Below are 288,358 nucleotides of genomic sequence, written 5' to 3'. Positions count from 1 at the left end.
CTATTGTCCAGACCGCTTCCATCGGGTACACTGATGGAGCGGCTAAGTTAGATGGACTTGGACAAAGCATCCGCTGGGTTTTGGTGGAGGTGGTGGATCCCGCCGCGGCGCCGCCTCCCCTGTGAACTCAGTGCTGTCCTGTATATTTGTTTGCGTAGTTGGTCCAGCCGCGACTCCCGGAAATACCGGAAGTGCGGCTTTGCGTTCCATTGGCCGGAAGCAACTGAGGTATGCGTTCCAAGGCCCGGAACGAGAGGCGCAATGGCGCCAAAAACACTAATGAGAATGGGTATAAATAGCCGGACACGGGGGTCTGGAGTTTGTGGCTTCTCCTCGTCTGGATACTGATCCTGTTGTCTTCTGAGACCACCATTGCATTGCTGACCCTCATTGGTTCCTTGACAAAGGTCACTGTTGATGACCGAAACGTCGGAGAAAACGGAACTGTAATACAGGTTATATATTATTACAAAAAGTTTTTTTGCTTTTTTTCTTATAAAAAACAACCTAGAGATTTTCGGTTGTTTTTGTGGCGAGTGTTCTTCACCACCTATTGGTGGTTTTTTCGCTGTGTCTATATATATACATATATATATATATATATATATATATATATATACACACACCTGTCACGGTGCATGTTTAAAATTTAGGTATGACTATGTTAAATGTATGCATGAATATTTATTAATTTTTCCATTTTTATTTTCTCCACAGATGAGCCAGCCCAAGCACAAGAGGGTCTCCATGGGGCCCTCTTACGTATAAGAGGCCACTTGCGGCAGGTGCTGGTGGAATTAGACCAGCTCGTGGAGGGGGATCTTTAATTTTTGGGGTTGTTTCCATTACCAACAATAGTTGCAGTGTAAATAAATTGTTTATTACAGTTCGAAGTTGTCTGTGTGTTTATTTAAAATGGGAAAGTATATGTGTAACTTGGTTAAAATCTTTTAAATAAGCAAAATGTACATACTGTAGATAGATGTATGTTAGGTTCACATGCTGTAAGGGTTAATGTGTGTAATGAATGTAGTAGGAATGTGGTTCAGTCTAGATTAGGATTTACTTGATTGAAATAGATAACAATCCCTTTTTAATGAGGTTGCCTAATTGCCTAAGTGGGTCATGTGATCGCTGTGTGTACTCAGTAAAAAAGTGTTGTATTTTGCGAAAATACTCCGCATCGGTGAGTACGGCCAGCTTCCCGTCCGTTCTAACGCGGTAAGACCGTGCTTACGCTGCAAGACCATGCAGAATCTGTACGTGTCCACCGCACACGCAAGGTTTGTATGTCGTCCGTACACACGCCCTGTTCTAAAAGAGTGTGTCCGTCCGAATGCGGAGGACCCGTGGGCGTTTCTACGGCCGATGTCCGCACGCCACCGCACAGCGTGGCGTGTGGACCGCACCGTAGGAAATCGGGAAAGTACGCACCGATCAGAATAAGGGCCCAAGTCTGTGACATGGCAGTTAGGAGATGATTGGTTGTTGTTTTTTATCAATCTCCATTTGATCAAGTTTTTAAAGTTTAGCGCATCTGGACCAATGTATTATTGTCAATAAACTGTTCTATAATAAGGGAGCTCACAGGAATCTTCCGATTGTAGCATTTTGCCAATTGCATTCCCGAATACCTAAATTATAGTTCATGTTCCCCAATTTCTCCCATCTCTTATCACTGATATATGATGTATACAGTATAAACATGTTTCCTGTCACTGAGGCAACGAAAGCTGCCTCCTGCCTGCTCCCTACCTCCCAACATGACCCATTCCAGGAGGGACTGGGGAGAGGGGAAAGAGGAAGCTAGTAAAGAATTCAAATGGGTCCTGGAGTGAAACCAATCACAATATTAGAGCCATATCTAAAAATAAACATTAAAATGCTTACTGGCTAATGCAAGAAGCTTAGTGAGTAAAATCAGGGAGCTAGAAATGGTGATCAGTAGGGACGACTACGACATCATTGGTATTACAGAAACATGGTGTAATGAGTCGCATGACTGGGCATTAAACATGGAGGGATATAACAACGTGTAGGAAAAAGGATTTTGTCTACTTATTGCGCTTCACTTATAGGTTGCAGCTTTTTCAAAACACCAGGAACTTTCACCAAGTACCCAAAAAATATTCACAAATCGTTTTACAATGTGTTCTAAAACTAAGCGCCACCCAACAGTTAATCACACAGTGCAGGAATAATAAAAACACTTTCCTCCTAGGAATTTCAAATTTCTTTTTGTTTCTTTTGTCCTTATCCTGAAAGAACTTTTAGAGAAACAAAAAATAGTGCAATATTGTCTGTATCCGATGGAATTTTTATTATTCTGTCAAATTCACACTCACATGTGCCTTCGTTTAAAATAGGCATATCATTCCATCCATATGGAATTCAGACTCCTGGAATCTATCCCGATCCCACTGCAAAGAACTCCAAAATGCAAAACAGATAGTGCAATAACGTTTTTTTAAAACACATATATATTTATTCATGAAATGCACTCACAATTTAAAAGAAATAAAAACGCATATCACCATAACATTATGGTATCCAGGGGAAGCCAGAGTTCCAAGGTAGAGTTCCAGGTGATGTAATGGAGGGGGCACTCGTTCAGTCCCGGTTACTGTCCGTGTGTTTCCCCATCTGGTCTCACCAATAGGCGTTCTCTGGACATCCAATATAAGCAGTCTCCTGTGCCTGAGCGCTTTCGGACTGTCAGTAGTCTTTCATCAAAGGCAGACCCGTTAGTTTAACATCAATTGTGGGTAAACTATTTGAAGGATTTTTAAGGGATGGTATCCAGGAATATTTAGACCATCACCGTCTACTCAGTACTAACCAACATGGGTTCGTGAAAAATCGTTCATGCCAAACTAATCTACTAGGGTTCTATGAAGAGGTTAGCAAAAACCTCGATAATGGAAATGCTGTAGATGTGATTTTCCCAGATTTTGCTAAAACATTTGATACTGTCCCACACAAGAGATTGATTAATAAAATGGAGAACCTAGGATTGGGTAAAAATATCTGCAGATGGGTAGGGAATTGGCTATGTATTAGAGAACAAAGAGTGGTTGTGAATGGTGCCGTATCAGATACGATACCGGTACTAAGTGGAGTGCCCCAGGGTTCGGTTTTGGGGCCCATTTTGTTTAAAAATTTTATTAACGATATTGGGATAGGGTTACTCAGCAATGTATCCATCTTTGCGGACGATACAAAACTTAGCAACGTCATCAAATCATCAGACGATGTCACCATGCTTCAAAATGATCTTGCAATTGTAGATGAGAGTGCAAAAAAATGGAAGATGAGGTTCAATGTAGATAAATGTAAGGTTATGCACCTTGGGAGACACAACCAGTGTGCAAGTTACAACCTTAGCGGAAAGGAACTGGGTAATTTCATACATTGAAAAGGATCTAGGAGTCCAAATAGACAGCAAACCGTGAGTGCCCATTGTAATGTAGCTACAAAAAAGGCCAACAAAATTCTGTCATGTATTAAGAGGGGAATGGAAACTAGGGACTCAAGGGTAAATATGCCACTGTATAAAGCATTGGTGAGACCTCACCTCGAGTACGGAGTGCAGTTCTGGGCCCCACACTATAAAAAGGACATCATAGAATTAGAAAAAGTCCAAAGGCGAGCAACAAAGCTTATTAGGGGAATGGAGAATTTAAGCTACGGGGAGAGATTAAGCAATTTGGGACTATTTACATTGGAAAAGAGAGGTTTAAGGGGGGACATGCTCAACATGTACAAGTATATCAAGGGCCAATATAAGGAACTGTCACACACCCTCTTTTCTACTAGAAAGGAATCTAGAACACGAGGGCATGAGTATAGATTAGAAGAAAAAAGATTTCATTCAGCTAGTAGAAAGAATTTCTTTACGGTCAGAACAGTCAAACTCTGGAACTCTCTTCCCAGAGAGGTGGTAACGGCTGGCTCATTAAATGCGTTCAAGGCAAAGTTGGACAAACATTTACTGGAGAAAAACATCCATGGGTACAAATAAGAAATATAATCTGTCTGTAAAATATCAGAACCTACCAAATCAACAATGGATATCTATACCAGGTTGAACTAGATGGGCGCAAGTCTTTTTTCAGCCTTACCTACTATGTAACTATGTAACTATGTAAGACATGTACAGGGTGAGATTACCAACCCCTATACAACCTTCTCAGGGCAAGAAGTAATGTGCCTCATTATACCTGATGAACCTGTACTGTTTCTAACTGCCTAGGATACCGAAGATGTCTAAGATGTCTTTAGAAAAATCTAAACACAATGTGACACAATATATGTATAGAACCAATATCTTTGTTTTAGATTGCAAAAAGTGTTACTTTACAAAAGTGGCTGTGTTTGTCACAAGTATAGTACAACAAAGAGTTGGTCATAATTAACAAGTGATAGTAATTATATGTGTGACAGACAGTAATAGTCAGCCTTACTACCAATACCCAGTACCAGCAGCATTCATAATATCAATAATGAAAATGTCGACAGGACCAAAATGTCAACATAGTACAAAATGTTGATCATCAAAATGTGATTGGTTGAACATGTTAGTATTTACCAGCAATCCCTTATGGATTAACATACTGTAAAATAAAATGTAAACTATTATAATTGTTTTTCCTTTGTATTACATCAAGTTTTTATAAATACAGTTATTCTATAAAATGAAAAACTGCTTTGATAACTGGTTGATACTGAGGACCCAATTCAATTAGCTGTGAGTTGACCGTGAAATGCTTCATGTGGGTTCTATAACACGCATTGGCCCTCATTCAGATGTGAACGGAGATGGGGCTCATGGACCAAGGTACCGATGTCCGGTACTTTGGGCATGCACCGAAACTGTACTGTGTATTTGCAGTATGGTTATTCGATGGCGGATGCACTGCAAGTGGTGTTTATTCTTTTTGGGCAGCGACATTTTGATCACAAGCAATTGCTTTTTCTCTGATTACAAAACCATGCTGAATTAAGCCCACACAGATGGAGCCCTCTTCATCTAGCCCTTTAATAGGATTAAGTGAGTAATAGGATTACTCTGCTAATTCCCTACTGTATTGTTCTACTGTATGTATTTTATTGCTGCAGTGAACAATAGGATAGCCATGGCTAACCATGGTGAGCCACAACCTAAGGAAGATAGTTGACAGTGGCTACATCTGTAGTTCGGCTTAGAAAAGCAGCAGGGGCCATGGCACCTTTTGCAGCATCACCATATTATTGCTATCGCTGCTACTTCTATGTAAGCTGCAGCAATATGAATGAGGGCAATTCACTTTATGTGCAATGCAATTTACCTTTTCACCACAGGGCAGGGGTTAAAGTGAGGGGGAACTGAACTGAGTTCTACCACCTGTAATGGTAGGGGGAACTCAGTTCCACCTCCACCACAGCCCTGGTCCCAGCGGCTTCCTTTTCTGGCACGGCGTATGTCATAGCATGCTGTCACCACTGCTGAGGTGAAGATGAGAGGAGAGGTACAGATGGAGTGTGCTCCATCCTTGCAGGGGTCAGCAGTCGGGATGGGGCGTGCACACACGAGACGCTCCTGCGCCCAGTTCCAACAGAGCTCCTCCCGGGTCTCCTCCGCATTGCGGATTGCCGATGCCTGCACCCACCTCCCCGCACCCCCCCTAACCCTGATGAGCAGGGTTCCACCACCCAGCCAGCAAGAGACTGGGACGCGCGTGCGTGTGAGATGTATTCACGTCCCAGTCTGATGGAGTCCCTCTCCGCCTATGCTAGCCAGCGGGGTCATTCTGGCAAGCGCTGTCCAAGGAAGAGAGGGGCTCCATCTGTAGCTGCTGAAGGGAAATAGACAGATATGTGTCATATGTCAGATATATGAAATTAGCACTTACTGTGGACATTTTTTGCTAGGGGTACTACTGCTGTGTTCATTATGTGTATAAAGCAATACTACTGTAGGCATTATGTGCAAGGGATACTACTGTGTGCATACATGTAAAAGACACTTATGTGACATAATGTGAATAAGGGGCACTACTTTGTGCTGTAACATGAATCAGGGTCACTACATGTGATATAATGTGACTATGACTGTGCTACTGTGTTGAATAATTTGAATTGGGCGTACTATTTTGAGATCACTGTCCCTTTATAAAGTATCAGAGTTATGGCACAAATTTCGTAGTTTGCGTGGGGTACCGAAAACCCTGGCAGTACACGGGGAGGGGGTCCGAGGCACCACCTCTCTGGGACCACTTTAAGCCCTGCCACACGGTAATGAGTGACAAGTACTGTGTCTTCTTCCAGCGAACTGTATATTCCATTGAAAAATAACTCATTCATGGCCTAAAGCTGTTTTCTGAGAGTGTTAAAAATGGTAAGTATTTTTTCACCACACAGTAATGAGTGACAAGTACTGTATCTTCTTCCAGCGAACTGTATATTCCATTGAAAAATAACTCAATTATGGCCTAAAGCTGTTTTCTGAGAGTGTTAAAAATGGTAAGTATTAACGTAGCTTTTTGTTTGCACCTCAGGACGGTTCAATATAAAATCCTTACTTTATTTTTGTTAATTAAAATAAACTAGTTTCAGCACAGGTGACTTCATTAGTACTTCAGCTATTTTGAATGAAACACCTGTGCTGAAGCCTGGACCAAAACATGCATTGATAGTGTGTCTTGAGGACCATGGTTGGAAATGCCTCGAGTACTCTGTATACTGTGAATTTTAATTTTTTATCAAGTCCCCCACCAGAGATATTAGAGTTCAGTATAGATGAAACTAATAAAAACTAGCAATTTCAAAGTGCTATAATAAAAAGTAGACAAGATAGATACATTATATAGCTATCCCCCCCCCCTCACTGGACCACCCAAAAAATAAAAAAGGTCATAAATTGTTGTCCTTTCCAATGAATTACCATCCAAAAAATAGACTGAAAAAAAAAGAATTCACAATTATTTTGGGCTCAAATTTCAGTCAAGAGGAAAGGAGGTAGGGAAATAGTGATATGACAAAAATGAACGTAGCTTGAAATGTACTAAAATTAATAGTTTTTTTATTTTTCTGTGCTGAGATGTTGCATCTACCCCAAAAGTGCAAAAATGAAAAATGGCATACACCATGATACAAAAATGCCTGCCATCTTCATATGAAAGTAAACAAAAATAAAGTAATGGAGGTTTTTGAGCACTAACTTAAACAAAAAATGGTCAAGCAACCAATAAATTTAATTCTGGAACATTTCATATGGATTGACCCAAAAGCCATGTTATTTAATATTTTATTGTACCAAAACTTAAATTTACAGGGAAATGCTACAAATAATGATTTGTTGCTCTAATTGTTTTTTGTTTGATCTAGCTGAAATAATTGAATTTAATTAACATCCATTTGTGTTCAAGAGAGTATTGAGAAAAGCACAATCAGCAGCGAAACGCGCCAGTGAACACCTTACACTGCTTTGATTGACAGTAGGGCAATTCAGCAGTACTTTATACTCCAAATTCTTCTGAGAATACTTGCTAGCAAAGGACATTGATTTTCTGTGACTGCAATACTACACTTTCATAAACTATTGCTTTTAAACTGTACCTCTTTGCCTGCAATCATTTCCAACTATAGAGCTGTATCATACACTTGGAAAAAAAACTAGTTAAGTGCTCGGTTTAATAGGTCCCTAATCCCCTGCTGCTGCAATATTTTTGGGTTGCTCAGTCCCAAGAAAGGAAAAAAGTTACAAACAATAAATAAAGCTGCGCTGGGGTTGCGGGTAGAATTTTTAATAATAGATCAGTAAATCCAATTATTCAATAAGCAGGTATATGTATACATATAAAAACAGACAATCGTAAAAAATACCAGTACATAAAATAAACTATATAAAATCTATAGATAAAATCAATAGAACAGACCAGCTCATTAGTTAGCATTTTGTTAGTAATGATGGCATTTTGGTATTTTGTTAGTGATGATGGCATTTTGGTATTTTGTTAGTGATGATAATAGTAAAATGTCCACTTTGATTAGTAGATCAAAAAAACAGTATAATTTGATTAGCTCTGTAGTATCTGTCAGCTATTTGAATTAGTTTTGCTGTAGGAGTTCAAACCAGTTCGCCCACACTTTGAAAAAGCTACATTGGAAGCAAAACATGTTAGGGAGACCACTTGCAGCCCTTATCTGATGCCCATTGATGCCCATCAACATCGTACTTACAATATTTTAAAATCTATATTTGTGCTGGTGATTACATTAAACATGAACATCTGTGCCACTGGAAGCGAAGTCCTTATAGAACATCGGGTGAAAGAGGAGGAGACCAGCTACTGCGGGTAACATAGTAACATAGTAATTAAGACTGAAGAAAGACGTTAGTCCATCGAGTTTAACCTATCTATATTGTAACTACTGACTAGAGTAAGTCATATCTATAGGATTCCCTCAGTGGCCAAAAAGGATTCCAGTTTTGATTTAAATTCATTGTCACAACGGATTGTTGTGGATCCACTGGGGGCGTGGATTCTGACACGGATGCCAATGGTGGAGAAAGAACTGCTGGTCGAATATACTGGCGTCTCATAGGAGTCTCCAAGGAGTTTGGCTATACTCCTAATCAGAGGCGCGGAGTCTAACTGAGAGGCGGTTTTCACCAGGGACCCCCGCAAGGGGATTTGGACTTAGCTGCGTCCACCCAGCAGGTCGCGGCCCTTCAATCAGGAGCCTCCAAGGAGATTAGGATGCTTGCTGGAGCAGATGGATATAGCTGTACTCAGGAGACGCTTGAAATAATAATAGAACTTAGGAGACACTTGGAACGTGAGCTGAACTCAGGAGGCACTCGGAGGGTTAACAGAACTCAGGAGACACTTGGAAGATAAACAGAACTCAGGAGGCACTTGAAGGGTTAACGGAACTCAGGAGACACTTGGAAAATAAACAGAACTCAGGAGGCACTTGAAGGGTTAACGGAACTCAGGAGACACTTGGAAGGTAAATGGGATGCTTCGGATTGCGAACAGGACTCAGAGAGACCTGGAGCTGTGTACACTCTCACTGGCTGTCAGCAGGACACTGAGCAGAAAGCAGAAGTAGCAGCAGCATTGGAGCATAGGCTGCCCAGCCTTTTATTCCTCCAGGCAGTGATGTCACAGGCCCAACCTCCAATCAGAGGTTATATCAGACCCTGCCCCCTTCTGCCTAATGCCACAAGCAAGATGGCGGCGCCCGTCCCAGGAGCCGACCGCGGGAACAGCCGGACCCCCAGAGGACATACCCCCGTCCCTGCAAGTGACACCAAGTCGGGGAAGCGCTGAGTGACGGGTGTAGCACCGCCAGGAGTACAGTGCCCGTGCAGGTGAGTAATGCACGCGGCGCATTGCTCTGCAGAACCGGCGGCGGCCGGGGGACCTGACAGTATCCCCTCTTTTATGAGTGGACACCGGACACTTCTTAGGATAATTTTTCCGAAACTTTTCAATCAAACGAGGTGCATGAATATTGGAAGCATCAATCCACATTATTTCTTCAGGACCGTATCCCTTCCAGTCCACTAGAAATTGTACTTTCACCTGTCGTCGTCTAACATCCAATATTTGTTTTATTTCGATTTCTACATCCTGGTGGAGTTTTTTAAAACTGATTGAGAATTAAAGGTTTTAAGAGTGAAACATGAAATGAATTGGAGATTCGTAAGGAAGATGGTAGCTTCAGACGAACGGCTACAGGATTGATTATTTTTTGGATAACGTAGGGTCCAATGTAGCGAGGAGCCAATTTCATATATGGAACCTTGAGACGAATATGCCGGGTTGATAGCCAGACACGATCACCAACTTTATAAGGTTGAGCGGCACTTCTTCTCCGATCAGCACTGAGTTTGTAACTACTGGAGGCCTGTTGTAAGGCTTTTTGTACATTTTTCCAAATGTTTGCAAATTTTTTTACAGAAGATTGAACTGCAGGTAATTCATTACCAGGGAGTTTGGAAAAGTCTGGGATACGAGGGTTAATCCCATAAACAGTGAAGAAAGGAGTGGTTCGGCTGGAAGAGTGATAGGTGTTATTATGAGCGAACTCTGCCCAGGGTAGGAGTTCAAGCCAATTGTCCTGTGAGGATGATAGGTAGAGTCGGATGAACTTCTCCAAATCCTGATTAACTCTTTCAGTCTGACCGTTGGTCTGAGGGTGGTAGGCTGTAGAGAATTTTAGTTTTATTTGGAAGACGGAACAAAGAGACCTCCAGAATCGAGCTACAAACTGGACACCCCGATCAGATATGATTTCAAGTGGTAAGCCATGTAAACGAAAGATCTGGGTTATGAAAAGGTGTGCCAAAGTTGGTGCACTGGGAAGTCCCTTCAAAGGGATGAAGTGGGCCATTTTGGAAAAACGGTCGATGACCACCCATATAGTATTATAGCCATTAGAGGGAGGCAGATCCGTAATGAAATCCATGGCTATATGGGTCCATGGTTTCGCAGGAACTGGAAGGGGTAGAAGTTTCTCTACAGAGGGTTGGCGTGAGGTTTTGTGTCGGGCACACACTGGACATGAAGATACAAAGTCCTGCACATCGGTTCTTATCGTTGACCACCAATATTTCCTTTGGAGGAATTCTAAGGTCTTTCTTGCACCAGGATGCCCGGAAAACTTGGAGTAGTGGGCCCAATGGAGTAATTTATTTCGGAGGGAAGGCCCTACATAAGTCTTGCCCCTTGGAATGTTGACTATTCTGGTAGCCGCGAAGACAGAGGAATCCAGAATAGGATATGGCTGTCTCTCCTCAGCATCAGGAGAACAAGAGCGGGATAAGGCATCTGCTTTAGTGTTCTGGGAACCCGGACGAAAGGAAAGCTTAAAGTTGAAGCGGGTGAAGAACATCGCCCACCTCGCCAGTCGTGGGTTAAGGCATTGGGCGTTTCGGAGATAGATCAAGTTTTTATGGTCCGTGTAGATCTGGATGGGAAACTGAGCTCCTTCGAGGAGGTATCGCCACTCCTCAAGTGCTAACTTGATCGCCAGAAGTTCTTGTTCCCCGATTGCGTAATTTTTTTCAGCGGGTAAAAACCTTCGGGAGAAAAACCCGCATGGATGTGTGGACCCATCTCCGTATTTTTGAGACAGAATGGCTCCTACAGCCTCAGAAGAAGTGTCCACTTCCAAAATAAAAGGTCTTGCAAGATCTGGCTGGTGGAGAACAGGAGCAGAGATGAAGGCCTGTTTCAACTGTTGGAAAGCGAATAGTGCCTAAGCAGACCAAACAGCCGGATTGGCTGCCGTCCGAGTTAGAGCGGTGATGGGTGCAACGATGGTGGAGAAACCCCGGATAAATTTCCGATAGTAGAATCCTAAGAATCGCTGCACTGCTCTTAGAGTAGTGGGCTGAGTCCAGTTTAGAATCGCCTGAACCTTCTCTGGATCCATTTGTAGGCCTTGACCAGAAATTATGTATCCCAGAAAGGGTACGGAGGCTTGCTCAAAAATGCATTTTTCAAGTTTGCAATATAGGTGATTATTTCGAAGTCGTTGAAGAACCTCTTTCACTTGTGACCGATGGGACTCTAAATCCTTGGAGAATATGAGGATATTGTCCAAATATACTACAACGGACAGATACAGTAGGTCCCTAAAGATTTTATTCACAAAATTCTGAAAGACTGCGGGGGCATTACTGAGGCCGAACGGCATGACCAAATATTCGTAATGGCCGTCCCTGGTGTTAAAGGCCGTTTTCCACTCGTCCCCCTCTCTGATACGAATGAGATTGTAAGCCCCTCTTAAGTCTAATTTGGAAAAGACAACCGCTCCCTTAATGCGATCAAAGAGTTCCGGAATCAGGGGCAATGGGTATTTATTTTTTATTGTTATATCATTCAGACCTCGGAAGCCTATGCAGGGTCTTAGGGTTTCATCTTTCTTCTTGACGAAGAAGAACCCCGCTCTGGCCGGGGACGAAGAAGGATGGATGAAACCCTTCTGTAGATTCTCGGAAATGTAGTCACTCATTGCTTGGGTTTCAGGGATGGATAGGTGATATATCCGACCACGTGGAGGCACCCCTCCTGGAACCAGATCAATGGGACAGTCCCACTCGCGATGTGGAGGCAGGATATTAGCTGCTTGTTTGTTGAAGACATCAGCAAAGGACAGATAGGGAGCAGGAATTCGACTTTTCTTATCGGAGGAAACTGACTGTAGAGGTACCACTTTCATTAAACAACCTTGAGAGCAAGATGGACCCCAGGCTACAATTTGCATAGCTGACCAGTCAATCTGTGGATTATGTTTCTGAAGCCACGGCAGACCCAAAACTAAAGGAAAAGTGGTTTGAGGGATAACAAAAAATTCTTTACTCTCTCGATGAAGTGCCCCTATACCCAGTGACAGCGGTGTCGTACAAGACTCAATTAACCCATTCGGGATGTAACTCCCATCAACTGCAGTCAGATGTAGTGGATTTTCAATTGCTTTAATGGGTAAAGAATGTAATTCAACAAAATTGGCAGAAAAAAAGTTCCCGGCAGCTCCGGAGTCCAGAAGGGCTTGGATCATCAACGTCTGACCTGCGAAAGAAAGTTGCACTTCAATGATGGAATCGGGCATTGTGGAGGAGGTAGAGAGTTGGCCCAATCTTACCTCTTTCTCTTTGCCCTGGGTTACTCGACTGGTACGAAGGGTACATTGAGACACTTGATAACCGGCCTGTCCGCAGTACAAACAGAGTCTCTCTTGGAAATGACGTTGTCGCTCTTGGGGAGTGAGTCAAGCCCGATTTATCTGCATAGGCTCGTCGACTGTTGCGGGTGAAGAGACCTGAAGTAGTGGTGGAGGAGTGCTCCTGTAACGATCCCCTCGAGATCTCTCCGCCTGACGCTCTCTGAACCTCAAGTCAATTTTATTGCAGAGTGAAATAAGTTTATCTAGCTTGACGGGTAGGTCACGGGACACTAAGTCGTCTTTCAACCTATCCGAGAGTCCACTCCAGAATGCGGATACTAGTGCTTCTTCATTCCAAGCGACCTCGGAGGCTAGGGTCTGGAACTGGATCACATACTGTGCGACCGGACGATTCCCTTGCCTTAGCCGCATGATGTCCTGAGCAGCTGAAGTTGCTCGACCCGGTTCATCGAAGATTCTGCGAAGATTTTTTCAGTAGCTCCTTATTAAAATCGACCCCGGGTGTGGAATCCATTTGGCTGCTGCTAACTGTCACAACGGATTGTTGTGGATCCACTGGGGGCGTGGATTCTGACACGGATGCCAATGGCGGAGAAAGAACTGCTGGTCGAATATACTGGCGTCTCATAGGAGTCTCCAAGGAGTTTGGCTATGCTCCTAATCAGAGGCGCGGAGTCTAACTGAGTGGCGGTTTTCACCAGGGACCCCCGCAAGGGGATTTGGACTTAGCTGCGTCCACCCAGCAGGTCGCGGCCCTCCAATCAGGAGCCTCAAGGCGATTAGGACGCTTGCTGGAACAGATGGATATAGCTGTACTCAGGAGACGCTTGAAATAATAATAGAACTTAGGAGACACTTGGAACGTGAGCTGAACTCAGGAGGCACTCGGAGGGTTAAAAGAACTCAGGAGACACTTGGAAGATAAACAGAACTCAGGAGGCACTTGAAGGGTTACGGAACTCAGGAGACACTTGGAAAATAAACAGAACTCAGGAGGCACTTGAAGGGTTAACGGAACTCAGGAGACACTTGGAAAATAAACAGAACTCAGGAGGCACTTGAAGGGTTAACGGAACTCAGGAGACACTTGGAAAGTAAATGGGATGCTTCGGATTGCGAACAGGACTCAGAGAGACCTGGAGCTGTGTACACTCTCACTGGCTGTCAGCAGGACACTGAGCAGAAAGCAGAAGTAGCAGCAGCATTGGAGCATAGGCTGCCCAGCCTTTTATTCCTCCAGGCAGTGATGTCACAGGCCCAACCTCCAATCAGAGTTTATATCAGACCCTGCCCCCTTCTGCCTAATGCCACAAGCAAGATGGCGGTGCCCGTCCCAGGAGCCGACCGCGGGAACAGCCGGACCCCCAGAGGACATACCCCCGTCCCTGCAAGTGACACCAAGTCGGGGAAGCGCTGAGTGACGGGTGTAGCACCGCCAGGAGTACAGTGCCCGTGCAGGTGAGTAATGCACGCGGCGCAATGCTCTGCAGAACCGGCGGCGGCCGGGGGACCTGACATTCATTAACAGTAGTTGCTGTAATCACCCCCACCGGCGATGAGTTCCAGAATTTTACTGCTCTAATGGTGAAGAATTCTCTGTACTTGTTTCCTAGCACGGCGCCACCGATGTAGATTGTATGTCATCGGGTTTGTAAAATCTGTTGCATTGCATGCACCCAGATCGCATGCGATGCAATGCGACCGATTTGACCCGATTTTTAATTGTACAGCCACCCTGATGGCTGATTCATATGTTAAATGCCCCCCCGACCCGATTTTTCATTGTATACCCACTCTGATGGGTAATTACTATGTCAAATGCCCCCCATTGTTAACGCCATGCCACGATCAACGCCAACCCAAAGTGTGGCGAGCGCAGTGTGCCCGCGAGGGGCGGCGGTATGCGTCCTCCGACCTATTCACACCCCCACTATCCACGTCGGCATGGAGTTGATTTTATAGTGTGGCAAGCGCAGTGAGACACCGAGCCTGAAGCGTGGCGAGCGCAGTGAGCCCCACGACGGGATGCGCATTACTTCACATGTATTCTGCGTCCGCTCGCCACGCTTCGGGCTAGGTGGCTCGTTACGCTAGCCACACTATATAAAATCAACTCCACGCCGACATGGATAGTGGTGGTATGAAAAGGTCAGAGGACGCGTACCGCTGCCCCTCGCGTACCGCTGCCCCTCGCGTGCTCGCTGCGCTCGCCACGCTTCACGTTGGCATTGATCGTGGCGTGGCGCTAACAATGGGGGGGGCATTTGACATACTAATTAACCATCATGGTGGGTATACAATTAAAAATCAGGTCGGGGGGGGGGGGGCATTTTACATTGTAATTAGCCAACAGGGTGGCTGTACAATGTAAAATTGTGTATAATCACGTCGCATCGCATGCCATTGTAATGGCATGCAATGCGACCAATTTTAAAATTGTATGGGAACGTCATTAAACCCCGAAAATCGGGTCGGTCGGGTCTGATCAGGTCCCATCGCATACCTTAAGTTATGGTATGCGATGGGACCCGACGGGCGCCATGCTAGGAAACAAGTACCGAATTCTCTTCTTAATTCAGTACGGAATTTATTTTCCTTGAGCCTGTTAGTGAACAAATCATCTCCCATATGATTCCCAATCCTGTATTTGAACATACTAATCATATCACCTCAACCTCCATTTCTCCAGTGAAAACATATTCAGCCTGGTTAACCTATGTTTGTATTCTAGGTCTCACCAATGCCTTCTAAAGAGGCACTATGATATTGCTATCCTTTGAATCCATTCCCCTTTTAATGCATGCCAGTGTCCGGTTTGCTTTTGCTGTTGCACTTGAGCAGTGTGCACTATTACCCAATTTTCCATCTATGATGACCCCCATGTCCTTCTCTACAGCAGAATTCCCTATAATAACTACATTTAGCCTATAAGTAGTTTGTTCATTTTTGTTCCCATAATGAATTACTTTACATTTTGTTAGTAATGATGGCATTTTGGTATTTTGTTAGTGATGATGGCATTTTGGTATTTTGTGAGTGATGATAATAGTAAAATGTCCACTTTGATTAGTAGATAAAAAAAACAGTATAATTTGATTAGCTCTGTAGTATGTGTCAGCTATTTGAATTAGTTTTGCTGTAGGAGTTCAAACCAGTTCGCCCACACTTTGAAAAAGCTACATTGGAAGCAAAACATGTTAGGGAGACTACTTGCAGCCCTTATCTGATGCCCATTGATGCCCATCAACATCGTACTTACAATATTTCAAAATCTATATTTGTGCTGGTGATTACATTAAACATGAACATCTGTGCCACTGGAAGCGAAGTCCTGATAGAACATCGGGTGAAAGAGGAGACCAGCTACTGCGGGTAACATAGGGGTTTATTCTGGTTGGTGTGGCCAAACGTGCGTACGTTCCATATCAACGTACGCTCTCCGTACGCGGCCGTTGAGGTAAAGTCCACCCACAAAACAGCCGCATACGTACGGGCACAAACACCAACAAAGGGGAGTGGCGTACAATTGAGCGTACGCCAACGTACACGGACGGATCACCCCTTAGACTCCGACAACTTGCGTACAACAGAGCGTACGCCACCGTTTACGGACGTCCCTCGTCCGTCTTCCCACGACTTCTTGCGGCTATCTGAGCGTACGCCAGCTTGCACGGACGGGTCGCTATTGTTTTCAATGGAAAACTCAGCTGATGTCACCGCTCGTGAGAGTGAGCGTACGTCCGTGCACGCTGGCATACCCTTCACATATATGGACCTGCAAATCTTGCCTTTCAACTATAATTAAGACAATTAATTCTTCTAATTGTTATTCAATTATTGTTTTCTATTAACTCAATTGTCTACCTTAATAAAGACCCTAATAAAACAACATTTTAACCCTCATTACATGTATATTTATTATGTTCTAATGTTGCATTTTAATCACTATCTATGTGTCCCCACATTGCTGTTACTTTTAAATCAAGTTATGTTGGTGTTTGTGCATATGTACTAAATTATGTCCATAATTAGTTTGATCTGATTTTTTTAACATGTATACCTACCCTGATGTTATGTGTGATGTTTTAATCTAACAACATTCAACATTCATGCATTTTCACTATGTGTTATTTAACCCAAAAACACACACATTCACACATCAATCGTTACCCCTCACCTCTAATTACAAATATAACTTACATTACACATCTGTATGTACCTGCCCTTACAAACCCTCTCACATATTTATGATGAAAAACACAGGCAACTTCTAACTGAACATCAACTTTTTTTATTAATAATATAAAATGTAAATATTAAAAAAAATTAAACAAGGGCCTGCAGTTGGCCGAAAAGAATATGCAAGTACAGGATGGTCAGGAACATTTCTTGGAGTATATGGGCCACCTCCTCCTGGTGCTGTTCAGTGTCTGTAGTGAAGGGATACAAAAAAAAATATATATATAACATACACAAATGTTTGTTGTATTTGTACATAATAAGAAGTTAAGTGTGAAGGCCACATACATTTTTTAACTACATTGAAGATGGGTATGCTGTAAACATGGTCCTAAATACTATTCTGTTGACACACACATTCTGTACATATTACATAAAATTAAATAAATTACTCCTTTTTGGATGAATGTATGCTGTATCCCAATTGGTAGTTTTGTTTTGGTGTAATCACCTCTAACCTCACAATTAACCTGTGCTATTTAAGGGTAATGACATTGTTGTGGCTTAACCACTCCCTACTTAGTAAAATGTTGGCCATTGCTGTACAAATTATAGGCCTAAAGCTATGTTTGTAAAGCATGCATCCGCATGGCCTCACACACTATTAACAAAACAATCTATAAATTAATGTTGCACATCATGTTGGGAAGTGGAGTTACACAACACCTGGACCCACATAACTACAACACCACTAATGTCGGATATGTCATTGAATGTACTGTTATGTCAATTATTCAAGGGGTGAGGCATGGCCACACTCAAAAAAACCACCAAGGGGACCCTTGTTCCTGGAGAAGGACAGGCCACCCCTTATGGTCGCCCTGCAGTGATATGTTGCAACTAATGTTGATGTTGGATACACATATGTGGTTGTTGTGATTGTTTATGTGTAGAAATGTGTAGGTAAACATTAGCCACATTATTTACTTACGGCTAGTTGAGCCATCCTGCTCGCCGCTGGTTGGGTGTCCGGTGGTTGGGGGGGTCAGGAGCAAGGGGGATGGGATTGGACTTGGGATAGAGGTAGTGGGTTGGAGTGGGGATTGGAGAGGTTTGGGGGTGGGTGGTGGGGAGGTGTAGGGGGGTTGGAAATGGGGTGGGGAGGGGGTGTGGGTGGGGGTAGGGGTGGGGTGGTGGTGGTTGTAGGGGAGTGGGTGGGGGTAGGGGAGTGGCTGGTGGAAGGGGATGTTGAAATGGGGTGGGCACCAGCAGGCCCCAATGTCTCCTTCTCTTCCTCCTCCCGGGCTGCCTCCTCCCGGGCTGCCTGCTCCCGGGCTGCCTGCTCCCGGGCTGCCTCCTCCCGGGCTGCCATGCGTGCCCTTGCGCGTGCTGAAATGTTCATGTTGATGGCATAGAAATCGAAGGTTGGGTTTCATAAAAATGGGGGATAGAAAAATTCACATTAGTCATGCTCATAACCTTACAAATTATAATTTCAGTTATATTTAATACATTTATCATGCTAACTAATTGATATGCTACACCCAAAAACAGAGGGACTACATATACCCCCCATATACACCCCCTATACACCCCCTATACACCCCATATACACCCCCTATACACCCCATATACACCCCCTATACACCCCCTATACACCCCATATACACCCCTATACACCCCCTATACACCCCCTATACACCCCTATACACCCCCTATACACCCCCTATACACCCCATATACACCCCCTATACACCCCATATACACCCCATATACACCCCCTATACACCCCCTATACACCCCCTATACACCCCATATACACCCCATATACACCCCTATACACCCACATACTCATGCACATATTTATAAAAACTACAGAAATCATTGCTAACAAATGCAGACATCTTTGTAAATATATACTTACATCGGCCAATATGCCGGCGAATTGTGCCTAGCAGCACTGGCTGCCGCCGGCGCAGGTCAGACCAGCGCCGCTCCACCTGGCCCAGGCTTCTGCGGACGCCGGTCCGGGCTAGGATCAAGCGGCGGGCAGCATTATATGCCCGCCTTTTCTCCCTGTTTGCTACATATGGGACCCTGGGCCCCAGGCGCCGGTCCATGACCTCAACCAAGGCCACCAGCTCCTCATTAGAAAAGGGGTTAGCCCTGGTTGAAGACATCTTGGCAATGGCGCAGTTATTAATTGCAGGTACATATTTAAGTTTTGGTGGTTGCTGATTGGACGAAAAGGTAGTTTTTTTATTGTTAACTTTATTAATCCATCTTACATTAACAATATGTATGCGAATAAAAACTTTCGCGGACCGTTCCGATATGCATACCATAACATACATAATGCTTTCAATGTAGGAAGACACGTACTGTATATACAGTGTGCGAAAAATTATACACGCAACATCTACTAATACATACGCTGATACCAACGCACATACAACATGTTGGTGTATGACAAATTAATCCTCATAACAAATGTAAGGAAAGCATTGTAACGTTGGTATGTGTTTAAATTTGTTTAAGAAAGCATACACGAACTCCAACAGAGACCACCTGAAAACACTCATCATTGGAATGACAGGTGCACACATTTAACCATGTAGCACACAATGGTCAACAACCTGTGTATGTGCATGTACAGGTGAATGTTCAGGTGCGTTGAGACCTGCGTAATTTAAGCGGGAATTATCGGCGGGAAATATGGGCGTAAAATATGGGCGTAAATTAGCTACTACATTGCGGGGAAAAATATACGCCCCCTTGTTTATGGCGGGAGTTCACCATATAAATATCCAGTCAGATGCAGGCCATAATTGCTGCAAACATGTCTAGCTCAGATGATTCCGCAGCTGAGGACGCTCTACAGAGAGCAAGAGCAGAATCCTTGCTTGAAAGGTTGAGGCAGAGGGAGCAGGAGAGGACAAGGAGGACCCAAGAGCAAGGGGGCCCCTCACTAACAGGCACTACTGCAACGCCACCAGCTACACAAGGGCCAAGTAACCAGCCAGAACAAGAGGTTGCATCTCTCCAAACAGGTGTGACCCAGCAGGTGCATGGTGAGAGAACTGGGGCCACCAGAAAACGAGCTGCAACATCTAGGGTGAGGACTGAGCAGGATACCACCACCAAAAAGAGAAACCCTGCATTTCTAGAGGCAGAATTGAGAATTTTAGTGCCCAGGGCACGAGAAACATAGAAACATAGAATTTGACGGCAGATAAGAACCATTTGGCCCATCTAGTCTGCCCCTTTTTTACCCTTCAGGTAAACTCAACCCTTTTTAATCCTTATTTCTTTGTAAGGATATTCATATGCCTATCCCAAGCATGTTTAAATTGCTCTACTGTCTTAGCCTCTACCACCTCTGATGGGAGGCTATTCCACTTATCCACTACCCTTTCTGTGAAGTAATTCTTTCTAACATTTCCCCTGAACCTACCTCCCTCCAGTTTCAGTGCATGTCCTCGTGTTTTATTACTTGTTTTCCTTTGAAGAAAATTTCCCACCTGTACTATGTTAAAACCCTTGATATATTTGAAGATTTCTATCATGTCCCCCCTTTCCCTTCTCTGCTCCAAACTATACATGTTAAGATCTTTTAGTCTATCCAGGTAAGTTTTGTGATGTAGCCCATGAACCATTTTAGTTGCCCTTCTTTGTACACTCTCCAATGTATTTATATCCTTCTGAAGATATGGCCTCCAGAACTGGACACAGTATTCCAGATGAGGTCGTACCAATGACCTATAAAGTGGCATTATTACGTCTTTTTTTCTGCTACTGATTCCTCTCCCTATGCAACCAAGCATCTGACTAGCCTTCCTCATTGCTTTGTTACATTGCCTCCCTGCCTTTAAGTCACTTGAAATAGTGACTCCTAGATCTCTTTCCTCCTCAGTAGTTTCCATTATAGTACCCTTAATACTATATTGAGCCTTTGGGTTTTTGAGTCCCAAGTGCATAATTTTGCATTTTTTAGCATTAAACTGTAGTTGCCATTCTCTTGACCAATTCTCAAGTTTACTTAGATCATCAGTCATTTGATTTACCCCTCCTGGTGTGTCTACTCTGTTGCATATCTTTGTATCATCTGCAAAAAGGCATACTTTCCCTTCAATACCATTTGCAATGTCACTAACAAAGATATTAAAGAGCACTGGTCCAAGTACAGATCCCTGGGGTACTCCACTGGTAACATGTCCCTCCATAGAATGCACTCCATTTACGACAACTGTCTGTTTCCTATCCTGCAACCAGGTTCTTATCCATTTAATTGTTTTATAATCCAATCCCACACTTTCAAGTTTATTTAGCAGCCTGCGATGTGGGACAGTGTCAAATGCCTTACTAAAGTCTAGATATGCCACATCTACAGCCCCCCCTTCATCTAGTATTTTAGTCACTGAGTCAATGAGACTTGTTTGGCATGATCTCCCTGCAGTAAAACCATGCTGTTTTGGATCCTGTAAGTTGTTTAATTTAAGATATTCCACTATTCTTTCTTTTAATAGTGTTTCCATTATTTTCCCTACTACTGATGTAAGGCTCACTGGTCTGTAGTTACTTGCTTCTTCTTTGCTTCCGCTTTTGTGCAGAATGGATCGAATCAGGGGCGGATTGGGAATTGAAACCAGCCTGGGAAATATCTTGAAGCAGCCCTAATGGGGGGGGGGCGGGGGGGGGGGGCACCTGTTGCGCGCCGCAGGCGCGCGTAATTTTTTTCGGGGGTGTGGCCTAGCGATATGGGGGTGTGGCCACCCAACGAGGCCACGCCCCATTTTCCCCGCTGTGAGGGGCATGGCTAGTGGCTCTCTGAGCTGCTGGCTATGTCCCCAGCCTCAGGCTGCAGAATTGGCGCATGGGAGGGGGGACGCAGGGTGGCATAGAATGCTGGGAGGACGTATGCAGGGTGGCATAGGACGCAGATTGTGAGGGGGACATGGTGGCTCGGGACGCAGAGTGTGAGGGGGGAACGCAGAGTGACAGAGGATGCAGGGAGGGGAGTATGAGTGTATGGGTAGAGCAAGGCTGTGTGTGGGGGGGTGTATGGTTAGGCTGTGTGGGGGCGTTATGGTTGGGCTATGGGGGGTGGTATGGTTAGGATTAGGCTGCCTGGGTGGGGTGTATGGTTAGGGTTAGCATGCCTGCGGGGTGTATGGTTAGGGTTAGGCTGTGGGGTGTATGGTTTGGGCTGTCAGGGGCAATGTAGTGTAGTGTACTAACCTTGCCCTTTGCACCTGCTTGAGTTTCATCATGTGGCAGGGAGTCCCTTACAGCAGATGCGCTAATCTGGTGGACAGCACGCAGACATGGACACGGCGGCGGAAGTCAAGGAAGCCTGGAGACACAGCACATCAAAAATAGTGAGCTGGGCACTTCTGCTTAGCGTTCCCCCCACACACAGACATACTGTGTATGTGTATATATATATATATATATATATATATATATATATATATAGGCAGTGGTGGTGTGGCACTCACGCCACTTACTCAGGAACACAAATGGTATGCCAGTCAAGTATGCATCAACGTTTCAAATTTAATTTGTCATCCTGATGACAAATTAAATTTGAAACGTTGATGCATACTTGACTGGCATACCATTTGTGTTCCTGAGTGTCGTGAGTGCCTCACCACCACTGCCTATATTTGCTCTTGCTGAGCTGTGGAGGCACCGACTGCTAACAGCTCACATCGTTTGGAGTGCCGGACCCTACACCTGTGTGTATATATATATATATATATATATATATATATATATATATATATATACATATACACCAACCCCCCCCCCCATCCGACACACACACATACTATATACACACATCCCTCCCACACATATACTGTATATGAACACCACACACACACACACACTGTATATGCACACATCCATCCCACACACATACTGTAAATGCACACATCCCCCACACACACATATACTATACACACACATATATATACTGTATATGAACACCACACTGTATACGCACACATCCCCCCACACATACTGTATATGCACACATCCCCCCACACACATATTGTAAATGCACACATCCCCCCACACACATACTGTAAATGCACATATCCCCCACACACACATACTAAGTATATACACACACATATATACTGTAGATGAACACCCACACATCCCCCCCCCGCACACACACTGTATACGCACACATCCCCCCCGCACACACACTGTATACGCACACATCCCCCCCGCACACACACTGTATACGCACACATCCCCCCTGCACACACACACTGTATACGCACACATCCCCCCGCACACACACTGTATACGCACACATCCCCCCCCGCACACACACTGTATACGCACACATCCCCCCTGCACACACACACTGTATACGCACACATCCCCCCGCACACACACTGTATACACACACATCCCCCCGCACACACACTGTATACGCACACATCCCCCTGCACACACACTGTATACGCACACATCCCCCCGCACACACACTGTATACGCACACATCCCCCCGCACACACACTGTATATGCACACATCCCCCCGCACACTGTATACGCACACATCCCCCTGCACACACACTGTATACGCACACATCCCCCCGCACACACTGTATACGCACACATCCCCCCGCACACACACTGTATACGCACACATCCCCCCGCACACACACTGTATATGCACACATCCCCCCGCACACTGTATACGCACACATCCCCCTGCACACACACTGTATACGCACACATCCCCCCGCACACACTGTATACGCACACATCCCCCCGCACACACACTGTATACGCACACATCCCCCCGCACACACACTGTATACGCACACATCCCCCCGCACACACACTGTATACGCACACATCCCCCCGCACACACACTGTATACGCACACATCCCCTCCGCACTCACACTGTATACGCACACATCCCCCCCGCACACACACTGTATACGCACACATCCCCTCCGCACTCACACTGTATACGCACACATCCCCCCCGCACACACACTGTATACGCACACATCCCCCCGCACACACACTGTATACGCACACATCCCCCCGCACACTGTATACGCACACATCCCCCCGCACACACACTGTATACGCACACATCCCCTCCGCACACACACTGTATACGCACACATCCCCTCACACACACACATATATATATATATATATACACATACATACATATATATATACACATATATATATATGTATATATATACACACATATATATGTATATATATACACACATATATATATATATATATATATATATATATTTATATATATACATATATATATATATTTTTTTTCCACTTGTGCCAGCCACACATAGCCATATTATTTGTAGTACCTCAGACCCTGACTCCTCAGTGCCGCCCATGCTGTAGATGAAGTTGATCCCCAGCACGCGAAAAACTCCTGTGCCGCTGCTGGGGATCATGCAAGTAGCAACCTCATGATACACTCAAAGAGCCGCGGGAGGAGCTGCGTACGGCCGCGCATGCGCAGCAGCCCTCCCGCGGCCATTTTGACATCTGGCATTGGCAATGATACGGCCGGCCGCGGCCATGTTTTCTATGGGCAAAGTGCTGCGGCCGCGGCTGCGGCCGCTAATCATCGCGGTCAGGCAGTCCACGGCCCCTGCCAGAGGACAAGGCGGCCGCTTCAAGTCATTTAGGGGCCGGCCCACCGGGAAATGGCCCGGTGTCCCGGTGGGCCAATCCGCCCCTGGATCGAATTGCCAACCAGGAAGCCGGGTGCCAGTGCAAAGAGAAACCTTTGGGTGAAGATCACAGAGGAAGTGAACCAGGTGTCACCAGTGGTCAGAGATTGGCTATCAGTGAAGAAAAGGCAAGTGTGTTTCTCCCCCTGATAATGTCATATGTGTGTACATATGTTACATGTATGTTTGGAGAATAATAGAAAGGTGTGTTTGTAGATAGTGCTACACTTCAATGTCACATGTGAACACAACCATGTCTAATAACCCACATTTATATATGAAACATGCACCATTGGTGTGATGTGAGGTTATGGGCACAGTTCTGCTCATGTGAAGTATGTTATGGGACAACAGAAAGTGTGTTGTTGAAAAAGAGTTGTTGTAACATGTTCCATATGATGCTACTGAAACAAGAATGTCCAAACTGTGCACATGTAGCTGGTGAGAAACTACACATCCCAGTATGCCTTCCCATAGTTAAATTACTCCATAATAACAACACTGGCAAGCTATGGTGGAATGTTTAGTTTCACACCAGGTGGAGGTGCATAATTTGGCCATGGATGATGTCATTTCTGCATAGTGATCTATGTATGTGCATTTAGTGGCCTAATGAATGAGATGAGACACTGAAATGCCTCATAATGGAGACATTAATGTGTGTGTGGGAAACATATGCCTAAAAAACATAAGATCACCCACACTAGGAAATGTAACATAGTCATGATGTTCACTAGCACAGTGGTGCACATATCTCATGGTGATATTTGTATTTTTGAACTTGTAGGTGGTCAGACTTCAAAACTACACTGAAGAGGAAGATGACTGACCGGTACAACCACAGCATGTCCACCGGGAGGGGGCCTATGCCAGATAATTTGGAATATACCCCCCTGGAGCAGGATGCCTTGGATGTCATTGATGTGGCCGAGGTCAGGGGGATATCCAATATGGATAGTGAGCTCCCGGTGGAGGTCTTTAATGCTGCTTTTGATGGTAAGTCACAGTAATGCATTGTATTTGGTAAGATAGTTTTTTGTGTGTATGTGATGGTGACATTGTTTTCAATTATTATCCTAGAAGAAGCAGTAACACAGGATGAACCGGCAGCATTTTCCTCTGCAGAGCCACAGGTGGAGCAAGTGGTCCAGCCTCCACCAACATGACACCCCCAGCCACAGGACACATCAGATGCCAGGTGGATGGTGATGCTGGAGAGGATTGAGCAGCAAGGGGAGGAGGCTGCGGTCCGTCAGCAGCAGGTTGGGGAATTTCTGGCAGATTGGAAGGCCACAAACAGGCAGCAGTGTGAGGCCTTCAACCGCACGAATGACACTCTGGCGGCTGGCATGCAAAGCATTGCCCAACAAATCAGCCGCCAGAATGACATTCTGGTGGAGCTGCGCACCACCGCCAGGTCCCTAAGGGACAATCCCCCATCTGCTGGGCCACCCCAAGCTGCTCCCCAACCTTCTACCTCTGCTGACCCTCCTGTGTCCACTAGGGGAAGACGGCGCAAGCCATCAGAGCCAAAGGCCCCTGTCCCCAAGGCCCCATCTAAAAAGGGGGAAAAAGGGCCAAAATAATTACACCTGGTTCACTTCCTCTGTGGTTGGACCCCAAATGTTTAAATTGCACTGGACATCCACTTCCTGAGTTGGCCATCGATCCATTTTCGTGCCATGGGCAGTAAAGTTCTTATTTTGACCTCTAGAAATGCAGGATAAATTTTTGGTGGTGTGTATCATGCTTAGTATTCACCCTGGTTGTTGCAGTTCGTATTCTGGTGTCCACATTTCTTTCACCATTGCATTTGCAGGGTAACACATGTTTGGAGATATGCAACCTCTTGTTCTGGCTGATTGTTATTTTTGTGTATATTTTATATTTTATTTTTATTTATGACATTAAAGTGTCAAATAAGCTGTGATGCTGAACAGCAAATAAATTTATTTTCCCAATTACCACACAATTGTTGTATGTGTAATTTCTTGTGTTAAACAAACAAATTTATGTGTACTTACTGACCAGGGTATTTTTGTGCATTTCTTGAAGTGTGGTAGAAGTTTCCCATGTTTAACCCTCTCCATGGCCATTCACATGTTCATATCCAACTTTTCCCAGCTAATTAGTTTGTGTCAGCACATGTGCAGAGCAACTTAATAGGTGAGAAAGCAGTTTGTGTGCAGGTGAGGTAGCTCCTACATAAGTAGGTAAAAGCAGGTCCAGAACAATGATTTCCTCATGGAGTGGGTGAGGTAGACAAACAAGGGTCAAAAGGGACATTTGTGTAGGAATGCATATGTGTCCTCCCTAAAAAACCAGTCATGTCTTGGTACAGGTATGTTAAAGATGTGTGAATCGGCCAAACATGATAAAATTGCTTGTGAACAAACATGTTTAACTATTTAAATATATATGAGTTTACAGCATACCTCCCAACATTCGCAGTTCCGGAAGCGGGACGGTGCTCCTGCGCGCCGGAGGCGCGTTGAAAATTTTCGGGGGGCGTGGCCTAATTTGGGGCGTTGCCTATACTCGCGGCTCTTCCGCGAGGCCACGCCCCCATTTTGCCGCTATGGGGGCATGACCCAGAGGCTCTGTGAGCCTCTAGCCATGCCCCCAGTCCCCTGGCTGCGGGAATAGACGCTGTGCGCATGCGCACAGCGTTTATTCCCCGCTGCTTAGCAGCTGACAGGGGGGACTCCCAACAGCCCCCCCACACCGCGGGACACTGCCGCCCGTGGGTGGGACATCGGGACAGGCCCTGGCAATCGGGACTGTCCCGATAAAATCGGGACTGTTGGGAGGTATGGTTTACAGTGTCATAAGCAGATGTAGGAATCCTTTGTTAGAGATATGTGATTGCAATAATGTGATTGGTGGCATCTTACATCCAGAGTGTAGTAACATCCAATTCATAGCAGATCAGAAAGTGGTACAGTTCTGTATTTTGGGTACTATACAAAGATTGTGTGCAAAATAGTGGGCATAGGCTTAAAAGATTGCTGAAACATCCTTTGTAGCTGTTAGATGTGGTTTATGTATTTGTATCATAAATACAAAACCTATGTTTGTATTAGAGTGAACACGTTGACACATGTCGACTTGTGTAGATTGAGTGTGCTACTGTGTAAAGTCTATGAAAACACGTAGTGAATGTGTATAAATGTTTAACAAATACCTACCTTAGCATATATAAGCAGGTCTTAAAAAGATTCTTACCTTAAATTAAACAAACCTTTAAATGTAGAGAAGTATAGAAAGATATGCTTCCAATGTGTTTGAGTGCTGTGTGTGGCTTGCAGGTAGTGAAATAATGGTTTGGACTTAATAGACTGCAGCATTGCTTATTACATTCAGGTGTATGTGTTTGAGTAGTAATCAGCGTTAATTAGCAGACCCAGGCGTCCGCTCTCATGCGGTATCTGTAGGGGTGGTCTGAGGTGGCGGTTGGCGGCCGCCTGTTTTGTGTCCGAAATGAACGGTGCTTTCGCCGATCGAGCGGTAGTAGCACCGTTCATTTTTGGTGCACACCCCCGTGTACGCCCATGTTTACGCCCATTTTCCCTCATTATTTCGGCCGCTCCCCTCAACACGCCCCTATGCCGCCCCCAATGACCGTACTCTCGCGTACAGGTTTTTTCGCACGGAAAGACCCGTCCGTGAGCGTTGTGGAGTGGTCGCGCCTGTGCATTGGAGATGGTACGCATGCGCAGATCAATAAAAACCCCGGAACGTACGCGTACGGCCCAGCCGCACGAACCAGAATAAGGCCCATAGTAACATAGTAATTAAGGCTGAAGAAAGACGTTAGTCCATCGAGTTTAACCTAATCTAATTTGTAACTACTGACTAGAGTAAGTCATATCTATAAGATTCCCTCAGTGGCCAAAAAGGATTCCAGTTTTGATTTAAATTCATTAACAGTAGTTGCTGTAATCACCCCCACCGGCGATGAGTTCCAGAATTTTACTGTTCTAATGGTGAAGAATTCTCGGTACTTGTTTCCTAGCACGGCGCCACCGATGTAGATTGTATGTCATCGGGTTTGTAAAATCTGTCGCATTGCATGCACCTGGATCGCATGCGATGCGATGCGACCGATTTGACCCGGTTTTTAATTGTACAGCCACCCTGATGGTTGATTCATATGTTAAATGCCCCCCCGACCCGATTTTTCATTGTATACCCACCCTGATGGGTAATTACTATGTCAAATGCCCCCCATTGTTAACGCCATGCCACAATCAACGCCAACCCAAAGCGTTGCGAGCGCAGCGTGCCCGCAAGGGGCGGCGGTACGCGTCCTCCGACCTATTCATACCCCCACAATCCACGTCGGCGTGGAGTTGATTTTATATAGTGTGGCAAGCGCAGTGAGACACCGAGCCCGAAGCGTGGCGAGCGCAGTGAGCCCCGCGAGGGGACGCGCATTACTTCACATGTATTCTGCGTCCGCTCGCCACGCTTCGGGCTAGGTGGCTCGCTGCGCTCGCCACACTATATAAAATCAACTCCACGCCGACATGGATAGTGGGGGTATGAAAAGGTCAGAGGACGCGTACCGCTGCCCCTCACGGGCTCGCTGCGCTCGCCACGCTTCACGTTGGCATTGATCGTGGCGTGGCGCTAACAATGGGGGGGCATTTGACATACTAATTAACCATCATGGTGGGTATACAATTAAAAATCAGGTCGGGGGGGGGGGGCATTTTACATTGTAATCAGCCAACAGGGTGGCTGTACAATGTAAAATTGTGTATAATCGCGTCGCATCGCATGCCATTGTAATGGCATGCAATGCGACCGATTTTAAAATTGTATGGGAACGTCTTTAAACCCCGAAAATCGGGTCGGTCGGGTCTGATCAGGTCCCATAGCATACCTTAAGTTATGGTATGCGATGGGACCTGACGGGCGCAATGCTAGGAAACAAGTACCGAATTCTCTTCTTAATTCAGTACGGAATTTATTTTCCTTGAGCCTGTTAGTGAACAAATCATCTCCCATATGATTCCCAATCCTGTATTTGAACATACTAATCATATCACCTCAACCTCCATTTCTCCAGTAAAAAACATATTCAGCCTGGTTAACCTATGTTTGTATTCTAGGTCTCACCAATGCCTTCTAAAGAGGCACTATGATATTGCTATCCTTTGAATCCATTCCCCTTTTAATGCATGCCAGTGTCCGGTTTGCTTTTGCTGTTGCACTTGAGCAGTGTGCACTATTACCCAATTTTCCATCTATGATGACCCCCATGTCCTTCTCTACAGCAGAATTCCCTATAATAACTACATTTAGCCTATAAGTAGTTTGTTCATTTTTGTTCCCATAATGAATTACTTTACATTTATCAACGTTAAACTGCATTTTCCACCTTTCCGTCCACCTTTCCAGTTTAATTAAGTCACTTTTTAGTGTATCCACATCCTCTCCTGAGTTAATTTCCTTACTCGATTTCATCTCGTCTGCAAATATTGCAATTTTACTCACAATGTCACTTGCTATATAATTAATGAATATATTAAACAAGATGGGTCCCAATATTGAATCTTGGGGGACTCTACTTGGACCGTACCCCAGCTGGAATGTATGCTATTTACTACCACTCTTTGTCCCCGATTGTGCAACCAGTTTTTAATCCAATTACAAATTTTATCTCCTAACCCTATTTTACCTAGTATTATTAATAACCTTTTATCACGCACTGTGATAAAAGCTTTAGCGAAATTAAGCAGTATTACATCAACAGATTTCCCTAAGTCCAGCCCCCTACTGACTTCCTCATAGAAGCTAATTAAATTAGTCTGACATGATCTATTTTTGACGAACCCATGCTGAGCCTTACTTATCACTTTTTCCTGTTCTAAGAAATTTTGGGTACTATATCTTAATATTCCTTTTAATATTTTTCCCACAATGGATGGAAGGCTGACCGGTCTATGATTTTCAGGGTTTGTTTTGCTACCTTTCTTCCATATTGGTACTACGTTAGCTATGCGCCAGTCCCTTGGTACTGTCCTCCAGTTTATTGATTCCTCAAATATCAGATATAATGGTAGTGGTAGGACAGAACTCAATAATTTTAGTATTCTAGGGTGTATTTCCTATGAATAGCATATATACATCATATTGTTGGGTGGGAGACACCTGTCTTGCAGTGCAACAAGCCCGCCTAGCCTGCTTCAGGTAACGGTGAACGTGAGACACCGCCCCCTCCAAACCTGGTGCAACTACCAAACGTATACCATCGGCTGAACCACCAGGACCTCTGCTGTGAGTTCCGAGTCCCAATACCAGAGCTGACACCAGCGGCCCCACATACTTTACTTTATCACCGCACATACGGCAAGTAACCTGCCAATCATTGACTTTCTGTTGGGCACCACCTGGACTGTGCAATATATGTGTGGCTGATTCACACACTTTATATTTAGTATCAGTTTAAAACAGTATACTAATATAAATTATATTATTTTAAGATGGTTTTATTTTTCTGTATAGATATATTACATGTTTATAATTGATTTGTCATAAACTATTTTCGGTAGCCACTGTAATAAATTATATATTATTATTTTTATTGTTTTCTCTAAAAAAAAATATATATTTATATATTACCATTGGTGCATGTGATTCAGTACATGGTGCAAAGAATTTTCTAAAATGTGCTTCCACATACTTCTAATTTCAGGAGTTGAACTGCCTTTTAAACACCAGACCAGCAATTCAGCAATACCACCATTGGGACCCGTGGACTCTTGAGATAACTCTTACATGGTTGGTCACAGGCACCAGCATCTGGGAGATCATGGAAAGCTGACAATCTTAAAGGTCTGTGTGATATTTAAGCAAGTTACCTGCAAATGTCTGGCCAGACTCATTACTTTTATTACCAATAGCATCTGTCTGTGGAATGAACTATTTATACCTGGACTATAGCACAACTAATTCCAATAACTGCCAGATACTACAGAGCTAATCAAATTATAGAGGTTTTTTTTGCTCTACCAATCAAAGTGGACACTTTATTATTACAGTACCATCATTACTAACAAAATGCTAACTAATGAGCTGGCCTGTTCTATCGATTTTGTCTATAGATTTTATATAGTTTATTTTAAGTACTGTTTTTTTTATGATTGTTGTTACATATACCTGCTGATTGAATAATTGGATTTATTTATCTACTGTTACACTTGGCGGTTGTTCTGAAACGGTACGTAATCCCCTTATTCTCTGAAGTGATTCAAAGGAATCAGTAGTGCATTCATGTAAACCTAAGCAGTTATAAGAATTTTATTCCACTTATTAGCATTGATTTTTTTGTCATAGTTTTGTTATGTGCTTCTTCAATATATTATTACTTGTGGTACATTGGAGATACTTATACTTCCTTTAAATGTGTTTGTAATGTATTTCTGTTAAAAATTTGAAAAGCTTGCTCTGTTTCTTCAAGCCTGCAGCTTTGCTACAATATATATGCATCCATTTCAGGGTGCATTGATCACGGACTCCCGCCCCCAGCTGATTACTTGCTGGCTCCCGCTGAATACTCACAACCAGATCATGGGATTCTGACGCCTGGCTATCACGGAAACACGCACTCTGACTGCAGACATCTGGGTGACATTCTATGGGATGAGATAAATGTGCATGTTTTTTTAGCGCACCACATCGCCGCTATTCGCCCTTTTTCAAATCGCACTTTTCAGTCATAATTCGCATCTTTAATGTGATGCGCTTTGGAGGCTGAAAAGTGCGAAGAGGTGCGATTTGCGGCGAAGTGGTGCGATTTTAAGTCACAAAAAAGTGCGAGTTCTTCCGCCGGTCATGTGCGAGTTTTGGACCAACCGGAGTGCGATTTACAAAACTGTCTCCGCATGAGTAAGAACCCCCCAACCTATTGGCCCACCTGTGTCCCCTCCATTATGCATCACACCCTCTATATAAAGGGGCATTGGCGCCATTTCACTCTTTGATAGGAAGTAAGGAGCATGGAGAGGAGCAGTGGCAGTGTGAGTAGAGGAAGAGGTGTTGGTGGCAGAGTGAGGAGTGGCAGAGGGAGCAGTGGCAGAGTGAGGAGTGGCAGAGGGAGCAGTGGCAGAGTGAGGAGTGGCAGAGGAAGCAGTGGCAGAGGGAGCAGTGGCAGCAGCCAGCCAAGTGGGAGAGCCAGCAGTGTGGCAGGCAGCATGGCCACAGCAAGGCCAGCCCCAGGCCATGCCCTGGGCGTCCAGCCCCAGCAGGAGGAGGTGGAGGATCCGCTGGCATCCCCATCCTACAGCCAGGACCATGACCATTCCCCACACCAGCTGCAGGAGGGCCACATGTCAGAGGTGGAGGAAGATGGTGGTGAGGAGGAGGAAGACACTGGCATGGAGGAGGAGGGGTACATGGCTGGAGTAGAAAATGAGGAGGAGGAGGTGGAAGCTGGCCGCACAAAAAGTGGCCGAAAGGTCCGTTTTTCATATGAGGAAAATGCAGCACTTGTCCGGGCTATCCTGCCAGTGTTTGACCGTTTGCTTGGCAAATCTCACCACAAGACCACTGCACAGCGCAAAAGGGCTATGTGGAAGGACATTACCCAGGCGGTGAACGCTATCAGTCAGCACAAGTGCCTGGTCCGCAATGTAAAAAAGAGATTCAACGACATCAAACGGCAGTTGAAAAGTAAAATGGCCATGGAGTTGGAGGAGGCCACCAAGACTGGAGGAGGAAGCCCCACCACTGTGTGCTACAATTCGTATGAGGTGAAGCTGAAGCGCATCATACCCCCTGAGATCCTGCCTGGCATGCACGTGGCGGATACTGATAGGCCGCAAACGCCATCCAGAGCTGGTAAGTGTGACCCCATGCAAACTTAAACATACATGCCAATGTTTTATAACATTGTATTGTTATGCTAAGTAAAGTGCTGCTGTGGAACTACATAGCCCAGCAAGGTCATGCACAAGAAATTGCATGCTCCTACTTTCAAATTGCTCATAATGCTGGGCCCTGTAGTTCCACAACTGCTCATACACTGTAACATTCTTTCTAGCAGCCTAACATGTATGTGGCCAAAAACACAGAGGTGTACTGGTGGTTTAGCTGCCATGACTACATACCACCGATTATCCAATAGTTGTCATGTGGGCACTAATTTAATAATAATTTTACCAAATAATAGTGTTAAAAAAAAAAAAAAAATGTGGTGAAGAAATAATGCAGTCCAAATCCAAAGGAAGTATTGTCCATTATAGTCATTTCAATGCATGGGTTTTGTAAATGCTTATCCATTGTAAGGTCCATAATGGCTGCCCATCTTTCCTTGTACAGATTGTCGATCCCGAAGTGCTGCAGCATCCAAGACAAGAAGGCCCGTTGCTGCAGAATCTGCGGAAGCAGGTAAATGAACAAAAAACACGCCATTACACATACAGTACACACACCCATGTCACATCAACAATATCTCACACTACATTCATCTCCTGCTGCTACATTGCAACGGAAATGAATGTCATCTGAGCTAGGCATGTGACTTATTATTAATGTCAATGTTACATGCTGTATCGGGGTACATGTGTAAGTACATAACACCCCTAGGTATGTGCGTCCAGCATCTCAAGCCCTATGTAAAACAGTATAGATGACAGTGTGGCATATATATATGCATCAGTACTTACCTCTTCATCTGTATCCACAGGTGCTATACAACTAGGGACCAACCAAACAGATTATTTAATAATGGTGTTAGACGAAATGGACATCATTCTTGAACCGGTCGAGACCTTTGTGGCAGACGAAGAAATACAGACCTCATCACAGAGTGATCTTCCCCCAAGTGGGGTGTCTCCCAACCCACCCCCACCCACCAACACACCCCATACAGCAGCTTCTGCTTCCCAAGTAGCTTACTCCTTGGTCAATTTCAAGGACAAGCAGATAGAATTCATGGCCTCCCAAAGCCTGCAAATAGGTAACATCCAGGGGTACATGCGTGACACCTTTCTTCAATTACGCAAAATTGCACGTAGTGTACGGGTAGGTGTAGGCACTCATGTGCGCATTGCTAACAGCATTGACACCCGTTTTGCAGAACAAACTTCTGCTATAAGGGAACAGAATAGGCATATTGGCAGCCTGGCGCAAAGTATAGCTGCACTAAGCCAATCATGTACAGCGCAGACCAATGCCTTAATAGGTATGCAGGCCCAAATACAGCAGCTGGAAGCCAATGTGGGAGGTGGCGCAGCATCAACCCTCAGCAGTGTATCCAGCACCCCAATAAGTGGCTCCCCCACTTCCCCACCCCGGCGGAGTGTTAGGACCCTTGGTGGCCTTAGTGCAGGTTCTAGAAGTGGTGTAGGGGTGCCTGATGCTGGCAGAAGGTAGCTCATATATATGTTTGTTAATTTTGTCAAATCCCAAACATCTTGTAACATGCCCCCACAGTTGTTATCTTTCACCTGCAAAAATGCAGATTGCGTCTGAAAAAGTAGGCAGAAGTAAAAATGTCTAACCGCATACCATTGTGTTTGTGTCTTTTTATAAAAACCAATTATTGTGTGAATTCTAACATATTGTAATGGTATATGACAATGGGATTGCACTAAAGTAGTGTGGGGTAACTCCATGGCCGGCAAAGGTTGTGGATCTACATATTCCAGAAGGCTCTGACACTCATGGTTTGGACTGTAATGGTTGTAGTGTGTCAGGGCATGCTGGCACATGTAGTTCCACAACACCAGTGAGCCATGTTTGACTGCAAACTTCATTCATACATGTATCAAATGTACTTACAAGCTAGATACCAGCAAGGGATAGGTCAGCACCACCATCTGCATCCGTTGGGCACTGTGTATTAGGCTAAATGTGGGTGGAAACAGATGGTATTGGTCAATAATTTGTTTATGAGTACACTTACACCACAGGTACATTTTTGAGTACAGGGCACATGTGCTTACCAGAAAAGTAACGGCTGATGATGTATGTCCGGCACAACTTCTTTAAAGCAAGTAACACTTGAGTAAAATGCTTAGAGAAAGTGGCCTGTGAAACCCCCAAGGCCCATGAGGTCACAGACTGAGTGGAGCCTGTGGCCAAATAGTAGAGGGCACACATTAATTTGTGCTGGCCAGACACTGCATAGTTGGCTCCACCAAAAGGGTCCAAATCATCTCTCACCTGCATATAAGTCCAACAGGTTAATGCGGTTCAGCGTAACCATCCCCACAACCTGTTGATCGGAGAGGGAGTCCAGGTACAGGCGAGCACGATACATACGTGGGGTACGCAGTAGTCGGGGGGCTACCAGGATCTGGTGCGCAGCTTCCTCCCTCCTGCGCAGCTCCTCCAAATGGCCCACATCACAGATAAGCAACTCCAAAATAGTCTGCAAAATCTCCATGTCTGAAGCCCTCACAGGTGTCCTTAATGATGTTGGGGTTTATGTAGGGGTGTTTGTGAGTGAAAATGAGGGCACCTGTGGTGAAATTAACCATGTGTGCACTTGACCAAAATGAGTTCTGGCCCAAATCGCCAAACAGAACCTGGTCTGAAATAAGTGCGATTATTAGACACCTAAAAAGTGCGATTTGCGAATGCGCATTGCATTAAATAAGCGAGTTGTATACTTTTCTATACGCAAACATCTGGATGCGATAAAAATGCGAATTAATTTCGCACTTTTGGTCCGCATGCCTTAACGCACATAATACGCGATTTCAGTCCCTTAGCGCACCCTATTAAATTGGCGATTTGACGGAAAAATGCAATGTCGCCATTTTGTTGACTAATTAACGCCAAAAAATGCAAATCTCATCCCATAGAATGTCACCCTTGCACTCAAACAACAGCCTCTTTTTCCATCACGGTGCTTTGATCCTGCCTGGGTCCATTTCTCAGATCTTCCAGCTATATACAACAACCGCCCTGAGGTCTATGTCCGTGAGTCTATTAGCACATTGCGGCATTGTCTGAATACCTACTGTTATTTAGTCAGCCCATATTGCATTTACTATGGTCACAGTGTCTTAACATGCTTTTATGAACTACATCGCTGCACTTCCTCAAAAACACTATAATAGAAATTTGAATAGTTACAGATCATCTGCTTTTCAGTAAAATTACTTATTCTATTAAATATACATTACATGTGGAATATATGGAATAGTGTGCAATTAACAACTCTTTCTCCTTTTGGTGGTTAGGACTTCCTAAGTGGTTACAATTAAGACCGTTATACAGGTTGAGTATCCCGTATCCAAAATGCTTGGGACCAGGAGAATTTTGGATAACGGATTATTCCGTATTTCGGAATATTTTAATATTTCAATTATGTATTTTGAAGTATCTTGCATTTATGCTGTATAAACACATAAAATACACACAAATATATTTTATTACCACATAAAATACACACAAATATATTTTATGTGTTCAAAAAACAAGGTTTCAAAACATGAAACAAAATTTGTGTACTATGTCAGATATTGAATTTGAAGGCCAAGCAATCATTTTCTTGCACATATATAGTGCCAGTTACATATCATGTCCTCAGTAGTGCTGTTACAAATGTCCCCAGTGAGTTTTTAGCAAAAAAAATATTTTATTTTCACTTTCTGGAATGTCTGGTTTTCGGAATAATTCGGATAACGGATACTCGGATACGGGATACTCAACCTGTATTTGTTGCATGTATTCTCAAGAAACCTGTTATTTACAATCAAAAGGGCATTATAATAATATGTCAATGTTCAAATGTATAATATATTAATTCATGCCAATTTGTTCACTTACTGCCCATCAATAGGGATTACAGGGTCATCACTATCATATATATATATATATATATATATATATATATATATATATATAGATATATATATAGATATATATATACAGAGATACATTTTTTGCTGTTTTCCTTTCTCTCTTGGTATTACTACCTTTGCACGTTATTCCAGCAGCGGATAGTTGGATCCAAAGTGTCATTTTTTCTGCAATGTCATTGATTTGACAACAGGGAATAGACCAAGGGAATCCCATGACCACAAACCATTGTGCACTCTATACTTCTTTCCACACCTCACTACCAGGGTGGTATCGCTCAACCACTGTTCACTACAGCAATTACTGTACACAGTGGATAGCAGCATACACCAGGGATAAAAGTGAAGGAGTACTCTCTACTATCCGCCTATATCTATTCGGGGTTCTCTCATTCCCAGGGGACCCGATACCCGACTCTGCGCTGTCTTTTGTATAACAGAGCCAGGCAGGTTACCCCTGGAAACAGCAGATAACCTCTTCTCTTTATCTCCATACTTGTGACGCTCTCGGGGTCCGCTCAACTGTGCATTTACTGACATCTGTCACATGCACAGGCAGCAGCCACTCCCTTAGCAATACAACTCAGGTATTTCGTCCCTATCAAATCTTACTCTATTATCTAAAAACTTCAGTAGAACTTACAAGCAGCTACATTGTTTCATGTCCAATTAGACATCTAGACACAACAGGTGACAGTGATGGTATTGTTACTTACAGGGGGCTAATGTTGCAATATACTATTAACTGATATTTATCTACAACTAGAGATTATTGACGGTCAGTGGAGGCGTATTGTCTGAAAGAATTTTAGAAATTCATCTTAGTATAACTTTAATACCGCTTATTGAATTTTTGAGGCATTTCTCCTCTTACAATCTTCAGACATTTAGAAAATTATATTTCACTACTTTCTCTAGTATACGTCTCTGTAAATGTTGTCTGTATGTCTTTGTCTTATGTCCTTCGTTTGATCCAATCCTAGGATCAATTTTAGTATCATTAAAGTTTAGTCTTAACAGTTACTAATTATTTTAGAAGGCTGTGCCCCACCCGGGAGACTTTTTCGATATCCTCTCTTGGATATCCCACTTTTTTCGTACAATATATATTCCCAGGATATGTACAGATGACAGGCAGTCAAGATGCAGGTGGTCAGTATACCAATGCCAGCATCCCAAAGGAGGGAATCCAGACAGGGGAGAACACTTACCCTCCCTGTGCCCCCTAACCCTTTCCTTCACTTGCAGCAGTCTAATTTAACCCATTGGTATGCTGACCGCAACATCCCGTCCTCCGGTAGGGTGACTGCATCCCATATTCCCTTTTTAAACCTTATTTGCCAACCATTTTTCATACCAAGAACTCCTTTTAATGAAAGGATGCCAAATATGCTAATAAAGGCTGGACATATTTGTTAAGTAATTGCTTATGCCACAAACTGTACATCTAATAATATCAAATGTATGTAAAATTTCAATTTGTTTTTTTTGTATAGTTTATTTTTATTTTTTCAATAGATAGATAGATAGATAGATAGATAGATAGATAGATAGATAGATAGATAGATAGATAGATAGATAGAACATTGTGATAAGAGCATGTGAAGGTGCATACCAAAATCAGGTCCTTTGGAAATATCTCAGTTAAAATATTTGTGGGTTTGAAAATTACACAGCTAAAAAAAAGTGAAACACTTAAGAAATGTAATAATTACATTTTATTGTTGTGTTACAATCCAAAAGTTGATAGACTAAATCCACATTTAGTAAGGAATGCTTTGATCAGCCTAAATCCACAACCCCCAAACCATTTTAGCACTCAGATCTATATACTGTATTTGACAGAAAACTTGCATGAGCTGGTCACATGACCTTCCAAAAGGATTTTTACTTTGTTTTCACAATTTACCCTTTATATACTAATTTACTGTTACAGTATGTCTTAGAGAACCCATACAAATATCAATACCAGTATTACATATATAAACCTGTGCAATGTTCATAGGTGAGTTGCTTTCTTTCATCTCTGGTAACCACCTCTGAGTTGAGGAAATAAATAAGAGTATTTCCAGATGTTTGATTTTGCAGATCTATATACCCCCTCTCAGACGAAGCACAAGATGAAGGGTGGATTCTTTCTGGATGTTGTAGTCACAGAGAGTGCGACCATCTTCCAGCTGCTTCCCAGCAAAAATCAATCTTTGCTGATCGGGTGGAATTCCTTCTTTGTCTTGGATCTTACATTTAACATTGTCAATGGTGTCACTAGGTTCAACTTCAAGTGTGATGGTCTTGCCTGTCAGGGTCTTCACAAAGATCTGCATACCGCCTCTCAGTCGAAGGACAAGGTGAAGGGTGGATTCTTTCTGGATGTTGTAGTCAGCAAGACTTCGTCCATCTTCTAGCTGCTTCCCAGCAAAGATCAATCTCTGCTGATCTGGGGGAATTCCTTCTTTATCTTGGATTTTACACTTCACATTCTCAATCGTGTCACAAGGTTCTACCTCCAATGTGATTGTCTTCCCAGTAAGAGTTTTGACAAAAATCTGCATACCTCCTCTCAGACGAAGCACAAGATGGAGGGTGGATTCTTTCTGGATGTTGTAGTCACAGAGAGTGCGACCATCTTCCAGCTGCTTCCCAGCAAAAATCAATCTTTGCTGATCGGGTGGAATTCCTTCTTTGTCTTGGATCTTACATTTAACATTGTCAATGGTGTCACTAGGTTCAACTTCAAGCGTGATGGTCTTGCCTGTCAGGGTCTTCACAAAGATCTGCATACCGCCTCTCAGTCGAAGGACAAGGTGAAGGGTGGATTCTTTCTGGATGTTGTAGTCAGCAAGACTTCGTCCATCTTCTAGCTGCTTCCCAGCAAAGATCAATCTCTGCTGATCTGGGGGAATTCCTTCTTTATCTTGGATTTTACACTTCACATTCTCAATCGTGTCACAAGGTTCTACCTCCAATGTGATTGTCTTCCCAGTAAGAGTTTTGACAAAGATCTGCATACCTCCTCTCAGACGAAGCACAAGATGGAGGGTGGATTCTTTCTGGATGTTGTAGTCACAGAGAGTGCGACCATCTTCCAGCTGCTTCCCAGCAAAAATCAATCTTTGCTGATCGGGTGGAATTCCTTCTTTGTCTTGGATCTTACATTTAACATTGTCAATGGTGTCACTAGGTTCAACTTCAAGCGTGATGGTCTTGCCTGTCAGGGTCTTCACAAAGATCTGCATACCGCCTCTCAGTCGAAGGACAAGGTGAAGGGTGGATTCTTTCTGGATGTTGTAGTCAGCAAGACTTCGTCCATCTTCTAGCTGCTTCCCAGCAAAGATCAATCTCTGCTGATCTGGGGGAATTCCTTCTTTATCTTGGATTTTACACTTCACATTCTCAATAGTGTCACAAGGTTCTACCTCCAATGTGATTGTCTTTCCAGTAAGAGTTTTGACAAAGATCTGCATACCGCCTCTCAGACGAAGTACAAGGTGAAGGGTGGATTCTTTCTGGATGTTGTAGTCAGCAAGGCTTCGTCCATCTTCCAGCTGCTTCCCGGCAAAGATCAATCTTTGCTGATCTGGTGGAATTCCTTCTTTATCTTGGATTTTACACTTCACATTCTCAATAGTGTCACAAGGTTCTACCTCCAATGTGATTGTCTTTCCAGTAAGAGTTTTGACAAAGATCTGCATGATTGTCTAGAAAAGCAAATAAATACAGATTAACAGGTTTTAGTGAAAATACATTTCCCATATACTAACTTATTTAAAAATGTTCTTTATTTTTTTATTTTTTTATGTAAATGTGGAGCTAACTTTGTAATTATATGTGAAGATTTTATGTTACGTAGTAAAGGATATAAATGTGTTTGCAATTGCATTTACAATTTTAGCAAATTTGTAGCTAGTATTAGAAACATTAAGGGGCATTGTAAAAATTATCTATTCTGTTTTTATAGAATTTGTATTCCTATTATTATAGGTACTACTTACATACTGTACTTTTTTACTTTGTTTTTATGTGTGGTGTTTTAGTTATTTTACTTTGTTGCAATTTGCACTTGCTGCCAACAGATAGCGGTGTAAACCCTCTCCAAGTAAATGCTTAGAACGGTAGTAGATGTAGTTTCACTTGCTGCCAACAGATAGCAGTGTAAGCCAGCAAATGCTTCGAAAGCATGTAGATGTAGTTTCACTTGCCGCCAACAGATAGCAGTGTAAGCCCACTTAAAGCAGATGCTTCGCAAAGCTAGTAGATGTAGTTCACTTCATGCCAACAGATGGCAGGGTTTTAGAGTCACACTAGACATATATAGATGATATATATGGCATATTAAAGTGCATAGTGACCAATAGTTGTGTGTGTGTGTGTATGTGTGTGTGTGTGTGTGTGTGTGTGTGTATATATATATATATATATATATATATGCCTTCACATAATGTATTGTTGAATTGTCAAAAATGGGGCACTATGCCACACTTCTCCTCTTTCATACATGGGGCAGAAGCTATATCAGCGCACATAATGGCAGTGATATCACTTCTTCCAAATAAAAGCGCTTCTTACATCTACCCCATATGGGGCCAGATGCACTAAGCTTCAAAAAGTGATAAAATGTAAAGTGATAAACAACCAACCAATCAGCTCCTGTCTGACAGTTTTCAAACACAGTCTGTGACATGGCAGTAAGGAGCTGATTGGTTGGATGTTTATCACTGTTCATTTTATAACTTTTGAAGCTTAGTGCATCTGGCCCATGGTCTAATACCTTGCATAATAGTATCCATTTACATTTAAGAATGAGCATCTGAATTAACTACACAGGGTGCTCATCCAAATACTTTTTTTCAGGCACTACTGGTATTATACCCTTACTTACATAGCAACAGTAAGGTCGGTATATATTATGTTACTGGTCTTACGAGGTAGAGTCATATCTTGTGCACAATGCACACACAGCACCACAATAGCCAAGTACAAAAGTCAATATTTGATTGAATTTGAAAAAATTAGCTGTAAGGTGCAAGGGAAATCTGTCTAGAAGACCTGTGAGAAATCAAAGCTAGCAGCCATTTGCCAGTGTCCCAGTGCATACAGTTATACTAACAATGCAATTAACTTTAAATAAATACAATATAATAAATCAAATTATTTCATTGGACTAGCATCTTAAAAAGTGTACCTTTATATGTCACCCAGGTGATGCTGACAAAGTCTGCTCCTGCTGAAGTTCCTGCGCCTCCTGACAGCAAAACTGACTAGCTCAGCTTGCAGCTGGCATGTTTATAGACGCCCAGGTGACATAAAAAAGGAAACAAACCAGTTTGTCTATACATATGATGTAGCAATTATAATATATTTATTGCCCAATCAAGAATTCCAGATCACTATAATTAGCTTAACAGCCTTAATAATAGGTTAGCAAGCAGGGCATCGCCTTGTTATTAAATCTCCCATGTCATTGAGAAAGAGTGCTTCAAGAAAGCATGAAAATAATAACTGGATAAATGGGCACTGGATGGTCTGGTCACACGGTTTTACACGGAATACATGGTTTTACACGGTATACTCCTGTGTATGACATTCTTAGCGAAAAATCAGAATGCGCAGAGTTTTCACTTTTACCTTTCTCGAAACATATAGAAAGATTTATGGAAACACTTTTTCTCAATGTCTCAAATTTTACCACTTAGATCCATTTCCATAGGCATAAGAAGGTAACGGATACCAGGCGGTCCACATGAGGTCATACCAGGAAAAATAGCAATCATCCTGGTCTGCAATGGCGCTGTTTGTCCATGAGTATACCCACAATGTGCATGACACAGACATACCCATTTAATTAGGGTTAGGGAGATTGTGAACTACTTTATCTGGGTTTAATTGAGTAATTAAGATATATAAAAACATTTTAAATTCATACATTAATTGGGCTCAAGTTCAAATGCATATACAATATCAACTTAGAAATATATCTCCCTTAGGAATTGGGTCATGTTGGTTATACAGTATATGATATTTTAATCTAGTTTTTCCACTTGTTTGTTTAGTTATATGTATTAATACTTTCTATGGATGGGAGGATCAAACTATGTAATAATTTAAAATTGATTTGACTGATATCAGAGAATTTGAGAAACCCCCAGTAGAATTTGTTAAATCATGAAGAACTTTACAGACAGTGGGGCAGATGTATGAAGGGTCGTTATGGGCGAGAAGGGTATCAGCGCATGTTATGTGCACTATACCGCTTCTCCCCCATGTATGATGGGGCCAGCGTGTGGTAATGGACAGGGGTTCTATGCGCCCCTGTCCATTTTGGCGCTGCTATCTAAATGACAGCAGGCTGGCCAAGCCCTATCTAAACAGCAGGGAGAGCGCTGTCCCTGATGTTAGCTCTGGGCTGAGCTGGGTATCTCGCATCAGCAGCCTGGCTGAAAGACCCGGGGCTGGTAATTAAAAACCAGAGAACTGAGCAAATAGGGGTTCCCCGATTTTTTAAAACCAGCCCCAGGCTCCAGGTCCGGGCTGGTTCCCAAAATACGGGGGACAAAATGAGTAGGGGTCCCCCGTATTTTAAGAACCAGCCCCAGGCCAAACCAGCCAGCAGGGTAATGTCACAGCCAGGGGACACTTATTATATAAGGTCCCGCAGCCAAAACATCACCCTACTGACCAGTCAGCCTGGCCAGGGGCCCTGGGGTAGTGGGGACCCCCCCAATAAAGGGGTCCCCCCCTCCAGGACTTACCTGACCAGGCTGAAGCCTGGTGCTGTCCCCGGTGACCCTGTGCGGTGGTCACCGGGCTGATCTTTATGTAAAAGAAAGAATAAACTATTGTTTAATACTGTGGAACTATGAGTCCCAGCAAGCCTCCCCCGCAAGCTGGGACTTGGAGAACCACAAGTCCCAGCATGCGGGGCATTAAAGGGCCCGCTGGCACTTGTTGTTCTACAGTATGAAAAATAGTAAAATAAACACTCTGCATCTCTCCTCTCGGTGTTTGTTATTTTCTGTAGACCAGGACTATAGCAGACAGAAGAGGACGTGATCTTCGCCGGAGGACATTGGTAAGTTGGATTTCCTTCCACAGGTCCCCATATGGATTTCTTCGGCTCCTGGTCCCCGGACTCTTCAGCCCCGGAACCAAGGCCCCGGACCCCGGACTGTGCAGCCCCAGACCCAGGAACCAAGGCACCGGACCCTGGACCATGGAGCCCCGGATCCCAGACCCTGGAGCCCCGGACCCTGGAACCCCGTCCCCCGGACCTGGACCATGGAGGCCCAAACCCAGGAGCACTGGACCCAGGGACCTACCGACAGGCTCAAGATAGGCAAGTATCAGTATGTGTGGGCTTTGGATGTATTAAAGTTTTATTTTTCATGTGTCAGTGTGTGTGTTTATTTGACTATTTTTCATACTGTATTTATTTATTTTTCTATTTTTTTAACACTGAAGCCTGCACGGATCTGACTGATCCATGCAGGCTAAAACCAAATACGACAGGAAAGTAAAGTGTATTTTCCTGCCATATTTGGCCGGCCATTCGCAGCCGATTCACACCAATTATGTATAAATCACTGTTCTTTTGAATGGTGATTTCTGTCGTATTCTATCGATGATGTAATCATTTATTTTTGTAAATACAAATGTCCCATCAATACGAATACGAAAATTCGTATTTTTGGCATAGGAAATGCCAAAAATACGAATACACCCAAAAAAAATTCGTATTTTCGTATACGATTTTTTTTTTACGATTTTAGCTTAGTAAATTACCCCCAATAAGTTATCCACTTCAGATGGCTCTGGAGTGCGTTCTACTGCTCCGAATGAGACAAAATGTAAACTACAGATAATTTCGCCAAAAGGCATCCAAATAAATGTTCAATAGGCTTCTACATTGTAATGTCCAAGAACCTGCACATAAATGTTTAATATGCTTGCTCGATATGTCCCTTTTCAGTAAGGACAAATGCTCCAATCACAAAACCATATTTCTATTGCTGAGTGCAGTGAGTCTGCCCAAATAGTGGGTCATTTATTTTTCTGCTAACCCTGAACTTTCAGACTTAAAGCAAAAGACAAGCACACACCAGTGTCAGTCACCCCATGACTATGGTTTTTAAACAGTCACAGAAACCAGGACTGCATTGACATCAATTACACAACTGTACTTGCAAAAGCTCAGCTTTAGGGTGATATTAAATGTTGGATCATGACTATCAGGCTGGACCGACAGCTGTGACCCTGGCCTGTTCTCGGTCTGCTCGACTGAAATTTTGCAGGCAGGATTTAATGTCCTGAGAAGTTGAGAAGGGGCGTGGCCTCGAGAAGCGGCCGTTGGGCTCATTCTAAGATTCCCTATTCAATGCTGTTGAGGAAGATTTAATATCCCCCTTAATCATTAATTGCAACCCTAGCAACACATAGTTTATACAGGCTGTACTTTAGTGTCACAGGCGCTTCAACAAAGCAGAATGAAGTTAAACATCCTTGCTACAGACAAACTGAATTTACTTGTGTCTTGATAAAGAAAATAAAAAATAAATGTAATATGATATTGTGCAGGATTGAGCCACATCTCACATTCAGCTTCCAATAAAAAACGGTGCTTTATCTAAGTCAGATGCTGATGGAAATCTGTTTTCTCTAAACGTGATCTAGCTGCACTCTATGCATACTTGCCTACTTTTTGATTCTCCTCTCTGGGAGAAGCCCAGAGATGAGACTCTCTGCAGCACTTCCAGGGGCGGAACTTTAAGTCTTTAAGCCCCGCCCCATTATGGAAATTGCTGTGATTCGCTGGTCTCCTGTGAGGGAGCGGGGTGAAGCGGTGCAATGTTTGAAATTTAGCCCCGTCCCCTCCCTGAAGAACCGTGAATGCTGGAGGGGGACCCATTTTTGGGACCCTCCGGGCCATTCCGGGAGGATAGGTAAGTATGACTTCATGGAGTATATGCAATTAGTGTCGGATCCATTCCGACATTCTTTTACAGAAATGGATCTAACACTACATATTCAATGCAATGGCCAAATCCAAATGTCGGATTTGGCCGCTGAGTGATGCTCACCCGGCCGGAGCCGGGTTAGCGGGTTGAAGGGATGCAGCCAGGAGGCGACAGAACCTTAAAAGCGTGGCAGGAAGGTACGGAAGGCAGGTGGGAGGACAGCAGACAAGAGTCCGCCCTGCCTCAATCCGATCTACAAGTCGGATTGAAATTGTCAGAAACAGGCCCAAAACATGATGGATTCAGCTGTGTTTCCATCAAAATCAGGTGGATTTGCGGCTATTCCGCCAATTCACATGGTTTCCAACAGGTCGGAGCATTCTGGCCTGTCAGAAAAAAGCATCCAGCATTGAATAGGTCGGAACCCCTTTCAACCTAAAATCAGTCGGAAACGACCATCTTTCCGACAAGATGCCAGTTTCGATGGCAATTGAAAATATCTACAGTATATGAGGTACATTTACTAAGATGGGAGTTCTATTGAAGGTGGGATGTTACCAATAGCAACCAATCAAATTTTATTTATTATCTTCTAGAAGGTACAAATAAGAAGTAGAATCTGATTGGCTGCTATTGGCAACATCCCATATTCAATAGAACTTTCATCTTAGTAAACTTTCTAGTTGCAATGCTTAATGATTTTATGTTGATAAATTGAATAACAGATATATTTTTTATTACCATTTATATACTTTATATTGTAGGGGGGTGAGTGTCCTATAAGTTGTACGGTGCATATATGCTGGTATGCAGAGGCGTATTTAGACCTCAAGGGGCCCTTGGCAAGATACTGGTTTCAGCCTCCTCCCTCCTACAATCCATAGCAATATAGCTGGTGAATCCAGGTGGCATCGCTAGAGCACCTTGGTGCATGCATGGTCTACCAATAAATGGTCAGTTGCATGAATATCGCCCTTGCGTACAATGTGAATCAGTGGGTCTTTTGTGGGACATGTAAAATAAACTGACTGCCCACATAAAGGCAGGTATTCAATGCCGCAGCGAGCGGCCGGTGAGGGGGTTAAACAGCGAGGATTGCAGAAAACCAGCGATCCTAGCTGTTTAACCACCGTGCCGGCCGCTCGCTCTATTCAACATACTGGGGAAATCCTCGCCGTCACAGGACGGCGAGGTTTCCCCAAAACAGCGAGACCCGCAGCTGCTGCAGAAAACTCGCAGTTTTTAGCCGCGGGTCTCGCTGCTTCTGGAGCCGCATCCGCCAATTCTCCCTCGCTCAAAAAACGGAGCAAGGGGGAATTGGCGGATGCGGAGGCAGTGTTGAATGCTGTCAGGGTGAGTGGTGACAGCGAGCAGGAAGCCCTGCTTGCTGTCACCACTCGCAAACAGCATTAAATACCTGCCACAGTGGATGAGACCATTTTTGTGTCCAAACATTTTTTATCCTATCAGAGAATATCACTAGACTTTGGTATTATGGGCAGGTCCATGTGATGTCATGATGTCACTCGGTAGTCATACAATGCTCCTCTGCGAATGTTTTGGACAACCAGGGTATCTTTATCGGGCCCCATGGGACCTGCTGGGCCCTGGTTGACTTGTGGAAAATCCGCCTCTGCTGGTATGAACACACTGTTCGGAAATAAATAAATAAGTAAATATAACTGGCTATTCTCGCTTTGTAGAAACCTCCAGACCCTGATTCCTTCCATAATAGTCCGATATCTCAGGTCTATTTGTGCATGAAAGCTTTCATGTATAATATATTTAATATTAGATAAACTTGTCATTTTAGTGACACTTTAATAACCACTTACACAAGTGGCAAAACAAGTTACAATAGATGTGAGTCAGCACCTCACCCATAAACAAACCTAAATTTACTGCATGAGTAATATCCATTACCAAGTAAACAGAAGCATAGCGTGGAGTCATGTTTCCCAGAGCAGGTTACCCTATGGAGTCCCTTCTTTCATGAAACTGAAGTGTTCCTAACGATAGCCATGACTGGCATGTCAGTAAAAGTATTTTTTTTTTTTTTGAACATAGTTGTATTAATCCAAGTCACTGACTGGGGATGGCGTTCCAATTTATTATGACAGCAAAGCTGACAAGTAAGAACAAACAAGCCCAATATAATAATTTTTTTTTTTTATGGACTGTCCTGGACTAAGAGGTTATGCTCTGTCTAGGTATCGTGTGGACTTATCTGCTATCACTGCTGTGTGGAATAAGTGATAGTTTCGTTATTTGGACTGTGATGCTACAAGGACTTTGCTACCCGGATGTTTTTATGCTACCATTTGAATCTTTTTCCTGTCTTCATCTACATGTGTGTGCAGTGATAAAAATAAACCATATTTTGGTTTCAGCTGCTCGGTGTCTGAGTGATTGAAGAACTCGTATCCTCACTTTTGCTCCTCACTTCCTAGGCCCACTGTTAAATTGCCTAGTCTCATGCAGGGGAAATCCTGCCTCTGATATCTCACGCAGGGTGCTCATGAGTACAAGGATGGATCAGTAAGTAGCTGTATTAAGAATGGGGATGAAAATTTTTATTTGTTTTTCAACAAAATTTCCTTTCCCGGCAATACACTTTTCCCAACTTTTCTGCCATTTTTTTAAACCCTTTAAAAAATATGATTTGTCTAACTCATGTAGGCTTCTGTGTCGACGATGACCTACTCGTTTGAGCTGATTTTTTTATAGGTTAGGGAGCAGAAAGAAGTCATAGGGAGCCAAATTGGGGTGAGTACGGTGGATACGGCAACAATTCATAGCGCAATTCATGCAATTTGGCCGCAACAATTCCGGATGAGGGAGCTGGTGCATTGTCGTGGTGGACAAAAAAAAATAGCCTATGAATCAATCTGAAAGGCGCTGTTTGAAAGATGGTAGTACACGATAATAATACCAACTTTCCTCAGCAACGCCACCTGTCTTCAAACACAGGTATATATTGATCCACCCTTGTACTTTACTATTCAACTAGGAGTAGCGTAGTGACTGAATTATGGAGTAGCGTGCCCACTTGATGCATATGGAGCTGCACCACTACATAAGTTCCAACATGAGAACAGTGTGGACAAGCAGGATATAACTGTTTGTGTGGCCAAGACTGGTCATGTAGCTCTAATATATACCACTTGTGCAGCAGTGCACAGTCACTGTGGACTGGTACGCCAACTAATGCATATTTCAAGTGCTTGAAGTTAATTTCAGGTACTGTCCAAGAACTCACACTTGGTGGATCCACAAGTGGTGTATTTTCTGGCACATAAAAGCATCCAGGAGCTTCGTTATCCTCCATACAGTACAGACCGTGACCCTGAAACTCAATTTCTTGGAAAATGACTTATCATATTGTATCTGAGACTGGCAATATAATGCGTATATTCTTTATAATGTCTGGCAACCAGTTGCACTAAATAGTCTAACACCATTTGGTCCTAAAAAGTTTTGAACTGTAGGAATGTGGTGGTGTTTGGATTCCTTCTCTCCTCTGGTTACTTCCAGAACAGTACATTTGAGGTCCATGCTATACTCTTTTTTCCAACCTGTTCACCTTTTAACAGCTGTGTTTTACCATTCCCCTGGCACTCCCTCCAAAGTCTTCAATCACTTTGATTCCCATCTACCTCACTTCCTTAATCCTCCCTCCATTATTTTAGGGGACGTTAACATCCCTTTTGATATCCTCACAAAATGCTTTGCCTGTAAACTCCTTGCTCTCACCGTCTTTGGGCGCTCTCAAAGGACTTCCTCACTCTCCCATGTAGGGATGCCAATCCTGGGGCATTTTTTCAATCCGGGCAGATTGGGAGGCCGGGAGCTGGGTTGTTGAGTGGGCAGTGGGAGGGCTGCTGGGTTACCGGGCTCATATGGCAGGGTGGCCGGGAGCCAGGAAGGCTGGGAGGGCAGGCGGACGGCTGCTGAGGCAAACCACATTGAGAGTACCTTGGCGTGTGCAGAGAGATCAGCTGCTTGAACATTGCCCTTGCGTAAAAATCTGAATCAGACTCTAGGAATTTTGGAAGTAGGCTTAATACCTGTGTCACATTTATACTAAAACGAAGTTCACACATACCATGGATGAAACCAAAGAATGAAACCAGAGAAAAAGACTTTGGGAGTGTGAGTAGTTCCAAGTGATGTCATGATGTCATGCAATAGTCACGCAATACTCCCCTGGGATTGTTTTGGATATTCACGTTATCACTATGGGACCCCTTGAGACCTGCAGGGCCCTAGGCAGGCACCTAAGTTGCTTTGTGGAAAATACGGTTCTGAATATATGAGCACTGAGATGCCCACTCTCATGTCCACGAACACACCCATAAAAAGAGACATCCAAAAATACATTGTGTTGTAGAGGTGAAAATCAAAATTCTGTAGCTTTGACATTTTATTTTTTTTAGAAAAGAAGGTTTACGCTACGTTTTTGGCTGACATTTTGTATTAACCATTTTGGACTTGAAACTTGATTCATTATTTAATTAACAAAGTATTGAAGAACAAATGGGGAGCTGCACTGATTAAATGAAATGGCTTATGGCAACCATCACAAGAATGTATAGGTCTGTGTTCATCACTGGGGTGCTTAGATGGGTGAAGCAGTTTCTATATACCTGGGCACAGCATTGCATACGGTGGCCAGTGATCAGAGCCGGCCCTATTTAATTTGATGCCCTAGGCAAGATTTTGTTTGTTCATTAATTCAGGCGCTTATGCATCGGTGCAGTGGATTATTCTTAAAACACAATAGTTGTATATATAATTGAAGTTGCAGAAAACACAAATGCTGCTTTCACATCGCAAAACCTGCTTAGACCCTGTACTTAAAACATTTCTTAAAACGGGCAAGAGCAAGTTAAACCCGTTGCACATAGTATGTTGTAAACTGTATATTACAGTTTAATTACCGTTTTTGTACCTTTCATATTGAACCTGTTTCACCCATAGAAAACAGGTGGGGTGTTATTGCACCCAGCTTAAGAGAAGACCCCAATGAGTACAATACCGTAAATCCTCCATGATCAAGAACAATACAAGAGATTTTACATGGTACAAAGCACAAAAGAGATTCATCTGATTGGAGCAGGCAGGGAGCTATGAAACATTGCAAAAGGGAAGCCATGAGGAATACTACAGAACATCTCAAAGCTTTTTGAGGTGAAATCTTTGAGGTCATGGAAATGAATGCATGACTTTCATACCCCTCAGCAGTGAGCACTGAGCTGGTCCTGCTCAGTGCATATCTAATGAGCGGGACCAAGTGCAATGCATATTTAAAGAGCGGATCCCCGCCCCCTGCATATGTAATGAGCGGGACCCACTCATTATATATGCATGGGCTGGGGACCCACTCATTAAATATGCACTGTGCTGCACGGAGTGGGTTCCGCTAATTACATATGCAGGGGACGGGGACCCCGCTCATTAAATATGCACTGTGACCGGTCACGCTCATTAGATATGCATTGAGTGGCACCAGCTCAGTTCTCACTGCTGACTGAGTACTAAATACTGGTTCAGACCGCTTCACACTACACAAAAAACGGATCTGAACTATGTAGGATCCTTCTTTTTTACCAGTCTCAAATACCGGTTTTCTGGAACCGGCAAATTTACTAGGGCTCTTTCACATCGCAGCTATTACCATTTTAAACTGTTTTAAAATCGGCCAAATACCGGGTTTTAGCTGCGATGTGAAAGTGGTACGACATGCTTGTGAGAGCATATCTAGATGACCTTGCAAACATGTACCAAACAAAATATAATAATATCTTTGTATCTGGGCTAATATTTTGAATTAAACAGGATTGATATGTAAGTATTTAACCAGACAATATCACAAATTTAAAAAAATAATAACAGTTTAACCAGATTTTACATAGATAATTTCAAAAACATGTGAATTCACTGTCATATATAAAACTGCATAATAAGCATACTTGGAGAAGGTGGATCGGACCAATTTTATGTTTCACTCCTAGTGGATTTGTATCAAATCAATGTTAATGCAAGCTTCCAAATAAAATAAGTGTAGCTGTTTGTGTTAAAGAGACCCTGTAATGGGCGTGGCCTGGCACGCTAGCTGTGAAGACGTGTCTTCCCGGAGCTCCTGAGAACCCTTGCGTTTTCCTCCTCCTAACTAACTCCAACCATTCCTAAACTGCCACCCTACCTTCCCCCCTGCTCCCTCTGTACCCCCGCCTGCCTCGGTCCACGGTTGCGGAGCCGGGCAGCACTTTTAAGAGCTGCCGCGGGTTGCGGCCTGGTCCGGGGATAGAAGCCTGGGCCTCGATTTCTGAGCCAGAGATGGAGCAGCGGCACGGCGGAAGACGCAGCGAAGACAGCCACCGGGGGACATTACCAACTCCTTCCCCAGCCGACCCGTGAGCAATACCAACAGCCGCCTCGTCACACCTCAGTCCAGAGTACACCCGCACACCTGGAATGGGCCTACACAGCGGAGGCCGCCAACCATCACCGGCACCTGGCGCCACAGAGCCCCTACCCCGCTGGAGCGAGGGGACTCCTTCCTGGGCGGTGAGTAGCCCCGTTCGGGGTACAGGAACAACATGTTTCGAGACATCTGTCTCTTTCTCTTCAAAGCCTGAGGAAGAGACAGATGTCTTGAAACATGTTGTTTCTGTACTAGTGTTTCATCCACCAGGGAAGCAGGTAAGTGTAAAACTATAAGTCCACACAGGCTCCAGGTCTGGACCCTTGGAGTGTTGACTCTAGGATTGGCACTTTCCTGCATGCTGGGTATTTTATTGTTTTATTTGTGAATAAAAAGTCTTCAAAATTCTGGAAAAAGATACCGTGATATGTTTTGAACCATCAGTCCCACCGTGAGTACGGGTACGCTATTTACCCTCAAAAGAAACCTTGATAAGCTTACAGTACTTCTTTACGAGTGAGTGGGGGTACACTAACATCACCACTAAAAAGTGAACAAAATAGAAGTTCCTTTTGGTTAAAGATATTGATTTACACATTGGTTTCCCTTGTATCCCTTTCTCTATATCTACATCGGAGGATCAAAGGGAACCAGTGTTTGGAGGAAAGAGGAGCAGAAAGTCTCACAAGAGGGGAGTATATATCTTTTTATATGTATTTTTCCTATATCCCCCATTATTGGAATTGTTAACCCTATAAAGGATGCCCCCAAAGAAACCCAAGGAAGTGGCCCCATCCAAAATCAGCATGCCTGCCAGGAAATCCTCCCAGACCCCACTATCTCAAACAAGCCCTCTGAAGCATGTGGTAACCCCCCTGGGAGCACACGCAGAGCTGAGCCCCCCCACCGGGATGGCGGGTATAGATGCAGACTCTGATGAGCCAGTGACGGTGAAGTCCCTCTGCCAGGTTTTCTCTGCATTCCAAGCAGAGATAGCCAAAGATTTAAAGCTGGCCATCCGCGAGGTTAAAACTGAATTGGTGGCGATCAGAGATAGAATGGACCACCTAGAGAGGAAGATGGAGGAACTGGTCACATCCCACAATGACCTTATATCTTCATATGACCGTCAGCAACTTGAAACCACCCAATTCAAATCCAAACTTGCTGACCTGGAGGACAGGTCTAGATGGAACAATATCAAGATCAGAGGCATCCCAGATTCAGTGTCCAACTCTGAGCTCGAGGGCTTTGCCACCGCACTGTTTTGCAGGCTCCTCCCCTCCGTTGATCCCAAAGATCTTCTCATCGATCGCATTCACCGCCTACCAAGACCCAAAACAATCCCAGCCGACCTGCCTAAAGACACCCTCCTCCGGGTCCACTTCTTCACAGTCAAAGAACGACTCCTGAAGGCAGCCGGCGAGGCAAAGAATACTGACACACTTGGCGGCCTCTAGCTATTTCAGGATTTCTCTCCTGCGACCCGGGCTAACAGGAGGGCGTTTGCCCCCATCACTCTGGCACTGCTCTCCCACGATATCCGGTACCGCTGGGGTTTCCCAGTGAAGTTGATCATCAATTACGAGGACACTACCTACAACGTATCTTCCCTAGAAGCTGGAATGAAACTCCTGCTAGAATGGGACATTTCCACCACGGGACCCCAGGGGCAGAAGCGCCCACAGCCCCTCCGCCAGGAATGGGCCGACACCTGATTACCTATGTGCAGCCACGGAAATCCCCACTCTTTGTTTGACTGCCTATGCCACCCTGCCTCTCTCACCTCCCCACAGCGGGTTGAGGTCTCAGCAATAAGTATCAGTTTTATTACTTATGAGTTGTTGCAGGATCTTAGGCACTGGGACTGTGTTGACTGATGTTTATTGAAGCACACTGTTAGTCTGCTAGAAGTCTTTGTTTATGTGTGATATAGCCTCCCTACTGGTTTGGGATCCTACATGTACACTCTAGCAAGTTACACACAGTATTATTTTTTGTCTTTTTTCCCCCTGGGTTCCACAGGTGGACTGTTAGATTTCAAAGTTATGCTTATTTAACATTTTCGTTACTGGAGGGGTGGCCTCTCCTTCTCTCTCTTTCCCAGAGATGCCAGGCCACCACCCCCAAACCCCCCCCCCCCATACTACTGCATGAAAAACCCTTTTCTTTCCCCTGCAGTAGTCATGCGGGTCCTAGTTGCTGGACCCTTTTGTTTTACCTTTCCCTTTACCTCTCTCTCTACCTATCACCTGTCCTCCTCCTCCCCCCCCCCCTGGACCACATTACCCACTACCAACTCATCCCCCCCATTATTCCTTCCATGGATACATTCGTAATACCCACAGCATTCCCTAAGTCCATGCCATGCCTAAGTTAATCTCATTAAATTTTAAGGGGCTGAACTCCCCACACAAGCGCAGGGTGGCACTGTCATATTTCCATAAACAGAGGACGGACATAGTGGCCCTCCAAGAGACACACTTTGCCTCCTCTAACCCCCCCATATTCAGGGACTCAAATTATCCGACAGCCTATTACTCCAATGGCCCTTTCAAGCGCAACGGAGTTGCTATCCTCTTTAACCGCCACACCCCCTTTACCTGCCACTCCCAAACTACTGACAAGAATGGCAGATACCCGATTATTACCGGCCTTCTAGAGGACAGACTGACGACTATAGTCTCCATCTACGCCCCTAACATAAACCAAGTAACCTTCCTCCGCAAACTCTTCTCCCTCGTGCAAAAAATCTCAAAAGGCTCTCTGATTTTACTGGGCGACTTCAATCTAACACTTGATCCCCGGCTGGACAAATCCCGTCTCCCCCCAGCCATCAATCTCACTCAGACAACCAATCGACAGCCCTGCGTAACCTACTCCTAGAATTTGACCTGTACGACACCTGGAGAACAACTTACCCAACAGGCCGAGAATATACCTTCCACTCCCAAGTCCACAACACCTACTCCAGAATCGATTATAACCTCTGTGACAAATGGTCCCTTCAACACTCCGCTGGAGTCGATATCCATGGAGTCGATATCCTCCATGGAACTTCCTCCCTTCGAAAATCCCTCCCAGACCATGGCGTTTGTTCCCTCACCTCCTAACAGACCCCTTAGCCAAAGACACCATCTTAAAAACAATGGAAGCATACATGTCTAACAATCAGACATTGGACACCTCGGTGATTAACCACTGGTGCGCTTTCAAGGCGGTTACCAGAGGGGCAGCCATACAGGCTGGCGCCACTTTGAAGCGTAGGGCCATCGCAACCCAAAAAGCCTTGGAGTCCAAACTAGTCGATCTTGAGGATAGGAATAAGAAGTCTCCCTCTAACTCCCTAAAGACAGAGTTGGCTTCAGTGCGAAGCCAACTCCAGAAACTGCTCCTTGCTCGCACCCAATCAGCTCTAAATAGGATGAGACATAACTTCTACCTTTCTAGTAACAGATCAGGCAGAATGTTAGCCCGAAAATTACATGCCCAACATGCCAGAAATAGAATCAAATACATTACTTCCCCTAACAAAGAGAAAATTTACAATCCTAAAGATATCGCAAACCAGTTTGCTGACTATTATTCCAAGTTATACAACCTCTCCCTAGACCCCTCCACTCTGCAGCCCACCAATGCCACCATTCGTGATTTCCTAGACAATTTACATTTCCCATCTCTCTCCCAAGAACAACTAGACTCCCTAAACGCTCCATGGTCACGGTCGGAAATCCAGTCGGCCATCAAGTCACTCCCCCGCAATAAGGCTCCTGGGCCCGACGGGTTCATCACAGACTTTTACATATCTTTTAGTGACCTGCTGTCCCCCTACCTAACGGACTTATTCAACGAACTCTCTTCTGCGGGACATGCCCCCCCCCCAGAATTACTAGAGGCCCGAATAGTGACCATCCTGAAACCAGGCAAGAACCCTGCCTTGTGCCAAAACTACCACCCGATAGCCTTATTGAACAGTGATATCAAAATCTTCGCCAAATTAATGGCATCCCGAATCAATCATTTCCTGCCCTTGTTGGTGCACCCGGACCAGACGGGGTTCGTCCCTGGGCGACAGGCCCCAGACAATACCAGAAGAGTATTAAACTTAATTGACTCATTATCTACAGAGCAGGAACTCCTTCTCCTCTCACTCGATGCCAAAAAGGCATTTGACCGACTTAACTGGCAATATATGCAAGAAGTTTTATCGCGTTTTGGTTTCAGGGACCGGATTCTGTCGTTGATTATGTCACTATATAGCTCCCCATCGGCCCGGGTGTTCAGTAACGGCTTCCTTTCCTCCACATTCAAAATCTCCAATGGCACAAGGCAGAGTTGCCCTCTTTCGCCCCTAATATTTGTCCTTTCCATTGAACCATTAGCTATGTCTATCCGCAATAACCCCAACATACCAGGTCTCCGGGTAGGCCCCACTAACCATAAATTGAGCCTCTTTGCGGACGACGTGCTACTCTTGGTGACAGACCCTTCCAGTACGCTCCCACATATTCACACGACACTAGCCTCATACAGCGCTGCCTCTTATTATAAGCTCAACACATCCAAGACCGATGCCCTACCGATTAACCTCACAGACTCCCTTCCCTCACTGAAATCCACATATAACTACAATTGGCAGGCTAACTCTATAAAATACCTGGGTATCCACATCCCCCCAAACATGGCATCCGTATTTGAGGTCAACCTGTCCCCCCTCCTTACCTCCCTTACGTCCAGGGACGTGCGGTTAGGTAAATAGTGAAGGAGTTTCTGACCATTACCAGAGCCAGATTTGCACACAATATATGAGCCATGGGGTACATCGCGGCATTATATACATGTGCAGCAGTATACACTGCTGGAGATTCGATGAGTTTTGATAAGATATGCACAGAAAAGGTGGCCAGTTGAGGCACTGCCTCACCTGCCATAGACTTTTTACTCCAGAGTTTTGACTATAAAAATGATTAGAACAATAACAATAAGAATTTTTAAATATATTTTTTGTATTTTTAACATACTTTATGAAAACTCCAGCATATACGTTAGCATGACAGGAAAGGCTGTGCCTCACCTGCCTCACCCCACCGCACGCCACTGCTTATGTCCCTCTCCAGGTCATGGCTAGCATTTGAAATTTCATGGATGGGACGGATGGCAGCATTTAAGATGTCGCTCCTACCCAAGCTAATGTATTTGTTCCGCACTATCCCCTATATCTTCCCCAAAAAGTCTCTACAAATGGCCACTTCTATCTTGACGAAGTATGTCTGGTCAACAAAACCCCCAGCTATGGCCCGCTCCAAAATATCAATTCCAAGGGCATTTGGAGGACTCGACCTGCCCGACCTATCTCAATATCAAGTAGCTTGCCTCCATGACCCGTCTAAGCACTACTTCGAAAGTCCTACGCCCAGGGCCTGGGTGGGCATTGAACAATTCCACTGCCCACATATCCCGCTTCCTGACCTACTTAAGATTCCAAAACACATCAGACCCCCCCTACCAGACCTCCTCCCAGCGACTGTTGCCACTCTACATGTGTGGGATCATTTACTTACCACTCTCCGTGCCCCTTCAGCCCTTATCACTACTCTCCCCGTCACTACAGTGGCAAAACTAATACCCAATCTTAATCTGAACCTCTGGAAAAACAGCGGGATCACATCCCTAGGGGATGTGGTGGACGCCAACACAATCCTCCCCTTTGCCTCCCTACAAGAAACATATTCCCTTCCCTCCCATGAGTACCACCACTACCTACAGCTGGCCCATTGGTGGAATACCCACTTCTCCAAACGCCCCCCCCCCCCCAGACGCACGCCACCAGACAGTCCTTTCCTGACCCTCCCTGACGCTCTCCACGGGTGACATCTCCTTCTGGTATAGTACCCTGATAACACCCTCTGAGTTTACTAAGACATCTGCCCATAGGAAATGGGAGGTTGATCTGGGCATCAACACCTTCTGGCCAACATGCTCCAATATGTGCTGGCGACAGTGCGGGAATGTGGGCAATATATATCACATTTTCTGGTCCTGTCCCAAACTCAGGAAGTACTGGGGAGAGGTCTTTAATCTAATTTCCACAGTGCTCCAGATAACCCTTCCCCCTGACCCACTCCTTGCCTTACTCCATGTATATCCCCAGGAACTCCCGGCAGGGAAAACATATGTTCTCGGACACATCCTCATCGCGGCACGAGCAAACCTAGCCCAACAATGGAAACAACCCTCCCCCTCCCTTCCTTCAGGTTATTCTAAAAACGAACCACCATTACCTTATGGAGACCAGCTTCCACCCCCACTCGACCAAACCCTCCTCACCCGACTCCAGATGGGTTCCTTGGTGCACCTACACAACGAAAGGGGCAGGGACCAAGTTCTTCTCCTCCGAGCCTCCTAGGCAGACACCTTTGTTCAGCCTGAATGAACTCCCAGATCCAGACTCACCCCCACCCCAGGTACACGATTAGTGCTTATCCCCCCGCCCCCCGAGGTGTTAGCCAGATTTAGGCATGATGCCAACAAAAAATGTATTTTTATGCCACAGAGCTACTGTTATTAAAGGTTGTTTACACAGTAATACCCCAATGCTCTATTTTGTATTGTGCTTCATTTGCCTTTTGTACAGTTCGCTCTGCGTAGCGACGTGTTCTTGCTTTGATACACCTGTTATATTCACTGTATTGTTCCCAATCCCAAATGTAGTCCCCCCCCCCAAGTACCCCTTTTTTTTCTTCTGTACCCCTTATAAAACTTTGTGTTAATAAAAATCTATTGATGGAAAAAAAAAGAGACCCTGTAATTAAATATCTAAAGTTAGAGAAACACCTCAAGGGTTGTCCTGTCTCTGCTGGAGACACTGTCCGGAATGTTTGTCTGCTAACCTCTTTCCTCTCCCTTGGATGCCCAGGAGGTAGGGTGGTGACTTGGTCCTGCTGCCGTTTGTTTCTGTCTTGGCACAGTACGATGTATGCGGACCTCTGGCTTGATACTGCTCACGGGTGGCTGTATTGCCTCATCCTGGGTAACAATTGGGTAGGTACCTCTGACTAGAACATGCAAGATACCTCTGTCTAGGTGTGCTCCACAGGGAGCTTCATCAAAGACTCTTTGATAAAGCTCCCTGTGGAGCGAAACTAGCCAGAGGTACCTTGCATGTTTGCTGTTCCCACTGAGACCCACTGAATACTACCTGGAAATGTTGACAAGTCAAAATATTGACAACTTTACTTTTTTTTTTTAGGCAATTGAACCTGGGTTATGCCATTTTGAAGGCATCCATTGGTATGCTTAAGCTAACCGACAGGATATATGCAGGTGGCTATTCCAGACAATGGGCCAAATGTAATAGGGTGTGGCAATCAGAAAGTGAGAGATTTGGGAGTTTTCCTTAAAGCGGCAATCATGTACATTGGAAAACCAGGTTGTTTTTGTCATGTAATTGATTGCCGCTTTAAAAAAAAAAAAAGGGAAAACTCTCCCAAAATCTCTCACTTTCTGATTCTCACACCCTATTACATTTGGACCTGTGTGTTTTCTTTTACTTTTTCCTTGTTATTTGCATACTTAAATTTCCAGTCAATTCAAAGGAATTTATACAGCTCTACAGTAACTATATTGAAATAGGCCACTAACCTTCTTCCCTTGCCCGTAATTCCATATTTGAAACTTGGTGTTAGTCATCCTAGTAAATATAGTTTGGAATTAGGTGTGGTGCTGACTTGGTTCTGGGAGTTGGAGATATGACTTTGTAATTTTACTTCTACATAATTGGTAACTGGTTCTACAGCTTCTGTAAGTGAATAATATACTGTACAATGTATCCTGTATACTGATGCCACAGACGCCCTGTTATTCTAAGCTAACTCAGGGGTAGATTTATTATCAAGTCCCTAACTTTCATTATCAATCTAGTTTCGCTTCACCATTTTTCGTGCTGAAGCTGTTCTCCCGAATGTATTAATGCCGAAGTCTTCGTTATGGGAGTGCGTTATCCCCACCCGACGGGGATACGTATGCTCCCATAATGTGTGCGCACTCCTCCCCGTCTGTGTGTTCTGTGCATGTGCCGGTTTCCCTGACACACGATGTGTCAAAGGCGCATGCGCAGTTTTCCATGTTCAACACTGGTTTCTGGTCTCTGGCGTCTTGAAATAAAAACTGTGCATGCGCCGGGTAATGTTCGCCTGGGATGATGTATACCCGGCGCATGCGCTGTTTTCATTTCAAGACCAGGAAGCAGGAGGACCAGGAATCAGGAGAAGCAATAGAATGCGCCAGAAATGTATGGCGAAAAGACAAGGAGTGCGTGCCCACAAACCAGCTTAATAAATAAGGTAGGAGGCAGACTCCTACTATTAAATAACATCCCTGCGATATGCCGCCAGCCCCGCACCACCGCACCTTAAACACCCGCATTGCGGGTGTCATAGATCAGGGGAAGTGCTGTCCCCTGCAATAACACACGGGGATAGCGCATATTCCCCTGATCGAGTTTTAATAAATCTACCCCATAGAAATTTAAAGTGAAAACAGATTGAGAGATGAATATATTTGCAATGCTACATATCAGAGGTGTATCGGGGGGCTATTGGTGCAGTGAACTATTGAAAACTCCTCCCTCCCATCCACAAAGACACAGAGGAAATAAAAACAGTTTATTCCTAGCGTGGCTGTCCAGGGAGGTGGCTTGGTTTCACGCTCCCTCCATCATCATTCTCCCGCCTTCCGACCACCGCTTACCAATAGCTATCACTCTGTCTTCCCTGGCAAGCGCCCCTGTGCTCTGGCTCTCAGCCCAGGGCACACGTCCTGCTCGAGCCACCCTTGTTACACCACTGCTAAGTATATAGTGTGCCAAAATAGAGTATTCAGGACATGCCTAGAACTCTTTATGCATCAACCTACTTTATTTATATAGAATGTAATAGCAAGAACATTATGCTGCCAACATTCCGAATGCTGACAGAATATACCTGATCTGAATATTGTGATATAACAATAAACCAATTATAAAGGTGCATTCACAAAACTTTAATACATTTTTAATGGTATCCAAAAACCAGTTATTACTTATTGACAGGGTTTATCCAATTAGCCTCATAAAGCCGGTACTCAACAATTTAGCTGGGAGTTTGTTTCGACTGCCTCCAGCAGGCAAAGCAGTTTCCCCAAAAGTAGTAAAAATGAGTCTTATTAATCTCTTTAGTGATCCCGAATAGCAATGTTATACAGTATGTGACACAGAAATCACCATGAAACATATGTAGTTGTGTATTACAGAATATATTTGTATTGCAGAGTTCCTTTTGCAGTAAACAATGACTGATTACAGATTGTGGGCACATGACACTGTCACTCTTCATTCTGGTCAAAGTTTTTGTATTTTCTTTTGAAGAAACCACACTGTAACAAAGAAGAAATTATTTACTTATCACATTAGTGACACAGTGGTTTATCATGTAATGCGATCATTTCAAAATAACAATGGGTAGTGGAATAAAAGCACATTTAATCCTCTCAATGAATTATGTGTCTTCAAAGGGAATTTATCATCAAATCAGGCAATTTTTGGATTCCATATACATCAAATCATGTGTATTATTGCACATAATTGATACGGGTCACGGTCAAGACTCTGGACTCTGTGCTGCCCTCCCAATTGGCTGTTCATTTTCTGTTGAGATGGGTTACACATGGTTGTAGACAGACTGGTAAAGCTAGGGTGTGGCCTAATCATGGATTTGACCAATCCCTCCTTTAAAAAAAAAAACTCTCCCAAAAAAGTAAGCCCTCAAATTCAGGTGGGGGAGCATGATTAGCGATATCTCTGAGCCAACTGCAGGCAGAGTATACTGCTGCACCCAGTGACAACAGCCTCCCTGCACCCACAACAGCCCAGGACACAGCATGGTGTGAGGCTAGACAAAAGTCTAGCGGAGGAGGATGAGAGAGGATTAAGGACCCAGACCCCTGCAGGGCCCCTCCAACAAGCCCGGGTAATTAGTACACGCCCCCCTCTCTCTGCGCCACTGCGAGCACATTCTGAGCTATATATTAGACACATCAGCGAAGGTATCCAGATGGCTGACAGACAATGGGGGAAATGTGTATTCTACTTCACATGTGATGTTGCTATGGGTAACCAATCAGAATCTTCTTCTTATATATTTAGCACCCTCTAGAAGGTAGTAGACAGGATCCGATTGGTTGCCCATAGCAACATCACACGTGAAGTGGAATACACATCTTAGTAAATTTCCCCCAATGTCTAGGTTGGCAGCCAGCAGGTCAATCGGAGGAAGCAATCCCAGCAGTTTCCTTTTCACTTCCTTGTTTTTTGCAGGTAGAATTACAAAGGTGTCTTTCAAACCGGCTCATCAATGACGGTTTTAAAATGGAAAAATAAATAAAATGATAAACCAGGTTTATTAAGCATTTATTGATATTGCTGCATTAAAACTATAATTCAAATACTGATGACCAGTAGCTTTGATATACGCCTTTGTAAATGTACCCATTTGGTGATACACAGAATATTCCACCAAACCAACACACAGTAGCCTTTATCTAGTTTTAATGTTCCAAGAACTAGCATAACAAGTGTGTAATGAGTTTAATCATTAAGTTTGAGTAACTTACCTTAATAAGAATGACAACAATTATTAGGAGAAGTAAAATTCCCCCGATAGAACTACCAATGATGACAGGCATAATATTGATCTCTTTCTTTTCAAGAACCATAATAGATAACTAAAATGAATAGAAAACGGAAAGACAAATTACGATTGAGTGCACATGCGCACTAAACAATTTATAATGGGCCTAATCCACCGATGTTTGTAAACTCTATATTGACCTACAGTACATATCTGATGTTTTCATGTGTGCACGTGCACAGAAACCTCACAGTACAAGTGCAATGGTGCTCACAACTGGGGCAGATGTATTAAGCCTGGTGAAGTGATAAAGTGGAGATAAAGTGGAAGGAGATAACACACCAGCCAATCAACTCCCAACTGTCATATTTCTAACACAGCTGATTGGCTGCTGCGTTATCTCCTTCCACTTTAACTCCACTTTATCTCCAGTTTATCTCTTCACCAGGGCATTTGGGGGTAATGATGGGGCTGAGACAAACAGCGGTGCATGAAACATGGGCGTGTCAGCACTATTTTCAGTGCTTGATGTAGACACTAGCTTCAGCGGCTTGAATTTCTGGTCATGCTGAGTAACCTGGGAATTACTTTGATGACTGATGTTTAAGCGGATGAAGTGTTTAGGACACAGCAGTGGATTACAAATGCTGGTAAGAGGCAGATGTCTACATCAGATTCCTCCAGCTGCTTATATTCATACAAAGATGCAGCGGTGGCAGCGAAGGTGTCCATTTCTGAATCAGGTCTACTATTAGACTACTATTACAGTATGAAAAGTGGCACTGCTGGGGCTTCTAGTTCTATATATATACATACACATCAATGAAGTACTTGTTAATATCAAAGGTTTTACTTGAAACAGACAATAATACATAAATAATTTGTGTTGGTTAATACAAAGGTACAGCCATACTACAATGATGCCACTTCGTTCAAGTTATTACAATTACCCAGTAATAGAAAAGGCTCTCAATGGATTTATTGGAAGACAATGGTTAGGAATAGTCTGAGAAATGTTGTGTTCCACCACAATCTTGTTTCTGTTCCCACCATTTCATAATGTTATAAATTTAAAAGTCTTTCCAAACCCATTGGCATCTCTACCTGTATCCACCAATTTGTAGTCCAATGCTGGATACACAGTATAAAGGCCCCCATACACTATGCGATTTTGGCCCGATTTCATCCGATTTCGGCACTTTGTGCCGATAATCGGGTGAAATCGGCCAAAAATCGCAGGTGTGTGATATCTGATCCGATCCGATGCGCGGTCCCGTGCGCATCGGACCGGATCAGGGAGGTCGGACGGTCAGTACATACGATCACGTCCGACCTCCCTGTATGCATATGCCTGCCCAACTGACAGGCATATGCATGCAGACACCGGGGGAGCAGTGGGGCGGGCAGCGGGTCCCTGTGTGCTAAGCTGGCGGCGACAGGGAGTGCTGACCTGGCCGGGCGGTGATGATCATAGATATCAGCAGCGCTGCGGGAGTCGGGGCGGGACGCGCAGTGGCGGGTATTAGATTTTAAAATTCCTGTGAAATGACTAGCCGTTCTCTGATTGGCTGAGCTCTCAGCCAGCCAATCAGAGAACGGACAGTCATTTGGCAGGTATTTTAAAATCTAATACCCGCCACTGCGCGTCCCGTCCCGCAGCGCTGCTGATATCTATGATCATCACCGCCCGGCCAGGTCAGCACTCCCCAGCGCCGCCAGCTTAGCACTCAGGGACCCGCTGCCCGCCCCACTGCTCCCCCTGATGAGCACCACCACACACTGACCCTCACCGCCCGCCCCCTGCGCCCCGACATGTGATAAATCGCAAGCGATTTATCACATGTCAAATTTGGCTCATCAAGTGCCAAATTGTGTGTGAGCCTCCCGGGGAGCTCCCGGGCGGCTCACAGGAGAATTGGGTCCGACTTGTCCTAAGGACAAGTCGGCCTAATGTATGGGGGCCTTAAGATTATCTGTCCAATCCTTCTTGTTGAAGGGACAATCTGGTAATGTATGGGAACAAATGTGAATCAGCCATTTGAGTCGAAAACTCAGAAAACGGTCAAAATTGGTACTTCCGATTAATCGGTTATATCAAATGAATTTAACCAATTTGTCTGAATGTCAATTTTGTCTGTTTTCGAGTGCTTGGGAGCAAATTGTCTATTGTCATTTGCTCCCATACAGCACATTACCAAATTTTTGTTCCAACCAGAAAGATTGGACAGATATTCTTATAGCTTGTATGCAGTTCACCATTTTCAGTCAGTTATATAATTTGTATTTCAGGTTTGCAAGAAAATGTGTGAGCTGGAATTTTGTCTTTAAACAGAAATTAATATTTTAAATTTAAAAGTATTATAATAAACAAATATATATAAATATAATTTTATTTTTAAGTAAAAGTACTGTAAGTGTTCACAATTCCCTATTTAAGGTTTGCAGTTTGTGTTCAAGATTTATCATTTGCAAGAGAAAAATATCACAGCTACAATTTGTGCGGCCTGCATCACACATGTACAAAGAAGTACAACTAGAAAATTGTTGTCTATAAATTGTGAAGTAAATTGAATGTATTGTTATTATATAAGTTGTTATACCTCCAGGACACTGTGACTTAATATTTTTATATTTTTTTTAATAAAACCACTTGATAGTTTATTATACCTATATGAAATCAACATTCAATTTTTTATAAATAGCTAATTGAGTAAGAGGAATTGCCCAACAAAAATATTATGATAATACTAGATTGTTGGTTTTAATATATTCAAGTTAGAGCTGGAGAAATAAACTTTTAATATAAAATTAAATATCTCCCATTATTAGGCCTAATTCAGCATGAATCGCTAATCAAATAATTCATAAATCAAGTGACTGTTGTGTGGTCCCGCATGCACAGTGTTCGCATTGCGCATGCAAGGGGTCAATTAGCTCAAAAATATCTGTACGCTTAGAAGTTGCAGAGTAGCCACAGTTTGATTGACAGGAAGCCAGCGTTTAGGGACAGATGAGCCCAGGGTTTTTTCAAGTGGGTCTCAAATGTCAGTGATGACCACTTGCAGCATGGTTCTTGAGCAGATAAGTGGAAGCCTTAGCCGTAGCCGTAGACTGAAGCAGATAAAAAAAACTTGCTTGATGGTTCTGTTTTTGCGAATGGATCTTACAATTTTGAAGGGAAAACAGGTCAATGACACATTTAAATTTAAACAGTAGAAGTCATAGAGGGTGCAGCATCACATAGTAAACCAATGGTGACCACCATATGAAGACAAACCTATCGTTAGATCTGGAAAAAATAGTGGTGTGCCAGCATCCCAAGCTAGTTTTGCAATGACAGTTCACTGGGAACTTCAATCATACAATAATCACAGGTGGGTCAATTTAGACATTTTACCAACTTTCATTTGCAAATGACAACTCAAAAAATGTGAACTGCAAACTTTGTACACAGTAATGTTTGAATTAAAGGTAAACTATAATTATTTTTTTAAATCCAATATTATTAAAAAATTGGGTACTTATGTTAGCTGGGCGCCCGGCTACGCTACGCTGACAACGTAGCTTTGGCTTTGTTATCAGCGTAGCCATTGCCGGCGGCCGGCTAATCTCGGCCGTCCAGGAGGGGATTGTGTAGTTGTGCAGCGGGCGGGGGTGGCCGGGGGGAGACAGGGGGGTTAACTTACATCGGCGTCGGGGTGGGCGGCGGGGATTCAGCGGTGGGCGGGCGTGTGGCGAACGTCTAGACGGCCGGAAAAATGGAGGCGATTTAGCGTAGTCACCACTGGCAGAGCATCACATGGTTTCCCAGCTCCGCTAGCGGCACTACGCTAATAGCGTACATGCCGGAGTGTCATGGCGGCCGGAACTGCAGGGAGCCGAGTGCCGGAGCCGACAGGGACATCGTGGATGGCAAGGATGATGCACTACACACACACACACATTGCACACACACATACATTACACACACACAACATGCACTTACACAATCATATGGCCACTATCCACGTCCTAACCCCAGTGTCCATGTGGGCGTGGAGTTAATTGTAGAAAGTGTGGCGAGCACAGCTCGCCATGCTTCGGGCTCGGTGGCACGCTGCGCTCGCCACACTTTCTACAATCAACTCCACGCCCACGTGGACACTGGGTTTAGGACGTGGATAGTGGCCATATGACCCTTTATGTGTTAGCAGGGCTCCAGTTACGTAATTTGCATAACTTACGTCATTTGAGTAAGTTACGTAGTTTACGTAGCCAGCATAGTGGTGTATTGTATTCTCAATACACCACAACGCAAACTACGTAACGGGCGCCCAATTAACATATAAGTACCAAAAATTGTATTCAAATATTTGTGACTATGACACTCGAACACAAACTGAACAGAGACCACAAATGTTGAACAACCTAGATAACCCCACTATGTGACACTGCAATTACTTCTAAATGCATCACATGCTGTATGGGAGAGGTTATGGAAATAGACCCAAGATTGAAAGCAAAGTACTGTACAAAACAACAGTAGTAACACCCAGTACACAGGTTATGCATTGCAGCTTGCCAGACAGGTGTCAATTTGAGAACAAATTGATCCTTCTTAGAATCTGAGGATGGTTAAAGGATAGGTTAAGGACAGTTAAATTATGACACATTTTTATTTCTTCTAGCAGCTTAAACGGCCATAAACCAATTCAGATTGCATAAGACAGTGGTTCCCAAACTGTGTGCCTCAGGACACTTGCAGGGGTGCCTTGGGTTGGTGAACCAGGATCAATTCATATTATTTATGGGCGTAATGTAGCTGGTGGCTGCCAATCATAACATACAGTATGTGGACAAACAGAAGCAAATCCTGTCCCTCACCACATAATGATATATGTACTTCATTGAATATTTGTTTCTGAATTTCTCAATAAAAAACATTTGGCCTAGGGGTGCCTTGAAAACATTTTGATGCTCTAGGGGTCTGTAATTCCAAAACGTTTGGGAATCCCTGGCTGAAGAGGTTTCTGTATGGAAAGCAAAATATTAATACAAATTCATATTGAATTACAGTATGTTTATAGTATGTTCATAATATACTGTGAGGAGTATCCAATAAGCCCTGATGCATTTTCAGCTAATAATAATGGCCTGATATTGGGATTAATGACCAATGGTCATTATCACGTTATCCAATTAGAAGCCATTTTGTGAGCTGAAAATGGATCTGTGAGCACGAAAATACATGGGATTGGGGATAAGTTTTGAGACTCTTGGAGCATAATGCACAGTAAGTGCCAGTATCTGAGGAAAAGGACACTGGCATTGGGGCAGCAGTAAAGTACAGCTCCAATAGGATATCCCCCTCTTTGTCTACCCTAAATAGATAATATGTCAAGTATATCTTAACATGAAGTAAATAAGAAAAAGCCAAATAACTTCTTACCTGTGTCTTGTGTTCTGGGTCCTTCAGATTTACAAAAAAGTTTTTGTTATAAAGAATTTCTCCAGCGACGTTTAGTTCTCGTGTGTCATCTACAAGCTATAGTCAAATAGAATAATTTACTTATTATAAGACTGGATAGTTAAAGACCTCCCAAGCTTATCTTATCTCGTATCACCGTCCTTTTAATTTTGTTAGAACTGGGGCGTTTATGTTATTTTCTGTGGACTTATATACATGATGGACCCTCTAACAAGGGTTTCCATAAGGGGAATCCCAACAATTGCCAATGGGAACAAAGTCATAGCACTGCTAAAGCTTATAGCGCTAGATCTGTGCTATGGGAGGGGGTATTCAATTTATCTCTCTTTTTGGTTGTCCGAAAAAATGGGACCTTTTTCATCTCTGTGTATTCACCCATTATTTAAGTTTTTTTTTTTTTTGGTTGAAACTACATCAGTAAAAACAGGCTATAAACCAGGCTAAAACGGCTGCAATTTTACCAAAAACATGTGGATCGGCAAGTGATTCATCTATCCACATGTTTTTCGACTGTGCCAAATTGTTCACCTAGACAAAAAATTACCACTTTTATGGAAATTCCACCTAAAAATGTGGAAAAAGTTTGGCACCAATTAAATACCCATCTAAGTCTTTTGCATATTGCTATCAGATTTTGCAAAGCACTGCTAGCTCCTAGTGTTCTTTGGCATAGTAATTAGAAATGGAAGGTGTGAGTCCTTACATGTGGTGATACATCTTTGTGGGAGCCAGAATTACTTTACACATCAGAATTGGAGTACTGCTATACACGAATCACCAGTTTGGGAGATTTGTTTTTCATTAGCTACCAGTATGGGAAGACTGTTATTCAGCAGCCAACAGGTCAATGATACATGTAGTGACAAAATAGATGATTACCTTCTTTAAGGTCTGTAAAAGGACTGTTGCTGTGATCGTTATCTCTTCCCGGCCCGATGTGATATTGCACCAGAGGAAGAGGCATATTAAAGCTTCTTCTTTCTACAAAACACAAATAAAACAGTATAATTTCCCTGTACAGAGCAAGAACCTTTAACTATTGGAATTGGCAGATACGTTTTAAAAGTTATATCGGATTTAATATTAAGGCCTTTATTCAGTTATGGCATAGCTCAGTTCTAAATTTCAGTGTAAAAGCAATTTGCAGTGGGTCCTGTGATTACATCAGCTGAAGCATTATTACAGTATCACTGCGTTATTTTGTAGAACATTCTTGCAAGATCGCATCTCCCATTATAAGTATGCAATCTGCTTACTCCAAAAAAATTCAAATTAATGGGTTTGGGCAGATTCTATGAAAACTGGTCCAAAGGCCCTTTTTGGTGATATTAAAATCTATAGTATATGGATATAATTATCTATAGACTGTAGATTTTAATATCACCAAATATGCTAATTTTGAAGCCAAGTAAAATATTGGGATATTATCAGAATATTTTAAAGGGTGCCGGACGGGTTCCCGACAGTCATTTACCAGACATCGGGATCCCGACTGTCAAAATGCTGACAGCCGGGTGTACGACCCCCATAGAGGGAGACTAGAATAGGTGGCTCTCGTAGCGAGCCACCGTGCCCGCAGCGTGACGAGCGCAGCGAGCCCGCAAGGGGCTTTTTTGCACTCTCCATGCTGTCTGACTCTGGGCAGTCGGGATCCCGACGTCGAGATAATGACTGTCGGGATCCCGACTGTCGGAGTCCCATACCACACCCATTTTACTGTCTTTGAACTTAGCAAGTGTATTGAATCCAGGAACTAAAGGCACGGTCAAGTTAGGCACACACTAGATGACTGAAAAATTATATATCGTTAATGATTTACTTTGAACTCTGCGAAGCATCCAGAAAGACGATACAGTGCATACACACTGTGCAATCTTGCTAAATTTACCATCAGTGCCCACATCCAGGAGTAAGCCGTTTTATAGATAGTTTAAATATTTTGAAATTCTACTGCAATTTCTAAAGATCAGAATATGCGATTAACGACTGGAGGGAGCGCGTATCGTCAGTCGCATCATTTTGAATGATTTCTCCTTCCGAATGGATGGAATTGTCCAAATCGTTCAAAAAATTGTCTATTGAGTACCCAGCTTAAGAAATAGCCCATCAATGATGTCCCTCACAGAGATATATAAAATTAAATGGGGTGGTTATGAAGTAGAGGGATAGTTCTGGTGTGTTACCCCAAAAATTGCTTTATGTTGGATCAGGAAAAAAGGAAAAGTAAAAAAAAATCTCTAGGCATTACATATTTAGAGATGAACTCATACTTTTGTACTATTCTGCCCCCTCCTCTGGTCAGTGAAGGGGGGGCGTCGGCAGCCATCAGGAAGACGTGCTGTGTGGGAGTGTGGCCTTATGACTGCATCATCATGGCTCCACCCCCGATATACAGCACTGTAAAACATTCACTGTATAGCGGAGGTGGGACTGCTGTAATGCAATTGAGCATGAATTGCGTCCTCTGGTCTCCCTTGGTCTGCCCACTTGTGCAGTCGAGGGGGTTTTGAGAAGTGATTTGATTATTCAGCTTTAGACAAAAAAGAAGGCATCAAATCACTATGGGAGAGACTGGCACATCAGCGTCTCATCCTAACACATCCCAATAAAGTATGACATCTTTTATATTGTAATTCTTTCAACTATACCATATGTAACATTAGAATTACTGCTTTCATTTGTTGTGATTATCTACAAAATCCAAATTTTTATTGATTAGTCATTGAGTAATGTGGATAATGTATTGAGTGCTGTTAAATTAATATTTGAGGACACAGAATTCCTTTTAAGAGTATCTGAGGAATATGGATCATTGTATTTAACATTGTATTGTGTTCACGTATAACAATTAACCCTTAAATCTCTCCCCAGAGAAAGCCTTTTCTGCTCCAGTGATTTCTCTCCCTTCCTCAACATTTCAACCTGATTGGGGTCAGATCTCAGTTTTGGATTTGACAATGCTTTATACAGCGATGACAATGGTGCCCCTTGCCAGGGCCAGATAACCAAGGGAAAATAGGCCCATCATCATGACAGAGGGACAGATGTACTAAGCTTGACAATTGATAAACCACTAGCCAATCAGCTGCTAACTACCAGGTCACAGGCTTTGTTTGAAAAATGACAGGTAAGAGCTGATTTATCAGGTGGTTTATCACTCTCCATTTTATCATTTTTATTTTTTTAAGTCAGTACATCTCAGCCAGAATGATCACCAGGCGGGCACCAGCTGGCCACAAGTATTGAAAGTGCATTTCTATTTTCCACACACAACATGGGGTGACAACAATAAATTGTTTGCTGCAGATATATGAAGTCTGGTGAGTGCTTTCCCTTCCCACACAGTGCGTTTTTTTGGATATATATTTTGGACGGGTGCCGGATGCGGTCCCGACAGTCGGGATCCCGACAGTCATTTGCTACTTCATTTTCAGTCTCCTCGACAATTTCGACACCTACTTCAGAACTGATGCTGATTTTAGTTCTACCAGCTATACCCTATTTATGCTGTATTTTTTGTTTGCTATGTACGGAGCTGCGGACACTTTGTGGCGCCTTATAAATAAACATACTACTACTACTAATACCCGACGTCGGGATCCCGACTGTCAAAACGCCGACAGACAGGTGCCCGACAGCCACCCGCTATTTTCCCTCGTGGGGGTCCACGACCCCCATAGAGGAAGGATAGAATAGGTGGCGAGCGTAGCATTGCGAGCGCAGCGAGCCCGCAGGGGGCTTTGTTGCGCTCACCATGCTGTCTGAGTCCGGGCAGTCGGGATCCCGACATCGGGCTAATGACTGTTGGGATCCCGACTGTCGGAACCCTATACCACACCCATTTTGGACTTTAGTTTTATCATCAGCAGTGTCCCAATAAATTATTATTATTACAAGTGCTAGAGTATTGCTGTCCATATGGCAATATAAAACTTACATTGGTTATAAGTACATTTCCACAGGCTTTGGTTTCATTTTTACATTGTGTTGTGTCCTAAAAACAAATAAATGTTTTCAATGAGAAATTGTTCACAGAAAAACAACATGTACAACAAAACAGAAGTCAAATATGATCTACTATATACGGCATCATCGCCAGGCACAGCCGCTCATCTGCTGGTATTACCGGCAGATGAGCGACAGAGTAGATTGCTTTCCATAACGTCCTGCTATGGAAAATTGTCCACCCCTGGGAAAATTGTGTATGCATTGAGCCATATTTAGCCCAGCGATTTTCTCCATCATCGCTCTGCATTCATGCTGGGCAAAAACGCCCGGTGTGTATGGACCTTAAGTTCTTAATCCAATACATTTTCATTTTTTTTATCATTCTGAAATCTACCTTATGTACAGTATCAGTTTTTGCTAGCCAAAACATTTTTTTTAACCTGTAGCTATTTACTACTGAACTTGATTTGCTTACAATGCAATCATTTCACGATTAACTAAAAAATGGAGTCTACTAAACCTTTTTACCAAAAGTGCATGTTATTATTTGATGTTTGGTAAACAAACTATTTTATAACTAGATGGCACTGTGCCCTGTGCTGGCCCCACCTCCTACACACATGACACAATTATGCCACACCTAGGGAGCGGGACTGCTGACATTGTGGTTCAACCCGCAAAGTAGAGCACTACCCATAGCAACCTAAGGATCGGCTGGCGGCTCTGCAGTAGCATTATTGGATACAGGGTGCTGTTTCAGGCACGTAGCCAATAGGTAACTCAGGGAGGGTTTCCAGTTGCTGGAGCACACACTACATGCAGTATAATGGGAGGAATGGAGCTGCTGTAGCTCTCCAGTGTCATATTTTCCTACCAAGTCTGCTGTGTGTGTGTATTTGTTGATCTTAGTGCCCTACCATCGCATCAGAGAGAGAATATGGTATCATGATCTTTAGATCTACATATGGGTAAAGTACAGATTGCCAGCCCCTGCCAGCTGCCGGAAGGGGGGGGGGGGGCGCGCACGAGACGCTCACGCGCCCTGTTCGGACAGAGCTCTCTACCATCTCCCATCGCCTCGCCAACGGAGGGGATCTGGCAAGCGCTGGAGCATCATGAGAGGCGCTTCATCTGTACTGTATAACATAAACTGCATTTTATTTGGGACAGACTGTACAGCTGGTTGGATGTTAATTATGCATCTTTCATGGGGTAGTGACAATTGCTTTAAATAAAACATTTTTCAAACCCCCTTCTAAAAATCTGCCATTTGCCTGCAGGTACTGTGGTGCATTGATGGAACCGCACAGAAACCTGCATATACCTAGGTACAGCCCTGAATAACTAACATTAAAAAAGGGAAACAAAATAATTAACTGCTGTAGCACAATTTCAGTAAATAGTTTTACGGAGATAAATATCATTTGGTGCATTTAAATTATTCTTGGTATTTGCATATTTTACCATTTGTTGGCTACTTGTTTGTTAAATTTGCATATTTGGCTAAGGTATGCAATCTAAACCCTTTATCAAAAGGTCGTGTGACCAAAAATATAGTAGCTTTTTTTATATCAAGACTGTAATGTTTGTCTCCCGACTTCTAAGTAATTTGCTATTTATTGCCTTTTTAATATAACTTTTATTGTCAGAAACATGGTAATGGCATTTTGTACTCAATATACTGTATTCCCCAGGTGCTGATTTGTAGTTGAGGTGTATAGAATACATTTCGATTAAAAGTATAATAAAGTGATACTGTCATTTTGTTAATAGACCGCAGCTGGCATGGAACCCACCTTAGTTGTCAAGATAGATTTTAATTCTGAAATAGAACCGTGCACACATTTACTAGGGATCTGCAACTCTAAACTCAGTTCAGCACCATACGGATTCTCAGCATTGAACTGTGGACAGAATGGAAGTACAGTTAATGTAAATAACCTCATTATATAGCAATGCTTTATCGAGCACTTTGGATACTTACATTAAAGGTAAATTGAATGTCTTGAAACATTGCTGGCTCTGGTGGGATTTCTACGTAAAGTGATTTTTGTTGTCTGAAACAATGATACGGATGGTTAAGCAGCTATAGTGGCACCGGTGTTCACTTGGTGTAAGAGATATTGCAGCAGGGATGTTAAGTCTGTGTTTATTAGGGGTTTATATATAAAAGTTATAAGAACATGTTATCTGAAGATTGTTTAAGGTCCATACACACCAGGCGATTTTGCCCAGCATGTATGGACAATGATGATGAGGAAAAATTGCTGGGCTGAAAATCGCTCAGTACATACACACAGAAATTTTCGCCCTTCAAAGCGATTTTCCCAGGATGGATGACTTTCCTTAGGAGGACACTATGGAAAGTCGTCCATCCCGTTGCTCATCTGGTGGTAACACCAGCAGATGAGCGGCGGCAGCTGGTGATGATGGGGAGCATGTATCAGCGCTCATCGCCGGGCCATACACACTGGGCGGCTTTTGAGCTGAAAGCAGCGCAAAGGACAAACTGAGTTGCTTTCAGCTCAAAGTGCCCAGTTTGTATGTGCCTTTGGCAGGGCCGGCTCTACCATTAGGCAGCTTTAGGCAGCTGCCTAGGGCACCAGGATCTGGGGGGCGCCACCAAGTCTGCCTATCAAAAAAAATCAAGGATGTCCATGAGGATCCTTGTTGTACTTAGTGCAGGTGGCGTCTGTGGAACTTCTAAGACCTCACCTCCATACTTTCCCTTGAGGCATACTTCCCTACTTAGCTGCCCCCTCTTCCTTGTACTCTGTTGTGGGTGGTAAAGGGGAGGATTCTGGGGCCTCCAGGGAAAGCAGAGGACTTGCCCATCTTCCCATGGGGCTGGGAGAACAACCCGGTTTTTGGAAGCCTCCCAGCCATTCCAGAATGTTAGGCAAGTACGCCTTAAGGGGTTGGGAAGTGGTAATTGGTGGCAGCATGGGGGGGGGGCAGTAGATTGAAGTTTTGCCTAGGGTGCTGAAAAGCCTTACACCAGCCCTGGCCTTTGGAGGGATTTTTGGTTCCTTCTATACATGCAAATGCATACCCCAGTGGCTGTGCATGTACAGGAGCTTAACCTGGTCTCAACCTGAAGAAAAAGTTATTACCTATATGCCATCAATTTGCTCTTTACGCTTTATAATACACTTGTGACTGTAGGTGCAAGTACAATTGGAAGAGGCCTTATAATTGGTAAGAGGCCTTATGCATATCTTGGATTACAACCTACTTTACATGGATGCACTTGGATTTGTTCCAAATATATTTCAGGGTTGCCTACCCTCCCGGATTGGCCGGGAGGGTCCCAATCCTGGCCCCCCAGAAAAGTGGCCAATCTTCCCGGATTCTGCCTCACCCTCCGGATCTCCCCTGCAGTTACACAGCCGCATTGTTGAATTACCGCGATTCATGTCGATTTGACGGGAGGGGCGGGGCTAAATACACAAATAGCGCAATTTAGTCCTGCCCCTCCGAGAGGCACCACAAATCGGGGGGAGTTCCAGTGCTGGGGGGCGTGGCTTGATGATGTCTACATCAGACCCCCGCCCCCACACGTGATGCCGACAGACTCCTCTCCGGGCTTCTCCGGGAGAGGAGAATTTCAAAGTAGGCAAGTATGATATATTTATATTTTAGATATAAAGATTTATTGTGCATTCTTTCTCCAACAGAACACCTGTATGTATACAATATACATTGCATACTGTACATGCCAAGTTACAGGTCTCTTATTACACTTGTTACTGTATATGCAAGGGAAATCTATTAATTCCTGGAAACTTTTTTCAGGCTCAGGGTACGATGTATCAAGCTTATAAGTTATAAAATGGAGAGTGATAAACAGCCAGCCAATCAGCTCCTACCTGCGATATTACAGTCTGGGTCTGAAAAATGACAGGTAGCATCTGATTGGCTGGTTGTTTATCACTCTCCACATTATCACTTTTTGAAGCTTGATACATGTGGCTCTAAGAGTAGTGGCATGCAGGCTCCTAAGCAGCAGGTTTCTGTAATATAAGCAAATAAGCTCTATGCCAGCAGCCACTGAACCCAATGATAAAACACAATTAGAATGATTCCAGTTACTTACACAGAGAGCACAGCGCTGAAGGAATGTCTGACTGGGAGCGCGGTTTTCTGCTGCAGCGGAGCAGAGTCGTTGTTAAAGCTGAAATTAGACAAATGATACATTTTGTCTGGTGCAGACTCAGATGGGTATGGATCATAGGATAGACAGCAACTAGGTCGACAAGCATTAGGTCAACACCACTAGTTCGACATGACTGAAGGTCGACATGCAGGAAGGTAGACATGACTGAAGGTTGACATGTATTAGGTCAACAGGGTCATTAGGTCGATGCAAGCATTAGGTCAACACAAGCATTAGGTCAACATGGAGGATGTCAACATGGGGAAGGTCAACATTTGGTTTTCATGTTTTTTTGTCCCGAATGTCGACATGGACACTGAAACGTAGCACTCTGTTCTCTTTGCTATCCATCTCCGCCCATCGTGTCCTCTCTGCTATCCATCTCCCCTGTCCTCTCTGCTATACATCTACCCATCCTGTCCTCTCTGCTATCCATCTCCCCTGGGCCCTGTCCTCTCTGCTATACATCTACCCATCCTGTCCTCTCTGCTATACATCTACCCATCCTGTCCTCTCTGCTATCCATCTCCCCTGTCCTCTCTGCTATCCATCTACCCATCCTGTCCGATCTATCTTTCTTCCATCTCCACTTCTATGTATCTCTCCCATCCATAATAAGGATGTATACCCCTGAAGGAATATAAATGATAATATCAATATTTTAAGGTGCTATCACAGAGTCTGTAGAGTATAACAAGAGGAAGGGAAAGGAAGAAACTCTTTTGTTCTTGTTTATGGATAAAGGTCCATACACACTGGGCGACTATGCCCCGCCCTCACTGAACATCACATCCTGTAATCAAAACTGAAGGGGATCTAGTCTCTACCCAGCATGTATGGACAGTGATAATTGCGTTCATTGCAGTGGGGAAAGCCGCTCAGTGCATACACACTGAGCGGCTTTCCCCCTGCCCAGCACTGACGGAGGGGAGAGGACGGCTTTGCATAGCGCAGCGCTATGCAAAGCCGTCCCCAAAGCCGCTCATCTGCTGGTATTACCAGCAGATGAGCGGCTTTCCCGGCGATGATGCGAGAGCGCGCAGCAGCGCTCACCGTTCATCGCTGGGGCAAACATGCTGTTTTGAGCGACTTTCAGCTCAAAGTTGCCCAGTGTGTATGGGCCTTAAGACATACTGCTTTGTCTTGCAAGTGCTATGTTACATTGTTACAACTACTCCTATACTTTGTTGCATTTCGGCACTTGGCAGTAAATGGTGTCTGTAACGATCAGATCAGGTGATCGATCAAATTAACGTATGCCTCCTGTTATGATTATCTGTTCAATCAATGTATGTCTGATATTGGTGTAATAGTTATGTCTCCTGTGAGTATTGGAATCAGGACATGTCTTGTATGTAAACTGTAGGTGACCCTGGTTTGAGTTTGAGGCCTGTATTCCCTCAGTGTGACATCTGTGGACTCCTCCGGAGTTAGGATGTAAGATAAGATCTGAGCCCCTCATAAACCATGGTCCAGAAGAAGAGGTTAGAGTTTGTCCCCTTCCTTCACATCTCTTATCAGTGGGTCTGCTATACAAGGAAGGAGGATCAATCACTTTGAAAACAGCAGACTGTCAAAGATACATTGCCAGGGACCTTCCACACTCCTTCAGCATGGAAAGAGTGGAATCCCAAGGGTGGGAGGGATGAGGGAGTCTGCAAGGTATAACTAAGACCTTCTCCCTATAGTCAGTGTCACTACCTGGGGGTCAAGCAAGCAGGCTGTAGGCGACGAGAGATTTCTTGTGGAGGACCCCCCCACTTCAGGATTGTAGGATACGGTTCTGTCTTTTTTCCCTTTTTATTTTTGAAATTGCATTTAAAACTTGTGTGTACTTTTAAAATCATTGTAAAATCTTGTAACTATTTTCTAAAGCTCTGTAGTATTTCTAGGAATAAATAATACATATTCCCAGTTCTGGTTCTGTGTTCCTAAGACTCATTAGCCTCGGAAGAGAACGGCTGAAAAACGTTACCATTGTTATCTTGTATTGTGTGGTCAGGGGCGAGCCAAGCCGCCCCTTGCGCAGTTTCAGGCGCTAAAATCAGGTTTTGGCTGGTGGCAGTGTACCTCAAGGAAAGGACCCGAGTGTCCTGAGTGAACCCCAGTCACGGCCGGCGCTGCTCAGATTGACGTATCGGAGCAGGCGACCGGTGGGTCCGTGACATTTGGGTGGGAGGGATGAGGGAGTCTGCAAGGTATAACTAAGACCTTCTCCCTATAGTCAGTGTCACTACCTGGGGGTCAAGCAAGCAGGCTGTAGGCGACGAGAGATTTCTTGTGGAGGACCCCCCCACTTCAGGATTGTAGGATACGGTTCTGTCTTTTTTCCCTTTTTATTTTTGAAATTGCATTTAAAACTTGTGTGTACTTTTAAAATCATTGTAAAATCTTGTAACTATTTTCTAAAGCTCTGTAGTATTTCTAGGAATAAATAATACATATTCCCAGTTCTGGTTCTGTGTTCCTAAGACTCATTAGCCTCGGAAGAGAACGGCTGAAAAACGTTACCATTGTTATCTTGTATTGTGTGGTCAGGGGCGAGCCAAGCCGCCCCTTGCGCAGTTTCAGGCGCTAAAATCAGGTTTTGGCTGGTGGCAGTGTACCTCAAGGAAAGGACCCGAGTGTCCTGAGTGAACCCCAGTCACGGCCGGCGCTGCTCAGATTGACGTATCGGAGCAGGCGACCGGTGGGTCCGTGACATTTGGTGGCAAGCGGTGGGGTGGAGAATTCATTTTTCTCTTTAAGAACTTAAGTGAGTGTGGGTAGAATTTTGTGAGAAATACCCACATCACCAGAATCAGAACTCAGAGCTTTACTATAGTTTTAAAAGTCACACAGTGGATGCAATTTCTGTTCCCTCCCTTCTCTTGTTTTTCTTTCCTATCATTTTATTTGACAAGTGTGAGACTCCGGATGGCTGATTACCAGCAGATGAGGAGAGATGACCTGGCGGTCGTGTGTGTGCAGAGGAATATCCCTTGGTCTGGCCAGAGTAGAAAACGTATGATTCAGGCACTAGTGGATGCCGATCGGACTCTAGCTGCTGGAGCAAACCAGTCCATGGACAATCCTACCCCAGGGGCTCAGTCAGCACTGGACAGTACAAACGATTCCGCGCCAGGGTCAAACACTTCTGCTGGACCCAGCAAGTCTACACTGCCGAGCGACCTTCTAGCTGTTATCAGGCAAATTAAGAATGTGAACCCCGTATTCGCTTTGCAGCTGGTGCAGTTCTGCCAAGGCATTGTCGACAGAGAGGCTGCGGAGCGCAAAGCCACTGTGGACAGAGAGGCTGCGGAGCGCAAAGCCGTACGAGAGGCTGAGGAGCGCAAAGCCGTACGAGAGGCTGCAGAGCGTCAGGCTGAGCGTGAACACCAGTTGGTGCTGGGGAGGCTCAGAGGCCTGATCGCTGTTGGTGAACCAGTGGAGGATGATACAGGGCATCATGATGGCGAACCTTTACGTGAGACTTTATCTGCCGTGGCTACTGAGTTAGCAGGAGATGGGCTTCGTACTGAACTTTTACTGTCTGCGGAAGTAAATAATGTGTTGGATCATGATGTGGACTCTGTTATCAATCATGGGGAGCCTAACAAGGGACAGAGGTCCCAAATGACCGCTGACGCGAATTTCACCGGACCGCGTCATGCACAGTTCCCTGTCTTGGAAGCAGACAGAGGAAGCCAAGTGAGTGTCAGCTTGGTTGTGAGTAATGAGCTGGCCCTGGACACTACAACCGATGCTCAGAGAGGTGACATCTCTGCTAGCACCAGGGAGACTGTAGGATGTGTGGCAGTCAGGGAGACTGCAGAGTACCAATCCCCTACAGCACCAGAAGAGCCCAGTGGGTATATTGACCCAGTGGAGGATGATGATATGTTTACCCTACTGAGCACAGAGGAACTAACGGAAGAATGCCAGCTGCAAGGTATCTCCTGCCACAACCATACTCGTGGGGAGATGATCACGCAGCTCACCCAGGCCAGGGACGATGGGTGCAATGCCTTCAGCCAGTATCGTGCAGCATTTCGTTTCTGGGGTCCATCCGCGTCTCCTTGGGTGCTGCTGAGAGAACTGGGACAATGTTACAAATTTGCGCAGCAGGAGGTCGATGCTTGGAGAAAGCTGGATACCCCATTTTGGGGAGATCAGTGCTGCCGGATAGGTGCGGAGTGGCGTCGCCTAGAACAGCTGCTGTTACCAGCTCTGAAAGCAAAGTTCCAGTTTAAACGGCTGGGAGAAGCAGAATCTGAGGATGTCAGCAGCTTGCTCTCACCAGGGGTGCCCCACCAGGACAAGGTAACTCTGCCTACTACAGTCGTCATGGAACCTGCTCAGGAGACCTCACATCACAAGGCCCAGTTTAAACTGCTGGAAGATGTGAGCAGCATGTTCCCACCCGTTGCTCCAGATTTGTTGCCGGAAGAGGCTGGCTGCATAGTGAAAGTATGCAGGGGAGAGACTATGTCAGAAATAGGAATGGGACTTTCTGACTGTATGCACACAAGTATGTGTGGGACTACTGATGTGGGACTTTTATTAACTCCACACATATCTGTCGCTAACCCTTCTGAACCATATGATGCATCTCAGGTAGTATGTAACCATGCTGAACATTGCAATGTTGTTATTTTGTGTGAAGCCCCTGGGATGATCTGTGATAGTGCCGTACCTTCGGTAGAGGTGGAGGGTGAGTTAGAGACAGGTATAGTGGGTAATCCTTGCCAGTTTGTGGGGTTAAATGAATGCCCTAATCTGGTTGGGAATGAGACACCCTCACTCATCAGTGGTAGGAGTGCTGATGGTGATGTCATTAAGGTTGCTGTGCCAGACGTTAACCCTGTTCTTCCAGTGATGTCTGGTTGTGACATCGTGCCAGGGGTCGCTAACTGCACAAATGGGACAGATCTGAGTTGGTTGCAGGCAGAGCATGTATCTGCCAATAAGTTACTGGTGACAACATGCTCAGATAACCCCATTCCTGCTCAGAGACAATGGGATCCAGATATAGCGGGTTTACCATGGTGCAATTGTAAGCCAGCAGGATGGGCCCCATGTGTTGTGGAAGATGCACAGGCTAATTTGCAGGTATTGCAGGATGTCTCCCCAGGTTATGATATTGATGTTACTGTTGATAATGTGATGTCCTGCGCTACTGTGGGAAATGTGGTACCAGGTATAATAAGTGACCCGGTGGGTCCTGTGTGCACTGTAGACCTGTCAGATAGGGAGAGAGTGTCCCTTACTGCAGCTTTCCCCCCAAACCCCCCTCCTTACTGTAGCCACACAAACACAGATACAGGAACACAGCAGGGGTTCCCTCCAGACACTGAGAACCCTCCAGAGAGTGCATTTTTCCAGCATCACTGGATAACGGATGCCTCTCCTGAGAACCTCAGTGGCACCACCCCAGCCACAGAACCTGCGGGTCTGGGAGGGAAGGTCAGGCTCAGGAAGGTGTCCTGGACTGCCATGGAAAGCTCGGCTTTCCACGCAGAACTGAGAATCAACCCTGCACAGGCTGCCCCATACCTGGGAAGTGGGAAAGATACCCCTGGGTACAGTGAAAGGGTTGTTTTAGGAATAGAGCCAGTGGCTAGTAGGGAAGCTGCTGTGTGTAACCAGAAGGGTGGGAGGGCCCGTGAAGCACAGGTAAACTCAGCTATATTAACCTCAGGAAAGCTGAGCTGGGATGTTCCCAAGACAGGGGACAAGGACCTGCTGGTATTCCCCCTTGCAGAAACGTGCCCCCCTTCACAATTCACACACACAGACACAGAGAGCGAATCTCCTCACAAAAGGATGAGGTGTGAGGTGTTGAGTGAGTGGACCTTCCCCCCAGTGAAGGGGAGGGGGGGTCAGTCAGCTCAGGAGAGGTGCTGGGAAGACATTTTTAAGTCTGTATATAGTGCTGGGAGAATGCCCCACACCTGTGGTATAGTTAAACGTGCCGAGTTACGAGTCCCAGGGGGATGGCCGTTTGGGGTGTGGCGGAATGGTCTGGTACTGATCTCAGTGAGTAAGGCCAAACTGCCAGCTGCAGGGGAGAATCCGTGTCCAGGAGTCCGACGCACAGCTGTGGTGGGCTGTGTCAATACCAGCCGGGATGGACACAGCTCCCACTATATCAGTGTGCTCACAGACTATGGGTTCAAGGACACCTGTGTGCTTTTAGTTTGCCATCTCCTGTGAGAGGGACAGGGACTATGCCCATTGCCCACCCTAGCCACGGCTATGGCGTCCGGTGGTCCCATGACAGACGTCAAGTATAAGAAAGTGTTTGTACAAATTCAGCAGAATCAGTGGCAGTCTGTCTCAGCACAGAGACCACTGCTACCTGTCCAGGTGATGTAGTTAATAGCGCACTGATGAGACGGTGACGTGGGTCACCGCCTCTGTGCGCCATTTTAAAAGGGGGAGGTGTAACGATCAGATCAGGTGATCGATCAAATTAACGTATGCCTCCTGTTATGATTATCTGTTCAATCAATGTATGTCTGATATTGGTGTAATAGTTATGTCTCCTGTGAGTATTGGAATCAGGACATGTCTTGTATGTAAACTGTAGGTGACCCTGGTTTGAGTTTGAGGCCTGTATTCCCTCAGTGTGACATCTGTGGACTCCTCCGGAGTTAGGATGTAAGATAAGATCTGAGCCCCTCATAAACCATGGTCCAGAAGAAGAGGTTAGAGTTTGTCCCCTTCCTTCACATCTCTTATCAGTGGGTCTGCTATACAAGGAAGGAGGATCAATCACTTTGAAAACAGCAGACTGTCAAAGATACATTGCCAGGGACCTTCCACACTCCTTCAGCATGGAAAGAGTGGAATCCCAAGGGTGGGAGGGATGAGGGAGTCTGCAAGGTATAACTAAGACCTTCTCCCTATAGTCAGTGTCACTACCTGGGGGTCAAGCAAGCAGGCTGTAGGCGACGAGAGATTTCTTGTGGAGGACCCCCCCACTTCAGGATTGTAGGATACGGTTCTGTCTTTTTTCCCTTTTTATTTTTGAAATTGCATTTAAAACTTGTGTGTACTTTTAAAATCATTGTAAAATCTTGTAACTATTTTCTAAAGCTCTGTAGTATTTCTAGGAATAAATAATACATATTCCCAGTTCTGGTTCTGTGTTCCTAAGACTCATTAGCCTCGGAAGAGAACGGCTGAAAAACGTTACCATTGTTATCTTGTATTGTGTGGTCAGGGGCGAGCCAAGCCGCCCCTTGCGCAGTTTCAGGCGCTAAAATCAGGTTTTGGCTGGTGGCAGTGTACCTCAAGGAAAGGACCCGAGTGTCCTGAGTGAACCCCAGTCACGGCCGGCGCTGCTCAGATTGACGTATCGGAGCAGGCGACCGGTGGGTCCGTGACAGTGTCTTTCTTCTCCAATGTGGAAACATAATAACATACTGGGTATCTATTTCTGAGAATTTGGTTTGGACAGATGAGATTAAAGATTGTCCTGCTGACATACATTGCAACTGGATTGTGTGCAATAAACATATGGCAATTTTGCATTTTGACTCTCCTGGCAATATAAGATGTGCGAATCTTATGAATAATGCGATTACAGCGAATTACACTGTGCTGGATCAATAGAATAGATCTTTTATTATATTGTGGTTTAGGTCATTTTTACTGATGTTATTTATTTTGGGAAAGAGTGCCCCAGAACCAGGGCCGGTTCTACAGATAAGCAGGTTATACGGCTGCGTATAATGCTAGCTGTAGCATTGTGCCATGGCCCAGCCAGGATTCACAGAACCCCCTGCATTATGTAGGGATGGCCATTGATGGCAATGTGCAAACAACCATCAATGGTAGCATACTATGTGAAGTATGACCATTGCTGGTTTTAACTATCGATGGCCATCCCTTTTATTTGACTGGTGTCAGGGGCAGAGCTATGGAGGTATGTTCTGTGTCCTGGCCCCTTGGCTTAGGAAAAAAGCACTATTTAGTTTTGCTTTGCCATCGATGGAGGGAAACCATTTGGTTCTCCCCCATCGATGACAAAACTATTCTACATCAGTCAAAAACCATAAATTATTTTGAATCATCAATGGTTGATGGCCATTCCTAGCATCAAGTGTTTTTTCACCACCAATTGGGAGGCAAGAATGCCGGGTACTAGTAGTAGCAACTATAGAAGGTGTTTTCCTGGTTTCTGTGCCCCCACCCCCTCCCACAGACGGTGCAGTGGCAGCTGGGCACAACAGCAGTAATTTATCATTCCCCCCTACACGGCAGCAGGGACAGTGGCACACAGCACTGCCGGCATCAATGGTGCAGTATGTATGCATGCATGAGGAACTGCATGAGGAACTGGACTGTATGCAGCAGTATATTTATGTAACGTGAGCATAAGCGAATCTAAGGGGTGGTCCGGGGGTGCACCGGACCACCCATTAGACTGCCCGGCGTCTGTTCCTTTAAATATTTATTCTGACCGCCGCTGCCCATTTTTTACACAAAAAACATGGCCACGGGAGGGCTGTGCGCATGCCTGACTGCTCCTCCCCTCATCTTTTGCGGAGTGTGAGCAGTGTACCTGAGACCCTGGGAGGCTCCCTCCGTGTCCTCCTCTGTCCTCCCTCCTCCATGTGCGCTGCAGCAGCTAGCATGTGTGTGCAGCAGCCAGCAGGGTCCGGGTCACACGGCAGCGGCAGGGATTGAAAGTCCCGTCCTGATAGTGCTCCTGACTCCTCTGGGCGCCGGTAAGTGCAGTGAGTGACTCACTGTGATTTCTGCAAATTGACTTGCCCTGCCTGCTGTGCCCAGTGCCCTGCAATGGCTTTTATATATATAAAAAAAAAAAAAAATGCTGTAATCTGTCCCCTCCTGCCTGGTCCTGTTTTTTTTTTTTTTACTGTATGCTCCCACAGGGTGCATTCTGTGTACTCATGCGGGTTGGGGTGTGGAGGTGGGGGGATGGGGAGGAATAGGGATGGGTTAAGGTAGTTTTGGGAGGGAGGGCAGTGGCGTAACTAGCTTTTGGGCACCCCCCCCCCGCCGTTAAAGGCGGGGGGGGGCACCAACCCCCGCCCTGCCGCACCAACCCCCGCCCTGCCGTACCAACCCTCGCCCGCCGCACCAACCCTCGCCCGCCCCGCCGCACCAACCCCCGCCTCGCTGCCCATGCAATCCCCCCATCCCCCGCAGTCTTACCTACGCTCAGTACGCGCTGGTCCCGGCTCCCTTCCTCCCTTCTTCTGCTATGAGGACCACCACAAAATGTCTGCCCCCATGCAGCAGACAGTTTCAGAGAACTTTCTGCTACATGGGGGCGGACATTTTGTTGTGGTCCTCATAGCAGAAGAAGGGAGCCGGGACCAGCGCGTACTGAAGACTGACAGGTAAAGACTGTTGGGGATGGCGGCGGGGCGGCGGGGTGTAACTATAGCACTGCAGCCCCCGGCGCCCGCACATACACAGCGCCCCCCCCGCACGGTCGCGGGGGCTGCGGTGCTATAGTTTTGCCCCTGAGGGAGGGGTTGTGTGACAAATATGGGGGATGTGGGGCCACACTGAAGTGACCACAAGTTTGGGGTGAAGAAACTGTAAAGAAATAAAATAATAAATATTGGTGGGGAGAAAAAAAGTCACATGGTGAGCCTGACAGGTCAAGCAGAGTGACAGAGTGGGCTGTGTCTCCCTGGGGGAGTGACTTGCCCCTGTTAAGCCACACCTCTCAATGAGGTCACGCCCCTTTTTATGCGTGCGATCGGCTTTGCCGCACGCAAATCCATTATGTGTAGTCTTGGACCACTTATTAGCATATTTCTAGATTCGCCTATGAAAGTGAGCTTGCTTTCCATTTTCACACTCGTGCAGATGTCCACTGGGGAGGGGGGGGGGGGCGCCAAAACCAATGCCCGCTTACCAAAATGTTTTGGCTCAGAACGGCCCTGCCCATAGCAAAGGAGATTCTTTCTCTCCATCTCTCCCATCCTGCCCACACTTCTAGTCATCTCCCAGATCCTGCTCTCTCTGCTAACCAACCTATTGTTTTATTGCAAACCAAAGACAAAATCCAGGAAATACTTTACTCATAAAAAATGTACAGCATTTTAAATTTAAATGTGCAAAAATGTTATTACATTAAAAAAAGAATAAAAGATAAATAGATGGCTCTTTTACAGCACCATGAATTATTTTCAGTTATAAAAATCACAATCTGTGTCTCACATCCTGCCGAGATTATTCACATTACAATATTGCAAACTGAATGTGGGGACATACCCAGTGCTGCTATCTGTGCGCGCAGTACCAGGCTCTCTCCCATGAATGAAAGCCACGGTAAGCAGATACATTATCACAATTTCTGATTTGTGAATTTTACTTACTTGTTAACTACAGAATAAATGATTGCCTCTGCACTAGAAAACTTATCTTCAGCTATTTGCCAAATGATAGAAAAGGACTCCTATGTGGAAAAAAAATGTGATATTATTACTGCAAAGTAAATCTTTTAATTAAGGAGGCCCAATACTGACATCCCTGAAATAAACTGTAAAGATACAAAATAGTCATATAAATCATAGTCGCCTACCCTCCTGCATTCTACAGGAGACTCCCTGAAATAGCAGCAATCTCCCTCTCTCCCTCATTAGTCTAGCAATCTCCCTCATTTCACCTAACCCACATTACACTGTTACACCATAGTTATCTCCCCTCCTGCATTCTGCAGGAGACTCCCTTAAATAGCAGCAATCTCCCTTTCTCCCTCATTAGTCTAGCAATCTCCCTCATTTCACCTAGCCCACATTACACTGTTACATTTTTGGGGAAAAAAGGAATGAGAGATAGATACATTTACATTGAGTCATCAGCAGCATTTCCCAGCACTTTACCAAGTATAGTAACTCTTACTAACTGCTTTGGGGCTCAACTACATTTGGATCTAAGTCATTTTACGAGATTCCTCTCAGATGTAGCAATACACACCCAGGCTTCTAGATGCCATGTTCACAATCTCTCCATATATGGAACTAGACACGCCCTTTGGGTGGAGCATGACACACCTCCTCAATGGGGCGCTTTGCAAAATTCTATTTGCAACTATAATCTCCCTGAAAGTAGCTTTCAAAAGTAGGCAAGTATGATATAAATTGCATGCAACGCTGAACCAGGCCCTAAATGTGCTGTCTGGGCCTAATTCAGACTTGAATGCAAAGCACGTTTTTTTCCTAAATGGACAAAACCATGTGCACTGCAGGTGGGGCAGATGTAACATGTGCAGAGAGAGAGTTAGATTTGAGTTATTTTGTTTCTGTGCTGCTTTATTTTTACACTACAATTTCAGTTTAAACACACCCCATCCAAATCTAAAGCTGGGTACACTGTTAAAGATTTGTCTGTCCAATCTGTCTGGTGGAAACAAAGACATTGTATCGTATGGGAGCAAATGACAACCGATCATTTGCTCCCATACACTGGAAAACAGACAATGAATGCTTGGTCAGAAATATAGGTTAAATCCATCTGATTTAATAAATGTAATATTTCAATTGTTTTTGTCTCTTTTCCAGCATTTGGCAGCAAATGGTGGATTGTCATATGCTTTTACACATTGCCAGATATTTGTTCCCACCAGACAGATTGGACAGATAATCTTTTGGTGTGTTCCCAGCTTTATCCTTTCAGTGCCAATGTTGCTGTGAGAGATTCTCAAAATATCAGCTAAAAATGCCAGCGCCGCTCACAGCGACTGTTCTATTTTTGGGAGCAGATTTAACTAAACTTCAATTAATTGACTTGGCCGCATTTGCATTTATTTATGGTAAAAGTGTAAAGAGTCGCTGTGAGCGATGTCGGCATCTTTAGCGGATTTTTTGAGAATCTCTCACAGCAACGTTGGCACTCAAAGAGTTAACTCATTCTGCACAGGTTACATTTGCCCCACATGGCTTTGTCCATTTCAGAATGATTTTGCTTTTACAATCAACTCTGAATCAGGCCCTTTGTCATCCCTCCACAGTGACCCATCATTGCTTGATTTAAGCCATAGTCCAATCATCTAGCCTCTTGTTCCCTCTATTACACAAATAATACCATTATCAGACCGCATTCTTGACCCGGGTTATTGCCATGTTCTTTCCTCAGCAACCTGGGTTGAGGTGCGGTGTGAAAGCGCCACTGTCAAAATTCCTGTGTCGAGCAACCTAACACTTTAACCCTGTGTTGAACACGGCTCTAACCTGGATTGCAGTGCAGTCTGAAAGCTCCCTACCCAAGTTATCCAACACTGCATTCATTAACCACAGCTATTGGATGATACCTCTGTCTCCTTTGATGAGGTTAGCAGCCTGAGCCCTTCAACCCCACCTCTCCTCCCCCCCCCCCTCCCCTGACTTCAGCGACCCGGCTTATTGCCGAGTCGACCCGTGTCCAAATCCCGAGTGTGACCCAGCATTTGCAATGTGAAAGGGGTATATCCCATCACCATGAATTGGGAGGAAAGGCTATTAATGCTGGGTCCTATACTGTTTATTAATTGCTTCTCAGGAGGTGTATGGTATCTATCCCTTTCCAATTACAGCAAAATATACAACAATCTGACCAAGCAGCAACTTAGTTGGTGAAAGCTGCAAGAACATGTAAATATGAAATAAACATAACATAAACATAAAATATGAAATAAAATATCTGTCAGACCTACAGACCTGTATCTGACCTGTTTGGTGGTCTACCACAGCAGATGCACTACCTCAGCCCATCTTATATAATAGCAATTTCTGTCTGTGCTAAAGGCTGGAGCTGATTTCAAAGTCCTTGGGATGAACCAATAGTCTGTGGCAGGCTCATTTTTGGATCCATGTTAGGCCAAAAAAAAGTTTTGAAGTTTGTTTTCAAAATGATCCCTTACCCCTAAAACATACAAACAAACATGTGTAGTGGTCCCATGCCTGGCTGACTCCACAGAAAATGGGCCAATGTGCCCATGAGGGTGAGGATTAGGAAAGAAGCTATATAAGGTGTGAGAAAGGTTGTATCAACCTTGACCTGGGGTGAATCAGTTTGGGAGGGTTGCCCTAATTTTGTCATTCTGGTGTAGTACATGTGTTAGACTTCTGTATGTTTATTATAGCAACCACTGTTCTCAACTGTGCTTATAGATAGATATTGTCAGTGTATGTCTGATAGTTGTTGATAACGTTTTTCAGGTACTTCCTGTTTTCTCTTCCTGGTTGTTATGCAGTAGCTGGTGATGCAGCAAGCAGAGTGCAGCATGTCATCCAAGTTATATGTTCATCATTAAACCTTCTTCTTGAAAATCTTACAGCATCTACTTGTTCTAAATGCGTTCCTGCTAACAGGTTATGGGCCCAGGACTGCAGAAAGAGAAGTAACAAGAGTCAAAAGCACTCAAACAGAAAGGCAGAACCCAGAAGAGACATGGCTGCCATTAACAGTGCCTCAGCCAAATTCACAGTGATGAATCTGACTAACCAGAACTACCAGACATGGAAATTCAAAGTAAAGATGCTGCTTATAAGAGAAGGTACGTGGAAATGCATACAAGAACCTAAACCTCACCCTGTCACAGAGGAATGGACTGAGAAAGATCAGAAAGCCCAGAGTACAATCTCTCTCAGTATAGATGATGATCAGATCGTGCATATATGTAACTGTGACAGTGCAAAAGATATGTGGGATGTGCTGCAGAAAGTACATGAGAGAGCAAATTTAAGCAATAAGCTATATTTAATCAGAAAGCTGTATCAGACTAAACTGCTTAAAGGCCAGGACATGCAGGATTATATAAGATGTACTCTAGAGATGGTAGAGCGTCTGCGTTGCATAGGAGAAGAAATAAAAGACTTTCATATAGCAGCCCTGCTACTCAGTGGTCTCCCAGATAGTTATGAGACACTTGTAACTGCGCTAGATGCCAGACCAGACGATGAACTTACATTAGAGTATGTGAAAGGCAAACTTGTGGATGAATATAAGCGCAAGACTGAGAGCACAAATAAGGATGAAGGATCCTTAGCAGAATCGGCATTAAAGGTGCAGAACTGTTTTAAGAAATCCACTCAGAGACATGAAACACGTGAATGTTTTGTATGTAAGAGACCTGGGGCCTTATTCTGGTTGGAGCGGCCGGGCCGTACGCGTACGTCCCGGGATTTTTTATGATCTGCGCATGCGTACATTCGCTAATGCGCAGGCGCGAACACTCCACAACGCTTACGGACGGGTCTCTACGTGCGAAAAAACCTATACGCGAGTGTACGGGCATTGGGGGCGGCATAGGGGCGTGATGAGGGGAGCGGCCGAAATAATGAGGGAAAATGGGCGTAAATATGGGCGTACACGGGGGTGTGCACCAAAAATGAGCGGTGCTACTACCGCACGATCGACTAAAGCACCGTTCATTTCGGACACAAAACAGGCGTCCGCCAACCGCCATCTCAAACCACCCCTACAGATACCGCATGCCAGCGTGCGCCTGGATTTGCTAATTTACGCTGATTACTACCAAACACATACACCAGAATGTAATAACCAATGCTGCAGTCTATTAAGTCCAAACCATGATTTCACTACCTGCAAGCCTACACACAGCACTCAAACACATTGGAAGCTTATCTTTCGAAACTTCTCTACATTTAAAGGTTTGTTTAATTTAAGGTAAGAATCTTTGCAAGACCTGCTTATATATGCTAAGGTAGGTATTTGTTAAACAGTTATACACATTCACTACGTGCTTTCATAGACTTTACACAGTAGCACACTCAATCTACACAAGTCGACATGTGTCAACGTGTTCACTCTAATACAAACATAGGTTTTGTATTTAGGATACAATAACATAAACCACATCTAACACCTATAAAGGATGTTTCAGCAATGTTTTAAGCCCATGCCCACTATTTTGCACATTAATTAATTCAATCAATTAATTAATTAATTTTCATAATTATAGTTGAAAGGCAAGATTTGCAGGTCCATATATGTGAAGGGTATGTCAGCGTACACGGACGTACGCTCACTCTCACGAGCGGTGACATAAGCTGAGTTTTCTATTGAAAACAATAGGGACCCGTCCGTGCAAGCTGGCGGAGTGTAAGGGCTGGCCCGTCCGTGTACGTTGGCGTACGCACATTTGTACGCCACTCCCCTTCGACGTTGTTTCTGGCCGTACGTATGCGGCTGAGTTGTGGGTGGACTTAACCCCAACGGCCACGTACGGATAGCGTACGTTGTTTTGGAACGTACGCACGTTTGGCCGCTACGATCAGAATAAGCTCCCTGGTCACATAAAGGCAGACTGCAGAGTTTGGAAAGCCAGAATGGATCAGTTAAAGAAACAAGATGCTAAGCAAAAAGCAAACAGTGCTATAAAAGAGCCAGGAAACACTTCTAATGCTGAATTTGCCTTTCATAGTAACAGAGGTACATCAGTGATAAATGCGTGGTGCATTGACTCAGGAGCTACAAGTCATATGACTAATGATAAAAATTTCTTTACTCAGTTGGACCAAAGTAATTCAGAAAGAATAGCTACAGCTAATGGACAATACATGGTTTCAGGAGGAATAGGGGAAGGTTATCTTTACTGTCCAGTCTCTCCAACATTTACCAGAAAAATATTTATGAAGAATGTACTGTATGTGCAGGAGCATGTTAACTGCATCCATGTATGGCACCGTCGTCTAGGGCACAGAAATCCAGCAGCAATAAGAAAACTAGCCCAAGAACAGCATGCAAATGGTATCAAAATTGATCCTTGCACACAAATGATGAAGTGTACCAGCTGCCTAAAAGGGAAAATGACAAGAAAACCTTTTCCAAAAGCAAGTAATAGTAGAGCTGAGAATTGTCTGGATATAATTCACACAGATGTATGTGGACCAATGAAAAATATGACCCCAGGACAGAAAAGATATTTTCTTACATTCATTGATGATTACACCAAATTCACAACTCTTTACCTGCTGCAAAGTAAGGATGAAGTCTCAGAAAAACTTGAAGAATATCTTGCCCAAGTAAACAACAAGTTCGGAAGATTTCCAAAAATAATGCGTGCAGATAATGGCACAGAATACAAGAGTGGCAAAACACAAACCATTCTGAAAAGACATGGAATTACATTCCAGACTACGGTACCATATAATCCAGAGCAAAATGGTGTCGCTGAAAGAATGAATCGGACACTATGTGAAAGTGGGCGGAGCATGCTCTTTGATGCAGATTTACCAGCAACTTATGCTGCTTTCCCACTGCCTACACGGGTAATGACCCGTTTTTTTTAAACGGGTCTTTAAACGGGTAAGAGCCATAAAGACTCTTTCCCACTGCAGCTTTTAAACGGTAAATTACCGTTTAAAAGCTGTTTTTGTCACATTCACACTTACCCGTTTAAAAACCCGTTTAAGCAGTGTAAAGATAGGGGGGGGGAGAATTTAAAAAAAAAAAACGGCGTGGGGTCCCCCCCACTGCCGTAACCAGCACCAGGCTGAAAGAGCCGGGGCTGGTAATAAAAAATCAGGAAACCCGACAAATAGGGGTTCCCTGATTTTTTACAACCAGCCCCAGGCTCCAGGTCCGGGGCTGGTTCCCAAAATACGGGGGACAAAATGACTAGGGGTCCCCCGTATTTTAAGAACCAGCCCCAGGCACAACCAGCCAGCAGGGTAATGCCACAGCCGGGGGACACTTATGATATAAGTTCCCGCGGCCAAAGCATTAACCCTACCGACCAGTCAGCCTGGCCAGGGGCCCTGGGGGAGTGGGGACCCCCCCAATAAAGGGGTCCCCCCCCTCCAGGACTTACCTGACCAGGCTGAAGCCTGGTGCTGTCCTCGATGCCCCTGGGCGGTGGGCATCGAGCTGATGGTATGGTGTAAAAAATAGAATAAAAACCATTGTCTTTTACTGGTGAACTATGAGTCCCAGCAAGCCTCCCCCGCAAGCTGGGACTTGGAGAACCACAAGTCCCAGCCTGCGGGGCATTAAAGGGCCCGCTGGGTCTTGTAGTTCCACAGTAAAAGAAAGAGTTAAATAAACACACTGACACACGTGAAAAATAAAAGTTTAATACATACATAACACATACATACTGATACTTACCTATCTTGAGCCCGTAGGTAGCCCTGGTCCTGATGTCCTGGTCCGTGTCGGCGTCTGTATCCATGTCGGCATCCCTGTCGGCGTCGGCGGTCCGGAGTCCGAAGAAATCCATTTGGGAAGCTGTGGAAGGAAACCATACTCACCTGTCCCAGCGCGACGTAGTCCAGGTAAGGTCTTTGCAAAAAAAACAAACCGAACACCCGAACCAAGCGAACAGGCAGAGAGCCGCATGGTGTGTTTACATCGTGCGGCTCCGCCCCCGAATGCCGCTATTGGCCGCCTTGCGGCCTAGCGGCCAATAGCGGCATTCGGGGCGGAGCCGCACGATGTAAACAAACACCGTGCGGCTCTCTGCCTGTTCGCTTGGTTTCGCGTTCTCGGTTTGTTTTTTTTGCAAAGAACTTACCTGGACTACGTCGCGCTGGGACAGGTGAGTATGGTTTCCTTCCACAGCTTCCCAAATGGATTTCTTCGGACTCTGGACCGCCGACGCCGTCGCCGACAGGGATGCCGACATGGATACAGACGCCGACACGGACCAGGACATCAGGACCAGGGCTACCTACGGGCTCAAGATAGGTAAGTATCAGAATGTATGTGTTATGTATGTATTAAACTTTTATTTTTCACGTGTGTCAGTGTGTTTATTTAACTCTTTCTTTTACTGTGGAACTACAAGACCCAGCGGGCCCTTTAATGCCCCGCAGGCTGGGACTTGTGGTTCTCCAAGTCCCAGCTTGCGGGGGAGGCTTGCTGGGACTCATAGTTCACCAGTAAAAGACAATGGTTTTTATTCTATTTTTTACACCATACCATCAGCTCGATGCCCACCGCCCAGGGGCATCGAGGACAGCACCAGGCTTCAGCCTGGTCAGGTAAGTCCTGGAGGGGGGGGACCCCTTTACTGGGGGGGTCCCCACTCCCCCAGGGCCCCTGGCCAGGCTGACTGGTCGGTAGGGTTAATGCTTTGGCCGCGGGAACTTATATAATAAGTGTCCCCCGGCTGTGGCATTACCCTGCTGGCTGGTTGTGCCTGGGGTTGGTTCTTAAAATACGGGGGACCCCTAGTCATTTTGTCCCCCGTATTTTGGGAACCAGCCCCGGACCTGGAGCCTGGGGCTGGTTGTAAAAAATCAGGGAACCCCTATTTGTCGGGTTTCCTGGTTTTTTTAATACCAGCCCCGGCTCCTTCAGCCTGGTGCTGGTTACGGCAGTGGGGGGGGACCCCATGCCGTTTTTTTTTTTAACGTGTAAAGGGCTACCCCTTTCCCACTGCCGAAAAAACGGCTCTTACACGTTAAAAACACTGCTTTTTACACGGGTAACAAAAACCGGTATTTGTTACCCGTGTAAAGCAACCTGGAGCTTTCCCACTGCAGCTCTAGCCGTTTAAAAAGGCTAAAAAAACGGCATTTTACCGTGTAAAGCCTGCAGTGGGAAAGGGGCATTACTGGGGAGAAGCAATCATGACAGCCTGTTATCTGCAAAATCGTTTATTAGGTAAAACAACTGAAAAGACTCCATATGAACTATGGAATGGAAAGAAGCCTGACCTGCATCATATTAAAATATTTGGAAGTAAAGCATTTGTACATGTTCCAAAGGAAAAGCGCTCAAAATGGGATGCTCGAGCAGAGGAAGGAGTGCTCGTAGGTTACAGTGAGTCTCAAAAGGGATACAGAATTCTACATAAAGAAACCAACAAGGTGACAATAAGTAGAAGCGTTATAATTGATGAAAACTCAGTGTATCTTACATTTGAAGAAATGACACAGGCAGTGCAGCTTGAAGAACAACCACCGTCAGTAGAAGAAAATGATATTGAAGTTGCTATAAGTGATCCTGTTACTGCTGAAGAGGAAAGATTACCTCTACCTCCAGTCAGGAGTTCTACAAGGTGTAATAAGAATATTCCACCAAAGCGACTATCTTATCTTGCACGAACAGCACCAGAACCTGAACCAGAATCCTGGAAAGACATGCAAAAACTGCCCACTAATAAAAAGGAAAAATGGATTAAAGCAGCTGATGAAGAAATGGAATCTCTTAAACAGCTCCAGACATGGGAACTTACAGAGTTACCTGTAGGAAAACATGCAGTTGGATGTAAATGGGTTTTTAAAACCAAATATGACTCTGAAGGTAAAGTCCACAGATTTAAAGCAAGATTAGTAGCAAAGGGCTATACTCAAAAATATGGTGAAGATTATGATGCAACTTTTGCACCAGTTGCGAAAGAGTACTTTCAGAACCTTGATGGCCATAGCTGCTTTAAGAAATATGGAAGTAAGGCATTTTGACATTAAAACTGCTTTTCTCAATGGTGATATTGAAGAAGAATTGTACATGGCTCAGCCTGAAGGTTATATAGTAGAGGGCAAAGAGCATCTTGTCTGCAAATTACAAAAATCTCTCTATGGTCTCAAACAATCAGCAAGAGCATGGAATAGTAAAATAAATGAAGTTTTACTAAACGAAATGTTCACAAGAAGTAAGGCAGACTCATGCCTATACTCCAAGTTTGAAGATGGGAAGTGGATGTATCTACTCTTGTATGTGGATGATTTGAATATTGCCCATGAAGAAAATGAAGAAATCAAAAAGTTAAGTGAAGTTCTGAATTCACACTTTGAAACTAAAGATCTGGGAGAGGTGACATACTATCTAGGAATCCAGATACAGCGGAAAGAAGATGGAAGTTTTCTGCTCAATCAATCTGCTAAAATTACTAAAATTCTCAATCAGTTTAAAATGTCAGAGGCTAAAGGTGTGACTACGCCAATGGATATCTCAAACTGGAAGGAGAAGATGATCTCTTGCCCAATAATGAACAATACAGACAAGCAGTGGGGGCACTTATATATGTGGCAACCACTACAAGGCCAGATATTTCAGTTGCCATGTCTCATCTTTGTAGGCGTGTGAGTAAACCTCGTCAAAGAGATTGGAATGCAATCAAGAGAGTCATGCAGTACCTTAAACACACACAGGACTTGAACCTGACATTGTCAGAAAAAGGAAATCTTGAATTGACAGGATATGTGGATTCAGATTGGGCAGGTGATTACAAGGATCGTAAGTCAACAAGTGGCTACTTGTTCAAGGTTGGAGACAGCCTAACATCATGGTCCAGCAAAAAGCAAATGTCAGTTGCCTTATCATCAACAGAAGCGGAATACATCTCAGCAGCTTATGCCAGTCAAGAAGTTGTTTGGTTACGTCAGTTACTACAGGATTTTGGAGAGTTAGTAGCAAACCAACGATATTGTTTGAGGACAATCAGGGATGTATAAAACTTGCAAACAGTGAAAAGATAAATGCTAGAACCAAACATATTGATGTGAAGCATCATTATCTACGTGATCTTGTGGAGCAAAATGTAATTCTTCTTGAATATTGTGAGACTGACAATATGTTAGCTGATATTATGACAAAGCCAGTACCAAGACCAAAGTTTGAGGATATCAGATGTAGAATGGGACTTGTTTGAGAAGCAGTAGTTGAGTGGGGGTGTTAGACTTCTGTATGTTTATTATAGCAACCACTGTTCTCAACTGTGCTTATAGATAGATATTGTCAGTGTATGTCTGATAGTTGTTGATAAAGTTTTTCAGGTACTTCCTGTTTTCTCTTCCTGGTTGTTATGCAGTAGCTGGTGATGCAGCAAGCAGAGTGCAGCATGTCATCCAAGTTATATGTTCATCATTAAACCTTCTTCTTGAAAATCTTACAGCATCTACTTGTTCTAAATGCGTTCCTGCTAACAACATGGTAACTTGGTCAGTCAAGATCTGGAAGCAAGTGTCTCTGGAATCTGAATAACATTTCCCAGAGGCATTGTGGAGGTGGCCGTATGGGTATGGCCGCAGGGCTATTTTTGTGCAGGCTCCAGCAGGAACTGTGGCCCTTATTCTAGTTCACTCTTATTGACAAAATATTTCTTAGATGGACAAAACCATGTGCACTGCAGGTGAGGCAGGTGTAAAACCCCACCCAAATCTAATTATCTCTGCACAAGTAACACCTGCCTCACCTGCAGTGCACATGGTTTTGTCCATCTGAGGAATATTTTGTCAGAAAGAGTGAACTAGAATAAGAGCCACAGTTCCTGCTGGAGCCTGCACAAAAATAGCCATGGGTATGGGTAAGGGGGGTTTTGGGTAAATTATGTAATTTGTCCCACAAGTTAAAGCAAGGATACAATTCTGTGATTTTTTAAAGAATTGTGTTATCAAAGCTTCCTGTGCCCATGTTACTAGGAAGGGCCTGGGTAAGGGAGGGTCCCCACTCTTCTGACTTTACTCTGTAAAATAAAAATGTCTACCAGATGTTCAGAGAAATGGACAACTATGACTATGCTGTAATTGCATGATTCTTTGCTGCATTAGTTCAACTTACTTTGGAGGCTTTGAACACAGGATGCCTTATACTACAGGTCATTGTAGAGACGGATGACTGGATGATTTTGGAATTAGAACATTTGACACCAGGATTATTAGGCTAAAAAAGGACCAAAAAATAATCAAAAGATAAAATAAAGTATTAAACAGCTAAATAAATATACAATAACTCCATAAATGCATTAGTAGTAGTAGTAGTAGTAGTAGTAGTAGTAGTAATAATAATAATAATAATAATGATAATAGCAGCATCATGGTATTATTATTATTATTATTCAAGCCTCACTATAAAAAACACATCTTGACATAGTGATAACTGATACCCCTTTCAGATAGCATTTATAACCCGGGTTATTACCAAGTTGTTGCCAAGTCAACCGGGGTCGGGGTGCGGTGTGAAAGCACCAAACTAAATAACCCAGGTTGACCAACCCGGCATTTCAACCCGGGTTATAACAATGGCTAAATCCTGCGTATTATGGGTTAAATGTGAAAGGGTCGGACCTGGGTCTGACATGGCATAGCTGATCTGAAAGCAGTATCAGTTACTTAAATCTGCCCTTCAGCTGTATTCATATATTTTCCCAAAACAAGAAAAAAAAAAAAGAGAGAATACAGATAAACAATTAGGAAAAATCAAACATAATCAGTTTTTTATTATTATTATTATTACTAGCTGAGGTACCTGGTGTTGCTCGGGTTTGGTTATGCAATTAGCATTACTTGAACTTTATCCTTCTCTTGTTTTAAACTGGACGGCTATTCCAACACACCCAAGAGTTGGCTACCTAGTGTCATCTGACGTTCTCCTCCAAATCCATCCAGTGGATGGCCCTGAATATGCTCCCCATGCCCATAGTGTGCCCAGAATACACCTCTCTGTGGCTGGCTCCCGGACCCCTTTTTGGGACCCAAATGTGGCTGCAAACCTAATCTGGACTCAATCAAGCCACCTCGCATCGGTTTCGGCCAAATCGGTCCAACAGTGTCAGAATACAAACCGAACAAACGGACAAATAACAGACAACATATAGGTAAGAGATAGGTTTCCTTATCATTTACCGGTTTAATCATATTAAAGTGCAGGTTTTCCGGAAATGTTAGTGTCACGTTTGTCATGTATGAATCATCACCGAAATTTTCAAGGGAAAGTGTCATCATCAAATCTTTTGTATTTCCAACAACTAGTTCCTCCCTAAGACAAGACATACAGTACATCATGGCAATCAACACATAGAAGAGTTGTTATGGTTCTTTAATCATACATTTGTCTTCTCTTACCTAGACAGATATGTGGTCAGTCTCAAATCTGGAATGCATGTTGTTTTGTTACCGCAATCTTTTTCATATGGCAGCTACATAAATACAGCAACCAAGTTACTTGTCAATAGAACTGGGAACATTACTCCAACATTACTCCAACCTTCTATTTTAGGTTAAGATGGGGCTTCCTCAGAAAACAGTATTGTGCTATCAATGAAGCTATGTATGAGCCTATAATGTTACCAAAGCTTTACATTAATGTCTAGTTTATTTATTAATACTGTACCTTAATCTGAGCATAATGTTTGTTATAGAAATCCAGAATTGGTGATGGGAGGTCACTGTGCATGCTTGTACTCAGCACATAGGAAATGTTAATTACAATATCACTGTAACAGTCATAATTACATGGCTGTAAAGTAAAAAGAGAAAAGTTAACGCATCACAAAATGACAACAGCAAAATAAGCGGCACCTCAACAACATAATTAAAATGGCCAAGGTACATACGGTATTGGTCACTGACATTCCACTACAGTTCCGATTGAAGGAAAGTAAAATAGTTTTTTTGCTCATCACTTTGCAGTATATTAACAGCTGGAACCTCCAGTTATTCTTTATATAGTATCTCATTCATCTAAGTAACACAGAAGTAGATATACAATAATATCAAACTATGGAAGTACTTGGGGCCAGATGCAATAAACTTCAAAATGGAGAGTGATAAACATCCAATCAGCTCCTACCTGTCATGTCACAGACTGTGTTTGAAAAATGTCAGGCAGGAGCTGATTGGGTGGCTGTTTATCACTCTCTATTTTATCACTTTTGAAGCTTAGTGCACCTGGCCCTTGTTCTTTAAAACACTTTGGGGGGATATTTAAGAAAACTGGTGAAATGTGGAAAGGTTTTGTTACCCATAGTGATCAGTAATATGACCAGGTTATGGAGAATGTCTAATATAATGATGTCAACATGGAGAAAATGTTGAAATATGATATGGCAACAGTGAAAATGGGGATAATACACATTAGAATTAGCATTAGGGTACTGGGTACTTATGTAATATCTGGGCTCCCGTTTTTCTTATGAGACCGCATCCCCTCGCGGGGCTCGCTGCGCTCGCCACGCTTCAGGCACGGTGGCTCGCTGCGCTCGCCACACTATATAAAATCAACTCCATGCGTAGTTGGATAGTAGGGGTATGAAAAAATGGGGTGCATTTAACATGGGAGCCCAGATAATACATAAGTACCGGGTACTGTTATGCCCAGTGTGTAACTATGGACAGCGATAATCGCTATCATCGCTGGGGGGGGGAAGCCGCTCAGTACATACACACTGAGCAGCTTTCCCCCTGCCTGGTGCCGTCAGCGGGGGGAGGAAGGCTGGTAATACCAGCAGATGAGCCGTTTTCCCGGTGATGATGCGGGAGCGCACGGCAGCACTCACTGCTCATCGCCGGGCCATACACACTTATCGGCTTTGAGCTGAAAGCCGCTCAAACTTGCTGTTTTGAGTGTCTTTCAGCTCAAAGTTGCCCAGTGTGTATGGGCCTTTAGTGTTACCATTAGAGTTGGGCAAAAAAATTGTGTTTGGGCATTATTGCCACATTAACATTTTATCGGTGTCGGCATGCTAAATCTGGACATACGGTATGTCGACATGTTTTCTGCCATCATAGTTACCATATCATTATGTTGACATGGTGATTAATGGAATAATATACCAAACTCAATTTCTAGAGGGCACTAGGAAAATCACAAGGGGCAAGATTCAGTACAGCAAATATGCAAGTAGTTTTGAGTGTGGGGCAAACTATGGTACCGATTGACTTACTTTTCAGACTTAAGGCTGTAGAAATCATTCGATGATCAGCGACCATTGAATGATTTCTCCTCCGTTCAGCGGCATGCAAAGGGATGTGTAAGCTTACCCATCCCCTCGCATGCATATGCGGGGATTCACACAGCCAGGGTTGCTGTTCACTCAGGCGGTGGGAAGCGGTTACCTGTTTGCTAGGCTATTTACCAGGGTACCAATAAGAATTTGGTCTATATGTACATAATGTTTCTTTTTTATATTTATTTATATAAACAGATACCATTTTTTATACCTGTATAAATGTTTTTAACACCTGTATAAATTAACATGTTTTTAGCAATTGTATGTACTTATATATGTATAGCCGTAGTTTAGCAACTAATAGGTTAAATGCTCAGTATGTAATAAAGCCGGGCTTAGGTGCAAACGATTGGAGGAAGCAAGATCATGTGACAGAGAGATGATCCTTTAAAAATCACATGGAGAGAGTAGTGGCTTATCTTGAAAAAGGGTGCAGTCAGCACCAGAAACGCGTTGATTGATTGGAAAGAAGCCACTCTGCCGGAACCAAGTCTACACTGAGCCGCAAAGCAGCTAGAGAATGGTCCGCCTGTGTCTGCAGCACTACGCACCTGACACCTGCCAGCGGCGTCCTGTGGTTCCAGGCATATGAACATTTTTAAAACCTTTTTATCTTTTTGTTTGCTGTGTTTGCCGTGCTGTGAATAAATTCTTCTGAAAAGAAGTACAGTCTCCTTGGCATACAAGGAAACTTTTTGAGGAACGCGGGGCAGAAATTCAATGTAAGTTTTCTGATCCTCCATATATATAGAACAGTGGATTAACCGTTTATCCAGAGGTGGTGAAAGATACCTTTCAGTGCACACGGGGCTGAACTCCAATGTAAGTTCTGACATATACCCCATTGTGAACTGAACGCAGCTTGAAAGACTGAGAGATACCTTGCACCCACACCTGTCAGAAATTGGATGTGAGTTTCTGTACGGAGGTTATCTGTAGGAGAGGGATGAAACAATTGGGAAGCACTTAACAGCATAGGAATTGTGACATCGCATCTCCCGGAGACCTCCAGCGCTGATTCATCTCACATTTTGTATAACCTGTATTTACCAGGGTAGCCCAAGTTCTGCACTGGCTACTGTACTACTAAACACAGCCAAGCCACAAAAGTTTTACTCTTAAATTCACAATGCAAATTCACCAAGTGCCAGACGGGGTCCCGACAGTCGAGATTCCGACAGGCATTTACCCGACGTCGGGGTCCCGACAGTCAAAACACGACAGCCGGGTTCCCAATGGCCACGGGCTATTTTCCCTGGTGGGGGTCCACGACCCCCATAGAGGGAGAATAGAATAGGTGGCTCGCACAGCGAGCCACCGTGCCCGCAGCGTGGCGAGCGCAGCGAAACCTTAAGGGGCTTAGTTGCGCTCACCATGCTGACTGTGTCCGGCCAGTCAGGATCCCGACATCGGGCTAATGACTGTCAGGATCCCGACTGTCGGACCCCTGTATCACACCCAATTCACCAATCTCTAAATGACTGGCAGCTGAACAAAGTACTGTTTCTGTGATTATAAGACTTCTAGCAGGGCACTGAAACCATAACTGCAGACCCAGGTTACAAAAAGAAATGACACGTTACTTTATGTTCCCAATGATGTACTATGTATAGCATAACTATTTTACCATTGTTCCACAGACGTACAAATGATGGCAGGGAATAATTACCAGTACAGTCAGTATGTGCTTTGTACACTTGTCTTCGAGGGGAAGGTTTCCTTTGCCAGAACTTTTGTTCAGAAAAGTAATTCGTTTCTCTTTCATGAAGACATCCAGCTCCAGGTTATAATGAAGAATAGATTTGGTCAATTCTGCAAGTAGTCAGATTAGTATGGATTAGCTAAACTATGTTCATTCTGCACCCATGTTTACCAGCAAGGTGCTACTACAGCAGAAACCATTCAGTAAATGGCATGGTGGACATTTTCCAGTGATATGGGCATGTGCAGTAGACATTTGTCACCGCGCAGTCTACTGCGCTGCAGAGAAATGGGCGCCCGTGTGTGCACATGAGCTCCCTCCTCCCTTAAACCGCCCCTGGCTCCAGCACATTATTGTTATCAGGGTTATTTTTCAGCAGGCTCCAGCAGGAGCTGAGGCCCTTATTCTAGATGCACAATCCACTGATTCTCTCTCTGAGGAAGCCGCCGACGCTCACAGCAGGCGGGGAAATGCGTTAGAGACCGACTAAAGAACTTTCCTTCTTCTCATGTTTTACTGAGGACTTTGACATTTCTGCACCTGAGGAGACTTGCCTTTATATCAACAGCCACTGGTGTCACAACTCCGGATATAGTTGCACCCACTAAGGAAATTCAGATCCAGCAACTGGGAGGCATCAGAAACTGTAACTTGCTACAAGTCTCCAAAGGTATACACTTATATATTTTTTATATATTTTCTGTCTGGCCAGACAACCCTATACAACTAATCCTGATGGTTCAATAATGACAACTTTGCATGCTGCTATCTACTAACTATACGTAAGCAGAACTACATCAATAGCCTGAATGCATGGACTTTATGGATCCTAGTATACAATCTCAACTAATCCATTAACCTGCAATATTAACCTGCTGAGGCATATACTAACTTTTGCTACTCTGTAACATAAGAATCAGTATAGTCTATTGGTGCTATTTAAATTAACATTTTTATATGTATGTGTTTTATGTTTTAATTATATTTAGGTTGTGGCCACATACCTTATGTACAACCAATTATTGTTTATAATAAATTTTATTGATTTATAGTGTTTCCCATTGCGCAGTTTTTTCCTCTTTTTTGTCTGTTCCTATTGGGACTAGTTGAGCAGTCCCACTAAACAGCAGCATTAGTGGAAACACTATATATATATATATATATATATATATATATATATATATATATATATATTTTTTTTTTTTTTTTTTTTATTAGGTTGAATTACGTCCGGATTGTTTAGCGCTGGTCTTGTCTGTTTCCCTTATTCTAGTTCACTGTTTCTGACAAAATATTTCTTAGATGGACAAAACCATGTGCACTGCAGGTGAGGCAGGTGTAAAACCCCACCCAAATCTAATTATCTCTGCTCACCAGCAGTGCACTGTGCACATGGTTTTGTCCATCTAAGAAATAGGTACTTGTGGAGTATCACGGCTCCCATCGTATGGCATCGTATGCCATATGTAGTGGCATACGATGGCACACGATGCGATACGATTTTTTTTTTATTTTTTATAATCTTTTATTAAATTTTATATATATAAAAATTACATTAACAATAACAAACTATACACATAAAATATAACATATATCATATTAAGCAGTATTACAATATCTTAATCCGGGTAATTTCATCTTATACCATACAGTATAACACATCATTAGCAGCGTGCATTTTGGTATATATATTGGAAAATATATCTGTTTTTTTTTTTTTTTTTTTTTTCCTGTAGTATTACTGTATTAAAGCCATGGCGGCGGCTGTGTCTTAATAAATTCTAATTTCCTCCGGAAAGCTCAGGCAGGGGTAAGGGGATAAGCTATGATATTTGACATTTAATATTATTCTATTTCTAATGGCGTGCACCTCTTAAGAGCAGAACGACCTAGCCTAAGATCTAAAATCATTGACCATATACCTTTGCCAGCGCGGGGTGGCAATAGGGGGAGACTCCTTCTTCAAGCGGAAGCCCGCTGGATATTTGTTCTTGATACCCTTTCACCGAGGGGACTTAATGAGCAGCATGGGCTGCACAGTTTTTTGTAGCCTTCTCAATGTATATCACTTTATTTGCAGAATACGCAAAGTATCATACTATTATTATTAATAATGTTGTTATGGCGATGTAGTTTAATGTATAAATGTTTTCTGTTTTGTCTGTAAATTTTAAATGTATTGTGGATCTTTTATAATCACGTTTTTCACTATTTGTTTCAGTTGCCATGGCAACCTTATGCCCTGTGTAAGTCCCGGACGCGCTCCACGCATATGGATTGGCTGACAGCGCTGGTGTCATGAAGTAGCCCCCGGGATGCATGACGCGTCATTTGACGCGACCCGGAAGTGCACTGATGCTATCAGGCTATCGGCGTTCGCAGCGTGGACGCGACAGGTGGACGGACACAGGTGAGTATGATTATTGTATCAAGGGGTGGGTCTCTAAGGGGTATTTATTGTGCACATGTACTACTGTTTGGTTGTACCCTGACGATGAGCTGAGGCTCGAAACACCGTGTTGGTGCTTACACCCATTTCTGCAATAAAGCAGTATTTTTGATTGAATCACTGTCTCCGAGTGCCACCTTGCTTCTGCACATATATATATATATATATATATATATTTTTTTTTTTTTATTTTTTTTTTATTAGGTTGAATTACGTCCGGATTGTTTAGCGCTGGTCTTGTCTGTTTCCCTTATTCTAGTTCACTGTTTCTGACAAAATATTTCTTAGATGGACAAAACCATGTGCACTGCAGGTGAGGCAGGTGTAAAACCCCACCCAAATCTAATTATCTCTGCACAAGTAACACCTGCCTCACCTGCAGTGCACTGTGCACATGGTTTTGTCCATCTAAGAAATAGGTACTTGTGGAGTATCACGGCTCCCATCGTATTGCATCGTATGCCATATGTAGTGGCATACGATGGCACACGATGCGATACGATTTTTTTTTTATTTTTTATAATCTTTTATTAAATTTTATATATATAAAAATTACATTAACAATAACAAACTATACACATAAAATATAACATATATCATATTAAGCAGTATTACAATATCTTAATCCGGGTAATTTCATCTTATACCATACAGTATAACACATCATTAGCAGCGTGCATTTTGGTATATATATTGGAAAATATATCTGTTTTTTTTTTTTTTTTCCCCCGTAGTATTACTGTATTAAAGCCATGGCGGCGGCTGTGTCTTAATAAATTCTAATTTCCTCCGGAAAGCTCAGGCAGGGGTAAGGGGATAAGCTATGATATTTGACATTTAATATTATTCTATTTCTAATGGCGTGCACCTCTTAAGAGCAGAACGACCTTTATACCTACTCCCCACAAATATGTCCTTGTTACTTTATAACCTTCTCCTTTCGACTCCATCCATCCTCCACATTTTAGAATATTTGTGCCTAATAAAAGTGTTTTTTTTTTGTTTTTTTTTTTCCCCCTCTAAATTTCTACTAATTTCTAATTCCTGTGTTACTTTTCCTGATTCTAGTGCTCTATGTATACAGTTCTAGTGACGTCATACAAATAAATTGACATATATATGGTAACACTCAAAAATATGAATAAAAAGGATAGTGAGAGACGATGAAGAAGAAAATAAAGCACACTTCGATTAGCCTTTTTTAGGCAAAACATCTAATCAGGTTTCCTATATTAAGTCTCCCAGAATACAAATCTAAGACAAAAACCTGTATTCCACCACACTAACTGTGTGTTTGCACCAATTTAACATGTATATTAAAACACTCAAAAATATGAATATAAAGGATAGTAAGTGAAGACGGAGAAGAAATACAGCACACTTCGATTAGCCTCATTAGGCCTTATATTGGATTAGAATTCCTGCATTGAATTTCCCAGAATCTAATTCTGGTTCATAGAATATACTTAACCACAATCCTAACTATGGGCCTTATTTTGGTTCATTCTTTCTGACAAAATCCTTCTTAGATGGACAAAACCATGTGCACTGCAGGGGGGGCAGATGTTACTTGTGCAGAGAGAATTAGATTTGGGTGAGTAATTTTGTTTCTGTGCAGAGAAAATACTGACTGCTTTATTTTTACACTGCAATATAGATCTCACTTTGAAGTAAAACCCCACCCAAATCTAATTCTCTCTGCACATTTTACATCTGCCCCACCTGCAGTGCACATGGTTTTGCCCATCTAAGAAGGATTTTGTCAGAAAGAATGAACCAAAATAAGGCCCTATGTGTTTACAATTGACATATATATTATAACACTCAAAATATATGAATACATAGGATAGCAAGAGGAGACAGAGAAGAAAATAAAGCACGCTACGATTAGCCTCATTAGGCCTCTTGTCGAATAGATTTAATACGTTAAATCTCCCCCCTTTCTTTTTTTTTTTTTTGGCAAGAGGTCGTCGTGCTCCCAGTATATTAATTAACCCATTTATGCCATAGATTTGTATATCTATTCAACGTCTTCCTACTTCTATGTAGATGTTTTTCTTGTCTGGCCGTATAATTTACCAGGGCCCTCCATGTCTGGATCTCAGGGCTTTTCTCTGACATCCATGTCCTTGCTATGATAACCTTTGCTAAGGCACACAAATTAACAATATATGGTTTATCACCTGCTTGTAAGCTAGTCCCGTTTATCACACCAAGTATACAACATTTTGCGGTCATAGTTTCTCTAGGGATTCCGGTGTCCACCACTATTTGCACAACTTTCCCCCAAAAGGAGGCAACCTCTGGACAATCCCAAAGCAGATGGAAGAAAGTGCCCTCGTCCCCTTTGCACTTTGGGCATATACTCGAGGTTCGGCCTGCAAATTTCAGCATGTATGCTCTGTGAAATATATATAATTGGACTTGTTGCACACGAAGGGCATTTGTCGCTTTAGATATTACCGATTTTGCATTTTTCCACTCCTCCTCCCCCATACATCCTAAGTCCCCTTCCCATTTTTCTTTTAATGCTATCAGGCCATCGCTGTTTTTATGCCGGTTAATACACTTATATATTCTGGACACCAGTTTGGTTTTATCACTTGATTTTAGTATTACTTTTATTGGTGTTTCTCCAAATATTGGGATTATATTAGGGAATTGGACCTCCAGAGCGTGCCTCAACTGAAGAAAGCGGAAAAACAGTGTCTGCGGTAGCCCATATTCATTTTTGAGTTGAGAGAATGACTTAATCCCATCCACATTGTATATCTGACTAAGAGCAACGATTGTGTATGGCCCCCAGACCTCTCTTATCTGTAGCTCCCGTAGTTCACTTAGCATCTTGATATCCTCTATTGGATGATCTAGATCTATCTGATTGAATTTTAAATATTTATTCATCTCTCGCCAAATTTTTACAGCCTGGATTACTAAGGGAGGATCCGAAGTCAGCAGTTGTCCCTGAAGAATTTTATGCAAAGGGCTCATCCCTGGGGCTACTGAGGCTATGAGGGCTGCCGTTATTTTACTGTTCTGCTCTTCCATAATCCAACACTTAATTTGTGCCAGTTGGGTTGCTACATAGTAGGCTCTGAGATCCGGAAACCCCAAGCCTGCCTCAGCCTTTTCTCTCATCAAAATATTTAGCCTGAGTTTTGCTCTGGTCCCATTCCAAGTAAATGATGACATCATACTATTCATTTTTCTAAATAATGAGTCGGGGAGGAATACCGGGGACTGGTGTAAGACATATATGAGTTTGGGGAGAATCACCATCTTAAGTAAATTTACTCTACCAGTCACTGTTAATGGCAATCTCCGCCAGGATTTGAATTTTTTACCCATATACTCTAGTATTGGCTGGATATTTAGTTGTATATATTCTTTAGGGTCGCAAGATATCATAATCCCTAGATACTTACATGTTAATACCCAACCCAATGGGTATGGGGGAGGAAGTGTAGTACGTATTTTGCCATCTAGTGGGAGAATGTGGGATTTACCCCAATTCATCCTAACCCCCGAGTAGTTTCCGAATTCATGGATTAATTTCAAGACCAGAGGGAGAGAAGTGTTGTAATCTGATAAATATATAAGCAGATCGTCCGCATATAACGATACAGCATCTCTCTCATCCCCTAGTCCAAAACCGCGAATTTTTGGATGTCTCCTAATAATACATGCCAGAGGTTCAATTGCCAGGGCAAAGAGAATCGGCGAGAGGGGACACCCCTGCCTCGTCCCCCTGGCAAGAGTGAATGCTGGTGAGGTCCAGCCATTTATGGTGACCCTGGCCGTTGGCTTTGTATATAACAGCTGCAGCCATTTTATATAATTGGGCCCTATTCCATATGCCCTAAGGACAGTCCATAAATACGGCCATTCTATTGAGTCAAATGCCTTAATTGCATCTAGGGTCACCACTACTGGCTCTCCCTCGCTCTCTACTGGCATCTGGAGGTGACTATATAGTTTCCGGAGATTAAGAGATGTCGCTTTCCCCGGCATAAAACCGGTCTGATCTTGATGCACTATTTTTAATATATGTTTATTAAGTCTAGCTGCAAGTATTTTTGCCAGAATTTTAGCTTCGCTGGTTAGAAGGGAAATAGGCCTATATGAGTCCATACACTTCGGATCCTTACCCTGTTTGAGGATAACTACTATATTTGCTTGGGTCATTGACCTTGCTATGATATTTTGTTCAAAACTTGCACATAGTGCCTCGTGTAAGAGTGGCCTAATTATATCTTTATATTTTTTATACAATTCTGACGGTAGGCTATCTAAGCCGGGAGCTTTCCCGGAAGGAAGTTCTTTTATAGCTGCCATAACCTCCTCTACTGTCAAAGGGACTTCAAGACTGTCGCTATCCAGGGCGCTTAGTACTGGAAGCTCTATTTTGTTAACATAGCTTTGTATTTCCATTTGAGTATGCTGCATTTTGGTACAATATATACTGCTAAAGTATTCTTTAAAGGCCTCGCCAATCTGAGTCGGTGTTTTCATTAACTCCCCATTACTATCTTCTATGCTGCTAATTATATTAGGGGGGCTTTCAGCCTGTGCCAAAAATGCCAAATAGTTACCTGCTCTGTCGGAATGCTGGTATCTCATCTGGGACCTATACCTCATTATTTTTATATTCTCCTCTTCTAATGCCTCAGTCCAAACTTTTTGTGCATCCTGCCATTCTTTTCGTGTATCATCGGAATTATATTGCAGGTACCTTGCTTCTAATTCTTCAAATTTTTTCTCTTTTTCTAAGATGTTATTTCTACTCTCTCTCTTCATTTTTTGCAATACATTTTTTAAAGGTGCCCCTCACATACGCTTTGAACGCGTCCCATATCACTGCCATACTGGCTGACCCCCGGTTATAGTCCCAGAACTCACCCCACTGTGTTATCAGGGCCTCACTCCGCCCCATCCGCTCTATTCAGTTTGGATTTAGTCTCCAGAAGCACTGTCCTCTAATACTGGTCTCGGCTCAAAAATCGTATGCGATCGCATCGGGTGCCATACGATGGCATCCGATGCAATGGCACCCGATTTTGCACTGAAATGCATCAAAATGCATTGAAATGTGTATTAAAGTTGTGAAATGCCCCCAAATGCCATTTTTCATAGTGCACCACTCCCACTATCAACGTCAACCCGAAGCGTGGCGAGCGCAGCGAGCCTGCGAGGGGCGGCGGTACGCGTCCTACGACCTTTTCATACCCCCACTATCCACGTCGGCGTGGAGTTGAGAATAGAAAGTGTGGCGAGCGCAGCGAGCCACCGAGCCCGAAGCGTGGCGAGCGCACGCGGATACCTGTGAAGCCCGCGAGGGGACGCGTATAGCTGTGAAGGTATCCGTGTCCCCTCGCTGCGCTCGCCACACTTTCTATTCTCAACTCCACGCCGACGTGGATAGTGGGGGTATGAAAAGGTCGTAGGACGCATACCGCCGCCCCTCGCGGGCTCGCTGCGCTCGCCACGCTTCGGGTTGACGTTGATAGTGGGGGTGGTGCACTATGAAAAATGGCATTTGGGGGCATTTTACAAGTTTAATACACATTTCAATGCATTTTGATGCATTTCAGTACAAAATCGGGTGCGATCGCATCGGATCGCATGCGATTTGATCGTATGCGATGCGATGCGATTTTTTAGCATACGATCAGCATACGATGAAGGTCGTGGGAGCCGTGATACTCCACAAGTACCAAGAAATATTTTGTCAGAAAGAGTGAACTAGAATAAGGGCCTCAGTTCCTGATGGAGCCTGCTGAAAAATAGCCCTGATTGTTATCTTGCATTTCAAATACTATCCCGTGTAAAACCCTTGACTTGTTCTTGACTAAGCTCCTGAAAATTCCCAGTGGCTAATCCAAGGCTTCTCCCGTGTTTAAACCTAGATTTGCTTTTGACCCCTTTCTGTGGATAACAATTTTATTTCCTCTGACTTTGCTTAAACCCCCCAGACCCCCGCCCCCAACCACCCATTCAATCAGAACCAATTCTGCTGTTTACTTCTAAGTAATATTTCCATGTTCAAACATTATTAAAACTTATTTAGGCTCTCATCATCTTTTGTTTTGACAACTGCAATCTATCCCCTCAGGCTATGCTATCTTCTGCCTCCTACCTGTTCAATTAGTTCTAAAGCAAACTTTTTTTTTCTCAATTATCTCTCTATTTGCACAAATCCCATCTTTCAATAATTCTCTGGCTTCCTGTTCCACTTAGAATCAGATTCAAACTTCAACCACTCTACTTCTCCTGACGTTTCCAGCACTCTACACAGATTTAAAAGTTGATCTTTATTATAATCAATTAACATGTATCTCATAGGAAACTGTGACATTAAAGGAAAGTATAGAAGTGATAAAGTTAGAAAAGTTATTTCAATTCACACTGTACTGTGTGGATAGATAGATATTAGGTCATGGGATATTGGGAGATTACTGCATTCTAAAGAGCACTGAATAAAGCTTAGTAGCAGAAAACCATATTCTAAACGGGATACATGCCAATGACTAGTATGCCAGTGTTCAGAATACTGACACCAGCATCCTGTACGTAGGATGCTGGTAAGTATACTTGCCCCCTCATTCCTCCCATTCCACAGCCTAAACATGATCCCTCCTCACAACCTGACCCATACCCTCTGCACTAGAGGGTAAGGGTCACCCCACACCTAGCCCTAAACCTTCCCCGTTGCAGCCTACACCCCCCCCCCCCCCCCCCCAACAGCCTAACACTAAGTCTCCCCTAGTGCCTAAACCTATTCCCTCCCTACCCTGGTTTACGGCTACCCTACCCAGCATACTTATGTTTGGCATCCCGGCAGCCAGTCTCCTGGCAATAGTCAGGATGCCCAGGTCAGCATTATGAAGACCAGCATTTCGATTGGGTCGCCTTTTATCTGATGGAGTCCTTGCTGAGGGCCTCACTGTTATAGTATGTCTACAGTGTGACCAGAACAGCTCTGTAAACAAAATCATATTGATGGTTAAATGATGATTTTGTAATAATCAACACATATATGTACACATTACAATTAGCCTTATTCTAGTTCACTCTTAAGGCCCCCATACACTATGCGATTTTGGGACGATTTCATCTGATTTCGGCACTTTGGGCTGATAACCGGGTGAAATCGTCCCAAAACTGCAGATGTGTGACATCTGATCCGATCTGATGCGCGGTCCCGTGCGCATCGGATTGGATTAGGGAGGTCGGACGGTCAGCACATAAGATCACGTCTGACCTCCAGACTGACGGGGGGAGCAGCAGCGCTCATAAGGGGGATGCCAGAGCGGGCAGCGGGTCCTGACGCTTTAAATAGCTGGCGGTGCTGGCGAGTGCTGACCTGGCCGGGCGGACAGATATTCAAGTATATCAGCCAAAAGGCATGGTCATCTAAAACTATGTTGCACTAACTTTGCCACATACCTGTCATTTCAAGGAAACCGATAATTGTGGGTCTGAGTTACCCAGAAGGACACAGTATATATATATAAATGATTATTAAGGTGGATGTAGATGCTTCTTTTATAAATTGATTATAACAATAAATTATCCTTTTTTATGGTGTATTTAAATTTTGTTTTAATATCTTTTATTATCATGTATGCGATTTAATTACTTGTACAAATAAATATAAATAAAAATAGAAAATTAGATCAATACAGTGCGCTCTCTGGTTGTTTCCATTTTTTTCTATTTAAGGTTCAGAGAAAATATATAAAAATTTTTTTCTGTATTTTTGGGAGCAGCAATAAGCTGTGGTTGATAGCTAACGATATTAATTTTAATTACATCTAAATAGTGAGCCTGATTATACCTTGGATAGGTATATATCATATGGCTTTAAATGGCTGGCGGCGCCGGCGAGTGCTGACCTGGCCTGGCGGTGTGATCAGCAGCGCTGCGGGCGGGGCAGTGTAGTGGCGGACTGGCTCTCAGCCAATCAGAGAACGGCCAGTCATTTGACAGGTATTTTAAAAATCCAATACCCGGCCGCCACTGCACTGCCCATCCCCGCTGCTGATGACTGTGAACACACACCGCCCGGCCAGGTCAGCACTCGCCAGCACCGCCAGCTAGTTAAATCGTCAGGACCCGCTGCTCGCTCCGGCATCCCCCTGATGAGGATCACCGCCCGCCCCTGCTCCTCACCGCCCGCTGCAGCTCCCTGTACATGTGATATATCGCAAGCGATTTATCACATGTGAATTGGCTCATCAAGTGCCAAATCGTATGTGAGCCTCCCGGGGAGCTGCCAGGCGGCCCACAGGCGAATTGGGTCCGACTTGCCCAATGTATGGGGGCCTTAAAAGGCAAACTCCTTCTCAAATGGACAAAACCATGTGCACTGCAGGTGGGGCAGATGTTACTTGTGCAGAGAGAGTTAGATTTGGGTGGGTTTTTTTTGTTGAAGAAGCCCGGAGGCAAGACTAAAGTTGGTGCCCCCCCCCCCCCCCCCCACACACACACACACACACAAAGCTAGAGAGAGGGGAAAAAATAGAGAGAGAGAAAGAGAGAGAATGAATTATGGAGAAAGAAACAAAGAAAGGATGTCAGGGTGACATAGACTCACCCTCCTGCGCTGCAGCGTCTCCCACCCAGCTGCCGGCTCTTTCTTTCCACCTTCAGTGACAGTCACCGCACACTGGTTGTGTGAGGTGGGCTGTCTCCGTGGCCCGACTCCCGGCTCTTTGTCACTGACAGTGACACTGTTGGCTCAGTCCTCCTCAGGTGACTTCTGCCGCGCTGCCAGGCGGCAGGGAGGAGCAGCGCCGCGGCCGTGGCTACTACACACAAGGGAACGGGGAGGGGGAGCTGTGGGGGGGCTGCCTACCCGCAAACGGGGAGGGGGGCTGCCCACCCGCAACACTGCACACACGGGGGAGGGGGGGTCGCCCGCCCGCCCCAAATGCAACAATGCACGCCGCACAGGGCTACGGGGAGGGGGGGCGCCCCCGCCCGCACCTTTGCACACAAGGGAACGGGGAGGGGGGCTGCCCGCCCGCAATACTGCACACACAGGGGATGCACGCCGCACAAGGCAAGGGGGGGGGGGCACACACAGCGCCCGCACTGTGCTGCATACCATAGGCAGCGGCACTAATGAACATCGGAGGCAATGGAGCCAGTGCCCCCTTTAAGCCTGGCGCCCGGCGGCAGATGACTCCATTGCCTCCGGGAGTTCCGCCACTGCCTCTTCTCCTCCATGCAAATTTGAATCAGTTAATTGAAACTCATCAATATCGCTTATGTTGCAGGACAATATAAGGCATACTGGGGCAGATGTATTAAGCCTTAATGAGATAAATGCAAGGGTGATAAGGAGAGATAAACATCCAGCCAATCAGCTCCTTACTGACTTTTTTCAAACACAGCCTGTAACATGGCAGTTAGCAGGTGATTGGCTGGACGTTTATATCTCTTTATCACCCTTGCATGTATCTCTTGTTAAGGCTTAATACATCTGCCCCACTATGTTTTATCTAAACATAATATTTGCAAGTGTCCACACCCTGTATTGAGCTATTTGCTCCTACAGTACGTAGGAAGTATGTGCATTCTACCTATATGAAGTTATTGCGCTACATAGCTCTGCCCAATAGTAATGGTTTTTAACTAACAATTAAATATAGTAAGAATCTGCATACTTACAGTGCAGTAGAAAAAAGGTGTCTGCCTCCAGTGAAATAGGTCACAGGTTCTAATCCTAGCTATGATTGCTAAGGAATTTATTTGTTTAATATAAATGATAATGCAAATAAATGGGGTGCAATGTAATAAGAAAAAAAAATCTGGATTGTTCTTTTATATATGTGTGGGGGCACCAATATTTATCTTTCCTCCGGGCAACTTGGAACATGGAGGAAATGGAAAACTAGAGATGTGCGGCGGCCACTTTTTCAGGTTTTGGTTTTGGATCTGGATCTCCCTTCGTGTTTTGGATCTGGATTGGTTTTGGCAAAACCACCCTTGCGGGTTTTGGTTTTGGATCTGGATTTTTTTGAAAAAATTATAAAACTGGCTAAAATAACAGAATTTGGGCCTGTTTTTGCCCCTAAAGTATTATTGACCTCAATAACATTAGTTTCCACTTATTTCTAGTCAATTTTGATCACTTCACAGCTCACAAAATAGTTTTCATTTACTGTAGGGCCAAAAGGGTATACCAAGGTAGCTGTATGACTAAGCTAATTGACAGCAGTGGGCATCACATACATGTGGACCTTACACTTCCAACCTGGCACATCTTGGAAGCAGAGCGGCACTGCAGGGGCAGACAGGGTGGCAGTTTAATAAACTACCCCAAAAAAAGAGAAATGCTCCAAAGAGCAAAAAATACAAAGAGGTATCGGCCTTGTCATGGCTAGTGGTAGCAGCTTCAGCACTTCTATCAGGTTGCTGATCTCCCACTATTTCCTCTTCCATCATCCTCCAAAAATGTGTTTTTATTCTATTTATTACTTTTATTTATTTTTCTTACTTTACACTGGACACAGCCTGTCACACTGGACACAGCCCCTGGACACTGCCCCTGGACACAGCTCCTCGACACTGCCCCTGGACACTGGACACAGCCCGTCACCCTGGACACAGCCCCTGGACACTGGACACAGCCCGTCACCCTGGACACAGCCCCTGGACACTGCCCCTGGACAATGGACACAGCCTCTGGACACAGCTCCTGTACACTGGACACAGCCGTCACACTGGACACTGCCCCTGGACACTGGACACAGCCCGTCACCCTGGACACAGCCTCTGGACCCTGCCCCTGGACACAGCTCCTTTACACTGGACACAGCTGTCACACTGGACACTGCCCCTGGACACTGGACACAACCCCTGTACACTGGATACAGCCCCTGTACACAGCCCCTGTACAAGGGACACAGCCCCTGTACACTGGACACAACCCCTGTACACTGTACACTGCCCCTGTACACTGGACACAGCCCCTGTATACTGGACACAGCCCCTGTACACTGGACACAACCCCTGTACACAGCCCCTGTACACTGGACACAGCCCCTGACACACTGGACACAGCCCCTTGTATAATGGACACTGCAGCCCCTGTACACTCAGCACCTAGTTACATCAACAAAAAAATCAATCAGCACAGTGCACGGAGCACGGAGCACAGAGCACAGATCTCCCACCCACCCTCTTCCCTCTCCTATAATGGAGTGAAGATGGCAGGGCGCGCGTGTGTCTTATATAAAATCCCGATCCCGCGAGAATCTGACGCGATGATGATGTTTTGCCTCGTTTTCAGTCCGAAATTCAGGCGAGAACTCCCGAGCCGGCTCGGATCCTGACTCGGCTCGCGATATTCGGATCTGTCAGATCCCAGAGATCCGGACCCGCTCATCTCTATGGAAAACAACTAGGAACATGACAATCAACCTAAGAGGTAACCTTGATACCTTCCATTACTGGTACAGAGGCATTTGGCACCTTAATTATCTTCTTCTGGTCCCGAGCATTTTGGATAAGGGATACGCAACCTGTATTACACAATCACAGAACACTGTGCAGTACATACAGTATTTAAACAGTTGCATTCAGTGGCGGTTTTTACCTATGGGCTCTAGGGCTGCAGTGTCCCCCCCCCCCCCCAGGTAAAATCTGCCACTGTTCTCTCTCTGGCTAAGTGAAGACAGATGCTGTCTGTGAGACTGATCTGGCTTCACTGTAACTGTCAGTGACTTCCTATTGGAAGTCCGACCTGCCAGTCACCCAAGACAGTCCCATTGGGAGGTGTTGCCTTCCTCCGGGACGCCTCTATATGGGCGGCTGAGTGGCAGCCCATAAAAACCAGGTTCCGTGCATGCGCAGTATGAGGACAATACTGCGCATGCACCAAACCCAGGACCCAGAATATGCCGCTGGGGGCTGCTGCAAAAGCAGCCCATAGAGGCTGGGAACCAGCGCATGCGCAGTACTGAAGAAGCTACTGCACATGCGCCAGCCCCGCAACAGGGACCGGGACCGGCGGGCAGGGCCTAGGATATGCGGCAGCAGCTAAAGGGGACCACAAGCGTGGCGGAAGCAGAGGGGGCACTACGTAGCAGCCCCCCTCCTCCGCAGAGGTTGCATTACTACAACAACATCACTGTAATAAAAACATCACTGTAACTTTACACAGTGGGGGTTATTCTGATTCACTCGGAAAGGCACAATCACTCTCTAATGGACAAAACCATATGCACTGCAGGTGGGGCTGATGTAACGTGCAGAGAGAGTTAGATTTGGATGTTTTATTGTTTTTGTGCAGGGTAAATACTGGCAGATTTATTTTTACACTGCAATATAAATATCAGTTTGAAGTACAAGCCCCACCCAGCTCTAACTCTCTCTGCAGCCCCACCTGCATTGCATATAGTTTTGTCCATTAGAGAGTGATTGTGCCTTTCCGAGTGAATCAGAATAACCCCCAATTTATATAGAATAATATCTACATAAACATGATTTCATTTTATAAATATGTACTTTTTCCACCCATGCACACACACTTACAGTATTTATCAACAGAAAGAATGCAATAATTTTACCTGGCTTACTGACTGGTGTGAAGGTAAAGCACAGATTGGCCTGCAAAGTATTATTTGTGTAAACTAAAGGAATTTTTTCAGGTACAAAATGGAGAGTGGCCTGTACTTTAACCACTGGGCGGGATCTGTTGGCAAATAAAACAAGAAAAAAAAGGAAGGTAATTGTAATAAGCATTAGGGCGGGATGTACTTAAGGGAAAATGCGGTAAAACGGGGGTTTTACCGCATTTTCCTATGTACCAATACCCGTCCACCCCGTCTTCGCCTGGCAGCCTATGGGCTTCTATCGCCGTTCGCGTGCCCCTCCTGTCCTCCTTTGATCTCCTTTTATCTCCTCCTCCCCCAGCAGGTGTCACAGCCGGGAGGACATCCGGCTGCAGGGGGAGGAGGAGACGCAGGGGGACACTGGCAGCCGCCGGTACTTTACAGATGGAGCCCCTCTCATTCAGGAAGGGGCTGGCGGTGGATTCGCCAGCTGCGAGTCCCCGCCAGCCGCTGGAAGGGGGTGCGCGCGCACGAGACACACGCACAACCCCCATCAACCAGAGCTCCCCCCCCCGGGTCCTCGCCGCCTCGTCGCCGTCCCCCACCTCCCTGCTCCCCCCCTAGCCCTGCCCATCTCCCTAAAGTGGGTTCCCATCCCCCGATGACAGGAAACTTGGGCGCATGTCCCAGTCAGATGTAGCGTCCGCTCACCAGTGGGGGTGGTCTGGCGAGCCCTAGCACTGAATGAGCGGCGCTACATCTGTATTTGGCAAAGTCTCAACTGTTCTCTGTATTGTTGCATCTCATATAAACAACCACCTAATTGCAATTGTGTACCATTCCCAGTACAAAAGTAAGATTCTGTTACACAGTTACTAAAATTAAACATTTAGGGTGGAAAATATGCTAATTTAAATGTGTTTTCCATTTGTTTTAAAGTTTATTTAACTTACCGAAGTACCATAACATTTCGTAAGGATCCAACTGATATGTCATGATATCCGTCTCCAGTAAGATCCAAGCCGCCATCTACTGACTGTCCAAAGAACTGCAGCTTTTGGTTGAGATCAATTGCTGTAATTCTCTGTAATGGGATTACAAATATTTTAAAATACATATATTATATTTAATATTCTAGTTTTTTGGGATGGTCCCGCCCCCCACCCAGGGCCGTCAGTGTCCAGTGGCAGGTAGGGGGGCAGTTGGGAGTCCCCCCAGCCTGAAGGAATAGACGCTGTGTGCATGCGCACATCGTCTATTCAGCGACGCAGCGGATGTAAAGGGGGCGTGGCTGGGGCATCATTTGCATATGTCAAGTCCTAATTTGTGTAGGGCAGGCCCCTTTTGGTGAGGGTCCCGCTTTCCGTGTACAAGAAGTTGGGAGGTATGCCATAGTAGTGCCCTAGTTTACAATATAACATGCAGTGCTACCAGTCATTATTAAGCTATATTGTAGTGTATCCAGTTTACAATATTCCACATTGTAGTGCTGTCAGACAAAGCTATGAGCTGGACCTTGAGCTCCATCATGCTCTCACCCCCATTGCAATGGCAACCCATTATAGCTATGCCCATACGCACCTGAGAGGGCATGGCATGGATGCCAGTAGCGTCACTGTTGTAAATGAAAATACTTCCAAATGAATCAGGATTTTCAAAATGCCCTTCGAGAGGTGATCCTATGACAATGTCTTGGTAGCCATCTTGATTGATGTCTCCGATAGTAGCTATCGAGTAGCCAAACCTTGCAAACGCATAGTTCTGTTGCTGCAATTTTAAAGCTAAATAAAATTTTCCCTGTTCAAAAACAAAGTATATGGTAAACAAAACATAGTTTTGCTGAGGAAATATCTGATAAGTAACATTTTACCATAATAAATAGAAAGAAATATTTATTTAACCTATACAATGAATGTGATAGTAGTATATGATTGACACTATAAATTGTTTACCTCAGTGCTGAGCTTATAAATGTAGACTCTTCCTTCTTCTCCTCTGATGTGGTAAAATGGTGCCCCCACCAACAGGAAATCTGTGATGCCATCTAAGGTCAGATCCAATGTGCAGAGCTGATGTCCAAAGTAGGATCCAAACTGGGTTTTTTATGAAAACAAAAGACAACTGTACTGTATAATAGAATACTAACATAATCGTATTTATTAATACACAAAATAATTAAAGGATAAATCCATTCAAACAAAGCAAACTAAATCTTTAAAAAAAAATTTAAGCTGAGGCCCCACCCCTTTCTCTTGGGGTCATATTCCATATTGTGCATTTGAATATTATATTATGCTACATTACAGTACACACATAACTATGGAGCATTTTCTAAACTACATTACTTTCATTAATATGGTACAATGTCAACCAGGGCCGTTTCTAGACAATTTAGCTCCCAGGGCGAAGGAAAAAAAATGCGCCCCCTCCCCCCCAACCAAGTACATAACATGGTACTGCGGAAATTGCACGCCGGAGGCGCGCGCCGAAATAGGGGGTGTGGCTTAATTTTAAAAGGGTGTGGCTTCATATAAGGGCGTGGTCTAGCAGGAAAACAATTTCCGGTACTTGTTTCCTAGAACGGCCACAACGATTTAGATCGTTGTGGTCGTAAGATAAAAAATCGGATCGGTCGCATCGCATGCGATTTGGTCGCATACGATGCGACCGATCCGATCTGCTGATTTTTCACCCGATTTTTTTTTTTTTTACACCAGATTTGTTTAAATTGCCCCCCCAAATGTTAATAAGTGTGCTAGACCCCACGATAGACGTGAACCCGAAGCGTGGCGAGCGCAGCGAGCCCGCGAGGGGCGGCGGTGCGCGTCCTCCGACCTTTTCATTCCCCTACTATCCACTAGGGCGTGGAGTGAGAATATAATAGTGTGGCGAGCGCAGCGAGCCACCGAGCCCGAAGCGTGGCGAGCGCAGCGAGCCCCGCGAGGGGACGCGTCTAACTTCACAGGTATACGCGTCCCCTCGCGGGGCTCGCTGCGCTCGCCACGCTTCGGGCTCGGTGGCTCGCTGCGCTCGCCACACTATTATATTCTCACTCCACGCCCTAGTGGATAGTAGGGAAATGAAAAGGTCGGAGGACGCGCACCGCCGCCCCTCGCGGGCTCGCTGCGCTCGCCACGCTTCGGGTTCACGTCTATCGTGGGGTCATGGCGGGCACATAAAAAATGTGAAATGGGTCATATTGGCCCATTTCACCTTTTTTATCATTTTTCCCTATGTGAGATGGACTTAATCAAGTCCATCTCATCTTGTGCCATTATAATGGCACAAGACCGACCGATTTCAATGTTAAAAGATTTTTTAACATTGAAGTCTATGGAAAAATCGGGTCAATCGGTCGGTCGCATCGCGGCCGATTTTAATTGTCGCGACCGACCGATTGACCCGATTTCTGTCAATCAAATGGAAAAAATTGTAAAAAATCGGCCACATCGTGAGGATCGTGTCCCTTAATTAAGAGCCACGATCACTCACGATTGTGGCCGTTCTAGGAAACAAGTACCCAATTTCCTTACATCACCCATTTGCATCCTGCATGACCAGACATTGGTTACCTCAGGAATTGTCATTGTCCTCCCGCACTTAAGTTGGCCGGCTGAAGGCCACACAGGGACTTAGTACACCTCACAGATCAAGGCCAAACAATGACAGGCTACTTAAATCATTATACACTATTTATCCGTGATGACAATTACACATTACGCCGCACACCGTGATGACAATTACACATTATGTCACACACCGTGATGACATTTACACATTATGTCGCACACACCGTGATGACAATTACACATTATGTCGCACACCGTGATGCCCATTAGACCCCACACCGTAATAGCCATTACAAATTATGCCCCACGCGCCGCTGATGCACAACTGATGCCATTTACTAATATGCCCCCACAGTGCCAGATATGCCCCCACAGCGCCACACATATATGCCCCCACAGTGACAGCTATGCCCCCACAGTGCCACACATATGCCACCAGTGCCAAATATGCCCGCACAGTGCCAGATATGCCCCCACAGCACCACAAATATATACCCCCACAGTGCCACACATATGCCCCCACAGTGCCACAGATATATGCCCCCACAGTGCCAGATATGCCCCCACAGTGCCACATATGCCCCCACAGTGCCACATATGCCCCCACAGTGCCACACTTATGCCCCCATAGTGCCAAACATATGCCCCCACAGTGCCAAACATATGCCCCCACAGTGCCACAGATATATGCCCCCACAGTGCCAAATATGCCCCCACGGTGCCACAGATGCAGGGCCGCCGAGAGGCAGGGGGGGCGGGTACATTTTACCTGGGCCCGGGCCTGCCAGGGGGGCCCGGGTCCCGACACAAAAAAAAAAAAAAAAAAAAAAAAGTTTTTTTAAAAGGGGGCGTGGCCACGGGGGGTCCGCGATTAGGCCACGCCCCCGAATTTGCCTACCCCGGTCAGCGATGGCTCTCAGAGGGGCGGTAACGGGATACCATCATCAGGAGTCCCGACTGTACACAATATGCTGGGCGACAGGGCTGCACTGCGCGGCTGCATATTGTATTGGACTCGCAAAATGATGATGTCATCATCTTGCGAGTCCAGAGAGGCAGCTCCGCAGCGGCACGGCTGGGATAACTAGTGCATCGGGCACCAGTCAGCAGGCCCAGTGACCCCATCGCACAGTCCGGGTGTCGTCTGCTGAATGCGGAAGTCCAAGTGAGTCAAACAGTCGCCGGACAGCCTTCTACTACACGCCAGATGCCACTGCAGGTCCGGGGTGGTGTGGGTAGGGGGGGGGGGGGGGGGGGGGGACTCTGTCTGTTTCCATGCCCCCTCTACCTGTCTCAATGCCTCCTCTGTCTTTATGCCCCTTCTGCCTCTTTCATCACACTCTTCTGCCTGCCCCTTCTACCCCTGTCTCTGTACCATCTCTGCCTCTGTGACCCTTCTGCCCCTGTCTCTGTACCCTCTCTGCCTCTGTGACCCTTCTGCCCCTGTCTCTGTACCCCATCTGCCTCTGTGACCCTTCTGCCCCTGTCTCTGTACCCTCTCTGCCTCTGTGACCCTTCTGCCCCTGTCTCTGTACCCTCTCTGCCTCTGTGCCCCTTCTACCCCTGTCTCTGTACCCTCTCTGCCTCTGTGCCCCTTCTGCCCCTGTCTCTGTACCATCTCTGCCTCTGTGACCCTTCTGCCCCTGTCTCTGTACCCTCTCTGCCTCTGTGACCCTTCTGCCCCTGTCTCTGTACCCTCTCTGCCTCTGTGCCCCTTCTACCCCTGTCTCTGTACCCTCTCTGCCTCTGTGCCCCTTCTGCCCCTGTCTCTGTACCCTCTCTGCCTCTGTGCCCCTTCTGCCCCTGTCTCTGTACCCTCTCTGCCTCTGTGCCCCTTCTGCCCCTGTCTCTGTACCCTCTCTGCCTCTGTGACCCTTCTGCCTCTGTCTCTGTACCCCCTCTGCCTCTGTGCCCCTTCTACCCCTATCTCTGTACCCTCTCTGCCTATGTGCCCCTTCTGCCCCTGTCTCTGTACCCCCTCTGTTTCCATTTCCCCTCTGTCTCCATGCTTCCCTGTCTCCATCTCCTTGCCCCTTCTGCCTGCTCAATGCCCCCTCTGTCTCCATGCTTCCCTGTCTCCATCTCCTTGCCCCTTCTGCCTGCTCAATGCCCCCTCTGTCTCCATGCCCTTTCTGCCTCTTTCACCATGTCTCTTCTGCCCCTCTCCCTGTACCCCCTCTGCCTGTTTCTATGCCCCCTCTGCCTCTGTCTTCATGCCCCCATGCCCCTCTACCTGTCTCCATGCCCCCCTCTGCCTCCATGCCCCCTCTGCCTTTGTCTTCATGCACCCTCTGACTCCATGCCTTAGTGCCCCCTTTGCTCTTGCCTCCGGGGCCCCTCTGCCCTTTTCTCGTGCTCCCTTTTTCTGTCTCCGTACCCCCCTCTGTCTCCGCTGCCTCTCTCTGTCTCTAGGTCTCCGCTGCCTATGTCTCTGCTTCCTCAGACTCTATATACCTGCTGCCACTCTCTGTCTATCACACTACAATATCCACACCTCATGTGTGACACAAGGTCTACCAGTGAGGTGCAGTCAGCTAACGTAGAAATCATCCTATTAGACTTCAGCGTTATGTCTCTTAATATTATAAGAAAAATACAAAGGAGATATTATAAATATGATTTTAGAATTTAAAAAAAAAAAATTTAGTCAAAACTCTGGAGATTGACAGGTGAGACACTGCCTTACCTGCCTAACTTCCCAGCACATTTGTGATCAAGACTCACCAGAAATCCAGCAGCGTATAATTATGCACCTGTGTAAAATGTCCACATGAACCTTCAAGTTCATATACAGTATATGTGTGTGTAAATTTGTCTCTGACCTCAAACATCGCTGCTACATACCCACTCTAGTAGAAACCTGATTTAAGGGGCCCGTAAAAAATTTTGCTATGGGGCCCACAAAGTTGTAGTTACGCCTCTGGTTGCGCCGATGGGAACTCCCATGACGTGGGTGCCGGGGAGGGCAGCTGATGTCACCGGATGTTAGCTGCCCACCCTCTTCTGGTACAGGAGCGCCACAGATCTAAGACTGACAGATCTGCGAGCGCTTGAGAAATGATTTGATGGTCGGCGACCGCACTGCCCTGCACACAAGCTGCAAATCGATGATTACTGTATGTAAAACATCCGTTCGCATGCGTGAAATCTGAGGTACTTAGATAACCCGCAAAGCTGCAAATTTTGCAGCTTTGTGGTCAATCAGAATGACCTCCAATGTGTGTTAAGGGAACAGGCTACATGGGGCCCATTTATGACGGATCATATGGAATGCGATCTGGGTGGGACCATACTGCCCAGGATCACATGAGATTAAAGAGGTTTAATGGACACAATCCCCCCTCTCCCTCCAGGTGCACATACCGCTGGCCATCACAATGCAGCTGCTCTTGGCGCCGGATCTGTAGCTTTGGGGGACACAGCAGATACCGGCAGCTCAGCTCGGCGATACTGCAAGTAGTGGCATCTGCTGCTTCTTGCCAGCAGGTTGAAAGAACTGTTGCCGCTTTCCCTGCTGCGTGTGTGAGCTTGGGATCCTTATACTCCAGAGGCGGCGCTTCAAATGGGGATGATCGTGCCAGCCACAGATCTTGGAGAGAGGAGCCGTGGGCTGGCCACCCCTGCTGTATGGCATAGGGATCTGGGCAGCGCAGGGGGGCAGAGGGTCCCTGTGACGGATGGGCAGACAGCAGTGGGGTCCTTGCGGAGGATGGGAGCTATTACCTAGTTCCCATCCTCAGCAGGGACCCTGCCGCTATCTGCCCATCCGTGGCCACGACCCCTTACTCTCATGGGCGCAACCCATATCCACCACCCCACGCTTCTGTCCACACTGCTGCATACGAACGGGGCGGCAAGTAATCGATTTGAATTTTGGCTCATTCTGTGTAGCATAATGTGTAAGGGGCAAGTATAAGGGGTCTACTATTGTGTTGCATAAAGGGTATATGGTGTGGTACACACCCCTATATCCTTTAATGGCCACACCTCTTTTCTGTTGCTCGCCACTCCAGGGGGGCCCCGTGACGCTGTTGTACCGGGGCCCAGGATTTCTCTTGGCAGCCCTGCACAGATGTATGCCCCCACAGTGCCAAATATGCCCCCACAGTGCCATAGATCTATGCCCCCACAGTGCAAAACTCACTGTGTCTGTGTCTCCCCCTGTGCCATCGCCTCTGCCTCTGCTGCTGCTTCCTTGGGGAGTGCTGCTGCAGCGCTGCTTCCTTGGGGAGGGGAGCGGAGCGCATTCGCGCTTCTTTCCTTCCCCTTCACTGTGTAGTGTGTACCTGTCTGTCCTGAGCCATCGCCCATCAGCCATTCATACCCCGCGGGCTGGCTCCTTATTGGCTGCCAGCCCGCGAGCTCTGATAGGCTGACAGCCCAGTGACACACTGAGCGAGGGGGAAGGAGAGACGCGTGATGCGTTCCCCTCCCTCTGCTTGTTGTGTGTGGACGCCGTGGAGGAGGCTGCGGCGGCCGCGGCATTGGGGGAGCTGCAGGGCGCCCCGGCTGTCAAACAGAGGCGGACAAGCCGTGCGGCGCCCCGGGCTGCTGCACGGCTTGTCCGCCTCTAGAAACGGCCCTGATGTCAACCTTGTGCTGAGATGCACATGGTTAAAATTGTACCTTATTAATAAAAGTAATGACGTTTCCGGGACCGACCCATTGACTGTTGACGTAGACATTCATTGTCTGTGAGCAGATGCATAAATTACAACAAAAGCATTATTATGTCAGCAAAGGTGCAGTGCTAAATGGCAGCCCTGCTCATTATCAGATGACTGTATGCACACGGCACGCCGTGTGCATGTGTCAGCCGCCTGTATGTGTGTGCATGTGTGAAGCTAGACTTTGATGTCTGTATGCAAGTTGATTGACACCATGCGACCATTTGGGGAGGTGGTAATGCAGTGTTTTCTGTGAATGCCCCAGAAAAGCAGGTGTTCCCCGGCCATTGGGAGGGAGGGCCGCTGACATCATCAGCAGTCTCCTTCTCCAGACGGCCTTCGTAGCACTAAGTAAGTCTAGACCAGTGGTAGCCAACTCCAGTCCTCGAGAGCTACCAACAGTTCACATTTTCCAGACAACCTAGCTGCTGCACAGGTGCACTCATTACTCACTTAAAAGATCCACAGGTGGAGCTAATTACTTCACTTGTGATTCTGTGAGGAGATCTGGAAAACATTAACTGTTGGTAGCTTTCGAGGACTGGAGTTGGCTACCCCAGGTCTAGACTAAAGCTGGCCACATGTCAGACCAACTTTCCTCCAACCATCCAACTAGTTGCTTGGATGGAATAAAAATATGGAACTGAATGGGAGAAAATGTAATATTTACTTCAGAAATTTGCTCCCAAAAGCTAGAAAACAACAAAAACTGTCGCTCAGACACGGTACTGTATTTGAACCTGTTTGAGTTAAACAATTTGACTGAATGTTTTTGTCCATTTTCCTGGGTTTGTGAGCACATTTCTGATTGTCCTTTGCTCCCATCCAGTACCATATTTGTATTCCATCCAAGCAACTATTTGGATGGTTGGGGGAAAGTTGGTCTGGTGGCCAGCATTACTTGGTGATTGCAAACTGGGGGGAATCCATTCAATGGTGAGTGATTCCCAATAGATCCCCCCTGTGTGGGCTCTGAAAATTTGCAGCCCAGCAAGCAGGTCTGAATCAGGCCCATAGTGGACACACAGATAGGCCAGCTCACCCAATGTAGTGGATGCACACAGTGGACCACCAGATACTGTAGGTCGGCTCAGCCTGCACTGGAGTGGGTGGACACAGTGGGGAGTAAGCACATACCGTCAGGGTTTTGCTTCATTTTGGAATCAGAGCAAGGCGGGAAAACCGAGGCCACTCAAGAGTTACTCAAATTCAGGTGGGCTCGGTTTATGGAAAACCGAGCCTGCTCATTTCTACCGAGAATATGCACGTACAGTAAATGTGTTTTTTTTTGTTTTTTTTATGTGAGCGGCTTTTCCTACCTTCTCTCCCTGCAGAAATGTGTCAAATCTACTTCAGCATCGTTCTGCTCTTTTACAGCAATCTAACATCCAGTAGTTATTTGGACATCTTGCAATGTATTGTTGTGAAATCGTCATGTACCTGCTCTCCTTCCAGGATCTGTGATAGTTTATAGGCTGTAGCATCTTCTTCAAAGACTATAACTTTCCCAGTATTGGAATGTCTTGGTGCTCCGGCTATATAGAACGATGAATGCTTCCCTTGTGCTGAACTTACACTGTATCCTGCCACAGGACCATGCAAAATAAGGAAAAACCTGTCATTAATATCTGGTTATCAAAATAATCCCTTGTCTCGTTTCACATATCTACATTGTGTTCATCAACTTTAAAGTAGATCTGTCATCTTAGCATTAGCTTGCATGTGACACATTCGCATGCAGAAAACTTTGCAACCAAGTTTACAGTAACACTGAAGGCCTTGTGGCCACTTGGTGTTGAGGAGGATTGAGGGACTAATTCAGCAAGTCCGCCAATCTGACTGTAAGTAGACAGCCGCCACCCAGACAGAAAGAGTAACTAGTGTTCATTCTAGCACCCGCCATCTTTGAAAACCCATGCAGATCCTGTTCCCTGCCTGGGGTGTCGCCGTCTGCTGTGGTGTTTCTAGCACAGGTCTGGTTTGCATATCAGTGCTGATATACAGATCACACTGTACTAGAAGCACTACAGCAGACAGCAACACCCCAGGTAGGGAAGAGGAACAGCGTGGGTTTTCAAAGATGGCGGGTGCTAAAATGAACACTAAGAAACCACCTCAAATTTGTGAGTTAATTGCAAATTGATAGTGTATAGCAATTGCTAAATTTTGTAATTCCTGAAACATCGAAGAAACTTTTCTGTCTGTGCAAATCTGAATAACTCTGAGGCTTCCACTAATCTGCAAAAAACACACAAACCAGCTGGTGTTTATATAAGGATTCCACTCATTTGTGGCTAAGGGGGGTATGCAATGTTGGTCAACCTCCCGCAGCCATCTCCCGACGGGGGAGATGGCTGCGGGGCCCTATTCAATGCTGTCTTCCCCGACAGCATTGAACAGGGGTTCTCCACAGAACGAGCCCGACATCACAAGCTGTCGGGCTCGTTCTGCCGAGAAAAGCCGGAAATTGGCGAGCTCCCTGCCGGAGCTCGTCTATTTCCATCCTCAACTCGCGGCCACGCCCCCTTCTCGCCGCTCGGCGGCCGGGACATTGAATCCCGACCGCCGAGCTCACGTCGAGCAAAGCGAGAACGGGACAGGGGCACGGCTATCGAGCTTGCTCGACAGCCGTACCCCTGACATTGAATACCCCCCTAAGACAGGCTGGAAGTGGTCAGTGTGGACACTACAGACCCTCCCCAAAAACACATGGGCACACCAGCATTTTTCTGACACACCCAGTAAACGCCAAGTTTCCGCCTGGAAATGCCATCTTTCTGTCAGTAAAACTGCGAGTGGATTGAGTTTACGATCCATATGAATTTTTAGTCACTAATGCGCAGTTGTTTAATAATTGTTCAATTAGCAAGTTAGCGATCCATATATAATTAGGCCCTGAGGGCCAGATTTATTTAGCTCGGTGAAGTGATAAAGTGTCTGGTTTTTATCAGCCAATCAGCTCCTACCTGTCAGTTTTCAAACCAAGCCTGTAACTTCATAGGTAGGAGCTGATTGGCCGGTGATAAAAACCAGACACTTTATCACTTCACCAAGCTTAATAAATCTGCCCCTGAGTGCGCTGATCTACATACAAAGGTTGTACAGTACAGTAAGTGAATAAACACACAAGTTTATTATTTTAGTTTAAAATATGTGTTACCCTGTACCCCCCTGTGCTATGTGGGGTCATTTGCACTTCTGTGTCATGTCCCTGTTTCAGGTGTTATGCTATGCCCCCATGTGCCATGTGTTACCCTATGCCTCCCTATACAACGTATTACATTGTGATCCCTTCTCCTAATATACAGGGATCCTTGATATTTGCCAGTTAATGCAAAGCAAACTATGCTCAGTAAGTGCAGAGAACATACTGTCTGATCAGCATTAACTCAGCAATTAAATAGGACAAAGTTGCTGTAAGACGCTATTAATGTACTTTACCTAAGTAACTGTATGCTGCTGACTTTGCATTATCAGATGACTCGTTGAGAAATGTCACTTTATGTGGCTCTGTATTTGTGACATAAAGCATCAAACCCCCAGACCAGTCAAAGGCACCGACCGTACCAAGCATCAGAGTGTGCTGCAAAGGCAACATTGACGATTAATTCAGATCTACAATTCTACATTCATTAATTCATTCATTCATGATACTTGGGGCCATATTCAATTAGCTGCAAGGGATAGTCTGAGATAAAATCTCCAAATCAGGGATTTACATGGAATCAGTGGGTTTTCAAATGGTAATTCCTGATATTGGGCACAAGGAAAATGGGTACTTGTGTATTATCCGGGCGCCCATCGCATCGCATACCACTAATTAAGGTATGCGATGGGACCCAATTTCTGGGTTTCCAGGGCCGACTATACAATTTTAATATCGTGTCGCATCGCATGCCATTATAATGGCATGCGATGCGATGCGATTATAGCCGATTTTACATTGTATAGGCACCCTGATGCCTGATTCCTATGTTAAATGCACCCCCAGACCTTGATTTTAAATTGTATACCCACCCTGATGGGTGATGACTATGTGAAATGCCGCCCATTGTTAATGCCACCCCAGTATCAACGCCAACCCAAATCATGGCGAGCGCAGCAAGCTCGCGAGGGGCAGTGATACGCGTCCTCCGACCTTTTCATACCCCCACTATCCACGTCGGCGTGGAGTTGATATCAGATAGTGTGTCGAGCGCAGCGAGCCCCGCGAGGGGACGCGGAATAAATGTGAAGTAATCCGCGTCCGCTCGCCACACTTCGGGCTCGGTGGCTCGCTGCGCTCGCAACACTATCTAAAATCAACTCCACGCCGACGTGTATAGTGGGGGTATGACAAGGTCGGAGGACGCGTACCACAGCGCTCGCCACGCTTCGGGTTGGCGTTCATACTGGGGTGGCATTAACAATGGGGGGGCATTTCACATAGTTATTACCCATCAGGGTGGGTGTACAATTAAAAATCGGGTCTGGGGGTGCACTTAACATAGGAATCAGGCATCAGGGTGCCTGTACAATAAAAAATCGGGTCACATCGCATGCGATGCGATGAGACCGATTTTTTGTTGTACAATGCCCTACAATGGAAATCTTGGGCGCCCATATAATACACAAGTCACAAGTAATATGTTATTTGATTGAATAGCCTTTGCTTGCACCATGGGACATTAGGCAGCAATTCTGCAGCTACTCTATTACTTTGGCTATCAATACATATTGTTTTACTACACAGATGTCTTCCTTGAATGTTTGGATTTTAGATGCTGATTTGTACCTCGTCCTTCAAGTGAACTGCAAAACCTGTTTGTGCCAGGTCAAATTCCAATGAGTCACCTTTAGCACCTGTAGAAAAACACAATTATACAGGGTTTAACAATGAATACAGTAAGGTTGCATAGTAGGTATATATAAGAATATTAATTTAATAAAGACTACTTGTGAATTTCTGTTTTCAATCCCTCAATAATACTGAGCATATAAGCGTCACTATCCAGAAACTACTGGCATAGGTAACTTGGGGGTGGGGTGGGTGTTTTGGTTGCACAGAAACCCCCCTCCATGGCCAAAAACTCAAATCCTGACCACAATAGCAGCAGTGGTTGGAACATACAGAAAAAGGGACAGAACAGAGCTGGTGCAATGCCCAGAGGCAGCAGTGGATCTGAGCGCTCAATCAGCACACAGGACCACAGAGCAGCTGCCAACAGGAAGAAATAGGTGTCTTAACAAGAGGTTGGCAAAATAAAGCTGAATTCTCTTGTATTTATTATGGAAAATGTAATATTTTCCTCTGACACTTTCTCCCATACCATCTATACTATATACAATTTATAGTTGTAATTACTACTATATTTCACATTAGCCAGTGTACATTACAAGCACTCTAGTGTATATATCCGTGGATACTGCAAGTGCCGGGCCTTATTTTGGTTCATTCTTTCTGACAAAATCCTTCTTAGATGGACAAAACCATGTGCACTGCAGGGGGGGCAGATGTAACATGTGCAGAGAGAATTAGATTTGGGTGAGTAATTTTGTTTCTGTGCAGGGAAAATACTGACTGCTTTATTTTTACACTGCAATATAGATCTCACTTTGAAGTAAAACCCCACCCAAATCTAATTCTCTCTGCACAAGTAACACCTGCCCCACCTGCAGTGCACATGGTTTTGCCCATCTAAGAAGGATTTTGTCATAAAGAATGAACGAAAATAAGTCCCAGAATGAGAGATGGGGACTGAGATTGTGAAATTCTGTAATCCATCATCCAGAGAAAAAAAACAATCAGCCCTGTTGCTGCATCTAACCCAGAGAAAAAAAAACAATCAGCCCTGTTGCTGCATCTAATAACTGTTGTAGGTGAATCTGTATACTTATGTCTGAAGTGTTCAGGGCCGTTTCTAGAGGCGGACAAGCCGTGCAGCAGCCCGGGGCGCCGCACGGCTTGTCCGCCTCTGAAACAGCCAGGGCGCCCGGCAGTCTAACCCCCCCGCCCGCAGCCGCTGCCGCTGCCGCTGTCTCCCCGGCCGCCCGACTCCACGCTGGAGAGGGGAGGGGAACGCATCGTGCGTTTCTCCGTCCCCTCGCCCACGTCACTGGGCTGCCGCTGTCAGCCAATAGGAGCTCGGGCGCGGGATAGGAGAGAAGCACGATGCGCTCCCCTCCCCTCTCCAAGTAAGTTTGTTACTGGGGGCATATGTTTGTGACACTGGGGGGCATATATCTGTGGCACTGGGGGGCATATATCTGTGGCACTGGGGGCATATATCTGTGGCACTGGGGGCATATATCTGTGGCACTGGGGGCATATGTTTGTGACACTGGGGGGCATATATCTGTGGCACTGGGGGGCATATATCTGTGGCACTGGGGGCATATATCTGTGGCACTGGGGGCATATATCTGTGGCACTGGGGGCATATGTTTGTGACACTGGGGGGCATATATCTGTGGCACTGGGGGCATATATCTGTGGCACTGGGGGCATATATCTGTGGCACTGGGGGCATATGTTTGTGACACTGGGGGGCATATATCTGTGGCACTGGGGGGCATATATCTGTGGCACTGGGGGCATATATCTGTGGCACTGGGGGCATATGTTTGTGACACTGGGGGGCATATATCTGTGGCACTGGGGGGCATATATCTGTGGCACTGGGGGCATATATCTGTGGCACTGGGGGCATATATCTGTGGCACTGTGGGGCATATGTGTGGCACTGTGGGGCATATGTGTGGCACTGTGGGGGCATATATTTGTGGCACTGGGGGCATATTTGTGGGACTGTGGGGGCATATATTTGTGGGACTGTGGGGGCATATATTTGTGTCACTGTGGGGGCATATATTTGTGTCACTGTGGGGGCATATGTGTGGCACTGTGGGGGCATATATGTGGCACTGTGGGGTATATATTTGTGGCGCTGTGGGGGCATATCTGGCACTGTGGGGGCATATTAGTAAACAGCATCGGTTGTGCGGCAGCGGCACATGGGGCATAATGTGTAATGGGCATTACGATGTGGGGAGTATTGTGTAATTGCCATCACAGTGTGTGGTCTAATGGGCATCTTGGTGTGCGGTGTAATGTGTAATTGTCATCACGGTGTGCGGCGTAATATGTAATCGTCATCACAGTGTACGGCGTAATGTGTAATTGGCATCACAGATAAATAGTGTATAATGATTAAAGTAGCCTGTCATTGTGAGGCGTACTAGGTCATTGTGTGGCCTTCAGCCAGCCAACTTAAGTGCGGGAGGACAATAACAATTCCTGCAGCAACCAATGTCTGGTCTTGCAGGTTGCAAAAGTGTGATATAAGGTAATTGTTTTCCTGCTAGACCACGCCTTACATTAAGCCACACCCCTTTTAATATCAAGCCACACCCCCTATTTCGGCGCGCGCCGAAGGCGCGCGAAATTACTATAATACCATGCTATGTATTGGGGGGGGGGGGGGGGGGGGAGGCGCATTTTTATTTCTTCGCCCTGGGAGCTAAATTGTCTAGAAACGGCCCTGGAAGTGTTAAGCACACTTCACTTATTCCCTGTTCAAGGCCTGGCAACACTGTAAGTAGCATTTTCATTTATACTTGTATGTAGTGATTCAACAATCCGCACAGCTGCCAAAGGTGAAATTTAAATAGCTATCCCTGTTTAGTTAGTTGACTTGGTAAACCACTCCTATTGTTGTAAATCTGATTGCACCTCTAAAGGTGCCCATACACATTACAATTATTGCATACAATATTGTATACAATATTGCATCTCATCGCATCTCAGTTTTGCGATGAGATGATATCTAGTACAAAAAGTATGAACTAACTACCCCTTTATTATCCTGAGAGATTTCTAAAGTGGAGATAAAGCCTATATGTTGAATAACAACTCAATTTTACAACATGATCTGCTCCTTTACTCTCCTCTTAATTATTTATTTATTTACAGTTTCTTATATAACGCAGCAGATTTCGTTGCGCTTTAAAATAGTAGACAGTGATAAAACAAACTGGGTAACAACAGACAGACTTGGGGGTTAGAGGGCCCTGCTGCAAGCTTACAATCTATAGGGATATAGGAGGGAAACACAAGGACAGGCACCAGTAATAGCATAGCAGTCCCACCAAGTTACAAGTCCAGAAGGGAAGCTATATAATACATACTGTAAGTGCCTCGGAGGGTTATGCATGTAGAACTTAAATATGATAGGCTTGCCTGAAGAGGTGAAAAGTTTGGAGGCTAGCGGAGAGTCATTTAATTCAATTAAACTGAATTAAATGATTGACCAGAAGAACCAAATCAAACACTTATCAATACATTATTATTTTATACATGAATAGTAAAAAAAAATGGATATAATCAAGTGTGGGAGCTGCACATTTTGTAGTGGGTGCAAGGATCAAGTCAGAAGAATTGCAGAACCATTATAATATAATCAGTTTGAATACCGTGGTTCTCTTGTTAACATCTACACATTGAGTGAAATGGCCGGAAGTCTATAAACGCACTTGTTTAGTTATCTTTTTTGCAAATTCTAAAAATAATCCTCATTCATCTTCTAGATGCGGTTTATCTGGCGGTATTATCATTTGTATGAACCTGCCTTCTATCCCAATTATCCGCTGCTGTAAGGAGGAAACAAGTCCATCCAGTTTGGAGTAGTCATCTACTCTTATGACGTGATCATTTTCATCGGTGGCAATGAGTTTCAACTCATCATAGGCTTTGACACTATTAAATGCACTTCCAACCTGTAGAGATTATTAAGAAGAAAAACATCATCAAAGACAGTTTAAAGTCCTTTACTGTGTTAAGGTGGCCATACACGAAACAATTATTGTATACAATATCAGGGCCGTAACTAGGGGGGGCTGGGGGGGTCACGCGCACCGGGCGCTGGAGGGGGGGGGCGCTGTCAGGTCTGGGGACAGCCAGCGGAGGTCCGTTGACAGGCAGCGGGGTTCCGGGTAGCCGCTGTAGCGGCAGCTTGACTCCGTCCGTCTCTCCTACTAGCACGGCGGCAGAAGCGCTGATGACTTTGAAAAGACTTGCCGGACGCTGATTGGATGAATTCAGCCAATCAGCGTCCAGCAAGTCTTTTCAAAGTCATCAGCGCTTCTCGCCACCGCGCTAGTAGGAGAGACGGACGGAGTCAAGCTGCCGCTACAGTGGCTACACCAGTCCCCGGAACCCCGCTGCCTGTCCCCAGACCCCCGCTGGCTGCACACAGGAGGTATGTATGTTGTCAGCGGGGAGGGGGGGTGGTCTCCAGCGCCAGGGGCAAGGTGGTCATATGTTTCCCCCCCCCCCCCCGTCAGGCACCAAATGACTGCCTTGCCCCGGGCGCCGGAAACCCTAGTTTCGGCCCTGACAATATCGCATTTCATCACATTGCATAGGTTTTGCAATGCAATGAGAAGAGATGAGATCTAGTACAAAAAGTGGTACTTGTGTATTTTCACGGCGCCCGATATATCGGATGCGATATCGGCCGATATATATCGATGCGATCCAAACTGATATTTTACCTGTTCATAACCCCACTATCCACTACGAATGGAGTTGATGTTATATAGTGTGGCGAGCGCAGCGAGCCACCGAGCCCGAAGCGTGGCGAGCGTAGCATGCCCCGCGAGGGGACGCAGATTATTGCACTGGCCACACTATATAAAATCATCATGAACAGGTAAAAAAATCGGTTCAGATCGCATCCGATATATCGGGCGCCGTGAAAATACACAAGTACCCAAAAGGTATATACTTTTTGTACTACGGTAGATCTCATCTCATCTCATTGCATTGCAAAACCTATGCAATGCGATGAGATGCAATATTGTATACAATATTGTATACAATAATTGTACTGTGTATGGGCACCTTAACAATTAGGTTGTTCATTTAAATGTTGATGAATGTCAGTTATAAAGATGATAACTGTCAGTGACCTGCTTGTCCACCGGGGGTGGAGGGATTCTGTAACCACCCATCAACACCACCCATCAACACATGCAACTGCCAATCAGATCCCTGAAATCCCACAGGGATCAAACCTATATTGCTGCATCTCACACATTGCTTAATCATGGTTTCACCCCTTAGAATTGCTCCAAAACAAAGCAGCCTGCAGCCTCTTTCTGTTTACATAATGATGTACTATATTTATGGTACATTTATAATTAAATTTAATTGATTGTGCTATGACAATTAAAGGAGGTTTCACACAAAATGTATCTCGTACTGTAACTTATGAAGCCATTTATAAATGATATAATATAGTGCCATAAACATTTATGTAATAAATTGTTTGTTTTCAACTATAGCATTATAGTGAAGCACCAGTTATAAATACCAATTTAAAATTTATCTTGTATTAGGGGTATTGGTGGTTTGAATCCCCAGTGATTGCATAAAATGGATAGGTAAATTAATGAAAGAGTATAGGCAAGGCATGTCCAAACTGTGGCCCTCCAGCTGTTGTGAAACTAGACATCCCAGCATGCCTTGCCATAGTTTTAGCCATTCCTAATAACAAAACTGTGGCAAGGCATGATGGGATGGGGCTTTAGTGATTGTAGATTTATAATAGTTTAGATTTGTTTGAAAATTAAGGGCTTTATTGCCTGTCATACAAATTTCTATTTCGCTGACAGTGTGTATATAGTATCTATGTAGTAGGGTGGTAACGGGTGCCGGACAGTTTCCCGACAGTCGGCATCCCGACAGTCAAAACTCTGACACTCGGGGTCCCGACGGCCACCAGCTATTCTTCCCTCCATGACCCTCATAGAGGGAGAATAGAATAGGTGGCAAGCGTAGCGAGCCACCGTGCCCGCAGCGTGGCGAGTGCAGCGAGCCCGCAAGGGGCTTTGTTGCGCTCGCCATGCTGTCTGAGTCCGGCCAGTCGGGATCCTGATGTCGGGCTAATGACTATCGGGATCCCGACTGTCGGGACCATATACCAGACCCGTGGTAACATATCTTTCATGAAAGCAAATGTTGTTTATAAGACTCACCCCAATACTAAATCGTTCAATGCTTTTCATCTTCGGAGAATTAATGACAGTTGCTAAATTCACAGGATCCATGAATATCTCTCCATCTGTCAAAACCAGAATTATTTTGGTGGCGCTTTCCATAGATCCATGACTTTCATTGAAAATATTATTTCTATAGAAAAAATATATTTTTAAACAAAATTACAAAACTTCAGTAAACATTTACTAACAAGAAACTGATTATTTTTCAGATGTCATTTTCGGAACTTGTGTATTATCACGGCAGCGGTGCGAGCAACGTAGTTGGCGTAGTCAGAGCTACACAGTCAGCGCCAGCCAGCATAGTCGTAGTAAGGCAGCGTAGTCAGCGTAGTGTAAAGTAACTAGTAAAGCTGCCGGTGTCCACAGAGCCGGGTGCGCTGGCAGACCTGGAACACCGGCAAGCCTAGTGACCGTCTCTCACACAGCGCCGGTAACCACCAGATCCCCTGCGCTGGCGGACACTGGCGGAGAGTCGATCATGCGGGCACCGGTGGAGAGTTGCTTCATCTGCCTGAGACACATGAGACTCATACGCTTGTCCATCTCAGCAATTTGTACAGGACGCATTTGCCAGTGCTCCATGTCCACGTCAGCCTCCACTATCCACGTCGGCATGGAGTTGATTTAATAAAGTGTGGTGAGCCCGAAGCGAGGCGAGTGCAGCGAGACCCGCGCAGGGACGTGGATTACATCTCAAGTAATCCGCGTGCGCTCACCACGCTTCGGGCTCGATGCGTTTGCCACACTTTATAAAATCAACTCCATGCTGACGTGGATAGTGGGGGTGTGAACAGGTCGGGAGGAATCGTACCGCGTCCGCTTGCCAAGCTTCAGGCAGACGTGGATAGTGTGGGTGTTTCAGGAACACATTCACACCTGTCAGGCGGGTTAAAATGGTCAATGGTTCCCACACAATGTAATAAGCGCTGACTGACTACGTAAACTCCGGATAGCCGTGAACGTACTGACTACGGCTGCGGGAACATGACGCTAATACTGACAGGGACGCTGACTATGCTAACTACACTGGCTGCGGGAACAGAAAGCTGATACTGGCAGGGACACTGACTACGCTGGCCGCGGGAACACTACGCTGATTCTGACAGGGACAATACACTAACTGCGTAACGGGCGCCTCAATTTCTTACCAAAGTATATATACGATAAAATTCCTCCCCAGTCCGTTAATGACTTTTGCCATCATGGTATTTTATTTTATGGAGAGCTTGCATGTATGCAGCCCTGCTCTGCGCCTCTGTGATCTGGAAAATACGTTTAGTGACTTTTTTGAATGTGCTGCATCCTTGGCTTGTGTACTGCTGAAGCCATTGCAATAGAGATAATATAAAGTAGATACAGTAGTAATTAATCTTTATGGCATAGGTACTAGCAACTGAAGAGTCCCAAATGCTTCTTTATTTCAAATATATTTTAAATTATGTTATGACACAGGTAAGCAGACATTTATTTATTTACTTATTTATTAATAGTTTCTTAAATTGCCTAGCAAATTCAGTTGCACTTTACAATTGTAAGGGTGGGTGTGCAGCGCTAGGTTTGAATCTGAAAAAAGTATACACTGCCACATGTAAATATAAATATAACATTTATTAATACAAAAAATAATTAGATGAGAGCTCTCATAATAAACCATATACAGTAAAATTATATATTAAAAACAATTAATATGATTGGACAGAGGCTCTCTGATGTGAATGAGCTCCACAATATATTGCACCAGCACGTTATATTTACCAGAGGGAGACTGGGAGATAATAGAATGTCTCCTTGATGGTATAGCTGCATAGGATATGTCCTGATCTGGATAAATGCCCAGTGGGTCCAGGTAATCAAGGCAGATTTGTTGTAAGCAGTCCTTATGGTATGTGTATACCTGGCATGATACTGCTGGTAGCTGCTGAAAGGTAGAAGTCCTGGAAGCAAAAGTAAAACTGGTCCGGAGTAAAGTGCAGAGTTTGGTGCAGTCCTGGTATTGTGCAAAAAGGCAATGTGGTGCAGTGGAAAGATGCTGGAAGCTGCTCAACGCGTTTCGACGCTAACTCGCGTCTTCATCAGGAGCTTGGGTATGGGGTCTTGTCCAAGGACCCTGTATATATACCCTAAATTGATTGTTCCCATGATTACAGGTGTGGGAACTCCAATGATCATTATGTTAAATACTAATAAAAACACATATCAAATACATTAAAAACAAACATGTGGTAGGCATGCACAGGAGGAATGTACAAAAGTCTATTATTATACATAATAAGAGCAAAAAACGAGTTTTAAAAAACAATACAATAGTCATGTGATCATGTCACATGATCGGGGCCGATCACATGACCCCGGAAGTGACATTTGCGATCTGTCTCAATGGGATTTAATAGTATATGGCACAGATGGTAGATAGCGTATATGCACACTAGTGTAACGGGCGTCTGAGACAGAGCCAGATTAAGATCTAAATGGGCCTGGAGCTGAAAATGATCAAGGGCCTATTATGCACAATAATAGGGGTGGTGGCCAGCACCTAATAATGTGGGGGGCATGACCAGTGTTCTGGTTGGGTGGTCTGCTCATGGGTGTGTCTCTATTTGTGTAAATACTTTCAACTAATTATATATGCCTGTAAAAGGCAGGGGGCTGGCATAGGAAAAATGCAGGGAGATATATTGGCGGGTGCCCTCCAAAGGTGCACCCACAGGATGCCAATGTCCTAAGATACTTGCGGGGTGAGGCGGCATTCAAGTCATAAAAAAAATACTGAAAGCCAAAACTTGGTAGACAACATTTCAGCACCTTTTATATGGTCACCTAAGTTTACCACACCATATACCCCTTATACAAATCATGCAACACAATCGTAACCCCTTTATACTGTACTTGCCTCTTACACATTATGCCACATGGAATGAGCCAAAATTCACACCGATTGAGCCAAAATTCACATTATGCCACACAGTTTAAGGCAAAATTCACATTTTGCCACATGGATCAAGCCAAAATACACACTATACGAGGCATGTCCAAACAGTGGCCCTCCAGCTGTTGTGAAACTACGCGTCCCAGCATGCCTTGACATAGTTTTAGCAATCCTTAATAGCAAAACTGTGGCAATGCATGATGAGACTTGTAGTTTCACAACAGCTTGAGGGACATCGTTTGGACATGCCTGCACTATACTAAACAGATTGAGCAGTATTGCACAATATGCTTCATAAATAAGGGCATTGCGCGCCAAAGGCGCGCATTAAAAATTTTCACCATAATGCCCATTACATGACAAGCCTCACACCATAATCTCCAATACATATTATGCCAAACACCATAATGCCTATTAAAAATTATGCTACATACAGTAAGGGCGGGATGTACTAAAGGGAAAATGCGGTAAAACCCCCGTTTTACCGCATTTTTCTATGTACTATTACTCGGCCGCATCGTTATCGCAGGGCAGGATATCGCCACCCTTGGGTGGCGATACCCTATAGAAGCCTATGGGCTTCTTTTCGCCACGTCGCCGCAACCCCGCCACCTCGTCTACCCCCCTCTCCCCCTCCCTTGGGCTTACCTACTTGCAGGTCCTCCTGGACCCCGGAAGGTAAGCCCTTCCTCCCCCTATCAACGCAGACGGACGTCTTTCTGGCTGCAGGGGGGAGGAGGAGGCGCCGGGGACAGCCTGCTTAGCTGTCCCCGGCGTGTAGGCATCAGGAGCCGGCTGGGAGGTGACGGAGACCCCCCGCAGACCACAGTACAGGTATCGCGGGGGGTCTCCGTTACCGAACCGCGATGCCAGCCGCATATGTTAGTACATATGCGCTGGCATCGCGGCGGACAGCCGGCGAAGGGTGCGGCGATGTATATTAATACATCCCGCCCTAAGTATTGCTTACCTACATGTTCATTGCCAGGGGTTCCATGCACATTGCCAGGGGTTCCATGCTTGTTGCTATGTGGGATTACAAGCTCATTGCCAAGGGGAATAGATGCTCGCGGTAACTGGGGGACAGCCGCTGCCGGGCAGAAATGACAGCCATTGACAGCCGGGCAGAGAGCAGGAGGCTACCTGACTGTATTCAGAGCACTGCATGTCCTGGCTATTTGAAATAATACCCCTTTCACACCAGAAAATGCAGGGACTTACCTGGGAATATGGTCCCAGGATCATGCAGGGACATTCCCGGTATGGCCCCTTTTACACCAGCCTAGTCCCTGCCTTTTCTGGTGTGAAGGGGAGAGAAAACTGCCCCCCTTTAAACAACCAGCTAAATCTTCAGAACCAACTGACCCATTTACATGTAGGCTTCGAATGATTTTGGTCATATGAAACTGGGCCGTTTGGATCCAGAGAAATCTCTCCTCAAACAACATGAACTGCCATGAAATTACATTTCAGAAATGCAAAAAAAAAATTGGTTTACCCGCAATATCTCTAGAACCAATGAACCCATATGGACCAGCCTGATATTTGATTAAAGGCCCAGCGATATGGGTTAGACTGAGATCAACCTCGAGCTTCTGTGATGCCGGCGGAGCAACTGGCAGCCGTTGGCGGGTGGAGGTCGGAATTAGCGGGGACCATGTTATCCTATGGGGAAAACGTTCCAGCTTTGCCTGGTGGTATCTCTTGTTCCCGGGGGGCTAGCGACGCGGGGCCGGGCTCGTTGGAAAGCCCTGGCCCTGTAGCTCCATCAGGCCCATTGTTAATACGGCCCTGGTCTGAGAGACTATTGTCTCTAAGAGATGGTTTTCAGCCATGTATATAGCGAATATATTAATCTAGCCGGGCTAGATTAATATATTCGCTATATACATGGCTGAAAACCATCTCTTAGAGACAATAGTCTCTCAGACGCCCGTTACACTTGTGTGCATATACGCTATCTACCACCTGTGCCATATACTATTAAATCCCATTGAGACAGATCGCAAATGTCACTTCCGGGGTCATGTGATCGGCCCCGATCATGTGACATGATCACATGACTATTGTATTGTTTTTTAAAACTCGTTTTTTGCTCTTATTATGTATAATAATAGACTTTTGTACATTCCTCCTGTGCATGCCTACCACATGTTTGTTTTTAATGTATTTGATATGTGTTTTTATTAGTATTTAACATAATGATCATTGGAGTTCCCACACCTGTAATCATGGGAACAATCAATTTAGGGTATATATACAGGGTCCTTGGACAAGACCCCATACCCAAGCTCCTGATGAAGACGCGAGTTAGCGTCGAAACGCGTTGAGCAGCTTTCAGCATCTTTCCACTGCACCACATTGCCTTTTTGCACAATACCAGGACTGCACCAAACTCTGCACTTTACTCCGGACCAGTTTTACTTTTGCTTCCAGGACTTCTACCTTTCAGCAGCTACCAGCAGTATCATGCCAGGTATACACATACCATAAGGACTGCTTACAACAAATCTGCCTTGATTACCTGGACCCACTGGGCATTTATCCGGATCAGGACATATCCTATGCAGCTATACCATCAAGGAGACATTCTATTATCTCCCAGTCTCCCTCTGGTAAATATAACGTGCTGGTGCAATATATTGTGGAGCTCATTCACATCAGAGAGCCTCTGTCCAATCATATTAATTGTTTTTAATATATAATTTTACTGTATATGGTTTATTATGAGAGCTCTCATCTAATTATTTTTTGTATTAATAAATGTTATATTTATATTTACATGTGGTAGTGTATACTTTTTTCAGATTCAAACCTAGCGCTGCACACCCACCCTTTCTCTTGTTTTTCATATAATTGGGAGAATTACACACTCCCTGTACAGCAGCTTTGGCTGTGCCTGTGGTTCTCTTCTTTTTTTGCACTTTACAATTGTAAACGGTGATACTGGGTATTTACAGACAGTTAAAGGTAGGAGGGCCCTGCTCGCAAGCTTACAATCTATAGATTGGCTCATTACAGAACCTCTGACGCATTTACAGTATTTCATTTGATCCAACGAATAAAGATGAAGTATCTGCACTTTTCTCTTCCTCCCACTCTACTACCTCTCCTCTTGACCCTATACCCTCACAAATAAATAAATCTGTCTCCTGTGCTCATCCCAATCTTAACTAAAATCTGTAACCTCTCTTTCTCTACTGGTGTCTTTCCTTCATTGTTCAAACATGCAGTTATTACTCCGATTCTGAAAAAACAGAATTCTGACCCAAGCTCTCTCTCAAACTACCGTCCCATCTCTCAACTTCCATGCACCTCCAAACTACTTGAAAGACTTGCCTACACTCGCCTCACACACTTTCTTAACTCACACAACTTACTGGACCTGCTTCAGTCAAACTTTCATGCCCAACACTCCACATAGACAGCACTGACTACAGTTGTGAATGATCTGGTCACTGCTAAATCTAAAGGCCACTATTCACTACTAATTCTTCTAGATCTCTCTGCTGCTTTTGACACTGTTGACCACACACTTCTCATACAAACATTACAATCCCTAGGTCTTAAAGACACGGCCCTCTCTTGGTTCTCATCCTACCTATCTAACCGGTTCTTTAGTGTTCGTTTCTCTGATTCTACCTCCTCTTCGCTACCTCTTTCAGTTGGAGTACTTCAGGGATCAGTTTAAGGTCCTCTGCTTTTCTCAATCTATACCTCATCTCTTGGCAAACTAATCAGCTCTTTTGGATTTCAGTATCATCTGTATGCAGATGATACTCAGCTCTACCTATCCTCCTCTGACCTGTCCCTATCTGTATTGAGCCATGTCTCTGAATGCCTTTCTGCTGTTTATCCTGGATGTCATCTTGCCACCTCAAACTTAATATTTCAAAAACAGAATTAATTATATTTCCGCCAATAAATAGTAGTTACCAACCTGATATCTCTATTGCTGTTGAGAAGATGACAATCACTCCTACCTCTCAAGCTCGCTGCCTAGGTGTTATCCTTGACTCTGAACTTTCCTTTGTACTCCACATTCAATCTGTCTCAAAATCATGCCACATGCACCTAAAAACATATTCAAAATTCGCCCTTACCTTACACAAGACACTGCAAAAACTCTAATCCATGTACTTATCATCTCACGCATTGATTATTGCAATAGTCTCCTTATTGGCCTTCCCCAATTCAAACTCTCACCACTACAGTCCATCATGAATGCAGCTGCAAGGCTAATCTTCCTAGCCAGACGTTCATCGTCTGTAAAGCTACTCTGGCAGTCAGTTCATTGGTTACCTGTATTATACCGTATTCAATACAAAATTATTTTACTTACACACAAAGCCATAAACCAAACTACACCAAATTACACATCTTCTCTTATCGCAAAATATCTTCCAACCTGACCTCTACACTCCTCCCAAGCTCTGCGTCTCTCATCCACACACATTACTCGCTGCCATTCCCGATTGCAAGACTTTCTTCAGGCTGCACCCACTCTGTGGAATGCCCTCCCAAGCACAATAAGACTTTCCTCCAGTCTCCAAACCTATAAGCGTTCCCTGAAAACTCATCTATTCACGCAGGCTTATCAAATTCCAGAACCAGTCACGGAACCTTGCATTCTGGTGGAATCGATGCAATAAAGAATACAGTATCTATCCGTATGTATCAATGCCTATTTCCCTATAGATTGTAAGCTTGCAAGCAGGGCCCTCCTACCTTTTGACTGTCTGTAAATACCCTGTTTGTTGTATCACTGTCTCCTTTTGTTAAGCGCAACGGAATATGCTGTGCTATATTTATTATTTATTTATTTACAGTTTCTTATATAGCGCAGCAGATTCCGTTGCGCTTTACAATAGTAGACAGTGATAAGACAAACTGGGTAACAACAAACAGACTTGGAGGTAGGAGGGCCCTGCTGCAAGCTTACAATCTATATAACAAACTGTTAATAAATAATAAATACATAATTACAGAAAAGTGCACATAAGCTTTCATAATGCATTTCACAAGCTGGCCAGGGGTCCCCATACTGTATGTGGCCCCCTCTTACAGTTGTTTGAATGTCTGTTAATTAACAGCGGTCACCGAGCGTCTTCTCTGTCACTGAGCAGAGGACATGGATGGCTCAGAGTCAATGTTTTGCAGGATTATACTTGACTAAACCGCAAGACACTGACCCGGAGCTGCTGGCATTTGCTGTTGCTGTGATAGCCAGGTCAAAGGTGTGTAGGTGAGTTTGTGGGTCACGGAGATTATCTGGCAGTAATTTCACTTGTGGGGACCTCCACAGCATAATTGCTTCTCCCCCCCCCCCGCCTTGATCCGGCCCTGCATCTCACCCTGTGTGTTCTCACGGCTGCTGCTTACATCTCATCCACCCCAGGTCCTATACATACCCCACTATCTGCTCATGCTACTTTTCCACCAAAAACTTCTCCACCACCTTGGGCTGTGCCTGTAATTGCTCCAACCATATTCACCACCTTCCTTTATGTTTTCTGATTCTCCGAATATTTCAACATTTAAAACTCTTTAAACTCATAAGCCTTTACAGAAACCTACATTACCTCCTCTGAGGCCACTGTAGTTTTCTGCTCTGGGAGCCTATCCCTCAGTCATACTTAGAAAGGACCAAGGTGTTTGAGTGGGCATCTAATAACAAATAAATAGGATGCATAATTTACCACCTATTTTTTCCTCCTCATTTGAAGACCACAGACACTGCCTCCTAATTAGTGTCCAATAATTTGACCTACCTGCTCTCAATAATAGCGTTGATATCCACACTACATATGTGTCTCTGATACAATAAAATGTATTTCACTTACAGTACATATTCCTTTGGTCTATCACAATGGATTTAATTCCCCACGCTCTTCTGCTATATGTGTACAATGCTACTGTATGTATATTTCCAAAAACCATTACCGGGCATACACACGGAGCGATTTGTGACTAGATTGCTTAGAAAGTAAGCACAGATCTCTCCGTGTGTATGCTCCGAGAGATTAAATATCTCTTGCTAACTAAATCAGTGCATGCAGTCAAAATCTAGTTAGATTGCTTAGCAAATGACTGCAAATTTCTCTGTGTGTACAGAATGAGAAATACTGATCGCAATCTCTCATTCTGAACAACTACCCGGCCTTTGTTTGCTTAAGCAAAATTGCTTAGCAAATTTGCTTAGCACAAATCTCTGTGTGTGTATGTGCTCTCCTTGGGAGATCTTGACACCAGTAAAATTGCTTAGCAAAATTGCTTAGCACAGATCTCTACGTGTGTATGCCCCCTTAGTAATCGAGATCTCTCATTCTGAACCTCTAACCGGCCTTTTTCTGCTTAAGCAAAAATCGCTTAACACAAATCTCTGCTTTTGTATGTGCTCCCCATTGGAGATCTGGACACCAGAAAATCGCCTACCCTAAATAGTTTAGCACAATTGCTTAGCACACATCTCTACATGTGTATGGCCCTTTAGGTTTAAACAGAATAACTATTATTATCCCTGAGTTTAAACTGACTTCATGAACATGAGTTTCTGATTGGTTGCTCATTATTACTTATGCAGCCTTAACAGTGTCAGATTAAACCCTGAGGAGGCCAGAGGCAGTTGACATTTTAGAAACAAATTAAGAAAGCTTGGTTGTAATTTTCTTTAAATATCAGAGACCAGCGCCTACTCTGCTTATTTGGTAATTCAACACTTATTGTACAAATCTTTTATACTCTTGCAACATTTGAAGTTTAATATACATTTCTGCTGCCATCTACTGGCTAAAGTCAAAACTTGTTCTATTTATTTCAAATTATTCATGATGTGGAAATTATGGGTGACATTTAGGGGAGATTCTCTAAGAATCTCCGCCCCCCTTCGCCTCTCTTCGCAATTATAATTATCACATATCTTCTAACATATGCGATAATGATAGCAAAGGACAGCTCTTGCGTTAAGAGCTGTCCTTTGTGGTGAGAGTCGCCGGGTCCCAGCAGGTCCCGGCGGCTCCCCCCTCCCTCCCACACCCGGCGCTGCTGCTGCTGCGCCGGGCTCTCCTCCTCCCTGCACCCGGAAGAGGATCAGTGCAGGGAGGAGGTCACAGGTCCGAACAGCACAGCTCTGTGCTGCCCGGACACAGGTGAGGGGGCGATGCGGGGCGGCGGGGGTCCGTGCGGGGCAGTGGTGGGATGCGATAGAAGCCCATTGGCTTCTATGGGGCATCACCAGATTTTTCTGGCGATGCCCCCCGGTGGGGGATGCTTAGTGCATCCCAAAATGTGGTAAAAACCCAGATAACAGGGGTTTTACCTCATTTTTAGCTTAGAGAATCTCCCCCTTAATGAGATGTGAAAATATGATTTTTGAGATTTTTAGCTAAAAACGGCAGAAATCGCACATTTTCCCTAATTCGCATATTTAATGAGATGTGAAAAACGGCAAAAACCCCAGATTTTTTGTACCGCCGGAACTTGCATCCAGATGTTTTCGCATTGTTAAGTATACAGATGGGTCTTTTCCCATCTTGGCAGGGGATGGCGCTGGCGTCGCCAGCCGCCATCCCCCGCCAGCGCCATGGCGATCGTGAGAAGGGGACGCGCGCGCACGAGAGGCGCGCGCGTCCCCTTCCGACGGCGCGTCCATACGTTTCCCCGGGTCCCCGCCGGCTTGCCGGCGGTAACCCAGGGTCCCCGCCGACTGCCCGCACCCCCCCTAACCCCCCCTAACCCTGTCCGTCTCCCTGAGGCGGAGACGGACAGGGTTTCCGTCGCGCTAGCGACGGAGACTGAGACGCGCGTGCACGTGAGACTCAGTCTCCTCGCTGGCGTGGCTGCTGGCGGGTCGCCAGCGCAGACGCCATGGCGACCCGCCAGCAAGGATGGGACAAGACCCATCTGTACAAATCACGGGGCGTGGCCTGACATGCTAGCAGAGAGGACATGTCTCACCGGAGCTCCCGTCTCCGCCGCCTTCTCCCAGTCCCTAGAGCCGCGACCAGCCTAGACCACATCTCCCTTGCTCCCATCAAGCCCCCCTGCCCTTCGACTACCCGGGACCCCCAGCCGCGGAGCCGAGAAGTGCTTTTAAGCGCTTCTGCGGGTTGTGGCCTGGTCCGGGTGTTGGAGCCGGGGCCTAGATTTCCGGAGGACGCGGCGCGAGCGGCCACGAGCACGGGACCTCATTCGCGGCTCACAGCAGGACCCCTGGACCCGGGGACCCCCCGCCTACCTCCCCCACTGCCGCACGCTGATACAGACCGCCCAGCTGCCTCTGGAGCCTGCGGCAGCAGCGGCGGACGGTGGCCGCCTGTGCCCGCCTCGGCGAAAAGCCGGGTCCACGGACCTCAACACATTGTGAGTAGCCCCAGGTGGGGTGTATACAGCTCCCCCCCATATTCTTACCGGTCAACACAGCCGTGCCCGGCTGGGGCCGGGCCTCCAGGCGGCCACCATTTTATATAGTTAAAACCCCAGACTCAGCACAGCACATAAACATCCCCCTGTGCCTCTGCTCCTAGCCACCACTTGGGACCCCCCTGCTGGGGATCCTTCACTGCACGGTCCCTCTGGCACTAGGCGCCCCTTCAGAAAATAAGGCCAGACTGCTGTAGCAGCCAGCAGAGGCAGCACCCCAGCATCAGCTCTCTCCCCCCCTGGTGCAGCATACCTTGCCAACGCCCTGTCACTGAGCACCCTGTGGGATTAAACTAAGCGAGCTCCCTCCAGCAGCTTTAATGTGACCAACCTGCCCTCATGGCTGCCACTCTTTAACGACCTAGACCTAGCTTTATTCATGCCTGGGTGATATGATGTTCTAACCCCCACGGTGCCGAACCCCTCCTCTATCTCAGTAGCACTGGCAGTGCCCACAGTACACTATGCCCCCAAAGAAAGTCAAGGAAACTGCCCCAGTTAAGGTCTCCATGGTCTCCAGGAGAACCTCTCAAATCCCAGTAGCCGGTACCAGCCCCCTGAAGTCGGTGCCAGCCCCGTCAGGGACGACAAGCGAGTTTGGCCCCCCTGTCGGGATGGCGGGGATTGACGCTGAGTCTGACGCACCTGTGACGGTCAAATCCCTCTGCCAGGTCTTCTCTGCATTCCAGGCGGAGATAGCTAAAGACCTAAAACTTGCAATATGCGAAGTTAAAATGGAGCTAGTGGCAATTGGCGACAGGACGGACCACCTGGAAAGGAAGATGGAGGAGCTGGTCACATCCCATAATGATCTTATATCCTCATATGACCGCCAGCAGGTAGAGATCTCCCAAATCAAAACTAAAATGGCCGATCTTGAAGACAGATCGAGACGTTACAACGTTAAGATCAGAGGCATCCCAGATTCAGTGGCCAACTCTGAACTCGAGGGATATGTCACTACCCTGTTCCACAAGCTCCTACCCTCCGCAGACCCCAAAGATCTACTGATAGATCGCATCCACCGGCTCCCAAGACCCAAATCAGTTTCAGCTGACCTACCCAAAGACACCCTCCTTCGGGTCCACTTCTTCACGATCAAAGAACAGCTTCTGAAGGCAGCCTGTGAATCCAGGAACACCGATACTCTGGGTGGTCTCCAATTATTCCAGGACTTCTCCCCTGCAACCTTGGCTAGCAGAAGAGCGTTCTCCCCCATCACCACAGCCCTACGTTCCCACGACATCCGGTACCGCTGGGGGTTCCCAGTGAAGCTGATTATATACTATGAAGATGCCACCTTCAACGTTTCTTCACTTGAAGCAGGGGTTAAACTTCTGTTAGAATGGGACATCCTGATTACGGAACCCCAAGAGCTGAAGCGGCCGATGACCATGCGCCAAGAATGGTCCGGCACCTGAGACCCCGTGGGCCGCCACGAGATCTCTCCACTTATTGTTTAATGGACCATGCCAACGTGCCTCCTGCATCCCTCCTCACTGGATTGAGGCCAGGGCGATAAGTATCAGTTTACATTGTTTATTATGCAGTACAGGGCTCTAGGCACATGGCCCATGGTCCTCGAACATTCTTACTGTTAGTTATGTTTATTAGCCTATATTTGTATACCTCACAGCCTTCCTATACGGCTGGAATTTGATTGCTTAGAAGAGAGCTCCATAGTATTAATAATGTTTCCCACCCTTCTCTAAACTTCTGTACCTCAGAAGAAACTAGGTAATTTGTTATTTGTTAAATGTTATTGCTACCCGATGTTAGCCGAGTCAAACTAAAGAGTGGCGGACCCTTCCTCCTTTCTCTTTTCAAGAGCCAGGCCATCGCCCCCTAACCTCCACATACTACTGCATGAAACCTCTTTCACCTTCCCCTGCAGTAGTCATGCGGGTCCCAACTGTTGGACCCTTTTGTTTTACCTATCCCTTTTTCTTCTTTCACACCCACCCTCCCTCCCTCACATCTCCCAATGTCCCTCCTTCCTCTTCCCCTCCCCCCTACCTCTGGACCTCAACTCCCATCTCCTCCTCAACTGCTAATATCACTATGCCTGTAAAGATATTTCATTGTTATATTATGCATTTCCCTGATCTCCTGTCATGCCTAAGTTTCTGTCGTTGAATGTTAAAGGGCTGAACTCCCCAAACAAGCGCAGGTTAGCCCTCTCCTACTTCCGTACACATAAGGCGGACATAGTAGCTCTACAGGAGACGCACTTTACCTCCCTCAACCCTCCCATACTCAGGGACAGGACCTTCCCCACAGCTTACTTTGCTAATGGCCCCTTTAAGCGAAACGGTGTCGCAATCCTGATTAATCAGAAAACATCCTTTGTCTACCACTCCCATATAGCTGACAAGAACGGCGGGTACCTGATCCTGTCGGGACTCTTGGAGGATAGACTGACGACCATAGTATCCATATACGCCCCCAATACAAATCAGGTTCCCTTCTTACGCAAATTTTTCTCCCTTATCCAGAGGTCCTCCAAGGGTTCTCTGATCCTACTAGGCGACTTCAATCTAGTCCTGGACCCCTCACTGGACAAATCCCGTCGTCCACCCACTCACCAATTCCCTTCTGCCAACCAATCGGCAGCTCTACGCAACCTCCTCATAGAATTCGACTTATATGACACATGGAGAACAACCTACCCTTCGGGCCGAGAATACACCTTCTACTCCCCAGTACACAACACGTATTCTAGGATCGATTATATTCTATGTGATAAATGGTCTCTGCAACACTCTAAAGACGTGGATATCCTTCCAATCACGTGGTCTGACCATGCCCCCGTGGTTTGGCATTGGGACTTCCACCCCTCCAATATTCCCTCCAGACCCTGGCGCTTGTTCCCTCATCTCCTCACAAAATCAATAGCCAAAGACACCATTTTAAAGGCGATGGAGTCCTACATGGCCAATAACCTACCATCCGACACCTCCACTATAAACCATTGGTGCGCATTCAAGGCCGTCACCAGGGGTGCAGCCATCCAGGCAGGTGCCAACATGAAGCGTAGGGCCATCTTGTCCCAAAAAACATTGGAGTCTAAACTGTCTACTCTTGAGGAGCAGAACAAGACGTCCCCTTCTAACATCCTAAAAAAAGAGCTGGCTTCAGTACGGAGCCAGCTTCAAAAACTACTTCTTGCCCGCACCCAATCTGCCCTAAATAGGCTGCGCCACAAATTTTATCTCTCTAGCAACAGATCAGGTAGGATGCTGGCCCAGAAACTGCGCGCCCAACAAGCCAGGAATAGGATTAAATGTATAATCTCCCCCAGTAAAAAGAAACTCAACAACCCTAAAGATATCGTGAATCAATTTGCGGAATACTACTCCGAGCTCTATAACTTATCCCGAGACCCCTCCACTCCCCAACCCTCGAGCTACACCATCTCGGCCTTTTTAGAAAGTTTACAGTTCCCCTCTCTCACCCCAGAACAGTTAAACTCGCTAAACGCCCCATAGTCAGTAACGGAGATCCAACTGGCCATTAAATCCCTCCCCCGCAACAAGGCCCCATCACTGATTTCTACACCGCCTTTAGCGACCTCCTATCTCCATACTTAACTGACCTCTTCAACGAATTGTCCTCCTCGGGTCACGCTCCCCCAGAACTCCTAGAAGCCCATATAGTGACCATCCCAAAACCAGGTAAAAATCCGGCCTTCTGCCAAAACTACCGCCCAATTGCCCTACTGAATAGCGACATTAAATTATTTGCTAAATTTCTGGCCATGCGGATTAACCAATTTCTGCCTTTGCTGGTGCACCCGGACCAGACGGGGTTTGTCCCGGGGCGTCAGGCCTCGGACAATACCAGAAGAGTGTTCGACCTGATCGACTCTCTCTCCGCGGACCAAGGCCTCCTCCTACTGTCACTAGATGCTGAAAAGGCATTCGACAGGTTGAACTAGCATTATATGCGGGAGGTACTATTGCGCTTTGGTTTCAAGGACCGGATCCTTACTTCGATCCTGTCGCTGTACAGCACCCCGTCGGCCCGGGTGTTCAGTAATGGTTTCCTTTCAAATCCATTTATGATCACCAATGGCACAAGGCAGGGCTGCCCTCTCTCCCCCTTAATCTTTGTCCTTTCAATCGAACCACTGGCCATGTCTATCCGCAATGACCCCAACATATCCGGCCTACAGACAGGCCCTATCAGCCATAAACTTAGCCTCTTTGCGGACGACGTGCTCCTTTTCGTACCTAACCCCATTAAGTCCTTGCCGCTAATCCACGCCACACTCAACTCCTATAGCGCAGCTTCTTACTACAAGCTCAACACAACCAAAACTGATGCCCTCCCGATTAACCTCGCAAACGCTCTACCCTACTTGAAGTCTACCTATAAATATAACTGGCAGGCCGACTCAATCAAATACCTCGGTATCCATATACCCCCAAACAGAACCTCTGTCTTTGAAGTCAACCTAGTCCCCCTCCTCGCCTCTCTTACCTCACTCTCCAAGTCTTGGCTTTCATTTGAGATATCCTGGCTGGGACGTATGGCATCATTCAAGATGTCACTCCTCCCTAAATTAATGTACTTGTTCCGCACCATCCCCTACGCTTTCCCCAAGAAGTATCTGAAGATAGCCACTTCCATACTGACTAAATATGTCTGGTCCACTAAGCCTCCAGCGATGGCCCGATCTAAAATGTCGATCCCAAGAGCCTTTGGAGGGCTTGACCTCCCCGATCTATATCAGTACCAGGCGGCTTGCCTCCTAGCCCCGATCAAACATTACTTTGAATATACGGCACCCAGAGCCTGGGTGAGCATTGAGCGAGCCCACTACACTATTATCCCAATAGCTGACCTATTTAAAATAGCAAGACACGTTAGGCCTCCCCTCCCAGGCCTGCTCCCATCTACTATAGCCACCCTAAACTCTTGGTACCAACTGCATACCACCCTCCACGTCCAGACGGCCATCTCCACCTCCTTACCCATTACGACAGTAGCAAAACTAATCCCCAACCTCAATCTGAATGCATGGAAAGCTTGTGGAATCAATACCTTGGGGGATGCTATGGGAACCCATGCGTTACTCCCATTCCCCTCCCTGCAAGAAACTTTCTCATTACCAGCCTCAGAAAACTACCATTATATACAGATAGCCCATTGGTGGAAAGCCCACTTTCACAACTACTCCCCACCAGACGCACTTTCCCAACTAGCCCTCTCCCGACCCAACCTGACGCACTCCAGGGGAGATATCTCCTTCTGGTATAGCACCCTGATGACCCCCCGTGAATTCACTAAGACATCCGCACATAAAAAGTGGGAGTCTGACCTGGGCATCCAGTTCACCCCACTCCAGTGGCGCCGGATCTTCTTATCTTCCTACTCAATGTCCCGCTGCCTCAACCACACGGAGATGCACGTCAAATTGATTAACCGACTTTACCTGACTCCAGACCGCCTCCACACTTTCTGGCCGTCATGCTCCAACCAGTGTTGGCGCCAATGTGGGAACATAGGCACCATATATCATATTTTCTGGACTTGCCCCAAACTTAGAGCATATTGGGAAGAGGTATTCAGATTAATCTCGACAGTCATCCAAATAACCCTCGCCCCTGACCCAACTATTGCCTTGCTACAGGTGTTTCCCCAGGAAATCCTTTAAGGGAAAACTTATGTTCTCGGACATATTCTCATCGCTGCTCGGGCGAACTTGGCCCAACACTGGAAGCAGGCATCCCCACCCCCCTTCCTTCAGGTTATCCTAAAAACAAACCACCACTTCCATATGGAGACCAGCTTCCTCCCCCAATCACCCAAACCCTCCCCCTCCCACTCACGTTGGTCCCCCTGGAGCAGATACACAGCCGAAGAGGAGGGGCCGGGGCCCTGCCCTCCACTTCCACTTCCTCTCCCCAAGGGCCACAATTTAACCTGAACGAACACCCTGATTCCCCCACCATCCCAGGAGTATAAATCTATGGACGTCCCCTTCCCACACGGTGGTTACTAGGCCCCTTTTGGAGGTGGCGACCGAGACGGGGTCTGCTAGTCTTCCTGCACAAGTAGGGTATTGCATTGCACTAAGAGGTTGTGTCCTAGGCTTTGTCTTTGTTTTATCTGTCAATATGGATCGCTCTGCATAGCGACTCGATCGGAGATGTCTATTATGTTGACCCCAACTTAGTTGTATTGCATTTAAAGTCCAACCCCCCCCCCCCATTCCCCCCATGCTATCCCCTTTTTACTTTCTGTACCCCATATAAAAAACTTTGTACCAATAAAAATCTATTGATGTTAAAAAAAAAGTATACAAATCACATATTTAATGAGATTACTCAACAAGTCTGGAGAGTGCTGTTTTCCCCTTTGGGGAGTTTCTGTATAGATAGATAGATAGATAGATAGATAGATAGATAGATAGATAGATAGATAGATAGATAGATAGATAGATAGATAGATAGATAGATAGATAGACATACATACATATATATAGTCTGTCTGGCACTTTAACAATTCTATAATAAATCTGATAAGTGACATAGTGGAAAGTGATAAAGATTAATAAAGTCTAAGGGGGAGATGTACTAAGCTTTGAAAAGTGATAAAATGGAGAGTGATAAACCTCCAACCAATCAGCTCCTATCTGTCATTTTTCAAACACAGCCTGTGACATGGCAGGTAGGAGCTGATTGGCTTGTTGTTTATAACTCTCCATGGTATCACTTTTGAAGCTTAGTACATATGGCCCTATCTGCCATGTTTCAATCTGTGTTTGAGAAATGACTGTTAGGAGCCAAATGGCTGCTACTTTATCACTACTTCATCAGTCTTTATTCATCACCATTTTATAATTTGTTAAGGCTTAATACATTTGGCACAATAGTCCATCAGTGTGGCACTTACGTCAATTTCAAGATACTGTAACTGCAATTTGTATCATGAAATTAATTGATGATAACGTAAATGCCAAATTTCTGGAACATTCTACATATAATTTGATAGAAAATAGAAAATATCTTCAACTTGATAGTTATTGATGTATTCAAGGCCATGCTCTTTGAACATGCTTGTTATCATAGAAATACTTTACTCACAGGACATGGAGAAGAGCAGATGCAGTTTTTGTTACATTCCCAATCTGCTGGATTTTTTCAACCCTGTGGTTAATATAGTCGATGCCTTGAGAACTGTCCTGTAGGTCAAATTCTGTTTGAATGACATGCCCATATTGGACAACAGCAAAACGACACTGAGGAAAGAAATGAGACAGTACAATCAGTTAGGCATATAATATTGTTTCCCCGATAATAAGACACTGTCTTATTTTTTTTTTTCGCTCAAAAAAGACCATAGGTCTTATTTTCGGGGGAGGGCTTATTTTAATAGACCTTGACAGCCCCACTGCTCCTTTAAAAATATGCCCCACTGCTCCTTTAAAAAAATGCCCCAGTCCACAATTCCCATCCCAGTCAACCAATCTTCCACATGCCCCCACCTGTTTGTGTACCGGATCTCAGCCCCGCCGGCGCTGTGTGCACTGATCAGCAGCCGCGTGATGTGCGCGGCGTGATGTGCGCGGGACGTCACGCCGCGCCTACCACAATGCATCCCTGGGAACGGGAGCTGCGGTATTACTGAACAGGCGAGGTGAGCGGAGGTGAGCAGGGGTGAGCGGGGCTGAGCGGGGGTGAGCAGGGCTACACTTTGACAAATGCAAAAAAATACATGGGAAATTTCATAGGTCTTAATTTCGGGGGAGGGCTTATTTTGGACAAATGGTCCAAATCTGGGGTAGGGCTTATTATCGGGGTAGGTCTAATTATCGGGGAAACACGGTAGTAACCTAAAATGACCCAAGGATTACCACAAGCCACAGCACTTGAAAGATGATGTTTAAGCAAAAAAATTATTTATTTGCATAATTCAACAATTCAGGACTATGTTAGACAAGCATGTCACAGTGTTTCATTTTTACATAACCACAGTAATATGTTTTTGCCTTAGTTTTGGATCTAGGTTTATTTAAAAATAGATAATAAATAAAATTTAATCTGAAATCACAAGGGAATGGCTTTTAAGTCTGAGTGAGTTCTGAATAAGAGGGAAGACTTGAGTCTTGACTCGCAGCTACAGTAGGATTCTGTTCAAGAGAAGCCATTTCACTGCAAGTCCTGCTCTATCACTTAGAGGACCAGATGTATTAAGCTTCAAAAAGTGATAAAATGGAGAGTGATAAACCATAGGCAAACGCAGGGGGGGTTTCTGGTTGCCTGGAAACCCCCCTCCTCTTGGCAAGTGCCCTTAATTATTACAATAGCACTGGTGTATATAATATGATCAATAGAGCTGCCACCACATCATGCAGTGTAAGGGACAGAGCAGAGCTGCTGCACATGCCCAGTGTACTAGCTTCTACCACATTTACTGTATGTGTGGATCTGAGCCCTCAATGGACCAGAGAGTAGCTGCCAGGAGGAAGAGACAGGAGCCTTATCATGAAGTGGGAGATTGTGAGCTTAGAAAGTTCAGTACTGTTTCTGTTATGTTTCTGTATTTATTTATTTATTATATGTTTAAACTTTTCCTGACAACTTATGTTATTTAAATGTTTGAAACAGGCTATACTATAGACTACTGTTAAATATTATTACTCTATTTCATAAGGTATCCAGTATATAAAAGATCAATTTTTAGTGCTGTTTCCACTCCCCCAGACTCCCCTACTTATGCCCCCTGCGTTTGTCACTGTAAACTACCAGCCAATCAGCTCTTACCTGTCATTTTTCAAACCCAAACGATAGAATAACAGTTAGGAGCTGATTGGCTAGTTGTTTATCACTCTTCATCACTCTTCATTTTATCATTTTGTGAAGCTTGATAGAGAGCCGGCCCTGGCCAATTAGATGCCCTAGGCAAGATTTTGTCTGGAGCCCCCCCCCTCAGTTTTCCTCACTGGAAGCGGGATGTTCTAATGGGAAAATGCATCCTTACACTGTTTTTGGATGCAGGTTCGGGCTCCTGAGCTGCGGCTCGATGACCAGCTGGGGACAGTGACTCTGATAGAAGGGGTGTAGAGTCGGGTGGGGGGCTGCTACACAACGGGCTCTATTCCGATCGGCAGCAGTCAGTAGCAGCGGCTTCCTCTTGCAGTGCATACACACTGAGCGTTTTTCACCCATTTTAGCGATTTTCCCTGGGGTTGGATGGGGTTGGATGACTTTCCATAGCAGGACTATGGAAATTGGTCCACCCTGTCGCTCATCTACTGGTAATAGAAGCAAATGAGTGGCCGTGCCAGCGATGATGCTTCGCTGCCCAGTACACACTGGCTGGCTTTGGAGCGGCTTTCACTTCAAAGTCGCCAAGTGTGTCTTTAAGAATCTCGCAACTGCTGTCACATTATAGCAAAACTGCTAACTCATGTATATTAAAGATGAGACAAACACCCACACATTTCCTGAATTACCACTAAGGAAGCAGCTGTCACAGGTTTAAGATAAATTAGCTTATCTGGGGTGCATGAGAATGCTGTGATCACAGAATGGTTCATTCAAAATTAACCCAAATATACACATACAAGATACCACACGCGCATCACAATTACTGGGAATGAGGCGCAAACTGCACTGACCATTCCCAGGTTGCGGTGCAGCTGCCTGTGACCACATGCTCAAATAAATAAAGAAACAAAACAGAGGTTTGAACACTCACCATAGTAAACTCGCTCACCTTAATACACTAATAATAAAATGGTACTTGTTACCTAGAACGGCGCCGCCGATTTTGATCCTAGGCATCGCACGGAAAAAAATTGCGTCGGTCACATCGTATGTGCCCAAAAAATCGCATGCGATGCGACCGACGCGATTACCGCCATTTTACATAGGGAACAATGTTAAATGGCCCAATTGACCCGATTTCACATAGGGAACAATGTTAAATGGCCCACAGACCCCAAATAGCCACCCTGAAGTGTGAAATGGCCCCCCCAATTGTTAACGCCACCCCACGATCAACGTCAACCCGAAGCGTGGCGAGCGCAGCAAGCGCAGCGAGCCCGCGAGGGGCGGCGGTACGCATCCTATCTTGAGGATAGAAAGTGTGGCGAGCGCAGCGAGCCCCTGAGCCTGAAGCGTGGCGAGCGGACACGGATACCTTCACAGGTATCCGCGTCCCCTCGCAGGCTTCACAGGTATCCGCGTCCCCTCGCGGGGCTTGCTGCGCTCGCCACGCTTCGGGCTTGGTGGCTCGCTGCGCTCGCCACACTTTCTATTCTCAACTCCACGCCAACATGGATAGTGGGGGTATGAAAAGGTCGGAGGACGCGTACCGCCGCCCCTCGTGGGCTCGCTGCGCTCGCCACGCTTCGGGGTGGCGTTAACAATTGGAGGGGCCATTTCACACTTCAGGGTGGCTATTTGGGGTCTGTGGGCCATTTAACATTGTTCCCTATGTGAAATCGGGTCAATTGGGCCATTTAACATTGTTCCCTATGTAAATCGCGGTAATCGCGTCGGTCACATCGCATGCGTTTTTGGCCGCATGCGATGCGACCGACGCGATTTACCTTTTACCATTCATTTCTATGTGAAATCGCGGGCATCGCATCGGTCGCATCGCATGCCATTATAATGGCATGCGATGTACATGCGATGCCCGCGATGGGCGCCGATCTAGGTAACAAGTACCAATTAAATAAATAATGGGGTTTCAGTTTTAGGATTGATCAATGCACTTAAGCTTGCAGCCCATCGCCAACCCCATTTCACTGCAAGTCCTACACTAACACTCAGACTCTTTAGAGCCCAGCAGTTGAACTAAAACCCTATTGTTTACACATACACACACACACACACACATTTATATATTAATGGCCAAATGTAACAAGCTTCAGAAAGTGATAAAATGGAGAGTGATAAACAACCAGCCAATCAGCTCCTACCTGTCATTCTTCAAACCCAGCCTGTAACAAGGCAGGTAGGAGCTGATTGGCTGGCTGTTTATCACTCTCCATTTTAACACTGTTTGATACATCTGGCCCTAAGAGACAGTTATCAGAATCACTTGTCAGCCTATGGAGGATTGTTCCAACAAGTAAGCTTCTGAAGGTTACACGGTATCCGGACTATTGTTAGACAGCACTTACATAGACAGCCATTACATCGACACCATTAGTTCGACAGCTCAATAGGTCGACATGGTTTTAGGTCGACATACCATTAGGTCGACATGTCATTAGGTCGACAGCTCATTAGGTCGACAGCTCATTAGGTCAACATGTTTTTAGGTCGACACTACCATTAGGTCGACAGTGTCTATGTCGACAGTCAAAAGGTCGACATGTGTTTTTTCACTGTTTTTTGAGCCGACATGTGCCGACAGGCGGTATTTTATGCCCTACTATCCACTAGGGCGTGGTGTGAGAATAAAATAGTGTGCCGAGCACAGCGAGGCACCGTGCCCGAAGCATAGCGAGCGAAGCGAGCGATACGAGGGGCTGCGGTACACTTCAAACTGTGTCCATGACGACTGTGTCGACATTTCGGCCAAAAAACAGTGAAAAAACCCATGTCGACCTTTTGACTGTCGACATAGACACTGTCGACCTAATGGCAGTGTCGACCTAAAAACATGTCGACCTAATGAGCTGTCGACCTAATGACCTGTCGACCTAATGAGCTGTCGACCTAATGACATGTCGACCTAATGGTATGTCGACCTAAAACCATGTCGACCTATTGAGCTGTCGAACTAATGGTTTCGATGTAATGGCTGTCTATGTAAGTGCTGTCTAATATCCGTCCCAGATTCAGGTTACACATGGCCCAATGAATGCACCTGATGGCCATTTTTTATTCCACCCTGTGTATGACATTATGTGCACCCCTACCCCAGTGTGTGACCCCTCTACCCCTTTACAGTGGCATTAGTGTTTTTGTGACACCTTTTATCCCCACACTACCCATGTGTGTCACACTGTACCTCCCCTCTTTGTATAAGGGGTGACCTTTCAAAATTTTGCTACTGGGTCCACAAAGTTCTAGTTACACCCCTGCATTCTATTGTTACATAAAAATAAATTACAGGTCATTACTTTTCCTAGCACCTGTTTCCATTTGCATTATAGGTAATAGCTTTACGTAGTTAGACGTTCGAACACCATTATAGTTCTGTATTTATTGTGCTTATTTATAGCATTGCACCATTTATCTTATCTTCTTCAAGATACAACACAACAAGAACATTAGATGCATATCATTAATTCCTACAGTATAAAACATTTCACAACACATTAGTTTCATTTAAGTCCCATAGATATTAAGTGATATTTTAAGGTTTATTTTAAAAGATATCGCTAATTTTTCGCCTTCTCAGAGATATCATTTCAAATATTGTTTAGTGTGTATGCTTAATGTCACCAAGGATGCGCACTCCTGTAGGTCATTACCTATGCCCTTCGAGGGCCTCCATGACCTGCTCCAGCCTCCACCACAATTGGTGAATTTTTATTGAAATCTAAGGAGTAACGCCTGTTTGTGGAATATATGTATATCTGTCACCTTGGCAAAGGGGTGTGTGGGCCCTGAAATGTAGTAACAGTATATTTGCTTCGACTCCCAGAGTGCCATTGTTGTACTTGTATTTATGCTTCTACACTGCAGATGGCACAGGAGCGGATATTGCTTGTTTGAGGAGTGCCAAGCCACTACAACTTATATATAAATAGCGGGAAACCCCGGCACTCCGAATAAAGTTTAGTACCTCTCCGGTGCCCTCCTTTGTGTAGGCTGGCGTGGAATCACCCGTTTTATATATATTAGATAGATAGAGAGAGAGAGAGAGAGAGAGAGAATGTGTATATCTGGAAAGGATAGTTAAGTGAGGATACATGTGGAAGTAAAGTAACATGTCACCTGTGGACACCAAACAACACAGCTTGTTCATGGTCATGTTCATGAGTTGCCGAGACTGGTATTCAGACAAAGGTATCTATCATATTTCTAGGTATCAATGTTATACAATCAGTCAGGGCTGCCACTAGAAATATTGGCGGCACAGCGCCACCCCCCCCCCCCCCATCTAGGGTTACCACCTAGTCCCTTTAATTCCGGACACATGTTAATTACACAGGTTCTGTGGCAGTTTAAAATCAGGTGAAGTGGAGTCTTGAAGTCAGCAAGCCACAGAACCTGTATAATTAATATGTGTCCGGAATTAAAGGGACTAGGTGGTAACCCTACCCCCATCCCCCACCCCGCCCCGACCAGACAGCCCCCCGCCTCCCCCTACCCTGTCCCCATTACTTACCATCATGTCGCTGCACCATCCTCCGGCTCCTTCAGTTTCCACTGTCAGGTCCGGAGCGCACAGCCTGCAGAGCGCCGAGCCCCTCTGTGTTCTAGGCTCGGCACTCTGCAGGCTGCACTGTGTAATGTGCGTGCCTGCCCGCCGGCGCCAGGTGAGGGAGGCTGAGTGCGGGGGGCTGTGGGCAGCTGCCCGGGCCCCTCCAGAGCCCAGGGCCTGGGACAGCTGTACCCAGGTCACCCCCCTGTCGGTGGCCCTGCAATCATCTACATTCATAGCATAATATGTTGATAATACTATTGATGTTATAGAGGCAACAATAGCTCTTATATCAATTGATGAGGTTTTTTTGCACTTGCGCTGCCAGAAACTGATATGTAATTAACCTGCGATCCGCACTGAACAGAAGGACACCAGGGCACAAGATGATATAACAAATTTTATATATGAAAAAGGATATAAAATACACAAATATACATATAAAAAGTAAATATTGAAAATATATAATATATAGGCAGATAGCATATAATCAAAAATCAAGGGTTACTCATATGCAAATGAGGTCCCATGAAACAAAAGAATGGGTTAAAAATAGCCAGCAACACCAGTGAGGTTATATAGTCCGCAAATAAGCATAGCAGCACAGTTAGCATATAGTGGTATCAGCCAGATAGTATGTAGCAGAGATGGTTGGGTTAATGACAGAATGGAGCAGGATTTTAATAAGCCAGAAATAGAGGTCTTAGAATATTCAAGCACCTCTCAATTATAGATCATCCAGATCTTCAAAAAAAGTGGAATGAGGCATTGGACAGCTGCTCATTTTCCCTTATGAAGTTATTAATACAATACAGAGAGGAATCAGTCAATAAGACTATCACTAAAATTGAAAAAATTAAGGACGACCTAATACCTTTTAAGGATAGTCCCACATTTAAAGACCGTGATGAACAAGTTAATATAAGAGTCGAAAAATTTGAGAGAGAATTGATATCAAATAAAAAGCGTAAATGGATTAGAGACCAAAATGATTATCAAAAAGATCAAGTGAGGACTTACCATAAAGAATCTAGACTCAATGAACAAACTAGAGATAACTATAGACCATTAATTCAACGTCCCACATATAGATCTAGGAAACCATCAAATTCCAATTATAATCAGAGAGAGAGACAATCCCATTATCAGGACAGAATGTACTCAAATAATCCTACACGGAGATATAATTATTCCAATCATATAAATAGAGACACTAGACCTGTTTCCCAAACCGCTTCAGAAAGCACTCCAAACTATAGAAATAACAAGGAACAGGTTTTTCAGACGAGAACTTGGCAGGATTACAATCCTTACGAAAATCTGACAAACTTTACGCCAAAAAGAACAAGAGACCGAGAGGGAGAAGAGGCAGAGGAAAGAGATCACAGGAAACCAAGGTTAAAGTAGATACAACAGGCCTCTTTAACTTGACTCAACATGAACTGACCACTGCCCAAAAATCTTTACTTTGTAAAGGCTTAAACTTTGCACCGCAACAAGACCCTAACATATTTGATCTTTTCGTTGATCTCAACAAATATACAAGAGATTTGTGCAGAAAACGTTTTTTTGCTGCTAAACAACTTAAGAAAGCGTTTCCTAACGATATTTGTGAACCTGTGGTTTTAGATGAAAGTGATCAATCATCATTACAGGATCTTGAATCCCTCTTAAATGAAAATAACGATTCGGAGGTAGAACTATTTAACACCAATACTATTTCGGATTGTAAACCTAATCATCCTGTCTTTAAAAAGAAATCTAACTTTTTTCCGTTAGAACATAAAAGCCCAGCTATAAATATTTTCTATAATAAAACTTTAGAAGACTTTAAAAAGGTTTGTGCCAAACCGAACTATAAATCTCATTACAAAAAAGATAATCTTAATAAAATGGAACGTCAGGCATTAAATGCTCTGAAAAAAGATCTGTCAGTAGTGGTTAAACAGGCTGACAAGGGGGGTGGGGTAGTTTTGATGGACAGGGCGGCCTATCTTCATGAAGCGTTCAAACAATTGAACGACTCATGTTATTATGGGCGCCTGCCATCCAACCCTACCCCCCTATATCAATCCGAATTCAGAATTTTATTAGACAAAGCTGTATATGAGAAGGCGATATCTAGGGAAGAATCACAGTTCTTATTTCCTTTTCACCCCATCACCCCCACTTTTTATTTTTTACCAAAAATTCACAAAGATCTCACTACACCCCCTGGGAGACCAATTATTTCCGGTGTAGGGTCCCTCACTTCTAATTTATCACATTTTGTTGATTTTCACCTCCAAAATCACGTCACTTCCCTTCCGTCTCACATCAAGGATACCTTGCATATTCTGAATAAAACTCATGAGCTGCCCTGGACGGACGGGTGGGCTTTCCTAACCCTGGACGTCCAGGCACTCTATTCTAATATACCACATGATCTTGGTATAAAAGCAACCAACCATTTCCTTGATCGTGATGAGACCATCACACAAGTCAGAAAACAATTTATCCTTGACTCTATTCATTTTATTCTCACTCACAATTATTTTATTTTTGATGACACTTATTTTTTACAGCGCCTTGGAACGGCCATGGGGACCAGATTTGCGCCTAGTTTCGCCAACCTCTATATGGGCCGCCTCGAAGAAGAACTTATATGGAGCGGTCCATATAGAGAGAATCTGGTCCTCTATGGCCGTTTCATTGACGATTTGTTTATTATTTGGAAAGGGGGGCACGATTTGGCACTTGATTTTGTTAATTATTTAAATTCAAACACTTTTAATCTCACATTTACACACCAGTTCAGTTTCACAACTATGAATTTCCTAGATATCACCTTCTCTATTCATAACCAAATGGTTATTTCCAACAATTATATTAAGTCGGTTGGCACAAACAACTATTTACATTACAACAGTAGTCATTACAAACCTTGGGTGACTAACATCCCCAAAAACCAACTGCTAAGGGCCCGTAGAAATTGTACATTGGACAGTGATTATAAACTCCAATCTGAGTCTATGCTTGGACATTTTAAAAGACGAGGATACCCCGAACCTCTACTTCAAGAGGCCTCCACCTTAGCAGAATCCACTGCAAGAATTGATCTATTAAAATCAAAAGAATTCACTAGTGAAATAGTAAATTCGAATCAAACTCCCCCTCTCTTTTTATCTAAATTTAATAACAAATCAACGGAAATAAAGAAAATTATTTTGAGGAATTCAGAACTCCTCAAATATGATAAGATTCTCCCTACTACTTGCTCAAAACCTAGAATAATTTTCAAAAGAAACAAAAATATTAAAGATTACATTGCCCCCAGTCTCCTACCCCCCCTCCCGAAAATATCTCAGCCCTCTTGGCTACCTAATAGACCTTTGGGAAACTATAAATGCAATAAGAATGTTTGCCTCACATGTAAACACATGTGCAATAAAACCAACAAAATAACATCTTTTCACAATGGAAAGGTGTTTGATATCAAATACTTTATTAATTGTGATACGGAGTACTGCATCTATCTTCTTGAATGTCCATGTCAGTTACAATATGTCGGGCGAACGACTCGTAGTTTAAAAGCTCGATTCAGGGAACATCGCAATAATATCCTGAAGAAAACAGTCAAACATAGTATTCCCCGACATTTCGCTGAATTCCACAATGGAGATCCTGCTGGCCTCAAAATAACGGGCATTGATCATGTTGAGAATACCAAAAGAGGAGGGGACAGGTTTAGAAGGCTGTGTATCAATGAATCTTCCTGGATTTTCAAGCTTGACACCTTAAGTCCCTCAGGTTTAAACGAAGCCTTAGACCTTACTTGTATGGATTGACGTCTCGGGGGATTCCGGGGTCAGTCCATGATAATTTCTCTTCTTCTTTAGTTATTCCATTCCTCCTCCACCCCCGTCCCACTTTCCCTCTTTTCCCCTATTATTTTATGAATTATTGTACAACATTTATATAATTAATTTGAATATTAAATATGGACGCTGTGTTGCGACTGCGGAGATTTTAGTCTACCCAGGACACTTGGGCTTCCATGATGCCCTGGGTTTGCAGACGTTACTCCCCGCATTCCCAACACACTGATCGCTATATTTAGATTAGTATAGATTGGGGACAGCTAATTATTACTGGTATAATATATAAGCCTATCAATATATGAATAATATGTACATTGGTCAGTTGTACATTCATTCGACTCCAATTATTCCTTCAGTGTTCACAATCCCTCCCCCCTCCCTCTTTTTTCCTTTTCTTTTTCCCTCTCCGCTTTCACCCCAATATATTGGAAGAATTTTTCAATTTGGGTTAAATAAATAAATAATTAAAATAAACAATTAAATATAATTATTATTGATGTCTAGTCTCTCTAAATATAATTCTATCCATGCATAAACTGATTGTGGGCATATTTTTATATATATATGCAATTATATCTCAAGTACTTTATTTATTTATTTATTTATTTATTTGTTTTGATATATGTATGAAAAATTACCTTAAAAATTATAGTTATAATTCGAAGCTGATTGAAATTTGTCACCAAATATAAATATAAATAAATCTTCAGAATATTAATTTGGTGTAGAATAATACTGAAAATAAGTGTCTCTCTTATATGGAAAATATTCGCAAATATAATTGAAATTTATCTCTCTATAAAAATATATAGCTCTAGTATTGTATTATTTAGTATAACCTATCTCTATATCTGTTCAAAATCTCTGTATACATGCAAAGTGTCGCTAAATTAACTAATCTACTAACTACTTTATGTATATAAAATGCCGTTTAAATGATTACCAACGAAATATTTACACAGTTTTTGTAACACTACTATATTTAAATGTATATACTTTTTGCGTACATTGTATGACCATGACACCGGGCACATTTTATAAGTGTTTATTTGCTAGAGGATTTAGTCATTTAAGTATTAATTAAAAACAGATGGCAGATGCCTATAAATACCGTATACTGGGTTACATCACTATCCGTCTTGAAAAAGTTCCCGTTGCCAGGGAACGAAATGCGTCGACGTCATATCCGCCAGCACACCAAGTTACGCTAGAGGTCACGCTACAGCACTATTGATCCAGCGCCTCGCTGTTTTCACTCCGGCTTCCAGCGGCAGACTCCCGCTTGGTATACTCAGCCACTGCTGCTAAATACACCGGCTCACAACCTGACAGCCATACGTTTGGAGATCAAAGGACGCCAGTTACCACCTACAGCGGGTAGAGCCCACTGTCATCTGGGCTCCCCGCCCCACCGCCTCCAAAAACATCAAGGAGGGTGAGCATACTTTAAGGAACGTCTCTGCGCTACCTGACTTTATACCATCCAGCGCTACAAGCGCTTAACCAGGCATATCGCATTTGAGCTTCCATTCTAACAAACTGCTTCAAATATTTCTGGCTTATTAAAATCCTGCTCCATTCTGTCATTAACCCAACCATCTCTGCTACATACTATCTGGCTGATACCACTATATGCTAACTGTGCTGCTATGCTTATTTGCGGACTATATAACCTCACTGGTGTTGCTGGCTATTTTTAACCCATTCTTTTGTTTCATGGGACCTCATTTGCATATGAGTAACCCTTGATTTTTGATTATATGCTATCTGCCTATATATTATATATTTTCAATATTTACTTTTTATATGTATATTTGTGTATTTTATATCCTTTTTCATATATAAAATTTGTTATATCATCTTGTGCCCTGGTGTCCTTCTGTTCAGTGCGGATCGCAGGTTAATTACATATCAGTTTCTGGCAGCGCAAGTGCAAAAAAACCTCCTCTTGTCTAGCTTTCTAGTGAGTCATAAGCAGACTCACTTGCCCCTGCTGCAGCCTTAACCTGATATATATATTTTCTTTAATTAACATTTTTAATTTATACTTTTATTATTTAAAGCGCCGGGTCCTGCGGGTTTGTGGAGATTACTTAGGAGTGTCTCCCATACCCTCAGATTTTCTTATATCAATTGATGGCTTTTTTAATTCTAGTAACCAAAAAATTATTGTTTCCATCACAGGGATGTGAAATGTAACATACCTCGGGACACTTGTCAAATACTTTTGATGTTAGATTAGATATAAAAAACTTTGCTTTCTGGAAATCTTCCACGTCTATGCTTCCGGAACCATCTAAAACTATGGCAATCTCCGTTCCTGATAAAAATTAAAAACTTTTTATTACAACATACTGTAACTAGTAAATAGGTTTGATAGACGAAGGTTTGTCAATTCTGCAATAAATGTAGACATACCCTTTTTACACTCATAATAGAAAACAGCGGTAATAACAGCTACCAATATGAACGAATGTTCAGGAAATAAGAAAGTTGTTTATAACTTTTAGAATTCCCTGTTAGAAACGTTGGTGTCTATTTAGGAACAATTGTGATGTTAGCTTTAATATTTACTACAATATTGTTGCAATTATTAGTATTTTTGGTACTTCCTCATCTTTGCAGCCACAGTTTATGCTGGGTCCACGCCACCCTCCTGTGTCCACACCACCATTTATTACCTTTAGTAAAGTTGTGGCAGGCAAAGCAGAGCGAGACACCGAGCCCGAAGCATGGCGAGCAAAGCAAGCCCGTGAGGGGACAATGGTGCTATTGTCTAACGTACAGTTGGAGCCTCTGTCAACTTTGTTCCTTAGGTCGTGGCTCACCATGGCTAGCCATGGCTATCCTATTGTTCTCAGCAGCAACACAATACATAGAACAATACAATAGGAGATTAGCATAGTAATCCGATTACTCACTTAATCCAATTAACAGGCTAAAAGAGGAGGGCTCCATCTGGCGTCAGCTGTGGCCGCAAGATGAGGAAGCACCATATTTTGTACTTACCTTTACATGCTATTCAGGAAAAATCCTTTCAGGGACAGTAGGGCAGATGTACAGTATTAAGCCCGGAGAAGAGATAAACTGGAGATAAAGTAAAAGGAGATAAAAAAACAGTCATTGATCTGTTGGGAGTTGATTGGTTGGTGCTTTATCTCCTTTCACTTTATCTCCAGTTTATCTCCTCTCCAGGCTTAATACATCTGCCCCAGTGTGTGCCAGCATTCTTTTTGTTGATCTGAAAATACTTTACACTCTACCTGCATCTAGCAATGGTCATGTTCCCTCTGCCAGCTTCCATCACCTGCTACCGATGTGCCTTAATAATACAAACTGCTAATCAATACAATTGCAACCAATAAGCTCATAGAGATCAAGGGAGAGGAAATTGCAGAGGGCATTTGATTAAAGACTGCTGCTGGTAACGGACAGGAGGCTGCAGAGGTCACAGCGTGAGAGACTACACCAACACCAGTAGTAAATGTTGACATGGTAAATGCATACCTTACATACTCATTAACATCACTAATTTTAAGGTTTACTTCTTCATCCTAATTCTCCTGGAATTTCCAGCAGACAGTCAATAACCTCTGCTTCTTTAAAATCCTATACTCTCTTGGGATTTGCAGCCCTACTTTCTCATAAATGTCCTCCTACATTTCTAACCATGCCTTCCCTATTTCTACTTTCAGCTCTACGTCGTCCCCTCTCTTGCTGTTTGTGCTTCACAATGCTCTGCCATTGTCCCTCTTCTCAATCTACACTATTTTCCTCGATGATCTTATCAGCTGATTCAGCCTCCTTTACCACTTGTATGCTCTTTATACAAAGATCTATTTTTTGCCAGTCCTCCTACATTTCTAACCATGCCTTCCCTATTTCTACTTTCACCTCTACGTCGTCCCCTCTCTTGCTGTTCTTGCTTCACAATGCTCTGCCATTGTCCCTCTTCTCAATCTACGCTATTTTCCTTGATGATCTTATCAGCTGATTCAGCCTCCTTTACCACTTGTACTGTATGCTCTTTATACAAAGATCTATTTTTTGCCAGTCCTCCAACACTCTATGTACCTTATCTTGCATCTTCAGCTGTCTCCTCCTAGATTTCTCAGCACTTTCTCACTGTCCTTTCCCTCCAAAGTCCACTATTACTATCCCTCTGTGCACCAAGTATAATTATGTGGTCAATCTTGACTCCTTCCTCCCCTTCTCCTCCCTCAATATCCCCATCTGGATACTGGCTTAAAACCTGAACTTCAAGCTGTACTGAGGTATGCATATGGTTTTGTCTGTAGTATTCCAATGTTGTACAGTTTTCTGCACTTACAATTTTATTTTATTCAGTTCTGGAGAGTCCATATACATGAAATAAAATAATGAAATAAATATATTTAAAACAAAAAAAAAGTTATGTACATTATATTGAGCAAAAAGAAACTGTTCATAGGATAATGACTTACCACCCTCTTCATCATCGCTGTCATCTGAAATGTTGTTGTTGTTATTGTTGTTATTATTATTGTTACTGTTTGTGTTTTGTCCATCGCATTTCTTTATTTTTATTATATCCTTATGAAAGTTTTCACCTAAGAAAGAAAATCATTACATACAAACCTAAAAGTACATGTAGTAAATACAGTCGTAAAAAGAACATGCCCTAAGACCCATTCAAAGACATTGCCATTGGATCTCCACACATCTTCCAGTTTTCCCACATGTCCCTTACAGCTCATGAGACCTCTCCTTTAGTGGTGGATCCCCATCCCATTGTTCCTCATCTGGGCATGTAAGAGTGGCAATTTGGGCAATTGACCAGGTAACAAACACCTTCCCCAGATTAGCACTTCGTCAGCCTCCCTTTCCTCCCCAGCACCTTATTTCCTCCCTGGGGCCTTGCTCTCAGTGATGCTCAGTAAGGAAGTGGAACAGGCTGAGAGTTCAGCCCTGGGGAGGTGATAAGGCACCAACAGGACAAGGTGGTCTGAAGAACTATTCTGGAGAAGGTGTGTATTTTAATAATCTAATAATTCAATAATTGTACACCACAGTTCTTCTTATATCCAAGACATCCCCAGATGTTTCTAACAGTACATGCACAGATAATAGTGTTCACATTAGCACCCTGCACATTTCAAAATCCATGTAGTTCCTCTCTCCTGCCTGTGGTGTCGCTGTTTGCTGTGCTGTTTTTATCACAGTGAAGCCTGTATCTCAACACAGACCAGACTGTACTAGAAGCACCAAAGCAGACAGTGACACCCCAGGCAGAAGAGAGGAACTACACGATTTTGAAATTTGCAGGGTGCTAGAGTGAACATTAGATAAGGACCAATATACCCATGGCAGCCACATTCTGGCCCCTGCTGCCCTATGTACTTGATCAGTATGACTTCCATCTTCCCTTAGAGCTCTGCAGCTTTGAGAGACCACAACAGAGTCATTAGGGATCCCCCAACCCCAATGAAAAATGTTGCGAGAAATAGAAAATGAATGGAGAACCACATAAGCTTGAGCCTGTAAAAAGTCAATACATTTGGGACATTTAATTTTTCATATTGCGCAATAGACACATAAGATAATTATGGGGCTAAGTCTGTGATTAAAAATGTGAACCTATTTTTGCACCCATATTTGTGCTTGGGGTCTGATTTGGAAGCACTGTTGTATCTAGGGTCTCTTTGTGACCCCAGTGCCCAGAGTCTATTGCTCAGCTGTCTATAGAGAACGGGGCCCAGACAGAGACTGCATAAGGGCCTCTCTCTTTTGATGCACCCATTTTTGGAAGTAAAGCTCAAACAAACAAAAAAGCAACTAACTGTGCACATGAGAAAAACAATGTTGCACCCACTGTAGGTGAGGCAGATGTTACATGTGCACATCAATTTAGATTTGGGTGGGGTGTGTCCAAACTAAAATGTAAATTGCAGTGTAATGATAAAGCTGTCTAACATTTGTGGGCTACATGAAATGGCAGCCAGCATTTACACTGCACAGAAAAAATATACATTTGCTCCCATTGTGTGGCAAAATGGTTTGTTCTGGATATGAATTTACTTTCTATTTTGCTTTATTGCTAAATAAAAATCAGACCATTAATTTATTAAGTAGCAGCAACTAAGATCATGAAAAATTACATTATGATAGTTATTCCTTGCTGAGTGTGGGCCGGGTGTAAGAAGGTGCCACTCTAAACCAGTGGGTCCCAAACTTTTTTGAATCGCGCCACCCTAGAGGATCAGAAAATTGTTCATGGCCCCCCTAGGCCAAACCTTTCTTGTTGAGAAATTTCTAAATCAAGTAGATTGTGTTTCTATGTCATCCTTAGGTTCAGTTATGTGATTAGGAACCAGATTTATTCTTTTTGCCCACATATTTTTACGATTGTCAGTCACCAGCTCTGGATTTTCCTATTGCATTGACCAGTAATACATAATATGAATTGGTCCTAGACCACCAATCCAAGTGTCCAGTAGCTCCCCAGAGTTTTGTTCCGCCATATTGCATTATTACTAGGTGGCCGATCCTGGCATAGCTGTTAACTAGTCAACCAGTTGTCAACCACACCTATGATCTGTACTTACCATCACTTGAATAATTATCAGCAAGATCAGTGCAACATGTACAACAAATATAAAATAATCTGAAAGCAGATCTATATTACACTGAAATGATAGGGCATGACCACATGGCAATGCTGGTTGTAGCTAGCCTAGAAGTAAGTAGTCTAGTGTGCATGTAAGAGCATAAACAAGGTATTCCTGTAAATAACTCCAAAATGTTGACAGCTCTGTGTATGAATAGCTATAGTACTGCCATTAGAATTTTTGATGCCAGGGAATGCTTGTAAAAGGGTATAAGGTCTATGTACACTAATGCTCGATCTCATGATTGTCATTTTCATGCTGTAGTGATTATTAATTCACGTGTACTGCGCACATACAGTATTGTGATTTTGCAGTTTTGTGGTTCCTACATGATCGTTCAACCTTAACTGTTTCACATGTGCACCGTGCATTTTGGCACTACCTTGGCACTACCTTGGCACTACCTCAGCACCACTTACCTTTATTAAGCAAGAGTCCGTCTATATCACAAGTGGTATTTTTGTTCTTCTCTACCTCCAAATAGTCGTACACTGCATACAAAGACAAGTTACAATACAAATAGGTGGTCTGACAAAGATTTTTTATTGCAGATGTTACTTTCAATATTTTTTAGCCAAATGTAAGACTCTTAAAAAGAAATAGCTGTATATCTTACAAAAATGTACAATACTCAGGGGCATATTTGATAATTATGGAGTTTTCGATAATTTCCACTATTCAAAGCAATATGAAATTCTAGATTGTACTTTGGAGCAGATTCAGATCTGTTTGCACAGATCTGAATTCAGCCCCGGTCCTGATGGTGGGTGTATGTGCATGCGCACAGTTGCAAACCCCCGGAGCATACGCCTGCCCATCATGGGGCGGATGAAGGGGACCTCCCAGCATGTTATGGGCGTGTCCACAAAGATGGTGGGCATGCACATAGAAATGCTGGACATACCCCTGCGAATGCAAGCATGCCCATGGGTACTCGGGGTGGACAGCTGATGTCATATTGACGTCAGCGTCCAGCCCTAATTCAGCGGATAGGGGATTTCTCCTCCTTGCGTCCACATACAAACAGATGTGTAAGTGTATACATTCGCTCGCATGGTAGCATGGGGATTCGCTTGGCAGGGGGGGGCGTGCGTTTGATGGAGTACCGTTTACCTGGGAGCAGGTCTGAATAATGCCCAAAAGGAGCCCATATTTGCAGTGTACAATTAGTGCAATGATTTTCAAATCTAGGTCTGTTCTTTGTATGCGCAGTCTGCCGACCTCACATATTCTGCTTATCACACATGGGTGGTAGCCATTGCCAAGGAGGGTTCCAGAGGAAACCTCTCCTGGTAATTTGCACAACATTCAGCCAATAAGATACAGCAGCTAACAACAGCTTCAGATGGTGTTAGCTGCTCTGAGGTCAGACTCCAGAATGCTTTCCATTCCAGAGCTTAGTATATCTTACAATTGGTGGCTGCTGTCATAAATGGAGGGACCATACCAAATTATATATATATATATACATACATACACTGGGGTCCCTCCTTCATATATTTGAGGGGAACCTTAATATTTGCAAGTACACTCAGTAACACCTGATATGCTGCAAATATTGTGGCAGATTTAATGACAGTTATATTTTTGTCATCTCTTGTTACTTGTCTTAATTCAACTTAAATCAATCAACTCCTGTTATTTTTCAAACACTCAACAGTTTCGGAGTTGATTGGCTTAAGATTAGCAATGACTGATAACAAGATTATCACTTGTTTAATTTCCACCACTATTTGATAAATATGCCTGTCAATTTGAGAAGATACTTAAAGTTTATCACCGTTTTATGAAAAACTACCTAAATCTATACTAATAAGAAAAATGTACCAGTTTTTGCAAGACCAGTGTAGAGCCAATTCTTATTCAAGCCATTCTCATTAGTGATCACTGAGCAAATGCCATTTAATTCTTCTGTAGTGCTTCTCTTCTCACGTTCCTTGAACTGCTGACAAGTCTGCAAAAGATGTGGAAAGGAACAAAAAAAACTTACATAGGTCCTTTATAGAGAACTGATGATAATTGTATCAGAGAAATGGTTCGGAAGGGGAAAGTCCCGTTTTAGTGATGAAAAATGACTTATGAGTTGGATATGAAGAAGAGGCCATAGCTTGGGGTAAATTTGGGACATTCTGTACCTACACTATCCCTTATATCCGGTTTCCTCTTGGTATTCCGCAAGGTTCTTTTCTTGGTTCCCTTTTTTCATCTCCATCTTTACCTCTTGAATCAAAGTGCTGATCCATTTCTTTACCCTCTAAACTGGTGACACCCGACTATATATCTACATCCCCGTCCTCTCATTGCTCCACCACTGCTGCACCAGTGTGCACAGTTGGGAGGTAAGTATTGTGTGACTCTACATTAGGCTTATAAAGTCATATATTAATACTTGAATTTGAGTAACTGTTCTGCTGAGCTTTCCCACTAGATGGCAGATGTGTACTGGGAAAAATTCTAGGTACTGGTGTTCCCAATAATATCTGCAACAAAGAAAGTACATTTTGCACACTAGATATCAAGGTATAGTTATTTCCTGTGTTAAAGTGGTGATTATATGATTCAAAATATTGATATTATAGTTAGTACTAATTCCATAGTCTTCGTAATACAAAATACTTTGAGCTTGACTGTAAACAGAACCCAATGTTGATGTGCAGATTTTTCTTACGGCGCACACCATTCTTACCAACTTTTAAAATAGCCTCTCCGTAGGGATGGCCATCGATGATTTAAAATCATCGATGGTTTGTGGCCAATGTCGAATACTTTCCATCGATGTGGGAGTACCAGATAGTTTCCCTACATCGATGGCAAAGGAGAAACAATGTTTCCTTTTTTTTCTCAAGGTGCCAGGATCACGGAGCATAGCTCCACCCCCCGACACCCGGAAGTCCCACCCCCGAGTTCTGATTGGCCCACAGGTCATTCAGTCAAATATAATGGATGACCATCGATAGCTAAAACTATCGATGGTTATCCATCAAATAGTTTGCCACTACCGATGGCTGGGTGCATAATCGCCATCGATGGCAAGGATAGTCAGATCTCCTGGTCGGTGGGCGGGGACAGGGCTGATGACTTGTCCCCGGGCCCCGTCTGTCCCTGGATGTGGTACAAAGGGCATGATTCAGACCTACACTCAGGTAAATGCTACCCCATCAAATGCACGCCCTCCCCCGCCAAGCAAATCCCCATGCTACCATGCGAGCGAATGTATACACTTACCCATCTGCTTGTATGTGGATGCACGGAGGAGAAATCCACTATGTGCTGAATTAGGGCTGGACGCTGACGTCAATGTGACATCAGCTGTATGCCCTGAGTACGCATGGGCATGCTTGCGTTCACAGGGGTATGTTCAGCGTTTTTATGTGCATGCCCACCATCTTTGTGCAGGCATCTAGAGTCGCACTATGGAGGCATTCAGAGTGGCAGGGTGCAGGCATCCAGAGTTGCACTGCCCAAATAAAAATTGGTATCTTATTCAATGATTGCCTTTGGATCAGTGGCTGACTTTACCTATTGGCTGCAGGACTGCAACCCCCTCTGTAAAGGTATGGTTTTGTCTAGATCCACTTCAGTTCTTTGACGAGGATGTAGTTGTAGATGTCCTCACAGCATTTTTTATTTCATCTATAATTTACCTAGGTGTAGGTTATTTATTTTATTGCAGCTGGATTGTACCTCACAGCTTATACCATTTTAGCTAGAATCTAAAAAAACTAAATACATACAAACTGATAAACATAGCATCCTTCGCATACAATATGATTGACCCCTTTGTGGTGCAGTACATGGTGGCCCGGGTCAACAGCTGATGAGAACATTCATTACGCCTCTTTGCGGCATTTCTGAGGGGTTCTAATGGCCTGACTTTGCATCACATGATTTTTTTAAACATGTTTTGGAAGGGGTGTGGCCATGTCTCCCTCATTTGGCCACACCCCCACTACTCGGATCCATGAGCTCTCGATGACTCTACATGCACATGTAGACATATTGATGAATCTCATTGTAGAACCAAATACTGAAAAAAGATGATGGGTGTAGAGCAAGTATTTCTGACTCCAGTCGTGACTTCAAATGATCGGTGCACTTTTTTCTGACAGTTTAGTCAGATAGATGATCCAGTTTATGACAGTTGACAGTAACAGATGCAGGTGCAGGTAGAATTCTCCCTCAGGCGCATATGTCTGATGTTGCTTTTATCTAACACCTGCTGATTTCACAGGACATAAACATTGTCTTCTCTACAGCCTTCGTACATTACATCGTACATTAAGACATTCCTTAAAGCTGCAACTAGTCCGTGTACTTCTCTATTATGAGAACATTTTGATCAGTCAGGATTTATAAAAGGGAAAGCATGTTTTCACCCTTATTATTAAGTAGTGGAGAAAATATGCATGCGAATGGATTTGCACAATTACACATCCAACCGCATGCGGCCGCACAGGGAAAAATAATCTCATGGTCGCCGACCATCGATGATTTTTTGCTCACTCACATATAAGAGTCAGTATGAATTGACTTTTATCTGGGCCGGAGATGGCCGAAAAGGGGACGGATGCTGACGTCACGTCAGCTGTCCACCCGGAGCAGGCATTGGCCCGCCTGTGTTCTCTGGGAATGCTGAGTGTTTTCATGAGGACGCTAATAAAACTCTGCCCGTTCCCCTGCCCCAGCCCGCTCTCCGTCCACCTGTGTGCCAGTACTAATGCATCCTGTGAGTAGAATAATGGATAACTTCCCTTAAATGTCACTCCTAGCTCAGTATAATATCGTTAATGTTAACGGCTGAAGAACGTCAATAATAAGCTACTACGGCATAAAACATACTTCTGATAGATTGATAAATTTAAACAATCATAGCTAATAAGAATGTTATTAAAATAATCTGGTCATTAAGGTAAATGCTATCAGCAGAGTTTACGGTTGACACTGGTTAATGTATAATTGGATACTACTTGCATGCCTAGAATGTGTGATACTTACCAAAATGCTTTCTGAGTTCCTGGCTTGGGACACGATCGGATATGGCACCGGACGCTTTTGGCTGTGTGCTAACAATAATTAAATAAGTTTTGTTTTAGGACATGAGATTTACAGTAGACTTTCTAATGTCATATATTATACCAACCAGTGATATACCCCAATTCAAAACAGCTTTGGCAACTGCCAATAAAAAGTTGTCAGTGTATAAATTCCATCAGTAGGTACAGGGCTGCCAATAGAAATCCTGGGCCCCGGTACAACAGTGTCACGGGGCCCCCCTGGAGTGGCGAGCTACAGAAAAGAGGTGTGGCCATTAAAAGGATATAGGGGTGTGTACTACACCATATACCCTTTATGCAACACAATAGTAGACTCCTTATACTTGCCACTTACACATTATGCTACACAGAATGAGCCAACATTCACATGGAATGTGGTAAAATTCACATTATGCCACATGGAATGACACAAAATTCAAATTATTCCACATGGATTGTGCCAAAATTCACATTATGCCACACAGATTGAGGCAAAATTCAGGGACAGTGAGAGGAATGGTGGGGATGCAGGGAGAGAGATGGCGGGGACAAAGGTGCATAGAGCGGGATGGTGGGATGCAGGGACAGAGACAGTGGTGACGAAGGGCCAGAGGGTGGGGACAGAGATGATGGGGACGCAGGGACAGAGACAAATTAGGTCTAGAAGGTCATTTCTATGTAAGGGATAATCTTGGGGCCGGTACACCAATATCACTGGGACTGAAAAATGCTCAATCCCAGGATTGGCATCCCTAAAAGAAAATTGCCCCCTGTGCCCCCACACTGACTTTTTCTGAGCTGCGGAGGGGGGCAGACGGCCGCAGTGCAGAGGCAGGCATCGGGTAGACATGTGCGACGTGGGAGGCCCGGCGGCGAGCAGGTTCCGGCGTAGGGTATGATGTGGGAGGATGTGGGAGGCCCAGCGGCGAGCAGGTTCCGGCGTCGGGTATGATGTGGGAGGATGTGGGAGGCCAGGCGGCAAGCAGGTTCCGGCGCTGGTGGTCAGCGCTGCGGCCTGCGCAGCGTGACCTATGATCGAGACACGCAGCGCAGGCCGCACGCCGGGTCGGGAATGCCACACACCGCCATTTCTCTGAAACATGATGCAGCTCACCACAATGCCTATGATACTATGCTGCACACTGTAATGCCCCTGACACATTATGCCAAACATTAGAATGCCCCTCACACCTAATGCACACCTCCCAACTTTGGCTGCGGAGAGAGGAATATATTTGCGTGCCAGAGGCACGCGCCAAAAAATTTTGGGCGCCGTTTTGTCGCTGTGAGGGCATGGCCAGTGCTGTGTGAACTGCTGTCCATGCCCTCAGCCTCCCTGCCTGCCTAATTAGACGCATGCAGTGTCTAATTCTCACAGGACCGTCCCAAAAAAATGGGATGTCACACAAAACTCGATACACACTGACTATGCCACACCACATTGCCCCCCACAATAAGGCTTCTAATAAATTATAAATTACCTGCTTGTTGCCAAGGGGGTTAATGTCCGTTGCCAAGGTGGTTAATGTCCGTTGCCAAGGGGGGTTAATGTCCGTTGTCAGGGGTTCTTGCTTGTTGCCAAGGGGGCGTTAATGGGCGTTTGCCAGGGGTTCTTGCTCGTTGCCAAGGGGGGGGTTAATGTGCGTTGCCAGGGGTTTTTGCTCATTGCCAAGGGATTAATATGCATTGCCAGGGGTTATTGCTTGTTGCCAACGGGTTTATATTTGTTCCCAGGGGTTAATGCTCATTGCCAAGGGGGTTAATGTCCATTTCCAGGGGTTCTTGCTCGTTGCCAAGGGGGGTTTATTGTCCATTGCCAGGGGTTCTTGCTCATTGCCAAGGGGTTAATATGCGTTGCTAGGGATTATTGGATGTTGCCAGGGGGTTAATATTTTTTGCCAGGGGTTAATGCTCGTTGCTACCCGCCCATCAGTTGCAGCTGCCCCTGCTTTACCCTGCCTTCCCCTGCGCACAGAGAGACAGACGCTAGAAGTCATTTTTCCCGGCAGCCTTACCAGGAAGTGCAGAGCTGTGCTTCCTGTCAGACGCTAGAGGTGAACTATCAATTCTAGCGTCTGTCTCTCTGTGTGCAGGGGAAGGACAGACAGGGGAAGGCAGGGGCAGCCGCAGCTGACGGGCAGGTGGCCGGACACATGGGCGGGCGGGTGGCCGGACACATGGGCAGGCAGGTGGCCGGTCACATGGGCGGGCGGACAGGTCCTTGTCGTCCCGACGCACCCGCAGCCCAATAAATATATTTTTTAAAGTGTGTGCCCGGGCCCCCCTGGCAGGCCCGGGCCCAGGTAAAATGTATCCGCCCCCCCTGCCTCTCGGCGGCCCTGAGTAGGTACACATTGGTCTACAGCAGACGCCCATATTTCTCATGCTCACAGTGCTTTGTACTACCATTAGGCGGGGATTTCCCAGGAGCTCCCCAGGAGGGCTCTCATACGATTTGCTTTTCAAAAAAATGCATTCAAATGAATGGGCAGCCACTGAGAGACTCTCTCAGCCAATCAGTATCCGTCCATTCTTTTGTATGGGTTTATATATTTCTCAATATCCTCTAGAAAACCAATAACAATTCCAAGTTACTCAACATGTGTGATAAAAATACCAAAAAAATTTTCCCATTTTAATTAAATATGTTATATTGTAGCATGTAAATTATACATAAAAACAAAATAATGTTACTTCTAAACAAGCTTCAAAGATATTCAATACCTGCTGTCAGCCCCAGGTTGTCCACTCTGCATTGTAAATGTATTTCTCCTTGTTTAAGCTCACATTTAAAAATCCCCTCAAATGCCCTGTTTGCAATGTCCTTTAGAGGGGAGGTAACATAAACTCTGTAAAGAGAAGAAAAGAATATGCAATAGTAACAAATATACAAGATCAATACAGAAAACCTTGGAAATACACAAAGTCCTTACTGTCATTTATATGGGTATTAGAAGTTACAGAATACTGAAATTCAATACTTTTTCTTTATAATGTACAACTTTTCCAAATGAGTACTGAAGCAATTACATAACAACTAACCAAATAGAATCAAAGGTATCATCTTATACAGTTTCTATAGGTATTGTTTACGGGAACATCTATCTATCCAGTGGCGTAAGTTTGTCCCTGGTGCCTGGAGGCAAGATAAATATTGGTACTGTGGCAGAGATAGCATTCCCCCACATGAAAGTATTGTTGAGGATCCCAAACAGGTTTTGGTAGCACTAGAAGAATCCCTGGTGTAATCAGCAGCACCTGGGATTTCCTGATATAAAGGTTTCCAGGGCAGAGTCACCTTTCTCTCAATGGAGAAATGATGTGATAGGCTGGGGATGTTTAGCATAGGGCTCATTGGAGCCTTTCAAGAGTCTGTGTTAAGGGTGCCTGTATGCTACTGCCTGTAATACCGACTGCATGGATTTAACCTGCTGTGCTGTAACCTGCTGTTGAGAATAAACACCAAAAGTATTCATCTGAGTCCCTGTGTTTGTCACAGCACACCAGCTTATAAAAATGTAATATTTCTATAAATCTTGGGTACTCTTTACCTAGAACGGCGCCAGCGATTGAAATCGCGGGCGTCGGGGGTAAAAATCGCGGTGATCGCGGTCATCGCGGGCATCGCGGGTAAATCAGGATGGCCGCGATGCCCGCGATGACCGCGATCACCGCGATTTTCCCATAGGGAACAATGTTAAAACGGCTGATTGACCGCGATTTTACTGTTAAATGCCTCAATGGACCCGATTTGGGGCCAAATAGGCCAAATTAACCCTTAAATGTCCCCCCAAATGTTTAACGCCACCCCACGATCCACGCCAACCCGAAGCGTGGCGAGCGTAGCGAGCCCGCGAGGGGCGGCGGTACGCGTCCTCCGACCTTTTCATGCCCTACTATCCACTAGGGCGTGGTGTGAGAATATAATAGTGTGGCGAGCGCAGCGAGCCACCGAGCCCGAAGCGTGGCGAGCGCAGCGAGCACCGCGAGGGGACGCGGATACCTTCACAGGTAGACGCGTCCCCTCGCGGGCTTCACAGGTGTCCACCTCGCCACGGACACCTGTGAAGCCCGCGAGGGGACGCGTCTACCTGTGGAGGTATCCGCGTCCCCTCGCGGGGCTCGCTGCGCTCGCCACGCTTCGGGCTCGGTGGCTCGCTGCGCTCGCCACACTATTATATTCTCACACCACGCCCTAGTGGATAGTAGGGCATGAAAAGGTCGGAGGACGCGTACCGCCGCCCCTCGCGGGCTCGCTGCGCTCGCCACGCTTCGGGTTGGCGTGGATCGCGGGGTGGCGTTAAAAATTTGGGGGGACATTTAAGGGTTAATGGGCTCTGTGGCCCATTTAACATTGATTCCTATGGCCAAATCGGGTGGATTGAGCCATTTAACAGTAAAATCGGGTCCATCGCGCCTTTTAACATTGATTCCTATGGGAAATCGGGAGCATCGCGTCGCGGGCATCGCGGGTACATTTATGGACGGCCGCGACGCGACCGACACGATTTCAAAGTTTAACATTGGTTTCAATGGGAAATCGCGGGCATCGCGTCGGTCGCGGCCATACATAAATGTACCCGCGATGCCCGTGACGGGCGCCGTTCTAGGTAAAGAGTACCAAATCTTGTTACATTATTGTGGTTAGGTTAAAGATAGTGTGACTGTTGTTCTGCTAGGAGGGGGAGTCAGCCTCAAAAGAGATATCGACAGCTTTCAATTATCTCAATTCAAACTCGCAGTGGAGAAGAGGTGCCCCCTCGGGAGCAGGAGCCCGGCGGCAAATTACTCCATTGCTGCTGTTTATTTTTTGTTTTTTGTTTTTTATTTTTTGCCTGGTTTAGAAGTTGCTGAAATTCTTAATGTAAAACAAAATATTTGAAAGCTAAAAAGCTATGATTTTATTGGATACATTTAGATACGGTTTTACAGACCGCAGGAAAACATCCTAGGGAAAATACGGGTGGTTTATCGCAGGCAAGATATTTCATACTGCCGGCACTTATCAGGTATTTTGCTCGTCGGGGTGTGTAAGACATAGAAAAGTAGAGGAAATAAAAAAAAATCCCTCCCATATGCAGTGCTCTGTGTTGTTTGAAAATAAACATATATTTTGTCATTTTGAATAATTATAAATTGCCCTTCTGTTTTTATTTAAACAAATCTGGGACTGTCTAAAGTTCATAATGTCGGAGTGGCTCTAACCCATTTGTGAACTCTTGGCTCAAGACCAGTTACGTGCAATCAGGGTATACTCAAGAAATGTGACAATAAATGATTTGAATAACAAATGAGTAGTATATAACAAAATATAACAATTCAGTAGAGTCCAAGTAAAATACAAGGGATAAAGCACATGGATGCATATCAGAATCTCACAGGAAAGGGAACTTGAAAGCAATGTGATTTGCCACTCAGACAATTACAGGCATGGGATTAGAGCAATGGTTCCCAAACTGTGTGCCGTGGGGTGCCTTGGTGGACTTGCAAGGTTGCCCTGGATAAGTGGTCCATGACCAATTACAATTAATTATGACCAATGTAATAGGCAAATTGTGGACAAACAGGAGTGAATCCTGTCCAATACCACATAATTGGCATTAGGGAAGAGATATAAACACAATTTAATTAATTTTATAATTGTTCTGATTTCATCAATGAGAACTGTTTGCCCTACGGGTGCCGTGAATAAAATCTGACATTCCGGGGTTCCGTAAATCAAAAAAGTTTGGGATCCACTGGATTAGAGGATAAGGGCAAAACAATATAATAGTCTACGGCAGGGGTGGCCAACCGGTCAAAGGTAAAGAGACGAAAAATATCGGTAGTCAAGCTAAAGAGCCGACATCATGCCCGCGCCGAAAGCGCATGCGCCAAAAAAAAGGCCGTAGTCTATTTTGACCACTTGGGTGGGTGTGATACAAATATGCCTCCAATAGTGCCAGATACACATATGCCCCCCACGGTGCCAGGTATGCACCACACGGTGCCGGGTATGCCCCCACAGTGCCAAAAAGCTGGTATTCCCCCACAGTGCCACAAACTGCTATGTCCCCACAGTGCCACAAACTGCTATGCCCCCACAGTGCAAATTTCCCAGCAGCAGCACTCATCATTGTTGCTGCTGCTGCCAGGCAAGGAGAGGACAGTCTGGTGTCCCCCTGCAGTCCTCCTGTCATGTCACCGATGGGAGGAGAGCACAGCACACCGCGCGTCTCCTTCCCCCTCACTTCCCTGTGACTGGGCCGCCCACCAATCGAAGCTCACTGGCCGGCTCCTGATTGGCTGCTGGCCCACGAGCTCTGATTGGCGGACAGCCCAGTCACAAGGATGCACAGTAAGGGGTAGGAGAGATGCACGATGCGCGCTCTCCTCCCCTCAGAAGGAGAAGGGATTCAGGGAACCGGCAGCAGGGGGGACTGGGACAGATGGTGGGCGGCGGTCAGCAGTGGGAGCAGGAGCCGCACTTTACAAGGAGGAGAGCCGCATGAGGCTCAAGAGCCACAGGTTGGCCACCACTGGTCTACGGCAATACCAAAAATCTGACAAATCAGCCCAGCCACACTCATAACTATGGTGAGTGTCCCTGAGTGACTCTTCTCATTCGTGACAGGGCTCCTAGAGGAATGGTGTTTTCTGTTCTACCAAGATTGAATGTTACATGAACATTGTTATTTATTCAATGTAATACTGTTTTGTCATTCTGTACTGTTCCTTTGTACGGCGCTGCGAAACACTTGTGGCGCCTTATAAAATGATAATAATAATAATAATAATAATGAACCAAAGAGAATGTGAAACATAGAAACATAGAATTTGACGGCAGCTTAGAACCACTTGGCCCATCTAGTCTGCCCCTTTTTTTAAACATGTTACCTCAAACCATATTTGATCCTTATTTTTTTGTAAGGATATCAATATGCCTATCCCAAGCATGTTTACATTGTTCTACTTTATTTGCCTCTACCACCTCTGATGGGAGGCTATTCCACGTATCTACTACTCTTTCTGTGAAGTAAGTCTCACATGTGAACCCCTTGATTTGGTAAGTAATAAATATGTCAATGTGGATTGTGGGGTGGGGGTAAATTCCTGTTTTTATACTTCAATACGCCATCAATGACTTTCTGTTCCAAATTGACAACAAATCCAACACAGTAAATGTACCCCTATTTATGGATTTATTGTATATTCAATTGATGAACTTTTTGTTGTTACTTTTCAAAGTACAAACTTATATAGTATGTATAACATGACGTAGAGTGATTTTCAGAGTCATTTTAAAAGAACATTGTGTGTGTGTGTGTGTGTGTGTGTGTGTGTGTGTGTGTGCTAGGATCTAGAAAGAGCTGTTTGACATTTCTAGTTCCTGTGCAGGTGTTATTGTCTGGTACTATATATAGTCTTCAGATTCTGAGATAGAACAGGACCATTTTTTTCCTTTACTAAAGCCAATAAAATAAATTAGAGTTTTCTTTTCAGCGGAAAAAAGAGCTTTTCCCACAATCACAGTTTTTGATCTAGAAAGCAAAAGTTCTGAATTTTATTGCAGACATAGCAACTAGATACTGTATGTATGCAATCAGTACATTCATAAGGAAAAGATGCTCATAGAAATAAGACAATATGCACAATGTATTTTATGCGGTACTTGTGTATTTTAGCGGCGCCCCCGATGTTGGTCGTGCAATGTTTTAATCGCATTGCATCGTATGCCATGTACCAGATGGCATGCGATGTGATGAGACGTGATTTTGGCCCCCTGTACGATTAAAAATTGTATAAGCACACTTTAGGGGTGCTTACGATGTTAAATGCAGCCCCACGCCAACCCCCCACTATAAACGTGAACCCGAAGCATGGTGAGCGCAGCGAGCCCACGAGGGGCGGCGGAACGCGTCCTACGACCTTTTCATACCCCCACTATCCACGTCGGCATGGAGTTGAGAATAGAAAGTGTGCCGAGCGTAGCGAGCCACCGAGCCCGAAGTGTGGCGAGCGCAGTGAGCCCCGCGAGGGGATGCGGATACCTTCACAGGTATACGGGTCCCCTCGCGGGCTTCACAGGTATCCGCGTCCGCTCGCCACGCTTCTGGCTCGGTGTCTCGCTGCGCTCGCCACACTTTCTATTCTCAACTCCACACCAACGTGGATAGTGGGGGTATGAAAAGGTCGTAGGACACGTACCGCCACCCCTCGTGGGCTCGCTGCGCTCGCCACGCTTCGGGTTCACGTTTATAGTGGGGGGGGGGTGGCGTGGGGGTGCATTTAACATTGGGTGCTTATACAATGTTTAATCACATCGCATCGCATTGTATGGCATTGTATGCCACATACAATGTCATACAATTTTAAAATTGTATGACATTGTACAACATCGCGCGATATCGCATCGCATACCATTGCATGCCTTTTGGTATGCGATGCAATGGGCGCCGCTAAAATACACAAGTACCTTTTATGCAAATCTTTTCCCATATATAACAGCCACTACAGAGTAGTGTATGCATGAGCTAATACACAGTGTTAATGACTAATATAAATTATGAATATTTAGCTTGTAGTATAACTTTCGGGAATGCTCATTACTGTACTTGGAAATAACATTGTGTGTGATCTCAGTAACTCTCCTACAGATGTATTGTATGAGACAAAACAATTGTGGCAACTATGAGTCATAGCTACACAAAAGCAGGTTATGCAGAAAAAACATTACACAGTGCAGTGTATATTCAAGCAGTGCCATAACTATTGTAAGGCAGCCCCAGCAGCCGCTTGGGGGAGCAAGCAGCAGCGGGGTCTGTGTGGGCACCGGCACCCACTCGACGCACTGACATGCTGCTGCCTGCCGCTCGTACCGCTGCCCACTGACTGAGCACTGGAGGCAAGTCATCCACAGTGCGGGTGCGGCCATGGCAGAGAACAAATCCCCCAACTGACTCAATTGACTGTACACAGAGCCAGCTATTGGCTACTGTGCACAGGATGGGTGGGCGGATGGGCATGCTAGGGCGGCCTGGGATGCGTCGGAGCCAAGGGAAGCAGCAGTGTATGCTGGTCTCTCTTCCCCTCTCTTGCTTCAGCTTCTCCTTTATGCATGTGACGTCATTACGTCACACGCTGGGGAAACACGCTGGAGAGGAGCCTGGGGGGGCACAAACTTTTTGGCAGGGGGGAGCAAAATTTATAGTTACGCCACTGTATTCAAGTATATTGAACGTAGAGTACATACAATAAAGTACTGAAAGAACAAAAATGATGTTCTTTGTGTACAGTACCTGTGTATAAATCGTTCCCCCCCCTCACATTATGTCACTGTCCCTGTCACATGCAGCCCTGTTATCACTGACATATCATGCATGTCCTGATATAGTCTGTGCTGTTGCCCCACCCCTAGGGGTGCTAGAGGTAAACCCGTCCCCCGGCTCCAAAACACTTGACTCCCCGGCTGCTGGGCAGGTAGGCTGGATGGGTGGCGGTGCTGCAGGCCAGGGATCCAGGTGCTACCTCTTGGTCTCTTCATATATAGCACAGATCTGTGTGTATAGAGTTCACTCTATGACTCCTCCCAGTGTTATACACACACTCACAGATTGACAGTTCTGGACTATTATATAAGAGACAATAAATGCCTTTGTATTAGATTATATATGTATATCTATTATATAAGAGACAATAAATGCAATTTAGATACTGTACCTGCTGTATACAGTATTACTGCTGTTGAAAACAGGAGGCACCCTCTGACATTTAATATGTACCTTCATGTGACCACATAAGCTTAATAATTCGTGTTGAACTTAATACCATTTGCATTGGGATATATAGGCCTATTTTTTTGTCTGAGAGAGAAAGGTCACAGGCACAGTTTAGGAAAAGATGATTTATGTTATTGGATTATGGGCCTAATTCAGCAGAGGTCACTATTTAGTGGATTCACCGTCTGGCAGATAATAGAACAACTGCGCATGCACATATACAAATTAAGAATAAATATCCGATCTGAAACCAATGTATGGCCCGTGGCATTGGAGTCGAAAGAAGGAATAGACTGTGCAGCACAGACTATTTTACTATCACAGAACAAGGGCTATGCTACTCAATGCAACATGGACCCCACTCCCCCCCCCCCCCCCCCCACACCATCCTTCCCTCCCTGCCAGCCATGTCAGCACCCCACAGGGTCCCGACGGCCACCAATATCAAAGCAATATCAGCGGCCGCCGGATCGCACCGCGTGTACATTCCCTTAGACTTACTCAGATGGAAATTACTCTTAGATGCTCCGGCTTTTGTTAATGAATCTGCAAATGCATTACAATTTTGCAGTGGCCGTTTATTCTTTCTTTGAGGGTGGTGACTTTTTGATCACAAGCAACTGCCTTTTCTCAACTTAGAGATCCATGTTGAATCGGGCCTAATATTTCCTTTAACCTCTTCCTTGGCATTCCCGAGAATTTTCCGGGCTATGCTTCAGTGTCCAGACTGGTAAACCCGGAACATTGTAATTCTTGGGATTGCCACTGTTTCTGCTGCTTAGCGCCGGGCAGTGCCGCTGAGCTGTTTGCGGAACTCAGATTCAGTGCAGCCGCGTCGTCGTCCCCCCCCCCCTGTTGTGTGCGACTTGATCTTGTAATGACACGCCGCACAAAGCCTGGTTGCTGGGGGCAGGGGTGTGTTGCCGGGGGCAGTGATGGGCAGCAGCTGATATAGTGCCCAGCAGCGCTGCCCGGCCCTAGGGGAGACAGTGGTGTCTTTTTTTAGGGATGCGGAGTGGGGGTGGATCCTCTAAAAACTCTCTTTTATTGATACTATATAAATCTTGAACCATTTCATATGCTGAATGACAAAGCTGGTATATTTATACTGATGTTAACCAGTTTGACTTTATTTGCAGTATTTTTCTAAGATATATTTACAATACTAACATCTAGGCCCAGGAACAACTTACATGGACAGGCTTGATTAGATATTTACAGGGTGTTTCAAATAAAGGTAACTGATACATGTATCTTAATTTATCTCAGTGGTTCCCAACCCTGGTCCTCAAGTACCCCAACAGTCCACACAGAACCACAAGTGGAATAATTAGCTCCACCTGTGGTTCTTTTAAAATGTGTCTGAATAATGAGTGCACCTGCTGGGTGACCTGGAAAATGTGCACTGTTGGGGGTACTTGAGGAGAAGGGTTGGGAACCACTGATTTATCTTATGATTTACAGCAGATGTTGAGTAACAATCGTACAGTATTTCACAGTTGTCCAGTAAGATGCATGGGGGTTTGCTATTCAATTGCAGGACAGGAAATAAGATGCTGTTATTTCTATGAAAAAATCACCAGTACATGCTCTTGCACGGTGATGCCAGAACTATATCTCCAAACAGCACCGTCCCCAGTAGAAGGATGGAGATGAGACTACAGGCAGATGCTGAGACCACCAGATAGGGGATGCGCAGTTGAGTTTTAGAGTTGACAGCTCCACAACCAATATTGGGCATGAGGTTCACAAGGTTTTTTTTATCTCGCTAAACCTCACGCTTAATTGAATTCCCACGTAGGTTTGGATTAAGTAAAATTCTGGGAAGGGTGAATACTTCCTGTTGTCACAGTACAGTATGTGACTTAACATGTAAATCATTAGAAATATAGTAAATCACCAGATTTAGAAGCAACTTACCCTGTCTCTGATCCATATCTATATTGCATTACATTTTGTCCAAAGAGAGACTTTTTGTTCCCATTGAAACTCCATGTCTTCTCTGTATCAATATTGAAACACTCTGAAGGAATTACGACTGTAGAAGTAGCAAAAAGGGGGAAAAAGATATGAAGTAACCTTAGTATTTGTGGTTTTTAGCTGCTAATTCAAAGTACAGTAGGGACTATTTATTAAGCCTAGAACACAGAAGATATTGCAGATAGCTAATGCTACTGTCAATATCGGAGAACACTCCAGTCCGACTGTCCTTTTAAAATGTACAGAAGACAGTAAGGTTGGGCCTTTTAACAAGTTCAAAAACTTTAATTTTTTTTTTGGAGATGGTATTAGCTCACTGCTATCTATTGATAGAACATCTTGATTCTTCCAGCTCTGCAATATGCATGCATTGTATAACTGTACACAGAGGTGTAACGTGGAGCTAAGACACCTGGAGCAAGCTCATGTCACAACAATCCCCCCCCCCCCCATATATACACATTCACTGCGACAGGGAAAAAAAACACATACACACACAATAGCCCCCTATACAGAGAGCTGATGTCCTTATCCAGCTATGTTTTCCCAGTGCCGGTTTCATCTACTCCTTCTAACCTACTCCTTGTGTGCTATCCTGAACCATCCACACTGCCGGATCCTTATCTTCAATTCATGACATAAGAATATGGTGGGAAAAATATCTGAGGTAGGGAGTCAACCCAGAGGTGTCTTCATAAGGGACAGCAACTGGCTAAAGTAAAAGATTAGGACATTAAGGGCTATAGTATACTATTAACTTTTCAGCCATTGCATACCTTAATACAATAGGATCATTGTAAGTGAATACCTCTACTGATTTCCCCCCCCAGCTTAATAAATTGAGCAATGAAGGTATACAGAGTGATCAGAGAAAATGGCTATGCAATGTAATCTCTCCTCCGTCCACTGGTATGCTCCAGATCAGTTCCTCCCTAACCAAGCAGAAGCTGGAGCTTGGTTCTGTGGTGGCATTGAAGTGCTCAGAGGAGACCTGACGCATGGTTAGTTCCTCTCTGAGTAAATGCAGTGGATTAGCACTGTGGCCTGAAGGTGTGACAGGCAGGGTGGTTGACGTTTTGTGGATATGGCAGATTATGTAATGATATAAGTAAGAACAATGCAATCTGAAGTTCCAATTCTGCATGTAAGACTACTTATGTGCACTAGTTTACCCACAGTATGTCTGTGCATATCCACCAACCACTCAGGGTTGACTATAGGTACACAAAACAAGTCACATTATTCAGGAGATAACAGTCAGTCAAGCAAAATTCAGAGATCACAGTCGCAGACATTGTTCTGCGTTTCACAAAACTCCATTTGTATAGACATACCATGGTAGCAACACAGAAACACACATTAAAACCCAGAGCACTGTATTAGAAATGTTACTGCTACAGGCCATAAGAATATTAATGCTAAATTATTTACCTTATATTGTTACAGTGATCGTTTGCAATATCTTACCTAATAAAAGGAAGCATCCTATATTGGTTCCAGTCCAATTCTGGAGTAAGAGCCGTCTGCAGGAGTGCAGTGTCACACGCGACATTGTTCAATACTCAACCTGAAGCAGCTAGGAGCTCCCCTACTACACTTCTTAGACTTGTGGTGTGCATGTTGGGTTCTCTTATTGTTTTTGTCTCTAAGTTGTGTTCCAGTTTCTGCAAAGTCTTCACCACATTTTTCTTTAATCTTAGTATTTATTTTTAAAGGGGAAGTACTGTAGGTTTTGTTACATGAAATAGCTCATGTCATTTTATTTTCCAGATGCATTTGTATTTGCTAGTAACTATCGGGTGTTGTCCCATTACTGGCATATATTATCAGTTAGTTAACATTCACCTCCTTGCATATTCTTTTAAGAAATTACTAGCCAAAACAAAGTGAGCATGATCAGTAAACATATCACTTATGGGCCAATTTATTACCATCCACATCCTAATGTCCAGCGATAATGTGTGTGCCCATTCTGCCATGCAATAATTATTGCATCAAACAGATTAATCAATTATCGCATGCAGGGACAGCTTGCAAGAAAGCTCTGTCCCTGTAATGCCACTCTGCAGTCAAATCGGGGTGTTTTTCACGAAAAATTACCCAACCATGAACTGTGCATGCGCCATCTGACTTCGCCCCAGATACCAACATTGCCACGCTGCCAGCTCCCTTCCCTGCAGTGATGACCCCCCCGCCCATGCTGCGCTCCCCCTACCATCACTGCTCATGCTTACCAACAGCTGAGGATCGGTGATCAGAGCTCCTGGAGGGCTGTTTTTGATAGGGGTTCCCTGCTGCTTTGACCTTGACAGCCCTCACTGGAGCACCAATCCCCAGGGGAGTATGTTTTTTTTATATATTATTATTAATTATTATTATTATTATTATAATTTAAAAAAAATTAACAATGATCAGCCTAGGGCAGTGGTTCCCAAAATGTGTGCCGTGGCTCCCTGGGGTGCCTCGGGACACATGCAGGGGTGCCGTGGCTTGGTGGTCCAGGACCAACTCAAATTATTAATGGTTAATTATTTATGAGCAAAACCAGTGCTGGTGGCTGCCAATCATAGAATGTGTACAAACAGAAGCAAATCCTGCCCTTTACCACATAACTGCCGCTAAGAATTGCATATAAACCCAATCTAATAAAAAAATTTTGGACCTAGGGGTGCCATGAAAAAAATTCTGATTCTCTAGGGTGCCGTGAATCAAAAAAGATTGGGAACCCCTGGCCTAGGGGTAGAGAAAGCGATTCAGGGGCAAGCAAATCTGAAGCTGGCATTATTATCATAGGGTTTACTTAGCTAATTTAAAAAAAAAAAAAAGTTTCAAATAACACAGATGGCATTTCCCATTAAAGGTATGTGAAATGTGATCTGGTTCCCACAAAAGCACAAATTAAATTCTAGAGGAGTTATTCCCGAAAACTGCTCCAAAAGCCCTTTATTGATTTCAGGTGACAAGGTAGACAGAGCCATCAGAACGATAGGTGTAGCTGTAGAGCAGCATGTCTATTCCTTAAATAGTGGGAAAGCGTCCGCCAAGGACATGTGGACTGCCCTGCAAAGTGTGTACGAAGATAAAGGTCTGATGAGAAGAATAAGTTTGAGGCGCATGCTATACGGAACAAAGTTAAGTGTCTGCAAGGACATGAATGACTACATAAATAAAATCTTGTAGATAAAGCCTTGTCGATAGCTCAGCAGTTGGCTGTGGGGGCACAGGTGGACGAGGAAGAAGTAGCAATGGTGATGCTGCAGAATCTGACAGCAGAATTTGACTTCTTAGTAGCTGCCTTAGAGTCAAACGACACCAAGCTAACAACTAAAATTGTAAGAGCCAAGCTACTGCACTTCCAGGAGAATTTTCCCATTGAGACCATAACCGAAGGTTCTGCCTTGATCACAAAGGGAGCTAAACCTAAGAAGCACAAGTTCAAGTGTTTTGTAGGTCACAAGATAGGACACAAAGCTTCAGATTGCCAGATAAAAAATACCAGTGGTGCGCAGAAGCGGCATGACAAGAAAAACAAGTCAGCACTGAACGTAGCAGACAACCACAGGAAGGGTTGCTGGTAAGTGGACCCAGGACCCACTAGGCATTTTAGCTGCAACATTGGCTCAATTCTTTGACACTGTGTGTACCCACTACAGTTAGAGAGATCAGAAACAAGGTCCTTACTGCATCACGATTTGGGACAATCACAGTACATTTAAGAAATGGAGAAGAATAAATAAATAATAATAATAATAAAAGAGGGACTGTAAATGCTTTAGCATCTCGGCCTTTGACGACAGCAAATCAGTGGAGCTTTGGCACAAACGCTTAGGCCGTCTGGGATATGACAACTTCCACAAACTGGTGGATGGAATGAAAACCGGAATCACCATGAATGTGATTTAATGTTGATGTGTTTTCACTGTTTGCTTCTCTTAACTCATGTGTTCTCAGTTAAAGCTATGACTACGTGAAAATATTATTTTCTTTTATACGTAACCAGAGACAGCCTTGAGCAAGGGGGAGTGTTGGAGAGGTGTGATCTGCACCTATCTCCTTTACATTTAGCAGCAGCATCAGCCCGACAGCTGTGTCCCCTTGTGCTCCCTGTCCCCTTGTGTGGGCGGTCCCAGTGTCCCTGCGTGTATTGAGTGACATCGGGCTTTCAGCCAGTGTGTGTGTCCTGCGCTGTGTAGAGGAAAACAGTGATCCCATGCCGTGCCGCTAATAAGGAGATCAGCATGCTGCCATTACCCACAAGCGTGTCTGAGCCATGGCAGACATACTGGCACGTCTGCGTTTTCCCTGACACTATCAGATAACGTCCAGTTACCACCCAGAAATGGCAGCTTCCTGGCAATCAACTTGTGAATGGTTTGCGGCTAGAGTAAATGATGATTTTTGTCTGTACTATTGTTCCATAATCGCCTTGTAAATTTGCAGTGATCAGGTCTGAATAACCTCCCATATTGCTTGGAAGTAAGTGTTTCTCTTCTTCTTACTCCCTTGATGCATCGGACAGCAGAACATATTCCAGGGTTGCCTACCCTCCCGGAATGGCCGGGAGGGTCCCAGAAATCAGATCAACCTCCCGGCACCCTGGAAAGGTAGGCAAGCCTCCAGGAATTCGGGCAGCCTCCGGCGACCCCTCACTGCAGCGGCGGGGTCCATGTGAGCAAATTACACGTTTCGCACCTTTGTAGCCCACCCCCACTGTGCAATGCCTAAAAAACTGGTATTCCACAGTGGGGCATGGCCACTAGAACACAATCACGTTGGCCATGCCCCACACTGACATCCACCAGCAGCCAGGATGTAGGCAACCCTGACATATTCCCTCTGAGCAGAAATATTACACTGCAGTCTTTTCGTCACATATTGCTCATTCTGAAAATACTTTTTATATATTTATTTTCACATAGTTGTAATTTTAGTTAAAACAATGGTGGGGTTGGGGCAAGGGACCTAAAGGTGGCCATGCATGAGAAAGATTGGTCTTACAACCATGATTGTGTCCAATTTCCCAGCAGTCCTTGGTGGTTTTTGGGCACACAATGTACTGTAATGTACTGTCCGATTGAAGCTTCATTTAAATAGCTGGCTGGCCTACTAGGATCAAAAGGATAGGAGTATCAAAAAATGCATTTTGTTTATTTATTTATTTTAATTTACATGTGGCCAGCAAATACCAATGTGCACACATCTGCTGTGTTATGCCATTATTAAATAGCCCTAATGAAGCAATCCGCTGAAAACTGTTTTCAGAGTGGTGACAGAATTGTGCAAAAGGACGTCCACCTCTCTCTTCACCTGCCCGCCCGTCTACCACTTGGAAACTTCTACATGATGAGGAAATGGTCTGGTCCAAAAATGGAATATTAGTATCCCGGAAGTAAATGTAGGGAATTGGAGATCAGTCCTGGTGGCCCCTAGTCTAGCTACGAATTTGTTAAGAATCCAGCAGGTACAATTAAATATTCTGTTTTGAACATATATAACCTCAGAAAGGATCAGTAAATTTTCCCAAAATAGCTGCAATCGCTGTCCAAAATGTTATGAACTAGGATGCATCTTCTGGCATCTCCTTTGGGAGTGCAGAGGATTGCAAAGGTTCTGGAAAGGAATTGGGAAAATATTGGGGGCGTTGGGGGTTCCATGTCAAAACTTATCACCCCTGGGGCTTATTCTTGGGGTATGGTCTTTGGATAGCATGTCCCGCGGTGATAGACAGCTAGTAATTAACCTCTGTGCAATAGCAAAAATGGTCATTGCTCGCTCCTGGATGGCAAAAAGCGGCCCAAGGGTACAGGAATGGATTAGCTTGGTCAATTGTAATATGGAGCATGAGAAATGTATGTATCTTCTAAGAAATTCAATTGACAAGTTCTATGATATCTGGGGGATGTGGTACTACTCAAAGTACTATAGTCACTAATAGTATTATATTTCTAGACCTTTTTATATATCTATGAATTGAATGAATAATTGCACAATCAACATTCTATATGTATTGTATTTCAATGTTTAATATGTCACAATGGGCTAGATTCTCTAAACTTTAAAAGTGGTAAAATGGTGAGTGATAAACAGCCAGCCAATCAGCTCCTACCTGTCATGTCACAGACTGTGTTTGAAAAATGTCAGACAGGAGCTGATTGGCTGGCTGTTTATCACTCTCTATTTTATCACTTTTAAAGTTTAGGGAATCTGGCCCAATGAGGTGTAAATTAATTACGGCACTACACCAAACTCCACTTTGTAGAATTGGTGGACCCGTACACGGTTATAAATATTTTAAGGAGTAGAGAAACGTTAGCACAAAGTCTAATATGCACTAAAGCACTTTAAAACTTGTATATTGATCATGATTTAATTCACGAAAATGAGATGCTGATAGAATATGAGATTTGCACAATAGTTTTCTCTTATTTTTTTTCATTTGTATTGGTATAGGATATATACATTACCTGCACTGCACTTTTTGGATAACACTATGTATTTGAAGTCAATTATAAAGAAGAGCTACATATTTGTAATATAGGGGTTTATTCTGGTTGGTGCAGCCAAACGTGCGTACGTTCCATATCAACGTACGCTCTCCGTACGCGGCCGTTGAGGTAAAGTCCACCCACAAAACAGCCGCATACGTACAGGCACAAACACCGACAAAGGGGAGTGGCGTACAATTGAGCGTACGCCAACGTACACGGACGGCTCACCCCTTAGACTCCAACAACTGGCGTACAACAGAGCGTACGCCACCGTTTACGGACGTCTCTCGTCCGTCTTCCCACCGACTTCTTGCGGCTATCTGAGCGTATACCACCTTGCACGGACGGGTCTCTATTGTTTTCAATGGAAAACTCAGCGTATGTCACCGCTCGTGAGAGTGAGCGTACGTCAGTGCACGCTGGCATACCCTTCACATATATGGACCTGCAAATCTTGCCTTTCAACTATGATTAAGACAATTAATTAATTATTCTAATTGTTATTTAATAATTGTTTTCTATTAACTCAATTGTCTACCTTAATAAAGACCCTAATAAAACAACATTTTAACCCTCATTACATGTATATTTGTTATGTTCTAATGTGGCATTTTAATCACTATCTATGTGTCCCCACATTGCTTTTACTTTTAAATAAATTTATGTTGGTGTTTGTGTGTATGTACTAAATTATGTCCATAATTAGTTTGTCCAAAATGTGTAACATGTATACCTACCCTGATGTTATGTGTGATGTTTTAATCTAACAACATTAAACATTCATGCATTTTCACTGTGTTATTTAACTCAAAAACACACACATTCACACAGCAATCGTTACCCCTCACCTCAAATTACAAATATAAGTTAAATTACACATCTGTATGTACCTGCCCTTACAAACCCTCTAACATTTGTATAATTAAAAACACAGGCAACTTCTAACTGAATATAAACTTTTATTTTTGTAAAACATAAAAAAAAAAAAAAATTAAAAGAGGGCCTCCAGGCGCAAAAAAAGAATGTTTAAATAAAGCAGGGTTAAAAATATTTCCTGCACAATTTGGGCCACATCTTCCTGGTGCTGTTCAGTGTCTGTAGTGAAGGGAAAAAAAACATTATATTGCATATATAATATACACAAATGTTTGTTGTATTTGTACATAATAAGAAGTTGTGAGTTAAGTGTGAAGGCCATAACAAGGCACATACAACATGTTGGTGTATGACAAATTCATCCTCATAACATATGTAAGGAAAGCATTATAACGTTGTTATGTTTTTAAATGTGATTCAGAAAGCATACACGAACTCCAACAGATACCACCTGAAAACACTCATCATTGGAATGACAGGTGCACACATTTAACCATGTAGCACACAATGGTCAACAACCTGTGTATGTGCATGTACAGGTGAATGTTCAGGTGCGTTGAGACCTGCGTAATTTAAGCGGGAATTATCGGCGGGAAATATCGGCGTAAAATATCGGCGTAAATTAGCTACTACATTGCGGGAAAAAATTTACGCCCCCTTGTTCATGGCGGGAGTTTACCATATAAATATCCAGTCAGATGCAGGCCATAATTGCTGCAAACATGTCTAGCTCAGATGATTCCGCAGCTGAGGACGCTCTACAGAGAGCAAGAGCAGAATCCTTGCTTGAAAGGTTGAGGCAGAGGGAGCAGGAGAGGACAAGGAGGACCCAAGAGCAAGGGGGCCCCTCACTAACAGGCACTACTGCAACGCCACCAGCTCCACAAGGGCCAAGCAACCAGCCACAACAAGAGGTTGCATCTCTCCAAACAGGTGTGACCCAGCAGGTGCATGGTGAGAGAACTGGGGCCACCAGAAAACGAGCTGCAACATCTAGGGCGAGGACTGAGCAGGATACCACCACCAAAAAGAGAAACCCTGCATTTCTAGAGGCAGAATTGAGAATTTTAGTGCCCAGGGCACGAGAATGGATCGAATTGCCAACCAGGAAGCCGGGTGCCAGTGCAAAGAGAAACCTTTGGGAGAAGATCACAGAGGAAGTGAACCAGGTGTCACCAGTGGTCAGAGATTGGCTATCAGTGAAGAAAAGGCAAGTGTGTTTCTCCCCCTGATAATGTCATATGTGTGTACATATGTTACATGTATGTTTGGAGAATAATAGAAAGGTGTGTTTGTAGATAGTGCTACAATTCAATGTCACATGTAAACACAACCATGTCTAATAACCCACATTTATATATGAAACATGCACCATTGGTGTGATGTGAGGTTATGGGCACAGTTCTGCTCATGTGAAGTATGTGATGGGACAACAGAAAGTGTGTTGTTGAAAAAGAGTTGTTGTAACATGTTCCATATGATGCTACTGAAACAAGAATGTCCAAACTGTGCACATGTAGCTGGTGAGAAACTTCACATCCCAGTATGCCTTCCCATAGTTAAATTACTCCATAATAACAACACTGTCAAGCTATGGTGGAATGTGTAGTTTCACACCAGGTGGAGGTGCATAATTTGGCCATGGATGATGTCATTTCTGCATAGTGATCTATGTATGTGCATTTAGTGGCCTAATGAATGAGATGAGACACTGAAATGCCTCATAATGGAGACATTAATGTGTGTGTGGGAAACATATGCCTAAAAAACATAAGATCACCCACACTAGGAAATGTAACGTAGTCATGATGTTCACTAGCACAGTGGTGCACATATCTGTTGTTTGTTGTATTTGTACATAATAAGAAGTTGTGAGTTAAGTGTGAAGGCCACATACATTTTTCAACTACATTAAAGAAGGGTATGCTGTAAACTCAGTACTAAAAACTAATATGTTAACACACACATACTGTACATATTACATAACATTCAATAGATTCCTCCTTCTTGGATGAATGTATGCTGTATCCCAATTGGTAGTTTTGTTTTGGGGACTCACCTCTAACCTCACAATTAGGCTGTGCTATTTAAGGGTTATGACATTGTTGCGGCTTAAGCACTCCTTACTATTTTAAATTTAGGACATTGCTGTACAAATTATAGGCCTAAAGCTATGTTTGTAAAGCATGCATCCACATGGCCTCACACACTATGAACAAAACAATCTATAAATTAATGTTGCACATCATGCTGGGAAGTGGAGTTACCCAACACCTGGACCCACATAACTACAACACCACTAATGTCGGATATGTCATTGAAAGTACTGTTATGTCAATTATTCAAGGGGTGAGCCATGGCCACACTCAAAAAAACCACCAAGGGGACCCTTGTTCCTGGAGAAGGACAGGCCACACCTCATGATCGACCTGCACTGATATGTTGCAACTAATGATGATGTTGAATACACATATGTGGTTGTTGTGATTGTTTATGTGTAGAAATGTGTAGGTAAACATTAGCCACATTATTTACTTACGGCTAGTTGAGCCATCCTGCTCGCCGCTGGTTGGGTGTCCGGTGGTTGGGGGGGTCAGGAGCAAGGGGGATGGGATTGGAGTTTGGATAGAGGTAGTGGGTTGGAGTGGGGATTGGAGGGGTTTGGGGGTGGGTGGTGGGGAGGTGTAGGGGGGTTGGAAATGGGGTGGGGAGGGGGTGGGGGTGGGGGTAGGGGTGTGGGTTGGGGTAGGGGTGTGGGTGGGGGTAGGGGTGTGGGTGGGGGTAGGGGAGTGGCTGGTGGAAGGGGATGTTGATATGGGGTGGGCTCCAGCAGGCCCCAATGTGTCCTCCTCCTCCTCTTCCTCCTCACGGCCTTCCTCCTCCTCCTCTTCCTCCTCACGGCCTTCCTCCTCCCGGGCTGCCTCCTCCCGGGCTGCCTCCTCCCGGGCTTCCATGCGTGCCCTGGCGCATGCTGAAATGTTCATGTTGATGGCATAGAAATCGAAGGTTGGGTTTCATAAAAATGGGGGAATGAAAAATTCACATTAGTCATGCTTATAACCTTACAAATGATCATTTCAGTTATATTTCATACATTTATCATGCTAACTAATTGATATGCTACACCCAAAAACAGAGGGACTACATATACCCCCCCATATACAACCCATATACCCCCCATATATACCCCATATACACCCCGTATACCCCCCATATACACCCCATATACCCCCCATATACTCCCCATATACCCCCCATATACCCCCCATATACCCCCCATATACCCCCCATATACACCCCATATACCCCCCATATACACTACATATACATCCCATATACTCATGCACATATTTATAAAAACTACAGAAATCATTGCTAACAAACGCAGACATATTTGTAAATATATACTTACATCGGCCAATATGGCGGCGAATTGTGCTTAGCAGCACTAGCTGCCGCCGCCGCAGGTCAGACCAGCGCCGCTCCACTTGCCCCAGGCTTCTGCGGACGCCGGTCCGGGCGTAGATTAAGCGGCGGGCAGCATTATATGCCCGCCGCTTCTCCCTGTTGGACACATATGGGCCCCTGGGCCCCAGGCGCTGGTCCATGACCTCAACCAAGGCCACCAGCTCCTGGGTGGAAAAGGAGTTAGCCCTGGTTATAGACATATTGGCAATGGCGCAGTTATTAATTGCAGGTACATATATAACTTTTGGTGGTTGCTGATTGGTCTAAAAACTTGTTTGTTTAGTATTAACTTTATTAATCCTTCTTACATTAACAATATGTATGCGAATAGAAACTTACGGGGACCGTTCCGATATACACACACCATAACAAACAGTATGCTTTCAATTTATAGAGAAACGTACTGTATATATAGTGTGCTAAAAATAATACACGCAACCATCTACTAATACATACGCTGATAACAAGGCACATACAACATGCTTTCAATGTAGAGACGTACTGTATAAACAGTGTGCTAAAAATAATACACGCAACCATCTACTAATACATACGCTGATAACAAGGCACATACAACATGTTGGTGTATGACAAATTCATCCTCATAACATATGTAAGGAAAGCATTATAACGTTGTTATGTTTTTAAATGTGATTCAGAAAGCATACACGAACTCCAACAGATACCACCTGAAAACACTCATCATTGGAATGACAGGTGCACACATTTAACCATGTAGCACACAATGGTCAACAACCTGTGTATGTGCATGTACAGGTGAATGTTCAGGTGCGTTGAGACCTGCGTAATTTAAGCGGGAATTATCGGCGGGAAATATCGGCGTAAAATATCGGCGTAAATTAGCTACTACATTGCGGGAAAACATATACGCCCCCTTGTTCATGGCGGGAGTTTACCATATAAATATCCAGTCAGATGCAGGCCATAATTGCTGCAAACATGTCTAGCTCAGATGATTCCGCAGCTGAGGACGCTCTACAGAGAGCAAGAGCAGAATCCTTGCTTGAAAGGTTGAGGCAGAGGGAGCAGGAGAGGACAAGGAGGACCCAAGAGCAAGGGGGCCCCTCACTAACAGGCACTACTGCAACGCCACCAGCTCCACAAGGGCCAAGCAACCAGCCACAACAAGAGGTTGCATCTCTCCAAACAGGTGTGACCCAGCAGGTGCATGGTGAGAGAACTGGGGCCACCAGAAAACGAGCTGCAACATCTAGGGCGAGGACTGAGCAGGATACCACCACCAAAAAGAGAAACCCTGCATTTCTAGAGGCAGAATTGAGAATTTTAGTGCCCAGGGCACGAGAATGGATCGAATTGCCAACCAGGAAGCCGGGTGCCAGTGCAAAGAGAAACCTTTGGGAGAAGATCACAGAGGAAGTGAACCAGGTGTCACCAGTGGTCAGAGATTGGCTATCAGTGAAGAAAAGGCAAGTGTGTTTCTCCCCCTGATAATGTCATATGTGTGTACATATGTTACATGTATGTTTGGAGAATAATAGAAAGGTGTGTTTGTAGATAGTGCTACACTTCAATGTCACATGTAAACACAACCATGTCTAATAACCCACATTTATATATGAAACATGCACCATTGGTGTGATGTGAGGTTATGGGCACAGTTCTGCTCATGTGAAGTATGTGATGGGACAACAGAAAGTGTGTTGTTGAAAAAGAGTTGTTGTAACATGTTCCATATGATGCTACTGAAACAAGAATGTCCAAACTGTGCACATGTAGCTGGTGAGAAACTACACATCCCAGTATGCCTTCCCATAGTTAAATTACTCCATAATAACAACACTGTCAAGCTATGGTGGAATGTGTAGTTTCACACCAGGTGGAGGTGCATAATTTGGCCATGGATGATGTCATTTCTGCATAGTGATCTATGTATGTGCATTTAGTGGCCTAATGAATGAGATGAGACACTGAAATGCCTCATAATGGAGACATTAATGTGTGTGTGGGAAACATATGCCTAAAAAACATAAGATCACCCACACTAGGAAATGTAACGTAGTCATGATGTTCACTAGCACAGTGGTGCACATATCTCATGGTGATATTTGTATTTTTGAACTTGTAGGTGGTCAGACTTCAAAACTACACTGAAGAGGAAGATGACTGACCGGTACAACCACAGCATGTCCACCGGGAGGGGGCCTATACCAGATAATTTGGAATATACCCCCTTCGAGCAGGACGCCTTGGATGTCATTGATGTGGCCGAGGTCAGGGGGATATCCAATATGGATAGTGAGCTCCCGGTGGAGGTCTTTAATGCTGCTTTTGATGGTAAGTCACAGTAATGCATTGTATTTGGTAAGATAGTGTTTTGTGTGTATGTGATGGTGACATTGTTTTCAATTATTATCCTAGAAGAAGCAGAAACACAGGATGAACCGGCAGCATCTTACTCTGCAGAGCCACAGGTGGAGCAAGTGGTCCAGCCTCCACCAACACGACACCCCCAGCCACAGGACACATGGGATGCCAGGAGAGTGGATGGTGATGCTGGAGAGGATCGAGCAGCAAGGGTTGGAGGCTGCGGTCCGTCAGCAGCAGGTTGGGGAATTTCTGGCAGATTGGAAGGCCACAAACAGGCAGCAGTGTGAGGCCTTCAACCGCACGAATGACACTCTGGCGGCTGGCATGAAAAGCATTGCCCAACAACTCAGCCGCCAGAATGACATTCTGGTGGAGCTGCTCACCACCGCCAGGTCCCTAAGGGACAATCCCCCATCTGCTGGGCCACCCCAAGCTGCTCCCCAACCTTCCACCTCTGCTGGCCATCAGAGCCAAAGGCCCCTGTCCCCAAGGCCCCATCTAAAAAGGGGAAAAAAGGGCCAAAATAATGACACCTGGTTCACTTCTTCTGTGGTTGGACCCCAAATGTTTAAAATGCACTGGACATCCACTTCCTGAGTTGGCCATCTATCCATTTTCGTGCCATGGGCAGTAAAGTTCTTATTTTGACCTCTAGAAATGCAGGATACATTTTTGGTGGTGTGTATCATGCTTAGTATTCACCCTGGTTGTTGCAGTTCGTATTCTGGTGTCCACATTTCTTTCACCATTGCATTTGCAGGGTAACACATGTTTGGAGATATGCAACCTCTTGTTCTGGCTGATTGTTATTTTTGTCTATATTTTATATTTTATTTTTATTTATGACATTAAAGTGTCAAATAAGCTGTGATGCTGAACAGCAAATAAATTTCTTTTCACAATTACCACACAATTGTTGTATGTGTAATTTCTTGTGTCAAACAAATAATACATTTATGTGTACTTACTGACCAGGGTATTTTTGTGCATTTCTTGAAGTGTGGTAGAAATTTCCCATGTGTAACCCTCTCCATGGCCATTCACATGTTCATATCCAACTTTTCCCAGCTAATTAGTTTGTGTCAGCACATGTGCAGAGCAACTTAATAGGTGAGAAAGCAGTTTGTGTGCAGGTGAGGTAGCTCCTACATTAGTAGGTAAAAGCAGGTCCAGAACAATGATTTCCTCATGGAGTGGGTGAGGTAGACAAACAAGGGTCAAAAGGGACATTTGTGTAGGAATGCATATGTGTCCTCCCTAAAAAACCAGTCATGTCTTGGTACAGGTATGTTAAAGATGTGTGAATCGGCCAAACATGATAAAATTGCTTGTGAACAAACATGTTTAACTATTTAAATATATATGAGTTTACAGTGTCATAAGCAGATGTAGGAATCCTTTGCTAGAGAGATGTGATTGCAATAATGTGATTGGTGGCATCTTACATCCAGAGTGTAGTAACATCCAATTCATAGCAGATCAGAAAGTGGTACAGTTCTGTATTTTGGGTACTATACAAAGATTGTGTGCAAAATAGTGGCCATGGGCTTAAAACATTGCTGAAACATCCTTTGTAGCTGTTAGATGTGGTTTATGTATTTGTATCATAAATACAAAACATATGTTTGTATTAGAGTGAACACGTTGAAACATGTCGACTTGTGTAGATTGAGTGTGCTACTGTGTAAAGTATATGAAAACACGTAGCGAATGTGTATAAATGTTTAACAAATACCTACCTTAGCATATATAAGCAGGTCTTAAAAAGATTCTTACCTTAAATTAAACAAACCTTTAAATGTAGAGAAGTATAGAAAGATAAGCTTCCAATGTGTTTGAGTGCTGTGTGTGGCTTGCAGGTAGTGAAATAATGGTTTGGACTTAATAGACTGCAGCATTGCTTAATACATTCAGGTGTATGTGTTTGAGTAGTAATTGTGAGGTTAGCAGACTGACAGTAAGACTGTAATTATGATATTTTATTATTTGTAGTGATGAATGTACACTTTAGTCAGTCTGTACCCTCTTGTTCTCTGCAGATGTTTCTATTCCCCATATATGTGTGTGTATTTCCAGATCATATAGTATTAGGCTGTAGAATTCCACAGTAATTAATGTACATTTTAGCCCTCTTGTTCTCTGCAGATGTTTCTATTCCCCATATCTGTGTGTACCATAGTATTAGACTGTATGTTACCCAAATATGGTCGGACAGGAAATACCCAGAAAAGAACAGTGTATGAATTCACCAAAATGTTATGTCCAATTACCATACTATTGTTCCTGCTATTTACAGGAGGGTGATAGCTAAGGGACAATCTCCACACGGGGGTGATCAAGACATAATGCAATCAGACTGTGTTTGTGTCTCTATCTTCAGTTCCTTTGTGTAACGCTGGTCAATACCAGACTTAGTGGGACCGGGCACCGCAGGGGGTGATCAGCACATAACGCAATCAGCTGGTTATTGTTCGTTGTATTGATACTCCCTTGCATATCTCTGGTCACTAGCAGACTTACTGGAACCGAACCCAGCAGGGGGGGGGGGCAGCAGCAGTAGCTGGGAGGGGGTCATACCTGACTCTTGAATCCACCAATCAAGATCCACTGCAAGCCCACTTTTGGTTTGTGCACCGTGGGAATTTAGAAGTTTTTAAAATGACTTGCACACAAGCCAGGAGGGAGATTTTATGGACTGTCCTAGACTAAGAGGTTGTACTCTGTCTAGGTATCGTGTGGACTTATCTGCTATCACTGCTGTGTGGAGGAGTGATAGTTTTGTGCTTTGGAACTGCTGCTACAAGGTATCGTGTGGACTTATCTGCTATCACTGCTGTGTGGAGGAGTGATAGTTTTGTGCTTTGGAACTGCTGCTACAAGGACTGCCATTTTGGACTGCTACCCGATAACGTTTATATGCTACATTTGCCTCTTGTTCCTGTCTTTGTCTACCTGTGTGTGCTCCCCGTATCCTCACAGTAATCAGCGTTAATTAGCAGACCCAGGCGTCCGCTGTCATGCGGTATCTGTAGGGGTGGTCTGAGGTGGCGGTTGGCGGCCGCCTGTTTTGTGTCCGAAATGAACGGTGCTTTCGCCGATCGAGCGGTAGTAGCACCGTTCATTTTTTGTGCACACCCCCGTGTACGCCCATGTTTACGCCCATTTGCCATCATTATTTCGGCCGCTCCCCTCAACACACCCCTATGCCGCCCCCAATGTCCGTACTCTCGCATACAGGTTTTTTCGCACGGAAAGACCCATCCGTGAGCGTTGTGGAGTGGTCGCGCCTGCGCATTGGAGATGGTACGCATGCGCAGATCAATAAAAACCCCGGAACGTACGCGTACTGCCCAGCCGCACGAACCAGAATAAGGCCCATAGTCACTTATACTCCCTCCTCCCTTTTTACCTGCTTCGTCTAAACACGATGGGTAATCCACCCCTTCCTTCGCTAAATTATCATGTACTGTTAACATAACGGGATTAATAAGAAATCTAAGTCCTGGTGGATAATGATAGATCGATAAGCTGATAAGCCATAAAGGTATCAATTATATCGTGGTAGCTGTTTAGATGCACATGTTTTTATGCATGTAAGGTATGTCAATTGCAAATGTCTGTTTATGTACAAGTATTATGTTATGTCTTTTATAAAATGCTCAATAAAGATGATTAAAAAAAAATAGAGGAGAGAAACTTGGCTTTCATTTTTACATTTAACTCATAATATAATCAGATAAAAATGATAATTAATAAAAATTACGGTATATTAAAAGAGAGAGCAAGGGGAGAACAACTTCCGCAGAAACCACAGTCCAACTTCCAGAAAAATATAACTATAAAAAAACATTCTAGCTTCCAGTTATTTAAAGGAAGAAAAGACTAACCAAACTAATTGGCTAAGAATAAACACAAAAGGTTTTTTAAAATTTATTAAAGAAAGATACATCACTTGTAAATTTACTCAGGCTAAGAAACAAACAAATCATAATGGAGAATGAAAAGCTTTCCTATGTAATCAAGACATTCATTAACTGTGACATACTGTATATATATATAGTGTATATGCTCACCTGTGGATGTAATCTTAAATATATCAAACAAAATATATTTAAAAAAAGTTGTATACCACAGTGTATCCAGGCACTACATGTCACATCACAAGAGCGATCCGATTAGTTTGCAAATTCTGGGAATAGAATACTTTAAAAATACAAAGAGAGGGGGAGATCGGTTTAAAATTTTGTGTTGAAGTGAAGTATTCTGGATGCATAAGATGAACTCTATATTCTCAGAAGGCCTAAATGATTCAGTCGAACTAAATGTATGGCTTTAGAACTAATAGAAGCCACAAAGACTGACCCAACATATCATAAATTAATAATCTATCTATTAAATAAAATATTTAATGAATCTTCTCGATTTAATTATCTACCATTTTGGTCCACCATTTAGCATAGTGAAAAGGGCGACATGTCACCTAATGATCCATATATATCTGAAAAATGGATTGACTGCCAAACAATAGCCCTTATTCTGGTCCGTTTGCATGGACCGCTCATTCGCACAGGGACCGATGTTTGGTGTATGCGCATGCGCAGGTTTGCTGGGTGCATGCACCCAAGATTGTGGGCCGGTGGCGGATAGTCACGCCCATGGCAACGCCCATGAAACTCATTTCCATGAATGCGCTGGGCTGTCCCTTGGAAGTTGCTCGGTCACGTGGGCACCGGGGCGGGCAGCTGACATCACCGTCTGTCAGCTGCCCGCCCACTTCCTAGTGAATGGCCATGCAGATCTAAGGTTACCTCAAGACATATACATATTGGGGGTATGATATTAGATGTGCATTGGCCTTCCACATTATTTGATGGTCGGCGACCATCGAATGATGTGGGTGTTCCCCTACAGCCTGCGAATGGATGTTTATGTGCCAGTGCATCTGAACACTGTTTTCGAGGGAGGACATGCGTATCGGCATTCGCAGGGTGGTGTCTGGTGGACTCATCCCCAATATGTGTATGTCTTGATTTTTTAATATGCATAATCATTGAATTCCTGTGTATATATATATATATATATATATATATATATATGTGCTGCCTGATGAAGGGCTAGAATAAAGGCCCGAAAGCTTGCAAATTGCTCAATGTATTGAGTGTTCTTTTCTACAAAGTCTGTGTGTGCTCGCTACTGGAGGCTGTATATATATATATATACAGTGGTCGAAGTGGAAATTTTGAAGTGGGGGTATGGAAATTTTGAAGTGGGGGTATAGAAAAGTAAAGAGTGAATATAGTGCGCACCTTCGGACACCCCCCTGTCCATCAACGTCCCCTGCCAGACCCCCCTTGTACAGGGGTATTACAAAAGCACAATATGTGCTGCTGAGTGATCAGAGAGCATCCTGAGGGGGAAAAAAACTTTTTTTTTTTATCTTCAGATTAAAGTGGGGGTATGCCATACCCCCGTATACCGCCCCACTTCGACCACTGTATATATATATATATATATATATATATGTATAGATAGATAGAGAGATAGAAATATGTAAAAAAAATACGGTAACAATAAAATAGCGATTATATATATAATTATTTGTATATTGTTTTATATTTATTTTTATTGGTATCATTCATTTTTATTTTTATTTACTTTCGTTGCTATCTGAGAAGATTATTTTAAAACTATTGTGGAAGACAACTTCCTTTATGTTGAGGGCTAAGGGCCCCATTTATTAGTAAGTAATATTTGCGGCTGAATCCCAGTATTGGGAGTCCCCTCCTGTCCCCCATGAATAGATGCTGTACGCATGTCCATTCCTGCAGCCAGAGGGGCTGGGGACATAGCCAGCAGCTCACAGAGCTGCTGTGCATGCCCCCACAGCAGCGAAAATGCTGCTATGAGTACAGGCCATGCCCTTTTCTCAATAGGCCACTGTCCCTCTTTGGAGGATTTAAAAGTTGGGAGGTATGACTCAGGTGCATCTTTATGGACCTCTGGACAGAAAATGGGTCAGATTTTTCCAGAGTCTTGATAAACATTTTATTTTATTGTCTGTGGCTTTCTTTGTGACAGTTAACAAAGCCTGTCAGTTGCATGTGGTATCTTACTTCCTGTCTGTCTGATACTCTCCCACTCAGTACTGTGAGCTGTGCGGCTTCTACACAATACAGCGTATGTGCTTAGCACGTTTCCCTATTCGTGTCAAAATTGTGTGGCTTAAAAAATATCTTAGTTTTAATGCATTACATTTTTCAACTTTTATTGTTGATTATAACAGAAGTTTTTCTCTTTTGTATATTAATTATTAACGCATACTTGCCTACCTTAATAGTCTCCTCTCTCCGGGAGAATCCCAGAAAAGAGACTCTCTGCAGTTTTTCATGATGATGGGGGTGTGGCTTAATAGCATTAAATCCTGTAAATGCTGTGAATTCACAGCTCTTCCGGGAGGGGGTGGTACTAAATGACACGATTTGCTTAATTTTAGCCCCTCCACAAAGAGTGTGTGAATGCCGGTATTTGATTGGCAGAGGAAGGGGGTGCGGGAAGGGGACCCGATTTTCAGGACATATACAGGTAGATATGCATTAATGCCATATTGTTTACACTACACATGTCATTTGTTAGAGTATTTTGGTGAATGTCAAACTCTTATAGAACCTTATACTGTACAGTTAGACACAAAATTGCCAGATGCAGCATGTGGTTGCTGACCTCCACATGCTGAGCCCCCTGACCTACTGCTCAGCAACCTTCACCTGGACCATCACATCTATCCCCCATCAACCCCATAAGTAAGGCTCCCAATTATAGTTTCTGTATTTACATTTATCCAACTGACCTCTTCCTCCTTGTCTGCTGTAGTCAATGCAGTCATGCTGGCCACCAATCAGAAGCTACTGTGAGCCGTAATACTGCTAATGCTATCCTACCACCGAATGATGTGGAAGGCACACGCCCATCTAAGGTTGCTCAAAGCAACCTTAGATGGGCGTGTGCACTCTGAGGGAAGTGAGCAGGCAGCTGACATCCGGTGATGTCAGCTGTCCACCACCCGAACCCGTGTCATTGGTCCATAAGTATGAGAACACCCAGCTTTCTCATGGGAACGTCCATGAAACACTGGTTGTTCCCATATGCTAATGGACTGCCCCATGCCCCTGCCTGCAAGGATGGGTGTGTACCCAGCGAACAATTTGTTTGCTGTGGCCACATGCACCCAGTACATGCACATGTGCAGAAATGCGCATGAGCAAACAACGAACATTGGCCCCATGCAAACAAACGCGTCCCTGCGAATGGACCTAAATAAGGTCCTACATCTCGTTCTTCAGTACTTACTTCTACGGAGTCCTGTGACAGCTGCATGAGCCAGAAGGAAATAACCAGGAAAATGGCCACCGTCTTATTTTCCATACTCAGTAGTTGCTAGCACAGTGCTAGAGTCTATAGACTGAGCTGCGCACTCAGCTAATTCAGACCTGATCGCACGACCAATACATTGCTGTGGCCATCGTTCAGTTAATACACCGCCCCGCTAGAGTATAAATCCGCCTTGCGGATTCACGTGATCGCTGTGCAAATGCATGTGTACAGCTACACATCCATTCGGATCTGTGCAAATATGTCCAAAACCCATCGTAACAGGCTCACCATCAAATGATTTCTACACTGGACACAGATAATCGGCCGTTGTGCGCAATAAGCAGCCGTGCAATCAGGTCTGAATTAGGCCCTTAATACTCAGCTGGTCATAGACCTTTGATGGCAATAATTACCTATTTTAACATCAAATGAACCCAAAAGTGATAAGCAAATAATATTTATTATGAAAGTGCTCAATTTATAGTGATATAATTCATGCATAATTCCATTGAAAAAACACATAAAAAAACAATTATAAAAGCAGATTCCATCTCCGCTGCAGCTAAGAATGAAGTATTTACTATACAATGCACAAGGTACAGACTACAAAACCTGCATTATTTGTATATATTGTAGCTGTAAAGACACTACCAAAATTCTCACCAACACAAAAATTTTTTTAAATGCCAATGTAGCAGAACAGTATCCATAGACCAGCATAGCATTTAGACTCTAAACCAGTAAAAATAAATTGACGCAGTTTACTAAGTATTTGGCAATGGAATTGACCCCCGTATTCCAATTTTTGATGGCAGCAGAAATAGTTGAGTAAAATCCACAATCATAATGGAAAGAAGGCATTTACAAGAACTGGTATTTTAAACAGTAAAATATTGTTACAATGAGTTCTCTTTTCCATTTTATAGAAAAAATAAAATATTGTTCTGTAAGCCTCTACTGGAGATGAGTTCTGAAGCAGTGCTGATGATGTGTCAATGATGTCAAGTCCAATGTTCCCAGCCTTTGGACCTCATGGCAGTCCAAGCATTTAGGATATCCATGCTTAAGCACAAATGATTAAATCAAAATTTCTGAGGTATTGATTCAGTCACCCGTGCCCAAGCATAGCTCTCACTAAAACCTGACAGATTTGTGAGCCATGAGGACCAAGGTTGGGAAACTTTGGTCTAGTCAATAATGTCTGAGATTTTACACTTTATCTGTTGGATTTGTAGACACAGAATTTAGGGGCACTTGTTCCTCTTCTCGTGCCTTCTCTTGAGCTCTGGTAACCCACTGACTCCACCCTACAAAAGCAAAGATAAAATTATTGTCAATGCAAAGAGTACATCTCAATGTTTCCCACCAAGTTAAAATTTGTAAGCATTCATTCAGGGTTTTATATTGAAATCTCCATATTTTAGAATGTTGATCTCATGTCGGGTAACTTTGCATACATTCATATAAAACAGTGATTCCCAAAGTGCCCACTGTACCCTGGGGATTAAAGGATTGCACTGATAGTTAGGGGGGTACCTAGGTGGTGCTGGCAGGATTACCATACTGAGAACAGAAACAACATATGGGGAGGGGGGGGGGGGGTTGTGGGAGACCTCCATTTAAAAAAAAAATGTCATTCATTTACACTATAACACCAGGTTGAATGTGTCGTGTAAATGATTTGCGCTTTAAAAAAAGGAGACCTCTCACGAAATCTTTTTTTTCCTGATTCTCACAACCTATTATATTCCCCACAGTGGCGTAAGTTTGTCCCATTTGCCCTGAGGCAAGATAAATATTGGTGCCCTCAAATAGCTCAATAGTAAGGTGTCTGTTTCCAGTAAGATAGGTCGTGGGTTTTTTAATACAGGGTGTGACACTTGCAAAAATTATGTTAGGAGGGGGAGTCAGCAACAGAAGTGATATTGATGGCTTTCAATTAACTGATTCAAACTTGCAGGGAAGGAGAGGTGCCCCTTGGGAGCAGGAGCCCGGCAGCAGATGACTCCATTGCCTCCCAGAGCTACGCCTCTGATTCCCCCTATGGGCGTAGTCAGTGGTGGAGGCGGATTGGCCCACTGGGAAACCGGGCCATTTCCCCGTGGGCCGGTCCATATCTCCCTCTGGCTGGGCCACCGACCATGCTTCCAGAGCTGGCGTCATCCTATACATAGGCGTGCGCAGCCCATTTTCTTAGGGGGTGCACCATTAGAGGGGCGTGTCCATCACCGCCTACTGGGCGTGTCCATCAGCACCTATTGAGCATCATTACAAACTAAACTGCACAGATCGCTCAGCACATAGCATCCTTTGTGTGCCCCAATAGGCGTTGCTTAGCAAGTGCTTAGCAAGTCGCTCAGCGCAGAGGCCAGCGTCGCCCCATGTGTGCAGCAGGGCTTTAGAGTTCGGGGCAGAGGGTTAGGCACTAATGGGGAGGGTAAGTGTGAGGCTGCATGGGGGGATGAGGTAGGGTAAGTATATTCACCTCACCTGACCCATTCCTTTTGATGCCAGCATCAGCATTTGACTGCCAGTCATCCATAAGGGAAACCCATACACACGCATATATAGCACGCTGTAATGACTCACTCCCTATTAGGAATAACATACTGTAGCCATGCACACTGTGTGCAGTATCCCTCACCGAGCCGGCGGGTTCCAATAATATACATTTGTGCGGCGGAACTCGGCTCAGTATAGAGACAGGATATATATATTATATATTGTGATGGCAGGCACTCGACTTACTATACCATAAGCCAGGGTGCCCTCCCAGGAGAAGTTTGTAAGCTGCTCCTATATAAGACGGTCCGTTTGTGGAGCGGCACTCCAAATAATAGACAGATATGGGATGTGATACCCTGACGAAAATTTTTATAATACACTTGAAATGTTGGTATCACATCCCTTATTTATCTACTATTTGGAGTGCTGCCCACAAACTGGACCGTTATATATATATATATATATATATATATCACACACACATTGTACATATATGTATGCGCACATTATATTGATACTGTGTGTATGTATATATATATATATATATATATATATATATATATATACACATAGTTACATACACATAAAAATAAATATAACCATATATAATAAAAAAGCCCACCTTTGTACAGGTGGCAAGCTGACAAATAAACAGCAGGAGAGCAGAAAGCCTCTCTGTCTCACCTGCAAGCAGCCTCAAGCTGGCTCCACAGCAACACTCTGCACGGGGATCATCATAATGCTGATCCCGCCTCTTTGATCCCTGCCGTGATCGGCTCAGCCAATCACTGAGCTGCAGGCTCCTGCTTAATACCCCACTGGACAGCCGAGCCATCGCTTGGCTGTCTTGCTATGTGGCGCCAGATGGCTGGTTCATCTGTCACTCAAGGGGTCAGGGCAGCGGGGAGCCGAGTGCGTATGCCCGCAGATCAGATCATCATCAGAGGCTCTGGCTGCGGCTGCCGGACTGCTGGTCATGAGGAGGTACTGCAATTGTGCGGAGGGTGCAGACATTAGGAGGTGCCTGTGCACCCCCGGCACCCCCCGTGCGCACGCCTATGATCCTATATATGCAAGCGGCCACAGCCTGGTCACAAACGGCAGCATAGCCCAAAACAAATATGGCCAGCCGCATATATGCATATACTATATGCACATATGCGGCGGCCATATTTATTTTGGGCTATGCTGCACTTTGTGACCAGGATGCTGGCGCTGGTCGCTGTTGGATGACGTCACCAGCGAGAAGACGAAAGCGCGGCGGTGCGGCGGACGAACCAAAAGTCCCGTCCCCCCCCTAGGTCAGTAGCTATTCCACCTCTGCCGCCCCCTAAAATCCGGGCTCCCTTAAGTAAATTGGGGCATTTGGCAAGTATGTTAGTTTTCTTCTGACTTCTCAGTGTCCTTACCTTTGGGATGTTTATAGGAGCTTAGTTTTCCTTGTTCTTTGTCACCAGGTTCCTCATTAAGGTTAGAAGGATTCTTTCCAAATGATCCCCACAGCATTTCCTCCACCCTAAAATGCAGCAAAATAAGACACGATTTGTGTATTTGCACTTCTGAAATTTTTATCTCCATCACCAATAGTAAAAAGTGCATGGTTCAGGTATGTCATTTAAAGTGAGGACATGTACTTAATGCTGGACGTGGTGGATGGGCCCATATATTTGCCCAAATTTGAAGAACTAAGGTCCACACACAAACTGGGCATTTTTGCCCAGCGTGTATGGACAGTGATGATGATACACACTGAGTGATTTTCACCTGTCTAAGCGATTTTCCCAGGGGTGAACGACTTTCCAAAGCAGGACGCTATGGAAAGTCGTCCACCTTGTTGCTCATCTGCTGGTAATAACATGAAATGAGCGGCGGCCATCGGTGATGATGCAAGAGTGCACATCAGCGCTCATCAATCATTGCTGGCCCGTACACACTGGGCAACTTTTGAGTTGAAAGCAGCTCAAATGACAAAACTGTGCTGCTTTCAGCTCAAAATCGGCCAGTGTGTGTGTGTGGGGGGGGGGGGGGGGGGGGGGGGGCCTTTACACTTATACTCAAATCATTGTAAGACTTTTTGAATATCAGCATTCTTTGTGATTAAAGAGTGTACATCATCATCAGCAGTTTCCGTTCACCTGTATGGTACCTCAGCATGGTAGCATCTCTTGTTCTATTTAAATATAGGGTGTGCAGTACAGTTCTCCCCCATTTTTACATGAACTTAAATTTGTAAAGAAATAGAACATTTACAAAACTAATATATTTGAAGGTGCCATATTTAGCTTAGTTTTTACATTTGACCAAATAACTGCATTTCCCTGCTGTCACCTTAACAGAAAATCAATTAGGAATCTTTAACATTATGTAATATAGTCATACTTGCCTACTTTTGAAAACTAGTTTCAAGGAGATTATCGTAGGTAGTAGAATTTTGCACGGCGCTCCATTAAGGGGGCGTGGCATGCTCCACTGAAAGGGCGTGTCTAGTTCCATATGTTGGGCCAGATTCGCTAAGCTTCAAAAGTGATAACATGGAGAGTGATAAACAACCAACCAATTAGCTCCTGCCTGACATTTTTCAAACACAGTCTGTGACATGGCAGGTAGGAGCTGATTGGCTGGCTGTTTATCACTCTGGATTCTATCACTTTTGAAGCTTAAAGAATCTGGCCCATGGAGAGATTGTGAAAAAAGATTGTGAAAGTGGCACCTAGAAGCGTGGCTGTGTGCTGCTACATCTGAGAGGAATCTTTAAAAATGACATATATCCAAATGTAGATGAGCCCCAAAGCAGCTACTATACTTGCTAAAGTGTTGGAAAAGTGTGCAGATGATTCAATGTAAATGAATCTCTCTCATTCCTTTTTTCCCCATAATGTAACAGTGTAATGTGGGCTAGGTGAAATGAGGGAGATTGCTAGACTAATGAGGGAGAGAGGGAGATTGCTGCTATTTCAGGGAGTCTCCTGCAGAATGCAGGAGGGTAGGCAACTATGAATATAGTTAATGGACTTGTTTAGCAAAACAGATGAGGGAGCACAACCAGAGACAGTAGAACATTTGTTACTGAAGGAGCATCACTGACCCACAGCTCAGTAGCATGGCACACAGATGAGCAGATTTATTAAGCTTGGAGAAGAGATAAACTGGAGATAAAGCGGAGAAAAGGTAAAAGGAGATAAAGCACCAGCCAATCAGCTGTGTTTGAAAAAGACAGTTGGGAGTTGATTGGCTGGTGCTTTATCTCTTTTTACCTTTTCTCCGCTTTATCTCCAGTTTATCTCTTTTCCAATCTTAATAAATCTGCCCCAATATTCATTGGATGCCTGTGATTGGATTACCTGAAACACCATCTTTCATCTGGTTTTCCATCAGGGGTTGTTCCCACACTGAGCAGGTGGCAGGATCTCCACCTCTTCCTTAGGGACCTTGGCAGAAACCTCTCAATATCCAGTATTGTAGCCGCTCTCTGTTAAACATATGTAATGTATTATGTTCATGTTTTTCCCATTTTGGTGTCAACACATATCTCTCGTTGTTGGCTTTTCTTCCATTTAGTCTTCAGTGTTTTTGCATAACATCCTAGCATGAAACTGACACACTAAAGCTAACAAGCCAATAAAAAATGTTTTTATTACAGCACTGCTACCCTCAATTGGGCAAGTGTTCCTATATATCCCCAGTTTGATGGTGAATTAGAAAATTATCAATCCAGAGGAGGGAATTTTCACAGAGGAAGCCATCTGGGCATGGTAAGCTGAGCCAGTAATATATTATGTCGCTGTGTGATAGCTGTAACAATACATAATTATAGTTCCCTATAGCCCCAATGATAAATATATTGAATATTATTGGTAAGTATACTTGTTACAGTCTTTATAAGATATTGTGAAAATCCTTAACCTCTTCAGGGGTTGTAAAAAAAGGCTCCTTCCCTCCATTCACTAGGGCAGGCATAGACAAACTGTGGCCCTCCAGCTGTTGTGAAATTACACATCCCAGCATGCCTTGCCATAGTTTTTGCATTCCATAATAGCAAAACTGTGGCAAGGCATGATGGGACTCAAAACAAATGGAGGGCCTTTGGTTGGCCATGTCTGTCTATTGTATCTGTCACAGTCATTTCCTGCATGGTCAAATGTTACATACACCCTAACAGTAAAGGCAAAGATAGACAGCTGCTGGACCATTCCTGTGTGCTAGTCAGCTGATGTATGGTTGTGTCAGAATTCATAAAATGGTTTTGTGAGGAAACTCTACCCACCTGGAGCTTCCATATACTCTTGCTCTCACTAGAGATCTTGTTGACGGTTTCACTCATCAAGGCAATCAGCATGTTTAGGAGAAGGATGTAGGTGAGCACAACATACAGAATGAGCAGGAACATGAAGAAATGCTTGAATTTAAGGTTCTCGTTGAACTCTAGGTCGCCCATGCCAATAGTAAACTTGAACAGCTCCAAAATGGTGACATAAAAACCAGAATAGGAGCTTCCAGGTTCACTTTGCCCAGCATCAGTGCTATTTCCAGCCTCCACAGGAGCTTCACCGACAAGTGTTACCAAAGCTGTGACAGAGATAGGTATAATAATTATTCCATGTTCAGACTGAAGGATAAAAAATGTTCAGAACCTCACAGATACTTTTTATGGGACTAATGCAGAGTTGGCCATAGAATGAGGATAATTAATGATAATGTCTGAAGAAAATTGCACACAAAAATAGCATATTTCCATTCATTTAGCCAGATGTGTTCTGGTCAGCAAAAATATCATATGAGCCTTAATTACTCCACACAGTCCCAGGAACGTACCTCTCACTTGCACCTATGCTGTAAACTTTTTATTTTGTATGCAACAAACTTAATGCAGTATTCAATTGTTTTTCAGCAGCATTTCGGCTCGCTAACCCTGGGGGTGGTGAGCTGAAATGCGCAAAGGTATGGCTAAACCTGACCTTTAATGAGCGCAATAGGATTAAAAAAAAATAGATCAATTGAATATCGCCCCACAATCTCCTGTCACTTAAGACAGGAGATTGGGCACAATATTACAATTGAATATAACCATTAATGTCAATTATGTTATAAAAAAAGCTCTAACACATCAGAAAGTGAGTATTGCGGATGGATCTTGCGTGTTTTCACACTGTGCATATTTAACTGGGTGGTAATGAGGAATTTAATGTAGGCTTCATTTTGTGAGGACAAGTAGACGGTGTAATGAGTAAACCCATAACCACACTTGTGTTTCAATGCATTTCCTGAACCTAGTACAAGGCTGGTGCATAGGCAAGCACTGATTATGATACTGTACCAGCCTACAAATAGGGGAAGGTGGTTGTATAGAGAAGTACATTTCCACAAACAGGCGAATATACACATTTAGCTCCAAGCAGCATGGTAGCTTCATTTACAGATCCAATAAAATGTGACTTATTGTAAAAGTAATAAGACTTCCAAAAAAAAATACTAGCCTAGGAGAACAAGCTGAATTATGTCAAAAATAGGAATATAGACCCCCCCACCCCCATGGAAAAAAACAGCCCCAAGCTGACAGCATAGCGAGGTGGCTGGTGTGGGGTAATAAAAATTATTACAGGTTGAGTATCCCGAATCCAAAATGCTCGGGACCAGGAGAATTTTGGATAACGGATTATTCCGTATTTCGGAATATTTTAATATTTCAATGATGTATTTTGAAGTATCTTGCATTTATGCTGTATAAACACATAATATACACACAAATATATTTTATTACCACATAAAATACACACAAACATATTTTAATTGTTCAAAAAACAAGGTTTCAAAACGTGAAACAAAATGTGTGTACTATCTCAGCACTGAATTTGAATGCCAAGCAATCATTGTCTTGCACATATATAGTGCCAGTTACATATCATGTCCCCAGTGATGCTGTTACATATGTCCCCAGTGAGTTTTTAGCAAAAAAAATTTTTTTTTCACTTTCTGGAATGTCCGTATTTCGGAATAATTCGGATAACGGATATTCGGATACGGGATACTCGACCTGTACTGCTTCTTACCAATCGGGTTGACTTCTCTTATGCTTTGACCAATCAGAGTGAAGTCACTCTGTCAGTTTAAAATGACAGCATCAAATTCTGCCAATTATTGTGATTGAACAGTACTACAGAATTGTATGTGTTTACATTTTTTTAGCTATGCTAATGATAGTGGATATCCTAAAGACAAGGTCCCCACTGGAATTAAGTGAGCAACAAAGTGGAAAATAAGAAACTGTGTGGGGCAGTTTTTTTATTGCAACAAACGTTTTCTGCCCCAATATGTGTGCCACCTAAACTATTACCTGCTGCAAAGCCGAAGAGGAAAACCAGGTAGACAAACAGGAAGCGAAGCATGTCACGCAATATTGTCTGAAATAAAAGATTTTTTTAGTTCAGGTAATTCAAGTATGACTGTTTATAAAATTGGCCACACAAGTGCATAGCCAAATCGCAGACACATAATGACATTGGCAGACCTTGGGATTTGAACAACCATGTTGTCACTTTAAGTTCCATTATGGACTACATACAAACATTAATGATTAGGCCAACCTAATTTACATTGTCACCAGTTGAATGTGATCTGCTTAGGAATTCTTTTCTATGGCGAACAAGGTAGGATGTAAATGGAAAAGGGATACAACACTGTTCCCTTGCTTTCAATCCCATCTGTATATATTAAATACTGCATCAATGGCCTCTGAAGTGGACTATTAGTGCGTGCTGCTAGAAAGCTCTGCATCTGTAAAAGTGTGATTGCTTTAAAATATGTTCTGCAAATCAGCAGTAATCTTTGTACGCTTTCCCAATTCAAATCCATGTCTGATAAAAAACAGTGAAAAAGCACTTTGTGGTGTCATGAAACTATGAGCAGAGCAGGAGAGTGATTGCCTGAACCCCAGTAAAGTTGGGATACATAGCCCAATAGCGGTATGGTCAAGGCCCCTTTAAAAAAAATGTGAGGGTTCAGGGGCGATCGCTAACCCCCATGCAGGCAGAGGAGACTGCCCTTTCAAAAGACCTGGGCCCAGGTAATTAGTGTCCATGGCTGCCTCAGAAGGGGACTGTGGGGACTCTGGTCCCGGGTCCTGACAGAAAGTGGGCCAAGGACTGGGGTTTATAAAGTATACAGATGGAGCAGCTTCCATCGGAGCTGCTCCTGGCGATCGAAACGCCAACCGACAGTCGGCACCAGGAGCCGGAAGCCGACAGAGCTTTCCGCTGCCAGCCGTCGCCTCCCCACCGCTGCCTTTTGCCCCCCCCCCCCCTCTAACCCTGCCCATCTCCCTGAAGCGGAGACGGTCAGGGACTCTGCTACCCGCCACCCATCAGATGGAGCGCCTCTCCGCTGGCTGAGAGGTACTCCATCTGTATGTGTCATAAACATAGTTTGTCATAAACAAAGTTCACGTTTCCCTTGAAGCAATGTAGAGGTTGAGTGGTGCGCCAGTGCTACAGACAGAGGTCTTACCAGTATTTCAAGGTGTTCGAGAAAGGGAAAGGGGGCCCTGTCTGTTTTGTCAGTCCCAGGCCCCACAATTTCTGATGGCAGCCTAGTTAGTGTCCCGGGCCCCCCTCCTCTAAGTGCCCCTTAACACAAGTTTATACGGTATGCACTCAAGATCCTCATACGGGATGCGGTCAGAATACTGACAGCAAAATTGTGTTGGACAGAATCCAAACAGTTCCCAAAGGTAAGTACTGGGGTTAGGCATTAAAAGGAGGGTTAGGCTGTAGGATGGGGGGGGGGGGATTTAGGGATAGGCTGTAAATAGCAATGGTCCTTGCCGGGGGTTAATGCTCATTGTCATGGGGTTAATGGTCCTTGCCAGGGGTTATTGCTCATTGCTTTCACTAGTGTGAAAGCAAAAAGCATGGCCTTTATGGTATATAAGCAATCAGAGAGGAATCAGTAACAGGAAAAAAGAAGTAATAATGTCAATGTTAAATCAACAGTTCTGGAGGTTATATCTATATTAGAAAGAAGAGTAACTAAAATGGTGCATGGTCTACATCACATGTATAGTTTTTATCAGAGAAGAGGAAGGGGGGACAGGATTAAAAACAAATATACCAAGGGTTTCAAAAAGCAACAGGAGGGAGACATTATTTAAAGGAAGAGAAGTATTAAAACACGGGGACAAGCACTTACACTGGTTGGAGGTAGGATCAAGGGAAATGTAAGGAAAAATTACTTCATAGAAAGGGAGATGGATATGTGGAATAGCCTCCCATCAGAAGTGGTAGATGCTAAAACAGTAGAGCAATTTAAACATGGTTGGGATAGGCATAAAACTATCCTTACTAAGAACCAAGGATCAAAAAGGGCAGATTAGATGGGCAAAGTGGTTCTTCCCTGCCGTTAAATTCTATGTTTCTATATTTTTAGGTTACTGGAGTATGATAGGAGAGGCGCTGCTTCACCTGCCTCACCAAACATCATTGGGGTTTAGGCTGTGAAAGAGGAAGGTTAGGGTTAAACTGTGGGATGAGTGGATTAATATTAGGACTAGGGGTAGACAGGGGCACTTTAAAAAAGGAGGAAACCAGTGTGCGGCCTTCTCTGTTCGTGCCCCCTCCTCTCTTCCAGCAGCAGCACAGCGCAATAGAGTCTGAGTTCTAGAGGGCTCAGACTCTTACTCTACTGTGCATGCACAGATCTCCAGAAAATAGACATAGCAGACATTTATCCACTGATTTCGGCAGCTCTGCTGCTATCACTGCAGGTCTCTGAAAGAGTATTTAAAAAATGGGTGAGTTCTGGGACCCCCTGGGTCTCATGGGCCCATGTGTACTGCACATACTGCACCTATTATAAAAGTGCTCGGGATAGGGTTAAAATATTTATCCATTGGGATTCTGTCCATCTGCTGTCAGTCATGACTGTCATGGTCTCAACAAACAGGAGTGTGTACCCAACCCATTGGTGCCAACTGGCTGCGCTGTCCTTACTCCACTATTCTTAATCCCCTCCCACATATAGGGGTCCCGCATGACTTTTTAATAGAATATTGGAAACTTTCATACTGTGGGCCAGATGCACTAAGCTTCAAAAGTGATAAAATGGAGAGTGATAAACAACCAACCAATCAGCTCCTGCCTGCCATGTCACAGACTGTGTTTGAAAAATGTCAGACAGGAGCTGATTGGTTGCTTGTTTATCACTCTCCATTTTATCACTTTTGAAGCTTAGTGCATCTGGCCCGAAATCACTAAACACATCTACTGTAATTTACCAAGCAATATCCTAGATAAGTAGAAAGCAAACGCAATATTGTTTGCATATAAAGACAATTAAGCTGTTATCAGTGTGACCTAATAAATCATATTATTTTTACACAACTGGATGGAATACAACAAGGTGATACATTTGGAACAAGGTGATACATTTCATCACCTTAAAGTAAAACCAAGGAATGAGATAATCCTATATTGACATCAGTCTTCATCTTTCAAGTTACAGAGCTGCTGACGTGACATAATGTTTATTAGGTACTTGTTTCCTAGAACGGCCACAATCGTGAGTGATCGTGGCTCTTAATTAAGGGACACGATCCTCACGATGTGGCCGATTTTTTACACTTTTTTCACTTTGATTGACAGAAATCGGGTCAATCGGTCGGTCGCGACCAATTAAAATCGGCCGCGATGCCACCGACCGATTGACCCGATTTTTCCATAGACTTCAATGTTAAAAAATCTTTTAACATTGAAATCGGGAGGATCTTGTCGGTCTTGTGCCATTATAATGGCACAAGATGAGATGGACTTGATTAAGTCCATCTCACATAGGGAAAAATGTTAAAAAAGGTGAAATGGGCCAATATGACCCATTTCACATTTTTTATGTGCCCGCCATGACCCCACGATAGACGTCAACCCGAAGCGTGGCGAGCGCAGCGAGCCCGCGAGGGGCGGCGGTGCGCGTCCTCCGACCTTTTCATTCCCCTACTATCCACTAGGGCGTGGAGTGAGAATAGAATAGTGTGGCGAGCGCAGCGAGCCACCGAGCCCGAAGCGTGGCGAGCGCAGCGAGCCCCGCGAGGGGACGCGTATACCTGTGAAGTTAGACGCGTCCCCTCGCGGGGCTCGCTGCGCTCGCCACGCTTCGGGCTCGGTGGCTCGCTGCGCTCGCCACACTATTCTATTCTCACTCCACGCCCTAGTGGATAGTAGGGGAATGAAAAGGTCGGAGGACGCGCACCGCCGCCCCTCGCGGGCTCGCTGCGCTCGCCACGCTTCGGGTTGACGTCTATCGTGGGGTCTAGCCCACTTAGTAACATTTGTGGGGGCAATTGAAAATAATCAGGTGAAAAAAAAAAAAAATCGGGTGAAAAATCGGTCGATCGGATCGGTCGCATCGTATGCGACCAAATCGCATGCGATGCGATCGATCCGATTTTTTATCTTACGACCACAACGATCTAAATCGTTGTGGCCGTTCTAGGAAACAAGTACCGTTTATTATTAGACTATATTTATGTTTTAAGCTGTTACTTTGTTTTGTTTTGTACCAGATACAACTTAATGGTAATGTATGCAGTGTTCATCCCTAGCAAACTGTCAGTGATTATACAGCTACCAACTTAGTGCTGCAGGCAATGGAAAGTGTTGCAGCCAATGTATTAGAACCTGGAACATTAGGCAGGGAACATCATTTACTGTACCTGCCAGGATATGCGGGAGCGAGGTACCGTACAGGCTAAAGAGGATGGCAGCAGGGGACCCATGCTGGACATTAAGCTCAATTATGCTGCTTTCAGACCGCATAACTGGCTTTGACCCTGTATTTGAAAACGTTTCCAAAAACGGGTCTGCCAGATAAAACCCCTTTCACACCGCAGCTCTTAAACGGTATATTACCGTTTAAGTGCCGATTTTTTGACACTGGCAGACCCGTTTTTGGAAACTTTCCAAATACAGGGTCAAAGCCAGTGCAGCCTTCAGCCCTCCCCTCCGTGCAGCTCCCCCCTCCCCCCCGCGCGTGTGTCGACACCCCCCCGCGCACGTGTCGACCTACCCCCGTGCAGCCGGTACCTCCGTTGTGGATCCCGGCACTGCAGTTCTGTATGGTCGAAAGCACTTATGAAAAAAAGTGTCTTTCAGAAAATGGCTGCCCCATAGGAAAACCTGTTTAAAAAAACTGTCTTTCGTATGGGGGCAGCCATTTTCCAAAAGTCAAAAGTGTCTTTCAGAAAATGGCTGCCCCATAGGAAAACCTGTTTAAAAAAACTGTCTTTCGTATGGGGGCAGCCATTTTCCAAAAGTCACTTTTCTTATAAGAAAAGTGACTTTTGGAAAATGGCTGCCCCCATACGAAAGACAGTTTTTTTAAACAGGTTTTCCTATGGGGCAGCCATTTTCTGAAAGACACTTTTTTTCATAAGTGCTTTCGACCATACAGAACTGCAGTGCCGGGATCCACAACGGAGGTACCGGCTGCACGGGGGTAGGTCGACACTGGGGGGCGTCGACACGCGCGGGGGGGTGTCGACACGCGCGCGGGGGGGCGCGGGGCGGCTCCAGTGCTGTGAATATTTAATGAGCGCTCATTAAATATTCACTGTGCTGAATTTAGGACCCAGCTCATTGGCTGGGTCCTAAATACCGTTTCAGAACCCAATTTTGAGCCTAAAATACCAGTTCTGAAACGGGTAGGACCCTGCATTTTAACCGGTTAGAAAAAACGGTATTTTCTAACCGGTTAAGTGGTCCTGCACCTTTCAGACCGCACAGATTAACGTTTTAAAACGGTAAAAAAACGGCAATATACCGTTTACAAAGTGCGGTCTGAAAGGGGCATAAGAGCTATCCTCATACCAGCTCCATTCCCTGCACCCTCAATAGTTAAACCACTGGTGGCAGGGGCCCATTAAAGGAATTGTGGTGAAACCTTTCAGGGGTTATGTGTGGCCTGTGGCTATACTTTTCCTAATGGGGCCTACACACGGGGCGGTTTGAGGGCATTTTCTAAGCGATCTGACTTAATTTGTCTAGATCGCTTAATAAATTCCCCTACATCATAGGAGCCATTGCGATAGCGTTGTGTGGCTCGCGCGGAACTATACCTCGGCAATTAAGATCCAGCATGCTGGAGAAATCTAGTTAGATCACCAGTCAGGGCCAGTGTTCTCACATTGCTCTGCAGCGCGGTGTGCTGAGCATTGCTCTGCAGCGCGGTGTGCTGAGCATTGCTCTGCAGCGCGGTGTGCTGAGCAATCTATCTGACCGATCTAGCATCACTCAGCCCAGCGTTTTATGGATGTCCTCATAAAAATAGTAGGCGTTCCCCTGCAGATGTGGGCGTGGTGGGTAGGACAGCAGGCGCTAGAAAAGTCAGTTCAGGCTGACTTTTCTTAGCCAAGGCAGGAGAGATCATCCAATGGTGAGCGACCATCGAATGATTTCTAGTCCTTGTGGTCACATGGGGCATGTTAGAGAGGGGGTTCGCACGCGGGGGGGGGGGGGGGGGTGGCAGGTCTGAATCAGGCCCTATGTGCATCAGCTGATAGAATGACATTGGATTTATTGTAATCAGTACACTGATAACAATGAAAGTACATTAATGAAAGAGAAGAAACTATTTAGAACTGACCTTCTGAATCATGACACTGTAAATTCCGGTCTGCTGGAAACCACGGGTGTAGTATAACGTATTCACCCAGCCAATCACCAACGCAAACACCATTAAAGCCACATAGGTTTCACTTCCTGCAAAGTAGACGACAAAACTGCACAGCAGCATGACTGCATGGAGCAAGCTGCGAAAAAAGAAACATTGTATATCGTTTTAGAGATGATGATGATGATGATGAAGATACCCCGCTATCTTTAAAAAAAGTTCCTGCTATTGATGTTAGGCTCTCTTAAGTCACTTCATGCAGAATGTTAAAATGTTTAGAAAAAGTGTCTTCAAAATCACTTTCTTATCCCTCCGTAGTATAGAATATGATGTGTGATGCACATGTATAGTTTTATCCAACACTTTACTTCTATTTATTTAAGACTAAAGTGCACCTTGGTGAATTTGGGCTGTATGACATTATTTTATGTTTTATTTTTATAAATTTTCAGCAAAGCATATGGGTCTTGTAAGTGGTCCAGCAGAGGATAATTCATCTGCATATTTGCAGATGACTGCTATTAGTTAGCCGCCGCCCAGAAGGAGTGAAAACTTTCCCTTTGTAAATCTACGTGCAAATTTCAAAAACCTCGATATCCGTTATTCACTGCAAATCCGTGCGCAATTCACTTTCCAACTAATGATTTTCCCAGTCTGTGCAAATGTGAGAAAGTCTGACCCTACCACAACTCTTCTACAGATGTAGGGCCGGATGCACTAAACTTCAAAAGTGATAAAATGGAGAGTGATAAACAACCAGCCAATCAGTTCCTACCTGCAATGTCACAGTTTGTGCAAAATGTCAGGAGCTGATTGGTTGGTTGTTAATCACTCTCCATTTTATCACTTTTGAAGCTTAGTGCATCTGGCTCATAGGCTGATCAAGGCTGGTGCTAAAGACACATACTGTATCCTCCCCTAAACCCCAAGCCATGCCTGCATTTTTTATGACTCAGGGGGCATCAGATACTAGGATCTTATCTTGCCTGTCTAACCTAACCATAGTGCTTGGCAAAGGATTATAATACATTGGGAGTAAATGTTTAAAACTTACAAAAGGACTTCAAAGTAGCCATCTATCATTAGGAGTTGTAGAGAAGGACGTCTCTTCCAAAAGTATACTACCTGTGAGCAGAAAAGGTTGATTCAAATTCTTGACCATGATAAAATGACTGCTATCATTGTTGTACAGTATGTAAGGTTGTGCCTACTACAGTACCTCTGCCGCACTACAGTATGTGTTCTTACAGAAATATAACAATTTAAGCCTTGCTTAGGGTATACATCCTGTGTAATACAATCTGCACTGAAGCCTAATTGGAGCAATAATGCAAGCAGCAATGAATGAAGAGGAAATAATGCCTCCTTACATCATACTTGCCTACTTTTGAAAAGCAAAATGAGGGAGATTTTAGATGCTAGCAAAATGCGCAGAGAGCAGCGTTGTGCACCATTGAAGGGGTGTGTCATGTTTCAAAGGGCGTGTCTAGTGACACATATGGGCGTATCTATGCTGTTAATAGGATATTTATCATGGTGCTGTGTCTATTCAACTGTGGCCTCATTCTGTCTCCCCCATGCCAGGTCTCGGTTAACGTGTCTGTTCCTAAATAATATTGGGGAGCTGCCCCTATTTGGAGACCTGAATCAGCCACTTGAGTGATACTCCCTCGTAGAGGGACTGCCATCAGGCACCTCTTTATTACAAATGTGTGGTGCCACCCTCACTGATGAATCCCTACCACCTACAGAAAGCAATCAAGCCACAGGGATTCACATATACACAGGGAGATATATATATATCTCCAGTGGTGGAGGGAGGATCAATAAGAAGCAGGCTTAGTTGGTGGGGGAGAGAGGTACGCTGCTTACAGTCACAGTTATGCCTATACTTACTGCAGCTGCCGCACTGACACTTGTGCTTCCAGCCTCCAGTCCTGGTGCTAGGGTGTATGGAGCCCCCCTGCAAACTACAAAATTACGCTTTCCTATAAAAGGGTGTATAATGTAAATAGCATGAGTATTTTTTATGTAAATAATGTGCCCAGTAGCAGCAGTGCCGTAACAAAACATTTTGGTGCCCTGTACCAGAAAATCAATTGGTGCCCCCACACACACACTTAAAACAGGGGCAGTGCGAAAAATTTAGGATGTGGCTTCGTATGGATGTGGCATGGCCATATAATAGTACCAATTCACACCACACAGTCTGTTTTTCACATTATACCACATAGTAATGTCACTGACGCATTGCGCCAGCTAGCGCTCCTTAGGCAAACTGCGCAATAAAGAGCCCTTTAAACACACTGCACAGGAGTATGAACACTGTAATGCCTATAACACATTGTCACACACCATAATGTCTATTACACATTGTTACACACCATAATGCCTATTACACATAGTCACACACACCATACTGCCTATTACACATTATGCAGCACACCTTAATACCCATTACACAGTATGCCACACACCATAAGGTCCATTACATACAATACCACATGCCATATTGCCCAATACACATTATGTCACATAAGTGCGCTTAGGTACACGATCGTTGGCAGGAGTTACATTCTCCGTGCCAGGGGGTTAGATGCTCCTTGCCACCTGGGGGTTGTTACATGCTCATTGCCACAGGGATTACAAGCTTGTTGTCCAGGTGGGATAACCTGCTCATTGTCCACTCATCATGCGAGTGCTTCCGGAATCTGCACTTCTGGGTAGCAATATATCCCTTACAGATGCTAGAGTTGCAGGAAGACCTATAGCGTATGTCTCCTCTATGGTGGCAGACATTTTTGGAGTTTGGTCTCTGTCTGTAGAGACTCTGAGACCCTGAAGTGCAGCTACCTGCCTGCTTACACCAGCTTCTGATTTATTTGCTTCATTTAAACAGCAGGCATCAGAAGGCGGGGATCTAGCAGGGGATAGCCGGCAGAAGGGAGCGCCTCTCTGACTTGGCGACAACTCAATGCACTTACCTGGGAAGTAACTAGAACTCTGTGGGCCCCATAAATTGTGTTCACATTACACACCCCTTCTGTGCCAATGCACAGTACACACGACACCATGCCAAATTACATTATACACCCCCACCTTGCCCCCAAATTAGATTATTCACCCACCGTGCCCCCAAATTACATTATACACCCCACAATGCCCTTAAAAAGCATCATATGCCCCAAGTTTTATCATATTTGTGCCCCAGCTCATTAGGCTGCTATTTCAAGGACAGTATGAATGTACTTCAGCCAGGCGACTGTGTGACTACATCCCAGGGAGTCGGACCAGTGTCTAAAAATGAGAAGGGAGTGCAGCTACAGGCCTGCCACTTGAAGTTGAGTGCTCGGTGGCTCCTTCCACATTCCTCTAGTCTGGCCTGGCCGCTAGTAGTGTCCACAGCCAGTGCAGCACCATTGCCGACTGCTAGTAGTGACAGCTTGGAAAGGCCAGTGCAGCACCAATGCAGACTGCTAGTAGTGACAGCTTGGAAAGGCCAGTGCAGCACCATTGCCGACTGCTAGTAGTGACAGCTTGGAAAGGCCGGTGCAGCGGCGTCATAAGCCAGCGCTGCTCTGCACTGTGCTGTTAAGCCCTCCGTTCTGTTAAATCCAGGTGGCACGTCCGTAACCAGGAGGAGGGAGATCTGAGCCGGCCATTGACCCACCGTATACCTAGTTCCTGGCAGCTAAACACTTTCTATGTGACTGTGTGCAGGGGGAGCGGAGGGCCCCTGGAGGCAGCCAGGGCCCCACAGCAGCAGCACCCCCTGCATCCTCAGTAGTTACGCCACTGGCACTTACCGAGTTCTGGTGACTCTATATGTATAATGCCCTCAGTAGCATCACCACTAACACATAATGCCTGCAGTAGCAGCAGCGCTTGCATGCATATTGCCCCCAGTAGTAGTGCTGCTTCCACGGATAATCCCCACAGTACCAGGCTCCATAATGCCAGCCTCCAGTAGCAGCACCATTTACACGTGTAATGCCCCCACTAGAAACCCAGCTTACACCTACTGTAAAATGCCCCCCAGTACACTGCTACTATACATAATGGCCCCACACCCACAGTAACCACTCACTGTTTCTGCCTCCACTTACCCAAGACGCTCGCTGACCCTGTGGAATACATATCTGCAGTGCAGACTGCTTCTGTGTAGCTCCGCCCCCTTTGTTCCGTTTAGCCACGCCCCTATGGTCCGTGTAGCTCCGCCCATTTTCGGGACCCACTGTGCTCTCAAAAACATGGTGCTGTCAAAGGGGCATGATAGGGCTCTTCTAGCTGCCGCTGCCTGTCACTCTGTGACGGCCGGGGCATCAGCAGCCAACATGAGCAACCAGTCTGAGATTCGGAACACATAGCAGCCGGCTCTCGCTGCCCGAGTCCACTGCTCCTGCACCACACGGGTTCACCAGACAGCGCTACACCCTCACAGCCCCGCGGTGGCCATCATAATGACGGCTGGACGTCGCGCATTTAGGGCGGCCCTGCCCCCGCAATGACGCGTTCGCGCATGCGCAGTCACGTTTTTTCGGCAAAGGGGATTAAAAACCGGGAGGACCCAAGGGATTTGCGGGGGGCCGGGAGAATGATTGACAAAGCGGGAGACTCCCGCTAAATGCGGGAGGGTAGGCAAGTATGCCTTACATTATTCATTTACTTAATAAAGAAGAAGAATGTGGAACAATAGTTTTATTATTACAGAATAAAACTTGCTGTTAGAATGCACTCAGGTTATTGCTCATTGAGACTAGGGATGCCAATCCTGGTGCATTTTTTGCTCAATCCCAGGATTCCTGGGATTGGCATCCCCAAAAAAAAAACACCTCCATCCCCTAAATTTACTTACTTGGGGGAGAGCAACAGGCGGAAGCGTTGCGGGCCTTGCAGTGGAGCCGCAAGGAGAAGGCAGGCAAGAGGGTGTTACATGCACCGGGAGCAGTTGCCTGGAGGCAGTCCATTGGTATGTTGTGCAGTCGGGAGCACTAGACAGAAGGCGGATCGTTCCGGCAGCGGAGGTGTGGCCTGCGCAGCTTGACCTATGACCAAGTCATGCCGCGCAGGCTGCACACGGGAGTTGAGAACAACCGGGCAACATCTGAGCGAGTGCTCAGACGCTACCCAGCATTAGATTGCGCATATGCAGTCTAAACCCGAAATCCCGGGATTGTATACTCCAATCTCCTGGTATTGAAATCCCGGAGATTTTGGGGCCAAATCCCAGGATTGGCCACCCTAATTGAGACTAATAAGACTATCCTTAATTGCAAATTATTTAACTGTTGTTACTTACATTTACAGAACCTTTAGTTCTACTCTCACTTATCCGTGTAATACAATGCTATCATGTTATATTTTTATTAATTTTGAATTATTATTATCATTATTATTATTATTATTATTATTATTATTACTACATGTTTTTTTTTTGTATCTAGTATTAGTGTAGTGGAATAAGATACATATTAAAATTAGAAAAACTATGCAAAGAATAGTGAGAAAGTAAGAACTATTAGGAAGCCAAAAGCCAGTCATGGTAATAGTCACTGAAATAACCATAACCCATCATTAATACAAAAACACATACCTGACATAGTAAGATATAAATTCCCCCAAGTATGACGATGACTTCTCCAAGTACACGTGCATTGTCCTTGGTTGTCCCTTCCAATGGGAATGGTGGCTAAAAAAAATATAAACATTATTATCTATTAGAACCAAACTCTAACAGATGCCTCCTACACATGGGGCAATTTCAGGGCATTTTTTAAGCAATCTAACTAGATCACTTAGAAAATGCCTCAACATTGCTCTGTGTGTAGGGGCCAAAGCGATAGCAATGCATGGCCTTGCACGTTGCTATTGCCCGGCGATTAATATCTATCATTCTGGATAAATCTAGTTAATCCCCAGCAGGGGACAGTGTTCTCACTGGAGAACACTGGCCCTGACAGATCGCTCAGTACAGCGCTGGCACATCTCTGATCTCCACAGCGCATCTCTGATCTAGCATCACTCAGAACGCTCAGCAAATCTCCCAGCTTGTAGGCCCCTTTACATATTATGCAGTTCTTATAACAATTTCTGGCTCTTGGTATTGGTTTATTTACAAGGGCTGCAGCATGATGATAGTACACCCTCAGTCAGTCCAGTGTCCTCACACACACACACATACACACACACATGTTAGGTCATGACCTGACAAGGATGAGCTCATCCTTAGGATGATTCTTCCATTGGCTCTCTAGTTTGCAGCATGCCATTCCATGTACACTGCAAGCATTGGCATTAATATACAGTGACAGAGCCATCCCTTAGGACTTGGATGGCTGCACCGCCCAGTTTATTACATGTATATGATTATTCTAATACTGTGCTAGTTCCTGGCACTGGGAAGGTGATGATTACAGATATAACTGTGGCCTCTGGCTCTAGTCAGCTGCTGATCACAGTTCCTGGTTCAGCTGATGAATACAAGGGCTTTGCCAGATTATATATCCACATGATTACAGGCACTGTGCTTCTGCACATTGTTGATCTAGATGTGTGCTCTGGCCAATGATCATGTTGGAAGATGAAATTCCAGCTCCGCTTACTACTCCGAGGCCAGCCGGCTTTGGATCCCTAACAGATCACTTGTTTCAGGTCACCCAGCAGGTGCACTGTGTATCACCAAATGTCACATTTTAAAAACCCACAAGTGACTAGGAAAACATTAACCACTTAAGTGGTATGCCCGGAGATTTCTCGGGCTCAGCTGCGCTGCCGCAGCGGGCTGTCCCGGAAAATCTCCGGGCATTCCACTAAAATGAAGGTGTGCGCCAGTGGTGTCCAGGTGTGCACCACTGGCGCATCACCTTTCCGGGCACCCCCTCCCCCCCCCCCAGTGGCCACTCTGATTGCCCCCTCGACACCCTTCACCTCTCAGCTCCGGCGATTGTACGTTGGAGCTCCGGATATCCCCTGCCCGCCCGCCGCCATTAGTTGTAGTGATTGACAGGCGGCAGGCTCGAGGATGCTCGGGGGGACTCGGGAGAGTTCAGGCACCCGAGTCCTCCCGAGCAGCCGCGAAACATCCCCAAGCCTGCCGCTGTGTGATCACACTGACAGGCGGCAGGGGGAAGCGGAAGCAGGGAAGCTAGCTCCGGCGTACTAACGCCGGAGCCGAGGTGAAGGGGGGGGGGGAGGGAGCGGCGCCCTGCTTCCCACTATCTGTGGTGGGTTTTGCTGGGACAGGACAAACCTGCCCCAGCAGGTTTGTCCTGCCCCAGCAAAACCCACCACTCAAGGGGTTAAAGGTGCCCATACAAGCTGTGATTATTGCATGCGTTTTGTACTTTTAAAGTACAAAACGCATCGCATGTGCGATAATCGCACCATGTACCTGCGGGGATGCTATGCGCGTCCCCGCAGGTACAATATTGTAAAGCACAAAAAGTATCTGCAGGCAGCACTTTTTGTGCTTCATTGCATCGCATTGCATCAGTACAGGAGTACATGCGATGTAATGCAATGCGATGTTCATTAGTACCTATTAACTTTTTTTTAAAAAGTGTCTAAAATCGCATCTCATCTCATCACATCGCACCCGCAAAGTACAGTACATTGCATTGCATCCCCCTACAAGTGCCACGGCACAAATAAAGGACAAAACGCACAGCACACATATCGGTGCATGTATGGGCACCTTGCTGACGTAGTTTGGGAATCACTGGTGTAAATTCCCTTGTGACACTGGTCACGAAGCACTGCTACCAGCTCCTCTACATCTCATAATAAGCTTTTGATCATTTTGAGAACCAAGTCCATATGTTCCCTAATCCAGCCCTGCTAGTACCTGTACACCATGGCCCTTATTCCCATCTGATCGCAGTACAAATTTGTTCTCAAAATGGGCAAAACCATGTGCACTGCAGATGGGGCAGATGTAACAGGTGCAGAGAGAGTTAGATTTGGGCGGGTATGTTGAAACTGAAATCTAAATTGCAGCGTAAAAATAATGCAGCCAGTATTTACCCTGCACAGAAACAAAATAAGTCACCCAAATGTAACTCTCTCTATGCATATTGCATCTGCCCCACCTTCAGTGCACACGGTTTTGCCCATTTTGAGAACAAATTTGTACTGCGATCAGATATGAATAAGTGCCTATAAGAGGCCCTATGTGACTGAGATGCCCTTAGACGTGTAGTGTACTCTAATTTTTTCATAATTTTGCATCTTATTTGCATCTTATTGTATCTGAATTATACGCACATTGTGAATAAGACTTGGCCACCAAGGGGGAAGAAAGAAAGAAAGAAAGAAAGAAAGATAGATAGATAGATAGATAGATAGATAGATAGATAGATAGATAGATAGATAGATAGATAGATCAAGGTACATATATCAGTAACTTGGAGCCCGCTATAAAAGAGCAGGTATACTTATTGTATTTTTTTTGTTTTTAGATAATACACACCTGCCCTGTCAGAGGTCTGTTATATGCTGTCACTGTGAATATGACCAGATAGATAACATACAGCAAGAACTTCAGATAGAAAATCTTCCCAGCAAAGGAGTCCCACTTCTCCTGCAGCAAATGGTTTATGGGTTCCAGCACTACCATGTTATGCCGATTCTGCAGAGGACGATCAGACAGACCAAGATGTTAGACAGAGACCCAGGGCAAAGTGCAACACACTCCCATTTCATGCCTTGCATATTGTTGCACTGAGAATGATTGTAAGGACGGTTTGGTAGGTCAATCGCACAGGACAGTAATCTCAATTTTTGAATACTTTAAAGAGGAGGGCCCCCCGTTTGGTGTGTGGATGGGTATTAGTATGATGACCGGGGTGTGCTACCACTGGACAAGTTAATTACGTAGAAGTTTGGAAAGAACAGGTTTGTCACGATAGTGGTGCACCGTAATAATTGGACGATTTAAAAAGTAACTTTTAATAGTTTATTACATAAAAAAGCTGCGAAAATATGACACACTACATATAACATATAACAAAGACAAGTGCAAGATAGTGCAAGTTAAAAACTTGGGCTCATGCGGCGTCCCTTGGTGCTTATATTCCAAATATTTTTATTGGATCACTACGTCTCTTCCCTGCGTGTCGGCTGTGTAGCCTGTTTCCACTCGGGGGACGTGTTACATTCAATAATGATTCCCTGTCTGTGAGTTTAGTCTGTATTGGTTTGAACAGTTACCATATGTAGTAGCTACAAAGATGTGTTGCATTGTCTGCTAAGGTTAAATAGCAGGATGCAGCGTGGGCCACGAGATTTATGCAGTTATTGAGTTGCATATATGCATGATGATACTAAGGATGTTTCACAGTGTGTAGCGTACGGGTCCTAGTGACGGACCGACACAGTGGTTTCAAGATTGATATCCGGGCAGTAGGCGACAATTGCCTCATGTGTACTGCTCCGTTTTCAAATAAATTAGAGCAACGGTTACTGCATAACTGATGAATTCAATTGTTGTATGGCCTCCAATATAGGCAGATTTGAACACTGGGTGCATATATCGGTTGCGGTATATAGCTGTAACCCCGTACCCGCTGCACAGGGATTGCGGGTAACTCCCTGTCAATCCCATGTACGGCTGACCGGGGTGGCTTGAGCCTCGCTGAAAATACCTTATGTGTGCCAGCAGTGTGATTAAGCAACCAGTGGGGCAGAACGTGCTGCTATACCCTCATGCGTGCTATATCAGGTAATGCAGGTAAACCCTGTGGTTAGCTTGCACGGCTAGAGAGGGTAGCTAGGGTACGTTCAAAGCCTTTGCTGCATCAATACTGCGACCAAACATACATAAACAATTTAATAATTTAAGCTAAACATTAGAGTCCTTAAAAGGACTGGAAATCAGACAGACAGGGATATGGAAGGCTGAGGGAGCGACCGCACGGCTGTGTCTTTTGACCGCCACCATCCTGCATGGCAGAATAATATCATATGTATCCTCTAAGTCTACACATCTTTCCTCACCTTCCATATCAGAAAGCTGGAGAGAAGGAGGCGGCAGTGTTGGCTTACTGCAGGATATCAGGAGAGTCTATACTGTCCAGCAGGATACACAACACATTTACTGGGCAAAATGTAATGATGATCACGATCAACCTGGGTTGTTATGCTAGACATTAAATTCTGTGCATACACACTGAACAATATCAGTAAACGTTATCATCAATGATGTCACCTGACCCCCCCCTGACGACATGCTTGTTTGACTTTATACTGTAGACAACCTTGGCCATACTGGACAGATGACAAAGGGTGGTTGTTAGCGATATACAGGAGCGCACAATGTAATGATATTGAGCATACACACTAAATTATTTTTTAACAGATATCACTCAGAAGAGCCAAAACGAGTGATTTCTTTTAAAAAGTCATCTAGTGTGTATGGGGCTTAAGGCTTAACTTCCACATGTAAATTAGCATTTATTGTAAAGTACTGTACATGTTACACGTCTAATATAGTGGATGATAAGGACATAAGCACAGCGTGGATTTATACTTACATAGGCTCTACTCTTGAATACAATTGTTTCCAGAACTGAATCATGTTCATATGTATCCACAGATGACATGTCATACAGGGAAGTATGCACTGGGCCATATGTCCATTCTGTAAACTTCCGGGAAAGATGTCTGTACTCCGGGTCTGTTATTTCCCGCCGAAGGATGTGTTTAAACAGCTAGGATAGACAAATGTAATATTTAAAAAGATCAGAATGCCCAACCTGGCACTATAGATTTTGTGTTAAAAGATTGAGGGGGGAAATAAATCAAAACTTGAAGAGAGAATGATTAATTAGCAACCAATCAGCTTCTGTGAATTTTAACCTGTAAAATGACAGAAGCTGATAGTTTAGCACTTTATCTCTCATCTTTATTTCTATCTAACCTTTGATAAATCTCCCCGAGTTAGTCATATTGGGGTGATTCTGAGTCAGACGCAGCATGGATTCAAAACTTCTTCTGCGTCTTTGTTCTAACACTGTTTTATTTTCCTATTGTGATGACCACTGGCTGCAGCTTTAATCTATCTTGGTGAGTACTTGGATGTACCATTAGTGCACCATCGAAACTTCACCAGACCTATGGATAGTGCAGTTTCTCCATTTGAACATGGCCTCAAGTGTGTTTGGCAAACCAACCCCCTGTTATCTCCCACTGAATCATGTTCTGCATAGGAAGTGGAAATCACATACCTCCCAACCATCCGCTAATTGGATGCTGCCCCACTGTACCACCTTCGGGGATGAACAGTTGGGGGAGCCGGTTATCACCACTGCTCTGCAAAGCGTCCGGTAATCACTGAATCTAAAAGAGCAGGGATGATGAGCTGGGGACTGCCCAGCTGCTCAGGGAGTGCTGGGCATGCCCCAAAATGATGATGGCTGGGGTTGCGCTGCAAGGCCACAACCTTCAGTGTGCTGCTCCGCCCTTCCACCGAGGCTCCACCCCCTTTCCGACCAGTGATTCGCCTGCGGCGCAGCAGATCCTGCTTTATACCCTCCAAAAGTTGCAAGGTATGCAACCATAGTGTGACTTGGGACACAATCACAGACTTGATACAATGTCCGTTTCATCCACCTTTAAATCAGGCCCATTACATTGGCTGTTTCAATAACCATAAATTTATCAAGGACAAGTAAAATCCTTGAGGCACGACGTACTTGTGTCTGATACCTCAATTAACATAGATTCAGTTACAAGCTAAAGGTTATACAACACACTTTCTGAATAAATTGAAAGTACACTGACGCAATAACATTCATATAATATTACCGAAAACTGAGCATTTCTCAGTCGGACACTTGTATCTAGAATGTCCTGAATTTCAAATACTTTGAGTAAGTCATTACATTATAGACATGTTGCAATTGTCCTTCAGGGTTCAAATGAAAACATTAAAATTAGCTAGACATTACCGAACTGTCATTGATGTACCCTCTTACACTTTTCAAGGATTTATAAAATGATTAACGTACAATGACTAGTACACCGTTCTATAATTATCATAAATCAACATTCAGTAGTTCCAGTGAGCAAACACAAGCAATTCCCAATAATGTTTACATCCAGTCACAAGATATTTCGACCTACACTAAATGGAAGAGAGGTGACCTTAAATTGCATTGCTCAAATTGGTCACGATTTACTAAAGGACAAAAGGACTTTGTCTTTTGTCATCTATACAGAATAGTTTATTTCCAGGGGCATAACACTTTGGGGATGATTAAGGTTGGCTTGCATAGCCCATTTGGTTTTCTAATGACAAAACCATGTGCACTGCTGGTAGGGCTGATGTAATCAGAAGCAGAATCAGCTTTATTTGCCAGGTATACTTGCGTATACTGTACTAGGAATTTGTTTTCGGTTTGCTGTGCAGCAGCCAGCCAGGTGGGTAACAAGTAAACTATGGGCTGTATCGTCCAGTCCCTTTTGACCTTTTTACCCTGTTGAACTTTTTCACTGCTGACCAGTTGTATAACGTGACATTATTGAATGTCAGTCTACCACTGGTCAACTCTATGATTCACACCCAATTTATCTGTATCTATGTTTAACTTCATTGCAAATAACTGGCACCAATCTCCACATATAACTTTTATAGTAGAGATCAGTCTATTGTGTATCGAAATCTATCTGTATATATATAAAAATCGATGTGTGTATGTGTGTATTTTCCCTATGGACTCCAAAACGGCGTGACCGTGAAATTTTCAGGCAATCTTCAGATTATTTTTAATACATTGGAACCACACGGAATGCCACCGCACGTATTAACATTGAAGGTTGGATCACCGGTTATGCTTATTCGCAACTAAAGTTGTGCAACGGAACCAGATTGACCATCGGCACTGTACCTATAGATATCTGCTAAAACTTCGTCACATGACCGCCCCCATCCATCCACCAGAAGTCATCTGGCTATAGATAATTAGTGGGTCGGGTCGCTAGTCATACATACATACATACATACATACTGACTTGGCTGCCCCTGGTTAGCACGTAGGGGGCATGGCTAGAATGAAGGCGGGCTGTTTGGGGGCTTGGTGGCACAACTGCGTCCTCCTGACTCTATCCCCCACCATACAGTGGTGAGAAAACAGTCATTGTATGATTTGATATAGCCCGATTTGCATCATCGTGTCTCCTTAGACTGCCAAATTGTGCTCTGTTGTTTGGGATGCGGAGACTTTCCCGCCTTTCCAGGGGGGCCGAAAGTCACCAGATTTTTGAGAGCCTCGCGGGCGTTCCAGGAGGGTGAGCAAGTATGATCTTAATTGTGTGTGCCACTTTCATTTTCAGTTGATGATGATAATAAACTGTTTTTGATCCAGTGATGGAATTTCTCTTATGTTTTTAGCCAGTGCCCTCCATTCTTGCTGTTTACATTTTATCTAAAAAATATTATAGGTTTTGGGAGGAATTATGTGGCATCTATCCACTTTAGGTAATGGATCAACTCACCAACCTGTGTCTGTGGACATAGTATTGGATGATGATCCTGAAGTAAAAATGTAATTACAGCTTTGTTTTGACCTACCTCAGTTTTTCCTGTTTTTGCTGCCAGTTTCAAAGGAGTTAGGCCTTCCCAGTTAGCGAGCTCCTCCAGTTTCAGCTGTGGATTGATCTTCACTGATTTCTTTAAAATATAATCATACATTTCAGTGATGATCTCGGTATTCTCCTCTGTGTCATCAGCCACTAAGACCAGAGCATGTAAAACTGTGTTCCCATGACTGTCCCTGGCAGCCAAGTCAGCATTCCGATATGGGTTATTAAGAAGATAGTTGACAATATTTGTCTGGTTAGTGCAAGCAGCAAGAGATAGAGGGAGTTCTCCTGTAATGAGAATAGTTTTATGAGTTCACATTTTACAGATGAGCAAGAGATGTAGGGCCAGATGCACTAAGCTTCAAAAGTGATAAAATGGACAGTGATAAATAACCAACCAATCAGCTCCTGCATGACATTTTTCAAACACAGTCTGTGACATGGCAGGTAGGAGCTGATTGGCTGTTTATCACTCTCCATTTTATCACTTTTGAAGCTTAGTGCATCTGGGCCCATGTGTGCAACATGAAGCCAATCAGAATAGGGGGCAGTCTAGTTAGAATGAAAAGGAATTGTTTGAGAAATGTTCAGAATGCCAGCACTTTACTCCCAACATCATCACCCATTTTTCCTTGAGATAAAGGATATCAGGAAGATGTCAGGGTACTAGAATACTTTGTGATGTGTACAGTGATATATTGTTTAGTTGCTGAGGACTGAATTGCACCATTTCATTCAACTTTATTTGTTTACTTTTGAATCAGTCTATATGAAGAAACACAAATGCCATCAAGTCACTTTATTTACTGGAATATTATTGTGTATTAATAATGCAACTGGTCATTAATTTGATTGGCAGCATACAGGCTCCATGTTTTCGGAATCTTACCAAAGTAGAAACTAACTCCTTTTTTTTGCTTCTGGAAAAACACTCCATCAGCTTTGGCATGCACGTCAGCTTTGTTCTCCATCAGAAGCTTGACTAGGTCGAAATTCCTCTTCTCTATGGCAATGTGAAGTGCAGCTTGACCTGTGGAAGACAGGGAAAGATGCAGTAACTTGCTACAACAACAGCTGTAAAGATAAAAGATAAAATGTTGTTATTTACGAAGCAAAGGAAATTTGTACATTTTGTAATACCTAAGAATTCATCATAAATGATTAAGACAACAGCATATCAAAAAGTGACCATTTTCGCTATGGCAGTCTGGGAGTTGCGAGTTGCACCAGGATACTGCTGTGGCTGCAATGCCAGATCTACACTGCAAGGTAAGCAGGAGTCAACATTTTGGTGTCGTTCCTCAGCCGGAGACCACCAGGGGCGGCCCACACCACCATTGTGACACCACTGTAGGAAAATTATTGTCTGCTTCTGCTTGTAGCACACTAGCAGTGGGCACCAATATTTTAACACTGTTTAGAGATTGGCTAAAATGACCACCATTTTCACTTGTAAAGCTGTCTGCTCTTTTTAAAATTGCCCACAATGCAGTTCAATATAGTTCTGCAAATGTGCAAAAGTGTTCCTCCAAGCTGGATTTACTCTTACCTGTAATTTAGGCTATTTTGGTTTGGGTTAGGGATTAGTTGAGCCATCTATACAAAACCACGAGGTCGATACAGTATATAAGCTGTCTGGCAACATCAACATTGAGAATGTTGACAATTGAAAGATAGACCTCCTGCCCTTGTCCATGTTCATGCCATGTCAATACTCTGGTGTCGACACTATAAATATCAACAATCTGACTTTTTTCTTTATACACCACCTTTTTCTGTTCTGTCTGTTTCGACCATTCTCCACATTCTCCTATGACGTGATTCTCAAATAAAGATGATCTAGAGCTCGTAGATGTCATAAACCAGTGATGGCTAACCTTGACACTCCAGCTGTTGTTGAACTACACATCCCATCATGCCCTGCATCAGTTTTAGCATGGCCAAATAGTAAAACTGTATCAGGGCATGCTGGGATGTGTAGTTCAACAACAGCTGGAGTGTCAAGGTTAGCCCTCACTGTCATAAACAGACAGTGGAGACATCATAAATGAAAAATATATTTTTTTTTAAAATCTATTTCCAAATGAAGACATTTGAATGTACTATCATTTGGCTGGTCATTTTAAACTTTCTTGGTATCTTTAAATACTGTATCAGAGCTGGTGCTAATGTGTTTATGGACAAAGTGCTCCTTGGTTGCATTAATAATAAATATCACAGCCTACATTCTTTTTTCTATATTTTTCCCAAGGGGCAATTTAAGTAGACGTACTGAAGGAAAAGAACATCTAATAGGTTGAATACTTTTATTTTGTGTGCGGAAAAGAGAATTGTATTCAACATCAGTCATTTGGCCAAATTCATGTCTCAGCAGTCATCTAATGGTACTCTTATTTACTTCTGCAACCTTATTTATGATGTGTCTGGGACAATTTATCACATGCTCCTTTGAGATGATATGAATACAGGATGGACATAGCATTTTTTAAAAGTGAGTGTCCTAGCCGTTCTGCCGCCTGAAGCAGCTCACCCACCTCAATATTGACTATCGACTATTTCAGTGTGATATATATATATATATCTATATATATATACCATATATACTCGAGTATAAGCCTACTTTTTCAGAACATTTTTTATGCTGAAAAAGCCGCCCCTCGGCTTATACTCGAGTGAGGGTCCCACTTGAGTCAATAAGTTTTCCCAGGTTTTTTTTGTTGTAAAATTAGGTGCCTCGGCTTATATTCGGGTCGACTTATACTCGAGTATATACGGTATATACTTTCTGCGAGCTGGCACTCCTGGTATAAGCAGTCAGTGGCCCTGGTGCCTTTATCCGAATGAATAAATCACAAGTGGGTCCCGGGGGATGACCAAAGAAACGGCACTCACGGGTCTTGATAATGCAGGTTTTAATGAACAACGTTTCGGGGGTCCACAGCCCCCGTCGTCAGGTAACAGTACTGTTACCTGACGACGGGGGCTGTGGACCCCCCGAAACGTTGTTCATTAAAACCTGCATTATCAAGACCCGTAAGTGCCGTTTCTTTGGTCATCCCCCGGGACCCACTTGTGATTTTTATATATATATATATATAAAGTACAAGTGGGGCAGCACATCCAAACACCAAAAGTAAGTGCTCCGGTGCCAAGCTGGAAGATACCGCGGTATCCAAAGATAAGAGTGTAGACAAGCGGCACCCGGAGGCTGTTTCAATAAATCAAAGCAGTCAAAGCTGGATCAAACGTTTTCGAAGTTTAATTACTTCGTCATCCTGATGACGAAGTAATTAAACTTCGAAAACGTTTGATCCAGCTTTGACTGCTTTGATTTATTGAAACAGCCTCCGGGTGCCGCTTGTCTACACTCTTATATATATATATATATATATAGCTGAGTACACTCTACAAAGACAAAGTGGCTCCAAATTGCCGGCATACTGTCCGAGCAGCGAATTAGGTAAGCTACTGTATACAAAGTTTCCAAATGGCCACTTGATATGTCAGGACACACAACCCAACTTGGTGGGCATTCGAATTTGCCCACCCAGTGGCCTGTACACACAACCAGACATGCCAATAGATCTGCAAGATACTGTATAATGGGCAGAGTTTGTGCTGCAGGGCCAACCTGATATATTTGTAAATTATGTACTCCATAGACATATGGGGTGTACTCACCCATTGATGAACTACAGCTACAGGTGAAACTTAAAAAATTAGAATATCGTGCAAAAGTTCATTTATTTCAGTAATTCAACTTAAAGGGTGAAACAAATATATTATATACAGTAGACTCTTTTCATGCAAAGTGAGATATTTCAAGCCTTTATTTGTTATAATTTCAATGGTTACGGCTTACAGGTTATGAAAACCCCAAATCCGAAATGTCATAAAATTAGAATATTACATGAAATCAATAAAAAACAACAACAATAATTAATTTAAATACAGAAATATCAGCCCTTTGAAAATTATAGTCATGCATATATACTCCAGTACTTGGTTTGGGCCCCTTTTGCATGAATTACTGTCTCAATGCGGCGTGGCAGTGATACTGCTGAGGTGTTATGGAAGACCAGGATGCTTCAATAGTGGTCTTCAGCTACTCTGCGTTGTTCGGTCTCATGTCTCTCATCTTTCTCTATGGGATTCAGGTCAGGCAAGTTTGCTGGCCAATCCAGCACAGTAATATATCACAGTAAATATAACAAGGGTTTTAACAAGGTACAGGTGGGAGACATTCTTCACAGGAAGAGGAGCAACATAACAGGAGGACATGCACTGAAACTAGAGGGAGGAAGATTCAGGGGAAATGTGAGGAAGAATTACTTCACGGAAAGGGAAAGTGGATAACCTACCATCAGAGGTGGTAGAGGCAAATACAGTAGGATATGCTTGGGATAGGCATATCAATATCCTTACAAAGCAATAAGGATCAAATATAGTTTGAGGGATTCGGTATGAAATCCCGACGGTCAAAATCCCGACAGGGTCGAAATCCCGAATGGGTCATAATACCGACAAGGACAAAATCCCGACAAGGACAAAATCCTGACATTTAAAATCCCGACAGGGTCAAAATACCGACATATAGAATGTACAGGTGAAACAGTCAACATGACTTTCCGTTGACAGGCAGCGAGGTCGACATGGGTTTTTTCACTGTTTTTTTACCACACACAGTTGGAGGTGATCCGCAGCCCCTCGCATAGCTCGCTTCGCTCGCAATGCTTCGGGCACACTATTTTATTCTCCCACCACGCCCTAGTGGATGGTAGGGCATGAAATACCGCCTGTCGGCACATGTCGGGTCAAAAAACAGTGAAAAAACCCATGTCGACCTTGCAACCTGTCGACGGAAAGTCATGTTGACTGTTTCACCTGTAAATTCTATATGTCAGTATTTTGACCCTGTCGGGATTTTAAATGTCGGTGTTTTGTCCTTGTTGGGATTTTAAATGTCGGGATTTTGTCCTTGTCAGGATTTTGTTCTTGTTTTGACCGTCGGGATTTTGACTGCATCCCAGTTTGAGGTAACATGTTTAAAAAAGGGGCAGACTAGATGGGCCAAATGGTTCTTATCTGCCGTCAAATTCTATGTTTCTATGTAATCCCATGGTCATTGAACCAGGATTTGGTACTTTCGGCAGTGTGGGCAGGTGCCAAATCCTGCTGGAAAATTATGAAGGTATCCGTGTCCCCTCGCGGGGCTCGCTGCGCTCGCCACGCTTCGGGCTCGGTGGCTCGCTGCGCTCGCCACACTTTCTATTCTCAACTCCACGCCGACGTGGATAGTGGGGGTATGAAAAAGTCGTAGGACTCGTACCGCCGCCCCTCGCGGGCTCGCTGCGCTCGCCACGCTTCGGGTTCGCGTTGATAGTGGGGGTGGTACAGCCTCAAAAATGACATTTGGGGGCCATTGAACATGTTTGATACTAATTTCAATGCATTTGGATGCATTTCTGTTAAAAATCGCATGCGATGCGATCGCATGCGATGCGATCGCATGCGATGCGATCGCATGCGATGCAATTTTTTTCCTATACGATGGACATCGTGGGAGCCGTGATTGTACACAAGTACCCCTAATTCATTTCTACATTTTCATGTGTTGACCTTTTGTCTGTTGAGCAATAGTGGTTGACCTACTGACGCTCAACCAAATTACTATTGACCCCCCCTTAGGATTCCATATGTAAAGTTTCTGCTTACCATCTCAGGGGTGGAAATTCAGAAGTAATGGGCGTCCACGGCACTTATGCCAAGTCGGCAAAAAAACTCAAATAGCTCCCATGGACGCCAATTTACGGGTGTCCAAAAAACAACTGATGGTAAGTTTTTCATCTTAAATAGTAGAGTTATAAAGATAATAGACTAGAATAAACTTTTTTTTATAATAGTTGAAGCTTTTAAAAAAAATGCAAACAATAGAACTGTGAAAAACATGTCAAGTCCATAATTGTTCCCTGCATATAAAACATTAACAAGAGATTATCATTGATCATAAACCATTGCCTACTGCTCCTATCCTGTCCTAGAACATCCTGGGAGAAAGCAGCAAATAAATTCCCAAATGACCTAGTACAATAAAATCCACTAAGAGGTAACACAGTCATTTACAGATTTAAAGGATTATCTACTGGGTTTTTTTCACATCCACCAAAGCACAAATTACATCAGCAAATGTTAATTGTCATAAGTGTTTTGTGCCTGAAGTCCATTAACTCTGAAGTCTTGGAAGTAATGCTTTCAAATGTATTACTGCAAGAAATGCTGCTTATCTGGTCCTCTGTGGAATTGATTTTCATCTATTGATCTACTGTATGATTTTAAAGGGAAAGTTTCACTGGACTTTATATATAAGTTGAAGAAGATGATCACTGTAAGTTATTTAGGTTTCGTACCTGTGCACAGGGTCGGCAACAGAAATCTTGGGGCCCAGTACATGGGTATCTCTGCCCCCCAGAGCACACCCAGATTTTATTTACATTGAATGGGTTTTTATTATTAGCTAAAAACTGATAATTAATATTTACTATGCAATATAATAGGTCAGATAGGAGGGCGCAGCATGTGACCAGACCGAGAGGGGGTACTGGATTGGGGTCCATGTAATTGTCCTCCCAGGACCTTTATAAACCCTTGCTAGGGCTGCACCATTGCAGCCATACTTACAACCCCTAAACCCCTCAGAGCCTTAGGGCCCTTCACAAGGTTGGGGTCCGGTACGAGTGTCCCCTTTGACCCCCCCCTGTCGCCTGCCCTGCCGGTGCAACTAGAAAGTATTTTGTTTTATTACAAGTGACACTTATGTGTGGTTGATCCTTACTATTATGGTGCACTAAGAGTTCCTAGACATTTGCTTCTCTGCTACAGTGCAAATAGAAGGGACAAAATGCTGACATTTCCTCTTGCTGACAGCTGGTATACAAGTGTATAGTTATATATATGGTTCATATTTCTATATACATAACACCCAACTGTAACTATTTATGGCGAAGAATTGAAAAAAATATGCACGTTACGGCTACATACATGATAAAAGGGCATCATGGGGCCATGTGCAGCTCTCCTATTGTGCTGGGCCATCCCTATCCTATTTTCCTAAAAAGCACCCAAATACCTAAACTGTACTCTGCCTACACCTGCATGCAGCCTCCCCCAGTCCACCTCTCTAAGCAAAAGGAGTCATAAGTGCAAAATGCTAATTAAACTGCATATAGGTGGAATAACATGACTTTGTTGTGTGCAAACACAGTACGGAAGTTCACATCAGCTCTGAATCAGGCCCATAATGCAAAAGAAGAGCCCTTAGATCCACCTCTACCTCATGCACCAAGTGATTATATGCAAAATACATTTGCCTCCATAGGATCATTGAACAATATTCCGCTATGGTTAAATCATTATAGAAAACTAGGTGTTGGTGCTCTACATGGTCAACAAAAGAACTGGACATTTAAGAAATGATAAGCAAAACAGGTATTCCCAGTATATATTATTAGCAAAATATATACTTTGCCACCAATTAAATGCTTCTGGCTGTATACTGTATGTACTTACCATGATAATAATCATTAGTATAGGCTGCATTAACCAGCTCTTCCAGATTGCCGGTCTTCTTGGCAGCATCGAGCAATACTGGGATTGTTTTATTCATTCCATTCTCTAAGTTCCACATGGCCTTTATTAAACATGTCTTCCCCGTGTCAGGATCTGGACATAAAAAGAAAGATGGAATCTATATCAGTTTTATTCTATGTCATAGTCAGAACAAATGAAATGTCTTGTGCAGAAATATTTATAATTTAGAGATGTCAAATGCATTCACCAAATACATGATATCCAAATGCCCATACACTTCACTAACACAGGTGTGTGACCTCACAGAACAGCATGTGCACTGAGATCCTAAACATTTCCTCTTCCATAGACAACATAGTAAATATCGGGGCAGATGTATTAAGCCTTAACAAGAGATAAATGCAAGTGTGATAAGGAGAGATAAACACCCAGCCAATAACCTGCTAACTGCCATGTTACAGGCTGTGTTTGAAAAAAGTCAGTAAGGAGGTGATTGGCTGGACGTTCATCTCTCTTTTTTCACCTTTGCATTTATCTCTTGTTAAGGCTTAATACATCTGCCCCATTATTACATACAAATAAAGTTAAGTAACAAAAAAAAATGTATTTCCTTGCTTGGCTTTGGCTGAGTATTACCCCTATATTTCCATGCACTGTCAATACCAGAAGTAATACTAGATTATACACAGGGAAAGAATGTCACCTTTGGCTTGATTCCCTCTTCAAAGAGTATAAAATGAAGCAGATATTAATCATATGTGTAAATGTCAGTGTGTAATGAGGCCTTTGTAGTAGTGAATAGTATTGAGGACATGTAGATACAGTATAATAGTATATTATAGTACCTACAGTACCACAGTATTACAGCTCGTGGCGCTGATGATCCTTTCTTGTCTCATGGAGCTGGCCATTTTCTAAGTTCACTGATCTGGGGCTGACAGCATATGCCTGCAGTAATGCTTCCAAGTTCAGCTCTGGTTCAGTAAACAGCTAGTAGGACATGCTCTAGTGGGAGTTATAACTGGTGCCAAGATTAATACAAATGTTCATACCTGGCACCAAGACTAAATATATTTATAAACTTACTGCATTGGCCTCTCTGGGTTTCTCCCATTTTAGCAGACAAGTCATCTACCTCCTCCTGGTTGTGGTTCCAGACCTACACTGTAACTCTGTCAGGAAATCATTGTAAGGTAGGAACACAAGGAGCTATCAAGTGTTGTCAGCTTTTGAGAAGAACGAAGTTGGATTAATCTTGCAGTGGATAAAAATTCTGGTACTTCTGAGTGAAAACAAAAGGGAGGTTTGCATGTAGAAATACAGTGTTTGCCCCATAAACTGACACTGTGGGCATATGCAACCCCCTTTGCTGTTCTGGAAACACCGTACACGCAGGTCCTGTGTGGGAATCCATAAACTGTAATTGCCTCTGCCTGATTGACAGGCAGAGGCATTTGTGCAGAGAGACAGGGGTGGCAGGCAATTTTGGAAACAGGAGCGTGTCATCCCCATTTACTGAGTAGCCAAGCCAAGGATTGCGCCACAAGAAGCAGTTTCCTTGGCCTTGCAACCTGAGGATAGATAGATAGATAGATAGATAGATAGATAGATAGATAGATAGATAGATAAATAGATAAATAGTATTCTTTATCATTGGTGACAGAGGATGAAAGGACAACTCTATATGGAGTCTCTTTGCAAGGGGCATCGGGGGGAGCTGAGGTGAATCCTGCCATGTGCGGACTGTACAGCGTGGGATGCTGGCAGACCCGGAGGGAGCAGCTGACAAGAGGCTGACCTAAGTGGCTTATAGCTAATGTCATTAGTATACAGGTGGAGTTATATCTCAATGCCGGCCCTGCAGTATACCCTCAGAGAAATACATTTTGTTGGGCCCGTCTGCAGGCCCCTTGCTACCCGCCGGGTCATAGGCGGATCCGGACATGCCTTTTCCCCTGCATTCACTCTCAAATTGCTCTCTCACTCTCCTTTTTCCCCTGCAGCCTCTCCCACTGTCCTCGTTTCCACTGTATTGCCTCCTGATGTTCCCTTATCTCCTTTCAGGGCCAGATGTATAAAGCTTCAAAAAGTGATAAAGTGGAGAGTGATAAACTACCAGCCACTCAGCTCCTCACTGTCATTTTCCAGGCACAGCCTGTAACATGACAGTAAGGAGCTGATTGGCTGGTACTTGTCACTCTTCACTATAACTTTTCAAGGATTAGTACATCTGGCCCACAGTCTCTCTGCAATGTGATGACTGATGATTCCAACCAATAGCTGAATACACACTGGGTGTTTTTTCCCAGTGTGTATGTACAGCGATGATGGGCAAAATCGCTGGGCTGAAAATCACACGTGCATACACGCTGAGCAATTTTTGCTGATGTAAGTGATTTCCCCAGGGGCTGGATAGCTTTCCATGAGCGGTGGCGGCTGGCGATGAGGCAGGAGTGCACGGCATCAGCGCTCACTGCTCATCCCCTGGCCGTACATACTGGGAGGCTTTTGAGCTGAAAGCAGCTCAAACCACAAAACTGAGCGGCTTTCTGCTCAAAATCATCCAGTGTATATGGGCCTTTACTGAGCGAATCACATCGTCCGTGCAATATCATCAGCCTTTCACAGCGGCTCATTGAGGAAGCATTGATTATTTATATGTGGAGAGGTGAGAGTTGGTTTTCGGGACATTGCACAGACCCTCTGCTTTATTGCCCCTTTACTTACAAATAGCAGAGGTTTATCACCTTACCAATCGCCTCTTTTGAGCAGAGAAGGGAACATTATTTATGGTTTTGAAACTTAAATTCCGTTGTACTATTTAGCTGCCAGCTTCAGTTAGAAGGTATCCTGCTGCACGCCATGCGCAATAACCAGAGATGTATGTGACATTTAAGGGAGAATACTGCATATCACTAGCAGAACTTTCTAGGAATTCTGTAAGCGTGCTATTATCCCATGAGGCAGTAGCCCCATCCCCTCCACTCAGATCAAAGGGCCCAAATGTGTATCACTCAGAGCCCAAAATGTGCAAAGACCATTCCTGTTTAACGCGGCAGCATGACACACCACAGTGTAGCCACTACTTCTCCCAATAACAATGCAAAGTCTGGTAATAGGTATATTAGCTTGTTCAATGCCACTCAAAGCAACATTTTCAGCTTTGGGTGGAGCATATGAGGTGCAGCTCTATTCCCCTTTAACTTAACATTTCTTGTTTTTTTCCATAGGTTTAAACAATAGATATCTAAAATATAAAAGGATAATGATACCTATAGTGCATGTGGTTAAAATATATAAGTAAATGTGGGACTGACTGATGCACATTTGAAATTATATTGGAACTTTTTGAATACTAATATTCAGTTTCTATTAATGTGTTGATAATGAATATAACAGAGGTTCCCAACCACGGTCCCCAAGGCACCACAACGGTCCAGGTTATAAGTATATCCATGGCTCAGCACAGATGATTAAAGCAAATTGACTGAGGTACTAATTAAGTCACCTGTGGCCAAGCATGGATATTCTCTAAAGCTGGACCACTGGAGTGCCTTGGGGACAACATTTGGAAGAATCAGTATTATAGTATTGTGCAAAATATACCAACATTCATTAATTACTGCAATGTTAGTAAATCACTGTGAAGACTTTCACAGCAATGTAGTAGGCAGCAGTATGATCTGTAAGAACACAATCTACAGATGATGTGCTAATGCAGCCTCATATGACTGGCGTGTGATCTGAGGCAGAAACTCAGACAAAGTCCCTTTTCAGGAACTATAACATCTCCTGCAGATAAAAGGCTTTAACTAATCCTTTAAATGTTGAAAATCAATCAGAAGCGAAAGCAGAATTACTACAATCTACTGACCAATTTTATAACATCACTAATTTTAAGCCTGAAGCTACAATCACATCTCGCACAGTTGTTTGAAGTTTTTATATGTCATTGAGCAAAACTTATCTGATTACTTACTTTAAGAAAACATTATTTCATCTAGATTTATTTTTGCTTATTATAAACATCTTACTAATTATCAATTATAATCTTTGTTTTTATTATTTTGTTGGCCATGTTACAATACTGTGTGTTACTTTGACTTTTGGAGTATTTTAAAAAAATTCATTGCTTCTTACACTTAAGCTGGGTACACACCATGGGACAGTATGACCAAGCGCCACAGCGCTGCAAGGTATTGATGCATTGCATCCAGCATAGGCGTTGGATGACCGCATACAAGGTAACAGCATGGCAATTATTCAGTTACAGCACGGCAGGTTTTCCACAGTAAGGATACACTCCAGAGAATACCTAACGTAATCCCCACGTTACCCGCCTATCAACCAGCCGCTTGTAGGCATTGGGAGCCATGACACCCTGCTCTGAACAAACATATAAGAGGAAGTAGCAGGTGCTGTTAATCAGCAGAAAATGATACACAATACATCTTAAAAACCCAGACTGGATCGCTCTAGCCCTGCTGCTATTCTAAATCCTGGACTGGATCTTCCATATTATTATAAGTATGCTGTCCCTGCTATAATTGTTACAATCTTCACCGGAACGTTATAGCATTCAGGGGCAGATTTATTAAGCTTGGTGAAGTAATAAAGTGTCTGGGTTTTATCACTGGCTTCTCCATTTTTCAAACCATGCCTGTATCTTCAGTTAGGAGCTGATTGGCCGGTGATAAAAACCAGACACTTTATCACTTCACCGAGCTTAATAAATCTTCCCCACAATTCTGTGTGAGTGATGCCAAAAATGCTTCTTGTGCCTTTGGGTATTTCCTCCAACTAGGTGCATATTTCAAGGCTTATGTTACAAAAGTAAATGTTTTAGCCTTAACAGGGACAGCCACATACAAGAGCATCTATTTCAGCAAATAAGCAATTATGAATTGCCCTGGTATTCAAGGATTTATCATTGCAAATTATAGTACAAATCAACTTCATACCTGCCAACTAAGGAAGAATCAGGGTGAAATGGGCCACACCTTCAATGAACCAAGACGATCACTCCAAATGGAACCACACCCATTTTATGGGCGATCGCATTCATGTTTTAGGAAGTCTAGACCCTTCCAGCTGGTTTTTGACAATTATTCATTTTATTAAACTGCAGCCAAATAATTCAAGAAGAAAGAGTGAAGCTACATTCTCCTAAATAACTATGTAAACTTCAAATTGGGTGTGAGTATGCAGCAGCAGTGTGGACAAGACTTAAAACTGAAGTTTGTTTAAATTCTCTTCTTTTTTTTTTTTTTGGTTTTGTTTTAGTCAAAATTTAATTAGTGGATCACAGATTTTATATTAGTCTAATTTTAGTCAATGTTTTAACAGTTTAATGATACAGTTTTGGATTTTGCTGAAGAGCATTTCACTAAAATACCCTGAGAAGTTTGCGTACCTTTAACTATGTGTTTAACAATCTAGGATTGTGGGTTTAGAATGTGTTATCTACAGTACTGAGTTAAAATAATTCTGGATATCATCCAGGAGTTAAGTTAATGCCTTAAGTTTATTAAGCGCAATACACAAACATATTACCTTCACAGACGGTCATATTTTTTTCTGAAAATATCTAGAACACATCATTGTTCTTTAAAAATTTAAAACCCTACTTACAGTGTTCATTTAAACAAGGATTTAAAATTTAGTTTTCGTCTTCGTCCCTTTTTTGTTTTGTTTAAGTCAGGATTTAGTCAGTGTATCTCTGTTTTTTATTTTAGTTTAATTTTATTTATAAGATAAACTGTCGTCGACAATTACTTTTAGTCAGATCTTTCGTTGTCAAAATGAACACATTATTGGCTCTAGAAAAGTATTTCAGCAAGGAAGCAAAGAATAGAAACAGGAAGTACAAAGCAAACTAATTGCCTGTCCCCTGCCCATGTCTGCCGTCCTGTTTATGGCTATTTACCAAAATGGTCCTGTACAGATTGTTGGCTTGCCTAAAGAGCTAAAACACATGCTGCACATTCAGGCCTTACCTTTAAATTCAGTGTTAGTTAGAAGCTTTCCATTGCGCAAATAGTTTTGAAGTCCAGCCAGGTCCTCAACATCACCTTTAGTAACCGCACTGAATATTCTGTCTCTTGTGTAGACATCTTTGGGGTCACAGTCAGGGACTCTGTTAATAAAGCATTACTGAATTTAGATAATTTGTTGGTAATGTACCATGTACAATGCACCAAGATAACGGCTGCTATAATAGCATTACTATCTTACACCACTGAGGTCCTGAGATCTATTACCACCACAGTGCTAACTGTGTGGAGTTTGTATTCTCTCCCTGTACTTGCGTGAGTTTCTTCCAGGTTTCCTATCACAAAAATACACTGGGTGATTAATTTGCTCCCAACAAAAATTAACTTTAGTTAATATACTATATACATGTGTGTGTACATCATAGTTGCCTACCTTCTGGCTGCCCTCTCTGCCAGTTCAGTGAGGCAGAGGGTGCGGGGCTGCTGATGGTGCAGGGCAGCAGGCGGATCACCCGGTGTGGGGGGGTGGCCACGCCCCCCCCCCCCCCCCACCACCATGCAATGCCAGCTTTCAGGCATTGCACAGTGGGGGCGGGGCTATAATGACATGATTTGTGTCATTTACTCCCTAGGATCCCTCCACCGAGGGCGAGACATGGGAGATTGCCTGCCTTCTGGGAGGCTTGGCCCCTTTTCCGGGGGGGCCTGGAGAGAGATCTGATTTCCGGATTACGGGAGGGTAGGCAACCCTGGAGTACATGTGATAGGGAATATAAATTGTAAGCTCCACGGAGCAGGGACTGTTGTGAAAGGTCATATATTATCTCTAAAGCACTGCAGAATATGTATGCGCTACATAAATATACAGTAACTGGTAATAAATCAGGAAATAACTTCTGAACACATTGCATAAAATAGCTTTGGTTTTGCTACAACCTCAGGGTAGATTTGAACTGTAAAAATGCCTGCAGGCCACAATACCCAACTACAACACAATCCCTTGTCTATACTTCACAAAATCCCTGTTATTATATTTTAGTTTCCAATGTCTGGCACCCCCTATTATATGGAACAGGAAATGCTGGTAGAAGAGCCAAATATAACTGGAACATTCATTTTGTTAAGGCTGTTTCTGCGCTTCACTGTTTCATGGAAAATGTGAACTGTGTGATAATTTAAAAAGATCTTGTGGATGTGATCACACCAGGTTGAGACATCAATACACTTACAGTAGAGTTTATTCCTTTTAAGAAATCAGAAACCAAATAAAGGGGCTTGCCTAATTTTCTCTACACCAAAAATGTGTGCTGGTTTCTCTTCCTCTATCGTGCTTCAGCTTCTCTGTTATGCGTGTGACGTCATCACCTCACGCTGGGGAAACATGCTGGAGAGGAGCCGGGGGGGGGGGGGGGGGCACCACAAACTTTTTGGCTGGGGGTGCAAAATTTATGGTTACGCCACTTATTTAAGGTCAATTTTCCTGAGCTAGTTGTGGGGGCCCCGTGCTTGTCAAATGCAGCAAAATGTAAACCTCCTTGTGGAGATTCTGGGGAACACTGATGGCAAGTTAGACCCCATGCCTTTGCTTAGGAATCCATCTAAATCACCCACTCTAGTTCGGTTTATAAGTAGCCACTTTCCTCACTACTGTACCTTCATCAAAGCAGGTCCACAATCTTCAACTAGTGTGACACCCAAATGATGCAAATGTCTCAACTGGCCGGATTTGAATTTAGATGTGTCCACCGGACGCTTTGCCAATCTTAGTGAATGTATACAAAGATGCAACATAATAGCAGATTCTTAAACAGCAGTGGCCGAGGCAGTGAAATGCCCCAAAAATGGTTGCTTTACGCCTATGATATTGCTGCTTCATTAATATAAGAAAGGAGCTACTGTCAGCTATGACAGTGGTGATGAGAGACGGACAGGGACATAGAAAAGTCCAGGAACCTAACCATTGTGGTGTTAACTAAGATACAATGGTGTTCAGATGGACCGACTTTTCTGTGCAGCAGGGGGAAGGCCAAGAATCGGAAAAAGCAAGGCCCAAGATTATTCTCGCTAGCTAATACCTATTACTATCACCAGCTTTACTGAGTTGCTTGGCTGGATAAAGGGGATACATACGACTGACTAGAGGTAGGGATGCCGGCAGTCAGAATCCTGACGCAGGCATCCCAAAGGAGGGAATCCCAGCAGGGGTAAGGTAAATATATGTACCTGTTTCAGAATTGTCAGCTCGAAATTTACCAATAGCTCCAAAACATTTCCCTCTACTGCACCATACACCACTTTGAGTGGAGTATAAATTGGAAGAACATGCACATACTGCCCCTGTAAGCTGTCCTGCTTAGTAATTATGTATACATAATCAAAATAAAATGCTATTATTCATAGCTTTTATATTATTATGATACATAAAGAGGGCTTATACAAAAACAATAAATATAATACATTTGGGCAGAATGGGGTAGCTATTACTGTTGTGCCTAGGGGCAGACTATAAAGATACCCCGATTAGTATTACAGCCCAAGTAGATGCTAAAAGGAGACGTCTTGTACATTTGTACACAATGGAAGGGGAGTTTATAGCGGCATTTGCATAAACCGCACATAGACGACCGATGTGAATTAGGCCCAAAGTTCAGTGTTTATTTGGTAAGTGCTACTCATCTGTGTGTTTGGAAATGTCAACAATAAAATATTTACATCCTGAACGCTCATTACAGACACACCTACAAAAGTAAACTGGAATAAAATTGTTTAAAAACTGTTTCACTATACATAAGATAAAGACTACTTACAAACACTATAATCTAGGAAGAAAATAAATTTACAAAGCATGCTGGGAGTTTATTACTACAAAACTGCTATAAATATTTAAAAAGTACACAACAGGCACACAGCTGTTACCTAACATGAATTGTCATTAAGACAACACTGCATATACAACACACAGTTTAGCAGCTTAGTAAACTCAAATATATATATATAGTCACCCAACTTGCATAACAGTCGGTGACATTTGCATTTTCTGTTGGACACGGCGAGAAAGGAGACAGTTTAAGACTATGCGTCTCAGGTCACATGACAGGTCCTGGCTACAACAAGAACATTTTTCAGAAGCTGCTGCTGTTACCATGGATCCAGTTTTCTGACTAAGAGCCATAGTTAAAACAATTATGTGATGTCACTGTAAATCACAGAGCAAACAAAATGTATTTTTATGAACTAAGCATATCCAAGGCAACTAACTGGAAGAGTTTTAAATTCACTTTTAAATTATATTGAAAAATAGAAAGTAACCCCTTTTTAAAACGTTCACAAAGTACAACTTATACAAAACATATTTAGCAATAATTGCCATTGTTTATAAAAGAAGGGTACTTCCTCATCTTTGCGGCCACTGATACACCAGTTACGTTAGCCGCTACTTAACCGCTAAGTAAGGATTTTCGGTGAGGGAACAATTACAAATCTGTTCTAGAGGCATTTTTTGAGGTAAAAGATTGGTGGCGTGGACTCCAACAACTAAACGTACTTTCACACCACCCTCCTGTGTCCACGCCACCATCTATTAGCTTTAGTGAAGTTGCGGCGAGCAAACGGAGAGGGACCCATAGAGCCCGAAGCATGGCAAGCGAAGCAAGTCCGTGCGGGGATGATGATGCTTAGCAGCACCATTGTACCCTCGCGGGCTCGCTTCACTCGCCACGCTTCTGGAACGGTGGCTCGCTCCGCTTGCCACAACTTTACTAAAGGTAATAGATGGTGGCGTGGACACAAGAGGGTGGCGTGGACCCAGGGTGGTGGCGTGGACCCATTGTTGAGGGGAGTGCAATTGAGATGCCAGTACCAGAATCTCAACCTATAATCAAAGTACCGGCAGTGGAATCTGGACTTCTATGGAGATGCTGATGCTAGAATCCCAACAGCCGGCATACTGACAGCCTGGCAACCCAATTGTAAGTGTCCAGAATGTCATAGTGTTACGCCATGGGGGAAGGGGGGTTAGGTTTAGGCACTAGGGGGTACTAAGGATTAGGCACTAAAAAGGAGAAGTTAGGTGGAGGCACTAAGGGGGATGGTTAGGATGTGGGGGATAGAGTTAGGTGAGGGTTAGGGTAAGCCTGGGGATGGGGAGGGTTAGAGTTAAAGCATTAACAGGGATAATTATGGTTAGGTTGTTTTAGGGGAGGGTTAAGCTTAGGCTGCAGGTTTGGAGGGTTACAATTGTAGGGAGAGATGGTAAGCATACCTTCCCAAACCCTGTCAGGAAACTGGTCATCAGGATGCTGCTATTGTTCTTCTGTCTGCCAGCATCCCGTCCATTGGACATGCATATTGATGTGTCTATAGGGTAATAATTCCGATCTTCCTTCTTACAAGGTATATTTTCAGCAAAACCCGGTAGGAAATGTGGGGGGGTTGCATGATCAGGGGGCGCAGTGCGGCGGGTTTGAATGCAGGGTTTGATGAAAAATAGGTGTAAGTAACAACTAAATAAAGTGCACAGAAATAGAGTGAGTATGCATATTAAAGCTTATGATGGTGCTTATGATGCATTCCAGTCAGTAACTGCAGGCTATGCACCTGGTTTTTACACTAGGTAACAATATTGACCTTCTTGGGCTAGTATTATAATCACATTTATTAGTAGCCACTATTTTACCTGCTAAAACCAACAACTCTACATGGTGCATGCGCTGAAAATAGAGATGCATATTCAAGCTACTGAGAAAGCACCAATCAGTATGAGAGCAGCATTCACATTTAGCCAATCACAGTTCACTGGGGATAGCGACTGCCATCAGCAGCAGCAAAAGCACCAGCTTCAGATCACTGCAAATGATAGGACTTTCCCAGGAGTATCTCAGTCTGTTTCCGGCAATTTACGACAATATATATTTGGCTTCGGAGAGAAACATGCAGGTGCATGCTGCTAGATATAGTTGGAAATAGCACTGTTGAAAATCTGCATGGTCTAATATACATTTGCACACTGTTCAAGCATGATTTTACACAATTTATGCCCCACCAGCTGGTGTAGCCTTCACCCTGCATCAGCCCCCAATGTCTACACTTACTTGGCTCCATTGCCTTGTATTGAAGGCAAAAAATCTGTAGAGAATCCAATGATAGAAGGAAAATTGTCACTTTCTTTCTGGATTGATGATTCCATTGGGGGTTTCTTCTCTCTCTTTCCATCCTTCTCTCCCTTACTGAAGGCAGCAAGTGTGTCCTTATCATGAACCTCTAGGGCGAATCCACGTTTAGGAGAGTCCGAGTCCTCAGAGTCGGAATGAGACATGGTGTCTTCTAGAAATGCTGCAATACAGTATGTCTAGGTGATCTAGGAAGAGAAGCGAACCACATCTGCTGCTGATACCTGGAGCATAAAAAAAGTGTTTGCATTAGACAGGGACGGCAGAATGACACAACTACAGTTCTGTGTTTACTTACCCTACCTGCCAGCCAGCTGCACATTATACAGCAGGTGGCAGGTGTATACATAAGCAAATGAATACTTTCATGATGCTTATGAAGATGTTTATTAGACCTATACTGCAGGAGGTATTTCAAAGTATATTTCACATGGCAACATCAATATAAAATACAATGCCGTTGATGGTTATTTACAATATCTATTTTAAAAACTCAAACATGTGACGCCCTGACCGGGTTCAGAATCAGGGCCATAGAGAGCAATGACATTCCAGAGCCATGCCTATCCAATTAAAATAGTGAATGAGGAGGGCTCCCGCACCCCCCCCCCCCCCCCACACACACACACACACACACACACAAACACACCTGCAGAGCTAGCCTAGGCCCCCGATGGCAGAGCTGGATTTAGACCTTCGGTAAGAATACTGTTAGGGGCCCTTCTACCTCAAACAAGCCAAACAATCCATAGCACTATATTTTGCCTAGTGCCCCAACACAAACCTCTAAACTAACACTAATGCCCTATCCCTAATAGAGGTCTTTTGGTGAAGTGCTGCTAAAACAACCGTCCCGGAAGAAGAGTTCGGGGGAAGCCCAGCCTCTGTAAGAGCTGGGCACCCCCCCAAGAGGTGATGAAGTTGACTGGGCATGCCCCCAATAGTGACACGGATAGGGTCAGACATGACCCAGTGGAGCCATGTTCCCTGCTTGGCTGGCCACTCAACCGTTTTGGATGTGTGTGCACCAAAATACTGTACCCACATCCTCAGCCACCTGCCATACCTACAACCTAGTGGTAACACTACTGAGTACCGTAACCTAAACCCTGAAACATACCCTACTGCCCTAACTCAAACAGCTACAGTATATTAACCATAATAACCTATCCATAATACCCCAACCCAAAAAATTTAAGTAACCCTAATACCCTAACACAAACCACTACACCAATCTAGTAAATCGTGGGAAAATGTTATTTTGAATCACATTACTATTTTGTTATTTGTCATGTCCAATACCCTAGGGGAAATTTGAGGAATAATTACTTCACAGAAAGAGTAGTAGATAAGTGGAATAGCCTCCCATCAGAGGTGGTAGAGGCAAATACAGTAGTACAATATAAATATGCTTGGGATAGGCATATTGATATCCTTACAAAAAAAATAAGGATCAAATATGGTTTGAGGTAACATGTTTAAAAAGGGAGCAGACTAGATGGGCCAAGTGGTTCTTATCTGCCGTCAAATTCTATGTTTCTATGTTTAGGGTATTATTAATAGGGTAATCGGGTTGGTGTAACAGTTTTGGTTAGGGAATTAGGGTGAATTTAGAGTTAGGTATTACAGATTGGGTATTACAGTTGGTGTTGGATATCCCATTACCCCTGTTAAAACACCTCTTTTTCCCAAGGTTTCTGCCAATATCTTTCTAATAGAATATTTATTCTATTAGATTATCCGATAAACAACCCCTATTCGCACACCCACAGATCCGTTTTTGCTGAAAACAGGGCTTCTTGTGGGGTTATGCTGAACCTTCCAGAGGCATGCAAACCAACCCCCAAAAAAGCCAGCTTACCATGGCTAATTAGATAGCCACAAGCCATATCCCCCTAAATTGGTCACTTACGATACCACATGCATATAAAGCCTATTATTATTTGTATTCCCATTGGTACATAATGCAGTATGTAAATATTTGTGTTAAACCTTATATACAAACAGCATTACATTTAACAAGTATGATTTGTGGCTATAATTAATATATTTCATTAATTAATATAATTGATAATGAGATATTTATCTCTGTAATCCTTAATAATTGTCATTTTCAGTTTTTCGATTTGAACTATTGTCATTCATTTTTCTAACAATAAAGCTGGGTGCACACTGGTGCAATGGGCATTCCAACGTCGTAACGAATGTCAGCCATCCCAGATTGTGTGCACACACTGGAGCGACTTTAATAAAGGATCATGTTCCATTCTTCGTTAGCAGGATGTTAACGATATCCCTCCTACCTCCATGTCCGCTTGTATCTACCCAGTTTGTTTAATCAATATTGTCTCCAATTGTCAAGCGCAACGGAATATGCTGCGTTATATAAGAAACTGTAAATAATAATAACACCAGGTTTCAAACCTGACAACATCACTAGCAACTGCATACTTGTACACATTGCCCAATATGTGCTCAAGTGAGCAATATGTTGGTCAGTGTGTACCAAGCTTTACTGCAAGGACTTCAACTGAGATTCATGGGTACATGTATGAAGCAGTGATAAGGGAGGAGAAGTGATAAAGTGCCTGGTACTTTTTCACCAGCTAATCCGCTCCTGACTGTTCCTTTTTAAACTCAGCCTGAAACTTAACAGTCAGGAGCTGATTGGCCAGTGATAGAGTACCAGGCACTTTATCATTTCTTACCTTATCACTGCTTCATACATCTACCCCTCAGTTTTGCTGCAATGAATAATATGCCATGAAATAATTGTTGTGCATGGTTTAACTCCTTCAGTGGCACTCCCAAGAATGTCCCGGGTTTTGCTCCAGTGCGCAGACTGGCAAACCCAGATCAGCGCTGCACTCAGCTTCAGTGGCTGCCCGGCTCCTACTGCCCGGCCCTGCCGACTTCCCCGGCTGTGTGCGGAGTGACCTTGTAACGTCACGCCGCACAGAGCCGGGCTGCCGGGGCAGGGCGACGCAGCAGCTGATAGACTCTTCAGCAGTGTCACAGTGGTGGTTTTTTTAGGGAGCGCTTCCCAGAAAAACTCGCCCAGTGGGGAGCGCTCCCTAAAAAACTCCCACCACTGAAGGGGTTAAAACTATCACTGATCAGCAGGGAACACTTTATTGAAGCATATGCTGTATAATTAGGTGTGAATGCACACTGTACTTTTCCATTCGACATGTAATTTGTGGGAAACAGGTGGCTATACATAAAGGTGTTGTCATTTCCTATGTTTCCTAGAGTAGAACATGAAATGTACTACATGGTCGGTTGATCTCTTGGGGCGGGATGCTATATAGCAGAAATGCGGTAAAAACCCCGTTTTCGGGGTTTCTACCGCATTTCTATATGCTATATGGCGCCTCCGCAGTGTCAGCGCTGCGGAGGGAATCGCCAGCTAAAGCTGGCGAATCCCTGCAGAAGCCTATGGGCTTCTTACCGCAGCGCTGTTTGAGGGATCCGTCACGGATCCCTCCCAGCGTGCCCTGCGGCCGGCGCCGGGGTCTGCGCATGCGCAGATGGACTCCCGGGTCACAGACCCGGAAGTCCAGTGCCGGCACCGCATCGCAAGGGACAGCTCTTACCGCAAGAGCTGTCCCTTGCATGAATAACGGTATATGTTATAGCATATGCCGTTATTAAAAATGCGATGTCCGGCGATAATGGGCGCGGATGTTACAACATCCCGCCCTTGGTGATGAAGGGAATTTGTCAGAAATCCAGCCAGTGATAACAACATACTGTATATACTGAAGTCATGCTCTTAGACAGCAACAGTATATTTAGTCATCAGTGGAAACTGGTGAGGAAATGAACTGTAACCCTAATACATTCAATGGAATCCTGACATAAATGCATAGTGGGTACTACACCAGTTTATGTAGCGAACCATCCAGGGGCGGATCCAGGATAAAATGACAGGGGGGGCACCATGATAAAAAAGGGTTTGGGTGGGGGAGGGTCGGTGTTAGTGGTGCCAGTGTACATGCTAAGAGAGCGGCAGGAGAGGGTGGAAATGGAATTAAAAATAGGCCCTGGCATTTAAAGTACGCAGTCCCACCATGGCGACAAAAGTGAAGGATGTAGTTGTGCGCGCGCCGAAGGCGCGCTCCAGAAAAGGGTGTGTGGCCACTCAACAGGGGGCGTGTCAACACCATATACAACTTCTACACATTAAGCAACAAAATACTAGACCCCATTATACTTGCCCCTTACACATGATGCCAAATGGAATGAGCCAAAATTGACATAATGCCACATGGATTGAGCCAAAATTTACATAATAACACACACGGATTAAGCCAAAATTCACATAATGCCAAATGGATTGTGTCAAAATTCACATAATGCCACACGGATTGAGCCAAATGCATAAAATGCCATACTGATTGAGCCAAAATTCACATAATGCCACACGGATTGTGTCAAAATTCACATAATGCCACACGGATTGAGCCAAAATTCACATAATGCCACACGGATTGAGCCAAAATTCACATAATGCCACACGGATTGAGCCAAAATTCACATAATGCCACACGGATTGAGACAAAATTCCCATAATGCCACACGGATTGAGCCAAAATTCCCATAATGCCACACGGATTGAGCCAAAATTCCCATAATGCCACATGGATTGAGCCAAAATTCACATAATGCCACACGGATTGAGACAAAATTCACATAATGCCACATGGATTGAGCCAGACTTCACATAATGCCACACAGATTAAGCCAAAATTCAAAGTACACTTCATAAACAGGGACATTGTCCACCAAAGGCGCGCATTAAACATTTACACCATAATGTCCATTACACGTTAAGTTACATGCCATTATGTCCATTATGTGTTATGCCAAACACCATAATGCCTATTAAAAATTATGCTACATAAGTGCTGCTTCTCTAAATGCTCATTGCCAAGGGTTCCATGCTCATTGCCAGAGGTTCCATGCTCGTTGCCATGTGGGATTACATGCTCATTGCCAAGGGGGAATACATGCTCGTGGTAAATGGGGGACAGCCGCCGCCAGGCAGAAGTGATAGCCACTGACAGTGTCAGAGCCTTGCTGTATTCAGAGCACTGCAGGTCCCGGCTATTTGAAATAATACCCCTTTCACACCAGAAAATGCATTCCCAGGTTGGCCCCTTTTACACCAGCCTAGTCCCTGCATTTTCTGGTGTGAGGGGGAGAGAAAAACACCCCTCCCCCCTTTAACCAGTTATCTCATTTAACCGGCTATATCTTCAGAACCAACTGACCCATTTACATGAGACAAGTATTATATTGAAGAACTTTTGAGTGGGCTTTGAATGATTTTGGTCCAGTGAAACTGGAACATTTGGTTCCAGAGTAATCTGCCCTCAAAAACATGAACAGCCATGAAATTACATTTAAAAAATAAAGAAATCGGTTTACACGCAATATCTCTGGAACCGATTAACCGATTTGGACCAGCCTGGTATCATATTGAAGACCCAGCGATTTGGAATTGAATGCAATCAACGACAAGCTTCTATGATGCCAGGGCGGGAACTGGCAGCCGTCGGAACCGGGTGGGGGTCGGAATTGACGGGTCCCATATTATCCTACGGGGAAAAAACGTTACAGCTTTGCCAGGCGATATCTCCGGTTCCCGGGGGGCTAGAGACAAGGGGCTGGGCTCGTTGGAAAGCCCTGGTCCTCAGCTACAAAATAAATGACAGGGAGGGCACGTGCCCGGGTGCCCCCCCCCTGAATCCGCCACTGGAACCATCCATGTCTGAGGGAACTCTGCCCCTGCCATGGACATAAGCCAAATACTGTACAGTGCATTCACTCAATTGGGGCTCACACAGACATGTGAAAATACACACTGAAAACCAGGCATACTGTATTTTCCGCTACTTTGTAGAAGGTAAGTATCCAGACCATAGAGGTCATACAGCAAATATCACACATATCTTCTTATCATTTAGTCCTAGTCTGACCCATTGTTCCCAAACAATTTTATGGTAACAAAAAAATGTATCAAGCCACAAAAATACTCCAATATCAAAGAATGACAGCAGAAACCTACGCCATCTTCATTTGGCATTGCGAAATGAAGATGTGAAAAGGAATTCTCTCAGATCCCTTCATCCCAGATAAACTCCTTCCCCTGGTCATTGGGAGCTTCATGTACAGGGATCAACCCCATTTGATTGTTCTGGTTTCTTAAAATTGATCACTGCCTGCTAGTCACAGAACAGCACTGCTGCTTAATACAGTAGGTCCCTGTATGAATTAATAAACAACTTTAAGAATTATTTAATATCAAATGATCTTTATATCTTCAATGTAAATAAACACAAATGTATTTCCCTAATTATTTGTAACCATTTATAGGGAGAAAAGGGTTGAATTTTTAACTAAATTCCCTGCCAGTGGCAATAACCCCTCTGGTCTATATCACCAGATCAAGATTTCCATCCTCCCGAAGAGATTCATCACTTTTATGTATGTCTGCAATATTTACACTTATATTGTCATAATTTTACTTTTTCACATTATTATTTCTTTGATAATGTGCCCAAATTACCAATAGAAACCATTCACATTTTTTTCAATTTAGTAAGCGACGCTATAGAACATACCATGGGTATCAGAAAGTGAGAGATTTTTTTTAAAGCGGCAATCATTTACTCTTCAAAATCAAACTGGGTTTGCAGTGTAAATGATTGCCGCTTTAAAAAAAAAACTGGAGATTTTTTCACACACCAAAAGGATTTGGCCCCAATTTACCCAATTTACATACAATCATGACCGATTGTATGTAGATTGGGCATGTTCTAGGGCCAATCAGATCCGATTCCATTTTGATGCGCGGCCCAGCGGGTTGTTTGGTCGTTTTACAGATCCTACCTTTTTTTAGGCATTGTTTAGGTGTGTACCCAGCATTACCAAATCTCTCACTTTCTAAATCTGTCATCCTATTAAATTTCACCATATATTTTTATTTGCATCACACACACCGCTGCAGTTGCACCTGAGGCCTCCTATCCAGGATTTCTCACAGAGGAGTGTCCAACCAAGTCATCAACAAAAGTTATCTGTTCTGTGGAGATAATCAACATTATGAAGGAAGATTTCCCATATCTCTGTTTCAGTGACTCATTCTAAGTCATGCCTCATGTTTCCTTTCTGCTTTGGAGTGTAAGCCGATTTTGACAGTCAAACCTCTTGATTTTTTTATGTTATGGTTTTATCATTATATTTTCCAACATTGTGGTTTGGAAACTTGTGGTAAATCAGATCACACCCCAATGCTGAAAGTTATCTCCTTGCAGGCACCCAATTATCACGAGGTCTCTTCTCGGGGACTTTTGTAAAGCATAGAGAAATTATGCTGTATTATTAATAGTGAACTGCGAATTCTCTCATCCTAACCATAACACCCCCCCCCCCCCACACCCACACACATACCCACCGGGACCAAAATTTCTAATTGCGAAACTCAACAGAGATTATTCAATTGAATTAAGTGAATTGTGCTTATCTGTCATTGCTAGGCTCATTACTGTGGTGCTGGATAGGGCTGCACTTGATTGCCAGCCACCAGCAGTGCCTGTACAATTGACCAAAAAAATAATTTTATTTGCTACTGGGCCACCAACCAGTGGCATCTCTGCAAGTGGCCTGCAGTAGACACTTTGGAAACTACTAATCTAAGTGATACATTTTGCGATCTAGCATTTAGGTTGTTAGTCTATATGTTATACCAATGCAGTGTTATTGTCATACCCAGGGCAGTAGAGAACCTGGCCAGGCCCAGGTGTTTCTATTGAGGCATTTCCTAATCACGGGAGGTGTGGCTAGTCACCCTTAAAATACAGAAAAATAGTACTTTAAGCACCTCCCTGGCCGCACTGCACCCCAGCACAGGAGAAGAAGAGCTGCTGTAGCTCCTGTAGCTGCTGTAGCTCCTGCTTCCAGCTAAAGGGGGGAGGTTCAAGGCCCCCACTAGGCCCCGCCATCAGACCTGGGCCTGGATAATTAGTACTCCCCCCCTCTTGGCACCCCTGGTTATACCAATGCTGCATTACTGTACAGGAGAGGAAGTAGTCTGTCATGGAATCCGATTTCAGAGGAACAGAGAAATATAAATAAATAGTTTGAATATGATATTTGATATGTAAATATACTTTTACATTTGCTCAATGTGTAAGCACCACACCCTACTGCAACATCCACAGTGCTTGTCAGCGTCTGTATCACGCATTTTCCATGTTTCAATGTACAGGCAGATTTTCCTAAAGGTCACTGACATGAGCCTTTCCTGTGCAGTACTGTAATGTGCTACAGTGCACGTTATGGTAAATTCATTATTCTCTGTTAACAAACATTCATTTTCAATTTGAAACATTAGAATACTCTATGTATGCACAAAATCTATTCAGAAATGCCCAGAGAATGGAACGGTCTCATCCAATCAGAAATATTTTTAATGTTGAAATGTTAAATGTTAGTATTTTGACAATGTCCGTCAATTAAACATGTCGGTATAATGAATGTCGGTATATTGACTGTGTTGGTAATTTGACTGTTGGTCAAACGTCCCTCAGGAAATCATACTGAACCCCCATTAAAGTGCTAAAGGGGTATACTCCACCCAAAGTTGAAAAGTAGAAGCCCCCATACACTAGGACGACTTTGAGTGAAGAGTGAAGTAGCCCGTGATCCCCACTTGAACCGCCGGGCAGCAGGACTGGTTACGATACACTGGATGCAGTTATTTTGCATACGATGTATTGTATGCAATCCCAGCCAAGCCTGGTACTAGTCATTTTGGATTTCACATGGTTCCACTAAATCTGAATATACCGCCGCAAATGCGCACTGCGCGCCGTCCCAGCATTGAATACCACCTATTATGTATATGTTTATCAAAGATAATGCCCATTTATCATTAATGCAGCCAATACAGGTTAGAGGCTGGATTGTGTGGTTGTTAAATTCTATTTACCTTCCACCTGTTTCTCTAGAATTTGCCAAGATAAAACTTGAAATGTACACTAAACTCTTCAACTTTTCAATGAGAATGATGGGATGTCAAACAGTCCCTCCTTTCTATAACATGCTACAGGAAGTGAGTAGATCAAAGAGGAAGTTACAAAATCGGCCCTTCGACATTTGATATATTTATTTTGATTTTATAACATAACCAGATGGGGGTTTTTATTGTTTGTTTGGTATTTAGACTCAAACAACTACATGGTATCTCCTCTTGTGACAGCCAAAGAAAAATTGGTACTTCCTCATCTCTGCGGCCACCGCTTACACTACGGAACATCCGTAGCGTAACCCGCACCACCCTGGGTCCACGCCACCACCTATTACCTTTAGTAAAGTTGTGGTGAGCGAAGCGGTGCGGAGCAAGACACTGAGCCGGAAGCACCATCCCCTGCCCTTTTTGATGGGGTCCGACACAATGGGGCATGTGTGCACGAGACGCTCATGTGCCCCATTCTGTCGGTAGCCCTGCAGCCGGCTTCCTGTCTCCCCCGCTCCCACCCAGGTTGCTGTGACCCTGAAGCGGATACGGGCAGGGAAGCACCCGGTCACTGCCACCTTGCTGACACCAGATGTCAGCTGCCCACCCAGTTCCTCCCAAGGGTGCATGCAAATCTAAGTGACCTGAGAGTCACTTAGATATGCGTGCACGTTCCACATCATTCAATGATCGGAGACCATCGAATGATGTGGATGTTCAACCACAGGATTCAAATGGATGTTTATGTTAAACATCCATTCGCAGGCCCTGCGTGCGAACACACGCTGCAAGTGGGCGGGCATACCACAATTCGCAGGGCGGGTTCTTGTTGTCTCACAGGGGTGCAAATTTGCATCCGAGCAAATCAACCAGAATAACCCCCATAGTGCAGGGAGATAGAGGAGTGACTGCAACGTGTGTGCTGGTTGGGGAGAGAGGCTGCTGCTGCAACAGTCACTCCTCTCTCTCTCAATGCCCCTCTAACAGGCCCTGACCTGTGTACCCCCCCCCCCTCCCTTCTTTTTTTTGGGTAGCACTGTAGAGATACACTAAATACATATTTACAGACACAAACATAAATACCTTGGGAAGTATCATCATAATCATTCAGCCTGGTACTGTAAAGCACAGGATCGGGCTGGCTAGCTAAATGTCAAGGATTTTTATTCACACAAACTCTAGTGCCACACCTCAAATACAAACCTGAAATCTATGAATCCGGGAGGATTAGGGGAGGGCCGGCCAAATACCCTGCATCAGTATTGTGACTGCTGGCATCTCCACCACTGGCCATCCATATGTATTCTGTGTGTGTGTGTATACTGTATGTGTAATGTATGTGTGGTATGTGTGTGTATGTATATGTGCAACTAGTTTCCAGCCCATCAAAATAACGGAACAACATACCAGCAGTGTCAGTGCTTCACTTTAATTGTTCCATTATGTGCCATCTAGTGGTGGCTGGTGTACACAGCACTTAAACTCCCCCCATTGAGGGAAGGAGAAGTGTTACCTTTTATTATAGAGGATGATATTGTATGTATATTTGTGATGTGTCTGTATGTATACAGTTTGGTGTGTGTGTGTGTGTGGCCAATTAACATGATTGATATATACAGAGAGAGAGAGAATTAGGATTTTGGGTACTTGTTACCTAGAACGGCGTCCATCGCGGGCATCGCATGTACATCGCATGCCATTATAATGGCATGCGATGCGACCGATGCGATGCCCACGATTTCACATAGAAATGAAAGGTAAATCGCGTCGGTCGCATCGCATGCGGCCAAAAAAATGCATGCGATGCGACCGACGCGATTACCGCGATTTACATAGGGAACAATGCTAAATGGCCCAATTGACCCGATTTCACATAGGGAACAATGTTAAATGGCCCACAGACCCCAAATAGCCACCCTGAAGTGTGAAATTCCCCCCCCAATTGTTAACGCCACCCCACGATCAACATCAACCTGAAGCGCGGCGAGCACAACGAGCCCGCGAGGGGCGGCGGTACGCATCCTCCGACCTTTTCATACCCCCACTATCCACGTCGGCGTGGAGTTGAAAAATAGAAAGTGTGGTTAGCGCAGCGAGCCACCGAGCCCGAAGCGTGGCGAGCGCAGCGAGCCCCGCGAGGGGACGCGGATACTTGTGAAGCCTGCGAGTCGACGCGGATACCTGTGAAGGTATCCACGTCCCCTCGCGGGGCACGCTGCGCTCGCCACGCTTCGGGCTCGGTGGCTCGCTGCGCTCGCCACACTTTCTATTCTCAACTCCACGCCGACGTGGATAGTGGGGGTATGAAAAGGTCGGACGACGCGTACCGCCGCCCCTCGCGGGCTCGCTGCGCTCGCCACGCTTCGGGTTGACGTTGATCGTGAGGTGGCGTTAACAATTGGGGGGGCCATTTCACACTTCAGGGTGGCTATTTGGGGTCTGTGGGCCATTTAACATTGTTCCCTATGTAAAATTGCGGAAATCGCGTTGGTCGCATCGCATGCGATTTTTTGGCCGCATGCGATGCGACCAACGCGATTTTTTTCCATGCGATGCCTAGGATCAAAATCGGTGGCACCGTTCTAGGTAACAAGTACCAGATTTTGTTTGCTAATTAGCCCTTTAACATGATATCCAAATGATTTATATAAGGTTTTCACATTAAGTGGAACCCCGTTCGGTCAGTACTGTAGTCCTTGAGTTTATAGCATAACATACATACTGTACATACTGCACATACATACAAATAAACGATTTTAAATATATACATTTACATATATGTGCTTAAGTGGGCTTTGGTGTTAATCCTGCTATTAGTCCAGCATCTTATGCAGCAGCTATGGCAAAACAACATAAATAATAAATAAATAACACTGTATTTGTATTGCATGAAGCAGTCGTGAATTTATTATACAATCAATGGCATTTGTAAAACAAAAATATTATAACATTGTTAATTGTTAGAAATAGCCTTGGTCTTTATCGTAGTGTTCTTGTGCTGGTTCCGCGATGTTATAATGACGGAGGAAGACAGGCAGCGTGGGCCGTATCCCGATACCTGGCAGGCACGGCACAGCAGTTATCGCATGTTGTGGCTACACGTCGCAGGGTGGGGACGTGGGTAAGGGGCGGCCAGTGTCAGCACACGCATTCCCTAATACAAAGTTCTGCATAAGGAAAACTAAGCAAATAGCAGAAGATTCAATAAAAGTTACTCACTATATGAGGGAGAGGGTTTCTGATCAAACACTACACAATAAAAGTGAGTGTGAGTACAAGGGGTTAAATGGCTGTGAGGGGATCACTTCCTCTGGCTCTACTGAATTGGGCTGAATGTTTTGTTCTTCTGTAGAAATGACCTGAAATGGAAGTCACTGGGATCTAACTTTCCCAGTCTATCAGACTTTGGCAAAGCCCCCACAGCAAAAGCTCAGATTGTCTGTGGGTAATGGAGATTGCCTGTGGGTAATGGAGCAGGAGACTGTATGTATCACCCTATGCGTCACCAAGCAATAGCACTAGCTTTTATGTGAATGAGTATCTGAACAATGACAACGTTTTAAATGATGATGATGATGATGGATAGATAGATAATATGTATATATATATATATATATATATATATATATATATATATATATATATATATATATATATATATATTTATATAAATGATAATGTTTTTATTTACATACATTGGTGTATGGTGTATTACATACATTGGTGTATTTTATACATTGGTGGCCTGGACTCTACACAACCCATGCTGTACCCCCGAGACAGAGCTGAGGAAACAGAAGTGACGCAGTGATAGCTTGCAGCAGTATATTCTGCTTTCCCACCACATACTGTAGATAGTAATCAGGAGAGTTCCTGTGTGAGAAGAGAGCTAGCTATGTGTTCCCATGCATAGCCCCAGCCACCAGTGCATCCCCCCTGCTGTTTGCGCAGTGTGTGCGTCTCAGGCAAGTAGCACTGCAGTGCAGCGCACATATCAGACACACCCTAGTCTGCACTGTACTGTGCGAGCCCCAGAAGCGGCTGGTGGTGCGCCACATATGGAAGCAATCATATTTTCCTGCAAGGTAGAATCATTCTCAGTCTAGTAACTAATGAGTAAAGAAAGAAACTCTATTAAAGATTGATCTCAGATCTTAGTAAGCACAGACTACATTCATCTTAACGTTGGACTCTAAAGAAAAATGACTTTTAGTATATTTTCTCCCACCATACTGTGCCATAGTGCCCTGGCATAGATAAAGAACATATAGCTGGCACAGTTGTAGACAGTGCCCATGGTTAGGAGACAAGTATACACACCGACTTCTAGAATGGTTGGATTGTGTTCTTTACAACACAACATCCCCCCAATAATAACTCAGAAATACTGTATTCCTTCCTATTCAACTCATGTCATTCTAGATGCATTATTCTTTTAGTTTAGGCATTGAAACATTTGTTTTGATACCATCAGACTAATTCCAACATACAACCTCCCCGACTAAATATTGCTGTGTGATAATAAACTACATCATCTTGTATCATTCTTCTATTCCAAGCTGTAATAACTGTTCAGCATGCTAACAGGTAGGATCATTACACAAACACATGAAAAATAATGAAACCCCACTTACTGGAGCAGCACAATCTCAGTTCCTCACTCCTGGCAGGCAATACAGAACCACCAAGCAGCAGGCACAAAGTGACCCCACGGGAAAGTCCTGTTATTATTTGCAATGTTAAGTTAAAGATGAGGATCCATGCAGTGCAATAGCAGCCTACAAATTCCAGTGCCTAAAATTCCATGTACAAGCCTTTGCATGTCATTGGATGGACTGTCTGTCTTTAAAAGTCACGTTGCAAGAGTATCACTGGTTAACCCTATGTGCCTGGGTGAGAAGTAATGGAAAGATGGATGGATGTGAATTTTCAGCAGCATTCTGTCTTATCTATGTTTCCGGTCCTTTATTACCTTTGTATTGCCTCCTAAGCTGCACTTCTTGCTCTAATGTCACTTTACTGGCACCCAAGACAAGACCCAGTTCCCTGTGTGAGATCCCTCTTACCCCTCCTCCGCTTATACCTCCCATTTCTGTCTGAGTGCCCCCTTTTCTCCAAGAGCACACAATCCCTCCCTTTCTTCTCTCTCTTTCTCCATTGTACTGTTTCTTCTCTTTTTCTAGGTTAGATTTATTTGCAGCTTCTCAGCCACCCTCCTCCTTGTTGTGTTCCTCTCTCTCTGGCTATTTATGATGACAGTCATTATCTGTAAGCTGCGCACAGCAGTCTGATGGTACAGATACACATTTCTTACTAGTTCTAGAGGAAACGTGTCTGTATAGATATATTTCCTGGGTCTCTGAACCGCCCATGCTGTACTGGACCAGCAGATAAGAGCACACCCAAACTGACCACATAACTAGGAAAATGAGGAACTGGGTATCAGCAAAATACAATCTGTCCTACAGTACTGCCTGTGACACTGACAGCCACCTGCTGAATGCTACATGACATCCAAGTGTGCAGGCATATGGCACAGTCTCTGTTACTAGACCTACTGTGATACAATGGGATGGAGAAACTTGGACTACTTGTGTCAGGTGAAGGGTGATGGTGAACTACAAGACCCAGCAATTTTTGCTTTGCAGTCTAGAATGCTAAATTGTTTTCAATAAGTGGGTGCAATACTGATTACAGCCCACCATATAAGTTATATAGGGCACTGATCCTTTCCATTGCATGGCAAGCCCTGTATTAAACCAAAGTAACACCTTTTACTTATGTATCCTTACTTCAGGAGCAAGCACAGACTTGTAACAAAAAGCTGCCATTGTCTTACTTGGGTTTGTCAAACCATAGACAACTGTTCACTCCCTAGTGCTGAAACATTGTATCTATACTGTAATGCCTCACTCACACTGAAACCTGTCACAGGTTATTCAGCAGCCACGTATAAAGTCATTTAGCTCATTTCTATTCTCAGCTGAACGTTGCATAAAGCTGTCTAATTTGCTATGCATTCACTCCCATCAATGGTAAGTACTCTACAAGCCTCGTATAAGCGGAGAACTTCTCTAGTGAACAGTGTCTGCATGTTCCCTGCTCGCACACAGTAGTTCCGGGAAGCTTGCTATTGAAATGATGTGCAAATAAGCACCCAGGCTGCCTGTGAGAGGAACAAGTGTGCAGGGAGGGAGGGAGGGGTGGATGGGGTGCTTCTCTGTTGTCAGTTTGTACCATCAACATGTACAGAATGTTTATTGGTTCATTTTCAAGGGATTATTCACTGTGGCTGACCTATTTGGTGATTTATTATTATACCCCCTTATAGGGTTGGGTCACCTTATATGTTATTACAAGGTGTATAGTAATAACATGACCGCACTTTGCTTACTGGGGTGTGTTATGATGAGAGGGTTGCCTTGTTGTGTCCTCAGTGAGATGGAAGATAAGGGGCATTCATGGGAATGTGAGCAGGATGTGTAGGAGGAAAGGTAAGAGGTCTGACATAGGGGGGTGATTCAGGTTGGTTTGCACAAGCAAACTCCTGCACATGTTACATCTGCCCCACCTGCAGTGCAGCGTGGTTTTGTCCATTAAAGAAGGAGTTTGCTTTTGCAAACCAACCTGAATCACCCCCATAGTGCTTGTGTGGAGGTATATCCCAGAATCTGTTACCATGACCATTCTAGTTGCGAAGTTTAGGAATGCGATATTTGTATAGGCTTATAATAATGTGCACAGGGCAGTGTGCATTCTCTTCTATGTAAAGTGGATATAAGATTTAGAAGTTCAGTAGATTACTACATAATTAATATTGTTCATGTATTTCAAAACCAATACTAAAGTAGTAACAATAATTAGCTCATTAAAGCATTAACACTCTTTTAAAATGATCCCTTGCACTTTAGGTCGTTTTGCATGTAGAAAGCAGATGTTCTGTGCCATTAGGAGTGATAAGAATTCACTTACAAGAGCTGATCCCCCCTCCCCCCCCCCCCCCCCCTACACACCAGTGTCTCTTACCACACAGGAAATGTTGTGAAGAAGACGCTGACAAAATGTGTCATTTTCACTCTAATACATATTTAACTTGTTATATAGCAAGTAACACCCTTCCATGTAGCACTTTATTTTCTGTTCTTCAAGTAATTAAGTAGTTTTGCATTTAATACCACCACCGTACTGCAAGAATGAGGTCGGGGTTATGCTATATAGTCAAAATCGCATGCAGATCGTATGCTGATCATAAGCAGATCGTATGCAGATCACACAGGTTTTTTACCTTGCGATTCCGATGCACACTCCCGTGACAGCACAAATCGAAACCCAGATAGACAGGGCAGCAGTGACTATATAGTGCAAATCTAATGTAGATAGCAAGAATTGTATGTAGATATATATGTACAGAGTTAGCAAAGATTGTATAGTAGTCGAATCTTAAGTCGAATAGCAAGGGAATCTCACAGTGTGTACACACCATTAGGGTTAGCATTGGGCATCGAATGTAGAAGCATTTCACATGACATTGACATGTCCTTACTGTACAATAGTCATGTCTACATGCCCTCTCCATGTTGCAGGGAGAAAAAGTTGCATGTACCTGAATGAAGTGCTACTGTATACACATATATAAGCATTGCAAAAATGATAAGTACTTACCATTACTTACACTATTTCATATATTAAAAACTACACATTTAAAAGCTATTAGCCATACATACAGAAAGACTCTGTTTTTCTTATTAGAGCTCATCAGTGTATCGAAGGGTGATTAGATGTGAATGTATCAGTATATATCAGTATTCTCTTGCCATGTGTCTCAGATAAGAGCATCCTGTAAAGGGGTGCCGGACGGGTTCCCAACAGTCGGGATCCCGACAATCATTTACCCGACGTCGGGATCACGACTGTCAAAACGCCGACAGCCGGGTGCCCGACGGCCACCCGCTATTTTCCCTCGTGGGGGTCCACGACCCCCATAGAGGGAGAATAGAATAGGTGGCTCGCGTAGCGAAACACCGTGCCCGCAGCGTGGCGAGCGCAGCGAGCCCGCAAGGGGCTTTTTTGCACTTGCCATGCTGTCTGACTCTGGCCAGTCGGGATCCCGATGTCGGGATAATGACTGTCGGGATCCCGACTGTCCGAGTCCCATACCACACCCCTGTAAAGGAGCTCTAAGTAGATACCTTGGATCCTATTTAACAATAGTCTTATTACCAGCGATTTACTTTACTATACCAGTGATGGCTAACCTTGACACTCCAGCTGTTGTTGAACTACACATCCCAGCATGCCCTGCATCAGTTTTAGCATAGACAAATAGTAAAACTGTAGCAGGACATGCTGGGATGTGTAGTTCAACATCAGCTGGAGTGTCAAGGTTAGCCATCACTGTACTAAACAGATATGCACCTTGGTACTTATTATTACTTAGTACAATGGTGAGGATCATCAACTCTTCCTTCCTTGGCAGCATCTGTGGCTCTGTTCAGGTCCGTCGTATGGGCTTAATGGGCATTTGCCCAGGGGCCCCAGGTGTATTAGGGCCCTATGCTGATAGCTGAGGGTCCCCTTTTTCCAGGGATACCTCAGCAGTCCACATCCGACCTGTTAATTGCACTTCCCAGTCATATTTCTCAAGTTCTCTCTGACTTAGGGCAGTATTCAATGCGAAAAATTTGCTGTGTTTTATGGCGAGTTTGTGCTATTTTCGCGTTGGAAGGAGCATTTTGCTCTCCAAAAGTGAACCACCCTATTCAATGTGATATTTTCGCCGTCTTTCTAAGTGATTTTCGCCGTGTCTCTCCGTGTAGCAATTCTCCATCTTTTCATGGAGAACTGGAATGTGAACTTTTAAACTAAAAGGTTTTTTTTTTAATTTTGGTGTAAAAAAATCAGGAATTTTTTTCTGTGAAGGGGCATGTTATTTTTATTCATGTGCTTATAGCACATGAACATATATTTAATAAAAAAATATATATATATATTATTTTTTTTTACACAGAGCAGCCAGCAGAGGGCCGGAGCTCTCGAGCCGCTCATTAGATATTCATATATTCACTGCACCCGATCATTACATATGCACGATCGGGTGCAGTGAATACTGGGTCCCCTGCTGGCTATGGGGGGGGGGGGGCAGCTTGTGCTGCCTGGGTCCTGGGGAGCCCTCCTCCCCTCCACATATGTTCTGGGGCAGCCAGGGAGACTTTAATCACCCTGGCTGCCACCGTCCCCCGGCTCCCTGCCAGCTCCCTGCCGCGGACGCTCGTCCGCTGCAGGGGCTAAGACTCACCGCGAGTAACGGCGAGTCTTAACCACATTGAATAGTGGGAGCAGGAGTGGCAGCGAGCCCTCCGGAACAGGGCGAGTGCATGGCGAGAGAAAAAATCTCTCGCCATGCACGGAGAATATTTCTCATTGAATACAGCCCTTAGAGTTTTTCTGAGAGTATATTCAAAAAGCTGGGACTCTTCCCTTTCTGTCGACACTAGCGGCTTGTCTCTGTCATGCCCAGAACCAGAGACGTCAGCCTTCCAGCAGCCGGTCCCTGCTCCAGCTCCAAACGTCTGGTGTACAGTTTTATATTTTTGTCAATGGATTGCTCTGGCTCCTGATCTCTGATCCCCAAGTTCCCAGCACCTCCTGAAAGTTGGGAGTCTAGGTTTTTATACTATTGAAGGCTAAGGGCAGTTTTCAATGACAACATTCTCCGTGCATGGCGAGCGTTTTTTTCCGCTTGCCATGCACTCGCCGTGTTTTTGCGGAGATTCTCCATGTTTGGAGATTCTCCGCCACAGCACTTTAGATAGTATTCAATGTGACTGAGACTCGCCGTCCCTCGCGGCGAGTCTCAGCCAATCCAGCGTATGAGGTGACGCTGCAGGGAGCCTGAGGACGGCGGCAGGCAGGGAGATGGAAGTCTCCCTGCCTGCCCCAGAACGTATGTGGGGGGAAGGTGGGCTCCCCGGGAGCCAGGCAGCACAGGCTGCCCCCTGGGAGAGCCATCAGGGGACCGTGTATTCACTGCACCCGATCATGCATATGGAATGATCGGGTGCAGTGAATATATGAATATCTAATGAGCGGCTCGGCTCCTGGCCCCCTGCTGGCTGCTTTGTGTAAAAAATATATATATATATTTTTTAAATTAAATATATATTCATGTGCTATAAGCACATGAATAAAAATAGCATGCCCTTTCACAGAATAAAATTCCTGATTTTTTGACACCAAAATTAAAACAAAAAAACTTTTATTTTAAAAGTTCACATTTCACTCTCCATGAAAAGATGGAGAATTGCTACACGGAGAGACACGGCGAAAATCACTTAGAAAGACAGCGAGAAGTGCATGTTGAATAGGGTTGCTCACTTTTTGAGAGCAAAAGTCTCCGTCCAACGCGCGAAAAGCACAAACTCGCCATAAAACACGGAGAATTTTTCTCATTGAATACTGCCCTAAGAAATCTATTTCGAGATAATGGCGATATCTGCAGTCAAACAAGCTGCCCTTCCACCGGAAAATGACGAATATTAAGCCCACTCCATTATCCAATCATCCTCTGCGTATAAAACACCCCCTAGCTCCCTGGAATTAATTTTCAAGGGAACCTTCATTCAGCTCAGTGCCCCCTTCCACACGTTAGTGTTCTCCCTCCCACTACCTGTGCAGTAAAGGAGTAATTAGCAGAAGTTACTGCTCAAGGTCCTACTTGTTTAGTGGAAGATAGAGCACCCCCTGCCACCGTGGGACATCAAAGCTGCTGCTGATAGCACCCCCCACCCCTAGGAGGGGAGAATGGGTAAGGGCCCCAGTGCATTGCTTTGCCCAGGGGCCCACACTGCTATTAAGACGGCCCTGGCTCTGTTGTTGGCAGGCTTCTGCTGCCAGTGACAGGCTACTGTGTAATGCACATGTGTGACTGCAAGTCTGAACATGACACTGTTATCCGGTAGGGAACCAGCAGTGACTCAAAGGTGTCACTGAAGCCTGAAAAGCTATACTGGGTCCTCATTGCCAACAAAGGGACCAAATTCCTCTGGCCATTCATTGATGGTGTAAGTGGTAAAGTGACACCACACAGCAGTAATCTTATGGGCCATACACACAGGGTGATTGCAGCCTCATTTCTAAAGGGTCCTACACATGGACAGATTTGTGCCAGAGATTCATATTGGGAGATTCAGCATGAGAGATTTTCCTTAAACTGAATTTCTCACATAATAGGCCCACACACAGAGAGATTTGTGCCAGAGATTCATTGTGGGAGATACAGCATGAGAGATTTAAAATCTCTCTCCTAGGGCGGGATGTACTAAACAAAAAAATGCAGTAAAAACTCTCTTTTAAGGTTTTTTTTACCACATTTTTAAATGCACGATCCCCCCCAAAACATATATAAGTGGTGGTATAGCATCCATCCCAAGAACATATATAAGCATTGGTGGTATAGAATCCCCCCCCCCCCCCCAAACATATAAGCATTGGTGGAATAGCACCCCCCAAAAAACATATATAAGCAGTGTTATAGCGCCCCCCTTAAAAACATATATAAACATTGGTGGTATAGCGTCCCCCCCAAAACATATATAAGTGTTGGTGGTATAGAGTCCCCCCAAAAAACATATATAAACATTGGTGGTATAGCGTCACCCCCCAAAAAAACATATATAAGTGTTGGTGGTATAGCGTAATCCCCCCAAAAAAACATATATATGCATAGGTGGTATAGCGTCCCCCCCAAAAAAACATATATAAGTGTTGGTGGTATAGTGTTCCCCCAAACATTGGTGGCACAGTGAGGAAAAAAAAATACTTACCAATTCCGGAGTCTTCTCCCACGTCCTCAGCACCCGCTGCTTGCACCGGGTGAAGACTTCTGGTAGGAGGGACAGGCAGGGCGGGTGGAGGGGCAGGGTGGATTCAGAGAACTCACTCAGAAGGCCAAGCTCCCACGTCCTCAGGTGCCTGCAGCTTGGACACGGACACAGTGAAGACGGCGGACTGACGTCGGCCGGCTGGAGAATCAGGCGGGATTCAGAGCACTCGCTCAGAAGGTGCTGCTCACCGCCTACTATGCTGTCGATGTTCTGAGCGAGTGCTCTGAATTAACCAGCAGGGCCGTTCTCAATCGCGGCCAGATTCAGGGCTGCGGGGAATGTGCTTTTGAATTGCTGTGTGTGCTACACACACAGCAATTCTCTGCTTAATGGCTTAATATCGCCCTGTGTGTGGGGCCCTTAAGCAACCTGACAGGATCGCTTAGAAATGAAGCACAGATCACTCCATGTGTATGGCCCCTGTCGACAGCAATACGCGATCTTGTGCGTCACTATCACCGGACTAGATATATCAAGCATTCTTGAAATATCTAGTCATCACCATTGTTTTTTCCCCAGAGAACGCGGGCAGTCACAGGTCGATTAGCACACATCTGAGCGATACTAAATTGCTCAGCACAGTAGTTCAACTCGCCCTGTGTGTATGGTGCATTAGTTTACAGCTGTGTGTTGAATACTGAAATGAGGACATAACCCCATTAGCGGCTGCTAAAGTGATTATGTCTCATTAAATGGGCCCTTAGATTTTGTGGGGATGCACTGAGAACAGCCATTTCCCACAATTTTCCTTAAAGTAAATATGAAAAAGAAAATGGATTGTATAGTTACAGTATATCAGTACTTGCTGTAAGAAATGAAGTACTGTAGTTGCAAGTTGAAGTAGCAAACAGATGATTTCACAAACATTCATAAGAGGACAAGAAAGGTGTTGCCCATAGCAACTGAATAGATTTGATAGAATTTACTGGATAAAAGAAAGATAGAATTTGGTTGCTATGGGCAACATAACTACTTGTCCTCTTTAGAAGGTTTTTTCTTCATAATGACCTGTAATGTATACCTTATAGAATAGAATAGAATCAACTTTATTGGCCATGTATGCTTGCGCACACTAGGTTTTTTTTGTGGATTACAGTGCAGCATCAAGCAGGGATGAAAAGGGGGAAGGGGGGGAGACATTACATTTATTACATAAAGACATTACATGCATTCCATTTCTAGCTATATATTATATAGGAGATATAATCTTTTTATATACAACATTTTTTATTTGAATTGATATAATAAACATAAGCGATGCTGGCATTTTTTGCGGATAATTCTCTCACCAGTGGCAAATGCAGGGGGGTTTCCAAATATAATCCAAAATCTTCTATTTTGCAGTGCATTCAAGTAAGTAGGAGCAGTAACAGCCCTGAATATTGGTCTTCTATACACTGGATACTGTATGGAATACAGCATTCATATTTAACAGTACAGATCTATGTTATAGGTTGTTTCAAACATTTAAATAAGATAAGTGGTCAGGAAAAGGTTAAACACGTCATAATAAACAAATAAACAAACATAATCGAACCAGTACTGCACTTTCTGAGCTCACAATCTCCCACTACATGGTAAGGCTCCTGTCTCTTCCTCCTGGAAGCTAGTTTCTGGTCCATTGCGATGTTAGAGGTCTCAGATCCATACATGCAGTAATTGGTAGAAGAAGCTGATACACTAGGCTTGTGCAGCAGTTCTAATAATCATATTATATACCAGTGCTATTGTTGTCATAATTTAAGGCATTTGCCAAGGAAGGGATTTGCGGGCAACTGAGATTTGTACCTCGCATGAGGAAGCTATACTAGTATCAATATTCATGCAGTGTCTGTTTTAAATACATAGAAGTTTTCTTATCTTTATTTATTATACAGTGTCAAATAATATATTGAGGATGGCAAACAGTGATTACACAAACTATATATTAAACAACATGTTGAAAGTTTACGTCTGTGTATATTAAATATAACAGGCTGATATAAAAATAAAATACAGTACCAGTTTCTGGACACTGTAATATTCCTTTATGCTATGTTTGTAGCAAATAAACCTATTTTTATAGCTAACCATACAGTACTTTTCACTACATTTGTACGTGGTAGTAAGTTGGCGACCTCATAACATGAATGTTTATACATGTGCTAGTAATAAAATGTGCTAAAATATCTTGACTAAATTTAGTTTTGATCTTTTTTTTCCAGGATACTGATCTCTGCGGGTCATTGCCATTTCCTGTTCATCATGTACAATACATAGCACCGACTATTCAGTAACAGTTTGATATTGTCCTTTTCAATAATATCAAAGTAATATTTTTTCCTCCCCAATTCTTCTAGGAAAAATATCAGAGGTTGCATTAACACATTGGGGGTTATTGAGACCAGATCACAAACCTGCACTTTTGCAAGTCGGCCAAATATCAATCATTTGCACACAGTGGAGTAACTATGCTGCCGCAGACCCCGCAGTGGCTTGGGGGAGCCAGCGCTGGCGGGGTCTGCAGGGAGCACCAGGCAAAAAGACTGCAGTGCAGGGACTTGGGAGGCGTTATCCCAAGCTGTCAGTCAGCGACACCGGCTGCAGATACTCTACGACCCCTCCACTCCCCCTCTGCATTGCAGACAGAGTTGCCGTTGACAGGTGCTTTCCCCGCTCTGCTGCTTGCTCCTGTCAAACAGCTGACAGGCCAGCGTTCCTGACACTGGCCACTAGAGGCCACTCCATGGACCAAGTAATTACTTTGTGTGTTAAAAGTTGTCATAACAGAAAGTGAAAGCAGGGACACCAAACTGTTTCTAACTTGCTGGATATGAAGAGAGGAAGCTGTGACATATTTGGACATATTCGCATGGCGGCCAATGATACAGCGTGCACATTGATTTGCAAGGTGGGATTCTAGTAGGGCAGCAACTTAACTGAATGCTGGCCGCTGCAAATTCACAGCCATGGGATCAGGTCTGAATCAGGCCCTAAGTGTCATATGATTACCATGGAAACCACAGTCGCATGAAATAATGTGCAGTGAGCAGAGAACCATTGTACAAAACCTTCATCCTGCCCTTGTTTCCTCCACGTGACATCCAAGCAGCTTGGTGACTGATCAGCACAGATTAAATAATCAGGCTACACAGAGTCATATAAGAATCACCGTTAAATAAATTATGTTTTTTATATATTGTCATTAATCAATACAGACAGTATTGGCTGTAGCACATAGAAAAAAATTAGGAATTTGCTTTCAGTTTAGCATGAATGCCATTTACTTGTAAATTCACTAGCTAATAGTGACATCACTGGTACATGGCTCGCAAAATGGCTGTTCCGGTATCATACCTCCCAACAGTTCAGATTTTAGCGGGACAGTTCCGATTATTAGGGCCTGTCCCGCTGTCCCACCCGCACCCGGCAGTGTCCCGCGGTGAGGGGGGGGCTGTTGGGAGTCCCCCCTGTCGGCTGCTAAGCAGCTGGGAATAAACGCTGTGCGCATGTGCACAGTGTCTATTCCCGCAGGCTGGGGGCATGGCTAGAGACTCACAGAGCCTCTGGGTCATGCCCCTATAGCATCAAAATGGGGGCGTGGCCTCACGGGGAGCTGCGCGTATAGGCCACGCCCCCGAAATGAGGTTACGCCCCCCCCCAAAATTTCAACGCGCCTGCGGCGCGCATCAACTTTGTCCTAGCTCCAGCGCCCTGAAAGTTGGGAGGTATGCGGTATGAGTAGGTGCAGTCACAGGTGCACATTAAATCAATGGGTCTTGACTCTTGCATCGATCTCAATGCAATGAGTTTGCAATGCATATTACTTTATGGAAAGACAGATCCAGCCCAGTTGCAATCGACTCAGTTTAGAATGTATAAGAGTAGATGCAAAAGACGTGTATATTTGCATCTGCACATGCGCTTTTTGAGCAAACTCAGCATTTACGTCTGTTAAGTGAGATTCATAACAGCAGCCTTAGAATCTGTCATGTGCTCTTTAATTCCTGCATGTAGAGGAGCCATTTGTGTTTGCCTACATCTCAATAAATCCATAGAAGACATATAGCTTTCCTGATCACAGACTAATTTATGCCAGTTACAATTTAATATGACATACAGTACTGTATATTGAGCTGAAGATTATACATGTTCCAAGTAATGTCAGCAAAAGATGTTTTAGATAGCTACAGTGCTTTGTTCTCTTTGAGTAACCTACAGTGAAATGTAATCAATTCAGTAATAGAGACAGCTATAAAATAATCAAAGCAGGCAAATTGCAGAACTAATGGTAATAAAACATTATACAACTACATGCTATTTATCATAATAAATCTATTGATCTATTAGAACATTGTCATGATATAACTTATTGAAAGGCATCAATAGAAAAGAAAATCAAAATTAGTATATGACAAGTCAGAGTGCTAAAACACTACAGTACAGGTTGCGTATCCCTTATCCAAATATTCGTTTTCCAAATTATTCCGAAAACCATACATTCCAGAAAGTGAACAAAAAAAATTATGCTAAAAGCACTACTGGGGACATCTATAACTGGCACTACTGGGGACATCTATAACTGGCACTACTGGGGACATCTGTAACTGGCACTACTGGGGACATGATATGTAACTGGCACTACTGGGGACATCTATAACTGGCACTACTGGGGACATGATATGTAACTGGCACTACTGGGAACATCTAGAACTGGCACTACTGGGGACAACCTGTAATACCATCATGTGCATCTCTGCATATTCATTTTTGTGTAAATGACCCCAGTCAGACATCTTAATGTTTACATTGACTAGAGACAAGAAAGAACAATATCAGATAGAATATCGAATGATTAATTCCTAATATAATTAGTTTTTAAGATGATCAAACATCAGAGACATTGGGGGAAATTTACTAATATGGTAGTTCTATTTCACATGGGATTTTGCAATGGGCAACCAATCAGAATCGACTTCTTATTTATTTAGCTCCTTCTAGAAGGCAATAGATAGTATCTGATTGGTTGCCCATAGCAACATCCCACCTGAAATAGAACTGCCATCTTGGTAAATCTGTCCCATTAACTCTACATCTTATCAGCGATGCTTAGCTTCCTCAGAGTTTAGCACTGATCTGTCATACATTAACCTGGCCCTGACTAATGAAAAGCACAAGCTGTTCCATCAGTTAATTAATTGAGCCATTGCTAATTGCAGCATTGGCCATATCACCCATATAGCAATAGATCAGGACAGTGTCTAAGTAAGCCCTATCTATCGCATACGAACATTATCTTTGGCCTTCTTATCCACCAATATTGACTGCAGACAAAATAATGCTCTGGAAAAAATCTCTATTGACGGAACCCTTACAGATTATTACTTTGATAGACAAGTGAAGCCTACAATGTAAAGGGACGCAGCACTTTGCTTAATCAAAGTGTAAGTGCCCAGTCCTATTTGTGCATGATTGCATTACTGGTGTGATTAGGAGTCCGCTCTCTGAGTGAATGTCTGTTAAATGACTGCCTCTCTGAACCAAAGAGTGCTTAGTTCAGCACCTAAATCTGCTTCATTATCAACTGTGACATAAGTGGCCATCAATATCCTATCAATTCCATTCTTCATAACAATTCATGGTTGTAACTACTAACTCTCAAACACAGCGCACTCCATAACTATTGATTATTAGATGAATGAAGCTTTACAACTTGATGTAACATAAGTGTAAAATAATATTTAATAAATCTGGACATGTTGTATGGAAACATTTAGGGCCTGATTATCATGCTGCTGCAATCGGTTTAGCGCTTATTGCTGTAGTTGCGTATGCAACTTTATTGTAATGCTAGCAATACCTGTTTTTGTGGCATACAAGGGCCATAAAAAAGTGCAGGGGCACTTTCAGCATCTCCAGGTGCTGTAATACGGCTTGGGGCATCTCAAAACACCATTATCAGTCACCCAATTAAAAGGCAGGATTTCTTCCCTCAGAGAAGTTTCATAGTGTATGGGGGCCTTTACACTATGGGGCAAGTTCATCATTTCTGCAGGGTATAGCCTCTAATGTGAGAGAATAAGTGTCTGTGTCTCCAAACAAGTCAGGGACACAACTGCTACAGTATGTCCATAGTTTTTTTTTTTTTTTTTTCTGTAGAAATGCACGCGCACGCACACACACACACACACACACACACACACACATAATTGAAACTAATACATTTATACTGCTCCTTAATCAAATAAATGGTACTTGTGTATTATCAAGGCGCCTGGCTACGCTATGTTTTCAACGTAGGCTAAGCTACATTGTCAGCGTAGCCGGCGCCGTGATAATAACAGGAGGCAGCAGCAGGGGCGTAACTAATACTCTGTGGGCCCCATAGCAACTCTTAAAAGGGGCCCCCTGCCCCATTTTCACTACTGTTCACATTAGGGGGGAGAATGACGAGAGTGGGAGGGAGTAGAGGACATGTGGGGGGGGGAGAGGACGCGAGTGTGGGAGGTGGGAGTAGAGGATGAGAGTGGGGGGGGTAGAGGATGAGAGTGGGGGGGGAGTAGAGGATGAGAGTGGGGGGAGTAGAGGAAGTGAGTGTTGGGATGAGAGGATGAGAGTGGGGGGGTCAAGGATGAGAGTGGGAATTCAAGATTCGAGGATGAGAGTGGGGGGTCGAGGATGTGGGGGTAGATGACAAGAGACTGGGGGGGTAGAGAATACCAGGGGAGTAGAGGTCAAGAGGTGGGGGGAGATGGCAGAGCAGGTTTGAAAGGCTCATGACCATCACTTTGTGGCTCCTAAATACCCTCCCCCCGCCTGTGTGTACCTCTGGTAGTGGCAGGGAATCAGGATCCTTCTCACCCATACTCCTGCTCAGCGTACCGAGTTTCCCACTCACTGCAAGGGTGCCTCCTGCTCAATCTCCCTCTTGTTGGAGCAGTGTCTACCACTCATTGCGCCAGGTCTCCTTCTTGTTGAAGCCATGTGTCCAGCTCACCGGACATCTCACCTCTCCAGAGTGCTGGGTCTCCCACAAGCCAGCGCAGTGTCTCATGGTCCCACACGTTGCACCGGGTACCTCACCCCCCGGCAAGTGTCTCCCACTACTGGGGGCTTGCAGCGGCATTTGCGGTGGGTGTAGGCGGCGGGGAGGGTATCGGCGGCAGCCAGCAGGGGGGCTGGGGGGGGGTGAACGCGGTGAGTGGCTGTGCCTCTCTGAGCACAGCCACCACCACACATCACTGGCAGAAGTCCTCCACACATCACTGGTAGGAGTCCTCCCTCGGCTGCCCTCACTGTCACTACACTTCAGTGCCAGAGCCAGTGTGACAATCAATCCCTCCAGCGTGTGTGTGGTTTATACTTACCCTTCTCCGGCCCGGGCACAGCGTCGATCCCCGGTGACTCCCCGCTATCCACGGTGACTCCCCAGCAGTCGCATTCAGTCCCCCTCGCCATGCTTCGGGCTCGGTGGCTCGCTGCGCTCGCCACACTTTATTATGACTTCAACTCCACGCCGACGTGGATACTGGGGGTATGACGTGGATAGTGGGGATATTAAGCATTGTGTATTTTTAGGGCTCCAGAGCCACTTACATAGTTTACGTAGCCAGCATAGTGGTGTATTGGTATTCTCAATACACCACGATGTAAACTACATAATGGGCACCCTGATAATACAAAAGTACCAAAGAAATTAATTAAGCTGCTCCCCTTATAGGGTCCCCTGTCAGCGAGACTTAAAAGAGCAATACAGGTTCCCATGTCTAAAAAAGGGCACTCTAAAAAAAAATGTCAGATTATGTTTTTATATGTGAATTTTTTGCCTTTAAAGGTGGTAAAATTATTTTGGAATACTTATCTGAAGCTAAGCCCGTAAAAAGATTTTATTTAAAAACTAATTTATATTAATATTGATACCTTATGTACAACATTTCTACATTAATTTCACAATATAATAAAATTTGTATAAGCCATGAATTTGACTTGCATCATTACATCATTCACATTTTTAGTAGGGGTATAGTTTACCAGTCTCCGGTTCTTAGAACCTTAACATCTTAAACCTATGCGTTTTGTCTCCAAGAGTCTTCTTCAGGGGTTCTTCTTTGCTTTGAACAAATTATAAATAGTATAATTGTCTTTACATTTTAACAATCTTCAAGAGAAATCAGCAGGGAACAGGTCACATTATCGGTGCATTATTATGTACATATAGGCGTTAAAAACAGGCTCACAGTGGAGCGACAATGGCAGAATCAGCGGAATCAGTGTAGCAGGTTCTTTCTCAGTGGAATGGATAGAATGCACATCCATTGTGTTTTAAGTTCAATTCCATTACAAGTTTTGTGCATAGGGTATCAATATTAATTTTAAAGGAATTTTTAGATAAAAATCTTTCTATGAGCTTAGATCCAATTAAGTGTTCTAAAATAATTTTACCATCTTTTAACACAATAGATTGATATATAAAATCATAATATGCAAATAAAGACATTTGGGGGGAAATTTACTAAAGGAAATTTGTAAAAAATAGGTGTATTTGTATCCAGAAATACACTTATTTTTGACATTTACTATACCGAAAATACGGCAATTCGTATTCGTATTGATAGCACATCAATACGAATACGAATTGCCGTATTTTCGGGATAGTAAATGTCAAAAATAAGTGTATTTCTGGATACAAATACACCTATTTTTTTTACAAATTTCCTTTAGTAAATTTCCCCCTTAGTGCCCATTTTAGACATAAGAATAATATATAGATAGATAGATAGATAGATAGATAGATAGATAGATAGATAGATAGATAGATACAGTAGATAGATAGATAGATAGATAGATAGATAGATAGATAGATAGATAGATAGATAGATAGATAGATAGATAGATAGATAGATAGATACTTGTAAGCATTATATTATGCTATACATTTACGACAACTGCTTGAAGGCTGGTGAATTCCCTATGATCTGTTGTGGACTATCTTGAGCAAGAAAGACTATTACATCATTCATTTTCACTGTAATTAAACATCCTGGAAACATACATTGGGATAATCTTAAGTAGCTGCAACTACTCCCACTGTCTAGAATAAATATTTGAAAGCATAATCTTTGAGAGTGTGGGAAAGGCTCGGACTGAGATCTTATGTCATTAGATAAATACAGCAGTTGTTTACAGGATATTTAAATCATGCTGTGACTTTTTTTTTAACTAGTATAGGGCCTAATGCAAAATACAGCCCCAGTCTTCTGCTGCATTCTGCTTGCCTGGGACTTGGGAAACCTGGATGTGTCAAAGCACACAGTCATCTGGGTTTAATCATTTCTATCTAAGAATTACAATAGCAGCCAGAAAAGAAAGGAAAATGCATCTTTTCCCCATACGCTTAGTATCTGAGAGACGTAACATGCAGCTGAATAACCAAAAATGGGAAAAAACTGGATAACAGATCTGAAGGGTTCCAGAGCTGGAAAAAAACAGTTACTAATGGTATTTCCTGATTTAATGTGGCGGTTATAGAGATACTAGTGACATTCAGTATAAACAGAAGGGATAGAGTACTGCATGTGAGTAGTAAAGCATAACATTATCCATCACAGGGTAATTTAGTATACAGTACACTTTTATATCATAGATTTAATATATATATTATGTTTCAGTACTAGGGGGAGGCAGGCGAATAGCTCAAAAGTACATTACACAAAAATGCACTCTAATGCGGTAAATTTGGTTGGTTGCTATGGGCGACATCCCATCTTCATTAGAGCTCCCATCTTAGTAAATTGA

At 44.1% G+C, this 288,358-nt stretch overlaps 3 protein-coding genes across 4 annotated transcripts; all 3 read right to left on the bottom strand.

Moving 5' to 3' along the window:
• Positions 1–39,518: 39,518 nt before the first annotated feature.
• UBB (ubiquitin B) lies at positions 39,519–41,120 on the bottom strand. The gene has a single exon (XM_083170690.1). The coding sequence runs from the start codon at positions 41,118–41,120 to the stop codon at positions 39,519–39,521; it is 1,602 nt and encodes a 533-aa protein (XP_083026816.1).
• A 20,724-nt stretch (positions 41,121–61,844) lies between these two features.
• ITGAE (integrin subunit alpha E) lies at positions 61,845–191,195 on the bottom strand. Its single transcript, XM_083170689.1, has 32 exons — positions 191,111–191,195; positions 189,584–189,701; positions 180,630–180,754; positions 177,868–177,935; positions 174,700–174,826; positions 173,292–173,363; positions 170,689–170,814; positions 168,430–168,545; positions 156,116–156,270; positions 137,654–137,807; positions 135,244–135,391; positions 131,412–131,479; positions 130,079–130,220; positions 128,078–128,220; positions 120,354–120,494; positions 119,983–120,198; positions 119,355–119,485; positions 118,417–118,541; positions 103,357–103,499; positions 100,070–100,195; positions 99,802–99,875; positions 99,583–99,715; positions 98,519–98,620; positions 87,388–87,467; positions 76,982–77,059; positions 74,870–74,942; positions 74,682–74,789; positions 72,875–72,931; positions 69,817–69,918; positions 68,899–68,994; positions 63,454–63,564; positions 61,845–62,217 (listed from the first exon to the last, which is right to left on the bottom strand). The coding sequence occupies exons 1-32, from the start codon at positions 191,193–191,195 to the stop codon at positions 62,167–62,169; spliced, it is 3,594 nt and encodes a 1,197-aa protein (XP_083026815.1). The 3' UTR covers positions 61,845–62,166.
• A 19,441-nt stretch (positions 191,196–210,636) lies between these two features.
• On the bottom strand, positions 210,637–271,956 carry LOC146059828 (transient receptor potential cation channel subfamily V member 1-like). Of its 2 annotated transcripts, none has more exons than XM_083172401.1 (16): positions 271,337–271,956; positions 257,600–257,901; positions 252,513–252,652; positions 246,496–246,648; positions 239,819–239,959; positions 238,919–239,217; positions 235,881–236,057; positions 233,819–233,977; positions 230,945–231,040; positions 226,406–226,476; positions 225,325–225,490; positions 219,032–219,098; positions 216,965–217,266; positions 216,042–216,169; positions 214,110–214,216; positions 210,637–211,502 (listed from the first exon to the last, which is right to left on the bottom strand). In XM_083172401.1, the coding sequence occupies exons 2-16, from the start codon at positions 257,821–257,823 to the stop codon at positions 211,405–211,407; spliced, it is 2,328 nt and encodes a 775-aa protein (XP_083028527.1). In that variant the 5' UTR covers positions 257,824–257,901; positions 271,337–271,956; the 3' UTR covers positions 210,637–211,404. The 2 variants fall into 2 exon arrangements, with proteins under 2 accessions (XP_083028527.1, XP_083028528.1); XM_083172402.1 differs by having other exon boundaries at positions 271,675–271,956.
• Positions 271,957–288,358: the final 16,402 nt, after the last annotated feature.

The sequence above is a fragment of the Crinia signifera genome, chromosome 2 (assembly GCF_055691185.1).
Source record: "Crinia signifera chromosome 2, ASM5569118v1, whole genome shotgun sequence".
NCBI classification, from domain to species: domain Eukaryota; kingdom Metazoa; phylum Chordata; class Amphibia; order Anura; family Myobatrachidae; genus Crinia; species Crinia signifera.
The sequence above is the reverse complement of the archived record's forward strand: the minus strand, read 5'-3'. Positions and strand labels throughout refer to the sequence as shown.

Coding starts and splice junctions, on each gene's coding strand:
- UBB (XM_083170690.1), bottom strand. CDS start 41,120: ATGCAGATCTTTGTCAAAACTCTTACTGGAAAGACAATCACATTGGAG.
- ITGAE (XM_083170689.1), bottom strand. CDS start 191,195: ATGTCGCGTGTGACACTGCACTCCTGCAGACGGCTCTTACTCCAGAAT. Junction 189,702..191,110: donor AGGATGCTTCCTTTTATTAG/GTAAGATATTGC, acceptor CTACTTCTACAG/TCGTAATTCCTTCAGAGTGT. Junction 74,943..76,981: donor TTCAGCGCTGTGCTCTCTGT/GTAAGTAACTGG, acceptor TCATTGTTTCAG/ACAACAAAAATCACTTTACG.
- LOC146059828 (XM_083172401.1), bottom strand. CDS start 257,823: ATGTCTCATTCCGACTCTGAGGACTCGGACTCTCCTAAACGTGGATTC. Junction 239,218..239,818: donor AGGAGTTAGTTTCTACTTTG/GTAAGATTCCGA, acceptor TTCTCATTACAG/GAGAACTCCCTCTATCTCTT. Junction 217,267..219,031: donor CCTCTTCGGCTTTGCAGCAG/GTAATAGTTTAG, acceptor TCTCTGTCACAG/CTTTGGTAACACTTGTCGGT.